This window comes from Bos mutus, chromosome 27 (genome assembly GCF_027580195.1).
Source record: "Bos mutus isolate GX-2022 chromosome 27, NWIPB_WYAK_1.1, whole genome shotgun sequence".
NCBI lineage: Eukaryota > Metazoa > Chordata > Mammalia > Artiodactyla > Bovidae > Bos > Bos mutus.
The window spans coordinates 29,764,309-30,000,000 of record NC_091643.1 but is presented as its reverse complement, the minus strand read 5'-3'; the positions used below and the strand labels follow the sequence as shown (position 1 = coordinate 30,000,000).

Below are 235,692 nucleotides of genomic sequence, written 5' to 3'. Positions count from 1 at the left end.
TCCCAACTCTTGTAACTGAGAGGTGATGATTCAAGGAATAATAACTAAATTTACTAAGTTCCTTCATCTTCTTTATGAACATCTTGTCAGATGAGAACTTCTGAGACATTCTTTCGGTCTCCTTCCTTTGCATCTGGGCAGGTCTGTGATGGCGTGGACCAACACGATACAGCCCAAGGCTGGGCAAAAATAGAGACAGATGCAGGCCACCCCCCACCCCTTGCCTCTGGAATCCTTGTGCTTGGGGCCCTGGGCCACCCTGTGTCTGGCTGCCCTGAGGCTGTGAGGCTGACTACCCTGTGAGGACATCAAAACCACATAGAGGGGCTGTGTGTGGCGGGGGCACTGTGATCCCAGCCTTCAGGTCATCCTAGGCTGCCACTTTACCGATCTAAGATCGCGATCTGTCATCAGAGCAATAGTAACTCACACACAAAACAGAGTACCAGGAGTTGGGTACTACTGCAAGAAAAACCTAACATCTGGAGCACTAGCTTTGAGACCAGATAGTAAGTGGAGCTAGAAAGGGTTGGAGGAGACTGCTGGTGAAGATGATCAAGTGGCAGAATTTCAGCAACACTGTTGGCTATGACAGCAAGGAAAATGGAAAACATACCTTCTGCCATTGGTGGATTTTGCTAAGCAGATCTCCAGGAAGAATCTTTAAAGTATTAATAGTTTATTTTGCCATCATAAGAAGACAGGATAGAAAACAGATGAACTAAAAAAGGGATCGGTCAGTTTTCAAGCAGAATTTATAGAGAATATCAGAGTTGGGACTTTTGGGCTTCAAAATTATTACTACTTGGGCTTCCTAGTCTCTCCTGGCAGAAGATTCTCAAAGTACTCGAGCTATAATTGAGGAACCACACCCAAGGAGCCACAGCTGCCCTTGGGACTTGCTTTAACCCTGGATCACCAGCTGGGCAGGATCTTTGAAAAGTGGGAACAGAGTTTTGCACTTGGGAGGAATGTAAATCAATGTATGGCCACAGGGTGGACTGAAGAAGTTTTGCAGAGTGTCTGTGTTATTTGACACTCCTCCCATTAAGAAGGAGGGTCTATGCCCCTGCTCTTAAATCTGGGAAGGTGTATAACCAATAGAACATGGAAGAAATGATGCCATGTGGCTTCCAATGTTAGGTCATAAAAGGTGGTGAGGTTTGTGCCTTGTTTCCTGGAACGCTGTCCTTGGAGCTCTGAACCATCTGCACTGAGGCTGCGGTACCTGAAGCCCAGACCACAGGGAGAGGCCACGCACGAGCCCTCTGCTCAGCAAGTCCTGGTCTCCGAGTCACCCCAAGCCCAGACACTTGATGTGTGAGTACACCAGCACTCAGATGATTCCAGGCCCCACCTGTCAAGTCACCCCCACTTTTGAGCCTCTCTCTATACCCTAAGGGGCTTCCCTGGTGGCTCAGACGGTAAAGAATCTGCCTCCAATGTGGGAGACCGGGTTCGATCCCTGGGTCAGGAAGATCCCTGAAAAGGGAATGGCTACCCACTCCACTATTCTTGCCTCGAGAATTGCACGGACCAGAGGAGTCTGGTGGGCCACATTAGTCCATGGGATCGCAAAGAGTTGGACACGACTGAGCGACTATGACTATACCCTAAGTACTGGGGTAATTTGTTATGTAGCAATAGAAACTGCTATCTCATCACTTAAAAATATATATTATGCAATAGACAAAAAAACCCACAAACAAACCCATGGGCCAAGTGCAGCCCGTAAGTGGGTAGTTGTAGCTCAGACAGTAAAGAATCTGCCTCCAATGTGGGAGACTGGGGTTCGATCCCTGGGTCAGGAGGATCCCTTGGAAAAGGGAATGGCTACCCACTCCACTATTCTTGCCTCGAGAATTGCACAGACCAGAGGAGCCTGATGGGCCACATTAGTCCATGGGATCGCAAAGAGTTGGACACGACTGAGCAACTATGACTATACCCTAAGTACTGGGGTAATTTGTTATGTAGCAATAGAAACTGCTATCTCATCACTTAAAAATATATATTATGTAATAGACAAACAAAAACAAACCCATGGGCCAAGTGCAGCCCGTAAGTGGGTAGTTCATACTTTTTTTTTGGTCTAACATCTACCAATCTTACACAGTGATTACGGCTTTATCAATTTCATCATTTAGCTCTGTTTTGCTTTTATCAAACACTTCAAATCAATGGCTATTAAATCTTTTTAGTGTACTTGGTCAGTTTGTTCATGTAAAATACTCTTCTTTGTCCCTTTCAGTGATTTTCACATCTCAAATTCTATTTTGTGTACTAATAAATTGATATTTCTATTTTCTCCTTGGTATCTGCCTGGCATAACTTTTTCAAGCCTTTATTTTCATTCTTCCTATACTATTGATATTTTAAACATCTTTGCAGGTTGGATTTGATAAAAAAAAATTATCCCCTCTGATAATACCTTCTGATAAGTCAAAACAATTTACTTGTATTGTTTGATCTCTTCTCACAATTTTATATCTACAAAAAAATGCTTTTTTTTTGTTCTTTCCCCCCATTTTCCCCCTTTTTGAAGACTATGCTAATTTATTTTTTCTCTAATAGATTATAAATCTAATAGATTATTCTTCAGGAATAGAAGTTCTTAAACAGACCTCACACCAAAAGTTTACTGAGGACCCCAAATAATGTTTATGTGGGTTATATCTATCAATATTTACCATGTTAGAAACTAATGGTAAAAAATTGAAAGATATCTGTGAATTCATCTGAAAATAATAAACTAGTGCTATGTAAATATCACATTTTATAAAAATAACATAGTTAGTGAGAAGAGAAGCAGAGTTGAACATTTCTGCAATCTTTTACCGCCTGCCTTAATAGAAGACAGCCAGAGCGACACAGCTCGGCCACGTACACGTCACATCTCACATATCCATGGCTTAGCTCTATGGGGAAAATGAAAACAAGAAAAACAAAAATATTCTTGGATCTGAAAGCTTCACTGGGCAAATTCAGCAGGAATAATAATTTGAGAAACCTCAAGAAACACCATATACATAGACTGATCGCCACAACTAGTATTTAAAACACACTCTACTGCTATAAAGAGTCTTTGGTGGGTTATATTGGTGACTCCAACAACGGATGCATCAAGGGGCAGAAGTGCCGCTTTGTTCTTGGGGTTGTATTAACCCTGAGCACCACGTACCGTGTGGGCAGGTCCTGGGGTCAGGGATCCCCAGGGGGCAGCAGACCGAGTAAAGCTCTAGTCCATGTGCTAGAGACTGAGCCCCATTTTAGCTCTGTTTCCGAGTCAAAACGGGATAAGATTATATGGTAGAAACAGGAGGCAAAGACTTACTGTATGTATTTCAGATGGCAAACCTAAGACTAGTGGGTAACTGCTACAAAATCCAATTTCAGTGAAACATAAGATGCATACTTCCTGACCGTTAGCACTGTGGACAGAAGTGTCCCACAGTCCTTTAGGTAACAAATAGTGTCTACTGTGGGGATTCCAGCAAGGAATAAGTTCCTGCCCTCCTGTTGCTTACACTAACTCCAGAGTCTCCTGAAAGGAAACGGGCTTTTGTGACCGTGAGGCAGGGGTGGGTGTGAAATTTCTGCACAGCACGTTCGGAAGAGTACTTCCGAGAAGGTGATGGATAAGCTGAGGGCCAAGCAAGACTGAAGTAGCCTCTACAGAGAGAGAGGCCAACCTCAAGCGCAAATACTCCACGAGTGCAAAGTATTAACATTCTCTGAACAGTAAGGAAGTACTGTGACTGGACTGAGAGGTAATGAGAGAAGAGGAGCTGAAGGCAGTCAGCATATGATGGCGAGCCATGGCTCATCAACTTTAACTGATATTAGACAAGTGCACCAGGCTCTCCACGGCAGAGCCCAAGCATCAGTACTTAATAGTTTGTTTTAATAATTTGAGTAGCTCTCCAAGAGATGCTCACATACTCCCTGGGGTGAAGAGTCACTGAAGAAATAGTCTGTTAGCCTATGGTAAGAAATTTGGTATTTATTTTTAACCTAAGAGTCAGCCCACTTCTGAAGAGTTAAGAAGGAAACTTGTAGGTCTGATCTACTTTTTTAAAGATCATTCCCATTGTTAGGGGAAGAAGCAGATGGGCAAGAATAGAAAACTCAGTCTTGAAAATTTTAAGAGATTGAATGAGCATTTATCAGGAAAGGTATGCTGAGTGGAGGCTTAGCCACTAGGTGGTAACAGGCAATGCCAAGAATCTGGGAATTCTACTTTATGTACTAACAAGATTGATACTTTATTTTCTCTTTCTTACCAGCCTGGCATATCTTTTTCAAGACTTTACTTTCTGAGTATTCTTCCTTATACTATTGATATTTTAAATAATTAAACAATCAATGAGTAACAATCAAAGAAAATCTATAAAAGAGGGGACATTCACAAGTATAAGTTGCTCCAAAATACATTTTATTAATCTATGAGACTCATTTGACCAAATAAGGGACTTATTTATGCCCTTCTATCAGGCCACCATATGTAAATTATGTAGCTGAAGATTTATTCTTTCAACTAACATTTCAAACAAATGAAGACAAGAGAGTCTTACTTACAACTTAAAAACTTTATCTTCAATTGCCCTAAAACCTAACCTGCAAGCTCAATATTTCTAATTTTATATTAACTAGTCAAAAATGAAGTTTGAGGTTGCTTTTTCTTCACCTGGAATATATTGTTCCTTTCAAACTAAATAATGGGTATAAATAAATTGAGACAGAAATATAGTAGTCAGGATTATCTTAATTCTTAAATCCTTCTATCTTAAAAGTAACTAAAACTTGAATCATGCTATTTCATCAACTTGGTAATTATTTTCCAGTAATTCTCTCTAGCCTTAACTTAAAATCTGAATTGTCTCCTACAGTTTACTCTGAGCTCTCTTAATTTGCCAGCATTCCTGCCACCTTCCCTTAAACTTCGTGCTCGTACTTTCTTTCTTAAAGAAAGTGAAATATATCTTACACCCATGTCTCCATCAAACATAGGAAAACATCTGCTCCCCTTCTTGCATTTATTTTATCTGGTCTCCAGGCATTTTGAGTTTCTAAGAATCACTGTGAAGTACTTTCTAGTCCCAGTTGATCAGTTTTGCAGTAATATAAATAATGATATTCCAGGTATCTTTAAATGAAATAATTTGGTTACATTATAATAATATATCCATGATCTCAAATAATAAAACACACCTACTAGAAAAATCAAGGCAAATTCATAGCATTTAATATTAAGCTCAATATAATATTAGGTTTAATATTTAAATTCAATACACAGGACTTCCCTGGGGGTACAGTGGATAAGAAGCCACCCGCCAATGTAGAGGACAGGGTTTCGATCCCTGGTCTGGGTGGATTCCACATGCCATGGAGTAACTAAGCCCATGTGCCGCAACTACTGAGCCCAGGCGCCTAGAACCAGTGCTCTGCAACGAGAAGCCACCAAAATAAGAAGCTTGTGCACGCCAACTAGAGGGTAGCCACCCCCACTTGCCACAGCTAGAGTAAGACCATGCAGCCAAAAATAAATTATAAAATAAAGGCCCTATCTCCAGATGTAGTGATTTAAAAAATAAATTCCAAACACAGTGTTTAAAATTACCTTTTAAAAGATGATTCAGGTCCATTGTGTCATGTAAGACTTTTTGTTTGTATCTGTGGTCTAAACTGGAATCCAACGCTGTTGACTTTGAGGTGAGACTGGGTTCATGTTTCTCCTTCCCTTTTTTGGCTGATTTCAAAGATTTCGAGTTATTTTTCAAATCCTCAACATTTTCATATACTTCTTGCCTCACATTTTCTTGCCTTTTAACTTTCATTTTTTGGTCGCTTGAGGCACCCAGTTTGAAAGACTGAACCGGGCTGATGTCCGGGGTCGATAAAGGAGTGACGTCCGTCACGGTGTCTTCCGATTCTTCGGGGTCATCACCAACCTTGGGTTTTGTACCTGAAGCGTGGGCTCCTGGTGATTTTTCTCCTGGTTTATATTTCAGTTTGGGTGACAAGTGGGTGGCGCCAGGGAGATGCTTCTTCGGTGATGGAGATGAATCAGACAGGCCGACATCAGATCCAGTATCTGAACAGCCTGTATCGGAACTTGAAGATGAGAGGGACAAAGACGAAGAGGAGCTGCTTCTGGAATACTTTTTACTTAGGCTTTTCTTGAAGTTATTCGGCAGCTTAGCTGACTTGGACCTGACATGATGCTTTTTCTCATCATCAGTGCTCTCCTCTCCATCTGTATAGTAGTCGTGCTCACCGTCTTTCACAGTTTGGGGAAGGCTATTTGGAGTGGGCAAGTGTATTTTATGTTCTACTCTAGCATTACCCAGTTTTGATCTTGAAGAAGTGGTTGAGGACGAGGAATTTCCAGTTTGTGCATTATCACCTTCTACAGGGTGTTCCTCTGGAGGAGTTTTCCCACTGCTCTCCGTTCCCTTCTCAGTAAGATCATCTTCCTTTCTTTGTAGTCCAAGTTTCAAGTTTACATTTTCCATATCTTTGTCTGTTCTCTCTTCAGCGTCATCATCCTGCTTGTCAAAAACTGAGCTGCTGTCACCTTTCCTTGCTTCTTCGAAGTCGCTGTCAAAGAAAGAATGGTCCACTTCACCTTCTGATATATCGTCAAACCGATCCATGATGGTAAAAATATATCTGAAAAGGAGGAAAGTGTAACCATCAGACTAAGAGTATTTTCCAAATTACTTTTTTTATTTTTATACAGTAATTGCAAATTTTCCCAAACTGAGAAGTCTGGGTAATATATAAAGAGAAATATGAAAAAGAAAAAACCTACCATAAAAACAGTAACTCAGCGAAATGATAATGGGGGCTACAGGGGTAATAACAAGTTATACCAATGATCTGAACAATAAGAGATCATCAAGGCAAGCATATTACAAACGTGGATATGTAGGTGAATGCCAGGGAAAAACTGACTTCCATAAATTAAGTACAGCTAGAGTTTAGAATGCTAAGCCAGCCCAAACAGACATCATTCTGGTAGACTGGCCGGTTAAAGACTCACATTTCTGGGGGAGGCTGAAGCTTCAAGGTTAGTTATGAAAGCCCCAGTTCGGTGGGATGGCCCAGCAGTCAGAACTCCACCTGGAGCTTGCAGTTTTCAATTGGACTCAGTTTAAAAGATGAGAGATGTGATCAAAATCTAAGGCATTAGCAACAGTCTCAGCTACTGCTCTTAAGTTCTTAAACTTTTTGTTGTCCTTTTGTGTGGCATCCATAGATTATGGAGTTTTTGCTTAACCCGTGTGACAGTCACAGGTCACAGCTTCAGGCTCACAGTCTTAAAGCCAGTCATGCCCTTCTCCACTTTTCTGAGGTTCAGTCTTAGAGAGAGATCATTTCCTTGATGGTTAGTGGCTATGAATGTGCAATTACAGCATTACTTTTAATACTGAAAAAAAAAAAAAAACGAATAGAGGAATATTTTGAGCCCATTAAAATCATTATTTAAATCACAGGTCAGCAAACTGCTGTGAATGGGCTAAATCTGGCCCACCACTTGTTTTGTAAAAAAAGTTTTATTGGGACACAGCCCCACTCCCAGGTTGAAGAACTGTCTCTGACAGCTTTCCCACTGCATCTGCAGAGTTAAGTAGCTGTGACAGATACCACAGGGCCCACACAGCCTAAAATATTTACCAATGGATCCTTTGTGGCCCCCTGATGTTGGTGCTATTATCAGTGTGAAAAATGCATTAATATAAAATTGTTGGCTATACTGGATTAATAATACAATTTAGACATTTGGACAAAAAAATGAAGAGTTGAAAAATCAACAATCCCCCTGCATTTTTAATATTTCCACTACTGTTATTGTGATAGTGTTCATGTAATCAACTAAGCAAGGAAGTGATGACAGGGAGTCTGCACAGTGAAAAGAACCAACTGGTCAGATACTCAGGCTCAAAACTTGGTGCACCTGCTTCTCAGTTGTGTGTTCCTGGGCACATGGACAAGAAGGTGCTTCACAGCCCTGTCTGCAACAGTGCTGACTGAGGGAAAAACTCAATGTCCAGTCAGAGGAAAACAGAGAAGAGAAATGTTGTGTATTATATACTGTGTATCAGTCAGAAATGATGAGCTGAGAGCCACAAAAATCATGTCTACCAAGAGAGTGGAATTGAATGACAACATAATCATGAAAAACTTAACACACATACACACACACAAACAAAACAACACTAAACTCTTCAAGCGGACAAACATATACATAAAATGCTACCAGCCTGGCCTGGGAAGACATGCATTAAATGTCTAAGAGTATGAGCCTATAAAAGGTGGGAGGAGGAATGAAGTTGGGAAAGGGGACAAAGGGGAAGAATTAAGAATCGGTTTTCTGTGATCACGGGTCATCACAAATATAAAAAGGTATGACTGATCATTTTCAATCTAATTCTGCCCACCTGAGTTCAAAGAGAAAAAGAGCAAATAAGCTATTGAATGCTGGACAGTGCTTATTAATAGTCATTAAATTCTCCCCAAAGCTATCCTTTTCTGTAAGATAATTCACACTTTAAAACGTCAAGGAATAAAAGAACTGTGGTAGCCGTTTTATCCCACTATTTAATGCCTTTAAGGATTAAAAAAATTTTTAACAAGTTTCTTCAAATTCTAAAATCAAACAGTTTCATAGCACAGCCCAGAGCAAATTTTCTTAGCCAGTTTAAAACACAAATCTTTTAAAAAACGAATCATCCAAATTATTCCAACTTCTGCCCCTCTACTAAACTTGTTTACATTTTTCAGGGCATAAAATTACTAACCTAAGTCTCATTTGTATTAGTGTTGTTATTCTACTACTAATAATAGTTAAAACATTAACTTAGTACTCATTAACTGAGTACTTATTTGTTGTTACTGTTCAGTCGCTAAGTCACATCCAACTCTTTGTGACCCCATGGACTGTAGCACACCAGGCTTCCCTGTCCTTTGCTATTTCCTGGAGTTTGCTTAAACTCATGTGCATTGAGTCAGTGATGCCATCCCACCATTTCATCCTCTGTTGTCCCCTTCTCCTTCTACCCTCATCTTTTCCAATGAGTCTCTTCACATCAGATGGCCAGAGTATTGGGGCTTCAGCATCAGTCCTTCTAATGAATATTCAGGGTTGATTGTTCTAAGTGCAAAAGAAGTACTAACTCACTGACTCTTGACAACAACTTTTAAGATATTTTGTCACTCTCTCGTACGTGGGAACGTGCCTGAAGCCACACAGCTAGTTATGTGGCCTACCAGGATTCTAAAGCGGGCAGCTTTGAGGATCACGTGACTAACCACTGTTCTACTCTGCTTTAGAAATGTGGTCCTAGCCTTATGGAAAGAAAAAAAACTGAGACCTTCCTTCTTTGAACTATAAAACACATCGTTGTGATATCTATGATTTATTTGACAGTAAACAGGGGCCAAGATAGTAAAATAATCCCTCCCGTGGTAGGGAGTTTTAAGAGAAAGTGGGACTTGTTTAGCAGTTCGGCTTTAGAAACAGTTCTTTACAAAAAAGGATGGCCTGCCCAGTGAAAATTAGATACACATGCTAATGTTTGCCACACATTTTGCTGGATATATTTGCCATGCAGTAGTTCTCCTCTAGCAAAATAATCTGGAACAAATCTCACTGGCATCACAAACTGAATAAACCAGTTCAGTTCAGTTCAGTCGCTCAGTCATGTCTGACTTTGCGATCCCATGATCCGCAGCACGCCAGGCCTCCCTGTTGATCACCAACTCCCTGAGTCCACCCAAACCCATGTCCATCAAGTCAGTGATGCCATCCAAGCATCTCATCCTCTGTCATCCCCTTCTCCTCCTGCCCTCAATTTTTCTCAGCAGCAGAGTCTTTTCAAATGAGTCAGCTCTTCGCATCAAGTGGCCAAAGTATTGGAGTTTCAGCTTTAACATCAGTCCTTCCAATGAACACCCAGGACTGATCTCCTTTAGGATGGACTGGCTGGATCTCCTTGCAGTCCAAGGGACTCTCAGGAGTCTTCTCCAACACCACAGTTCAAAAGTATCAATTCTTCAGTGCTCAGCTTTCTTTATAGTCCAACTGTCACATCCATACATGACCACTGGAAAAACCATAGCCTTGACTAGACGGACCTTTGTTGGCAAAGTAATGTCTCTGCTTTTGAACATCCTGTCTAGGTTGGTCATAACTTTCCTTCCAAGGAGTAAGTGTCTTTTAATTTCATGGCTGCAGTCATCATCTGCAGTGATTTTGGAGCCCAGAAAAATAAAGTCAGCCACTGTTTCCACTGTTTCCCCATCTATTTCCCATAAGTGATGGGACTGGATGCCATGATCTTAGTTTTCTGAATGTTGAGCTTTAAGCCAACTTTTTCACTTTCTTCTTTCATTTTCATCAAGAGGCTCTTTAGTTCTTCTTCACTTTCTGCCATAAACCAGTAGCCTTAGGTAAATTTAAGTGTTAACCTAGGTAATAAGGATTCAGAACTTTGAATTGACTTGTGACTCTCTATCCTAAACTGAGCTTGTGATCAAACCACCTTTCCAAAGACAGTAAAGAGTTTCCCAGGTATTTCTGGCAAGGAGATTGACAAACCTGGGGTAGCAACGTACAACTTGCATCATATTCTGCTTGGTCAAACCACCTTTTGGATGGCACTTAGCTTTGAGTACTATGGCAGAGTCTAGAACCTGAGTTATGATTAATGGTTTACCGACCAAGGGCTCACAGAAATAAAAGAAATAACTAAGGGAAAGGGTGTGTTCAGATACTTGAAGAGTAGTGATATGAAACAGACTTGAGAGCTATTATTTGCAGCTCCAGAGGCAGAACTTGCGTCAACAAATAGAATGCATAAGAAAGCTGTTCTGGGTTTAACATTAGAATTGCTCAAAAATGGAATGAGCTCCCTTCAAGGATTATGAGCCATAAGTCATCTAGCCACAAGTCCCTAGATATTGTTGGAGCAAAGACCAGATGGCTATTTGCTGGGGTGCTGCAGAGGGAATTTGTGTGTATGGAGGATATGACCTTTTCCAACCCTAACATGAGCTAAGTCTAAATCCCAAAGTCTATCCCTAAAACAAATGACTACAGATACTTCTTCGAAATCTGTTTTTCATAGCTGTTTCCCACCTTTCCTGTCTTCTTACCAAACTGGGAACTCCTGGTACCTTGCTCATCTTTATATCCTAGCGCCTAAAGTCAGACCTGACAAATATTAGATATTCAAATAATGTTTATCTGATGAAGGAGTTTGGAGTTAGGAGATTTAAGATTGAGCCAGCTATGTAGGGCTTTCCAGGTGGCGCAGCAGTAAAGAATCTGCCTGCCTATGCAGGGGACACTGGAGACACGGGTTCAATTCTTGGGTTGGGAAGATCCCTTTATAGGAGGAAATGGCAACCTGCTCCAGTATTTTTGTCTGGAAAATTCCATGGAGCGAGAAGCCTGGTAGGCTACAGTCCATGGGGTTGCAAAGTTGGACATGACTGAGCACAGCCAACTATGTAAGCAGAAAAATCACCTCTTTCACCTGAGTTTTTTTCCTGGATAGTTTTCCATAGTTGTCCTTCATTCCCTTCCTACCCCACACACTAGAAGCAACTATCCCCTTATCTGCATTTACAAGATCCCTGTGAGTGTGAAAGTCACTCAGTTGTATCCAACTCTTTGCGACCCCTTGGACGGAAGTCTTTCAGGCTCCTCTGTCCATGGAATTCTCCAGGCAAGAATACTGGAGTGGGTAGACATTCCCTTCTCCAGGGGATCTTCCCAACCAAGGATCGAACTCAGGTCTGCATTGCAGGTAGACTTTTTACCATCTGAGCCACCAGGGAAGCCCCACAAGGTTCCTGTAGTCCCCAACAATTGTAAGCATCTGTCTCCCTACATGGTCACAGTTCATGAGAAGGGGTGCAGAGATCAGTGTCTGGGAGACTTTTCAGGTTTAGATTTAGGTTCCTAACATCCAACACATGGGTTATTGTAAGGACTTAAACTTCAGGTTTTTCTAGTAGTCATGTATGGATGTGAGAGTTGGACTATAAAGAAAGCTGAGTGCCAAAAAATTGATGTTTTTGAACTGTGGAGTTGGAGAAGACTCTTGAAAGTCCCTTGGACTGCAAGGAGATCCAACCAGTCCATCCTAAAGGAAATCAGTTCTGAATATTCACTGGAAGGACTGATGCTGCAGCTGAAACTCCAATTTTTTCGCCACCTGATGTGAGGAACTGACTCATTAGAAAAGACCCTGATGCTGGGAAAGATTGAAGGCAGGAGGAGAAGGGGATGACAGAGGATGAGATGGTTGGATGGCATCAGCAACTTACTTGATGGACATGAGTTTGAGTAAGCTAGAGGAAGCCTGGTATGCTGCAGTCCATGGGGTTGCAAAGAGTTGGGATATGACTGAGCAACTGAACTGAAACATTCAGGTGACTTAATGAAAGGAAAAAATATCCAACTGTCCCAACCACTAAGCAGTCCTTTTGATAACCTTCACTTTAGTTAGTGAGATTCAATTTACATTAAAGAGTAATAAAAATGTGGACTTAATAAGATAGTAAAGTTTCTCTTTATAACATATTGGGAAAGCGTAAAAATCAAATGACAGTTCATTAGGCTGCAATAACCCTGCTGATACTCAATGAGGACAAGAACTTGCCAAAGCTGCCCAGGAGTCATTTACACACCCATGATTCGTAGAGCCCTTGCAGAACCAGCAATACAAATACCAACGCTTTCGCCTTACATCAGGAAAACACACAGAGGAATCCGGCATTTTTAACTGTCATTTTAGATACTGGGACATGACGTTTCTGTAGTTAAGACATATGATTTGGTCCAAAGAAGGTAACCTATTGGATACCCGAAAATCTCAGCCCAAAGGAAACACCTGTCTTCCAGGATCTGAGGTTCCTTACACTACCCCCTCCGGACCCCACGAAGTAGCGGATAACTGACATCCCCCTCCCTCCTCTGAGTTCAGGGTCAAGTTCCGCGGAGGTGAGCGGGGGAGACCTGAGCCAGGATCTCCCGGGACGGGGGGCGGGGGGCTATCACATCTTAATTCACTGCCGACCCCGACCCCACGCCACCCGCAAACGCGCCCCGAGGTCAGGCCCGGCCATCCCAGAGCGGCCGACGAGGGGCGCTGGCCCTGCGATCGCGCCAGCCCTGGACGCCTCCGTGTGGGTTACACCCGCCTAACAACCGGCTGCCAGGGCCGCAGAGGCGGCGGGGCCCGGAGGACTGGGGAAGGGAGGGGGGGCGGCCCGGCCCGGCCCGGCCCGGCCAGGCCAGTCCGCCTTCCGCATACCGACCCTGTGCGCTCGCCGCGGCCTGGGTCCCGGAGAGCGGAAACGGATCCCGAACGGGGGGCGGGGGGCGCGGAGGAAGGGTCGCTCGCGCGCAGCTCACCCGGCGCCGTAGCCGCAACCTCCTCGCGCCGCCGGCGTCCCGGCCGTGCGCCCGCGCGGGCGCTCCTGCAGCCCCTCCACGCGGCCCCGGAGGCCGCCCGAGCTTCCGGAGGCGGAGAGAGCGGAACGGGAAAGGAGATCGCCTGAGCCCGCGCCGCTGGTCCCGCGGGAACCGGGCGGTGCCGGAGGCTCCTCGCGGCGGGCGTCACAGAGCGCGGCGGGCCCGCCCCGCGCCCCCGAGCCTGGCCAGCGGGCCCCCCCTCGGATGGAAAGGGACGCGGGAAGAAAGTGACCTCCGGACCCTCGGCTGTGCCCTGCACCGCCCAGGTGTTAACTGCTGCCGCCTCCGCTGCTAACGAGGAAAGCCGCTTTGATGGTCTTGTGATGTTGTACCCAAACAGCAACTGTAATAATAAATATGGAGGCAGCTAATATAAATATGCTTATATCAGCAAAGTTCAGTTTAAACAGCCCTGTGGCCCAGGGGCTGGTAAACACGTGAGAAAGTCCTCTGACTATCGGTAAATGAGATGGGTAGTTCAAACAATCTGAGAAAAATGATCTCCGTCCACTGTATTGAATGCAGCCCTTTTTCGTGTTTGAACTCGCAAGCACATAGTAGGTGCGACAGAGCAGTGGCACCCCACAGATGCCGGCCTGCTAATCCCAAACCTGTGGGAACATCAACCTAGGTTAACCCAGGTGAGGTCAATGTAATCCCAAGGGTCTTTATAAGAGGGGAGACAGGAGATTTGAGGACAGTAATAAAAACAAAACATGGCCATGGATGGAAGCAAGAGCTTGTAGTATACACCGTGGTGACTACAGTTAATCCCTGCTGTATATTTGATAGAAGCTGGAGATTCCCCATGGACAGAGGAGCCTGGTGGGCTACAGTCCATAGGGTTGCCAAGAGTCCGACACCAATGAAGCAACTTGTCATGCACTGGAAACTTGACAAAGAGAAGAAAAAGGATTCTCCCCTTGAAGCCTCCAGAAGAAAAGCAGCCCAGGTCACACTTTAATTTTAGTTTTGACCTCCAGAACGGTAAGATGAATTCATGTTGTTTTAAACCACTAAGTTTGTAGTAATTTGTTATAGCAGCAACAGGAAATTAGTACAATAGGTACCCAATATTTTTTACGTAAAAGTATAGAGAAAGGAACGCCTGGTAAACCATATCATGCATGCCCAGTCACTTCAGTCGTGTTTGATTCTTTGCAACCCTGTGGACTGTGAACCTCCCCCCGATCGTGGGATTTTCCAGGCAGGAATACTGGAGTGGGTTGCACCACTTCAGGGAGTGTTGCTATGCCCTCCTCCAGGGAGTCTTCCCCACTCAGGGACTGCGCCTGAGTCTCCTGCATTGGAAGCAGATTCTTTACTGCTGTGCCACCTGGGAGGGGGCCTTCACATGGATTTAAACATGGAGAGATGTAATTGATTGGTTCCAACGACCGACAAGGCTGAGCACACGTGTATGTAGGCCCCCTCTCATTTAATTCCTGACTGGGCCAATATGATTTGCTTTGGCCAATGGAATGTTAACAAATGTAACACAAGCAAAAGCTTAAAAAGAACTTGTATATCACATCTCTGACATGGTCATGTGAAGAGACCCAAGCAATCTCTTGAAGGATGAGAACTCAGGGAGCAGAGACAAGCCATGTTAATGGAGGCTCCATAGCCAGAGTAGTCCTAGCTTGTGCGCCAGAAGATCACAGCATCATTAATGGTTCAGGCAAGAAGAGAACTGACCCAACTGACCCCAGACCATTGACTGACCTGCAAAATCATAAGCATATCCAGTGGTTGTTATTTGGTGGTAGTTTGTTATATGACAGTAGATAATTGACATACTCTATTTCCCTAAATTTCAGGTCAAAACTTGGATAAATTGAAATTATCCTCTCTTGGGGATCTGCCCTTTTCAATTCTTTGTCTTGATACCAACTAATTCAGTGTACAGTACTTTCCTTTGTAATTCTATTTCTCTTTGAAGATTAATACAAAGACACTTCTGCCTGAAAGTTTCCCAACATGAATATTTTTACTTGAAGAGGCCCACTCAGCATAATTTATATATCGATGTCCTAAAATTTTGTTCACAGATTAGTTTTCCTCTTCCAAATACTATAGTATGTTCCCTTTAAGCTTTATCAGTCTACTATTTGTTTTTAAAGTGTTTTATAATTTTTTCACTTCTCCTTTTGAAGTTTGGCTGCACTTACAACCGTATTTTCTGTAAACTACACTCTGCTTGAAAGTTTATGAGAGAGAGAGTTAGGTTAAAGACCTGTTATGTTCTTGTGGTGAATCAGCAGAAGAAACTATAATGATATCTAGGTATTTTGATTTCTGTTAATACCTATACACAATTTTACCCAAAGTGGGCAAAGGCAAATACAGTGTTTTTCTCTCTAACCCTACGGCTACCTTTAAGGAGATCCAGGGGCTTTAAGGAGAAGTATACTAAATAGATGGTGACTGCAGCCATGAAATTAAAAGATGCTTACTCCTTGGAAGGAAAGTTATGACCAACCTAGATAGCATATTCAAAAGCAGAGACATTACTTTGCCAACAAAGGTCCGTCTAGTCAAGGCTATGGTTTTTCCTGTGGTCATATATGGATGTGAGAGTTGGACTGTGAAGAAGGCTGAGCACCGAAGAATTGATGCTTTTGAACTGTGGTGTTGGAGAAGACTCTTGAGAGTCCCTTGGACTGCAAGGAGATCCAAACAGTCCATTCTGAAGGAGATCAGCCCTGGGATTTCTTTGGAAGGAATGATGCTAAAGCTCAAACTCCAGTACTTTGGCCACCTCATGCGAAGAGTTGACTCATTGGAAAAGACTCTGATGCTGGGAGGGATTGGGGGCAGGAGGAGAAGGGGACGATAGAGGATGAGATGGCTGAATGGCATCACTGACTCGATGGATGTGAATCTGGGTAAACTCCAGGAGTTGGTGATGGACAGGGAGGCCTGGCGTGCTGCGATTCATGGGGTCGCAAAGAGTCGGACACAACTGAGCGACTGAACTGAACTGAACTGAAACTAAGCAGTGGAGAAGGCAATGGCACCCTACTCTAGTACTCTTGCCTGGAAAATCCCATGGATGGAAGAGCCTGGAAGGCTGCAGACCATGGGGTCGCTAGGAGTCGGACACGATTAAGCAACTTCACTTTCACTTTTCACTTTCATGCATTGGAGAAGGAAATGGCAACCCACTCCAGTGTTCTTGCCTGGAGAATCCCAGGGACGGGGGAGCCTGGTGAGCTGCCGTCTATGGGGTCGCACAGAGTCGGACACGACTGAAGTGACTTAGCAGCAGCATACTAGTGAATGGGCTTCCCTCGTACCTCAGACGGTAAAGCATCTGCCTACAATGCAGGAGACCCAGGTTCAATCCCTGGGTTGGAAAGATCCTCTGGAGAAGGAAATGGCAACCCACTCCAGTATTCTTGCCTGGAGAATTCCATGGACAGAGGAGCCTGGTGGGCTACAGTTCATGGGGTTGCAGAGTTGGACATCACTGAGCAGCTAGCGCACATACTAAGTAGTGGAGGAGAAGATTCATTACATATTATCGACAGAGAATGGGTGTTGTATACCTATTTACACTCTAGTACTTTAAATGTCAAATTTTCACTTAATTTATCCTTATAGTATCCCAATGAATTCAGACTGACACCATTCCCAGCTTACCAAAGAGAATAATGAAGATAGCCCATGGAGTGTTTAATTACAAACCTGTCAGAATGTGCTGGCCATAAGGAATATAATAAATAAGGCATCTCTACTTAATTTGGTCTTAACTTAGACCTGGGAGGACTCAGCACTGACTTCCCAGAAGGAACTGACTTCCTGGATTCTAATTTAATACCTGACATCTCCCTCAATACCTCCTGATCTCAGGCACTCCTGTGTATATCTTACCACCTCCCAGTGTTCCTCAAACTTTGCACAGGGTAGAAACCAAACTACTACTTTTAAGTAAATGTTTGAATTGCCCATGCTGACTTCACAGCAATATGACATTTGCTTTAAGGCAGTTTCCTGACCATGAGTGTACATTTCTCCAGATCTCATTCTTGGGAACAATAGATAGTGAGCTGGAAAGATCATGAGTTATAGACCAGGGCTCTCAGTAAATGTTAGACAGTTTCCTCTTTATTGATTATACGATTTTACCGACTTTAGTGATTACTATAAATCACTTTGCACTTGTCGGGTGGCTGGCTAAGATACCAGCCATACTCAAAAAGCAACAAAACTAAACACTTATAAAAGCATGGAATACAGGGACTAAGCTCATGGATTTAAACCCTGTTTTTTTCTCGTCTGTCATATGTGATGACTAAAAGAGATAGAGTTTTTAGAAAGTACCATGACTTAGTGCTTAAATGCACAAGCCTTAGAGCCAGAGCAGGTGTGTGATAAAACCAAAGTCTGATAACTCTATAACAGTTAAGCAAATTATTTTGCCTTCATGGATAGGTGGAGATTACATTCACGGGTGATTGTGAAGATCAAATGAAGCATGTCTAGTGCTTAGAACAGTATCTGACAGAGTTAGTGCTCAATTAGTTACTATTATTGTCAACTTGCAGTAAACCCATATTTTGGAAAATTTTAAATATATATAAAGTATGTAAAGCACTCAGCATGCTGTCCCCTGCATGTAAAGGATCACACACACACACACACAAAAAATATATCTTATTTTTGGTAATATCAAATTACCATGCTTTATTTGAAATAATTTGGAATTGTAGGGTACACTTTGAGGACCCCCAGTGGGATGAATATTAACTATTTTAGGGGCAAAAGGGCTCCTTCAAGATCAGTTACACTGCTTAATTTAAAAATAAAAAAGAGAAGACAAGGAAGACAGGAAGGTAGTAACTACTTTTAAAGTCATCCCCTGTCATCACCTAGGCATGGCAAAGTCATATCTGGCCTAAGGCACTCATTGTCTCCTTGTCTTTGACTTACAAGGAATGAGAATAAAGTGGTCCATGAATACTAATATTTAAAACAATCAGCTTTTTAAAAATGACAAATGTGAACATATTTGTTTTTATATAGATACATAAAATAATTCATTTCTGTACTGTTTTATTAGAGCTTAATATTAGCGATAATTTTTTTTTTTGCCTCCTACTTCATCTCCCACTTGAAATCCATGCCATTCCAGGGAAATTTATTACAAAAGCATGAATACATGGGTGGCCTTTGTATGTCTATGGACACTAGTATTTTTTCGTTTGAATGATAACCTCTTGGATAATATTTTGTTTTAAAAGAATAAACAGGGAGTTCCCTGGTGGTTCAGTGACCAAGACTGCGTTCCCAATTCAGGGGGCCCGGGTTCGATCACCTGGTTGCAAGCTGGATCCCAAATGCCGTAGCTGGAGATCCCATGTACAGCAATGAAGATCTGGCCCAGCCAAATAAATATTTTAATAGTTAAAAAAATAAAAAAATAAAATATCCACTAGTTTACTTTGTATGAATGTTGTATTTTTTCACAGTTGAAACAATAGAGATTCCTTATAGAAAAGCACAGTATAGTCACAGTATTTGAAAATATATTTTAATGCTTAGTTTCCTAGGAAGCAGCCTATAACTCAGTTTATTGGAAAACGCTAGTGCTTTTAAACTGTTTGGCTTTTTGATGTCCGTCTCCCACATCCTCCATGGCATCCCTCATCTATTTACCCCCTTCCCCTTCTTCCCCTTTCTATTCTTGATTTGCCCTTTCTATTCTATCACCCCCTTTTAAGTAAGCATTAATTTCTTTCCAATTCCTTCATCTCCTTTAGAATTCCTTTATTCATTAAAGATACATCTGTTTTGTTGGACTTAGTAATTTCTAGTGTTTAGCATATTGGCATCTTCTCAGTAAGCATTATCTGTATATTAACGCGGGGGCCGTGGTACGAGAAGAAAATATGTATTCTCAAAATTACTTGGAGCACTTTCACTTGCGTGTGGGCACTGGCATTTGTACTGAATCGTTGGCGACAAAAATACAGGGAGTTGGAGCCACAGTGAGGATGGCAACTGTGCACGCCCCCTGGCGCCAGGCAGACTTTTCGGGGGGACCTCTCTGTACCTAGGAATTTTGCAGGCAGCATTTACTGCTCCCTGTTTGTCTTGGTCCCGTCCCGGAGGCGGCTGGGTGGGAAAAAGGGAAGGTTGTCAGGGGAACTGGGCTAAAAGTGAGTATCAAGAAGGGTTGCCTATTCAAACAGCAGGTGCAAAGGAGGCAGAAATTTTGAAGGAAGGGCTGTTAAACCCCCACCCACGGGGAGGTTACTTGTCAAGAGATGAGCGGGCCGAGGATTAAGGGATCACCTGAGCTGGAGAGCTGCAAACGCTTCTGACACCTGCAGCAGAATTTTCCATCAACAGACGGTATCCTGGGGGAGGCGGGGACAGGAGCGCAGGAAAGCCGTTTTCGCGTGATTGGCGGCGCCCCCTACCCGGGAGTGGGGCGCCCGCGGCGGGTGGGCGGGGCCGGGGCGGAGCCCGGCAGGGGGGCGCAGCGGGGGCGCCGGGGGCGGGGCAGGACGGTGTGGGCGGGGCGGGGCGGGGCGGGGCGCTCCCCGACTGTCACTCAGCGGGTCGCGGTGGCTCCCCGCCCCCCACCCCGCCCCCTCCCGACACGCTCTCCGGGTCGCCCCCGCCCCCGCTCCGCCCCCGGGGCTCCGCCAGCGCGAGTCCCATCCCGGTCCGGCTACCTGGGGCGCGCCCGGCCGGGCAGCTGCGGGCCCGGCGCAGGCCGGCGGCGTCTGTGAGAGCCGTTCCCTCTGGCGGGGGCCGCCGACGAGGGCATGAGCGCGGACTCCTGCCTCCGGCGCGGCGGGAGCGGGGAGGGCAGGAGGCGCCGCGCGGAGGCCACCGTCCGGGGCAGCGCCGGGGGACAGCGGGGCGGGAGATGTGCCTGTCCTTAGCGGCCCAGCAAGCAGCATGCACCCCGATCCCTCCGACAGCGGCGGCGCCGGCCTCGCGGGCGCCCCGGGCGAACGACGGCCGGAACCCCGGGGGGACGCGGCGGCCCCGGGGGCGCCCGGCGGCGGGAGTCGGTGGGTGGCGGCAGCCGCCCTCGCCGCCGTGTGCGCCTCCTGCCTGCTGGCCGGCTGTTGGCCGGCGGCGGCGGGAGGCGCGGGGCCGGGCACCGTCCTGCTCAGGCTCAGCCTGTACCTGGGCTGCGCCGCGGCCGCCTTCCTGCTGGGGACCGTGTTCTCCCTGGTCTGCCGGAGCCCGCGAGCCCCGCCGCCTGACATCGCCGCCGCCTGGAGACGGCTGGCCGCACGCCACCGGCCGGAGGTGAGTACTGGGCGCCGGCCCACGGCCTCGTCCAGCCCGCCCGCTCCGAGAGGGCCGGGGGTCGCGGCGGGCCGGTCCTCTCGGGGAAGCGGGGGCTGGGCTGGGCCGGGCCGGCCGGGCGGGGAGATAGATGCTCGCTCGGGGCGGGCTCCGGGCTCCGGGCTCGGCGCGGGGCGGGCCGAGATGCACGCTAGCAGGTGATGTACTTAGTTGCTCGACTCCATCCTCAGTCCCAGGCTCGGGAGCTGAATAATCCTTCCAGATCTTGGCTGTGGCCCTGCCGCTGGGGAGCGGGGCGGCCTCTGTACGCAGGCGCTGCGCCTGGGGCCGGTCGTCACGCTGGGTTCTGGTAACCGTTCCCCGTGGGAGGTAACTTTTGTGCCCTTTTACAGACCGGGAAACTTGGCGCAGAGGGGCTGACTTGGCTTAGGTCCCCCGCCCGCTACACCTCATGCCGAAAGCCCGGGTACGCTTTTTTTTTTTTTTAAATCACGCTGTCCTGTCTTCCGCCATGTGGATAAGTATCGCAGTTTCAGTGATTTAGGAAACGGATGCCCGAAATCACTGTCGTTTGCCCGAAATCACTGTCGTTTGCATCGAAAGGAACGTTATCATCAGTGGGGTGTGGCGATATAGTGGAGAACGGTGGTTAAGGAATTCAGGGAAAGACAATGTTTTAAATCTCTCCACTTCCTTAGTGCCAAACCGCTGCTTTTTTTCTCTACCTCCCAGCAGCTTCACTTTCACAACCCTTGAAAAGAAACTCGGTTCTGTCGTAGCTTGACTTACCTCTTGACTGAACTCTTCTGTCATTAACCTGAAATTGCTCACTCTGTAGTAAGAGAAGTGGCTGTGGCTCAACTTCGTAAGAATATTTTGTTAGAAGCATTATTACTCCCTGGGTTTTGTGTTTGTTTATAATACGACCTGCTTCTTCTTCTTTTTTTTAATCTCACTCTCTTCGCCAAAAGGACCCTTTCCTCAGTGTGTTAGTTCAGAAAGCAGAGCTGAAATAATGGGGAAAGAGGTGTAGGTAAAGGGGCACCTATCCCCATTAAGTTAAGCAGTTGTTCAGTATGTTGAGGAAAAGGAACTTCAGTTTTCATAAATAGCCCCAAACTAGCTGTGTTTATTTCTCTTAAAAACCTTCACCCAGCTATTATATCTAATTTAGCAAGAGTTGGTGAGTAGGTGTATTTTTCCTCTTGCTTTTTCCCTACAATGATAAAAGACCCCAGAATTTTACTGTTGATCTGTGAATGACGTTACAATTCTTTAGAGTATTTTAAGATGTTGTAATCTATTTCATGTGTATTTAATCGTATTTATTGAGTCTTTCACAGAAACTGGGTATTATTTTGGAAGCTGGGGTTGAATCAACAAGACAAACAAAAGCCCTGCTTTCTGGAGATTATATACTTATGGGGGAATCAGGCATTAAACAAAGAAATGTGTTGCTTTTGGATAGTGATAAATGCTTAAATGCTTATGAAACCAGAAGTAATTAAGAGTTAAGTGATTAAGAGTGCCTGGTGTGTGGGGCAGGAAGTTTAGATGGTGGGGTCAGGGTCTAAGCCTTAGTATTGTCACTCTGTCCTGGAAGCCTCACGGGTGGTTTACCTCCCTTTTTCCTGGAAAATACATTCCCCCAAAGCTCCCAGCTCACTTGTACCTCTGAGAAAACTTAGGTTATCATCCAGAAAGATGCTTTAGTAGAGGAAGCAGAGAAAATACTACATTAGAGGTGACAGAAAAGGAAGCAGCTTATGTGATCTCTCATGTATACTACCTGAAAATTTCAGGCAGCGGAAGAGGTATAAGTGTAAGTTAAGGACAGGCGACTATTGGTCGTTCTTTTTGAATTCAGATTCCCACAGCATTAAGTAGGAAAATAAGTACATTAGGAGGTTTACTTTCTGTTACCTAGAATTAAAGTGTATGCACATATGATATTCATATGTCTGTGCCCACTCAGTTGTGTTCACCTCTGTGCAACCCCATGAACTGTAGCCCGCCAGGCTTCTCTGTCCATAGCATTTCCCAGGCAAGAATACTGGAGTGGATTGCCATGCCCTCCTGCAGGGGATCTTCCCGACCCAGGGATCAAGCCCATGTCTAAAATTATTTATATATATTTACAGTACCAGTGCAGTTTACTCAAGCCTTTCGTTGTGCTGTATTTCCAATAACTTATGCTTAAGGTTTTTAAAAAAATGCTCCTTATGAATGGAAGCATAAGCATGTGGTGTAGTGTAAAATATCTGTCAGTTCTGTGGGGGTAGGAGCTGGACCACACGGGTCATCTAACATATGTGGAGGGGGAGGCTGTTTTGTAGTGAACCAAATGGTGTCTCTTAAGATACAGTGACTACTTTACTACAGAAATTGTGATTCAGCATTAAGAAAAGAATCCTCATTTGTTCTTGTATATTTCAGGTTCTTCTAGAATCTGCTGAGCGTGTCAGACACTAGGATCTATCCTATCTGTCCATCCTTTTTTTTTTTTTTTTCCTTCTTGACTTTCTTCTCTAGAGGGAAAAAAATGGATACACTATTAAAAGTAGGCAACCAGAGAAGACTAAACTAGAAGGGAGTAGGTATTTTCATGTCTAGACGTGTTCAAATGCTCCTGCATGCTTTATAAGGTAGCTGTTGGCTGTCATAATTCTTTGTGGTTGAGATCCTTGACTGATATCTTTTGTTATCCCTTGTACCTTGCAGGAGCTCCAAAAACTGTTTGCTGATGATAATGAAAAAAATTAGGTCAGTTTGTGGTCACTAGCTGAGGGCTTTCCCCCTTCAGTTAACCTAGTGTTTATTGAGCATCACGTATGTGCAAGGAATTTTATTTTACTTGGCTGGCAATCGTTACTGATTAAAGTAGTAAAATTGATGTTTCAACTCAGGTGGAAAGAACATCCAGTGGTATATTCAGGTGGCAAAAAAAAAAAAAAGCTTTGTGTAAGGTCAAGGAAGGTTGATGCTTAAGTCTTGACATTTGCTCTCTGGGCCTCACTTTAGAAAAACTTGAACTTTGGTGCAGGCCAGCTGGCTGGAGCTGAGATGCTCTGGGGCTGGCCTGCTCCTGGGGCACAGTTGTTAGCCCTGCTTTGCTGAGTAGGCTGCCGTAGTGTGGTGCTTCTTAGTCCAAGGTTGTAGTTTGGTGTTGTGCCAGACCTGTCAGCTCACGTGGACCAAAGGCCTCAGATTCACTAGCTGTGGTTACCTGACTCTAGCACATGATCTAACCAAAGCAACAGCAAGAAAAACATGGGAATAATGAATCAATAGTTTAGAAACCTTACTTTCGTTACTAGACCAGTGGTACAAAGTGCATCTTGATGGAAAAAAGGAATAATTTCTTACATTTTGGTGATAAAAATAAGGAATAACTTTTTAAGATGTCAGTTACTCACATAGTTTATGGATTTTTCTCTTTTACATGGTAAATTATTAGATGTTTCTTGATTTACACTTGATTTATACCATTACGTTAAAAATGAGCACTGGACAAATGAAGACTGGGGGCCTGATACAAGAAAGTCCACAAAGGTGCTTAGTAGCATAATGGGAAACTAAAGTCCACTGCTGTGTGAAGAAAGTGTTAATGAAAGACTTTTCCAAGTTTAGACAGAAAAGCTCAAGGAGTTCATCAGAGTCATAAGCATTTCCTCTATATCTGCTGTATATTGCTTTTCCGATCTTGGGAGATCATTTTGGCCTAGTTAGTTGCTAAATGTCAGTGCCAGGCACATAGTAGGTTCTCTATGGATGGATTTTTGTCCCTAATGAATGGATTATTGTTTGAGATGAGAGCAGACTTGAGTATCCGACTGACATTTTTAAATTTGAAATTTCAGCCACAGTTCCCTAGAGAAGGGATCATAGTCTCGTGGTGTATAGTTGCTCAGGCTTGTCTGACTCTTTGGGACCCCGTGGGTTAGCCCTCCAGGTTCCTCTGTTCATGGGATTTCCCAGGCAAGAATATCTCAAGGTAGGTGTCACTGAGAACTTCGATAGTTGCTTTGGGTTAAGTGGATGGCAGTGTTTTCAGTGTTGGGGAGGATCCAGAGATGAACAAGATGCCCTCTGTCCCTGCCTTCTCAGGCTGAGTAGATTAGATTGATAGGGAGGACTGGAGGGGAGGGCAGATGTTTATAGAGACAGTAAAAACATTCACACAGCAATCCAAGGCGCCACTTGGCTTGGGTGGGACTTCTAGAATCCCTAAATGAGTTCTTTTACTGATACAAAAGTTCTTTTGAGTAAAACAAACTCGATTTAGTTACTCAAGGGAAAAAGGAAAAGAACCAAGATGTAGGGAGACTATACACAGCCTCTTTGTGATGCTCCTTTATTATGCTAATGTGATAAACTAATCCTCAATAATTTGATAGTGGACAGTGGGGTAATACACTTACTGTCTTCAGATTATTAGGTTGTCTTTTGACCGGGGGATTTAAGTCAGGGTGGCTACTGGGAAAAATGTTTTTGAGCAAGATGGCTTTTGAAACCCCCTTAAATCTAACTGTAGTGTAAGAATTGTTTACCTTAAATTCATCTATTCATAATTTTTAAATTTAACTTTTTTTGCAGGTTATGGATTCACATGGCTTTAATAGAAAAAAGGAAAACATATAAAAGGATATGCATTGAAAAAATAAATCTCCCCTATAGGCGGCCATTATTAACAGTTGATTGTTCTTCCAGATATGTATTATGTATATACAAGCAAATACAAATACATACTCAAAAACAATATGAACAGTGATTACACATAAAAGAAAATTATTTTATGTATCTTTATTATGAAGGAACTATTTCTTAGGGTTAGTAGACATCAGAAGTTACATATGAAGAGTGATAACTTCAAAGTAGTAAGCTACAATTCATGATTAAACCTGGAACATTAAAAAAATGGTCATCGAAACCAGCAAATGTATTCTAAGAAATGATGAACATGTATTTTTGAATTTAGCAAAGCTGTCTGAAGGAGGCATATATATATTTTCACAATTTGTACAAAACCAAAAGGATTTCCCTGGTGGCTCAGCTGGGAAAGAATCTGCCTGCAATGTGGGAGACCTGGGTTCAGTCCCTGGGTTGGGAAGATCCCCTGGAGAAGGGAGTCTACTCACTCCAGTATTCTGGCTTGGAGAACTCTATGGACTGTATGGAATGGGGTCGCAAAGAGTTAGACACAACTGAGCGATTTTCACTTCACTTAAAACAAAGCCAGAAAATTGTATTTTTTCATATTGTATCCTAAATTATTACCAGATTTCGAGTATGATTCCCTGTTGTTGTTTAGTCGCTAAGTCTTGTCTCTTTGCAACCCCATGGACTGTAGCCTGCCAGGCTCCTCTGTCCAAGGGATTTCCCAGGCAAGAAAACTAGAGTGGGTTTCCAGTCCTTCTCCAGGGGATCTTCCTGACCCAGGGATTGAACCTGCGTCTTCTGCTTGGCAGGCAGATTCTTTACCACTGAGCCACCTGGGAAGCACCCCCTAGGAAATTGTTTTAGAGACAGAATACATGTACTGTTCCGGGTTTGAGTTGCTGGTGAGTGTAATCAGATGAATCCTAGGAGGCGGGATTGCAGAGGTGGCTTGGGCGGGGTTGTGGAATCCTGCAGCTGTGAGAGAGTAGGGCTGGGTTGTGTCTGCTGTTAGGGCAGCTCCTCATACCTTTTGGACTCTGGAGTGTGGCATCAAAGCTGGGTTATGGACATGCTAAATGGAAATGTGATTAGGGGATACTGGAGGAGAAGCGCTAATCAGTTGCAGTGATACAAAGTAAGAGTTAATGAAAAAAAAAAAAGAGTTAATGAAGCTGTGTGAATGGAGGCCGGAAGCTGTGTGAAGGGAGATCACAGCCAAGAGTGACTTTCATGTTTCTTTCATGTTAATGTCATGATGGGTGAAATTTCCGGTGACTTTCCTGTGAGAGGTTTCTTTCATGATAATTATCGGTAGTTATCATTACAGATGGGTTCAAGAATCTTCTCAAGAGCATCTTAACATTCTCTTTATATAATAAACTCAGCCCCAAACTTAAGGGTCCTACTGTTTCTTCACAGTGTGAAGACCAAAGTCTCCAAGCTTGAGCAGTCTACTTGGAGCCTAAATTCTGATCATTCGCAAGAGATTTATTTCTAATTCCCTTGAATCTTAAGCCAGTTTTGTTTTGGACACATGCTACGATGTCAGCTTTAGTAATTAAATGTTGCCTTCTTAAAGATACCTTAGGTTTCATTTCCCAACCTTATTATTTTGAGGGTAGGAAGTGCCCTACTTTCCTTAGAATGTTTGAGCCCTTGTGCAGTCAGAATAGTGCACACACTTATACTAAAAAAATGACTCAGCAAGTTTGGTGTTGAGGGCTTAGGTTTTAGAAAAGGAAATGTCTGTGGAAGCCTGTTAGTATTAAAATCATGACATACATACAAACTTGCCTTTTTTTTTTTTTAATTACAGCTTTGCTTTTGAAAGAAAAACTTGCAAACTTGGAGCTTGTATTTTTTACCAACTTCACTGTTAGGTGACTTTCTAAATGAGGGTTGCTTGTTTGCATGGAAGTGACCAAAGACAGGGGTAGATAGACAGCCCTTCCTGGGGACTCTGCTGGGCACCCTGGGGCTGGGTTCAGTTAATCATTCTTACACCCTCCTTTAGTCCTGGTGTGTGTGCTTATTTAGTTTCTCCAAACACAGTGGAGCTTTCCAGAAAGCCCAGTGGGTTTTGGGTTGCATTTTGGTGGGCTCCTCAGCTGGAATAATGCTTTGTGAGAATGCATTTAGGAGGTGACGTATGTGGGCTCTGTCCCCAGGGCTGGCCCGTGCTTATTAGTGATGCTAGGCACTGGCCAGTCCCAGTCCATTTGTCAGCCAGCCCAGGGCTTCCATGTATGAACACCCGTGAGCTGGACGTAGAGAAAAATGAATATGGTAACTCCAAGTAAAATGGCTCCAAGGCCAAGGGGGAAGCCAGAAAGAATTGTGCACTTTTAGAATAAGACATTGGAACTCGTATAGGTCACTAGGATCTATTTAATAGTAAGCTTTGTGTTTTAGTGTAGACTACACCTCTTGGAAAGTTGGATGCATTTTTAACAGGTACTCATTTCTAAAATAACCTGCCTTGCTGTAGTTCTCACCCACCCTGTAGGTATGGGTGAGTTTGCTCCTGTCTGCTCACGCCGAGCTTCATCCTGCAGTCCTCCTCTTATTTCTGCCAGCCCACAGGCAGGATTTTGCACACATGAGTGTGTTCACTTATGTTCTTCTGTACCTGGTGACTGCAAAACATTTGAGAGAAGCTCCTCTGTGTCACCCGAGCCAGTCTGTGAAAAAGCGTGTTGCTTCTTTGGCTCCTGCTCTCTCAGTTCCCTCAAACTGGAGATCCAGGAGGGCTTGGTCCTTCTTTTTTTTTCCTCCTGAGCTGAAGCCATGTTATGTGCTTTAAGGAAGTTGATAGTATAGCCTTGTTTCTCTCACCGAGTATAATTAAACTTAGTTTTTACCTTGTAATGGAAGCTGAGAGGAGCTTACATCTGTTTGCATCTCCTGTGAAGATACTCATCACCTCTTTCTACCTCCTCTCTATCCCTGCAAAAGAGATGACTGAGCGGCTGGGCGTATCCCGGGCTCAGAGCAGCCCCTGGGGTCAAGAGCTTTCTCGAGTCTCCAACCTTGAGCCACTACTCTGAAGGCCTCTCCTCATATGCAGATATAGTTGTGCAGATTGTGCCAACTTGTTTGACGTGAAATTAACATCCTAAACATTCCAGAAATTGCAGTGGGTTTTTCCTGAGGCGCAGCTGTTAATCTCGTATTGTTCCTTCTGATTTGTTTTTTTCCCCACCTCACTGAACCTTTCTGAGATTTCAACCCCTAGATAAGCACAGGAAGTTGCTTTGTTTCCTACATTTGAATTTTGATCATTCTTGAGGTCCCATTTGTGGAAGTATCTGGCTCTCAGGCAGTCTTACCCTGGGCGCCCCCCCAAAGATAACCATCTGCTCAGACTCAGACTCACTCATTCAACTGCTTACCCTGATCTTTTCACTTGGTGCTCTCAGTGGGGCCCGAAACCATCAAGTCCAAGTTTCCATGTGTCCTGTGATTGGGTCCCCGATCCTCTCCCACTGCTCCTGTGTCAGTGTTTGGCACCTTCTGCAAGTCCTCCATCCGGAAGCCCGAGGCCTTCCTGACATCTCCTCCTTCCTTCCCACATGCAGTCCCATCCTCCAGACCTGTCTCCTTACCTCTGGAGTATCTTATGTCCGCCTACTTCTTCCCATCTCTCCTGCTTGGTCCCAGCTATCATCGTGTGCTTCCCCGGTGACCGCAGTAGCCCCTCAGTTCATCTCTGTCTGCCTCCCTGTCCCTCCTCCAATTCATTCTCTTAAAGATGCAAGCCCAGTCCCATCCCTCTTCCACACCATGTTTAATTAAAAGCCCTCAGCAGCTTCCTGGTCCTCATAGCTCTCCAGCCTGGTCTCCTGTCATAATTACCTTTACTCCTCATGCTCCATCCTCAGGCATCAGAGTGCTAAGCCCGCTCTGTTGACGTCAACTCTGAGTATTGCTTGCTCTGTCTCTAGCCCCCAATGCCTGCTTGCCTAATTAACTTCTCCTCGGGCTTCAGCCGTCACTTCTTCAGAGCAGCTCTCCCTGTCTTCCAACTGCATATATTCTCATGACACCACGCACCTTTCCTTCACTGTATTCGGCTCAGTTATAGATACTTGCACGGTTCCTTGTGTCCTTCTCACTAACCCCTGAACTCCATGAAGGCAGAAACTCCTCTCTGTCTCTTTAACATCTAGCATAATTAAGCAGGTGGGCAGTAAACATTTCTTGAGTAAATGAATAGCTGGGAATCAGCAGAGCACAGGCATTCAGAGAATGGTCCTGAAGTCAGCCAGACGTTTGAATTTCAATCTGACTCTGCCTTGATAATGGTGGGACAATGGGCAGCTTACTTAAGATTTCTAAGCCTCAGTCTGCCAATCTGAAACGTGGAAGTAGTAAATACCTTCAGAGGTTGTTTGGAACAATGTGGTGGTATTTGAAGATACAAATACTGGTATTTGTCAAAGTGCTTTGAATTAGAAGGTGTTAAATGGTGGATTTTACACTTTTACCTTTTTTATTTATTTATTTTTTGGCCGCATCATGCAGCTTGTGAGATCTTAGTTCCTCAACTCAAGATTGAACCCAGGACTTGGCAGCAAAAGTGCTCAGCCCTAACCACTGGACTGCCAGGGAATTACCCACTTTTACCTTTTTTAATAAAAACCCTTTAAAATAAGATTGAAGATACAGCTTCAAAAAAATTACACAAAATAAATGTATAGTTGGGTGAGTGATTATGAAGACAATACTCTTGTAACTTCCCGAAGCTCCCCTATATGTCCACCCCAATTGCAGCCCCTTCCCTTCCACCTAAGTAATGCCATCTTGACTCCATAATAATCACTTCCTTGTGTGTTGTTATAGTTTTATCAGTCGAATGGGCGTCCGTGGATGTTATAGTTTAGTCTTGCCCATTTGAAAAAAATTGTCTTCCCTGTATCCTTTCTTTTCCCTGTGGGTTATCTGTTGAAGAACCTGGAGCATTTGTCTTGTAGCATCCTGTAATCTGGATTTTGCTGTTTGCATATGAATGCTTCCCACGTGGCTCAGTGGTAAAGAATCTACCTGTCAAGCAGGAGACACAGCTTTGATCCCTGGGTTGAGAAGATCCCTTGGAGAAGGGAATGTCTACCCACTCCAGTATTCTTGCCTGGAGAATTCCATGGACAGAGGAGCCTGGTGGGCTACAGTCCACAGAGTCGAAGAAGAGTCGGACGTGACTTAGCAACTAAAACAACAATATATGAATGATACAGGAGAAGGCAGTGGCACCCCACTCCAGGACTCTTGCCTGGAAAATCCCATGGACAGAGGAGCCTGGAAGGCTGCAGTCCATGGGGTCGCTGAGGGTCGGACAGGACTGAGCGACTTCCTTTCAGGTTTTGGAGAAGGAAATGGCAACCCACTCCAGTGTTCTTACCTGGAGAATCCCAGGGACGGGGGAGCCTGGTGGGCTGCCGTCTATGGGGTCGCACAGAGTCGGACACGACTGAAGCGACTTAGCAGCAGCAGCAGCAGCATGAATGATACAGCTCAGTTTGTTGTTTCTTCCTTTGTATGTCCTGCCTGTTGTCCAGATCAGACTTGTGTTTGACCCCTTTGGCAGGACTGTAGGTGGTGTGTGAACTTTCATCAGGAGGCGCATAATATCTGATTATTTTTTGCTTGTTTGTTTTATTAGTAGCTGTTGATGCTCAGTTACTTGGATCTGTTAATTTGTTGGAGGTGACAATAGGGGTGTTTTAATTCTGTCATTTCTTATTTATTGGTTTGAATTTTTTTGGAAAGAGACATTTTCCAATCATCTGCTTTTTGGTTGCACAGTGGTACAGTTCATATAAAAAAGCAGGATAAATACTAGATTCTTTCCCATTATCAGTTTTCCAAGATAATGAGTTGGTTCCCCCTCTTCCTCTGAAGGTGACCAGTTAGTTATGTGTTTGCAAAAATATTGTGAACTCATGAATTCGAATATATTTTATGGGTTCCAATTAGTTGTAATTATTGTTATATAATTTCTTATTTGAAGGCAGTCTCATCTCTGGCCAGTGGAAGTCTTTTCAAGTAGACTCCGTAGTCCTTTTATTATGACCCCACTAAGTCTGAGAGTTTTCTTGCTATCTGGTATAGCAAAATAGATCAGGTTCATTTTGAGTATTTTCTGCTCACACCTGGAACTAGCCATTTCTCCACAAAGAGCCCCGATATCTTTTAAGGGGAAATAGTATTTCAAGAACTCACTCTGTCTCACTTTTGAGCAGGACAGCCACACTCAGACGTAGCTGTTGGGACTTCAGCTGATCATTTGTTTGTGGGGTGACCAGCTGTCCCTGTTTTCTCAGGGCTGTCATGGTTCTCACACTGAAAACTATGCCCCCGGGGGTGTGGGAGACTCATTCCAGGTGTTAGGGAGGCTCATTGCTGTTGGTTTGGTCATTGTGTCTTGGCCTTCTCTATGGAGAGGTTGGAAAAAATATGTTAAGAGATCTGTCTTTTGCAAAGAATAACCACTCAGTAGTTACATTTATGTACTCTGTCTCCTTCAACGCAGGTAACACTTACTTTGAATAGTGCTTTGCCATTTGCTTATTATAGCCTATAAATTGACATTGATATTGGGTTCTGGAAAATGGTTTCTATGGCTGACATTTGATTCATTTTACTGTAACCGATGGCTCTGAGTATAGTGGACAAACACATGTAGCACAGGAGTCATAATGTGAATGCCATAAAGTGAATACCTTAGTAATTGCTATAGCTAAACTTAATGTTTATTGCATTTACTGTATGTATGTATGTATATGCATTACCCAGTTAAATGTTCGTCTTCCATGTGAGGTAGGAACAGTTAATCTCATTTTACAAATGGGAAAACTGAGGTTTGCCATTCTGCTGTTTAGTCGTTCAGTCATATCGCTTTTTTCGACCCCATGGACTGTAGCCAGGTTCCTCTGTCCATTAGATTTCTGAGGCAAGAGTACTGGAGTGGGTTGCCATTTCTTTCTCCAGGGGATCTTCCTGACTCAGGGAGCAAACCCAGATCTCCTGCTTGGCAGGTGGATTCTTTACCACCGAGCCCCGTGGGAAGGCCAAACTGAAGTTTAGAGAGGCTAAAGCATGTGCCCAGAGCAAGTGGAAGAACTAAATTAAACCCAAGTCTTTCTTATTTTGGAGCCTCTACAGTTATTTTAATTATTTAATTATTAAAGAAAGATTTAATTATTAAAGATTAGTCTGTCCTGATTCAGGTTTTAGAAAACTTGAGCATCTTTGGGATGGTTCTAGGATCTGTTTAGGAATTAGTGTCACTTTAGAGGTCTCAGAATGACGTCACAACTGCCCCTTCTGTGCTCATGACAGTCACTGCTGAGCAGGTAAGGCTGCTTCTCTCCCCCGCCCCCCGAGTCCGGATGAAGCGTCAGAATCCTTTTCAACGTAACATTCCAGGAGGCTACTAAGATTTTACTAGTTGGCATATAATGTGAGATCCATCTGCCATTCTGTGTGAGAACCTTGTGGAACGACAGTGAAGCCTCCGGGTTCCCACTCTGCCCTGTCTATACTGTACCAAACAGTCATACGTTCTTTTCTTCTGTTCTGGGAAAAATCAGAGTTCTTTAAACTGTGACCCGTAGACACTTAATTTAGGAGATGCTTTTAGTTATTATACACTGCAAAAACAGAAGAGGCAAGGAGAGGCTTGTCGAGGGGGGCGGGTCACATCAATTTGAAGACGTAAGTTCTTGAAGCTTTCTACTGTGTACTGCTATACTAACGTTCTGAGAAATCCAAGTGAAGGAACCCATTTAACTTTTTTTAACCTGGTGTTTTCTAAACGTGTTTTCTAAACATGACTTATACCTGTAAATGCCACCCCCCCTTTTTTTTTAAACAATGAGATTTATTATCTTAAGATATGATACATTGGTTTACTCAACCAAGGTCTCGGTCATCTCATCTATAAACATGGAGCTAAGGAGAACACCTACATCTTGGAGGTGGATTTAGGTGAGGTTGTGAAGCTTGAGTTCACCTGCACGGGCTGCTCAGTTTCTTATATTTATTTCCTGATTCTGAATAAGCATCCATCTCTGTCTCTAACTTTGTGCTCATAATTGTGTATTTTTTTTTTCTAAGAAAGCCTTCAATACTGTGTAAATTCCAATCTCTGTAAAACCTGGATCCACCTCTCTCAATATCCCTAGAGTTATTTTGGTTATTAAATAATTTCTTGAAGCTCTTAAAAAATTTTAAAAAAGGATACATAACCCAGAGGTAGGAGAGTCGCGGAGGAGGTCAGGCTGCGTGTGGACACACCCCCTCAGGACCACCCCTCTCTGTCTGTCTTAGCTCTGCCCTCCCCATGGGTGGGCTTGCCTCTCCCTGGCTAGTGGTCCGGAAAGAGGCGGGGAAAGTGACCCCAAGTTTGACACTGAAGACCATGTGGGTGGCATCTGGGAGGGCAGGGTGGACACGGGGCAGACATGGCATTGATCCTCTTGGGTGAGGGGTGAGGGGCAGTTGAGGAAGCAGAGATGGGGTGCACGGCGCCCCCTAGCAACTTGGCTGAGAAGGAGAGAAGGCGGCCTTCACAGGTGTGTATGCGCTGGGTGTGCTTTGGGCAGTTTTGTAGTTGAGAGATTTAACCGCAGTTTTGGGTTAAAGAGAAATCTTGAAAAGTAGAGAGGAAGAGCCTGAAGATCCCAGAGACAGGATGCTAACAGGCTAGGGCAGTGTCTGGGTGGACAGGGTCAGGGCACAGGGTTCAGGCTCGAGACTAACGGAAAGGAGGTAGAAACAGGAGCAGGGAGAGAGGCTCGTAGGCCGGGAGGCTGGCAGGGAATTGAGATGTTTCAAACTGGGTCACCTCGACTTTCTTGGTAAGTGGGAGGCAGATTGATTGCTGATAGTGAGGAGGAGGATGTGTCGAGGGTAATTTTATTGAGGTGGTAAGAGATTCCGTGAGTCTTTTGTGACTCTGTCCCAATTGACGTAAAACGATGGCTCTACTCCAGTACCCTTGCCTAGAAAATCCCATGGATGGAGGAGTGTGGTAGACTACAGTCCATGGGGTCACAAAGAGTTGGACATGACTGAGCAACTCCACTTTCTCTCACTTTCACTCTTGTATTAAAATAAATCTTCCAAGAAATAAAACTTCCTAGCTTTTTCTCAGGGGTCATAATCTTTTGTCATCACTACCATTTAGCAGTGTTTCGCCAAATGTGGTCTAAAGATGCATAAATAATTTAGGAATTCTTGCTAAAAATGCTGTGTTTCAAAGGCATGCCTTATAGTTGCTGAATTAGGATCTCGAAATCTGCATTAGAACAAAATCCCCAAGTGAGTCTTGAAAATGAGTTAATGTGTTTCCAAGCAGGGGCTGGGGGCTTCCTGAGGTCAGCAGAGACCGAGAAGACTGGGAACTGTATCCGGCGGCCCTGTCCTGTGGACCCACACTCACCACCTGTCCTCTCTGCTCAGAGGTGGAGTGGCTGCTGCACTGAAGCTTATCTTTAACACCACGTTTCTCATAAGGAGAAGGTTTTATTCTTCGAATTTCTATACATTTATTTTATATAGAAATGGAAGAATGTCTATGATCTAGATCTAGGCTGGGGTAGATAATTTTTACCCTCCAGTTATAAGGGATGTGAAAGTCCGTCTCTTTGAGTAGATTCCATTGAATTGTATTTTCTTTTTTTGCATCTAGTATTTTTATGGCAGTAATCCATCTCACGCGTATCAGTATCTAGTACATGTATGTTATCAAAGCCACTGCCTGAAGCTCAGCTTTTTGCTTCAAGGGAGCTATGAAAATATTAGAAATCTCACTGAATCAAATCACCAATGTGATGTGTTTCCAGCTAGATCCTGAATATTTTATCACCAGTTTTCATTTAAAAGCTAGTCAACAAATTTAATAAGAGTGGTATTATGGGTATTTGGGACAGTAATGAAGAAAAAAAAAGTGCTTTCATTAAAGCATCTCTGTGAAAAAAAGCAGTTCTGTGTGACTCATCCAGTTGTTGAGTTACATGATAGCTTTGAAGCGGGGGCAACCATGCTGGCATCGTCTCCATTTCAATTCAGTGGTTTCAGTAAGAACTCTTATGAAAATAATTTTTATAATTCACTGTGTCTGAACTTCAGAATTCTTATGAAATGATCTCTTGGATTGATTGCATATTTGAGTAGATTTTCTTCCGTGACCTGGGCTGGAGAGCGAAATGTAGAAGAGAGCCTAGAATAGGAAGAACGCTAGAATTCCTAAGCAGAGCCTCCCACAGTGTTTGAGCTCATCAGTTATTCGATTATGAGCTTCTGTTCCATCAGGGATAGATTAAGGCCTCTGAGCACAGAGAATGTATTTACCTTTGTCTCTGGAACCCAACTAAGCGGCAGACGCAGAGTCCTCATTGCGTGTTAGATGATTGAATGAGTTGATGGAAATGTGAAAACCTCTGATTTCCCTCATGAGCTCACAATTACAGTGTGAGCCAGTGATAAAATGGCTGCAGAATTTTTCTTACGCAAATCTTTGTAGGAATGCAAAAGCTGCTGCCAGTCATCAGTGATCTTTCCTAAGCCAGTTTGCTTTTTCCTCATTCTTCTCCCCCAGCCTAGTCTCTTGTTCTCTACTTGCCAGTTCAGACATACTGCTGTCTGCCTGCGTACTGTCAACTGCATGTTATAATTTCAGTTTCTAAATCTGTGTCTGGTTTGAAATACACTTACATTTCTCTTGTAATCAAGTGGAGTGTGTTTTCTCAGGAGCTTCAGATCTGAGTCCTTGACATTAGAAATGAAGCACATTTTTTTTCTTCCCATGAACCTAATTTGTCCAACTGAATGGAAAAACAACCCTTAGTATGTTAACCTGTCTCAAAAAATACCTCTGTTGATTAGTTAATAGAGATTTTACCTTTGCGTTAATAATCATTTTTTTAGTAGATGAATAACCAAGAAACATTATTAAAGGAATTTGCTTGTGCTAGTCAAGTCTGAAAGTATGCTATGTCATAACACTAATCACATGTAATATAACAATAATCATTCTTTGATTAACATTGCAAAAAATTTGGACTATGACTTTTGGCATTGTAAAAATGATCTGTATTTGAATACTGCTTTGTAAATGCAACCCACTCCAGTATCCTTGCCTAGAGAATTCCATGGACAGAGGAGCCTAGTGGGCTACAGTCCGTGGGTCTCAAAGAGTCTGACAACGATTGAGCGACTAAGAGTCTTACACTTTAAAAAACCCTTTCACGCACATTGTCTTCTGGGATGCATAACAATCCTTTAGTATAAATAGGACAGACATTATTTAAACTGAATCTCAGAGAAATGGACATATTCATCATAACACAGCGAGAAAATGGCAAAGAATCGACTGTAGCCAACTTTTTTCTGGGTCTTAATTAAGCCTTGCTGCTATCATTTGATGTCATATGCTTTTGCCCTAGTAGTAATAATGGGATTGTGCCCTAGCCTGAAGCACACTTGAGTTTCATACTTGTTCAGAGAAAAGATCTAATTGATTTCATACCCAGTCATAGGATCTGGTCTCAGGAGCTAACCTAACTGATTATCTTTCTTTATAAAAATAGAAACAGAACCTTGATTCCTACATTTGTGTGCAGGCAGGGTTGGCCTTTAGCCTGAACACAACAATACTTCCAATAACTGGTGTGTACTAAGCTATGGAAGCTGCTCACCATGTAATCTACCATTCATCTCTTGCCAAAGTTCATTTCAGGTGAAATCATGGTGGGGATTTATGCTTCTGGAGGACAGGGTGGTTTCCTTTACTGCTCCCCGAGGATAGAGAAGGCCTGACCTGCACCTGCCTCTTGTGGCCATTCCTCGTTTTCCCATCTGGAAACACCCCATAGTGTTGGACTTTCAAGGCATGTAGGTTACTTACTATCGGTTCAAAAGGTTGACAGGGACTGTTCCTGTTCACCTTTGCGTAATTTGTGCTTCACAGCATCCGATACACACCATGCCCTGTTGTTCGATCAGTTTCTCCTTGGCTGGTAGAGGACTCTCCTTAAAGATAAGAACAGCATTCTTGAGGCACACAGTTGTTTGAAGTCAGAGTTCAAATCTACTGTGTGGTTCATAGACATTTCCAGTATTGTTTAGAACAGTTTTGGTAATGCTACACTTAGGTTGATAGCATGGAAATGAATAGGTTTTTCATGGAAAATTGGAAAAATGTGTTGAGGACCAAGTAAATAATACAGTAATAAGAGAATGGTTAAAATACAGTGTAAGTCATTCAAAACAAAACATTCCAAATCTTTATTACATAAAAGATGCTCATAATAAAATACTGAGTGTGAAAAACCAGGTGCAGAAATCTGTGAATGTGGTGATTGTAATTTCTTCCAAAGTATATGAAAATAAAGTACCAAGAGTAATTTATAATTAATAATACATTGCCCGGCACAGTTTCAAACACTTCATGTGTATTAATTCAATGCTCTTATCAGTCCTAAGAGGTAGGTACCATTGTTATCTTTCTTTTACGGATGAGGCCCTTGAGGCCCTTACGAAAGTAAGTTGTCCACAGTTACATGGTAAGAAATGGCCTCACCAACTAGGAGGAAAAAGACCAAAATATCAGTAGGGATTATCTGTGGATAATGGTGTGAATAGACTGCTTTAATTCTTTACATTTATAGAATGTGTCCCTCTCTAGATATATTAGAACTAGCAATTTTAAAAGAAATTGAAGCATATGAGAACATTTGTAGGTTTGAATTTCGGAGAGTAGCTTTTCTTTCTTCTATCTAAAACAGAAATTATACTCGATTAAGAGGGGGGAAAACACAAAAAACCAGTACTTTCTATCAGTACAATCTCCCTAAATGATAACCTTTCAGTATATATTGGATACAGTTTGATCTATCAATAAGGTGAACCAGACCTTCTTTATTTCACAGTTAAACATTATAAAGCACAATCCAAGAAACTGGTTCTGATCAAACCACGTTTTGTTTGAACACTTGAATACTTCACCAGTAACAGAGAATATAAAGGCCCATACACGATAGAACGTCTCCAGGAAACGGACACTTTGCTCTCTGGAAAGTACATCCTCAAAGGCAAAAATACTTCAGGAACAGTATGTTCTATTAAGTTGTGTGTTAACTTTGGTGATTTAACTTTCAATCCTTCTCTCTTGCTTTCATTTCCACAATTCTTTTCCCTTCAGAAAACCATCCAATCAGCTGTTAAAACCAACCAACCGATTAGCCTCAGTGTGTTGAAAGTTGATCCTGTTTTGAGTTTTATTGGTGATGATAGTTGTACTTTGCCACTAGGTGCCAGGCACTCTGCAAAATGCTTTCTTCAAGCCAGCAGTTACAGGCTGGACGCCATTGCTGGAGGGGCTGTTGCCACTCACGCCACACTCTTTCATCAGGGTCTCAGTCAAGTCCGGTGGCCTTTCCATACCTCAGTCCCTTCCTGTCTTTCTGAGAAGGAATCTGTGTGGGTCGTTTTGTTTCTTTGCTTTTGATTACATGATTTTTTGAGGATGAGGTAGAATACGGTTGGTTTGAAAGGAGCCATGGTTTTGAGAATAACATAGCTTAAGAATGAGAATATTAGTCACAAGATCCCAGTAGATTGTCTGATGCTGCGAATACTTGGGAAGACTGGGCCATGTGACAGCAATGTGTGGTTAATGATGGTTGGGTTTTTGTGTTTGTTTTCCTAAGATAAATCACCATTTCAGTAGCTTTACAGGAAATTACGCCCATCACGCCATTAACTCTGTATAGTTTTTTTTTTAAATAAACCAAAATACATAAAAAAATTTTTTTTTATAGAAGCATATAGTGAAGGAGAAAGATACTTGTTTATTTGAGTCGTCCAGGTAATAGGCATGAAAGGAATTACCAGCCCTGTCTCTGCTCCCACAGGAAGCAACACAGTAAGCAGTGTCGTCCTTATAAACAATGGAAAATGAGGTGTGTGTCTCGGCTGGGTTCCAGGTCACCCCTGGCTGTCTCGTTGCTAATAGTGTCAGGGTACCCAACTGTCTGCGTGGAATCTCTCTCCAGATCTTGTTCCCTCAGGAGAGGGTGTCTTAATTCTGACACGAAGACAGTTGGAGCATATTATGGCTGTAGACTAAAAGCTGACATCCAGAAGTAAACAGAAAGCTGATACGTAGGTACTCAGGACAGCACTTGTTGATACGACTTCTGCTCTCTGATGCTGAGACTCGTATATCAGAGCAAAGCCTTCAGGTTTTGCCCTGTCTTTGGAGAACGTTTTCAGAATGAGCAATTATTTGTTGAGGCTTCTCACTTTCTCTCTCCAGAGAACTCACTGAGTGATTAAAATGACCTCAACAAGTAGGGTCCAAGCTAGGTTTAAATCTTAAAATGAAGATAAGTTTCATTTATCTTAATGAAATGGAGAATAAGGTGTATCTTTTTTACATAGCAGGGATTCTGGTTCACCAGATGTTCCTCTATCTTAGTATTGGCACATGCTCAGTTGTGTCCAACTCTTTGTGATCCCATGGACTGTAACCCACCAGGCTCCTCTGTCCATGGGATTCTCCAGGCAAGGATACTGCAGTGAGTTGCCATGCCCTCCTCCAGAGGATCTTTCCAACCCAGGAATCGAACCCAGGTCTCCCGCATTGCAGGCGGATTCTTTACCATCTGAGCCACCAGGGAAGCCCTGTATTGGGATACTGATGCCAGACTCCAGGCTAGGGCTGACCGCTCAGACGACACTCGAAGTCCGCAGTTCTGGATGGAATGGTGAAGCCTCCTGTCACTTACGCTTTGTGGCAGAGGGCTGAGGACAGCGCGCACGTGCTTCACACTCCCCAGCACCAGCGTTACTGGGAAAGCGGTTGTGTGACCCAGGCTTTCCCTGAGGAGGGGCAGGGACTGCGAGGTGCAGAGCCGGGGGCGAGCATTCGCTGGAACACAACTCTTGGGGAAGTCTCTGTGGTGAGCGGTTCCTATTTTCACACCTATAAATGGAAGGAGAGAGAAGGCAGGTTTCGCCTCACAGCCCTCTGGGCCACAGCTGTGCTCACGTGCCTGAGTCTTAGCTGCCGGCCTTCTCCCCGCTTCCTCTCCTCTCTCTCCACCCTGGGATGATGACTGATTGTGAATCCCATCCCTCTGTGACCTGAAAGAAAAGGCGTGTGCAGTGACTAATCTACTCTAGTGTTGTAGTTTAGTCATGAAGAGGTTCTGGTTCCAGAAATATTAAATCCTTAAAAAAAAGGACTTTCCATGTGTGGTTACCCAGTTACTTTGGGCCCATGATGTTTTCTTTGATCTTCCTGTTCTCCTTACTTCCAGGCTCTCAATCAGGCTGTGGGGTGACAGGGCTGAAGAACTCTTTATTATCTCCTAATAAGGGTCCTGGGGGACAGAGTGCAGGGAATTCCAGAACCAGACTGGAAAACTGATAATGCTTTTAGAGAAAGAAGCAACATAGAAAATGTTATTCTCATAAACTTTTTAAGTTAAAGCGCATAAAAGCCTAATTCAAATACAGTGAGTAGGGATAAACATGTTTATTGTAGGTATTATGTCTAAGTGGGAAGCAGAGACAGAAAAGAAATGTGCAGATAGATGGTAAGAATTGGGAAAGCTGTAACTAGGGAGAGAAAGGAAAGGTAAAAAATAAGCACAAAATTGTTCTGAAGGAAGCTGTAAAGATAGACACTTAAGTACAAAATATGCTCAGGCATGTGTTGTCGTATTCACACCTGCTTCTCTCCCAGCCCTTAAACACAGTTTCCATTTTAAGAACCCCGAATTCAGGAACTTCTCAATTAAGCGTCACTTGGCTGTGATTTCATCATCTGGTTAGTATTGTGCATGAAACTGCTGTACCTATATTTGGAAAACTATACCAGAGTGTTCGCCAAAGGCTTGAGAAGCTGTGGTTAAAGTTATTTATCAGTATAGTGCTCTATTGGTATTAAGTTGTTTAAATACCTGCCTGATGTTCTAAAAAGCACTAGAATTTAAAAATTCTTCTCATTTCTTCCGTCTTTTCCTTTCATGAACTAAAATTTTAAAAATTACGGTAAAATGTCCTGACCATTTAATTTTATAACAAGTTACTCAGAAACTAGAAAGTAGTTTTTGATAGATGAGAGTGTATTTCTTTTAGGATAAAATGGCTTTTGTCTATACGATTATGATTAAGGGTTTTGTCTTTTTTTTTTAATGATTCCTTGAGAAAGTGTTGAATATTATGTCTTAATTTGTAGTGTTGTATATATGTGTTAGTCACTCAGTCGTGTCCGACTCTTTGTAATCCCATGGACCGTAGCCTGCCAGGCTTCTCTGTCCTTGGGATTTCCCAGGCAAGAATACTGGAGTGGGTTACCATTCCCTCTTTCAGGGGATCTTCCCGACCCAGGGGTTGAGCCCAGGTTACCTGCACTGCAGGTAGATGCTTTATCATCTGAGCCACCAGGGAAGCCCAGTTTGTAGCCTAAAGGGATTCTTTTCTGAGTGTAACACATACATCTTAAGGCTTTTAAAAGTATTTCAACTAAGGAATCTTAACACTAAGAGTTTTTTTTAGTAACAGTGATCACAAAAGTGGATGATAGTCTTGGCGTTTGACCCACAGATAGTGTGAAACTAAGCTAAGCATTGGAAATTCTGCTCTCAGGGTTCGGTGGTCCAGGGCCAGGGGTTGGTTGCAGCTGTGTTGGGGTGGCTGCCTGAGAACGGAGGGCTTTCCTCACCCTCACTTACTGAATGAAGCTGATAGGGCCCTTAGCCATTTAGACCTCCTGAGTGACGGTGGCTCTGTAGTTAAGCACTTGTAATATTTCCCATGCACAAAAAAGTTCTCTACGTTCCAGTAATAACTAGCTTCTTTTTATGCTCTGAAACCAGTGGTGGTGGTGATGTAGTCACAAGGTCTTGTAAGACTCTTGCAACCCCATGGACCGTAGCCTGCCAGGCTCCTCTGTCCATGAGATTTCTCAGGCAAAAAGGCTGGAGTGGGTTGCCATTTCCTTCTCCAGGGGATCTTCCCCACCCAGAGATCAAACCCGGGTCTTCTGCATTGCAGGTGGCTTCTTTATCAACTAAGCCACCAGGGAAGCCCCTGAAACCAATAAGTACACCCAATGCAGTATTTGTTGTTCAGTTGCTCAGTCATGTCCGACTGTTTGTGACTCTATGGACTCTAGTATGCCAGGCTTCCCTGTCCTTCACCATCTCCCAGAGCTTGCTCAAACTTGTGTGCATTAAGTCGGTGATGCCATCCAATCATCTCATCCTCTGCTGTCCCCTTGTCCTCCCACCTTCACTCTTTCCCAGTATCTGGGTCTTTTCTACTGAGTCAGCTCTTCACATCAGGTGGCCAAAGTATTGGAGCTTCAGCTTCAGCACCAGTCCCTCCAATGAATATTCAGGATTTATTTCATTTAGGATTGACTGGTTGGATCTCCTTGCAGTCCAAGGGAGTCTCAAGAGTCTTCTCCAACACCACAGTTCTATAGCATCATTTCTTCAGCACTCAGCCTTCTTCATGGTCCAGCATATGCTTACAATATACATATACTTTTGATCACTTTGGAATGTGATCAATTAAAAAGCTTTTCTCTTTAAAGTACCCTTAGCTGCCTGATAGTGGGATTTAAATCCTGCATGTTGCCTCTCTGTTTTTGCCAACTAGTACCTTTTTATAATTAAAATTTTAAATTGTGTTATACAGACATATATGGAGGAAGAAACCATTTTTAATTGTTTAGCATATGTGTTTCCAAACATTTTCCATCATGGAAAACTTTTCATGAAGGCATATGTGTCCCTAATTCATTCTTTTTTCATGGCTGCATTATATTCTAAAACATGAACCATCACAATTTAACTCTTTGATTATTGATATACACTTGATTCTGGGAGTTGGTGATGGACAGGGAAGCCTGGTGTGCTGCAGTCCATGGGGTCGCAAAGAGTTGGACATGATTGAACAACTGAACTGATACACTTGATTTATTTCCAATTTCTTCCCTTAGAGTCAATATAGCAGTGAAAGTCTTGGTATGTGTACTTTTTTTTTAAATGTGCAAGTATTTTATCTTAGCTGGATTCCTAGAAGTAGAATTGCTGAATAAACAGAGTGCTTTTAAATTTTGATATGCTCTCAGTTGTTTTCTTAAAAGCTTTTAGAAATGGACGTTTCCCCTCACGATGAATGAAAATGGCCATTCCCACATGTCTTTGCCAACATTAGGTTAGATGACACTTTGCCACTGCTTTGTCAGTCTGGTGGTGTCTCATTGCACTTATTTGCATTTCTCATTGAAAAAAGAGGTTGCAATTTGTTTTTCATAAATTGATTGGTGTTTATCTTTTATGATTGCTCTTTTAATTTCTTTGCCTGGTTTTTTCTTTAGAGTTATTTTTCTTGTTTCGGGATCTCTGTATATATGAAATAATAGTCCTTTGTTATACATCTTGCAGGTGTTGTCTGTCAGTTATATTTTATAGTTATCTTTTGTCAAACAGAGATTTCCTATTTTATGTAGTTGTATTTGTCAGGTTTCTTTTCCTTTATAACTCTTTTTGTGTCTTATTTTGGAGAGGGCTTCTCCATCCCAGGATTAAACACAGCATCTCCTTTGTTTCCTTTAAATACATTTTTAGTTAAGAAAATATTTAGCTCTTTAATCAGTTTGGAGTTATTAATATATGAAGTATTTTTCTCATTATGTTCTTAATTCTCATATATTTGCATTTCTGTATAGATGTTTTTGTACTTTCTACCATTCAGTTGTTTATTTCTACACTAGCATCACACTGTCTTGATATCTGCTAGGGAAAATCCTTCCTTAATTCTTTTTCAAAAATTTCTTAACCTTAAGCACGTATTTACTTTCCCAGAAGAACCTTATAATCTGTTAAGCAATATTTTAACATCTGTTTAAATGGTTTTTCATACTTTTGGTTTTATATTTATGTGATTTATTCAGTAATCTGTATCTTTTTTTCTTCTTATATTTCAGAGTCCTGTGTATGGAGACTCAAATGAGTCAGTTCAGTCTAGAAGGGTAGTCATTTCTCATAATATGGACAAAGCTCTGAAAGAAGGTAAGGATTAAGTGAGGGTATATAATTACCATGGGAAGCAATTCATTATGTTCTAAAAGGAAAATAGTAATTTCCAGCAAATTTATCTATCCTCTCTCTGTTTGATGCCATTTGGATTTTTTTCATCATGAATTTTTACTTGAAGACATAGTAAATACATCCAGTTGTTGTTTAGTCAGCAACCTGTGTCTGACTCTTTGTGGCCCCATGGACTGTAGCCCGCCAGGCTTCTCTGTCCTTGGGATTCTCCAGGCAAGAATACCAGAGTGGGTTGCCATGCCCTTCTCCTGGGGATCTTCCCGACCCCGGGAACAAACCCATGTCTCCTGCATTGGCAGGCAGATTCTTCTACCACTGAGTCACCAGGGAAGCCCCCCAATACATCCATGTTTCAGTTAAATGAATGGGATCTAAACATTGATTAAGCAGGAATTTGCAGATCGCATGAAACTAGCCAGCTTAGTGGGGTACTTCCACGATATGAAGCAAGAATCTGTAGTTCACTGTTACTTGAAGTAGGTGTCAGGAAGCCTTTTTTTTTTTTTTTCTTTTGTTAATAGATATACGTAGAGAAAGTGTGTTGGGAATAAATACTCTCAGGCTTGCTCGTGGACAGACCAGTTAACCAAATTAAGGGATCTTGGCCAACCTTGACAAAAGAATGAAGGACAGAGATGTGGAACTTGTATTAAAGATGATTGAAAGGGGACTGTGGCGGGTACAGTGTTATATGTCTGGAAATGGGGATAAGTAAGTGTAATTACACATATTAAAGTTTAAAAGAGACTATATTTTGATCAAATTAAAGTTTTGAAAATATGTTTTAAAAATCAAATTTCTAAAAACTGACAGTTTTGATTATTATATACAAAAAAAAGTCTGAGGTTTTCCAGATGAAAATACACAGTGTTAACTATGAAGTTAGGAGAGAACTGGCAACTACTCTTCTATATCAGATACCCTTAAAAGTTTTTCTCCTCAAGTTACATTTCCTGGAAAACTGGCAGAAGGTAGACTTTTAAAAGTCTTTTTGACTTACTATTAAATCTCACTAGATCTGCAGCCCAATTTTCACTGGACTGCCCTGAATTATCTCAGTAATGTGGGCAGGAAATGTAATTCAGCAATTATCAAGTACCTGCTGTTTGCTCAGTAGAACTCCAACTGTCCAAGGATTAGATGCTGACACAAAAGAAGCATAGCTGGTACCTCAAAGAGCATGGCTTTCCCCCTCTCTGTAGGCTCCACTTATCTAGTTCACGTCTCTTTACCCAGTGGTATGAAATACGTGTTCATTTTTCTTGAATAAATCAGTAGATGCACCAGTGACATAAGCTAATAACCTCAGATCTTCCCAGAAGATGACTTTTCTTCTGCACACAGAGAGTAATTACTAATTGCATTTTTGAAAACTTTGCAAACCACAGAAGGACATCTGTGTGATCAATGGAATTGTTGTTACTGTCATCATCACTAGGGCAGTTCCTGGTTGAATGACTGTTCTTTGTTCCGAGAGACTCTGGTCATGGACCACTTATGACCTGTGGGGCTCTACCCTCTTGGGCATGGAAGACTGTGCCTGAGTTACCGCGGGGAGAAGGCAGAGGTGGAAAATGGCTCTCTCTCTCGTACTGTTTACTTAGACGGAGTCATTCCTTGTTCTGAACATTTATAGATAGAGATTTACCTAACATCACATTTTCTAGACTGCTGCTGCTGCTGCTAAGTCGCTTCAGTCGTGTCCGACTCTGTGTGACCCCAGAGACTGCAGCCCACCAGGCTTCCCCGTCCCTGGGATTCTCCAGGCAAGAACACTGGAGTGGGTTGCCATTTCCTTCTCCAACATTTTCTAGACTAAACGGTAGCTTTTAAACTGGTCTCCTCACCTCTAGTATTTCTCTCTTGTTACCCTAAATCGTCTTTTCAGATTAATCTAACTAAAACTGAAGTTCTAATCATGTTATTCCATTCTCTCTAATCTTCTGTGATCCCCTCTTACCTGCTTATTTCTTGAAGAGCAGTCCTAGAAAATAGATGTATTTAAGTCATAACAGCATTGAATTTTTTGTTGGCTGTTACGCCTTTAGAAGAAAAGCTGTTTGCTTGGCAGTGAGAATAAGTGTTCTTTCATTTCTTACTGTGGTTTGTTACATTACTCATGCATATTTCTTAATGAAGAACATAAAATGATTTTACTATCATGAATTTCTCTGTCTCCTTGAATTGACACAGATGATATATTTTAAAATATTTTGGGTTTTTTTGTACTTGCATGAATGAGTGTCTGTAGTTATATAACACATAGAATCATGTCTTTGTTTTGTACTTTTATATTTTTATGATACTTAGTTTGAAGAGGGGTGCTGATGAACTATTGAAAGAAGATACACCTGTGACTAGCACATATCTTTATTACTAAGTACAGATTTTTGCCGGTATTCGTTTTTATCCATTTCTCACCAAAATGTATTATCAAAAGGAGTGTTTTAGAGTTACAGTGATCAGAATATGCAATATGGTTAACAAATGTAATGAAATATTATATAGGTGAATATGGCCTTCCCATAAATCCTTTAGCTTGTTGAAAAGATCTTAGTTTTAAGTATTAAGTCTCTTATAATTGCTCTTAATTTCCTGCTTTAATTTGAAATTAAATTTTAATGAAAGAAAAAAATGCTTCTATTTTCCAAACGCTTCGGTTTGCAGATTTATTTGTTATTAGCTAAAAATCCCGTGGCGTGAAAACTTTTAGTTTAATAGAAGAGTAAGAGAGAAGGAATTGCGCATGAAGAACTTAGCAGTGTTTTTACTGGCAAAGTGCGTGTCATCACGCTCTTGCTACTTGGCACTGGGATGCCCAGAAGGAGGATAAAAGGATGTGAAAGCCTGGAGGTCATGTAACCCAGCTTACCATCTCAGGAAGTACTTTCTTCCATGTCATCCTTGTCCATTAAATGCTCCGCTTGTGTTGAAATTTCTTATGATGGTGCATCCATCATCTAATATGGCAATCTCTCGAACAATTTTAATGTTTTTGTTCAGCTCTTGCTTGTGTTGAACAGAAAAAAGCAACTTCCTTGTGATTTCCACCCATGTAGAGCAATTTGAAATTAAACACCCAATCAGGGAGTTGGGTACCAAGATAGACTATTTAAAGATTGGGCTATCCAAGAAAATCTAGTACCTCGGGTCTCCACACCCCCAAAATTCGAGTTAGATAAGAATCCCTCGTTTTGAAAGGTTTCAGGAAACAGTGTGTCTTCCCTTGTTTTGCTCTCCACTCTTTATATTTTAAAGCGACTGTTAAGTAGCAGCAGACAGCAGGAGCGCTCTCTCAGTGTCTGTGGCCCTCGCCCACGTTTGACGCGCAGCCTTTCTCTTCCTGGTAGTGTTTGACTACAGCTACAGAGACTACATCCTGTCCTGGTATGGAAACCTCAGCAGAGACGAGGGCCAGCTCTACCACCTGCTGTCCGAGGACTTCTGGGAAGTCGCCAGGCAGCTGCGCCACCGGCTGAGCCACGTGGACATGGTCAAAGTCGTCTGCAACGATGTCGTGCGAGCTTTGCTCACTCACTTCTGTGACCTGAAGGCGGCGAGTGGCAGGTAGCTGTTACAGTGGGAACAGCCTCTCCTCCCTTTACTCACGTTAAAGTATTTTCCTTGTTGAGAAAAGGGGTCAGAGTCTAGACAGAACTCTAGCATATTCATCCTCTTTTTGGTCCTTGGCTGGAAATGTTGACATTGTGGGGAATCATTATAATGTTCTGATAGAGCAAATAAAAAAATTTTTTTTACCAGAAAACCACTGTATAGACCTGTTTGATTTTGTAAATAGCTGAAGCAGTGAGATTAATTTTACAGAGCCAGCACTATCATGAATTTATTTAGTAGCGTTAAAGGTGCCTAGAAACAGAACATTTAAATATAGTTGTTATACACTCTGAAGAGTGTCAGTGAGTTTTCAGTTTTCGAGAAAGTTTAAATAAAGTTCATGTTTCTTTTTGTGAGTCCTGTGTTAAGAGCTCTGTTGCATCATAGTATCCCAAAACTTGATTTTTAAAAGGAACTCCGTATTGGAGCATGCAGGCCATGATTAGAGAAGGTGTTTTCATGTGAAAATTGCCAGTACTCAGGCTTGTCAGCCTTTTGTACTATTAGCCATGAAAAGTTTGTGCCTGAGAGGTGACTCTGCCTTTGGAAGAAGACTTCAACAAGACCTCGGTGCTCATAACAAATCGTTATTCCCTTAGGTTTGCTGATAGGATCCTAAACGTCTGTCTCTTGTTGAGTGAGAGCGTGACGACTCATAGCACCTCTAACCTGGCCATAAAGAGCAGTCTCACTGCAGCGAGTAGGCTTCTGCCTACTGGATACAGTCTCAGTTGGAGTAGGAGCAGGGTCCCAGCAGTTTCTGGGGCCTCTTCTCACTGATACAGCACTGCCTCTATTTTAGGGGAGAAGAGAAAGTATTTGCAAAATATGTAAGGGGATGAGGAAGCAGAGGCATCCTCCTTGGGCAGGTGGAGGATCCTCCTTCCTTAAGAAGCCCTGTCTTGTGGATTGGTCTGTGAGTACTTGCTGCCCTGCCTGTGAGGTTGTGGGGGCTCCTGGCTGTTAAGCGGGGTTGTGAGACAGCAGCTGTCCAGGAGTCATCTCTCTCCCCACGCTCACCCAGCTTAGGTTCACGAGGCCAGAATCCACAGGACCACCATATGCCTATTCTTTTCCACTCACTGCCCCCAGTGTTTTTTGCAAACTTTTTTTTTTTTTAACTAATTATTTTGCATTGGAGTATAGCCGATTGACAGTATTGTGATAGTTTCAGATGGGCACCAAAGGGACTCAGCCATGCATATACATGTATCTGTTCTCCCCCAAACTCCCCTCCCATCCAGACTGCCACATAACATTGAGCAGAATTCCCTGTGCTATACAGTAAGTCCTTGTTGGTTATCCATTTTAAATAGAGCAGTGTGTACATGTCCATGTTTTTTGCAGATTTTAAAAATAAAACGGGGGATACATTAAAAAATTTTGTTAAACTTTTTATTTTGTATTACAATATAGCGGGTTAACAATATTGTGAGAGTTGGGAATACTTTTTATATTATGATCCAGTTTCATCAAATAATGCTCATTACTTATGATAACTTTGATTTTCTTTTTTTTTTTGGTTCTTTACCATTTAAAAAATGGCATCTGAGATTAAATTTTATCTTCTTCTTTGTGAGTCCCAATCCACAGTTTGAAAAATTTACTGTGGAGCAGTGGTTTTCAGTTTTCCTGGTATGAGAATAGCCCTGTGCTCTTGAAGGTTGTCGAGGACCTGAAAGAGCTTTAGTCTGTGTGGGTTACGGCCGTGGGGTCCCAGGGCCGGCTTGTGCTGGCGCAGGAGCAACCCTGAGGTCAGTGAGCACTACCTTGTCACTTTGTAATTGGCCACGGCGGGAGTACTGACCCCGTGAAATGGGGCAAATGCTCCAAATGGGAGCTTTTCTCCCCTTTGCAGAGCCAGTTGTTAAACATTTACCAGTTCAGCACTCATCGTATCTGTCAATATTTATCATATCAGATATTAAACTAAGACTTTTTTTTTAAGTGTAAGAATGCACAGTATGCTTTCCACTCACCGTCAAGAGTGACAAGGTCACCACACAGCCTGTTGCCTCTGGGAAGCTCCACTACAACTTGTGAGAGCAGGCGAGACACGTGGAATCGTTTCGTTGCTGTGAATAGGGTTTGGACCTCACAGACCCCCTGACAGTGTCTGGGGGACACACGGGAGCCTGCAGACCACCCTTTGAAAACCATTGTTTTTAGAGAAAGTAACTTCCAGTAAGGAGGGGGTATGTGAACCGATGAGGAAGTTATAAGGGTCACCTCGCTGGAGTCTCAGAAGCTTCAACCTCTCCTTCTGCGTGTTCTGAGCCCCGTGCAGCACTTAATCGGCTATGGCATCCGCTCCATAAAGCGCTCCCTAGTTCTGTCTGGTGGATACTATTATCAGTGGAAGCTCATTTTAAGGTATTTAAATTATGGCTCAATAAAGGACAGTATTTTTAGATCATTGTTTTATTCCAGTTAGAAGACTGATGAATTTAGGTTTGGGAGCAGAGCAAGTGGTTAGAGAAATGGAGTGTTCTTATGATTATCTGATTTCAACATGAGAATATATTTTTCATTGAGACATTTATTTACCAGCTTGCGAAATGACTGCCTTTGTGGATTATATAAAGATATTATGAGTAAGCATCAGAATAATAGAAACAGAGACTTGATTGCATTTTAGAAGTGCCTTCTGTTTGGACCTCCAGTTTTCTTGTGCCAAGGATAGATTTATTGGTGTCTGGGCTGTGCCTAGAAGCTCTAGTTGATGATTCTTATTAAAGGAAGGAACTCGATCACTGTTCTCTGAGATTATGAATATTTGGAAAAGTGCCAGTAGGTCACTGGTGTTTTGCATATAGATGGTGGTGCCTTGGAGGTGAATGCTGGGGATCTAATATCTGATTGTGCATCACCTTCTACACATCACACAATGAGACTGGGCAGAAATGCATCTAGGTTCTGTGGTTATCTCTGCACTCACCTGCCCCAGATAAACTGTGCCTTCGCCCTGGAAATCGCCATTGGGGTGCAGATTTCCACTGACTGCAAAATGACAGTGGCAGCCAGGAGGCACCCAGTTGAATTGGCCACAGTCAGGCAAGAGAATAATAAATTGCATTAATAAAAGCAACACATCCTCTGGTTGACTGTTGGGCAATTGTGTGGCGGCAGCTTTCCGGTCAGCCTGTGTTTATTTCCCAGCCAACATGCTGTTGGCTGCTCTAAGTCAATCCAGATCACACTTAATTCTTGCCTGTTTCCTCTTTCTTTGCCCCATCTGTCTTGTTCTAGCATGTTTCAGGGAAATTTAAAAATGATTGTTTTTATGCTGTTAAATCAATAGCATTTTTAATTTCATAGCCTCCTTTTTACAGTCTGTGTATTCTTTTTACTCACAAAGCCCAGGCATGCTGTTTAAGGGACAAAATAATGCTTTTCTTCACATACTTTTCTCTTTATCTCTGAATTTTTTTTTTTCCTTTTCATCTTAATCTCTAATTCTGGCTTGTGTTAAAGAGTTGGGGATGTGCGAGTCAGAGCAGAACTTGAATTACTTCTACCATTAATTACCTCTGTGACTTCGGACTGTTCACTCGATCATCCAGATCCTTAATATTCTCATCTGTAAAATGGCGATGATAATATACACTTCTTGATGTAGGTGGGAAGATTAAGTAATACTGCACATATGAAATGTGTGGAAGGTTAACATCCTTTTGCTTACTCAAGGCACGAGAACCGAGAGGTAAGTACTAGGAATTGCGGTAAGGACTCTGGCAGAAGGATGCTGTCAGGACCTGGTGACCCTGGTTTATGCTTTGTTAGATTTTTTTTTTTTAAAGGAAACTCTAGATGACATTTAAAAAGAGAGCTAGAAGATTTTAAAATCTAATTAAAGAGACACTCACCCCTTTCTGGGTAGTTGTTGCTACGATTTGGGAGTTCTGTATAACCGTTCATGCTACTTAAGGTTAGAAATCCTAAAAGCCCATTTTTCCAGATTAATCTGTGGTTGAGAAAATTATTGACTATTGATAGTCTAAGAGTGAACATAGTTGTTAAAACTGAGTGTGTTGCCCATTTGAAGTTTTTTTTTAACCTAATGGTACATGACCAAATTGTTTCTAGAAATTTCTTTCCTTCCTTTTCCCTCTGTTCATGTATTTATTTTTTCAGACATGAAGAGCAGCCAAGGCCTTTTGTGTTGCATTCTTGCTTGAGGAACTCAAATGATGAAGTAAGATTTCTGCAGACGTGTTCTCGGGTTCTGGTGCTCTGTCTCCTTCCTTCGAAGAATGTCCAGTCTCTCAGCTTACGCATAATGCTCGCAGAAATTCTGACAACAAAAGGTAGACTTTCATAACTAATTGATATTACTAATGCGATACTTACTGCAAACTAATGTGCTCCATACGAGTGTGAGAACACTTTATATAATACCTGTACCGGCTTGTATACTGTGGGATGTATGGGAATTAAAGTATTTTCAAAAGATCAAGTTTTAAATGTCACTTGAAGAAGACGTCACTTGGCCCTATGTGATAAGTTTTTTTATATAACATATTGCCAAATACATAGTCCATTTTTTAAAATAATAGATAACCAGTCCTTATCTATTATTAAAAAAAATGGACTATGTATTTGGCAATATGTTATATAAAAAAAAAATTTATCACATAGGGCCAAGTGACGTCTTCTTCAAGTGACATTTAAAACCAGTCCTTCGGAGAAGGCAATGGCACCCCACTCCAGTACTTTCGCCTGGAAAATCCCATGGACAAAGGAGCCTGGTAGGCTGCAGTCCATGGGGTCGCTAAGAGTTGGACACAACTGAGCAACTTCACTTTCATGCATTGGAGAAGGAAATGGCAACCCACTCCAGTGTTCTTGCCTTGAGAATCCCAGGGATGGGGGAGCCTGGCGGGCTGCTGTCTGTGGGGTCGCACAGAGTTGGACACGACTGAAACGACTTAGCAGCAGCAGCAGCAACCAGTCCTTATCCCCTTCACAATGTAGCATCCATTATATGCGTAAACAAAAGAATATTGTACTCAAGGTCTAGTATGCATTCATTTAAAATACCTTTGCTGCACTATTCATTGGTAATACTATATGTGACTTAGGTCTTCACAGGTGGAGCATTGGTAAGAACCTACCTGCCAATGCAGGAAGTGCAAGAGATGGAGGTTCAGTCTCTAAGTCAGGAAGATCCCCTGGAGTCGGAAATGGCATCCCACTCCAGTGTTCTTGCCCGGAGAATTCCATGGACAGAAGAGCCTGGCGTGCTACAGTCCATGGGGTTGCAAAGAGTCAGACACGACTAAGCACAGCACCACCACCAACATATGTGACTCAGAATACATAAAAAAGGAGCTGTACCACAATATAATGTGGTTATTAGGAAAAAAAGTGTATCCAAGGAAATGCTTAGCTAGGATAAGAAAAATGGAAGAAAATATCATCTAAAGAGAAACTTTTCCTACTGCAGAATCTCAAAGAATGTTGTGTTCATATGCATTGATTTAATGTCTCATTTATTATCTCAGGATTAGCCAGCTCTGCCTATTAGCTGATACCGCCAACCGTAGAGAGAAGGCGACCTTTTTAACCTGAAGTTTGTAGGATGACTCTTTCATGGTATCATTGGCTTTCTCACAACTTCCTCCCTGAGGTCTGTTTCACCAGTTGGGAGAATGTTAACTTTCAACCTTTTGGCAGACGAAGCATGTTGAGCCTTATAATGGAAATAAAAGGAAAAAAAGAATGAATGTATTTAATTTTGATAGCTTTGTTAACCACTTGGGTTCTAAATGGCTTTCTTTCATCATTCTTTCCCATGTAACTCATTAGTTAAAATGACCACTTGGTTGTAGCCTTAGCTGGTAGCAGACCCAGAGGGATGGGTCCGTGTGTATGTGCGTGTTGCGTGTGTGCACGTGTGTGCACACTTGTGCGGCCCACTTGGGTGGTTTCACAGTGTTTGCCACGTGCAGTTTCAATTATAGAAGCATGAACACAACTCCTCTGAAGGAGAAGGCCTTGTCAGTGTTGCTCTCTTCTCTGTCCTACAGTCTTGAAACCGGTGGTGGAGCTGCTCAGTAACCCGGATTACATTAACCAGATGCTGCTCGCCCAGCTGGAGCGCAGGGAGCACATGAACGAACATCACAAGAGAGCCTACACGTACGCGCCTTCCTATGAAGAGTTCATCAAGCTCATTAACAGCAACTCTGATGTTGAGTTCCTGAAGCAGCTCAGGTATTTGGTCTTTAATTATAGCATGACAATGCTACTAATTATCCTTCTCTGCCTGGTTAGGTTAAAAAAAAAAAAAAAGTGGTTGTCAGGGAAGCAGAAATAAAGGAAGTCCATAAATCTCCCTAATCAGTAACAACAAAATTTATCGAGCTTCTCCCTTAGTAGTGGAGTTCATTTGTTCAAAGTACATGTTTTTCAAATGATTAGGTTATAACAGAAAGTGGATCAGTTGTTAGAACCTGCGTAGCTGCTCAGATGCGTCCTTGGGGAAAGCAGTGGAAGGAACTGATGTGTGTTTAAAATTACAGCGTAGAACATTTGCGTTGATTTTCTTTTTTCTTAGAAAACACAGAGGCCCAGTTTGGGGAATAAAGGGGTTCTTGACTGATTGTCTTGAGAAAACACATTGGAAATAGCACCCCAGGAGTCTCTTTCATAGGAGGGTCCAGTCTCCTTCCCTGACCTGTGACCGGGAGAGTTCTGTGGGCTTTGCTGTATCGTGGCATCTCGGGCAGCTCTCCTTGAGGCGGCACTGGTGTGTTTCATCCTCGGGGTGGTTGTCCCTGTTCACTGTATCTGAGGCACAGACCTGAGGACCAGTTCTTACCCTCTGCTTCTTGTACTGGAGAGGCTCCAGGAACAACTCTACGATGGCAGGGATTGATCTTTCTGCTCAAAGAGGCAGTGACGCGGCATAAAGTATCTTGTTACTTAGCTACTTATTGTTCATCCGATAAAAAAAAAAATATTGCCCTCTTATTCAAGGGTCAACTCTGCCCACTCGTATTGACAGACGGAATTGCTTTTTATCAGACTTCTGTCTGAAACCCACATTGATGAGGCTCATCACAAATGGAGCTGCTTTCTTCAGTCATAATCTCAACTGTCCCGTTGTTTTTCCTGTACAGTTAGAGGACTCTGCTCTCTGACTTTTATTAGCATTTTAGGTCCCTGTCTTCAAACTGCCCCCAGTAAAATTTTGGGATAGGCTGCCTAAAGCAGGAATTGCATCTTATTTCGACTAAGTGAAGCCATCTTTGTTTTATACATATTTGAAAAAAGATGCACACGTGCGTACTTAGTCGCTCAGTCATGTCTGACTCTTTGTGACCCCTTGGACTGTAGCCCTCTAGGCTCTTCTGTCCATGGGATTTCCCAGACAAGAATACTGGAATGAGTTGCCATTTCTTCCTCTTGGATCTTCCCGACCCAGGGATCAAACCCTCATCTCCTGCTTGGTGGGGGGATTCTTTACCACTGTATAACTTGGGAAGCCTGGAAGAAAGATGAGTATTTTCTAAAGGAAATAGTCACTCAGCTCTGCTAGACTAGAATGCATTAAAAAGAAACAAACAACAGCAAAAAATCCTTGAATGTGCTATTTGCAGTTCTGCAGTAGAACTACAAAAAAAACTTTGTTTTCTTTTTTTCTGAGTAGGCATGAGATGTTTTCATGGTAGGATTATAGAGCTAGAAGTGCATCCAGCAGGCACACCCTTGGCTGTATATTAGAATCAACCAGACTTTTAAAAATTACAGCTTGAGATCCCACTGTCTCTTTGAGGCTACTTCCTCGTTCTTCTTCTCTAGCCTCCAAGATGTCAAACTGAGGATATGGGAGCTAGACTGGGTTAATATTTTGAATTTTCTGGGTCTTCTAGTAGGAGCAGTAAACAGCTCTGCTAACAAAACAGGAACCAGTAATCTGAATGTCGTGTTGATGCAGGATGTTAAAGGGCAGCTGATTAGATTCCAGTGGTGGAGTGGCTGGTGGGGTGATGGCCACCATCAAGGAAAGGCAGAGAGTCTCATTCAGAGCTAAGATGCACCCACTCGTGAAATGCGGCAGTCACAGCCCTAGAGAAAAGACCGCACGTCCCTTTATTTTGAAGATAAAGCAGGCGTCGAAGTGAACATTAAGCAAAGGATAAGTGAAAGGCCCCGATGGAACCTTTTGTAAACAAGTAGGCAGGTTGTGGTCCAGGAATCTGGCATATCCAGGGCTGTCTGCCTTCTGAAATTCTTAAGGTTATTTGTGAAAAGTTACTCTAATGAAAATTATTTGCTCCTCCATGGAAAGTACAGATGCCTAGGCTTCACCCCTGGGAACTTTGTTATAACTGGTCTGAAGTGGAACTCGGGCATCAACTTCCTAGGGGATCATAACGTGTGATTAAGACCCCAAGAATGTGGTATCTCTTTTAAATGTAATATCCTCTCACCTGCTGCCAGTCTGAAGTTTTTGCCAGATGTCTTGTCATGTAATTCATTCTATTCTGATTCTTTGAAAACGACTTATACTGTATGAGGTGCATGGTAACTCTGAGGGGGGATACTAACTGATCCGGGCCCCTCAGTCTTCTGCCAGGGTTACTGTCACGAGCAAAGGGCATCTTACCCCTGACCTTCCCGAGAGACGTGCGTGTTTAACCTGAGGTTTCTCAGCCTTGGCAAAACTGACACGTGGAGCTGGATGATCCTTTGTTGTGGGGGTTGTTCAACTTAGTGTAGAACATAAGCAGCACCCCTGGCCTCCACCCGCCGAATGCCAGCAGCACCCCCAGAGCTGTGACAGCCCAGAACGTCTCTGGACATTGCCGTGTGTCCTCTGGGGACAAAACTGTTCCTGCTTAAGAGCCACTGGTGTAACTCCAAGAACAGTTTGGAGATACTGTACTTATGTTGTACATGCTTGCTTAGTCTCCTCAGTTGTGCCCGATTCTTTGCAACTCTATGGACTGTAGCCTGCCAGGCTCCTCTGACAATGGAATTCTCCAGACAAGAGTACTGGAGTGGGCTGCCATGCCCTCTCCAGGGCATCGTCCTGACCCAGGGATTGAACCTGCATCTCTGCCTCCTGCATTGGCAGGCAGGCTCTTTACCACTAGTGCCACCTGGGAGCCCTGTCTTATATTAGGTTTAGATTCAGCTGAAAATTAGAAAACCCACAGAATAATGACGACTTGTCACAGAACAGAGGGTGTTTTCTTCCTTATACAGAAGTCTGGAGCACCCAGGTCCTTGAGAAGGACCCAGGCTCCTCCTAGTTCACTGCTCTGCCCTCCTGTATTCCAGAGGCCTCATGGTCAGGATGTTCTCTAGGATGCCAGCCGTCATATCCCCATCCCAGGAAGTGGGAGGGAGGCCAGGAAAGATGGTGGCATAAGTCACGCATGCACTGCGTGTCTTTTAAGTTTTAAATTGTCTTGTCTTTTAAATTTGAATTTTAAATTTAAATTGTCTTGTCTTTTATATTTCTAGAAGCTGCTACATGACACTTTTGTTTATGTTGGGTTGGTTAAAACAACTGAGACAAAAACAAGTAGTCTTTTTCTGGGCACCCTTAAGCTTAGTTGTAAATGGAGGGTTCTATTACTAGGGAAGACTAAAGAATGGGCACGGAATAGGCAGGTAGGCGTGTTTGCCCCAGTTCTAAGTGCAGTGGGTTAGGGTAAGGCAGAGCGGCACTGCTTCCCACACAGGCAGTGGGAAGGTGCTTTCCTGGCCTGGACATTCGCCAGGGTTAAGGAGATGCCGAGCAATTGCTCAAGAAAGGAAAACTCTTTTTGTTTTAAGCTACCATTTGTTGACAATCTAATGTATATCCAGCGCAATGCAAGATTCTTTATGATAATCATCTGATCCTTATAACCACCGTGTACAATAGGTTCGTGTTGCTCATGGCTTGGTTGAGGAGAGCAAAGCAACTTGCCCTGGATCAAAGCTAATCAGTAACAGAGCTGGGATTTGAACTCGGGTCTGTCTGACTTCACACCCCATTTGTAGAGCTGGGTGACCTGCCAGCCAGGCGGGCAGAGAACAGCAGTGAGACACGGCCCCAGTCTTGTGGGATTGCCTGCCGGCGTGGAGATGATTCTACTGTTGGTGGGGCTTGGCAGGCACTGACCCTGGTGTGGGTATAACCCATGTGATAACCATCAGAAGCGCCATTATCTCTTATTAAGACAATGATAGACCGCCAGAGAAACGAGGAGTAATACAGTCAATCAGAGCAGCCTGTCACTGCCATAATCTTGTTTACCACCAGCCTGATCTTTATTAGATTTTTCAGTTCTGTATTTGTTTATTTCTGACCCTCATTTAGAGAGCAGTGTGGAGAACCTAAAAATAGAGAGGAAATTCTAATAATAAATGAAAGGTTAAAATTAAAGATTATTTAGCTTAGAGAAGAGAAGGAAACCTTTTATCTAGCACATACTGAGATTGGTGTGGTGTTTTCAGTTTTACTAAAGCAAGAGGCAGTGGGCCTAACTGGATTAACTGAAGACGTCGTGACTAACATTAGCATGGGTTACTGAAATGGTTTCTAACTATTTTTTCTTTGACTATCATAATGCATTGGATTTTTCAACTCGGAATCAGTTTAGGCACATCTGCACATGAAGATAAGATATTAAAAATAATAAAATTCTTAAAATCTCATGCTGCTGTGTAGAAGAACTCAAATTATTTGAATGTCTAGTGTTTTGAACAGGATTCTGAAAATGTGAATCTTGAGCAGTAAATAGGGTCACGTTATAGAGGAACAAGAAAAAAAGAAGTTGAGCATACTTAAGACAACCCATTGCAGCGTATCAGAAATCAGTGAGCATGTGTAAACCGCTAAGGAAGGCTCGTGTGGGCGGACAGGGAGATGGAAATGCAAATTGTAAAACAGAGGCCTGGCACATCTTTATGAAAAGAATAAATGAATATAAATTTAGTTTTTAAACACATATTAAAATGTGAGACTGCCTATGAAAAGTGTCTAGAAGATCTTTCAGTTTTATGAAAAATAAAAGTACACTGACTTGAGAATATGATTCCTTCTAGTGTCTGAGAAATAGCAGAGGGCACTGAGGTGGGAGTTAAACATATCCGAGGGCACAAGTTATTTTTATTTAGGAGGCAAGATGATTAAGTGTTGGCAGCAATTAAAATGTGATATGAGAAGGGGGATTTTGGTGTGAAGTTGATGCTGTCGCTGAAAGTAAAGGATCTGTTACGTGCTTGTGTTCGGAGCAGCTCTGGTGCTGGGTTAGGTGCTGGTAAGTGTTCCCTGCTTTACGAATGACAGAACCCCAAGTCAGTTTATGTAAAGCACTTGGCCCAGGACCTGCCTATTTCTAATCGTTAGCTGGTACTAGTATTGTTATTGTTTGTAATCACTAGACCAAGGCTTGCAGATAGACTTAATATCATTATGAAGACTGGGCAGCTCCTCAAGGCCTGCGAGGATGCAGCATTTCATCTTAGGGTTTGAGGAGCTCTCATGATCAGGTCCATCCAGTGAACGCTTTGGTTTTTCCAGTAATCATGTATGGATGTGAGAGTTGGACCATAAAGAAGGCTAAGCGCTGAAGAATTGATGCTTTCAAACTATGGTGCTGTAGAAGACTCTTGAGAGTCCCTTGGACATTATGGAAGTCAAACCAGTCAATCCTAAAGGAAATCAACCCTGAATGCTTATTGGAAGGACAGTTGTTGAAGCTGAAGCTCCAATACTTTGGCCATCTGATGTGAAGAGCTGACTCATTGGAAAAGACCCTGATCCTGGGAAAGATTGAAGGTGGGAGAAGGGGACGACAGAGGATGAGACGGTTGGATGATACAGCTGACTCGATGGACATGAGTTTGAGCAAACTCAGGGAGATAGTGAAGGACAGGGAAGCCTGGTGTGCTGCAGTCCATGGCGTTGCAAAGAGTCAGACATGACTGAGCGAATGAACAACAACAACAGCAATAGCAATGGTCCCGTCCATCCTGAAATCTGGTCCATCTTAGGGTAAAGGCATAGGGCAAATGAAGACCTCAGCGTCACTTTTATTACTGATGGATCATGGAGAACGTGGTTTACATATGTGGGCAGCACACTGGCCAAAACTGAGTTTCAGAATTAGACGTTCTTTCCTGCCCAGCACTGCCGGACTGGAATCCCTCTCCTTGTGCCTGTTCATCCCTGGCGGGCGTGATCCACTTGCCGCCGCCCCGGAGGCAGGAACACATGCCCCTGAGAGGAAAGGGCACGGGAGGGCTGCACTGCACTTGCCCATTTCCTCCTCCTCTGTGATCACGTGAAAAGCCTCTTCGTCTCGGGAGGAGAGGACTGAGAGACAGATGGAGAGAGGCCAGGGGTGGAGCTTCTTGGACTTTAAACATGAAGGGTTTGAGAGTAGGTTGAGATCTGTGGGTACTGCCTGTCTCTTTAAAAAAACAAAACAGAGACAAATATCGTGGTGCTCACAGACCTTCCCTGCCATCCAGTGGTTAAGAGTCCACCCTTCCACTGCAGGGGGTTCAACCCCTGGTCGGAGGAGCTAGGATCCCACACGCCATGCAGTGTGGCACAAAAAATGAAAGCAAACATTTTTTTTACAGATGATTGGGGGAACAAAAGAACTTGTGATTTATGAGTAGTGAAGAGTGGTGAAGGCTGGTGGAGGTGGTTTGCTGGTCTTTGTGAGCAGCTGGTTTCTGTGGGGGTAGGGTTTTTCTTACCCCTGACTTGCAGCATCTGGTGGTTCCTCTGGTGTCCACACTGCCAGCATGCCGGTGGAAAGCCACCAGTGTGATGTCAGCACATGCAGAGCTGGGAGGAGACCCACAGAGTACGTGTTCATGCAGCATTTCCAGTACACTGACCCAGTGGGTAAAGAACTTCCCGCAGAGATAAGAAATCAATGAAATCATTAGGAACCAGTGAGTTTTGAGTACTTTTAATCCTAAAAAAAATGGTCAGCTCAGTCAGTGCAGTCGCTCAGTCGTGTCTGACTCTACGACCCCATGGACTGCAGCATGCCAGGCTTCCCTGTCCATCATCAACACCCGGAGTTTACCCAAACTCATGTCCATCGAGTCGGTGATGCCATCCAGCCATCTTATCCTCTGTGTCCCCTTCTTCTCCCACCTTCAGTCTTTCCCAGCATCAGGGTTTTTTCAAATGAGTCAGCTCTTCGCATTAGGTGGCCAAAGTATTAGAGCTTCAGCTTCAGCATCAGTCCTTCCAATGAATATTCACGACTGATCTCCTTTAGAATGGACTGGTTGGATCTCCTTGCAGTCCAAAGGACTTGTCAAGAGTCTTCTCCAGCACCGCAGTTCAAAAGCATCAATTCTTCAGTGCTCAGCCTTCTTTATAGTCCAGCTGTCACATCCATACATGACTTTGTGTAATTTAATTTTAATAATGGTGGGCTTAATTTCTGAAACACAGCAGCCAGCTCTCCAGAGCCAGCCCAGGACTGGTGGGCTGACTCCAGCCCTGCACCGAGTAAGTCGTGGCCACGCGTGTCCTATCTTTCTATGTCCTGCACTTGACAGAAATGCTGTTCTTCTAAAGGCAGATGAGGGTTAACAACATGAGAGGTCAGCGTCTCATGAAGCATCGAGGCAGACCCTGGCCGCCAACACCAGCTCGGGGGTCCGACAGGCCTGGACTTCACTGACCTGGTTTGCACTGTGGCTTTACTGCTTGCCCAGTGCATGGCCGGAGGCAAGTCCCTTCCACGCTGAGCCTCAGTCTTAACTGTGAAACAGAGAAAATAGTTCCTATTGCATAGGGGTGTCGTGATAATTAAATGAGATAAGGCACATAAGGCAGGGCATGCTAGTCTCCCGGTAAGAGCTGAAAAAATAACAGTTGTCAGGAGGAGGAGGAACACTGTCAGGTCCTGACTTGAACACGATTAATGGAGGCGATGACGTGACACAGTATGTCTTATTGCAGAAAAACTTGGTTCAAAACGTATGAAAAGTCATTAGGACATTTTTGGTATAGAAGATAAAACTAGGCAACTGGAGGTGATACGTGGTAGACATTCTCAATGAAAATGCTTTATATAAGAATTTGGGAATGGAACATATAGCAGTGGTGCTATAAATACATCTGTAAATACTTTATAACAATATTAATGTCATAAAAATACAAGGAACACAAGTAGAAACAAGATACTGGCAGCAGAGGAAAACTTTGGCATTCTTGAGGTTAACTCGAAGGCCCCAGCTGGCCAGCGTGACAGAGCTTTGGCTGCTTCTGTAACATGCAATTTCTGTAGACTCTGGGAACTAGCAAATGAATATATAGTCGTTATTTTAGGGAGATTAAAAGATACAAACAAGATTAAGAAAATAGAAATTACTTATTGCAGACAGATAAAACTATGACTACTTGACATGTACGTTTCCAGATTATTTCTGTATATATAACATGAATTGTGTGTGTGTGTGTGTTTACATATACTCTGGATTCCTCAGGCTGCTCTGGTGCAGAACTTTCTAGCTAGTGTGACTAAAGTACAGTGTGTGGGTGTGCAGGGATGAAGGTGTCCTCGGCGCACGAGGTGGCTGGGATGGTGGTCACCCCGTGTCCTGATCAGATGCTGTCACTCGCTGTGTGTGCTGTGAATGGGAAAGGCTGGGAAACGTGCCTTAGACTCTCTGTGGAATCAGCCGCCTTCTGCACACTGGAAAAGTGGGGAAAAAAAGTGCCTCTTACTCCTGAATCTTAACTGAAAATTTCCCTTGTTTGTGCTATAGCTCTGGGTGAAAAGAAAAGAAAGTGAAATTGCTCAGTCATGTCCAACCCTTTGCGACCCCATGGACTATAGCCTACCAGGCTCCTGGGTACTTCCTGCTTAAGACCATTAAATATACCTCCTGAAAAGATTATGTCCTTTCTGTTACAGCTTTTATAATCTGAACAACAGGGCACAAAATATGGATTCTTTCCAATAGATTCATTATTCATTAAGAATTTATCTTAAGAAAATAATCAGGAATATAAGGAAAGATTTCTCCAAGAATGTTTCTTGTAATTTTATTTAAAATAGAGAAGTGCTTGAGATAATTAAAAACATCTAACAATAAGGGTCGGTTAAAAAAGTTTTGGCTCGCCTGTACAGTGGATTGCCATGTAATAATAGTGTGGAAACAGAATATTTAATACTGTTGGGAGACAGTAACTATTGTAGTGCAAAGAGATCAAACCAGTCAGTCCTAAAGGAAATCAGTCCTGAATATTCATTGGAAGGACTGATGCCAAAGCTGAAACTCCAATACTTTGGCTACCTGATGCAAAGAAAAGATTGATTGGAAAAGATCTTGATGCTGGGAAAAATTGAAGGCGGGAGGAGAAGGCAGTGACAGAGGATGAGATGGTTGGATGGCATCACTACTCAATGGACATGAGTTTGAGTAAGCTCCAGGAGTTGGTGATGGACAGGGAAGCCTGGCGTGCTGCAGTCCATGGGGTCGCAAAGAGTCAAACATGACTGAGCGTCTGAACTGAACTGAACCATAGATGTATAAATTACAGAGAACTTCCCTGGTGACTCCCAGCTCCCGATGCAGGGGACCTGAGTTTGATCCCAACTCAGGGAAGTTGATCCCACATGCTGCAAATAAGACCTGTGCAGCCCAATAAATAAATAAATAATAAATAAATTTTAAAAAGAGGCTTGAAGCCAGTATTTATAGCAAAAATTCAATCTTATAAAACAGAAAGAAAACCATGTTTGCATAGAAAAAGGGTTATAAAGATACCACATGTTAATAGCAGTTAACTTTGAATGTCGTACTTTGTGTATTTTCTCATTTTCTTGAAAGAGCATTAACTTCAGAGAAAGTAAAAATTGGCTCAGACCGAGAAAGTAAAATCTGCCTGTCCATTTATCAGGCTGGTGGGAGCAGACACTAAAACCAGCTACCAAGTTAACAGGAAGTAGTATTTCTTCCAAACACAGCTGTAAAATGTCATGATGATACTCCCTTCTGAGCAACCCCTGCTTCTTATTCACTGAAAAGCACGGCTCTCTAAATTTTATCAGAAACTTTGCTGTGTGAAATTGTATCAGTAGGAATGACACATCCTGCTCTTGCCTGGAGGGTATCAGCCACTTTGACACAGAGCAGCAGCCCCATTTTAACCCAGAGTTGCAGATAGGGGGTTCTGGATTCAGCATCCTACACTGACCTTAACTTTGTAGTTTCCAAGGCAGTAGGGCCCTGGGTTCATCTGAAATTGACCCTTTGACAAGCCCTGCTTTGAGCCTGTCACAGCACCGCTTCGTTTACATTTCATCCACACCCTGCCTTTCCCCAGAATCCTATGCTAACTTTTATCTTTTTCTCCGGGGAGATGCCCCATGGTTCCTCTTGTTCATGGCAGTGGGTCAGGAAGCCTGATGTTCTGGGACTATAATGACCCTGGTGGTCTTTAATTGATCAGGCTTAGACTCTCATAGGAAAAAAAAAGTGAGGTTACTTTTTATAAAATGGCTTCTATGTATATTTTACAAGCACACACACACCATCCCCCTAAACAACACACATCTAAAGAGTCAGCGGCAGCGTTAAAGGACAATAATTGTAATAGTCGTTAAACTCTCACTGTGAGGCAGATGCAGTTCCAGATATTTTAAGTTCTCTCATGTAACTTCATAAAAGTCCTATGAGGAAAAATGCTGCTATTCCTCTTTTTACAAATGAGAACTCTTGAGTTTTAAAAGCTTGAAAAATTGTCCCAGGGTGACAGTGTAAGCATTGAAAGCAGCATTTGAACAAAGCCCATCTGGTGCCAGAGCTCACATTCTTTATATTTTATATTTATATATTAATATTTGGCTGTGCCGGGTCTTAGTTGCAGCATGTGGGATCTAGTTCCCTGACCAGGGGTTGAACCCAGGTTCCTGCATCGGGAGCACAGAGTCTTAGCCACTGGACCACCAGAGAAGCCCCCAAAGCTCACATTCTTAACTACTCTGATACACTTTCTAAATTATCCAGCAGACCTTGGTAGTGTCGTGGACATGGGAGACGGCGCCAGCTTAGCTAGCAGAAATCACCATGGCTTCATTTTTTAAACACTTTACATGAAGTCTCTTTAATGGAAATATTATCTCTAGCCTGATATAGAGTAGCCTGTGGCAGTTCTGAAACACTATTTTAAAATTTCTGATTTTCTTCTTAAACATTTGTATGTATATGATATTCTGTTCCATGGTAGATCCTTGCTCATTTTAATACAAGATGGTATTTTAAACCATTTACTGTGTTGTGCAGCTGAATTTGTCCACAGCCTTTGACTCTCCTAAGATGTTCCACTCCCAAGACAGCTCTAAAGTCATATTTCAAAGATGTGCCTAATGAAGTAGAGAGACTAACTTTTCTGGTTTGGCTTCTAAATAATTTTGAAATCAAGTCAGATAGGATCCCAAAGCTGTTCTGAACATTTGATAGTAGAAAGTGTTGATTTCCAAGGTAATTATTTTGAAGGCTGGTGCTTCCCAGGTGGCGCAAGTGGTAAAGAGTCTGCCTGCCAGTGCAGGAGACACAAGAGACACAGGTTCAATCCCTGGGTTGGGAAGATCCCCTGGAGCAGGAAATGGCAACCCACTCCAGTATTCTTGCCTGGGAAATCCCATGGACAGAGGAGCCTGGAGGGCTACAGTCCACAGGGCCACAGAGAGTCAGGTGTGACTGAGTGACCGAGCACACGTTTTGAAGGACTGTGTAGCATTCAGGCGAGATTAAGATCACTGGGGAGAGTTCATAAAAATAATCTTGGTCTAAGTCTTTATTAATTTAGCTAAGTATAAAAAAGTGAAGGGAGGTGAGGTGGCGACTCAGTGGCAGGCACCAGCAAGCTTTGGGTGACTTTTTCATTATCCTTGAGACAAGATGCTCTGGGTAGGACCTTGCGAGGATTGGAAAGAGCTGAATTCTTACTATACTGCTTCCTCCTAAGACTTGAGTTTACACCATCATTTCGGAAGAAGAGATACTAACAATCTCTGCTCTTCTGATCAAGAGTAAGCCTACAAATAATAGTCCTCCCAGTGGTTGAACTGAACTTGACACCAGCAAGGCTGTATCGTTCTCTGGAGGGGACGGGCCAAGTGAGCACCAGGTATCCCTGATAGCTCCTCAGACAACCAGGAAGGCTGTGCCATCAGACTTGGAGCATTTGGAATGAGAAGTCCTTCATTTCCTGCTTTGCCTTTTGGTGTCAAGTGAAAGTAAGTTCTGCAGATTCAGTCAGGATCTTCAGATGCCTCCTGTGTGCTGGGCACCATGTGAGGAGGGTCTGATATCTGTAAAGTTGAATTGACTCTGGACCCTCGATTCTTTCCCCGGTCATCAGGGTGTTTGCTGTTCAAAACAGGAGACCCCTGTGGATGTAAATCGCTAAATGTGAAGTAAGACAATCAGGCCAAAGGTAGAGTGTGAAGAGCTAAAGAAGTGGGTAGGAGCACCTATTTCCTGCTGTAGGTGAGCGGGATCTAGGAAGCTTCAGAGAGGAGTTGGCTGAGACTTGAATGTTTTGGAGTGAATAGGATTTCAGCAGGTGAAGAGGAGAGGTGAGGTGTAGGAGGGAGAAGAAACGAAGCAGAGCCCGGCTGGTAAGAAAGAGCTGGAGTGTGTTTGGAGCATTGCATGTGGCCTGGTTTGCTCGGAAAATGGTATCCGAGAGGGATGTGGAAGGCAGTTTGGCTGGAAAGATGGTCTGGCCTTGGCCGTGCTGATAAGCCGTGACGGGCCTTAGACATGCTAAACACTAACCTGTTGGATTTTAGGGAAGCTGGAAAATGGCTAAGCTTTAGCATCATCAAGCCCTAGGTTGTCATTTTGGTTCTTGTACTTAGAAGCAGTGAAACCTTGTATAGATTTCTTAAACCCCCTGAACTCCAGCTTCTTCTTCTGTAGGGTGGGGTGCATTGCAGTACCTTGTGAGGATTAAATGAGGTAATGTAAAGTATTTAATTAGGTACCTGGTACCCGATGAAAGGAGTCAGTTAGCTGATGTTACTTTAGAATTCTGTGGACTTGTTTGAACATGCCTCTTCCTCAGATGGCATGTATTTTGTCAGTACCACTGATGACTTATTTGTTCCGGAGTGTGAATCACTGAGAACACCCAGAGAACAGATTGTTCAGGATATTATGTGCACCTGTTAACTGTTACAGATGTTAACACTTAGGAATTTAGCTCTTTGATTTGGACCGCTATCACAAATACACCGTAGAATGGGTGGCTCAAAAAACAAACATTTCTTTCTCCCGGTTCTGGAGTTTGGTGGGCCTGAGATCAAGCTGCTGGTTGGTAGTCAGACTGGGTGTCTGGTGAGGGTCTTGCTTCCTGGTTCAACAGTAGTCTTCTCGCTCTGTCCTCACGAGGTAGAGAGAGCTCTCTGGGGTCTCTTTAATATGGGCGTGGACCACCCTCAAGACCTAATGACCTTTCTGAGGTCCTGCCTCCAAACACCATGACACTGGGGTGTAGGCTTCACCTGTGACTTCTGCAGGGGACACACACACATTCCGTCCCTGGCACCCTGAAATATTTACTGCCAAGTTAGACTCTGTTAAAGAATTCAAGACTCAATCCCTATTTTCAAGAGGCTTCTGATCTAGTTGGAGATTAAAAACAGCATATCTTTTTTCATAGACAAAGCTACAATTTTGTTTTAGGCTCCAACATTTTTGATTTAGGCTTTACTTGTACTTAAAAGCAGTGAGACCTTATATAGAATTTTTTATTAATTAATTTATTTTAATTGGAGGCTGATTACTTTACAGTATTGTAGTGGTTTTTGCCATACATTGACATGAATCAGCCGTGGGTGTACATGTGTTCCCCATGCTGAACCCCCTTCCCACCTCCCTCCCCATCCCATCCCTCTGGGTCATCCCATTGCACCAGCCCTAAGCAGCCTGTCTCATGCATTGTACCTGGACTGGCAATCTATTTCACATATGGTAATATACATGTTTCAGTGCTATTCTTTCAAATCATCCCACCCTCACCTTCTCCCACAGCATCCAAAAGTCTGTTCTTTACATCTATGTCTCTTTTGCTGTCTCACATATAGGGTCATCATCACCATCTTTCTGAATTCCATAAAAATTTGTTAATATTGTATAGATTTCCTAATACCCCTGAACTCCAGTTTCTCCCTCTGTAGTGTGGGGTTCATTATAGTACCTTGTGAGGATTAAATGCGATATGTAAAATAAAGTATTTAGTTAGGTAACCTGGTACCTGATGAAAGGAATCTGTTAGCTGATATTACTTTAGAATTCCATGGATTCGTTTGAACATACTTCTTCCTCAGATGGCATTAGGCTCACTGTTTACTTTTTTAAGTACAAGACTTGTTACCATGTTAAAAAGAAGGGCGAGGCCCCCAAAGCCCCGGACACACCGTTTTCTTCATTTACAACATTCTTTGTGGAAAATAGTAGATAAATGGGTGATATTATAGAGCAGAAGTAATTTAGGGTTTCAGAGAGGAGAAATGTTGATGTGAATGAGAGGGATTGAGGATAACCTGAGGGAAGAAATAATATATGCAAGATCTGATTAGGTGGCCAAAAAGGGAGGTTGTTTTCAGAAGGAAACAGCATAAGCCAAAGCCTGGCAAGTGGCTACAGTTTGAGGAGAGCTGTGTGGAAGCCATCCTGACTTCACTCCAGGTTTCTATGGGGCTTGAGCGAGGGGGCCAGTGCCGATTGCTGAGGGACTCACAGGCTGGAGCAGAGGGGTCCTCCTCCGAAGAGGAGGCTCAACCCCTCCAGGGACCTCCCTGGAGGAGGAGGCGCTGAGAGTGGTCCTTGAGGAAGGGGCTTTGACAGCACTGCATAGCGTGGGTTGGGTGGGAGATAGAAAGGTTGACATGAAGGAAACAGGCCGTCCAGCGAATGCAGCTGACCCACAGGTGAGAAGGGTGGTGTCTAGAGGAAGAGGGCGAGAGGAACTTGTTTAAAGATTCAGGACTTGGAGATTCATATTTACGGGAGGGCGGATATCAAAGATGGTATTTCGAGCCTAAAGGATAGAAATGATGGGTCTCGTGCGGAAACGGAGAGGGGAGGAAAGCTTCCTGTGCAGGAAGGAAGGTAAGTCTAGTGTGGACTGGCTCAGATAGGGAAGTAGTTTGGGAACAGTTTTAAGATGACTTATAATTCTACCACTTTAACACAGTTGTTCCTTCCTTTATATCTGTGTTTTGCACTGTAGCCCTGGTTCATAGACCCACGTATTTAGATACCAGCAATCGTAAATGTACCTGCCATTTTGCATTTTAGAATCATTAATATCTATTATGTAGTCTTCATAATTACAGATATTATAGGCTGTTTTCTCCATCTGATATATCCCTGGAGCTTTCTGAAAACAGACACCATGCTGGTGTTACTCACTTCTGTGTGTCTAGAACCTAAGAAACGATTAACAAGTGTTTGTTTAATGAAAGCATATTGACCACATAGATTATTCTTGTGCTTTTTCTTTGTAGAAGTTGCTACAACAAGCCTATGGAGTTTGGTGACATGCATTTGAGTTGCCTGGAAGAAGTCAGTGCTCTTTGCTTATAGAACCTACTAAGTCCAAGGTTAAAATAAAGACTTGGTTAGGGAGTGTTAGACTTTGATGATTCCAGGTTTGTGTATGCTTCTTATAAGCTGTTTCCTCATCTGTTCAGTAACTGGCGGGAAAAATCACATGAAAAACTATCTTTGTGTTTTACCATTAATGAAGGAATGAAGGTGGCTCTATCACACAACTGTAATGGTCATTAATGTCCTAGCAAGGCTTCCTTTTGGAGGACATTACCTGAGTGTGTTCAGCCTGGAGATAACTTCTCCATGTATGGAAACTTCAGAAAGTTCTCTGCTAGTCAGGTGGCATTTGGCCACGAGACACATTGACGCATGGTTACTTGAACAAGTCAGGGCTTTATGACCCTCAATACCAGAAAGTCCTGAGATGGCCAGGCTGGGGCTGCAGTCATGGCTTAGTGGTGTCTCTGGACACCTGAGCTTCTCCCGTCTTCTCCCATCACTGCGTGGCTTTCATCCTTGGGGGTGCTGCGCCTCCATCCCGCTGCATCCTTGTCCCAGGCAGGAGAACTAAGGAAAGTCAGGGACAAAAGACAAAGGGGCCTTCCCGTGGAGCCCGCCCCTGTAGGAAGCCTTCCTGGAACCCCCTCCCGGCCAGTTCCGCTCATGTCTCGTCAGCTAGAACTATTTCAGATGGCCATCCCTAACTGCTTGAGATAAGGTTAGCATTTTTGTCTGGGGCCTCGCTTGCCCTGATCAGTGTGGTCCAGTTAGTGGGGGAGAAGGAGATGAAGGGTGTTGGCAACCAGCAGTCTGCCATAGGCAACCGCCAGCCAGCGCTCCCGACAGCCCGTTCTCTGAGGGGTGGGGTAGTAGCATCGATGTTCATATGACGCAAAGGAAGAAATAAAAAGATGTGAATCTGAACCCATGAAGAGCTATGACTGATGAATTCGAGTCATCCAGGAATTAGCTGAAAAGCAGAAGAACATATTTTGTGCTCTAAAAGCCAGCCAAGGGAGCTCCCTGGCAGTCCAGGGGTTAAGGACTCGGGGCTTTCACTGCTGTAGGCCTGAGTTCAACCCCTGGCTGGGGAATGAGAATCCAGCAAGCCAGGTGGCGGGTTAAAAAAAAAAAAAAAAGCCAGCCAGATGTAGCATTAAATCTTAAAATGCTGCTAAGATTGTGTTCTGATAAAGAGTTAATGTTACATAGTTTTATTACAGGCAGATTCTTAGTATAATTAAGGGCTGAGAAACACTCAGAATCAATGAGTTTCATTAGGGAAATACTTAATAATAACTGAATAGCCCCTGAGAACTTGGGTTTATAACCTACCTGACATGAACATGCTCAAAATAGCCATCGTTCTAGGATTATATTTGGTCTAAAAATGTAAGGTTTTCTTTTTCCTGAAGCAGAGGTGTTCTCAGTCACACATACATATTCCTGGAGCCGTCCGTCACCCACAGCTTCCTCACATTGACACAATCCCAAGTCCTGGGGGAAAACGTCCCATGAACCACCATATCCTATAATGATGCAATATTCCCTGAGTGTTATCTCTAGTAAAGGTTATAGATGGAAGTGTTCTATCTGCACAGTCCACTGTGGTTTATGAGGTCCGTGAGGTGGCTCAGCACTTCAAGTGTGGATGGTGCAACGAGGAATAAAATTGTGATTTAAGTAGCCCACGTGGCTCATGGTCACCTTCCTGGACAGTGCAGGTCTGGGAGGTAGAAGCAGTAGGGTTCTGGTTACCAGCGTCAGGGAGGGCGCTGGTGAGGGGTGTAAGAGGGGGAGGAGTCGCTCATGACCTCAGGGTTTCCCTCTTCAGTCGGGGGGCAGGTGGGAACGCTTCTGTACAGGGAATGGAGGTGGGGGTACGTTTAGGACTCTTGCATTCAGGCCTCAGGAACGAGTAGCCCATGGCGCAGCACCCAGCCTGCTGACTTCACCTGCTTTGGATGGTTTTCATGATTCTTATGCAGGATTTACCGTGTTACAGTTGATCACTACAAATAGAGTCTGAAATTCTTCCTGAAAATAGTCTTACCTTCCTGTTCGATCTTTAATTGTTCTCTCTCTTCAATACTCAGGTATCAAATTGTAGTGGAGATAATCCAGGCAACAACAATCAGCAGCTTCCCGCAGCTGAAGAGGCACAAAGGTAAGGACCAGTTCATTTTCTCTGCTTTTACGTCCTGAAGGTCCTGGGTCTAGTTCCCCGTCTTCTCTCTCCTGTCAGAGTTTTGACATGTATGGAGTATACACTTAAGTATTTCAAACTTGTTAAAATATTGCTATATCAGCAAAAGAGAAAGTAAGTATGGTTTCATCCTAACAAAAACCTTTGTAGTTCTGTGTTCCCAGATAAACTTTGTGTTCATAATTTTTAGAATATTGTAGTCAGTGGGTAGAATCATGCTGCTGTTCTGTTTACATACTAAACATAGTTTCATAGTTTTCCCTCATATTAAAAGGCTCCCCCCAAATAGAATTGTTTTGTTAGTTTTTGGAGAGCTCTGTTTTAGAGAGAGTGCGATCTGGTCAGCGTGTTGGCGGGCTGAGCATCTGGGAAGCGCCTCGTCTGGATGTTAACCTCTTCCCGCCACCCCACCTGCCCGCACTGCTTCCTTAAAGCTGGACAGTCGGGCTGTGCTCGAAGTGACCATGTAGCGATGCTGCCAGGCTGCGTGTGCGGCTCTAAGCAATTTCATGTCCAGGGTTGTTTCTCCTTAGCCTTCGTTTCATGTTCTCTTTGTGAATAGTAAACTGAAGAAGTGTTAAAAAAAAAAAATGAACAGATGGAAGATCCTAAGAATACTTGGGATGCAAACTAGAGATGAGAACTTTTTCTTTTTTAAATGAAGGTAGAATGAATATGCTGAAATATAATTTTGTTGCTACATATAAATATGTTTGTTTCAGGCAAGTCTTTTTCAATTATAATTGTTCATTGATTAGGAATTGGTATGTAATTGTGGAAGTATTTTGAGGATTTAAAGGGAGAAAATACTGTATAACAGGTGGGGAGAAATTACCCAATTGTGTGCCCTCTGAAACCTTAAGGAATTAACTAGCTGACTCTGCATTGACTTTTCTCAGGATAACACAGGAGGGCTGGGAGGACCTCTTTGTATATTCAGGAATGTTCAAATAAGGCTTCCAAGGCTTCAATAAACTCCAGCAAATCCACACAGCACTCTGAGAATGTTTCAGGTTCATAGTAGAAGACCAAATTACTCTCTTTAACAATGTAGAAATTTTAATTTGATTTTTGGTGGCTTTTTTCTTTTGGAATTTTGATGTTTTTAAGAAATAAGGTATCAAATGGTTTTTGAATTCTTTACAATGTCTTAACTAGTTTAATTGCTGGTACTGTTCTAGGGAAACTAAGTAATCATAGAAATAAGAAAAACAAAATTTGAGACCATCTAACCCAGCCCTGGGATTTCTTTGGAAGGAATGATGCTAAAGCTGAAGCTCCAGTACTTTGGCCACCTCATGCGAAGAGTTGACTCGTTGGAAAAGACTCTGATGCTGGGAGGGATTGGGGGCAGGAAGAGAAGGGGACGACAGAGGATGAGATGACTGGATGGCATCACTGACTCAATGGACGTGAGTCTGAGTGAACTCCGGGAGTTGGTGATGGACAGGGAGGCCTGGCGTTCTGCGATTCATGGGGTTGCAAAGAGTCGGACACGACTGAGCGACTGATCTGATCTGATCTGAACCCAGATCTTTGTCCTGTGAGAAAGAAAAATTAGGAATATTTGGAGAAACAGGTTCTTAGAGCAAATTTATAAATACTGCACAATTTATAAATTTTTTGAAGCACTTGGTCTCAGAAGTTTTAAGTGCGCTCACAAAATTTCCTTGCCTCTGACCTTATTTTATCATTCATTCTGGCCAAACATATTGACTGAAGTGTGACTTTTACCCACTAATCCCATCAGCTGCTTGATGGTCACAGAATTTGGGAAGTTTGCTTTGGTCAGGAGGGTGGAGCCCTCATGGATGGGCTTGGTGTTTTATGAGAGAGGCTGCAGAGAGATCCCCAACCTCCCCCATGAGGGGCTTCACCAAGGACCACCCTGGCGCCCTAGTCTCCAGACTGTGAGAAACACGTTTGTGTTGTTTACAGCCGGCCAGTCTGTGGTGTTTGGTTATAGCTGCCCAAACTAAGACACTGGCCAAGTGCCGGCATTCTAGTAGTAATGGAACATATGCTACGACTTCTTTACTGTTGAAGGCGAATAAGCCCAGTATTTCAGCTCCCTCTTTTTTTTTTTTTTTTATAGTTTTTAATTGACTGGCAACTTTATTTTAAATTATATGGGCTTCTCTTAGGTGTGTAAGCCAGCCGAGTTATCACCATACAGTTCCTTAAGCAACAGGGATTTACTGTCCTGGTGTCTAGTCTGATGTCTCTTACCCTGCAAGGCAGTGGAGGGGGTGGGGGGTCTCCACGGGGCTGCTTGGTGGGAGACTCCCCGCCCCAGACCTGGCCCCTGGGTCAGTGGTTTTGAAGGGTGGATCCTGTCAGCACACGTAACAACAGGGATGAATCAGAATCCTGCTTTGGAAATTCAGACATATCATTAAGAGAGTGGACATTTAGGCTTTAACCACTAGAACAGCTGCTTGAGAAACCATAGCTCCCCAATGCCTGGAGCCCTTTTTATCCGTAATTTATTTTTCCCTATTCCTGTCACATCTGCAGTGAGCAAAACCTGTCAGCCCGTTAAGAGGGGTATGAGGTCAATTTAGTGGGAAACTTAAAAGAAAAATCCCAGAACATCTGATTGTATCCTGTGTGTTACCCTAAATTATTATTTTCTATTTCAGCTCCCTTTAAGGCTTTTTCTTTCCCTCACTGCTGTTCTGGGCTCTGAAATGTTAGCAAGAATAAAGTGATTCAAGAGTAATATTTATTTAGCTGACTGCAACAAAGGACAGGATGTTGATCTGGGTCTAATAGAAACTGCTCTGTATAAACACTGCCCGCATGGGGGTGCCGTGCCCGTTGTGTGCCTTGTTTAGAGGATAAGTAGAGAGTTTTGGAATTGAGTATATCAAGCAGAACTGTAGAAGAACTTCAGAATATACTGAATATGTATACACACATACACAGTTACTTGTTGATAAAAACCATAGTGATTTCCTTTAGGAATAATTTTTGGATCATATTTCTTATCTGATTTTGGATTTAAAAGTGTCCCTACCTAAAGGAAGGAGCTATTCTGTAGACTCTAGAGGACTTTTCAGAGTCCTTTTTGTGGTATTGCAGTAATTTGACACAGTTTCTAATTTATGAATGACCTAAACTTACACCGCAGCCCATTGCTGCAGGGCCTTTGCTAGGGTTTCTCTCTGCCCGGCCCTCCCACCCTGAGCGCGGCGGTGCCCCGAGCCTGCGGTCCCTTCCCCAGCACCCAGCGCAGGCCCGTCCCATCGCTGCCTTGTGGCCAAGGGCTCAGCCGTTTCCATCACGCGCCCTCTGGTGGTGGTGGCTTAGTGACTAAGCCAGTCACGTCCAGTTCTTTTGTGACTCCGTGGCCTGTAGCCCGTCAGGCTCCTCTGTCCATGGGATTCCCCAGGCAAGAATACTGGAGTGGGTTGCCATGCCCTCCTCCAGGGTATCTTCCCAACCCAGGGATCGAACCCAGGTCTTCCTGCTTGCAGGAGGATTCTTTACCGTCTGAGCCACCAGGGAAGCCCTGTGAAAGTGAAAGTGGCTCAGTCGTGTCCGACTCTTTGTGACCGCATGGACTACACAGTCCATGGAGTTCTCCAGGCCAAATTACTGGAGTGGTTTGCCATGCCCTCCTCCAGGGGATCTTCCCAACCCAGGGGTCAAAACCAGGTCTCCTGCCTTGCGGCTCTCTAGTCTCATAATTTATATATCCAACTCAGCTCCCACCTTCCCCCCACAAAAAACTTGAGTCATCGTATGTCCTAAGAACCTGTATTTATTCAAGTAAAGTTCAGGTCCAGAGGTTTTCAGCAAGTGCGTGGTCAGTCATGTGCTGATCTGGGGCATGAACCCACGTATCCTGCACTCGGTGCTCTGAGGGTCACGCTCTGAACTCAGAAGCTGCATGCGCCAGAGCTGTGTCTTCGGTTTCTGACTCCTCTCTGCTTCAGTCACATTCTCATCTGGGAGCAGGCCTCTCCTGGTAATCTGGCATGTGGATTTAACTGATGGGATCTTACTACTTTAAAAATCTGTTGCAAGCGTGTTGGAGGGCCTTCAACCGAGGAAAATGCTGGAAGTCTCAGCACTTGATATATTTAAGGAAGGAAACACGAATAAAAGGTGTGCTGCAGGCCCCTGGCCTCGCCTGGCCCTCGAGGCCTCTGTCGGCTTCTCTGCTATAACAGGAGAAGCTCCGCCGGGAGCTCCTGCTGGGGCCTCTGCTCATTCCTTAAGTATCCTTCCTACTGAAGGGGAGCGGCACACTCAACTCTGAAACTTCAGGTGTTTGCTGTGATAAGAGAATCCCACTTGTTCTTTTTTTTTTTTTTTAAAGCATACTGACCCTAAGTTGGAAAGTAAGGTAAATATTGCGTTAGTTCCTGGGCAACTTTTGAGGTGATCTTCAGATAACTTTGAGGAAATCTGTGGTGATCGGTAACTGCCGAGAACTGCCGTCAGCTCTGCATTCAGAAGGAAACAGCATTTCTCCTGCTGAAACTTCACTGCTGCTGCTGCTAAGTCACTTCAGTCATGTCCGACTCTGTGCGACCCCATAGATGGCAGCCTACCAGGCTCCCCCGTCCCTGGGATTCTCCAGGCAAGAACACTGGAGTGGGTTGCCATTTCCTTCTCCAATGCATGAAAGTGAAAAGTGAAAGTGAAGTCGCTTAGTCATGTCTGACCCTCAGCGACCCCATGGACTACAGCCCACCAGGCTCCTCCGTCCATGGGATTTTCCAGGCAAGAGTACTGGAGTGGGGTGCCATTACCTTCTCTGCTGAAACTTCACTAGTCCCTAAATAAATACACACCCGTTTCTTGAACCCCCATCTCAGGACCTTTTACTGAAACATTTGTTTCAGTGTATAGGAGAGATTTCAGACTTGTCAGCCTGTCACTGTGGACTGAGGCCTGACCTCTGCCAGCGAGGAGCCCCGATAATCCCTTCCCTCCACTGTCTGGGGGGCCTGAGGAGACCTGTGCATCATGGGGGGCGGAACCACATGCTGGGGAGCCCCGTGGGGGTGGGCAATCACAGGCTTGCCTCCTGCACCCCCTTAGGAGCTGCATCTCTGTAGTACTCTGAGTGTGGTGGGGGGTACAGTTTTGCCTTCCAAGGGACAGGGGGCATTTAACGAGGTCTGCAGACATTTCTGGTTGCTACCCAGGGGGAAGGGGTGCCTCTGGCATCTAGTGGTAAAGGCCAGGGATGCTATGAGACATTCCGCCACACACGGGACAGCCCCACAGGGAAGGTTTAGCCACCCGGAAGGTCACTGATTCCGAGACCGTGTGTCCTCCATGGGATTCCTCAGGCAGCCCGCCGAGGCTGTGGCAGTTAGGCTGCGCCTTGCAGTCTGACATGAGAAAATAAACACTCTGCTGTGGGTGCTTCTTAGTGCTTGGCAGACGCGGGGGTGCCGTTTTCACCCAGCCACGCTCGTGCCGCTTCAGGGCCCTCGGTTTGCACTGTAAGTCACTTCTCTGCCCTTTGCCACGTTGGAGGGAGCGCCCAGCGGTTGTCCCTGGTGTTTCTGTTTTGCAGCAAAGCACTTTACTCAAAGGAGGACCTGTATCATGGGTGGAAGGCTTGCGGCCCAAAGGGCTCTGTGACGCAGTTCACCGGCCCCCTGCAGTGCCCGCAGGGGGTTCCTCCGAGGTCTGACGCAGATCTCTCTTCCAGCAAACGACCCCCTTCCCTTTTGCTCTTACCTCAGCAGAATCTGGACTCGCTAGGAGGGAAGCCAGCGAACACTGATAATGAATTGTTTTAGACGATTAGGGCACTCACGTGTTCTTGGCACCCGTGTAAAGAGCCGCTGCCACCCACTGCGTCACCTGCCACCGCTTGTGGTCTCGGCCTTCTTCCTTAACCTGGATAAACACTGTGTGATTCACCCGGCTTAACAGCACACGGCGTTACCTAGGGCTCAGCAGACGCGGCTGCAGGAGGCTGGCACGAATGGGCAGTGTGTCGTCCACCCCCTGGCCCACACTTCTCTTGATGAGAGGATTTCTTGGCTGGACGGGTCCTCAGGTCACAAAGAAGCATATTCATCTCTCTCGCTGGATTTCCTAGGATTTTTGCACAATAGTTGCACGCACTGCAGCAGTGCCCTGTTAGGCATTAAGCCCTGAACGTGGCATTAGTTTTCCGAGGCAAAAAAATAAACAGAATTGTCTAAGCAACAAACTGCCGTTGCATTTGTTAGCAACAAGCTTTGTGATCAGACAATGACTTTGGCCCTCAACAAACAGAAGGCATTCACGCGAGCAGGGGACACTCCAGCGGGACTCTGGGATGTTTCCTCAGCTCTGCAGCTGGGTTTTAGGGGAAGGTTTATTCTCTTTCTCCCTTCCCTTTGGAATTTGCCTGTTTTTGTCCTTTTAGAAAGACTTTTAAGCCTTCTCAGGAGAAGAATGTGTTTGTTGTTAAGTGTATATCAGTTTCTTCCTCTCTGTCTCTCTCAATTAGCCTGTTTTAACCCAAAGTTAAAATTGCAGTCTAGGTTTATTTTATAAAAGGCAACTCTTTGTCCTCGCATTTTAAAGTAGTTTAAAGATTATGCACAGAATTTAAAATGTAAGAATATATGTGTAGCATGTTTAAAATAAATGTAACCAATGCAAACTAGTGTAAGGATATATGCTTTAAATCTTTTTAAAATAAATGTAATCAGTGCAGAAGCGTGGAATGCAACTGTGGGAGTTTAAGCTCCTTAGAATCTAAGTGTAATGGAAATAACGTGAGTTTTGGAAGCAGAAAAAAACGAATGAAAAGTTTTCTGAAAAAGTCACAATTCCAAGCAAGTATTTCTTCAGGTACACCCACAAATAATTTCAGTTTGCAGTATGCTAATTTGGAGACAGACTAACAGTTACTTTATTTAAAATTTTTAATTGGAGGATAATTGCTTTACAATATTGTGTTGGTTTCTGCCATACATCAAACGTTTATCTTCCTACTTTCCTCTTGAGACGCTGAGTTCAGTTCTTCGAGCAGGCCCTCCCTGTCAGCCAAGCACAGGACGCACTGAGAACCCATCATTGCCGTCAGATGAAAATGCCTCCTCGGTTCAGTTCAGTTCAGTCGCTCAGTCGTGTCTGACTCTTTGCGACCCCGTGGACTGCAGCACACCAGGCCTCCCTGTCCATCACCAAACTCGTGTCCATTGAGTCAGTGATGCCATCCAACCATCTCATCCTCTTTCGTCCCCTTCTCCTCAGTTACATGTTTGAAAACACCTGTGACACGACAGACCCCCTTGAACAGGGCTGACTGCTGACCCGAAGTCTGCGCGTGACCATTGGTGATGCGTGTCGGAAAAGGCTGCTCTGATAGATCCCGTGCCTTGTGGTCCTTGCCTGAGCTTTTCCTGCCGGACGTGTGCAGCCTGTCCAGACATGGTTGTCAGCATCTGCACAGACTGACTCTGTGACCTGAGGGTGGTGACGACCACCCTGGGGAACTGGAGGTCTCCCTCGGTGTGTGAGGGCTTCCCTGGTGGCCCCGTGGTAAAGAATCTGCTGGCCTAGCTTGAGACGCAGGTTCGATTCCTGGGTCTAAAGATCCCCTGGAGAAGAAAATGGCTACCCACTCCAGTGTTCTTGCCTAAAAAATTCCATGGACAGAGGAGCCTGGTGGGCTACAGTCCATGACATCACAGAGAATCAGGCACGACTGAGCAGCTAACACTTCTCTGAGCGGATAACCTCACTCTCTGCTTCCAGACAGCAGAGCCCTAGGAGGGGAGCTGCTGCAGCTCCCAACACCAGGTCCAGACTGGCTGGTGTCCGCATCCATCCCTGTGCTTCCCTGTCGCCACAGGGTGGGGTGCTGCTGCTAAGTCACTTCAGTCGTGTCCGACTGTGTGTGACCCCATAGACGGCAGCCACCAGGCTCCCCCATCCCTGGGACTCTCCAGGCAAGAACACTGGAGTGGGTTGCCATTTCCTTCTCCAGTGGCCTCCCCCAAAGCCAGCCTCCTTCCTCACTGTCTACTGGGTACCACCCTCCCAACTTGTAGCCTGTTTCCTTCTTAACTGCTTCCTTCCACCAGCATTAAAACCAGCTCATTTCTCACCCATTTAAAAGAAAAAAGCTTGCCCTCAACCCCTGCCCCTCCCTGCCTGCAGGTTACGTGTGCAAAGCTAGTCCCTTCTCCACAAGGAGGTGCTCGATGCTTAGTCATTTTTAAAAATTAACTTTGTGTGAATTTTTTGCATTTGCTTTAAATTACATAATGTCAGCTTAAGGAAGCAAACCATTGTAAATATTTTTAAGTTAAATTTTTAAAAAATTTTCCCTGAGACCACAGAGCTCATAGTGGCAGAGACCAAATTCTAATCTGATTCCAGACTCTACTGACAGCCGTCCACAGGACTTGTCCGCTCGTGGTCCTGGCCACAGCTAATTGGTGGCAGGGAGGGCTAGATGCCATGTTGGAGTAAGGTGAAGAGCGGGAGGTGAGGAGTCTCACCCTGGTTCCCTCTTTCACAGCCAGGGCTCGAGAGAGAGCAGAGTACCTGATGCATATCGAGGACTCAGCAGAACATTAGCTCTGTTATATTGAACCCTCGGTAACACCTGACACAGATCATGCATCCGCTCAGCGTGTTCCCTGAGTCCTGACGGTGTTGCTGGGCACTGTTGTGGGTGCTGGTGGCCCAGCTGTGTATAAACAAACAAAATGCTACTTTTATGAGGACATACTTGGAGGATAAGTAAACCAAATAGGTGGTATGGCAGTCCTGCTATAGAGAAGGTATAAAGCCGCGCGGGAGAAGACTGGTGTTTTAGGGTGGAGGTTGCAGGTACAAAGAGGGTGACCAGAGATGTCTTTGCTGAGCCCTGAACTAGGGACCTGAAGGGGACAGGGAACGGAGCCAGGCAGATTCTTGGGGGATCTGCTGAGATAATGGATAGTGAAGCCCCACAGGAAGCTACCCAGTGTGTTCAGGAAGCTGGTCACCAGAGACCATGTAGAGTCCAAGAGAGGCAGATCCAAAGACAGCCCTGTAGCCTAGTGACTCACTGTTTTATAGATATACGCCATATAGTTATTGTAAAATATTGGCTCTGTTTCCTGTGCTGTATGTTCTGTCCTTGTATCTTACCTGTTTTATACCTGGCAGTTGGTACCTCTTAATCCCCTTTACCTGTGTTGACCTTCCCCACACTCCTCTTCGCTCTGGTAACCACTAGTTTATTACTTGTGAGTCTGTTTCTTTTTTTTAGATTCCTTATATAAGTGAAAGCATACAGTATTTATTTTTTTTCTCTCTGACTGACTTCACTAAATATAATGACCCCCAGGTCTATCCATGTCACAGATGGCAAATTTTCAGCCCCACATTTTCACAGATTTGGCCCAGCGTGACCACGTTCCCTCCCTCTTTGGCACCTTGTCCTCTGACTGCCTACCGCCTATCTGTCTCATTCAAGGTAAAGAAACTGCCGCCATGAAGGCTGACCTCCTGAGGGCCAGGAACATGAAAAGGTATATTAACCAGCTGACTGTAGCGAAGAAGCAGTGTGAGAAGAGGATCAGAGTCCTGGGAGGCCCTGCCTATGACCAGCAAGAGGACGGGGCCTTCGACGAGGGGGAAGGGCCTCAGAGCCAGAAGGTAGAACTTGGCGGTTTCTTGCTTTGCCATTTCGTGTTTGTTATGAACGCTGATGTCATCACACGGACAGTGCCTTCACTTCTTGGTATTTAACCTAAAACATGTCTTCCCTAACATAAACTCACATGTTGACTTTTAGGAGTCAAGAATCCACACTTCTTGGCATCCTTGACTTCTGCGCATGGTAATTGGTGTGATCAGGAGGTGTGAGATGCGTGTGTGTGTGTGTACACGCCTGTGTGTGTTTTCCTGTCTCCCTTTTGTCCTCCCGCCATCCCAGAGGAGCGTATTTATATTTTCAAGGGCCCAATCAGATTACTCACTACTAATTGGATAGAAATTACAGGCAGTGAAGCAGAATGTCTCTTAGAGGTTATTTTACTTAGCTCTCACCACAGTGCTATGAATATGTATTCTGTGTCTCCATTTTACAAAAGATGACGAGACAGTTGGTGTAAGTAAATTACCTAGTAAGGCCATGTGGATAGGAAGAGACAGAACTATATAAAAACCCGGATCTGGTTGGTTCACAAGTCTGAGTGTAGCTGAGGACCCTGCACTTGAATGGAAAAGACGCCCTGGCTCTGTCTCTCCTGAAGTTCTTACAGAGCTCTCAACCCACCTTTCCTTCTTGACTTCCGTACTGTTCTTAGTTTGCTAAATCTTTTGGCCTGAAATCAAATCAGGTAATTTCTTAAGAAGAGTAAGTATTTTATTATGGGATAGGGGGAACGGGTAGTTTGGGATGGACATGTACACACTGCTCTGTTTAAAATGGGTAACCAACAAGGACCTAGTGTAGAGCACAGGGAACTCTGCTCAGTGTTATGTGGAGGCCTGGATGGCAGGAATGGATGCATGTATATGTGTGGCTGAGTCCCTTTGCTGTCCAGCTGAAAAATATCATAACATTGTTAATCAGCTATACTCCAATATAAAATAAAAAGTTTCAACAACAACAAAAACGTTATGTTACAGAGTCAGAAAGCCTGACTCTTAAATCCCAAGTTCACTGGGGATTCACTTTGGGCAAGTCAGTTAGCCTGTCTGTACTCTGTTTGTAAAGTAATAATAATTGCACAGACCATACAGGGCATGATAATTATGGAATTAAATAATGCACATAAAATGATAACCACAGTAGTCGGTATATAATGAGCACTCAATAAACATCTGTTGTAACTGGCATTAATTATTTGGGGGTATGTTTTAGTGATGTCATAACTGTAAGAGGAATCCAATTGTGAACTCTCCTTTCAGGATAAAACATCATTCCCAGGATCCTAGTTCTCCACATTCTCTTTAGTCTGATATAGACAATTTCAGGAATATATTGTGGATATTCCACGGGCAGAGAATCTTGGGCCTGGGTCCCTCTTGGTAACATGTTGGGTGTTTTAGGAGAACGTTTATTTACTATTCTAGGCCTTGTGGTCCTTTTGAGTGCTATAGGGATGTATTTCCTATAGAAAAATTGGCCTGTGGGTTAAGAAACAACACACACAAAACATAAAACTAAGTTAATAGCATACGCATCATGAAACCAGATCCAGTGGGACTGGGACATAGTGAAAAGAAGTAAATAAAAATCCCTGACGGGGAATAAAGAGTGATCACAGGGCACCTTCCAGCCTGAAGCACGCCATGGCCTTTGGCGCATGGAACATCCACCAGGACAGTTTTTTGTCTTCTGCCCAGAGATTCTCTGTGGCAGCACCCCTCCCAGAATTACCAGCGGTTTTAGGACAGAAAGAAATGTGTTAATCCAACAGAGGAAATTAACACAAGAGCATAGTGTTTGCTGTATGGAAGCCCTTAGTAAATGGTAATTGGCATTATGTTGTGTATATACACTTATATTTTTAAACCATCTATTGAGCAGTAGTGTCCACTTTGACCTACCCAGTGGTCTCTTTCCCACTTCTGCACGGAGTCTCAGAATTACTGAGAATTGCTCATCTCAGATTAATGTAGTGAGATTGAGTTCATCTCACGCTAACATATTTGACTCAAAAGTGTGCCATCTGTTCATCCTGGTCACCCAGACCCACACCGTTAGTGTGCGTTACTCAGTGAAAGGCTTATGCAGGCTTCAAGAGAAAATTAAAAGCAAAAACAAAACGCTTGGAGTAGAGAACTTAAAGGTTAATTCACCAGCTGAGATATGAGGTGTATCAGATGTTAAATTAGACTTGAGAGAGGTCTCCTGCCATTTATTTATGTGTGCACTTTTAGAACTAAACCTAAGAGTGTTCATAAGACACAATAAGAGAATAAAGGCGGCTAATATTTTAGAAGACGTTTTGGGCTTAATTTTGCAAAATCAAGAATTTGTATCTAATTTGGAATTCACTTCAGTCTATGAGATTAGACTGGGAAGACTTCCTTAGAATTGTTGGCTATCTCTCCTGCTCAGCTCCTCCCTGTGTTGAAAATGGGTTGTTCTCCGAGTAATCTGTCATTGCTATCAGAGTTGCTATCGGAGCCTTCAGACTTCTTTGGAGCCTGTACAGTTAGGACTTCTACTTTAAAATGCCTCACTGGTAGGTTTACCTGAAGTGAGGATACGTTCTATGATTTCCCAAAGTTAGTACACTACATCCTAAGTATTAATGATCTGTAGCAAGGGATGGTCATTCCTTTAATTAGTTACCAAAAGCTGCTAGAAAAATGCCTGCCCGTTTCTGCCCACAAAACAGATTGAAGACTTACTGTGCATGGCAGAGGAGGTGAACATGCATTGATCATATGCACTTGATTTTAGAAAAATCTCAGAGATAACATTTCTGAAATTTTTCTACCTGCTACAATATTAGTTTTAAGAATCTTAAATATAAGTTTTCCTTTTCTTGTATTATACTTGCTGCTGCTGCCAAGTCTCCTCAGTCGTGTCTGACTCTGTGCGACCCCATAGACGGCAGCCCACCAGGCTCCCCCATCCCTGGAAGGAACACTGGAGTGGGTTGCCATTTCCTTCTCCAGTGCATGAAAGTGAAAGGTGAAAGTGAAATCACTCAGTGAGTCCTACTCTTAGCGACCCCATGGACTGCAGCCCACCAGGCTCCTCTGTCCATGGGATCCTCCAGGCGAGAGTACTGGAGTGGGGTGCCATTGCCCTCTTCGCATTATATTTAGACATCATTTTTATTACTAAATAGATAACTAAGGATATAGGAGTTAAGTCCCTTCTAAATTAATTTGCGGCATTTTTCCTTGTTAAGTCCTGAATTACTATAAAGGTCATCCACTTTTTCTTTAGTGGTCTGTGCTCAGGATTGATCGCACTGTGTCTTCAGGTAGTGGTTTTTCTTATGATGTAAGCACTCAAAATGGTAAATGAAGGGGTAATTTTGAAACTTCCATACATTGGACTTTTTTTTTTAAATTTCAAAAAGTAGAATTTTTTTGTGTGATTCAGTAATACATATACACATATATTATTTTTGAAATTATTTTCCATTATAAATTATTACAAGATATTGACTATAGATCCCAGTGCTACACAGTAAATCTGTTGCTTGTTGCATATCTGTTATTTAAAATTATAAATCTCAAGCCTTTATCAAGCATAGTAGAGAAGTTTTTGTTATATGTAAATAATGTGTATGATATGTATGTTTTAGAAAACTTATGAATTTTTGCCTAACTAAAGAATTTATGACATTTTGATTCCACTATGTGGAATCATTCTATTCTATGGGAATAGAATGCTAGACATACAATGGACTTTTATGGGTCAATTAAAATCATATGATACATACAAGAGATTTTTTTCAAATGAATGTGATATTATAAACAAAAAGGCAAGGTATGAAATCATTTGTAGATTTCCTTACCTATATGAAAATAGGATGGAAAACAAAAATACCAATTTATTAGAGTCCAGCTACCTGGTCTTTTAAACATCTCTCTTGACTTTTTCTACTACGAGCGTGGTTGCTTTCAGCAGTCCATCACGTAAGACAGGGATTTTTATCTGTTTCCTAGAAATGCACCCGATACTGAATAGAAGCCAAATAAATCCTTTGCTGAATGAGCTAATGGTTAATAGAAAATTGGTATTTTTTGAATATGTGCACTTTGAATATTCAGTAAGCTTTTTCAATTTAAAGTTTAGGAAGGTGAAACAGGCACTCTATGACCTTAGAAAATGAGGCATTTTTTTTTCCTGAGTGTGAAAATGAATCCTTTGGAAGTCAAAGTGAACTGATATTTAAATTTAGATTTTTAAAAACTCCTAATTACATTCGCTTCATAGATTCTTCAGTTCGAAGATATCTTGGCCAACACTGTCTACCGAGAGCAGTTTCGAATGTACATGGAAAGGATGGACAAGAGAGCTCTAATTAGTTTTTGGGAGTCTGTGGAGTACTTAAAGAATGCTAACAAGGTAGGATATACAGGTCCAAAGGAATGTTAATCACTGGCTGATGAAAACTTGCGTTTTAGGCAGTGTATCTGTGTTTTTCAATAAAGCTGTAAGATAAGCTATACATTAAAAGAGTATTTTAAACCAGACATATTATTGGCATTATGTTCTAGCCCACAATGGTAAATAAAATTAGATTTTATTTTTATAGAAAGTGCTTTTAAATGTGTAGTCAAGGAGAAAAGATTTACAAATGTACCCAGTTGCTGAATTTAATTTCAGGTAGTTATTTTGTAATTCATTATCAAAAGGCACGTCTTACCCACTTTGCTATTATAAGTTTGGTTTTATCACCTGTACCTCATTCTTATAACCTTGTTATTTTTAATAATATTGTAATGTGCACACTTAACTGTCCTTTTATTTAAAATGATTGTGTTAAGGAAGACAAAAAATAATTCTTGATTACAAATGTCTGTTACAGAGGAAAGCCTAATAATGAGCATTGTGTTTTGTGCTCAGCAAGTTCTCAATATATATTTAAGAATTAAGCTGAAGAATGTGAAATACATATCTGTGAATTTGTATCAACAAACATATATAACAATATATACAGCATATATAATACATACATTCTGAGAGGCTTATTAAAATAAGCCCAAAGAGCACTATCTGCATTAAATTACTCATTTACACTTAATATGAATGTTGCTAGAGCTTAACACCAACTTAGAATACATCGTAAATCACAGACTGTGTTGGTTAAGGAACTAAATCCAGTCTCGTAGCATTTTGAAATCTTAGGAATTTCTTTCAGTGTTAATTTATAAGCCACCAATGACCTCATTTTACTCAATATTGTACTAGCCAGCTTTATTACGTATTTTATCTACCAGACTTGACTACAAACTTGGCTTTGGCTGCTATCAGAGGACTACTGTAAAGAGCAATCTAAAAAATTTCCTAAACTATTAAAAACAAGTTGAAAAATGTCAGTACAGTAAGAGGAGGGTATAGCTTCCTCAAATAACTATATTTGATCTAGCAACACTGATTAGGATGTAAAAGTTCCATGATGTTGTTATGTTCATAGTATTCATTAAGGTGTTTGTCTTCATTTTATTGCTACTGTTAAAGACTTTGCGTCATTCCTAGAGTTGTCTCTAGCAGAAATGCAAAGGTTCTGTTAATCAGATGTAAGAGATGTTTGCACATTCAAAGTAGGATCACTGTGACTTAAGTGTCGTGTTTAAGACCAAGCTTGATTACACTGTAGTAAGTCATCATTCTGAAGAATATGTCTCTTACTTCCACAATTATTATATTGACTTTCTTCTGGAGTAGGAAGTTGGCACTTCTATTTATATTAGATGGAAAAGTCAAATTGAATTTAGCTGATGAATTATATTCCTGTGAAACTGAGATTTATGAGAAGGGAATCCAGTGCAAGAAGAGAACTGTTCTCATTCTTTGTTTTTTCCTTCCAGCATTAAAAAGAATTTATATTTGTTAACTGTTCAATGTAAAGTGTTCCTTTTAAGGACTCAACTGGTTTTTTCAAGGTCTGATGCTCACCCCTTGGCCCTGAACATGCCCACAAAGCTGCACACTCACCCCACATTCCAGGTCTTCCTTCCACCTTTAAAATGCAGAGAATTCGGAAGAAAATAGTTTTTCTCAGAGACAGTATTTCATACTTTCTCTTTCCTTATCTTCCCATCTTTTCAGAATGAAATCCCACAATTAGTTGGTGAAATTTACCAAAATTTCTTTGTGGAGAGCAAAGAAATATCAGTGGAAAAGTCACTTTACAAAGAAATCCAGCAATGTCTTGTGGGTAATAAAGGGATTGAAGTGTTCTGCAAAATCCAGGGAGATGTTTATGAGACCCTGAAGGATAGGTATTACCCTTCATTCATTGTCAGCGACCTGTATGAGAAATTGATGATGAAAGAGGAAGAAAAACATGTCTCACAATTGGTTTCCAACAAGGATGAAGTGGTGAGTCTCATTTACCTTTCTCCTGCCTTTCGAGTGGTTACGCGTTGAACGTGAGTAGGTAGGGCAGACTGTGGGAGTCAGATATGGTGTGCGCCTTCATCTTGTAACATATAGAACTTCGAAGCACCTCACTGCTTCTGGTCAGTGCTGCTTTCTTTGTCCTTCTGACCGGCTGGGTACCGCTACCCAGCACTGAGTCAGAGACCTCCTTGTCCTGCCTGAGACACATGTGAGTCTGATGCCTGAAAAGTGAGGGCAGGACTCTTGGAGGGTGGGGGAGACATTTGCGACTTAGGCCGGGTAAGAGAATCAGTAGCTGGACAGTCTAGCCTGAGACCAGACAAAAAGGATGGGGAAAAGATGAGAGGCAGAGAATGTAGGAAGACCTGCAGGAAATATTTTGGAGTTTAAACACAATCAGGTGAAATTAAGATGTTTTGAAACAAACCTTGTCCAACCATACCTGAAGTCTAATTTTCTTACAGTGTATTAGATCATTTTGGGTAGCCCAGTGGCCATCTCCCTTTCACTATTAATGATTTATATGAATTTGAAGGTTTTGAAAGTACAAAGAAAAAGTGTTTTAGAGTCACTTTACATAGAAAGATTGTAATTTATCTTGGATTCTCTCTCTCTGTCCACTTCACTATGTCTCAAGCCCTGAGGAATCAGGTGCTTCTTCATGATAGTTTTAGAAGTGGATGTCTCTGAACTTCATTCAGACTTTTTAAAAAAAGTTCTATTATGGATCTCTACATTTTCAGTGAGCAGAACCACTAAACTAATTGGTCATTACTCACTGCATTTTATTTCTAGAATAGCACAGCTAAAACAAACTGATCTTTATCTCTAGCTCAAAAATTAAAATGGTTGATGTGTAAATGTTGTGAGCAGTTTATTCAGATTAGTAAAAGCATGAATATCCAACACATCAATTGAATAAAGACTTGAAATGACTGTTGATATGATAGGTAGTAAATCGTAAACAAACATGAAAAATGTCTGTCCAGCGTCACCTAGGATTCAAAGAAAGGTGACATGTATCAACGACCTTTTGAAAGTTCCTATTCTTTGTTCTAGTACAGTCACTTTTAGAAATTTATCCTATGAAAATAATTAAAATGTAGGGGGGAAAAGGTTTATGCACTGTGGAATTTATTTTAACACATCTGGGATGGCAAAAAAGCAGAATCAACCCTCAGCAGGAGTAGCAATAGGAATATGCCTCAGTTTATTATCAATTCATAGAATACTCTGCAGCCATAGCAATTATAATTTTGAAGATTACAGTACCCTCAAATATGCAGCACTGTAGTAATATATTTTATGAGAAAGTCAGAATACCCTCTTGAACGTGTAAAGGCATAGAATAATGTCATAATACATATACTCATGGACAAGAATTAGGAAGAATATATAAAAATGAAAATAGCCTGGTGTTCTATGATTATTAATATTTTCCTTTGACATTTTTTCTTTTTACTGTTTGTTACAAGTAAGAAAAACTAGAAGAAAAAAATCTGGAAGAAAGTTAAGGAGTAAACGAACCAGAAGACAGTTCTGAGCAGTTCTTCCTGCTCTTGCTGCTCATGAATCTAATTACTAACATGCTGTTTGTTGGTAATCTATTCAGGTGTTTCCCAAATTATGTAGTTCTTTATGAATCTTAAGTCACTTTCTTTTTTTTTTTCTTAAGTCACTTTCAAGTGCTAGCCATCTAACTTGTAAAATAATCTACCTCTTGATTAGTAAAATACATCTTTAAAAGAAGGACTGAGCAAAGTGTATGCTAAAAATACCTTCACTAGTGGGAATTTGGAAATTTTATTTTAAAAGCTCTGGGAGTTGGTGATGGACAGGGAAGCCTGGCGTGCTACAGTCCATGGGGTCACAAAGAGTCGGACACGACTGAGCGACTGAACTAAACTGATTTTAAAGAGACTCGCATGAATTTTTCATAATATCCTAGGAGACCAAAAGCAAGCAAGCCAGGTCTCAGCATTTTGGGGGCAGAGTTTAGGCACAGAACATCTGGGTTTAGTTGGAAAGATAACTCAGTTGCCTTCCCTTGTTCTATGCAGGTTCCCGTTTGGGAGATAGCAATATGAAATTTCTTTTCTCCTTTCTTTAGGCTATTAAATATTTCTTTTTTCACTGCAATTCCAAATACCAGTTCCTTTGGTCCTAAATACTGTGATTTTTCACTTTGCTGAGAAAAAGCAGGCTGCTTCTAGGCTTTCTACTATGGTTCTTTCCTTAGTGGAGTCCGGTGATTTGGAGCGGTGCATTGTCATGCCCTAGAGCCTGTAGTGTAGGTAATACTGAGGGAAAATTCATCTTTATGGGATACGGTGGCTCACGTGACGTTCTCCCGCAGGACTCGGGAGGTGAGGTCGGTGAGGAAGCTGTGGATGAAGGCTCCAGTCGGGTTAATGAACAAGCCAGCTTTGCTGTGAACAAGCTACGAGAACTAAACGAGAAACTTGAGTATAAAAGGCAAGCTCTAAATTCTATTCAAAATGCGCCAAAACCCGACAAAAAGGTAACTCTTCCGTTTTCAAGGTTGTCTGTAAAAGTTGCCATTTTTCTAATTTGATAGATAGAAATTCTGTAAGTTCCACTCTTTCTGTTTTTATGGGTTTGGGTTTTTTTGCTTAGAGTATAGAATTAGGGGGCATTTGTCTTTTACCTGTTAGGGTCTGGTTTGTGTTTTCCACCCTCGGCTGTAACTCTGTCTTTTATCTGACTTGTCTGCATGCCTTTGGGAAAGGGGCTGAACTGCCCCTTGTGACATAGTTGATTCTGGAAGTGAGTTAACTAAGCAGGGACAATCTTTATATATATATATTTTTTTCTTTCAAACACTCCAAGCACAACTTAGATCATCTCATAGAATTATGCAAGAAATAGATTGTTGGGGGACTTCCTTGGTGATCTAGTGGTTAACACTTTGCTTCCAGTGCAGGGGATGCAGGTTTGATCCCTGGTCAGGGAACTAAGAGCCCATATGCCATGCTGTGTGGCAAAAAAGTGGGAAAAAAAAAAAGGATTGTTTTGCTACAAACGAAGAGATTTTGAAAGTTAAAAAAAAAAAATGTAAACAGCATCTCACCCAGGCGGTGGTGCAGCCTCTTGGTTTGCATTCCTGCTTCGTGGGTCTGACAGGGAGGTTTCCCTTAATGTAGCTACGGCTGGCGCTCTTTGCTTTGCCAGCTTTATCTCCTCTGGCCCCTTCTGTAGGTGCATTCAGAAGCCTCAGTGATGAGTAGGTGCAGCAGGATGAAGAACCAGAGAAACAGAGTGAATAGAGAAACCTGCCCTGGCGGGGCAGGGTGGGGGCGGGGGGCGCAAACATGCTGACGGTGGAACCAGAGATCAAACAATTACAGCCCGTACTGATGACACAGTGCAGGACAAGCTGCTGCAGGCTCTCTCAAGAAGGAACAGGTCCTTGTGGACTGCATGATCAGGAGAATTTTGAGGCAAAGACACTGGCTTCAAATAATAGAGTTGTGTAAATTGCAGGGTGTCTTTCCCTTGATCTGTGTCTTCAGTGATGTCTTTCTTTCTTTCTTTGTAGTTTTCATTGTAGGAATCTTTCACCTCCTTGCTAAAGTTAATTTCCTAAGTATTTTGTGATTTTTTTCTTATGCTATTGTAAGTGGAACTGTTTTCTTAATTTCCTTTTTGGAGTATGCATTGTCAGTATATAGAAACAAAGCTGACTTGTGTGTGTTGATTTGGTAACCTGCTACTTTCGTGAACTGCACAGAGTTTTAGATGGTTTTGTAACTCCCAGGATGTTTTCCCCTGTGACAGATTGTTTCTAAATTGAAAGAGGAGATAATTCTAATAGAGAAAGAACGCACAGACCTCCAGTTGCATATGGCGCGAACAGACTGGTGGTGTGAGAACCTGGGCTTGTGGAAAGCCTCCATCACCAGTGGAGAGGTAGGTATGACTGCTTCCCTTCCCAGTTGCTTACGTATTTGTTCCCAGAGTGTTAAGTTTGACTTTATCATATTAGATTTTGTCCCAAAGAATTAGGGTTGGGAATCGAAAGCTTATATTCATCCTTCTGGACTGCACTGGTCCTGCCTTACTCGCTCCGTATCTCCGTTCTGCTTCCTGACCGGGAGCTGTTTGTTGGGTTGCCTGGTATAGATCTCGTCTCCCTCCCCTTGAGACAGAAAGTTGTCCTCGTTCACTAATCGTAAGCAACTTTCAGATAGAAACAGTTGATATCCTCAAATTACCAATTTCCTTTTCTACCGAGGGTTGAAAAAAAATGGAAAACACTACTTGAAATTTGGAGATGAAAAATTTTTAATGTATTTCCGATTGATCCATCCTGCTGATGTCAGTGGCTCAAACATCAGTAGCTTTAAGATCTTTAATAATGAATATTTCCTCCTGGAATTAGAAAATATTTTGCTCTTCTCTGAGGGACATGGGACAGTAGTTTTCAGAATACACCATATCCCTGTTTTTGAATGTAAAAATAATTTCATTTGATGGAAAAATGCTTTATACATTTATATCATTAGTGTAAACTTCCTTTCTGTTTAACTGACTGTTGACACCTGGAGAAGAAAGTCAGGTCCACCCTACCTAGAGATTATCATGCTAAGCAGAGAAAGTCAGTATCATATAATATCACTTGTGGAATGTGAGTTTAAAAAATGATATAAATGAATTTATTTATAAAACAGAAACAGACTCACAGATTTTGAAAACAAACTTATAGTTCAGTTCAGTCATTCAGTTGTGTCTGACTCTTTGCAACCGCATGGACCATAGCACGCCAGGCTTCCCTGTCCATCACCAGCTCCCAGAGCTTGCTCAAACTCATGTCCATTGAATCAGTGATGCCATCCAACCATCTCATCCTCTGTTTTCACCTTCTCCTGCCCTCAATCTTTCCCAGTATCAGGGTCTTTTCCAGTGAGTCAGTTCTTCACATCAGGTGGCCAAAGTGTTGGAGCTTCAGCTTCAGCATCAGTCCTTCCAATGAATTATTCAGGACTGATTTCCTTTAGGATTAACTGGTTTGATCTTCTTGCAGTCCAAGGGCCTCTCAAGAGTCTTCTCAAACACCACAGTTCAAGAGCATCAAACTTACTGTTACCAAAGGGGAAAGGTGTGGGGTGGTGGGGGTATAAATTAGGAGGTTACAATTCACACACACACACACACACACACACACACACACACACACACACTCTCTACTGATGCTCAGTGTGACTGTTGGTCTCCATCATTGTTTCATATGTCTGGACCAGTACTCAACTCCTGAGATTTTCAAGGGCCCATCTGCCCAACTTATCTGTGTCCATCCCTGCTTTTCCCATCATCAGTGGCCTGACACTCTTTCTTGGGGAAAGGCTTAGAATTCACAAATCTGAAATTCACTTCTAGTTTAGGAAGCAAAACTGTGCACATTCTCCAGGTGCCGGCCTGAAAGCCATGCCGCGTGAGCGCTTACCGAGTGCCCTCAGTGTGCCTTTGGTGCTTGCTGTCCTCCCATTAAGGTGCAGAGCCGGGTGCCTTTGTTGAGGGGAAGGGGGACAGCGGGTCAGGGGAGGTTGCGCAGAGCCTGGAACACCATGAGAAACACTTCCTCACTGCTGATGGAATCACCTTTGGTGTGGAAGTCTCGGAAGGGGCATTCAGGGGATGTGGTGTCAAAAGGTATAAAAGAGGAGCCCCTGGGGATGGGGTACAGATTCTGTTACCTCCCCAGCTTTGCTCAGAGCTGCCTCTGGCATTGCACAGTTGCTTTTAATTGTCTTCCAAAGGCAGATACTGAGGAGGGGAGGGAAGGAGGAAAAACCCTCACAAGGCCCTTTGCCCTGGTCATCAGCTGTTACTCAGGAGCTTGCTGTGACCTTGGTCCCTGAAAAGGTAACAGCAGTGGACACAGAGGGGTCATCTGACCGCCCAGCATCCACGAAGCAGCCCCGTGAGAACGGTGGAGGAGGTGTTCCCCTCCGGCTTTCTAAGCCAGGCGAGGCGCCGTGAGCTGTGCGCGCCCGGGACAGTCGTGGGCTGTCTGTGCTCTACCTCCTGCCTCCCATGAGGGACGGTGGTCCTCCTCCCCGCTGGGGCTCAGCTGGTGCTCAGCAGAATTGCGTCCCTTTGCTTTGCTTCTCTGTTTACTCTTTGTCTCTAATTCGGTTCATGACGCTAAATCAAGCTTCAATTCAGCATATTTTCTTTTTGTTTCTTCTCTAATCCATTTACATTAGGAGCAATGGTGGCCTTTTCTGAATTATGACAGGGTGTGTGTGTGAGTGCTTAAGAGCTGTCTTCAGTTGGGAGGTAGAGGAAATCACATCTCCCAATGTGAAATTTCATGAAAACAGAAACCACGGTGTGTGGAGTCCTGTGTTAAACGGGGGAGGCCCCCCATCCTTCTCTGCTCACAATTCTGCAGGTTGAGAGTCCAGCTGCGTGACTGGATTCTCTGCTCACTATATCGTAAGGCTGAAGTCAGGTGGCTAGCCAGACTAAGTTCCTGTCTGGAGAATCTGGGGGAAGTCTACCTCCAAGTTCATTCAGGTTCTTGGCAGAATCCAGTTCCCGGTGGGGCTGAGGTCTCTGTTCTCCTGCTGTCAGCCTGGCATTGTTCTCAGGTCCTAGAAATACTCCATATCTTTCCGCGTGGCCCAGTCCATCTTTCTGCCAGCACCGCATGTCAGATCCTTCTTGTGCTTCCTCTGATTCTTTTTCTACTCACCAAAGAAATCCCTCTGCTTCTGTGAGGGCCCCTGAGGTTAGGATAGGCCCGGTTTCAGGTGGGCTGTGCCCTCTAAGGTAGCCTAATGCCAGAGCAGAGCCCATCCTTTTCAAGTCCTGGGGACCGTGCGGGACCTGCACGCCCGGGAGAGGGCGTCTGGAGGGGTGCAGGGATCTTGCCTGCCACGTCTCGTCTGCTCACTGTGCTCTTTCTTGCTGTTGTGTTCACCTGTTTCTCCAAGGTCACAGAAGAGAATGGCGAGCAAATGCCCTGTTACTTTGTCACAGTAAGCTTACAGGAAGTTGGAGGAGTTGAAACCAAGAACTGGACGGTCCCCAGGAGGCTCAGTGAGTTTCAGAATTTACACCGGAGACTTAGTGAGGTACGAACGCTTGTGGCACAGGCTTAGAATTACTGAGCGAGAAGAGATCTCAGGGCCCGTTTCCGTTTTAACGACACAGGGAAACTGGTCCCTCTTTCCCCTTTGCTGTTGACACTGGAAAAGTGGTATTTTCAGCCTGGTGGTTGGAAATTTACTTGTGGGTCAACCGTTTAGTCTAGTCTGAGTCTTTGAATACACAGATCACTGTCTGACTTCCATTGAACCCAACAGAACCCCAGAGCTGGAGGACAGCTGAGGGTATCTCTGGCCAGTGGTTTCAAAGCTGCCAGTTGTGACCCGTTAGAGGATAACGGGATCCGTTCAGGGTCACAGCAATAGAGAGTAGAACATACTGCATTGCATCACACCAAGGAGTGGGTCAGTGAAGTGCGGTGTTCGAAGGCACAGACTCTGGGGCCAGGTTGCCGGAGTTTGCCTCCAGTTTGGATCCTCGCTTCCCCGGTCACCAGCTCGTGACTGACCCTGCCGCTCCGTCTGTCTGTGCCTCTCTGCCCTCATCAGTGGGCACAGATACGAAGTGCCATCTCAGCCGCCTCCCAGAGCTGTTGTGAGAATAAAAGGAGTAACCACGCACAGAGCGTTTAGAAGGATGTGCTGCACGTGGCAAACGTTATTTGTTTTTATTAGTAGTAATCACAGTCGTAGTGGGCTTTCCTGGTGGCTCAGTGGTAAAGAATCCACCTGCCAGTGTAGGCTTGGGTTCCATCCCTGGGTTGGGACGATTCCCTGGAGGAGGAAACGGCAGCCCACTCCACTATTCTTGCCTGGGAATCCTATGGACAGAGGAGCCTGGTGGGCTACAGTCTGTGGAGTCGTGAAGAGTTAGACACGACTGAGCAGCTAAACACATGCATAGCTGTTACTCACGCCAGACTTCTCGTACAGTGTCTGGCAGGACACAGGATTTAATCCACAAAGAAAAGCCTGTTATTATTTATTGACATCCATTATTATTATTATTAATATATTTACATTCTGCACTTTGCCCTGAAAGGCAGTAATAAAGCTGGTTCTTCCCAGGCTCTACTTTTGTCAACCGTGATAAGGTTTTGCAGATGTGTTGTAAACAAAACACATTCCAAGAGAAAAACTCTTGCCATGAGTCAGTTGTCCATACCTAGAACCCTGTGCTCTGTGCTGTTGTGCAGACCCATCTTCTCAGCCTGGCTCCAAGATTTCCAGCTTCCAGGCGCTTGTCAGTCTAGGGACGAGTCTTAGCTTTTCTTGTCACATGTCCTGTTCCTCCATATTCTTTGAGCCTGGTTAGAACAGGTAGGTTTTCAAGGTGTTCAGTCTCAGAGGAAATGAATACAAGAGGAAGTTACTTGGTTTGTTCTTATTAAACATCTAAAATAAATTTTTAAAGCTTTAAATGTAATTTTGAGATAACTAACATTTATTTCTTTTCCCTCACAGTGTTTCCCTTCTTTAAAAAAAGTCCAGTTGCCTTCTCTTAGCAAGCTGCCTTTCAAATCTGTAGATCAAAAGTTTATGGAAAAGTCAAAGAATCAATTAAATAAGTTTTTACAGGTAAGCCACTGAAAACTTTTTGGATGTGGAAGGAAACATTAGTTACTTGGGGTTAAACTGACTCCATTCTAAGGGTTTGCCTGTTCGCCTTCTATTCTCACATGTCATGCCAGATCCTCAAAATATCTTTGGTTTAGGGTTTGGGGTATTTGGGGGTTTTTTTCCTTCTTTGTTTTTATTATTTTTGTTTTTCTGTGTGTGTGTGTGTATGTGTGTGGTTTTTTTTTTTTTTTTGGTAGTTAAACTGTTGTTGTTGTTCAGTCGCTAAGTCCCGCCCAACTCTTTGTGACCCCATGGACTGCAGCACGCTAGGCTTCCCTGTCTTTCATCTCCCGGAGTTTACCCAAACTCATGTCCATCGAGTTGGTGATGCCATCCAACCCTCTCATCCTCTGTCGTCCCCTTCTCCTTTTGCCTTCAGTCTTTACCAGCATCAGGGTCTTTTCCAGTGAGTCAGCTCTTCACATCAGGTGGCTAAAGTATTGGAGCTTCAGCATCAGTCCTTCCAATAAATATTCAGGGTTGATTTCCTTTAGGATTTTCTGGTTTGATCTTGCAGTCCAAGGGACTCTCAGGTGTCTTCTCTAGCACAATTTGAAAGCAGCAATTCTTCGGTGGTGCTCTGCCTTCTTTACAGTCCAACTCTTATATCTGTACATGACTTCTGGAAAAACCATAGCTTTTGGCTCTATGGACCTTTGTTGGCAAATTGATACCTCTGCTTTTTAATACACTTAAGTTTGTTACAGCTTTTCTTCCAAGGAGCAAGTGTCCTTGCTTAATGTGTCCTTAAATTAAGCAAGTGGCCTTAATTTCATGGCTGCAGTCACCATCTGCAGTGATTTTGGAGCCCAGGAAAATAAAATCTGTCACTGTTTCCACTTTTTCCCCATCTGTTTGTCATGAAGTGATGGGACCAGATGTACAGATATAGAATATGCAGATACCATGTGTAAGGCTTTCTCCGGTTTTGTAGCTGGACACCTTGTAACTAGCATCCGGTCCCAGAGACAGGATGTCTCCTGTCCCGCCAGTATCACCACAGGGGACCAGAGTCCTGACTCTCAACCATGTAGTTACAGCTGGTTTTGAACATGAATGAAGGGTGTGGACCCGCTTCTGTGTGACTCCTTTCACTCAGGGTGATGGTCCCGAACTTCTTCATTGCAGACCATCTTTGATTTCCTTTTCCTTGTTTTCTCTGTTGAATGGGCTTCTTGTGCGCACCCGCCACAGTCCGTTCGTGCTCTTGCTGATGGGCGTTCAGAGAGTTTGCAGCCAGAGACTGTGCGGGGGAGCGAAGCTGAAGCTGCCACTGCTGGTCTTTGGTGAATGTCTGCTGGGGGGTCCCTGGAGGTTGGAGGTTTTCATTTATCCTCAGTGGTCAAAGCAGTTTGTACACTCTTATCAGCAGCATGCAGGGTTCTGGTCGCTCCACACTGGACCGTTTTCTTTTGTGAAGTTAAAATTGTGTCTACTTTTCTGTCATGTCACCTGTCTTCTCCACATTGCTTTGCAGGAGTTGGGTGTGTGGTTTGCATGTAAGTCTCTTGTCGGAGCCTGTGCTGTGGGTTGCCTTTTCAGTCTCTTAATGAGTTCTTTTAATGAGCATAATTCTCAATTTTAGTCCAATCTGTCCTTTTTTTTTCCTTTTTGTGCTTAATGCTTTTTGAGCTCTTTGCCTACTGCATGGTCCTAAAGATAGTCTCCTGATTTCCTCTAAACACTTGTTTTCCTTCAGTCTATGTTTAGAGAATAAGACTGGACAAAGCTATGCTGTCTCCAGTAGCAACCACTATTTATTTTTTCCTTAGCTGGGGCCTCTGTCTTCAGACTATAATTAAGTCACTCACACCATGGGCCGCCGAGTCCTAGTTCTCAGAGGCAGGGGGCATGAACCTTGACCTCATAAAACACTGTTTGCCAATGAAGAAGTAGCTGGAAGTCCTGGGACTTAATAGATGTTGCAGATTCTCAATAGAGGCTATATTATAATCACTTGAATCAGGTGTACAGATCATAGTTAAATTAGGTAAATTTTAGCTAGAGTTCCCTTACAGGTGTTAATCAGTTTCTGCTTTTCTCTCATATATTCATTTCTCTCTAAAGATAACATGTATGTGTTGTTATAAATATATAAATTTGTGTGTGTGTGTGTCCATCAGGAAATAAAATAGTTGCATCTTTGAAAAGTTTTCCAAGTTTAATTATGGCAGAAGTGGGATAGAGAATCATTTATGTTTAAGTGCTCTTACAGAAATATAACCAGGCTCTGGGCCCCTCCAGCTGACACTTGCATTTCCTTGCAGCCTCTGCTGTTGGGGAAGGGAGGGTCTCCAGGAAGGGAGGGTTGTTTGGTGCTGCCAGCCTTTCAGCCACCTTTCCAGCTGTGCTTCAGAGACCAGGGCACCCCTGAACTTCTGAGGATGTGGAAAGGGGCCAGGCTTGCCCCTCTTGGGTTGCTGGTGATGGAAATAGGTTCGTGGTCCCCGCCCTGGTGCCAAGAGGAGCATGTGCTCTGCGCTGCCACTAGGTGGCGCGGATGAGGCGGAGGGCGGGAACCACCTGCCTGAACAGCGCAACAACTTCCCAAGGACGGCTTGTCTTTCCACCAGGAGGACTGTAAGTCAGGAAGTAACTGTTTTAATTTTTTTTCATTTCCTCAAAGACTTTATTTGAAAGTGCTCACTGTTTGATATATTTAGGTAGGTTACACAGCCGACTGAAGTTTCATAATATCATCCCACAAATGGGAAAAGCAAAATGCAAAAGGTTTAGTCTGAAAGGCAGATATTATTAGGTCCACAGGACCTTCTAGAAAAGACGATTTCCACTGAGTGTGTGTTTATGTGAATATTTACATATGGGTCCCTGTCGAGGCAAACTAATAACAGATATTTAGTAACCTAGCTGATTGTTCCTCACACGCAGACGCCTTACTCCAGCCGTCCCCCCAACTACGCTGCACCTGCTTCTGGGGGTGACCCTGCTGTCTGCTCTTCCCAGAATGCCCTGTACACTCGTCCCCTCCTATCCACAGCCTTCCTCCACTCTCCGCCACATGCAGTGACATGCTCTGAGCCCTCGGGGGTAAGGATTGGGACTGGGATTCTGTTCTCAGCATTAAAATGTGATAAAATCCCAATTATACCTTGCCCCATGGACATAGTCTTTGAGAACATGTCTAACTTTTCATACATAATTAATTTATTTTCCTTCATAATAGAATATAACTTAGTCCAAACACTTAACACGTCCTGAATCACTTCCATGTTTATGGTTGTTGTATTATTTGAGGCTTACCATTAGTTACCCGTTCCTATGACTTTATGAAGGAGTGTCAGAGTGTAGATTAGCCAGGAAATCAAGGTGGAAGGAGAATACCTCACTCCTGCTCATCCACGCTCACATACCGCTGAGCATTTAAGGCTCTGTGAAAGGAATAAACACGCTCAGGGGCCGGGAAGGCAGTAGTGAGTCCAGCGGCCTGTGCCCGCAGTCTCCTTCCCACGCCTGAGGCAGAACCTCCAGCCTCAGGCCAGTCTTCTGCAGGACACAGGGAGCTGACCACCGCTGGAATGTGGGGGGCTGGGGGCGGGGTGCCCCTGGGACCCCAATCCCCAGCGTGGTAGTATTGGGCATGCTCAGAGGGGCTTTTCCAGGGAGGGTCATAGGGTTTATCAGATGTCAACTTGCATCTGAACAAAGATAACGCAAACCTCATGGGGCAGCTCCTCTCTTCTCCTCTCCCAGCAGAGAGGGTTCTGCCCTTAGAATTCGAGTTCCATCCCCCAGGGGGTCACCCCATCCGTGGGGCAGGATTTCTCATTGGTTCGTTTATCCCGCAATCCCGAGTCTGTGAGTACCAGACACTTGCACATCCTTAGGGTCACATCGTTGACTTTCTGTCTTGCCAGGAGCACCTGCTTTGCACAGAAACGAACCTGACAATGTCCTCCTTTCTTCTCTCCTAAGGCCAGACAAGCACATAGAGAACTTCAAGGAAATTTCCAGTTTAGGGGCCAATAAAAAGTTACATAATTATGTAAGCACGCACCACCTGGGGCGTGTGGCAGCCCAGGGACAGAAAGCTGCCGCCTGGCAGGCAGTTACCACCTTGTGGCAGCACAGAGCTCTTTGCTCAGCTGACGTGCAAAGTCCGCAGGTAGCCATGAAACTGGTTGAATGAGATCCTGGTGTGCTGTGCAAATACGTACCTTGTTCCAACACAGACGAGTGACAGTTAAGTTGACTTTGAAAGGTGGTGGCCCCTGAATCTGCAGGCGGTTTGTAAAGCGAGACTTTTCTGTTGCCCCAAGCCATGAGTTCTCTTGTGGGCCAGTATCTCCCACCAGCAGAATGATAAGGGAGCTCCAGTCAACCTCCCCAGAGTTGTTTGCCATTGAGATCTGTGAGAATCAGGCTAATGCATTTTCTTTCAGGGGGAAAGGATAATGGTTTTAGATTCAGAATTGTGAGGAAAGTACACTTCCTGAGATAGCCAGCTCTTCATCTTAATGTTGGGGGCTCCCAGTGCATAGACGTGTTCCTACCATGTAGGAAGAATTAATCCTCTTTCTCCCACAGAATCTGCTTTCGGATGAAAGACTGTGTCAGAGTGAAGCACTTTATGCCTTTTTGAGCCCTTCTCCTGACTACCTCAAGGTTATTGACGTGCAGGGGAAAAAAGCCAGTTTTTCATTAGCCTCGTTTTTGGAAAGACTCCCTCGCGACTTCTTCTCGCATCAGGAGGTGAGCTGTCTAAACGTTGTATGTCTTTGAAACGTATTTAAGCGAACGTCTTCTTGCAGGCTGTGTGAAGCAGCAGGTGTTGGTGCAGGCCTGCTGCACGTGGGGACAAAGCAACCCCCTTGAGTTCCCATTGCGGTCGTGTTGGGGGACAGGACGGGTAAGCAGGTAGGTGGGTGGGATGCGGCCGAGGTTCTGCGGAAGCCCCTCTACGGGAGGCGGCCTGGCTGTTCCCCAGGATGGGGACCTTCACTTTGGAGGAGTTGGAGCTGATAATGAGATTCAGGACATAAGGATGTGTTAGGGAACAGTCAGCAGGTCTTGGACTGGGGGATGGCTCTGGGAAGGGGGCTGATGGAAGATGAGGCAGAGGGTAGGAGGAGGGGCAAGGCTGTGCCAGGCTGCGGGGTTCAAGCTTTATCCTCGGGATGGAAAGCTGTGGTGTGTTCCAAAGCCAGATGAACCTGGCAGTGATGTGAGTGGGTGAAGGAGTGAATAGAGGGAGACAGCAGACGTGGGTGATCTCATACCCGGGCTTCAGGCTTCCCTCCAGTGGGCTCCTTACTCGGGCTGCGACCCTCACCTGGCTCTCCGGGAAGTTATCCGAGCCCGTCTCTGAAATCTGGCATCTCTGTAGTTCAGTGAAGGACCCCTCCACCTCTTCATTGGAATTGGTTTAATGAGTTTGGACAGAAGGAAGTGACCGCGGAAGGAGCATCTGCTACATCGTGAGCTGGAGCGGAGCTCACAGGGGATGCCATGCCCACCTGCCTCCCCAGCATCTCCCTGCCTCTCTTCACGGCCGCATGTGCTGTGTCCGGTCCGACTTGGCCCCTCACCTCTGCCACCTCCCGTTTATCCCTGAACCTCTCACCATGTCCCCTGTGGCCCAGCCACTGCAGGAATCTGCCCTCTGAAATCTGCCCTCAGGCCGCAGGTCCTCCCTGCTGTCCGCAGCCTCTGGTGGTGGGGGGACTCCTCCTCTGAGACTTCCCGGCTGCTCCTCTGCCGTCCAACCCCGAAGCCCTGGTCCCACAGTGCCAGCTGCTCCCTCTGCAGACAGCAGAATGGACTTCCTCGGCTGTCATCTTCTGGCTGATGTCTGCACCCCTGCCTCCGCTCTGCACCCCGCTACAGAAACAGCCGCATGTTTCCTGGTCACCTCCGCAGAGAGCCCAGGGCCTCTCAAAGTCCAGTGCCGCGTCATACTCATTTGCACTGGCCTGGTGCCTGGCATATAATGAGTTTTCAACTGAAAGTTGCTGATATGAAGATCAGGAAATGAGACTAGCTGAAATACAGAATAACAGCTTGATTCAGAGCCTTAAAAAAAAAATTACTTTAATGATACATGCCTGTAAAACACAGTGAATTTAAAATCACTTAAGCTGAAAAGCCTTTTAAAACCCCAAATGGTTAGACAACTATTTTGTCATCTGCGAATTCACTCCTCATTAATGCAGTGACAGAGGCTTTTCAGAATTGTTTTAGAGCTTGAATAAGGCTTTGGGATCAAGCTTTTCCTTGGGGTTAGATACACTTTGACCTTTTTGGAAAAGGCCTAGAGTTCTGCATGTAGGGAAGTAGAAGGACTGTCTGAGGTTGAACCATGAGGACATCATTCAGAACTGACACTGCAAGAGGGATGGCGCCTGCATCTGTCTTGGGTGAGTGACCTGCTTTCCGTGACTTTTCTGTTCCCCCAGGAGGAGGCAGAGGAGGACAGTGACCTATCAGATTATGGTGATGACGCAGATGGAAGGAAGGATGCCTTGGCTGAACCGTGTTTCATGTTGATTGGGGAGATTTTTGAACTTCGAGGAAGTAAGCCTCTTTGTTACGATTCAGTGGTGTTTTCAGGTTAAGTGGCTGTACACACGTGGACACACGTATATTTAACATGCCTTTGTTCCTGAAGCAGACGTATTTATATCCATTCAGCAAATACTTTCACAGGCCAGCCAGACACCAAGGTCGGCTCTTAAGACAGGTTTCATCTCTGTGCTCCTAGAATGCAGGGTCCTGATTACCCTGCACCTTGTTCCTCTGAATACAGAAAGCCAGAATGCTTTGAATTTCTTTTCATGGGACTTAGCACAGCCTCATGGCTTTATCATCAAAAGGTATACAAAAATTGACTTTGCGCAGCAGAGGAAGAGCCACTTGTTAAAGGTGAGTATGTGGCCAGGGACGCAGGGATGGCCAAGTCTGCTTTCAGCCACCTCTCTGCCCCAGAGCAGTGGTCATCCACGGAGGCATGGGGGACTTTTGTCCCCGGTGGACACTGGGTGTGTCTGGAGACATTCCTGGCTGTCACAGCCTGTGGGGTGGCACTTCGGGCATCTTCTGGGTGGAGGCCAGGGCTGGTGCATCTACACCCCCAGAGCCCTGGGCAGCCCCACAACACAGGGTTCTCCTGACCCGAGTAACAGCAGTACCACGTTGAGAAATCCTCCTCTGAAGGCCCCCGGGGGAGATGGACTTCAAAGAAACGAGCATCAAGAGGATCAGGAGACTGTTCTGCTCAGACCTGCGCGGGCGCCTGTCCCAGAGCAGCACTGGGTCAAAGGTCAGACTGCACTGCTTGGCTCTTGTCACTATTCCTGAGTGGGACCCTCTGCCCACACTCACCTTGCTCTGAGTCATGAGGCCAGCATACTCAGGCACACCTGGAGCCTGAGGTGTGCTAGCTAGAGGTGCTGCTGCTGCTAAGTCGCTTCAGTCGTGTCCGACTCTGTGCAACCCCACAGACGGCAGCCCACCAGGCTCCCTCATCCCTGGGATTCTCCAGGCAAGAACACTGGAGTGGGTTGCCATTTCCTTCTCCAATGCATGAAAGTGAAAAGTGAAAGTGAAGTCGCTCAGTCGTGTCTGACTCTTGGCGACCCCATGGACTGCAGCCCACCAGACTCCTCCGTCCATGGGATTCTCCAGGCAAGAGTATGAGTGGGGTGCCACTGCCTTCTCCAAGCTAGAGGTGCTACAGGTGCCTAAAGGCACACCTGAGTGCCTAGAAAAGGAAGACATGGGAGGAGCCAGGTTTCACAAGGCATATCACGCCGCCAGCCAGTATGTGTTGCCCTGAGAGTGTCCGGGCCTCTGTCCCCTTGGATGAGCATTTCTTCCCTTGGGGCAAAGACAGTGCTGAGAGTTGGTCCTACACAGGAGGTAGGCTGTGTGTAGCTTCTTACTTATATACCCCTTAACATGCCACTTAAAGAATTCTGTGCAGATGAAGAAACTTCCAAGGGCTGTTATAAACTTGAGCACATCTTTGTCTTTTAATCCTCAGTGTCTGTTATAATGCCTCATCTGTGATCCATAGTAGGTGATCAATAAAATGCTTGGGTAGATGAATGAAGAGGCAAGAAAATTTATAGTGCTGGGATTGCTTTGTCATTTAAGTTTTTCTTTCTCTAATGTGTGTGTTAGTCACTCAGTCGTGTCTGACCCTTTGCGACCCCATGGACTGTAGCCCACCAGGTTCCTCTGTCCATGGAATTCTCCAGGCAAGAATACTAGAGTGGGTTGTCGTGCCCTTCTCCAGGGGATCTTCCTGACCCCGGGATCAAACCTGGATCTCCTGTATGGCAGGCAGATTCTTGACTGACTGAGACACTGGAGAAGCTCAGTGGTTTCTTTCTTCCTCTAAACCAAATCTAAAATAATCAGCAGACACTTCAGAAACTTATGTTTTAGCTATAACTCCATAGGGGAAACAAAGACATCTCAGAGGTAGAGTCTTCCTTCAGTGAATTTACAGTATAAGGGTTCCCAAAATGTAATTCACATTGAGCAACAGACACAATTAAATTCTAAACTCCAGGCAGAGGTTTATATATAAGGATGTTCATTTGAGCATAATTTTAATAATGAAAATTTGGAACTAAGTCAAACTTCCGAAACAGGTGGTAAATTAAGAACTATCCACATGATGGAGTACTGTCTAAGTATGAAGGATCCTTTCCGATGAAAAAGCTATAGCTGGTCTATATTTTAGGCACTTTGAGATGTTTGCTAATGTTTGTATAGGCAGAACAAACCTGTCCTCCACCCACCGAGAGTCTGACTCTTCCTCAGTGAAATCTGGTCTGTTAAACCGTGACTCCTCCAGAGCTGGTAACAGTGAGAAAGCACCATCTTCGCCTTTGGTCAGTGTGTTCTCTCTGCCACCGGGAGACTGAGAGAGAGGTGGACGTGTCAGAGGCAGTCAGGCCAGGAGTCAGGCCCCAAGTCCTGTCTCCGCGGTGTGCACTTCCTCCTCGTGCCTGCTCAGAAGAATGTTTGGTTTTGCTAGTGACATTTCAGAGGGCAATAAATAGAACATCATTGATAATGAGATGTGATTTATTTGCCATCAGCTAAATCCTAGTGTTGCTGCAGCTGCCACGTGGCTTTGAAGGGATGAGTCCTTGGAAGGAATAATGGGTGTGTGTGTGTGTGTTGGGGGACTAGAGAAGGTTAGGAAAACACAGCAGAGTCAAGGGAATTGGTGGCGGGAGAGAATTTGTAGCAGAGCTATTTTTGGTTCCTGCTCTAGTTCAGTTTATGAAAAGGGACCAGAAATACAGCTGTTTTAAACATTTATGACCAGGCACTCGGCTGTCAGGCATCCTTCCTGGAGCCGCCCGTGTCCTAGACCCTCTCTGGGTGTGGCCACCTCTCTGCTGCCCTAGAAGGTGCACAGGTGATCCTCCCAACAGACACACGCCTCCTGGGTGCTCTGAATTCCATCAAACATGAAGGGCACTTCTGAGGCATGGTTCTGATTCCAAGACAGGACTCTTGCTTAAAGGATTGACATTACTGCACCTGGACACATTTTAAAAGTTAGAAATGACTTGAGAATGTTTTCAAGCCTAGTTCCAAGTCTGTGTTAACTGCTATTGATATTTGTAGAGGTGGTTGTGAATTTACTCATTTTTTTCTTACTGGTGCAGGAGACCTGAACTCCTGGCCCTATCATAGCCAAGCCATGTGTCAGGAGCTAAACATTTCAGTTCATGGAGGTGACTATATAAAGGGAATATTTGGTTTTGATTATAATTTGCAGGTCAAAAATATCCTCACAGCATTTCCTTGCCTTCTTTTGGTTTATATTCATATTCTACACTTAAAGCAATGTGTCTCCTAATCTAATGCTAATAGTTAAGAGTTTAGGTCTGTAGGAAGCACCCTTCACAAAACTCTTTGACACAAAATATTGACGCAATTCTTTGAGCAAAAAAAAAAAAGTCTGTGTTAACACTGCCCTTTCCCAGGTGAGGCGCCAGAGGCTGGGAGGAGGGGATGGCGGCCGCCTGCTCCAGGCAGTGGCGCAGGAGTGCTGGGTCCATGGCTCACTCGGGATCCTGGGTCTTCCCAGTTCCCCTTTCTTCCCGCACAGGCATAAAATATATAAAGCCCCTGGTCTACACAGCAGTATTCAAAGGGAGCAGTTAGGTCCAGCAGTTCATAAATATTTCAGAATATTCATCAACATTTGACCACAGATGCTTCTCATTCACAGCACTGTTAGAACATTGGCTTCAAGAAGCCAGACAGAAATCTTCTGTCTGGGTTTGCACCGTCCGCTAGTGGAAAACAAGACGTCAACAGCCCAAGGACTCATGAAGTTTTTAGTTCCACTTGCTAGCTCAGTTGTTGTTAGGCACTGAAAAGCTGAAAAAAAGAAAAACTGTAGGTTTCATCAGTTGCTAAGTAGAAAATGAAAGCTTATTAGAATTCTCCTGGGTAGTGAAGTTTGCTAACCTGGACGCAAATTCTGGAACTCATCGCCCCTGACTTGGTGTCAGGACTCAGGTTGAATGATATGGTGAGATTTATGCTTTGTGCTGCTGTGAAGACGTCACGACTGTGATAGCCTGTGGTGATGCTTTCCCTCTGATTTATATTTCAGTGTTTAAATGGGTGAGAAGAACATTGATTGCTCTCGTTCAGGTCACTTTTGGAAGAACCATCAACAAGTAAGTTGCACGAAATTAGTATTTGAATTCATGCCCTACCTTTTGCCTTAACAGTCAGATTACCTCCACAAATGAGGGTCTCTTAGTTTCTCTTTGATTTCTGATATGATTCTAAGACTGGAGAGGGAAGCAAATTTCTGCAAGACTCTCTCCCCCAGAACACACGGTGCACCAGATGACAGAAGCTGGCGCATGCTCCCGCTGGCTGGCTGATGAGGGTCGGAAGACTGTTCTGTAAAGTTCTCTGTTGACCCTGATGGCTGGTTTTAGTACCGTGGGTGCAGCATTTTTATGTCACATGATGGGGTTCAGTTTAAAGGCTTAGACTCTTGAGCCAAAGGAAAGTAGGATGAGCAGCACATGGCCAGTATTTATTTGAAGGGTCTGCAAACCATACTTTTTTTTTTAGGGTTGAGGTGGCATTAAAATAGTATATTCTCTTGTTAGATGAAACCTGAGTATCCATGAGGGGTGTGTATATCCTGTTACACTGCTATGTAAGCCATATGTGTATTCTAAACTGTAGCACATTATCCATATACATAAAGGTTACATATACTCAGCACTCTTCAACTGTCAGCAACATGACTTTCCCACACAAGAAAAACTGAGACTCAAATGCTAAAATTGAGGGGGAAATCAATTTAACAGCAAAATACATTTAAGATGATTATCAGATATTTTTCAAAGTGAAAAATTTAGTTGTCAAATGTGTGTACAAGGCTAAAGTGATAGTTTTATTACACAAATATTATAAATTTTGTGGGAAACATAATAAAGAACACTTTATATTTTTATTCATTTGCAAATAGAATATATTTCCTTTGTGGTGATAAACCAGAATTTACTTCTAAGATTTTTTTTAATGGTGTTAGTTACTTGTTTGGTTGACTCAGTATCGTGGGCTTTTGTTTTAAACAGAAAAATGCCCTGTTTAACTTACAGTTTCAGTCTGATGAAGGCCTTGGATAAAGTTTTCAGAATGGCCCCATTTTTCTCAGAACTCCAGACTTGCACATTTCTAGTTTCAGAAAGTCACGTATACATTCCTTGCTTCGATTTATGATGTTGGCTCTTAATGCTAAGATGAGCAGCCGTGGGTTGACAGCAGTGAACACATTAGGCAGTGGTTTTCCTGGCCGGGGGAGGGGCACCGGGTAGGCATCTCCAGGCTGCTGGCTCAGGGGGCTTGTCCTCAGGTAGAGAAGTGGCGGAGCACCCCGCCCTCTGCTCTTCTGCCTCAGGCAGACAATGCCACACCATGAAGTTTGGCAGCAGCTCCATGTGCCTCCTGCCTGGTACTGACTGTCATTTCACGTTCCAGAATGGCTTCAGAAGCTTCCTACGGTTTTGGCTAATACAAAGTCAGACTTGAATTGATAGAAGATATGTAGGAGATGGCCTTTGGGAAAAGCCACTCACCTAATTCTAAGTTGCGAATTGAAATTTTCATTCTTCATTTCTTCATGCAGTGCCCACTCAGTGGGTAACCTAAAGACTCCAGGCAAGACAAACTGTTTTGTGATGTAGATTTTATTAGGCAGGTCAGCAGGTTCTCTCCTAAAGCAGAAGTCCCACTGAATTAATAAAATTATTTGATTTAGTCTAAGCAGTACTGGGAAGTGTCTTAGGAGACATGCAATTACAGGATTACCACGGTTCTGACTCATAGTGGACTCTGGACTTCACTGGTGACTGGGTTACTCTGTGCACAGTGCTGGGCTTGAAACATCTATTTCAGATACTGTTCCTGAAAACCAGACATCGTCCCTTTAAAAATCTGGTTGGGATGTCAGATTCTTAAAGGGCTGTTTGATTGATTATTTGTAAATTCAGTTTGAAGTCTCAGGCCTTCCTGGTGCTAAGAGTGGAAGGTGATTCTGCTCCCCTTTCCTGCAGAGACCTCCCGCCACCCTCAGGACTGCTCCTCCTGTGAGCTCTGCTGGTCTCTTGACAGCAGCAATCCTGTGGGTGGTTGGAACTGGACTGCTGAAGTCGGCGTTATGCAAGACCTGAGTGACCGGGCATAAAAGCCACTTATAACTCTGCGGGTCAGGGTCTGTCGGTCTTTATTCCTGTGGGAGGTTGGAGTGGCTGGGCGGCAGTGTATCCTCTCAGAGTGCTCCCTTTTGTGGGGAAAGGGGTATCTTCTCCCCTCTTTGCCTCGTGAGCCTGTGAGATGCTTCCCGGGTTGGAGAACTCCGCCCAGCACCCCCTGCCACAGCAGCCCCAAGGGACGACCAGTGAAGACGCTTGCTTCTCCCCGGGACTGCCAGAGCTCAGGAAGGTCTTCAGGCCGTTTTTCGCTGTCTTTACATGGATGGATGTTTTCAGCTTGCAACACTTTATGGAGAAATTAGTATGTTAAGTACCGTGCACAGTTAGAGTAGTTGCCAACTTCAAATGAATCCATCTCCTCTCAGTTATTGCCTTTCAAAATTGAAAGACACCGTGTGGCAAACATTTAGAGAAGTCAGTAACAGTGGAAATGTGAGCTGCAGGAATGAATGGCCATCAGTGTTACCAAAATGAAAAATAACTTTCAGAGTCAGTGTTTAAAAATCCAATTCCTAGTTTATTCATCAAACGCCTAGATCACACTGTATCTTAACCTACCCACTGATAAATGCCTTTTGAGAAACAGAGAATACAATTTTTAAAAACCTCATCTGAGACGTAGTTTTCTCTTAAAAGACAAATTCGGGACACAGTGAACTGGATTTTCAGTGAGCAAATGTTGGTTTACTACATCAACCTTTTCCGGGATGCTTTTTGGCCCAATGGGAAGCTGGCACCGCCAAACACAATCCCACGCCAAGAACAAAGCCGCGCGCGCAGCCAGGAAACAAAGCAGAGAGCCCAGCAGAAGCTGCTCGAGAACATTCCAGGTGAGGCCTGGGTTCTGCTTCTGAAAGTCGGACAGAAAGGGAGTGTCGTCAGCCCCACTAAGGCATCTGCCACTTAGGAAACATTATTTACAGTGAAAAAAAGTGATCATACTTTTTTCTTTCAAATCATGTCTTGTCCCTTGCTAAGAAATTATACTGAAGAGTCCCCAAAAGAACAGTACTGGTTATAATTTCACTAGAACAATGTTTTAGATAACAGAATTTTATACTTTAAAACCCCCTGTTTTGAGAGCTATGGTTTTAATTGGGGTATTAAAATTATAGTCTGTATAAATGCCTGTCAGAAAACTATTTTTTCCTGAAACGCTGGCAAGAACCTGCCTCTCAAGTTCCTCAGCGCCTTTATGTGCTGGGTGCGCAGGGCAGGGCCTTACTGGAGGTCTGTGCACGGCGCACTTGTATCAGTAGCAGCTTGGAATATAAACTTAATTTTTCAGATATGCTTCAGAGCCTTGTTGGACAGCAAAATGCCCGTTATGGTATAATAAAAATATTCAATGCACTTCAAGAAAAGAGAGCCAATAAGCACCTGCTATACGTGAGTAAAGCCTCCCAGAGGATTCACTGTTTCTTCAGTTGTACATTTCTGTTCACATATGGGGGTAGATTTTAATTCTTTATACTCGTAATCATTTTTATTACTTATAACTGAACCCATTTTCTCTGCTTTATTTTTGTCTGTTCAATTTGCTTTAAGAAAAAAAAAAAAAACCACTCCCAGTGGATGCCACCTCCTCTTCCCAGCCTGCTGTTGTTTCTCTCTTGTGCTGTAACATCTCTGCCTGACTGCTTTGCTTTGTTATTTCAACAAAGCAAACTGTTTCCTAGCTGTCTGTCTTATAATAGTGAGCAATATTAAATACCCTGATGGTCTGATGATGGTTAATGGACCATGAAATAAATCAATCTGAATGGAGTTTATAGAATATGGATTCCTTTGGAGAGCAACTTGTTCACCGAGGAGCATCTCAGGCTTAAAATTAAATTTTAGTCTTAGATGTAGATATCTGAATAAATCTTCAGAGAAAAAGACTTTTTCTTTCTTTCTTTGTTGGTTCAGGTGCTGATGGAACTGCTGCTAACTGAATTGTGTCCTGAGCTGAGAACTCATTTAGATCAACTTAAAGCTTGTCAGGTTTGAGACTGCACAAATAAACCACCAGAGAAATGTCTGTACTAATAGACATGAAACATTTTCCTCTTTTCCACAGAGGGCTTGACTGAGACCCACACTGAACTTCTAGTTACCTCCCTCTAGTTTTATGTGAATGAAGCAGAATTGGGGAGGAAACTTGATGCTGTATATTAGGCAACAGAAAAAAAAAAAAAAACACTTGTTAATTATTTTTATTTTAATATAAATCCTTTAAAGGACAACATACTGTTTGAAATATAAATGTTGATATGTGATAAGAACCTAGGAAATATTTTAAATATTTATGAAGTTTTGTTTTAAATGAAGAACTCTGAACATTGTACAGTTAATCTCCTCGCTGAGGACTCTGAACATTCCTCTGTTTGTGTGTACTGAATATTGTTGTGCAATGCTTTGTGTGAAGTTATTGTGAAAATTTTCCTGTCTTTATTTTTACCAAAGATTTCCCATAGTTTGAAGCATTTGAAGCAATAAATTATAAAAATGAATCAGAGCTCTGATGTTTAAGATGCTTGTATCTTTCTCTCAAAAAATAATTTGAAACACTGAAGGCAGTTCAGATATATATCAAGTGCCTTGTTTGCAGAAAATGTTGTGCATGTGAGTTCTTCTGTAAGGAGGTATAAAGGTTGTGCCATTCTCCCAGAATGAATGTGAAAAATATGATTTTTAGTTGAGTGAGAAGAGCCAAATGGGTGCTTAAAAAGCTGTATTCGGCATGTGGGATGGGAGCTAAATTTTGAAAGACAGGCAGGAATGAGATGGGGAAACAAAGAGGAGGGAAGTTACTTCGTGCTGCTCATGACTTGACTGTGTCATCAAGTCTTGGGGACTAGGACGGGCATCAGGTGTACAGACGTTGCTTTGTTTTCAGTAGTAGGGCATGGACAAGGGACTTAATTTTCCTGGGTTTTACCATTTATTATTATGCAGTGATAAGGAAACACTTCCCCTTTCTACCCTCCAGGAATACTGAAAGAAACTAATTAAGCAGAAATTCAGTTTGAAATCCATGAAAGAAAAATACTATGTAAATGTCTATTAAAATGGTATTGATTATATCATTGTTAGAGCATACCTGCCAAGTTCTTGATATAAAACATAAGTTCTGAAAGAGAAATGATTAAAAATTAGTAAAGCAAATTTTATCTCTGAGATTCTGTTAGCTACAGCTCTTTGATGCTTTTCTCAAACCAAGATATTGTACTTCGGAATGATCATTCACAGCAACATAGAAAAGACATTCAGAGAAGAGAAGCAGAGTGAGGTCAGAAAGCCCAGGAACTTCACAGCAATTACTCGAAGTGCCCATCTTCTGTAATTAAACCAGAGCTGTTATGACTTCTCAATCTTAAGTCTTACTTCTTCGTAAGTTATCACCTATAAGGACTTAACCGAAGTTTTGATTTTTCTTTTTTTGTAAACAGTTAATGATCTTGAAGCTTCACCTCCCTTAAAGACTGACTCCAGTCACAGGTCAAGGTATGCATCATGGCTGGTGGCAGTGGTAGTAATAGTTTTCAGGGGCTCACTTGTGCTAGACGTGCCAGCCTTATGGTAACTACAGTAAACTGTGATTTTAACTTCTGTGTTGGATTCACTTAGGACATGCAAGCATAGCATATCACAAAATATGACATGTCACATTCCTACCCTTAGGATTTCTCAGACCTGTGTTCTAATGGCCGTTAAAGTGGTCTTCACTTTGGAGACTGAAGAGTGACCTATTAAAAAGTGCGATTAAAGTCCCCATACACAGCTTTATTGCATTTCTGTTTTAAGATTGTTAAAGGCTCAAGGAAATGGACTGAGTGTGGAGAAGAAAATACCAGTTGGGAATATGGATCTTCATAAACTGAAGGAATGTTCTATGGATGCTATTAAGAAAACAAGAGCAAAGCAAGTGGGTTTGTATTGTAGAATGCTTTAAGTTAGGTTTTTATGAAATCTTGTAGTGGGCTAGAGAAATGGAAAAGTTGTTCCTGGGGAAGAACAGAGTCTTCAGTAGAGATCCAAAAAGCAAAGGACTGGTTTTCAGGGATGGTTTAAGTTTCTACTCTAAGAGATTTAAGGAGAAGTATATGGCCTAAAGTTTGTTGAAATTTCTTCCCTTTAGTTATCTAAGTTATCTAAGACAAAATGAAGTTCAAGTAATACAGACAAACCAGAACATGAAACAAAAGCAGGTAGTTTTGTGCCATTTAATACTTCGTTAGTGACCAGCGCCTACATATTAATTGTATTTTACCAGTGCTATGATCGGAGAAGGCAATGGCACCCCACTCCAGTACTCTTGCCTGGAAAATCCATGGACGGAGGAGCCTGGTGGGCTATAGTCCATGGGGTTGCTAAGAGTCGGACACGACTGAGTGACTTTACTTTCACTTTTCTCTTTCATGCATTAGAGAAGGAAATGGCAACCCACTCCAGTGTTCTTGCCTGGAGAATCCCAGGGATGGCGGAGCCTGGTGGGCTGCCGTCTATGGGGTCACACAGAGTCGGACACGACTGAAGCAACTTAGCAGCAGCAGCAGCAGTGCTAAGATGCGGATAAAGCGATGGCACCCCACTCCAGTACTCTTGCCTGGAAAATCCCATGGACGGAGGAGCCTGGTAGGCTGCAGTCCATGGGGTTGCTAAGAGTCGGACACGACTGAGCGACTTCACTTTCACTTTTCACTTTCATGCATTGGAGAAGGAAATGGCAACCCACTCCAGTGTTCTTGCCTGGAGAATCCCAGGGACGGGGAAGCCTGATGGGCTGCCGTCTATGGGGTCACACAGAGTCAGACACAACTGAAGTGACTTAGCAGTGCTGAGTTCTTATAAATCACTTTAGAAAGGATAGGTGTGATTTATAAAATAAAGCCAAAACATTTACAAAGAAGGTGTCATTTGGGTATCTTAAACAATACTTTCAATATTTATTTTACAGATGTGTATTTCCTTTAAAATCTTTTGGGTATGGATTCTATTTTTTCTGTCGGCTTTTGCCTTTGTAAATGTAATGGATAAGGAAAGTCTCTTGCTGATTAAACAATTTCTAGGTCTTATACTGGTAGATGATTTGAGATTTTATCTTTGAAATACACTGAGGATTTTAAAATATAGACAAGGATTTGAAGTTCAAAGAGACATCTTGTTTCAATATAGTAGTTTTACTCACTAAGATGTTTAAGGGAAGATATAGAGAGGCAAAATTGTAAGCAGCTTCTTAAACCCACTTATTTTCAAATTTAGATTTCAAGTTTTTCCTTTCAATTTGGAATTTTTAAAGTTTTAGATGACTGAATAAAATTATTAAAAATTCACAAAAGTAAAGATTAAAGAAATTTAAAGAATTAAACTTTGTCATTTTTTTGGTAAGTTTGTAGCACTTATACTATTAAAGCTAAGACTGCATCAAGTGTTTCAGGACACTATTTAAGAATGGAAAAAAACACTGGCTCTATAGAATAGTTTTCAATACCTGACACAATCTGGGCCACTCTCTAGACTAAGACTTGGATCTCTGAGGACTCTTCCTGCAATTTGATCTTGTTAGCTAGGTTTCAAGCTGTATTATACAAATTCAAGAATGAAGGTATCATGCCATCATGATATCATTAAAATACCCAGGTTACCATGCCACCATTAAAATACCATGCCACCATTAAAATACCCAGGTTAATCTAATGTGCGAGGCAGAAAACATAGCTGTTATAAAAATTATAAAAATACATACATTCTAAGCTGTTAGAATCGATGATCTTTGTTGAAGTGCATTGTGATCTAAATTCTTTGATGAATAAGTAAAGTGTGAAGTTCATCTGCCAATGCAGGATTCAGACGACAAGCCTTCAAATTCAAAGAAAGTTATTTAGACATATTTTGGACTGTTAAACCTTTTGTTTTTAAGAAGAGTACAGTGATTTAAGGGAATTTTGTAATTAAGATACATTTCTACTCTAATTGCTTAATTAGGGGAATTCAAGTTAACCTACGAAAAATAGATCATACTAAAAATAACCATGCTATTATCATTTGGGGGAGAGAGAATTTTCAGTGCCCTCCTTGCAGTCTGCTGAAGACCACCACTGAAGCCCAAGTCCTTTTTCTTGGAGTAAAATACTTAGAATTTCCCTTATTGTGCCTCATCTGACGTGATTCCAGACCCTTCACGGGTATACTTTTAAAATGCAGAAAAGTTAGAGGAAGTATCTCCCATAAAATCCAGTGACCAAAACTGAGTGATGGGTCTGTATTATCTCCCAACCTAAGGAAAACAGTTTTACAGTCGTACCTGTTTATTACGTTGTTTTGTTTAGGATGAACATGTATCACATTTCTGGATATTTCTCACCCAGAGTTCTCTTTGCTTATGTCTACTTGGAAAGGATACCTAGTACAGAATCTAAAACTGACTTGGTTTGGAAACTGGTAAAATAAAAGAATGTTTAGATTTTAAAAAAGACAGCTGCTACTCATACTGATAAGATGGTGTAATGGTAGATACCTCAAAGGTTAGTTGTATTTTTGTACCATATTCTGATATTTGTGTTGATATGGGTTTAATACTGTGGACATTTAATTTCCAACAAAGTAATTTAGGGTTCCAAACTTGGTGACACATTGCAACCTCCTGGGGAACTTAAATCTGCCCGTGTCCATTCTAGGACATGAAATTGTTCTGAAATAAGGCCTAGGTTTTGGAATTCTTAAGAGATACCCATGTGATTTTAACATGCAAATAATTTTGAGAACCACTGCTATAACATAATCAGATTTTTAGGCAGGGGACTTAGAAAATTCTTCTTTGCTCTGTTCCCCTGCTCCAACTGAACAATTTGTGTATTATGTAAATTTTTATGATCTAATTCCAATTTGGACTTATGGATGTCAGGTGTGCAATTTTTTGCTTTCTTTTTATTAAGAAAATGAATTTGCAGTTACTATTCATAATGACTGCCTTTCTCACTTCCTCTACAGTTTTTAACAGTTGCGTTTAGATGTGAAATCTATTTGGTAGAAATAAACTGATCACATAGATTAAAACATGAAAAGGCTTATTTTAACTAGCTGTAGTAGATGTCATGCATAAAGAAACCTTAATGAAATGTACTCTAATGTATACAGAAGGAAATAGAGATTCACACTTTTTCTGGGTGAACTAAGGCATACTTGTTCAGGCTTTAAGGTCTTAGTGCTGAGCCTTAGGCTGCAGATAGTGAAATAGAATAATTTGCATCAAAAATAGAAATTTTACCATCTGAGCTTAATTATGTTAAAAAGAATGAGAAAACTGTCTGCAAACAAGCTGCATGTCTAACAACTTCTGGGTAGACAGAGGTTATCTGCATAGTAAGTAAGAAAAAAACACTACTTTATAAAATGTTCAAGTCTCAACTAAAAACCTAGAAATTCTAATTGAGTCCATTTATGTTTGCGATAGGGCTTACTTTAGAATAATAGCGTTTGGCTGTCGCCTCATCCTTTGTGACCCCCAAGCCGAGCTGCAGACACCGCGCGTGGTAGAAAGAGGCCATGGCCATGCCTCTGCTGATGAATTCCGGGAGACAGTCCGTGACCTGGGCTATCATGGGGATGTCGTGAACCTCATCATAGTCGGCAATCCTGCAACACCCAGTCGTCAGATTTAAAAACACTATCACTTACGGTTTACATTTTTATAAATACATCCAGAAATTCTCCTTGTGCCCCAAGTGGTTTCCCTAGCATTTCTACAAGTTTTAGAACTGAATTGTTTGCTGTGTGGGGAAGGGTAAATACAGCCAACTAACGCAAGTGGAAGAGGAACTAACCACAGTGGTTACTTGACAGCCCCTCTAGGATTATGCTTGTCAGGCTTAATAACCACTAGAAAACATTACGTTTAAAATATTACTACCAAAACTCTTACCACTTTGCAGATCTAAACAATGAAGAGAAAAGCAGTCTTCTATCTCTCTGGGTATTTAAACATCAACCTTGAATTTGGACTTCAGTCACAGAGGACCAGAAAACACATTGAGAAACTTGCACATCTATGTTAGTGGGCAATAAAAAGTCATTCTTTATAACCCAGATACAGAGATGGACAATTATATGGAAGAGTCCATTCCATGTCAGCTGTGATACTGTAGGAAACAGGAACATGGACAATAATGGAAAGTTCCAAAGATTTTTAAAGGACTATTTGAAGTCTTAGTTTTACTCAGATGGGCACTTGGGAGATTTGGGACACTGGAGACCACACTGTCAAGTGGCCTGCTGCCTGGAGCCCATGATGCTGGGGAGGTGAGGGCAAAAGGCGTTCCTTCATCCTCCAGTGTAGATGTCCACTTCACACTGGGTGCCTGTGGGCTCTATGGGAGGGCGTGTAGGGAGGGCGATGTCAGCATGGCCTTACAGCCATTCTAGAGGACACCACAGTCTCTTTCTCCTGGCATGTTGCATTTGTGCATTGTGGATAAAGGTGGCAAAGTACACGGCCTCAGAACAAATTTCCATATCCTTTATGTTAGTGTTGAGTCTTTTAACCTTTCTCATTTGCTGTCCTCATCAAGCTACAGTGTAACTGTGCAGTTACAGAACCTGTGCCTGAGGGTGTAGGAAGAAAAAATATTTCTCATGTGCCAAGCTATGTTACATGCTTTATATTCACTATTATTTTTAATCAAGAAGAAAATACTTCTGCAAGATTGCAAAAGAACAGTCGGTGCCCTCAGAAGTAAAATTTGCTTAAGATCACTTAGCCGGCATATAAAGCAAAGAGCATTGAAATCATGCAGATTGATGGCACAGATGTTTCATCAATCACTATCTGATACAGTAGCCCTGGGCTGTGTGTGTCTGTTTAAATTAAAATCCATTGAAAGTTACAAGTTCAGTCCTCAGTTGCACTGGCCACTTTGCAAGTGCCAACAGCCATCATTTCCAATACTCCAGTGAGTTCTACTAAACAGACCAGGCACAGAACATCTAGTAAGTTTCTGTAAATACTTTTATCCAGTTACTCACCTTTTGGAAAATGCAACACACTTTGTAAAGAACTTCATCTTATAGTAATATTCCACAAGATTCCCTTGAGCATAGACATTGCCACGCTCCGCTGCTTCCCTCAGGCAGTGCAGGGCAGCCTCAGTGTCTTGGCGGATACCTTGTCCGTAGAAGTACATGAGCCCCAGGGCACCCTGGGACTCCAGGTTTCCATTGCCACAAGCTTCTGAATGCCAATAAAATGCCTAAGAAAAAGCACAATTCCATAATATTCACCAGGTAGAATTTAATTCATCTCTAGGACACAGCTCCCGCCTCTTGAACACAGGTCAGGCTGGCACCAGTTTCACAGGCCTCAGAGAGGGTGCTGAGGGAGGCTCCCCTGTTGTCTCCCCACAGTGCAGGCCAGGTCATTGGCTTGAGCTCAGCTATTCAGGTTTTGGGATTTTCAAGTTTTCCAGAGGAAGCACAGAGAAAGTGGGAAACAGGAACCAAGTGTCTGAAAGGCTTTGTGAAGCGGCACAGCAAGGAGACCAGCTGATGATGTTAGATGGCGGCCATCTCTCAGGCCCACTTGGAGCTCTGATAGGATCAAAGACAACCAAGGATACACACCTGCATGAGGTCCAAGCACATCCGCCCTGTGAGTCTGAGTTCACAGGGATTTCCAGGTAGCTGTTCAGCTTTCTGCCAAGGATCTAGGGGGGCGGGGGTGCAGGGAGCGGGTGCTGGTGGTTACGTGCCTCCTACAAGCTTGCCTTGAAAGCCTCATTTCCTCCTCCCTATAAGATTTCTTGGAAACAGCTTCCATCGCTGATGATTAAGACACTGTACTAACTCACCCTCCTCTTTTACCTTTATGGTAGAGTATTTTGTAGGTGTGTTTTCCACAGCACACAAAGTGCTCACATCTGTGGTCTCCTTTGGTAGGAGGCAGCATTCATAGTTGAGGAAAGGGCGAGATGAGCTTGGAGATCCTAATATGTAAGTTTTCTTTACATTTTAAAGAATTATGAGCTATACAGGACTACATACTTACTCCTCACCATCCTCCATTCACAGAAGGAATAGTGAACCAAATATTAATCTACACATGATGCTAGTTTATCAAATGGACCACTGTTACCTTCTCAAGCTCTTTGGGCTCCTTTGTTGAGTAATACAATCCTAGGATACTCTGAGCCTTCACACTAGCTTTTGGGTTCCCATTGTCTGCAGCAAAAAGCCACAGTCTAGAAGAGAAGGAGAAGGTGAGTTATTCTTTGTTTAGAATATTTGATGAAAACAAAATCTTGTTCTTAGGCCAGATTACCTTTCAGCTTCCTTGTCTGATCGTTTAACACCTTTTCCTTCGTAATAAGCTCTTCCAAGGTTGTAAGCTGCTGCAAATTTTAAGTGTCTTGCTTTGGGGCATGGAGAATCAACAATTTTCTTCATATATTCCACTCCTTTTTCCTTCCACAAAAGAAAAGAACAAGACAGAAAGTCCCAGTTCAGTTTTACCCAAATCCCAGTTTAATTTTACCCAAACTAAGTTTTCTGATAATGCCACGAAGCGTTCACGCTCTGACATGATGTAGTCTCAAGTCTGTACCTAACAGTGTGGTTGTCCTGGAGTCTGCAGGGCTAAAGATAAATAAAAGTCCATCTCCCAAGTCAGCGTTCCTAGGAGCTCTGGGATGTAAGGCATTTCTCCCATATTACAGCTTCCACAATTGCATCACCTCTCAGTATGAGTGCCTTTGTCTCTTCTCATGGTCCTTATTTTGAATCAGCACAGTTCTTAGAACTTGTCAAAGTGTAAGAATAACCAGACACTCAAAATTTTAACCCTTACGGGATGCCTGTGAGCCCTAAACCCTGCCTTCTTTCTTTAAGCACACTTTCCCTAGCTGTGCTCAGTGGTAAATTTATATCTTACTACACTCATCTTCATATGATGTCTGTGTAGTCATAAAACACAGAAGACATCCTAACTGCTAATAAAAGGTTTGCCCTGCCTCCGAAAACCCAGACACGAACTGTTTACCAAACCAGGTTCCTCCTGCCCAATGCCCAGCAAGCCAAAACACTGAGACACCAAGGTTTGCAGCAAAGAGGGTTTACAAGGCAGCCAAGTAGATGGGAGAACAAATCTCAAATTCTACCCCCTGCAAGGCAAGGGGTCTGGGGTATTTATGGGATGAAGAAAGCAGCCATTGGAAGCATGTGGAGCAAGGGGAAAGTGACTGGGAAAAGGTGTGGGAGTCTTCTGTTCTGTGCAGGTGTACCTAAGCCGGAGGGCTCTGCATGTTCAAAAAGTCACCAAGCAATGGACACTTGTGCATGCCCAGATGAAGGGCCAATGGTTCCACCCCGTCTGAACCAGCTCAGCTCGAAGTAGACATGCCTGACTCCAGGTTCCTAAAGGAGCTTGGGCAAGCATCTTGTTTAGGCTACATGCTGCCTGGGAGACATACCAGTCTTAAAAGCACCTGGATTAGTGAAGGCAATCAAAATGGATTTGAACGTGGGTTTCTGTCCCCACTTTACCTTTTGACCATTTCTCACTCTTGAGGAATAGGGGCAAGGACAGCTCTGGCTAATTCCTGCTGATAAGGCCTAACATGGGCTTGAATCAATCTCTTAAGCACTTATTTGAGAATATGTTCCTGGTTTCAAGTGAGCATCTTTTTTAATGTGGATGATTTTTAAAGTCTTTATTGAATTTGTTATGACATTGCTTCCATTTTATGCTTTGGTTTTTTGGCTGGGAGGCATGTGGGGTCTTAGCTCCCCAACCAGGAATCAGACCCGCACCCCCAACACTGGGAGGAGAAATCTCAACTGGATCACCAGGCAAGTCCCTCAAGTTAACATTGTGATCCCAAACAAATACCACTTAGGCACCAGCTGTCAGGGTATTCACAGGCCCAACACTGGTAATAAAAATTGTAGATAAATATGTACCAGGTTGGGAGCGGGGACAACTATGTACCCTCTGAGGGCACACAGAATACCAGACATATTAAAACTTAAGACTCTCATCCTTGGGGATTTTACTTTACTGTGAGCCAGGGATCTCTGTCTTATAATACTTTTTACCTATTTGAGTGTCTTGATCATTATCAGTTGACAGAAACACTCAGATAATATGCAAGGGACACAGGCTGGGAAAGTTAAGTGTGGTTTCTGAAATATCTTTGCCAAACAGAACCTTAGCAAGGGGAGATGCCAAAGGTTTGGTTTTCGTTTTTTATTCTGAGGACAGGAGGAGAAGACCAAATTTTCACTTAGTCAAGAAAATACAAAGGACAGGAAATTTACTGATTAGCCTAATTCAACAGTCACACCTGAAGTCACAGTGAAGTTAGGGATGGTCAACAATTAATGACAGGCACAACTAAGGGGTCAGCATGATCAAATACAGAAGGTTTTGGATGACAGCCAAAAGGTAGAGAAATTACCTACTTTTGCCAAAGACTGAAAAATTATGATCACTGAACTGTCCTTCCAAGCCTGGGAGGTTATAAACAAAGAGAAAGCGGAACAAAAAACAATCTGATAACTAATGAGTTATTTAAATTGCTCTCTGAATTTTACTTTCTCAAGCCCACCGCCACAGCAACCCCATTCACCTTCTTTCCCATGGCTTCTTCCTCAATAGAAACTTAAGATCTGTGGGGGGTTCACTGGCCCACTGGGAGCAGCTGGGGTTGATATTCCTCCCGAGTGTGGTTTCCCTCTCCTGGCCAGTTCCTCATAAGGTCCCGTTTGTTGAAGATGAAACTGGGCTTCAGAATGTTTATTCTCCACAACTTCAGTCTAGAGGTTCATTATCTCCTCCTCTAAGAACTTCTGAAAGGGGTTTTGCTGTGCATCCAAAGCTGAGGACCCAAATATGCAGAAGCCGGCCACTCCCAGAGATTCCTGCAGCAGTCTCTTGGTGGGGGCTGCAGCTCTGCCTAGAGCTCCCCTTCTGTCAGAGGGGAAGTCTCTGTCCTTGTGAGAGTTCAAAACCCAAATATTTACCAGAGGGCTGAGAACTCTGCTTTTTCTTGGATACCTGATAGCCTTGTTCAACCAAAAAGGCTGAAATCAAAATCACGTTCTGGCAACTTCCCTGGTGGTACAATGGATAGGAACCTGCCTGCCAATGTAGAGCACATAGGTTGGATCCCTCATCTCAGAGCAACTAAGCCCATGTGCCAACAACTACTGAGCCTGTGCTCTAGAGCCTGGGAGCTGCACTACTGAAGCCCGCATGCCTAAAGCCCATGCCCAGCAACGAGAGAAGCCACCACAACGAGAAGCCCAAGCACTAAAACGAAGAGGAGCCCCTGCTCACCGCAACTAGCGAAAAGCCTGCACAGCAACGAAGACCCAGCATAGCCAAAAAAAATAAAGAAATAAAAATCATATTCTGGTCTTAAGTGTCCTTTGTCTTACTGGTAATCTGAATACCATCCTACCTTCCTCATTTAGTTGAGGGTCCCTTAATCTTTTGCCACGATTTCTCCAAATATGATGGGTGAAGTTTTAAATCCTCGAGGAAGTACTGTCTGGCAGTACTGTTGCTTAACTCTTAGCATCAGATCTTCCCACTTGAAAGCAAACAACTCTTGGGATTTAAAACAAAGAAGTGCAAGAAAAGGCATCTGTCAGCTCTCATACAGGAGACCCACACTTTGCGGACAGATCAGTGACAGTGCAGGGCTTAGGGACTGCCCCATGAGCCTTTTTTACAATCTGACTGCTCTTAAATCCTGTATAAGCCGACCTCAGGTGATGCCCTAACTTATATAGGCCTAGCTCTCTGCTCTTGCTGATCTCTTGTCCACCCAGGCCTCTGGACTCCTCTTTGCAATCTCTCCTGGAATAGCTGCAGGCTCTTCTCTTTGGGGTACAGCCTGCAATTTGCAAGCCTGCTCTGGTGGTACTTTAATGCTCATTTGCCCAGGGGCAAAGGTAACCCTGGTATTTAGTAAATCTCTCAGAAGGGGAATGGGACATTCAGGCATATGTACAAAGTTATGCTTTTCCCCATCTGACAGTCTAGCTCCTGGTAAAGCATTTTCAAGGTTTGTTTGGACACCTCAGCTCAATCCCCAGTAGCCAATTCCTAACATTTAGAGTCAGACACACACATACATGGACAAGCAAGACTAAAACAAAACCATGGCCCTGGGCCTGTGACCCAGATACAGAGGCCTGTAACCTTCCGTACTGTCTGCCAAAGTCCCTCCAAGTGGGCCTCTGGTCCATCATCCATTCAGGGTTGCAAAGACAATCAAGGCATAGTTGTGTTTCTTTAATGAAGTTACTCACCCAAAAGAAGTCTTCCAAACCCAAAAGCCCCAAACCTCCAAAATGTGTTACTGAAAATCAAATCAGGTCTGGCTGCTCACCGCTCAGAAGCCAATACTTGAGAGGCAAGTCTGGTCGAAAGTTTTTTATTCTGGAGGCCAGCAATGGGAGAGAACGGTGGACTCAAGTCTGAAAGCCAACTCCTCACGGACAATCAGTGGGCAAGAACTTTTATAGTTGGAGAAGGGGCTGCATGCAGAACAGCACCGTCAGTTCTGACAGTCATCTTGAAATTGGTCGTGAAGTGGTCTGATCAGTGTCATCTTGATTGTATTAAGTACACTTAATCTTTGGTTCTAGGGTTTGTTTGTTCCCATTTCTCTGGGGCCAGTTCTCATGGCTAGTCTGGTCATCATATATTTAACTTCTTCTACCTGGTGGGGGTTTCGGTGGCTACAAAACAGCTCAAAGGATGTGGTTTAGAATATTATCTGTAGCCCTTGAGGAGGAACTAAAGGGCCTTGGCTTCGTTTAATGGCTGAAGTAGTGTAATTTTGTCTTGTTTTCCTTTGCTTCAACACCTTCATTTCTCTGAATTCATTCTTTGAAGTTTTTCTCCACACAAAAGGCAGGCAGAGGATGTGGGGATGGGGAGCGAGAGCCATAGGGTCTGCTCGTCCCCAGGTCCTCAGTGCCTGCAAGGGGCCAACGAGCCACAGGTGAAAGCTTTATTTTTACTTACCTCTTGGCTGCCTCACCACATCTGTTACCAAACTAGATTTGTCTTGCCAGACACACTGCAAGCCAAACACTGAGACACCAAGGTCTGCAGCAAAAAGAGGGTTTATTTGCAAGGCAGTCAAACCAGAAGACAGGAAGAACAAACCTCAAACCAGCTTCCCAAGGCAAGTGGCTTCAGGTATTCACAGGATAATGAATAACGCAGCATGGCAGTTGGAGATGTAGGGAGCGTGGAGGGCATGGGGAAAGGTGCTGGTGACTGGTGGATAATTATCGCTCTGCGCAGGTGTAACTAAGCTACAGGCTTCTGCACATTTAAAAGATCACCAAGCAATGGACACCTGTGGATGCCCAGCTGGAGGGTGGGTGGCCCCACCCAGTCTCAACCAGCTGCTCAAACTAGATGCAGCTGACTCCCAGTTTCTAGACAACCACTTGGGCAATGGTTTATGGTTTATGCTCATGCTGCCTGGAGGGCATGTTAGCTTTAAAAAAACTTGACAAATGAAGGCAGGTGAAATGGACTTAATCCTCAGTTTCAAAACCTTCAAAGTCACTCCAAAGAAAAAAATAATATTTAATGTCATGTACAGTTGTGTATGCTTCTTTCTAACTTTTACCCCTCACTGCTCTCTCAAAATGCTGTTCTTGGCTAAACAACACAGTAAAAGATGAGAAAATAAAGCGTTTTACTGAGTCCCAGATCACATGGATCTATTTCTGTGAGTGTGTGAGCAGGTGTCTACCATTCCACCCCAGCTTGTTAGTAAGAGAGAACTTAAGGTACAACCACAGTAGAGTGACGTGTTTGTGCAAATCCTCCCACAGATGGCAGTGATTAAACTGGGACCAAACATATAGAACCACTTTTTAAAGGCACTAGGAAGTTTACCAAAGCAAACATAAACTGGAAAAGGAGTAACTCTTGAAAACTGCAACCGAAAGGGATCCTTGAAATTCAGTAAACCCCAGAGAGGATACATAAAAACCCTCTCCTAGGCACACATCATAGTCAAACTGCTGAAAGCTATAGACGCCTTGCAAAGCAGCCAGAGAAAAAGGCCACATTACATACAGGAAACATAATACAAAGCTTCCCTGGTGGTTCAGATGGTAAGGTATCTGCCTGCAATGCAGGAGACAGGTTCGATCCCTGGGTTGGGAAGATCCCCTAGAGAAGGGAATGGCAACCCACTCCAGTACTCTTGTCTGGAGAACTCCATGGACAGAGGAGCCTGATGGGCTATAGTCCATGGAGTCACAAAGAGTCAGACACAACTGAGCGACTAACACACAATACAGAGACTGACTTCTCATGAGAAGCCAGGAGATTTTAGAATGGCATTTTTAAAGTGGAGTAAGAAAGAGCTCAACCCCAAAACAATTCATTAGAAATGAAGGTAGACTGAAGACATTTTCAGGTACTCACAATTGGAGATAACTCATCACCTGCACATTATGCAAAAAATGCTCCTTAAAGGAAGTTTTTCAGGTTGGAAAGAAATGGAATACAGTGCCAAATGGGAACCCACCTTGATAGGAAGGACTGAAAAGCCCCAGACATGGTAAATATGTACAAATATAAAAGATACACAGGCACATATATACATACTGGTGTGTATGTATTTTTTCCTCTCAATTTCTTTCCAAAGATATATGATTACAGTAAACATAACTATTTTGTACTTGAGGGTTTATAATGTAAATTTCAAGACATTTCAGGTCTACCACACAAAGCACATTTGGTTCAACCAGACTTTGGGCCAAATTAGTCTCAAGAACAACTCAGTAAATTTATAAAGTGATAAAAATTAAAAGAATTTGCTCTTTGCTCCTTTACCTTGGGGTTAACTGAAGAGACCTACAGAAGCCATCTTCCTTTTTGCTCCTCTGGTCTCCATATGTAATCACATTGAAGTCATTCTACTTTGTGGAGTTGCCATATCCCAACCCATTGAATCTACCAATTTTCCTGATCTGTCCACACCTTCATGTTCTTCCCACATTATCAATTTATTCTATATCTGTCACTGTACTCTTTGTCCCTCTTCCCTCCATGACACTCACTCATGAGGCAAATACCCTATTTCTCCCTACTCTGCTGTACTTAAAACCATTGAACATGGCTAGAAAAAAAATAACCATGCTAACAGGTCCTTCTTAAAATTTATGAGTATAAATTTCAGAGCAAGCTCTCAGCCCTCACAAGTAATTCTATCAATTTGTTTCAACAGTAGTCTCTCCCACTTATCTTGAAGAGGGGATACTATTTCAAACCTTCTTTCTCTTCAAACTTCTGCTCTCCCTGCTCCCACTCCTCAGTCTCAGCTCATGGCTTTGATTCTTAAAATATTTTTATAAAAAGTATGGAACAGTTCATGAGTTTGTGTGTCATCTTTGCACAGGCTCTGCATACATGCTGCTAAAGCAAACACATGGCCTCACTTTTATTTCACTGAGAAAACAGAAAAAATGGAAAGTAACACCAAATCTATGAATTTACCTGATTCATCATTTAGGGAGAGGCAGGCAGCTGGCTATGTGGATCTCAGAATTCGTTTCTGGTATGAAGACAATGATCGGAAAGTTTTTAGAAAGTATGTATAGATAAGTGTCAGCCATGAGACTGGATGAGCCTACTCAAGGAGAGAGTGAAAGGAGGCAGGAAGGGCTGAGGCCAAGGCTCTGACATATTTCAACATTAGATGGGAGAGAAGCAGCTAGCACAAGGGTCTGAGGAGTGGCTGTGAAGAGGCAAACAGAAAAAACTGTATTTCAAATATACAAACAATGGTAGAATGATGTGTGCAAAGTATGAGGGAGAATCAGATGAACTAAAGATATCTCAGATGCTAAGGGGGGAGGGTGTTGCAAGGAGGGTATGGTCAGCTGTATTAAATTTGGAGTAAATGCAGGCAATGTAGTAATGGATACTGCAGGTTACTAAACTTTCAAAAATTAAACTATACGTAGGTTACAATGAGTATCTTTCAATTAATGCAAATATTTATTTTTACCATTCATTTCTTCATAGGGTGCAATGATTATAAATATGGAAAAATGAAGAATTTCAGGAATTAGAGTATGGTCCTCATTATTAACTTTATACAAGATAAAGTCAGGGAGGAAAATGCTTCTTGGACACTTACTCCATGTGCCCTGTGTTAGTTATTTTTATGTGTTGTCATCCAATCTCATTAACAACTATATGAGTTAGGTTAATGAGTTTTATTTTTTATGCTGCCTCCAATGGATTAACCTGGTAATGTATCCTTAAAGCTTTGTACTGATAAAAGTTCTGAGACTATGTCTGGACTTAGGTACTTCTTTGTAGCTGATTGGGTTATGATCAATCATCAAGGCTGGCCATGACCAAAGGAGAGGGGGAAATGACAGATGTATTTCTGAGATTACTTATCTTCACTTTACAAATAAGGACACTAAAGCTAGAAATAATTTTCCCAAGATTATACTGCTAATAGGTGGCGAAACCAAGATTTGAAACCAGTGGTAAAGCCAAAATTTGAAAGCCTGTGTACTTTCACATTTTAGAATTTGTAATAGACCTGTATATATAGGACACCCTTGCAAGTGAATACGGGGAAACTAAATTCTAAATATCTTTGAAAATTTAAAAAATAAATTTCATAGGAAATTTCTTTGTAAGATGAGGCAAAAAAAGGGGAAATAATTAAAAAATGAAAACCATATAGCATAGAGAAAATCGTACTACTGATCTCAAAATCTCATAATTTAACTTATTCTTTCATCTTCAAGCATGCCAAAAATATGAGGCCTAAAAATACTATTGATATACAATAGATTATTATACAAGTATTTAAATGAAAATGTAGACTATATCTATTGACAATGAAGGACATTCAAAACACAGGTGGAAAAAAAAGATTACAAAACAGTAATGTATACTTGGTCTTATATTTTTAAAATGTAGGTGTGTATACACACATATAATTTTTTTCTGCATAGGGCAATACATGAAAGAATAACTCTACAGTAATAACTATAATAACTTCATATTTGATAGGAAAATTTGGAGTGATCTTAATTTTGCTTATTTTCTAACTTCTCTCCATGTTCATGTAGCTTTAAAATAACTTTTAAGAACAAAGGAAAACATTTTAAAACATAAATGTTATTGATGGCTAGTGGTAGCAAGGAGGGGGCAAAAAGAAATTTTGTTTTCATGTAAATGCTGAAAGAACAGATAATTATTTAAATATGAGTACAGATATATATTATTAAAATATAAATAATTTTAAATCCAGAACCATGAAATCTTAAACACTGAACAAAACAATAACTTACAGAGTCTGCAGCTGTCCCCAGGCCATCATAATACATCACTCCTAGCTGGTAAGTTGCCTGATGATCCTTTTCCCTGATTTCTTCAAACTGTTCTAATGCTTCTTCATACCATCCCTGTAAGCTCCCAGGAAATACTGAATTATTTTCTTTATTATCTTAAAGTAATCACAGATACTTAGTTCCCACCTAAATCTAGCTAGCAGCACCAAATAAAGACAGAAACAAATTTATGGAATTTACAAGTGAGCCATTGACAACAAACAACACACTATAAAAATCAGTAAAACAAACCTAAACATGGCAACTGAGGGAAGTAACAAGGAGGAACCTAGGAGGGACTTGCTTTGACTTGCACTCTTATTCTTGGCTACTACTGAACTACCCTCTAATGATAGCCTAGCTCGGTGCTCATCCCAGCCTGCCATATTACTCATCACTCCCAGAATCTGAGAAACTTCAGAGTTGGGGCCAAAGTCTCTGAGAAAAGATAAGCATCAGGACATCCATTATTATTAAATCTCCACTCTAATATGGCTCTTCCAGTTTTGCCATTTTCTAGCTAAAGAAGACACCGAAAAGCAAATGTGTGATTCTCAAAAATTATCTTCCTCCCATATGTCCTATAGAAACCTCCATGTCACAAGTCATTCATTTAAGGCTTCTTAGCATCATAGGATATAATAAGAAATATGCTAAAGTGTAAGGAACAAACATGGAGCTTGTATCTTAGTCCCCCATGGAAAATGCCTTACATTAAAGACTAAATCATTTGTAATAGTGGAAAAAGAGTCTCTGAGTTGAAAGGTCAGTGAATGAGAAGGCCTGACAAAAACAACTTTTGGAAAACACAGAAACTACTGAATTTCTCTTTTCCTAAACTGTAATTAATCAACAAATTGATAAAAGTAATAAAAATTGCATCAAAATGCTAACAATAAGTAAATGACTTGTAAAGATTCATTCTATTTTCTGGCTAATGTTTGGCCAAGATACGAAGGCTGGAAAACTCAGAATACTCTTATACAGAGAAAGAGAAGAGAGGACCTTACAGTTTTTGTGATTTTAAATGTCATACATGCTGGAAAATCTCAGATATATATTTACTTTGAACTCTGACTTTTCTTTTGAGATCTAGAGTATCACATGTAGTTTCTACTTTGAAACCTTATAGTTGGATGACGAAGGGGAATCTTAAACATAAAATGTCCCAAAACTGAACTTTTGATGGTTTCCTCAAAACTCACCCACTTTTCCATTTTTCAGTCCATGCCACCATTACTTGTATCTCCAAAATAAATCCAGGACCCAGTTCCACTGCTACCACTCTGGTCAAGACCACCATCCTCTCTTGCCCCAACTAGTATAATTTCTCTCTAAACTGGTCTTGGTTTAATGCTTCCCTTCCAGTCCATTCATCACAGTCTCAAAACACTTCCTAGAACTTCTCATTACTTTTGAAACAAGGTTCGTCTAGAGCCCTTCAGTTCAGTTACTCAGTCGTGTCCAACTCTTTGTGACCCCATGGACTGCAGCATGCCAGGCCTCCCTGTCCATCACCCACTCCCAGAGCTTGCTCAAACTCATGTCCATTGAGTCGGTGATGCCATCCAGCCATCTCATCCTCTGCCATCCCCTTCTCCTCCCACCTTCAATCTTTCCCAGCATCAGGGTCTTTTCCAATGACTTAGTTCTTCGCATCAGGTGGCCAAAGTATTGGAGTTTCAGCTTCAGCATCTGTCCTTCTAATGAATATTCAGGACTGATTTCCTTTAGGATGGACTGGTTGGATCTCCTTGCAGTCCAAGGGACTCTCAAGAGTCTTCTCCAACACCACAGTTCAAAAGCATCAATTTTTTGGCGCTCAGCTTTCTTTATAGTCCAACTCTCACATCCATACATGACTACTGGAAAAACCATAGCTTTGACAAGATGGACCTTTGTTGGCAAAGTAATGCCTCTGCTTTTTAATATGCTCTTTAGGTTTGGTCGTAAGTTTTCTTCCAAGGAGCAAGCATCTTTTAATTTTATGGCTGCAGTAACCATCTGCAGTGATTTTGGAGCCCAAGAAAATAAAGTCTGTCACTGTTTTCACTGTTTCCCCATCTATTGGCCATGAAGTGATGGGACCAGATGCCATGATCTTAATTTTCTGAATGTTGAGCTTTAAGCCAAATTTTCCACTCTCCTCTTTCACTTTCATCAAGAGGCTCTTTACTTCTTCACTTTCTGCCATAAGGGTGGTGTCATCTGCATATATGAGGTTATTGATATTTCTCCTGGCAATCTCGATTCCAGCTTGTGCTTCATCCAGTCCAGCATTTCTCATGATGTTCTCTGCATATAAGTTAAATAACCAGAGTGACAATATATAGCCTTGATGTACTCCTTTCCCGATTTGGAACCAGTCTGTTGTTCCATGTCCAGTTCTAACTGTTGCTTCTTGACCTGCATACAGATTTCTCAAGAGGCAGGTCAGGTGGTCTTGTATTCCCATCTCTTTCAGAATTTCCCACAGTTTGTTGTAGTCCACACAGTCACAGAAAACTATAGTCAGTCTAATCACGCTAGGACCACAGCCTTGTCTAACTCAATGAAACTAAGCCATGCCCTGTGCAGCCACTCAAGATGGGCGGGTCATGGTGGACAGGTCTGACAGAATGTGGTCCACTGGAGAAGGGAATAGCAAACCACTTCAGTATTCTTGCCTTGAGAACCCCATGAACAGCATGAAAAGGCAAAATGATAGGATACTGAAAGAGGAATTCCCCAGGTCGGTAGGTGCCCAATATGCTATTTGAGTGAACTCTGGGAGTTGGTGATGGACAGGGAGGCCTGGCGTGCTGCGATTCATGGGGTTGCAAAGAGTCGGACACGACTGAGCGACTGAACTGAACTGAACTGAACACAGTCAAAGGCTTTGGTATAGTCAATAAAGCTGTAGTAGATGTTTTTCTGGAACTCTCTTGCTTTTTCAATGATCCAATGGATGTTGGTAATTTGATCTCTGGTTCCTCTGCCTTTTCTAAATCCAGCTTGATTATCTGGAAGTTCATGGTTCACGTACTATTGAAGCCTGGCTTGGAGAATTTTGAGCATTACTTTGCTAGCATGTGAGATGAGTGCAATTGTGCAGTAGTTTGAGCATTCTTTGGTATTGCCTTTCTTTGGGGTTGGAATGAAAACTGACCTTTTCCAGTCCTATGGCCAGTGCTGAGTGTTCCAAATTTGCTGGCATATTGAGGGCAGCACTTTCACAGCATCATCTTTTGGGATTTGAAATGGCTCAACTGGAATTCCATCACCTCCACTAGCTTTGTTTGTAGTGATGCTTCCTAAGGCCCACTTGACTTTGCATTCTATTCACATTGTAGAGCTCGCCAAAGTCTTCTTCATCTCAGAAACGTTGAATTTGTTTTCCCTTCTACCTGGAATGTACTTCCCTGTGGCTGTTTGCATTGCCTGTTTCCTTAAATTTCAGTTTCAACAACAGGTCTTTCTGCCCTACCCCTAAGTTATTCTCTATCAGAGTAGCCAGTTAATTGCTTTCACAGTACTTTTAATGTATTTGTAATCATATATTAACTTGTTATCTTCCTCTTGACTATAAGCTCCATGAAATGGGGACCTTTCTAATTCCCTCACCACTGTAGAGTTAGTACCTAGCATAATAGTAGCAAATACTTATAAAGCACTTATTAAGTGGCAGGCCCTATTAGTAAGTATTTTTACAATTAACATATCCTCGTAATAGCTCTATGGCACCCCACTCCAGTACTCTTGCCTGGAAAATCCCATGGACGGGGGAGCCTGGAAGGCTGCAGTCCATGGGGTCGCTGAGGGTCCAACATGACTGCGACTTCACTTTCACTTTTCACTTTCATGCATTGGAGAAGGAAATGGCAACCCACTCCAGTGTTCTTGCCTGGAGAATCCCAGGGACAGGGAGCATGGTGGGCTGCCATCTATGGGGTCGCACTGAGTCGGACACGACTGAAGTGACTTAGCAGTAGCAGCAGCAGAGATGAAACTGAGGCACTAAGAGGTTAAGCCTTTGTGCCCAAGGGTATAGTTAACAAGCAACAGAACCACAATTGAACCTATGTTCAAAGCTGAAAGATCATTCTCTTAAACATTATGCTACGTGATTCTCAGAGTGACAGGTACGTGATGAGTCCTCAACAAATATTTGTTGCCAGAATGAAGGAAGGAGCCATAAAGAGATTAGTAAGTGGGATATAGGTGAAGGGTTGCCCAAGCATTCAAGAGATAGTGAGGGGCAGGGGACAGCTGATCCCTTTTTGCATCTTCCCTTGGGGTTCAGTGAACAATTGAAGCTATACTGCTGAAGCTGGAGTGATACCTTGCACAGGTCTACCTAGACCTACTTTGTAAATTTCAGCATAATGTGGATAAAGAGGGAAATTCTCTCCTTGATCCATACAGAAACTTACTTAAAGCTACCTTTGCTGCTGCTGCTGCTAACTGGCTTCAGTCGTGTCTGACTCTGTGCGACCCCATAGACAGCAGCCCATCAGGCTCCACCGTCCCTGGGATTCTCCAGGCAAGAACACTGGAGTGGGTTGCCATTTCCTTCTCCAATGCATGAAAGTGGAAAGTGAAAGTGAAGTCGCTCAGTCGTGCCCGACTCTTAGCAACCCCATGGACTGCAGCCTACCAGGCTCCTCCATCCATGGGATTTTCCAGGCAAGAGTACTGGAGTGGGGTGCCATTGCCTTCTCAGTACTATTAATTGATAAGAATCAGGATTTTTAATTGTTAATAATAAAATACTTTACAAATGACACTGAATATTTTAGCAAAATATAAAAATTAGACTTTTTATTTATTATGTGCAAATGGATTTCATAACAAAATGACTCCCATAAATGACATTCATTAGAATGACTTTTATGGAGAAAGGTCGAATAGCTCTGTAAGCTGGGACCAGCGTATCATGATCAAAGCCACAAACACAATCTAGGGAATTTGACATAACTTCCCTGGCTTAACAATGGTAAGGAACTCTATAGGAAACTTTGTATGAAGATCTAACAATGGCTTTATATGAAATGAAAATAAACCCACAAAAACTGGTACCTCTTCAAAGTACAGTTGACCTCGTAGAAAATATGCCATAGTATCCCCTCTTCTTATCCTTTCTTTCAAGAGCTGCAAGGCCTTATCCACCAAATTAGCATGGCTGTAATGATCTGGTTTTTAAAAAAGTAAAGAATTCCATCTTTACCCATACAATGTGAATTTTTTCTCTTAAAGTAATAAAGTATATAGAATTCATCTGACATTGTTTATACTGGCTTCCTTCCTAGTTCTCATTCCTAAAACTGACCTCCTTAGTTCAAGGAAAAAGCACCACCTTAGAAAAAAAGAAAGCACTATCACACCAGACATTGTACCTTATATAATTAAGAAGTGTATTGGTGGGCTGTCACACTAACCCTCTTTCCTACTAGGCAGGAGCTCTAGCAATGTAGTCCGTGTGGAATTCTTTAGACAAAGCTGGCCTTTGTGTGAAATTCTTAATTTCAGTCTTAATTAGAACTACTCTAACTAAATGATCTAACCATCCCCAATTTAATTTTTTTTAGGTCTATAGAAAAAGAAATGGTAGCTTTAAATGCCTATTTCAAATAAAGTATGGTACTGTCCTCTCTAACAGAAGTGACATCTGGCTTTGTTTTTTTCAAGAAGGGTGTTCTAAAGTCCTGAGAGTAAAACCAGGAGCAGGATTTCATGATGAAACTTCTTCACTGATGATCTGCTACCAGATAAGCTGGGTAGCAATTCCACAAATTCTTACAGAAAAGCTAGAAAGGACTGTAAACTTAACCACTTCCTTGCCAGCAATAAGACTCATATTTCCTGTCTCTTTCGCTCTGGTGTACGTAATTAACATTTAGTGAAAATATCATCAGGACTTGTACCAGTCTCTTCCTTTCTCCACTGGAAGAATTAACCACTTCCTCTCCAGCAATAAGACTTGTATTTCTTGTCTCTTTGGCTCTGGTGTACATAATTAACTTTAAGTGAAAATACTATCAGGACTTGTACCAGTCTTTTCCTTTCTCCACTGGAAGACTTGTGCATTCTTAGCAGCGAAGTGGGATAAAGAAGTATATGAGGGGTTCTTGGGCAACTTTTCACTGGTCAACTTCATCCTGTCTCCACAGTGGGTATTCTGTAAAAGAGAGTAAAATAATAATATGGTAGAAATATCTTCCTCCAGGAAAATGCACCAAGAGATTCCATTTCCACTTGACAGAAAGAGCATCCTCCCCTCATCACTGAGGGATAGGGCACCAAACTAACAGCCCTGGTATATGAGCATTCCTTCTTAGGAAACTAGGACCTTTCAGAGCTAAGAGAAGCCCTAGTCCATGTCTGTTCCCACCGCATGGAGTCAATGATCAGGGCTATCTGCAAGTCCTCTCTGGCTGGGAAATACATGCTCTAGCAAGTCATGTCACCCACCACAGCTGCTGCCACTAGTAGGAATTGGTGACACTGCTCATAGGTACAGTTCTTGTGCACCAGTGCCTTTCCATTAACTGAAGCTCATCAAACTAATCCATTTTAAATGAAAGCACCTATTTTACCTGGGAATACACTTTACTTTAACTGTGTTGTTCAGTTTTATCTTTCCATCTGTAATGGGTTTCCATGTTATAAGGTGGATCACAGTTGAATGGAAAATCAGAGCCTTCATATAAAATGTAGAGGCCACCTCATGTGGGATGAAGGAGTCCAGGTTGGCCTAGGCTGAGGGTAGTGAGACCGCAAACTCAGTTGTTGCTACGCTTTTTTGTTTACTCCATGGAATTCCACTGTTACAGCATGCTCTCACCAATCAGGAACAGGCTTCCAGTAAAGCTTCCTGATTGGTGGTGAAGAGAACTCAATAGATCTTTAGTATGACTGGAAAGCCACAATCATACAATTTTATGATACTATTTTGGACAATAAATTGCTTTGTTTATGAGAAGGGAATGGCAACCCACTCCACTATGCTTGCCTGGAGAATTCCATGAATAGAAGAGCCTGGTGAGCTACAGTCCATGGGGTCGCAAACAGTCAGACATGACTGAGCGACTCACACACACACAATGAGAATAAAGTGCAGAAAGGGAGATAAATCAGTATACCAGAGGAAAAAATCACCAAACTATCTGTGATTTTCATTTTTTTTAAGAGTTAATTTTCTCATCTGTAGTTTGGATTACAAATAGTTTGAACTAGAGGATTTCAAAATATCTGTTCCTAGATGTGTAAACTTCTTGGATTATATGATTCCAAAAACCTATGGTTGTACCAGGAAATATAGAAGTTTCCAAAGAACTTTAGGGTGAAGCAGTATTAGGTGAAGTATTTAGAAGAACTAAGACAATCCAAATATGATGATGTTCACAGCATGTTTCTGTTATCTCTGAATTGTCAGCATCTTGACTCTTGTGCTTTGGGGCCATCAGTAACTAAATAAGGGTTACTCGAACACAAGTAAATTTGATAACCCAGGTGGCTACTAGGCGACTAACCTGGACAAAAGGGGTGATTCACCTCCCAGGAGGGATGGAGTGCGATTTCATCACACTACTCAGAGCAGCATAAATTTAAAATTTATCAATTGCTTATTTCTGTTATTTTCCATTTAATATTTTCAGATGATGATGGGCCTGAAACCACAGGAATTGAAAATGCAGGTAACAGGGGACTACTGTAATTTCCTCTTTCTGTTCCAGGATCCCATAGTCATCATGTCTCCTTAGCCTCCTCTGGTCTATGACAGATTCTCAGGTTTTCCTTGTTTTTAACAACTTTGACAGTTTTGTACTGGCCAGATATCCTGTAGAATGTTTCCCAATCAGGGTTTACCTGATATTTTACTCATGGTTAGACTTGGGTTATGGACTTTGGGAAGATGCAGAGGTGAAGTATCTTTTCGGCAGACCGTATCAAGGGTGCATGACTTATTACTGATGATAATAACAAACACTTGGCCAGTGCAGTGTTTCACAGGTTTCTCCACTGTGAAGTTACTTCCCCTTACTTCCCATACTCTACTTTTTGGAAGCAAGTCATTATGCAGAGCCCACACTGAGGAGGATGGGGTGAGGTAAGGATTAACCTCTACTTCCTGGAGTGAGGAATGTCTAAACGATGTGTTTGGAATGCTTTTGTAAAGAAGAGCTGTCTTTTTCCTTACTCCTTTCCTCCCTATCTATCCATCTTTATCAGTTATCTATTGAGTTGGCCAAAAACTCCATTTGAGTTTTTCCATAAGATGTTACAGAAAAACCTGAACGAACTTTCTGACCAACCCAGTATCTATTCTTTGTGCCATAATATCCTGGAGCAGTAGTTGTTTAGAATAGCTATATAATTTATCATCTTTCCCAAGAAGTTTGAGTAAGCAAGGCTGGAAGGGTTTATACAGTATAAACTAGGCACAAGAAGAATTTCTTTGTGGGAAATCCTTTTGCTTTTACGTGTGCTAGTCATTCAGTGGTATCCGACTCTTTGCAACCCCATGGGCTCTTAACTCTCCAGGCTCCTCTGTCCATGTGATTTTCCAGGCAAGAATAGTGGAGTGTGCTGCCAGTTCCTTTTCCATTTACAATCATACTAGGATCATATATGGATTTCCTGACTGCCTATGCCAATGAAGGTCATAATTATATTGATTAGTTCAAGTAATTTTCAATCTGTGGATTTAAAAAAAAAACTGTTAAAAATCAAAGAACAGTTATTGAAATTCCAGCTCTGGCTATCATCTTCTGTCTTTGAAAAGTTTTCTTATTTGCAGTGATATATTATCTTCAGTGTATGAGCTATAGAAATATATCTGCCACACATCTTTATTAATAATTAATATCTAGTTACTTTTAAGACTCACTGGAATCTGGTCAACATTAATATAAATAACAGGGCACCTAGTTGGCAATAAATAATTGAAACATCATATTCAGAAATGTCTGAGGAATATTGAATATGTTTGGGGGTTATAAAATTCTCAAGAGATCTAAATAATACATGTGAAACCAAGTCAACTATTGAGATTTTTAGTTTTACTTTATATTTCTTCATTTGCTTTAGAGCTAAATTTCTCTATAGCATTATTGCTAAATGTATACAATATAATTAAATATTATACAATAGTGATAAATGGGGATTAGAAGGTATTCCCAATTACTCCTCCTTTCAATGCTATGCATTTAGGGAATGTTTTCTAGTCATCTTTTTGGCCAATAAAGGCAAATAGAAAATAGATGAAATTAGCCTAATTCTAATTAATTAGCCTCTCCACCAAATACTTTAATAATTTTCACCAATTGGCACATATTCATTCATTCATTAAAAAGGAACTCCTCGAATAGAAGGCATTGGACTAAGCACTGTGGGAAATTCAGTTCTAGAAACAAGGCTACATTAAGTCATCATTAAATGAAAGTGTTTTTCAATGGATTGTAGTCATCTTCTCTGAGGATTCATTTTGCTTTAAAGCAGTCAATCTTAGTAGCTTTGAACTACCAAAGATGACCACAATTCTTTAAAATATAGGTATAAGAATGTGGGCTCTAGAGTCAAATTGCCTGAGTTCCAGCTCCACTCCTTAATAATGATCTGATCTTAGATAAATTATAGAAATCTCCCTATCAGTTTCCTTTCCTATCTGTATTAACCATGGGGCATAATAAGTGCCCAATTAATGTCAATGTAGCTCAACACAATAACATATTGGAATAGATATTAGTGTTTATTTAATATAACTTCTCATTTGTATATCTTTATTTCACATCACTGCTATATGTGTAACATATATGGCAACCAGACTGAATTACACATAATTCTCAACACTGGAAGATATTTAACACTTCTTATAAATTCTCTTCCTCTTCTGGATGACCTAGCAAACTCTTACCCTTCAAGTCTTAGTCCACACATCTTTCACTCATTTGGTCACTGAGTCATCATTCAACCTTTTTTTTTTTTTAAACTCACTCTAAATGGCACCCTTTTGGAAACACAACTACCAGCAAGCTACACATAAGTAGAATTGGCAATGCTTGGAAGAGTGACTATTCCATATGCTTCTTAGACCATCTACTACTTTAGAAAATTGATCCCACCTGCTGTATGTTCTGTAAAAACTCCAGTCCCTTGCCAGTAAGATACTGTCCCCCAGTGACACACACACACACACACACACACACACAAAGGTATAAATGAACTTAATTGACAAAACAGAAGTAGAGTAACAGATTTAGAAAACAGACTTATGGTTACCAGGGGATAAGTGAGGAAGGGATAAATTGGGAGATGGGGCTTGTAGTATACACACACTATATAAAATATATATATATATATAATAGATATAAAATAGTATATAAAATAGACAATAAAGAACCTACTACATAGAACAGGGAACTCTACTCAATACTCTTTAATGGCCCATGTGGAAAAAGAAACAAAAAAAGAGTGGATATCTGTATATATGTAACTGATTTACTTTGCTGTATATCTGAGACTAACACAATATTGTGAATCAACTATACTCCACTAAAAATTTAAAAATAAAGAAAAAAACAAAAAAGAAAAACAAAAGAAAAACAGATACTGTTCTCTGAATGTATTTATCCTGTATACTTCTGTACTCCACCAGCTCTATTCAGTTTTCAGAAAGCTTTTAGGCCCATTTCTAAGAGTAAATCAGATACATAGCTGAGACATAAAGAGTTGTTTGGAAACATTATGAGCTATGGACAAGTATGCAGTGATTAAAGGGACAAAAGCTTTAAAAACTACTTACAAAATTCCCTTTCCTTGTGAAATTTAAATATGTCACAGGAAGTTAACAATAATTACCAGACTTAATGCATGCTGAACAGAATCTTGTTTTCAAGAAAAAGGATGTAACGTGGAGGTGCATGTATCACAGAAATATCCCATTTCATATGTTAACTGCAAAACATATATTTTAGAACTCTAAGGACTTCTTCAATGACACCTTGTATTAGTTAGGAATTCTTGAAAATGAACATCTGTGCAAACTTGAAGCTTAATTATATGTCTTGAAAAATAGTGCTTATCTAGATGAAAAACACGAGAAAAGGAAAACTGGAAATATGGACATGTGTTCTCATATATTTCTGACATTCTTTAAACAGCATAAAAAGTACTGTGAATAGTATAAATTTAAAAAAAGAACACAAGCACGATTCTATACGTTTGAATATAAGTGTGTGTGTATACATATATATATATGCGCTTATGTTTAAGTACACATATAAACAAAGATATTTAAAACTACCCCTTTGCAAACAAAAGAAAAGAGAATTTTGCTCACCAAGTCTTTGAGGCAGCAAGGCACTGGATACTTCAGATGAAGAGATTAAGGTGGTAACAGGAGGTGCACTCAGTGCTTCAGACAGAGGAAATAAAAGATGAAAAGGGGACGCTCTGTGCTTTGGACAACCAGGCCCTTAGTTAAATGCATTTCCCGAAGAATTTTAATGAATTCTGCTTCCCATACATAGAAAAGCACTATAATCATTAACTTGGAATATTTGTTCTCTGTAACTAGCAGTGATTTTTTTACCAAGATACATGTTGACTGCATGTATTCCCTAACATCAAAAAAATCACATATAAACTAGCTTCCCCACCCCCACTTCTTTGGCGTAGTTCCTCAGTGCTATCTGAAGGCTGTCTCTGGGGCTACAGTCCTCAGTAAAACCCTGAATAAACTTTAACTCACACCTCTCATGCAGCACATTTTTCTCTAAGTTGACACCTTGGATCAACTGCATAAATCTAGTAATATAAATTACTGCAAAATTAGTTTACGGCTCTTATTACAAAATAAACAAGAAACTGTATCCAAAATTAGAACAAAAAGGCCACCCATCTATTTTCAGAGGACACTGAGCTTGTTCTCCAAAAAAAGAATAAACTTTCAGTCTTGCTCTCAAAAGGTACCAGCACATAGAGGGGAACAGATTAAGATATTAGGGAAAATAAATACATGGTTGGAACTTTAGCTTTTAGCTAGATTAACCTGGGGAAGAAGAAAAAAAAAACTGCTTAGGAACTGTCCAGAGATAAAATAGTCAGTGGCTGTGGCTTTGAAGTCAGGATGTCTTTGTTTCTACAGTTTTCCGAGGTACGGTCAGCCCTGCCCACGGGGAAGAGCGCCAGTGGTCATAACGTCCATGGCCTGGTCTTTTCGTTTATCCACTAACTCCTCACGAAGAGTGCGGGGCTCCCGTCTCAGCGAGCTCAGGGCTAAGAGCTGGGACCACCATTTCCCCAGGCAACAAGTCCAGCACTGTGCCTGACCTGTCTCTGAGGGGCCACATTACAATGGCGGGCTCACTTTACGTCACTCCCGGAAAGGGCATAGTGTCATTTTGGGGTGAGGGTGAAGCAGTCCTGTGGGAAAACCTAGCCCCTTAGCTCACGTTAGGCGCCCCTCCACCACCACCCCTACCCCTCCAAACCCCCTCAAGCTCTAGCTTTCCTAAATGTCCAGGGCCTGAGGGACAGAGGCAAGCCTAGGGCGGCTTTGAACACGATGACTCAGGAATTTTCTTTCCTGAGGAGCCAGAGGCTGGGGCCACGGGGGTCCAGCACCAAAGCGCAGTAGCAGCTTCCAAAGGTTGCGCTGCCACCCAAGATCAAGATCCTGGTAGCTCCCTCATTTCCTGGTTACGTGCGCGCCAGCAGAAACCAAAACCTCCACCCGCGACTTCCGCTTCCCCAGAAGGACTAATGAGCTGGGCAACAAGCAGCGTGAAACGTGCCGAACTCTCAGCGCCTCATGGCGGCGGGTGAAAGCCGGCAGTCCTGACGCCAGTCTTTCACGGCGCATGCGCAACAGGACCTGGGCGGGAACGGCCTCAGGACTCCACCCCGAGGCGGGCGGGCCTGACACCTCCCCTTGGCCAATCAGCTGGCGCATCCTCGCGGCCTCCTCCTCACCCCCGCCCCCGCCAGCCTCCCTGGGCTCCTGGTTACACGTGCTACTGTTTGTGTACGTGCGGCTGCTGCTGGGCGGAGAAAGGCGGGCCTCCTAGGGTTGGGCTGCTCCGGCCGAGCCGCAGCTGAGGCACGGCGGGGAGGGGCTGGCCCCCTAGCTCTGGTGATCTTTTAAATTCTCCGGCTCTCGGGCGGCCTGTCCACTCTTAACCTGTCCGTCTGCAGCGAGTGCCGCACTGCTCAGCTCTCCCAAGGACTCCTGTCCTCTACTTTAGGCGGGAGATGCTGCTGCTCGATTGCAACCCAGAGGTGAGATTCAGGCTGCTTTTGTCCGGCAGACTTAAGCGTACAGATGTCTGTCTTCTATAGAGGGCTAGATAGGGTGAAGGTGTACTGACCACTTGGCGCTGCTAAGTCAAGCCTCTTCAGAGTTGGAGGGGTTTTGGAGTGGCGGAGGACTTCAATCTCCGGAGGGCAGGAGCCTGGACAAAGGCGAGAAGGGGTGCTGGAGCTGTTCTTTTCTCGCAGGTGGATAGTCTGAAGCATCTGCTGGAGACCGGGGCCTCCGTCAACGCACCCCCGGATCCCTGTGAGCAGTCGCCCGTCCACTTGGCTGCAGGTGGCGGCCTTGCTTGCTTTCTTCTCTGGCAGCTGCAGACGGGCGCTGACCTCAACCAGCAGGTAACTAGGTAACTGATTGTTGCTGTGTGCAACCCTCCCCTTCACCCCAAATCCACACAAACATTTCTTAGACACCAAGATATTGTCGTTTCAGTTATTAGAAACATGACTAGCACAGTGATGCCTATAGAAGTGTGAGACACTACGTAACTTTAGTTTTCCAGTAGCCACATTAATGAAGCGAAACATTTTAGTAAACTGACACAATTAATCAAAATTATCATGTGTAATCAATGTAAAACATAACTGATATATAAATATATCGGATATGCCTCCTCACCCTCCGTGTATTTTACATTGACAGCACATTTCAGTTCAGACTAGCCACATTTTAGGTGCTCATTAGCCCGATAGATGGCTGCTGGCTACTACATCGGACATTTCCAGGGTCTACCATTCATTTCCAAAGGAACTGCTCCATTACAAAATTAAGTCTCAGGGTAGCACAACTTGTAAGACATGCTCACAATCAATATAATTCCTTACAGAACTTAAGGTAGTTTGCATCTTCCATTCAATGTTAAATTTTAAATTGTAATTTTTACTTCTGTAGGATTCTATTTTGCTTTTAATCACTTAAAATTTAATGTATGTAGCTGTGACTGCACATGCTTTTATTAATGACAATTCTATATTTAATAGGGCACCAAGTGAACTTTACTTTAAAAAAGAATTAAAAGATTCAGTCCAGTACAATGCAGTTCTAACCCTACTTCCTCAAATAGCTTCCTCAAGCAATAAAGCTCACTCATCAACTTCCACAAGAGTGTTTTGGGGAGACTAAAATATGCTGTCTTGTCTGTAAGGATGTTTTTGGAGAAGCTCCACTACACAAGGCAGCAAGAGTTGGAAGCATGGAATGCCTCAGTCTACTTGTAGCCAGTGATGCCCAAATTGAGTGAGTATGGAATCAGTGACTTCAAATTTTATATTTTCTTGGGTTAATCAGACTCCTGCAGCTCAATTACATGATGCTTGCCTAATTGATAATGTAGTGGTACCATTTAAATATTAACTTAGGCTGTTAAATTACCTGATACTATTCAAGTAAATTAAAAAATGGATCCTAAACAATCAGAGGTGCAGTTCTTTTCATGTGTCATGGCAGTATTACATCTTAGTTTTGTTTTTAAAAATCCATTCTATAGATGTTCTCACTGATTTCCTTTGTGTACTCACTCATTGTACTGAAAACAGAATACTTATTTGTGTAGAAATGAAGTGCCCATTCTGGGCTGTCCTTTGTGCTAAGGACAAATAGTGAGCAAACATGGAATTCCTCTATGCTTCCTTTACCTCTTTTATTCTGCAACCAACATTTGTATAAGCCCAAAGCACCTTTATTAGAAATATATTTTTAAAAGGCTAAAAACAACTGTCAACTTTTACTTGAATACTTTTTTTTTTTTTTGTCTTAGTTTATGTAATAAGAATGGGCAAACAGCTGAAGATCTTGCTTGGTCATGTGGATTTCCAGAATGTGCCAAGTTTCTTACAACAATTAAATGTATGCAGACAATAAAATCAAGGGAACAACCCAATAAAGATCATTGTGTTCAAGTGCTCAGACTGAAACGAAGTTTTGGAAGTGAGGAATATACAAGTGGGAAAAGGAAGTGTTGGTAAGTAATTCAGTTTCTTCCTTCTTCCTCCCTTAAGGATTTCTTATTTAAAACAGAATTTATTGTTTCATTTAAATATTGCCAGTCTTATGTCTTGTATATCTTTTCATTCTCATTAACACATTTTAATACTGGATGTAGTAACTACTGCTAGACTTTAGAGACCAAAAATTGTCCTGCATGGTAGAAGACTGGGGAGGAAAACTTTTTAAAAAAAGGTTTTAATGTCAATATGTTTTTCAACAACAGATGTACTGGTCATGAAGAGGTGAGGAGAAGGTCTTCACTTCATGCAGGTCTACCGCTCAGCTACAAGCTGTGGCTTCAGGCTCATCAAGTGTGTCTAAACTCCTTCTAAGAAGGAGGAAACCTTTCTTCTAAGCGAAGATAATGTTCAAGAATACATGTATTTACATGCCTATAATGTTCTGGGTGTGCATGCTTTGTCTCGTAACTTATTAAAAGAATGTCTAAAGAATAATTGTTTTGTGATATTTACAACCTTTGGAAAAACTCATAAAAACCATCAAACTACCCCCAGGATTTAATTTGAAATTAAATTTATTCTTTATCAACAAAGTTACAAAGTACAATTTTGATACAGTCTTTGAGTCCAGGATATTTTAAATAGTATTTGGTCTCTGAGGGAGGCATAAGTTATAGTAAGCATCCTTGTTCCAAAACTCTGGGCCCTTCCATCCACACCAGCCCTAGATGTGGGAGAAGGGAAAGGAAAACCTATTACAAAGTTACAGGACTACATAACTGAAATTGTAACATTTTACAACTGAATCTTGCAGGAAGACTGTAAATACCTATACAATGCAAGTATCTGAATTCCTATTAAGCACAGAAAAGTAGCTTATTTGGGTTCATTTCAGATAGAATTTAAAAATTTTAATTCTGTATTTAATCATAGGAATCATTTAAAAAAGGAAAAGCTTCATTATGGTACTATTACTCAATGTCATATTTTATTGATTTTTAAGATGTATGGTTTTATAATTCTGGTAGTCGATGGCATGTGATAATTTAACTGCCGCCTGGCTCCTCTGTCCATGGGATTTTCCAGGCAAGAGTACTGGAGTGGGTTGTCATTTCCTCCTCCAGGGGTCTTCCTAACCCAGAGATGGAACCCGAGTCTCCTGTGTCTCCTGCATTGGTAGGCAGATTCTTTACCACTTGAGTTATCAGGGAAGCCCACCTAAGTAGGAGGCTGCTGGGCATCCTGGCAGGGACCTGAAGACAAAGGTCATAGTTCCTACAGAGGAAGGTGGTCTGTTAGCCTGTTTTTCAGTGTGGAGGGGAGAGGGTTGAATAGAGATGTTCTTTAGGTCTTTATTGTTTTTCTGATTGCAAAAATAAGATACACATAAAAAAATTCAAATGAGGTGAAAGTAAAAATTAAAAAGTCCTCTACCAGTTCTGTTCCCCCTGCCTACAGATACCACCAATTAAGTCTCGTTTATTTCCATTGAGAGTCATTTCTTTACATAAAGTTCTTTTTATCATCTCATTTTTTCAGCAAAACTTTCTCTAATGAATTTCATGTCCTAAAATCTGTTTTCTTAACGATAGAAAAAGGCTTACACTTTCTGTTTTAATCTTTCACACATGTGGGCCATCTCTAGGTAACTGGTCTCAAATTTTTTTCAAGAGAAGTGGGTAGAGACAGCGCCCAAACCAGCAACTGTGGGGATAAGGAGAGGAGCCAGACGTCCTTCTTTTGAGGCGACTGGCTTAGGGAACTTATACAGGAAAGCTCCCCAAGTGGGTAGAGAGGTCAGGCAGAGGGAGGATTGTCCCTCCGGCCCCTGACATTGACTGAATGTGTCTAACACTTGTATGATGAACCCTAATCTCCAATGTGCTGGCATCTGAAGTGGGGCCTCTAGGAGCTGACTACGTTAATGACAATAGAGCCATCATTAGAGTGCCCAGAGAGCTTCCTCATCCCTTATACCACGTGGAGACAGTGAGGAAGTCTGCCGTCTTTGAACTAGAAAGTGGGCCTACCAAATCAGCCGGCACCTCCATCCTGGATTTCCCAGCCTCCAGAACTCTGAGAAATAAACCTCCGCTACTATAAGCCGCCCCCTCTACAGTGTTCTGTTACAGCATCTGTAAGGCTTCTCAGTGCCTTTAAGATAAAATCTGAACGCATGTATCTCAGCCTGGCTCTCAGTGGCCATCCTGACTTAGCTTCTGCAGATCCCTCCAGTCATCAGCCACCTCTCTCCACCAGTTCAAGTCATGTTAAAAATGCCACAGTTCTCAGAACATGCCCAGCTTCCCTTTCACTTAGAGTAATCTCTGCAGGGGCGGCCTTGTAAGTGCCACCGAAGACACCATATTTTTGGGAGGAAGGAATCCTTTATTGTGGAGGAGGAAATAGCAACCCACTCCAGTATTCTTGCCTGGAGAATCCTGTAGACAGAGGAGCCTGGTAAGCTGCTGTCCATGGGGTTGCACAGAGTCGGACACAACTGACGCGACTTAGCATGCATGCATGCATTGGAGAAGGAAATGGCAACCCACTCCAGTATTCTTGCCTGGAGAATCCCAGGGATGGAGGAGCCTGGTGGGCTGCTGTCTGTGGGGTCGCCTAGAGTCAGACGTGACTGAAGCGACTTAGCAGGAGCAGCAGCAGCAGTCCTTTATGGACTCTCCTTCTTTGTCCTTCTCTACAAAGGACAAAGAGCTCTTTAAAGATCCATTTTAATACCCTCAGTGCTTAGGATAGTGGATGGTAAATATTAGGTACTTAATGAATGTCCAATGAATGAACACTTTGCTACAGAAATTGCTCCTATTTTCAGGAAGATATGTATACCAGCCAAGAACACGTCATAGACTTAGAAGTCCAAATGCCTTGAAAGAGAAAATTGTGTGTATGTGCCATTTAAAATTTTAAGAATGTGTTTATATTCTGTTAGTATTTATAGATGCTCCAATAATTGGCAAAAGACTTTACTAAAGTGGGGATAAAAGAGTTCAGCTACATAAAATACTAAAAACTCTTTACATAAACATCTCATCCATAGGGCTTTACTAATCTCATATAGCTATATTCAGTTTTGAAGATCTCTCATAAGTGAATTTCAATGTTAAACCATCCATTTCCCCAGAATTCCCTATGATTTCTGATTTAAGAAATCTTTTTTATTGGTACTAATGACTTATTTGGCAAAAAATATAAAACTTTTTAAAAATTCAAGTGTGTATTATAACACTTGCCTCCAAAAGATTTAGTACAGGTTTCATGGAAATTTAGTACTAATTCCTCATTAAAACTCAGTACTAAATCTGAATTAGTTGCCTATAAATTAACGTAAATTTATACCTCCTTTAGCTGGTAGTTTGAAGTGAAGTGAAGTCACTCAGTCGTGTCCAACTCTTAGCGACCCCATGGACTACAGCCCACCAGGGCCTCCGTCCATGGGATTTTCCAGGCAAGAGTACTGGAGTGGGGTGCCATTGCCTTCTCCAGCTGGTAGTTTAAGCATTAACAAATATTCTTAAATTTGTTTCAAATTCAAATCTTTCATAGAATGAGATTAAGTTATGTGTAAAATATATATATATATATATATATAAAAGCAGTCAAGTCTCCACAATGTCCATCATACTGCCAATTTTTGGTTAATTTGAAAATTATAAACGTTATATATTTTACTCTTTTTTGAGGCATTGATAAATCTCACTATTTTCACAAAAAGCTGTAAAGTCTCCAAAGGAATATATTTATGAGTTTCAAACTCTATTACTTTAGTTCCCCCTGCCCTTCATACCTAGAGAGAGTTACTGATCACAGGCTTAGAGTCCTTCCTTACAGTGAGGATCTCTGCTCTCAGTTTACAATCCATCTTTCTGTTAGCTTCCGGTTCTCCCTCCTGGTTTGGGGTTCTTTTCCTTGTATTTATTTGTTAAACAGACACTTACCTTTTCCAAAATAACCTGCAGATCTTCAGCACCTGTATAATGTGGATCTAAAATCAGAAATTTTATCTGTCCTGTAATTTCATTCCATGCAACTCCTAGTATTGTGTGAGCTAAAACTCCTCCCCCTATAGAAGAGGAAATAAAGAAATGAGAGGGCATATGTTACTCTCCACTTCCCATTCAATTTCAGTTGAAAAAAGATTATTTTGCCTATGAATTGATCTAACATAATATTAAAATTGATTGCCCTAAACTGGAAAAGACATAACATCAAATATACTCTGAAAAGACAAAATCACATCTTTAAGACAGAAAAGATACAATCACATCTATAATCATATTAGGTTTCTATGTCACTTTAATATTCATGGGATTACCTAAACTGGATTTAAAAAGGGTCAGAGGGTCTAAACTCCTCACAACAGGGTAACAATCATTGCTGTTGGTACCTCTCTCAGCAGACAGGCCGTGTTCTCTCTGCTCTGAGTACCTCTAATGGTGCAGCCTGTCTACTCAGTCAGTACTTTCTGTAGTTTGCTGACATCTGTCTACCTGCATTTCTTACACACCAGTCTTTAGCTTGCCTTCTGTCATCCAGGGCAAGTCTTATTTCTCATAGAATTGTGAATCTTTAGATTAGCTAATCCAATTCTCTTGTTTTACAAAGAAAGCCCAGAGAGGTTAAGCAATTTGCATAATGTCACACAGCGAGCCAAGTTCCTGACAGCCAGGACAGATGCTATACTGAGTGACCACTGTCTCTTTTCCATTCTGCTCTGATGTCTATTTGAACACAGTTATCAAATCTCTTCTTAGCCTTTACTCTTCTAGTTATTATAATCTTTTTTATAACTTTCCTCCCACCTTGGAAATTTAAAAAAATATCCAGAGGTCAGTATGCCTGATGTAAAAGCTAATTTTAATACGTTTACAAAGGACTGATATTATGTGCCATTATGTATTTACATTAACGGTAAGTTTCACATACTCTCCATCTACCAAAAGAACACAAGATTCCAAAACACCTTACCAATCATTATTGGAGTTCCTTCACTCTGGAAATGATTAGCCAGTTCCCGTCCCTGAGAGGCCATTTCAGAACCTTGGCTAGAAAGAAACCAGTTTCTATCAGATGAACTATTCTGAAGATCAAATGAGCTTGGGAAATAATGTTTTCTACTTTTTTGGTTTCTTTTTTGGTTATTAAAAATATAGATATAAATTTAAGTAAAATTAAGTGGTAGGGAACTCAGAGCAATTGAAAGAAATACAACCTCTAAATATTTAAGGTCACTAAATGAGCTAGGAAAGAAGATCTTGATTCTTTGCTTCTAGAACTGCATAAAGAAGGTTCTGGACTTTTAACCCAAGATTGAAAGTGGTCACTTTGATACTGAGGGGATTCTTATGGGTGGATTTACTTTCAGAAGGATAGGTTTTAAATCCTGGGATTTTGTCTTCTTACCATCAAACTCATCTGTAATTCCTCATCTTTAATCTGGGACCAAAAATACCTGCCCTTCTACGTGACAGGAGATTCCAGGACTAAAACAGACAATGTCTGTGAAGCCAGTGTGAAAACTGCAAAACGTTTTCAAGTACAACATATTTTTAGGGAATATTTCAATATCATACAATTTTTACTTCTGAGAATAGAAAAGATGAAATTTTTTTTTTAGAATGGAGGTGCCAGGTGGTGCTAACTAACCCTTTGCTCTTGCTTCGTGAGGAATGTATGAAGCAACATTTTCATGTGTCAAAACTTTCACTTTTTAATCACCATCTACTTCACTACTTAATCTATTACTTATTTGTTAACACTGACTTCCATATCCAATCCAAATTCCAACTGTGAAATCAGATGTACTAAAGTACTTGGACAATAAGGATAATGACATTACAGTTATCAAGGTTGTCATAATAAATGTATTAAAAACATAAGCTCATATATAAGGAGTAAGCTAGAGATGGTCATAGAAATCAATCTTATCTAATATTTGCTCATATTTTAATACTAGAAGTGTGATTAGAATAGTAATATTCTATTTTTAATAGATAAGGAAAAGAAAATTTCCTATTATAAATTTCCTATTTATAAATTTTATATTCCTATATTATAAATTTCTATTTCTATATAAAATTTCCTATTATAATACATAAGGAAAAGATAAAATTATATTTGGATACATGATTAGTTTCTTAAAATCTCAGGAAGCAAAAGAGTAGGAATAAACAAAAAGGTCAGTCATAGATCAATATTTGATTTTTCCCTTCCAAGAATTCAATGACTTCTCCATTAAACAACCAGACCTTCTGTAACTACTCAAAGTTGACATATTTCCAAGTTTTCCTCTTCCAGACTAAGACTAGGCCTAGATCGTACAAGTACATATCACGAAGTTTACTGACAAACATCTTCTAAAAAATAACAGCAAAAAAATTTAGGACTGGAAAAAATGAGATTTATAAAGCAAGGGGGCAAGGTGGAGAAAGAGAAAAGAGCAAAAACAAATTGGGGGAAAAATGCACTTTTTTCTTTCAATAAAAGTGACAAACTCTCTTTGAAATGATTTCTCAAATTTCTTAAAGTTTCCTTACCTGACAAACAGTATTTTTGAAGTCACACCAATCAAATGGTTTAGCACCAGCTGCACCTCGATAGATCCAATCCACTGCCGTGATCCAACAAATGTTGCTGGTTTGTCCCCAGCGTCAACTAGAGCCTTTATTAAAAATACAAAAAAAATCATGCACAAGACAGCTATTAAAAATTATGTATAGGGCATTTCCCTTGATTACCAGTATATATGTTTTTTCCCTTCAAAACAGAAGTCATCTGGACCATGAGGTAGGTATAATTATTTAATGGTATATTAGGGTTCATGAAACATCCATATAATTCAAAATGGCATGTTCTGTACCTGCTGGATTTCTCTGTGTGTTGGAATGGATCTCTCTGTGTATCCCTGGTGTTTGAACCAGGAGCAGATAGTCTGCAGAGACCGATAAGCACAGCCCCAGCCATTGTCATCTATTCGATCCTGCATATAATGATGGTAACCATATGTGCCCTGGACCACATAAACCTATATAAAAAGAAGAAACACAGTAAAATATTAACTGTAGATGTATATATTTGGAGAAGGCGATGGCACCCCACTCCAGTACTCTTGCCTGGAAAATCCCATGGATGGAGGAGCCTAGTGGGCTGCATTCCATAGGGTTGTGAAGAGTCGGACACGACTGAGCGACTTCACTTTCCCTTTTCCCTTTCATGCACTGGAAAAGGAAATGGCAACCCACTCCAGTGTTCTTGCCTGGAGAATCCCAGGGACGGGGAAGCCTGGTGGGCTGCCGTCTCTGGGGTCGCATAGAGTCGGACCCGACTGAAGTGACTTAGCAGCAGCAGCAGCAGATGTATATATTATATGTATACATACGTATATCATCTATTAAGATAACACTATATACATACACATGCTGGAGTCATTTACTTTTTTCAGAGCTAGATTGTTACTTTTAGTGCCTTATAAAAATTAAAAAAAAAAAACAACTCTCCAACTCTTTCAGTGTATCAGTGTATTACTGATACAAAAGTGAAGTAAGAACAGTATGAGAAAATAAAATTATAAGACAATATCATTACATAAATGCAAAATTCGTAACAAAATATTAGCAACCTAAGTCCCGCAGAGAATAAAAAAATAATTAATCATAATCAAGTATCCACTGGGCACAAGCAAAAAACAATTAATGACACTAATGATCAACCAACTTGTATAAATAATTACTAAACTCACCATACCAGTCTCTATGTTAGGTGGATTGAGATAAGTATGTGGATTTCTAATGTAACCATCTTTGTATGGTTCATCTGGAAAATGATAAGCATTAGACCTTTTGAAATAAGGTCTGTCATGAGGCAGATTGAAGACATCGTGTAATTCCTAAATAAAACCAGAATCAACAGCAAATAAGAGAAAAAAGGTTAAATGATATAGGTTCCTAGTCAATAAATAAACCCAAACTAGATACAAAACAGAAAATTTACTATATACTGGGTATACAAGTTATCAGACACTTATGATTTAATTCATGAAGGTCAAAGACGATGAGATTTAAACTAAAACCAAAAAGGATTTATTTTTGTTTATCTATATATAACTAAAACCAAAAAGGATTTTTGTTTATCTATGTATATGGATAGAAACTGGAAGAGAATATAGAAAATTGAAAATAATTTGTTACAGTGAAAGAACTGAGATAATTTAAAATTACTTATTGTAACACAGTCTGCTAAAACAAATCCAGGCTAAAGACTAGTTTTTAAAGTCTTGTAAATGAGTAATTAACAATGATATAACTATACCAAAAAAATCATGCTTAGGTTTTCATTTTTAAAAATCATGCTTAGAGTATTTAACAAATATAAGGGGTAGTGATTAGATTACAGAATGGAAATTGGTGGTTTAAAGACCAATATGGCATCAAAATAAAAATAAACATATATGTTTAAAAGGCAACATATTCCTGAATGTATAAAAACATGTAATAGTTACTCTGAAAGTCTGACATCTTCTTTTTGATATCTCCTATGTATTCAAGCAGTTTGAATGAGATCATTAGCTTGTGTAACTGTTGCCTCTGCAAATCAATTCATTTGGCACTTACAGAGAGGCACAGAGGGTTACAGTGTTACATCTCTTTTCAGGAACACAGATTGGGAAGATGTTTCCATGGTATAATTTGATGGGTACTAGGCAAGGCCACATATCAAAAATATATACTAACAAAAATATATATATATATACACACTATCGAACCAGTCGTTTGCCAATAAATCTCATTTCTTTGAATGCTGATCATGTTTTCTTCAAAACACCTCTAATAAAACCCAAATGATCCTGGGAGGTGGGGATGGAGTACAACAAATCCTAATTAGAAATAAGATAAAATCTAATTTCCCTTCTCTAACTGTAATCTTGTCTCTTTTATAAATCTGCAACTAATGGGAAAGAAAAGGAAGTTATTAAATAGCATTCATCAGCCTCTCTAGGCATGTAAGCATCTTTTCATTCTTAAATTTCACTATAGAAATATAACATATGAACTTCACCGAATATATGAAATTAAAATGTTATATATAATTTAGCATAATAGTTTTTTAAAAAGACTTTAAAAAGTTACATGAGAACAGACATTAAGTAAGATGTAAAGCCAATAGTGTTCACCCACACTTGATAAAATTAAATCACAAAACGCTATTTATTAGAAGCACAAAATTAAATGCAAAATGAATGATATTTTTATTTTTCTAAGAATGAATTGATTTTACCTTTCTATAGGCCTGCAGCTGACCATCTGGAATTCCTGATGGATATGAAATTGTTACAAGATTTTTTTCCCCTGGTAATAAAAAGTGCAGTGGTTCAGGAACCACAATAGATGTTCCTTTCATGTATTTCAAAATGCATTTTTCCATATCAGTTAGTTGATTATGAATTGCATCAACTAGAAGTTTACGAACTCTGTGGGGGGGAAATATACAAGTGCATTAACAAAAGTTATAATAGTTATGATACATGAAAGTGTCAAGTTTCATGTATCAATATATTCCTGATATGCCCTTGATAGGACTGGGTTTATTAAAGTAAGTCTAAATAATAAAAAGTTAATGTTAAATAAACTAAATTTCCTCTATGCAGATAAATGGAAAATTCTATAGGTTTTGCATATTATCCTACTTCCTCAATAAACACTGAATTACTAGATGACTCTTAGTTTAATAATAAACAGGGAGTAAATCACAGTAAAAAAGAACCACCACCACCCTAGATATGCCTCAATGACACTTAAAAATGGGCTTTGATTACTTTGGGGGAGGGCCCTCATTTAACGGTGGCAGTAGTATTAGAAAATACCTACTTTCCCCACGTTTCTTCTGGAGTAACAGATAGAACTGCATCAACTGGTAAAGTCATACTAACATAGTGGTGTCCTCCGCTTTCTCTTTCAATAATGGGCGTTACGGCGGCCAGAGGGGTTGACACTTCCAGCATCAGATCTATATTTACTATTTGATGCTGCAAAGATAAACAGTAATAGTTAACTTAAAGCACACTGAACAATAATATAAAAGGTAAGTAAAAGGACTTTTTAAGGACCATATAAACTATATTACTGGAGAAGGCAATGGCAACCCACTCCAGTACTCTTGCCTGGAAAATCCCATGGACAGAGGAGCCTGGCAGGCTGCAGTTCATGGGGTCGCTAGGAGTCGGACATGACTGAGCGACTTTACTTTCACTTTTCACTTTCATGCACTGGAGAAGGAAATGGCAGCCCACTCCAGTGTTCTTGCCTGGAGAATCCCAGGGATGGGGGAGCCTGGTGGGCTGCTGTCTCTGGGGTCGTGCAGAGTTGGACACTACTGAAGTGACTTAGCGGCAGCAGCAGCAGCGAACTATATTACAGTAAATTATTTAAAAGCACAATTCTCAGCTTAAAGAAAAATTCTTCTCTGCTTCAAAATAATCTGAGGAGAGGCACAGAGTGAGTGGGAAATGAAGATGAAACCAGACCGATCATGTATCCAGAAGCATTAAAAGTTCACTATGGTTCATTGTCTTTCTTTGGGATTGGAATGAGTGCACAACTGCACTCATCTCATACGCTAGTAAAGTAACGCTCAAAATTCTCCAAGCCAGGCTTCAGCAATATATGAACCGTGAACTTCCTGATGTTCAAGCTGGATTTAGAAAAGGCAGAGGAACCAGAGATCAAATTGCCAACATCTGCTGGATCATAGAAAAAGCAAGAGAGTTCCAGAAAAACATCTATTTCTGCTTTATTGACTATGCCAAAGCCTTTGACTGTGTGGATAACAATAAACTGTGGAAAATTCTGAAAGAGATGGAATACCAGACCACCTGATCTGCCTCTTGAGAAATTTGTATGCAGGTCAGGAAGCAACAGTTAGAAGCAGGTCAGGAAGCAACAGTTAGAACTGGACGTGGAACAACAGACTGGTTCCAAATAGGAAAAGGAGTTCGTCAAGGCTGTATATTGTCACCCTGTTTATTTAACTTATATGCAGAGTACATCATGAGAAACGCTGGACTGGAAGAAACACAAACTGGAATCAAGATTGCCGGGAGAAATATCAATAACCTCAGACATGCAGATGACACCACCCTTATGGCAGAAAGTGAAGAGGAACTCAAAAGCCTCTTGATGAAAATGAAAGTGGAGAGTGAAAAAGTTGGCTTAAAGCTCAACATTCAGAAAACGAAGATCATTGCATCCGGTCCCATCACTTCATGGCAAATAGATGGGGAAACAGTGGAAACAGTGTCAGACTTTATTTTTCTGGGCTCCAAAATCACTACAGATGGTGACTGCAGCCATGAAATTAAAAGACACTTACTCCTTGGAAGGAAAGTTATGACCAACCTAGATAGCATATTCAAAAGCAGAGACATTACTTTGCCAACAAAGGTCCGTCTAGTCAAGGCTATGGTTTTTCCTGTGGTCATGTATGGATGTGAGAGTTGGACTGTGAAGAAGGCTGAGCACCGAAGAATTGATGCTTTTGAACTGTGGTGTTGGAGAAGACTCTTGAGAGTCCCTTGGACTGCAAGGAGATCCAACCAGTCCATTCTGAAGGAGATCAGCCCTGGGATTTCTTTGGAAGGAATGATGCTAAAGCTGAAACTCCAGTACTTTGGCCACCTCATGTGAAGAGTTAACTCATTGGAAAAGACTCTGATGCTGGGAGGGATTGGGGGTAGGAGGAGGAAGGGGACGACAGAGGATGAGATGGCTGGATGGTATCACTGACTCGATGGACATGAGTCTGAGTGAACTCTGGGAGTTGGTGATGGACAGGGAGGCCTGGCGTGCTGCGATTCATGGGGTTGCAAAGAGTCGGACACGACTGAGCGACTGATCTGATCTGATCTGATGGTTCATTGTACTATATTTGTATAGATTTAAAATTTTCAAAAAAAAAATGAATAAACAAGATACAATACAACAAATCAAGACAACTTTTAAACATATGTTATGACTATATACCTCTGCTCTAAAGACATACTAATAATGAACTCTATTAGAAGGTTTGATTTTGATAGTGGTATGGAAAAACAATTCTGAAAATGCTTTCTGTGTATTAAACAAATTTAGCAAAATATTAAGAGTACTGGAAGCCAGGTTTCTCACCAGGAGAAGGTTAGGAATTGTGTGAGGCTGAAGTATTACTGGGGGTATATGATTTACACGGGTAAATATTGATGTGTGCATTATATATGTATAGTATGTGTACATACATGTCTGCCTTCCTTGGGGAAATGGCTGATTCCTGAGATGAAATAGCAAAAGTACATGAACCTGGAACATCCTTGGAAGAAAGTATGAAGTATTCAAAAGTACAGTATCAAGAGGACACTGGAGCCAGCATGAAGTTTCTCTTGGCCAAAGCAGAAAATATGAGCATCAAAATAACTGATGACAGCTAACAGACAACTCATTGCATAAAACAGGAATCCAGGCTTCCACGCAGTTAATACACAGCAAAAAGGGAAAGCTCTTCCTTTCAGTACAAAGGCATCTTGTAAATATAAAAGGAAACAAGAGACTTAGAAAAAAATCACCACTTTGCAACCATCAGATTAATGCTAGATTCTGACAACAATTATCAATTGATGTTAGAAGTGTTGGGTAAAAACTTGATGAGGAATAGGATATATACATAAACTCAAAGCATCTTCCCGCAAGATACCTTCTAATTATTAGGGCAAAAAATAGGACCCTCACAGTAGAGAAAAGCGGCAGTTACCACATTAAGTGATCAACGTTAACGTCATTGATATGAGAACCAACTAAGCATATGCCTCTTTCACACGACGTGCTGGGGACACACGTTGCTTCTTTGGGATTCCCATCAACAGTGACCACCTGAACCCACCATAAGGCGGCTGAGAACAAACTCAAACCCAATCTGAGAAACATTCTATAGAATACCTGACCTGTAACCCTCAAGATGTCAACCTCCAATAACCGGTAACTCTCAAATCCTTATCCAAAGCCCATAGTTTTTTTGTACACTTCACATTTAAAAATCTCATAGCTCAGGTTGACACCTCACTGGTGTCTCAAACACAGTATGACCAACACTGACCTCATGTCTTCCCCATCTCCCATCTTTACCCAAGCAATAAGCTGGTCATCCCACATCCAATTAGTCTCCAAGTACAATCCTTTTCATTCCTTAAATATTTCTTGTATCCATTCCCTTCTCTTTATTACTATACTGGTTTTGTTCAGACTCCCCTGAGTGGTCTCTGTCCACATCTCCAACCTCATGTCCACTCTATTATTCTCACTAGTCTGGAAGAATGCTACAGTCATATTAAATATTAACTTTGTACAACTTCCTGCCTTGAAGTAGCTGCTCCGTTTTTTATCTCTAACACTTGGCAAAGTTTGTGGCATGTGGCAGATACTCAACAGTACTGGTTCAAAAGTCAACAGAACCAAAACTGTGAAGAAAAGTAAATCACTTATCATTGACTATTTCATATAGCATAATGCGTCACTGTCATGTTTCAGAATGATCCCTTTTTAAGTAATCTGTAAACATACTCAAGGACAACAGTTTAGATATATAAAACAGAGGTATAACCTTGGGCATGTCACTTAATCTTTCTGGACTTGAATCATCTGATCTGTAAAAAAAAAAAATAAATAAGAACTTTCTAAGATCTCACTCAAAGCCAAATTCAAGGACTGAAAATTTTTATCACTAAGAAGACAGGTGATTTGCTTACCATGTCTGATAACTTTTTATCTTTCTTCTTTGTGAATTTTCGTTTTGTATTTTCTTCCTGTTCAAATCTAAAATTTTAACACACGGAGATGTTTATAATATGAAATGATATTGTAAAAACATTTCTAGCAATCTTCAAGCATACTCACTGAATAAAGCGCATTACGTCCGTACAGGCAGAACTGTCGGTCAGCTCTCCTGGGATGGTGTTCATGTCGCTGTTAGGCCATACGTACACTGAACTGTGGCAAATTCTGAACACAAGGGCATTTGAAGAAAGCTTTGTTGACAGGTCACTCAGTACATGCTTTAGTGCGTTCTTGATAAAAATTTCTAAATTAAAAGAACACAAATAGAAGTTATATAAAAAACTGCAAACTTTTCAACATGAAGGCATCCAAGCACACCAAAGTAGAGCACAGTAAAAGTGACCCCCAAATATCCATTCCTCAGATTCAATAATGTACGAAGTTTGTTTTGTCTTTAAAAAAAAATGGAGATAAAATTCATAGACCAGAAAATCCATTCTTTTAATGTGTACAATTCAGTTGCTTTCAGTATACCACAAGGTTTGCAATCACCACTATCTAATCCCAGAACATTCCGCCACCCCCAAATAAACCCTGGACTTCCCAGCAGTCATTCCCCATCCCCCCACACTTACTTATGGCAATCACTAATCTACTTTTGGTCTCTGTAGACTGGCTTACTCTGGACACTTCATATGAATAAAATCACACATTTTGTGGCCTTTTGTGTCTGGCTTCTTTCACTCAGCCTAATATCTTCAAGAATCAACCAACTGTGAATCCATCCCTAGCATGAATTAGCACTTCACTCTTTTTTATGGCTGAATAATATTCCATTATATGAACAGAACATACTCTGTTTATTCATTTGTAAACTGATACATATTTGGGTTGTTCCTATCTTTTAGCTATCATGAATAATGGTTTTACAAATATGTGTGCAGAAGTTATTGTGTGGATATGTCTTTAATTCTTTAGGTAATAACCCAGAAGGAACTGCTGGATCATATGGTGACTCTCTTTTTGTGGACCTGTCCGACTGCTTTCTAGAGGAACCGCATCATTTTACGCTCGCATCAGCAATGGATGAGGATTCCAGTTACTCTCAAAATACCATATTACTTACAGAAATAAAACTCTAGAGTGAGATTTGAATTTCTTAGTAGTTCTCTTCCTCAAACTATATCCCACTAAGACTGTACAAAGTATTGTGTTCTTAAGTCATGTTCATTTTCCTCTATGTGGTATGTCATCAAACCTGGTATTTGTCTGACTTCAATGATTTCCTTTTTACTTAACAGAATTTTTTGAATATAAAAAACATTTTCATGGTTCCAAAGTCAAAGCTATATAAAAAGATACATCTGAAAAAGACAATATTTAAATATTTGTCCCAGTTTCATACTCCTAAATCCTAAACCTGTTTACCTCTGTGGTTAAAATATTTAACTATCACATCGATACCTTGATAAATAAATACCTTGAGGTTGTGGGAGAGAAAGATTACTTATAACAAGTCAGATATAAAGGCATCCTGATATGTTTCAGAAATCCAAATTTAAAGATTTATAGTTTCACTACAAAAGACAAACATAATTCCTGGATTACCTTCTGCCCATCCCTGAAGACCATGAAATATCTAAATAATTGTGATGTCTTTAAAGTTAAACACCTCCGTTCTCAGTATTTCCTCATTAATGATTCCCTTCAAGGAGTGTTTCAAAGAGTTGGGTATAGGAGGAGGAATACTATTAAGTCAGAAAACAAGCTCAAATACATCAATTATTTGGGTAAAAAGTATCTGCAGTCCCTATTTACATTTGAAATTACATCATTATGTCTGTTGACTGACAGATCAGTTATACTTTGCAGTTAAGTTCATAGCAAAGGATAACTTCAATTTGTAGCGAGTTGTAAAATGTAAGGCTTTATCCACAAAAGTGACACCCTGTATGGGAGCTCAGTAGTTAAGTCATGTCCGGCTCTTTGTGACACCATGGACTACAGCCTCGCCAGGCTCCTGTGTCCATGGGATCTTCCAGGCAAGAATACCGGAGTGAGCTGCCATTTCTTTCTCTAGAGGATCTTCCCAACCCAGGGATCCAACCCATGTCTCCTGCATTGGCGGATGGATTCTTCACCACTGAGCCACCAGGGAAGCCCAAGGAACAATACTTTACTGATACGACAGGCCTAAAAATGAGTTTGATTTAGTTCTTGCAAAATGATTCTCATCTTGATTGCACATTAGAGAATCAACTAAAAAACTTACTGATGCCCAAGTCTCTGTCCTTGAGACTTACTTTATTTGGCTGGGGAGTGGGGGTCAGAATGTGGACCAACACAGAGAACAATTTTTTAATATGAAGGCATGGGTCAGAAAGACCATCTTGCATTCTCTCTCTTCCTCTTTCCAAGGGGCCAGTAAATAGTCATCAGCTGGTGATCTTGGAGGAACTCTGACACTGTTTATTCCTCACCTTTCTGAACTTCTCTGTGGCTCCTGACACCCTTGATCATACTTTTCTTGAGTGATTTCATCTAATACAAGGCATTAACTATCATCCTTGGGATACATTAAGTTCTCTATCTCCAATTCTGACCACTCTCCCCCAAGTTTCAGACTCAAATTACCAACTGCCAGCTGGGAATTCACACTTGATGTACTATGGCATTTCAAATGAAACACATCTCAAACACAGCTCCTTGTCATCCTCCTCTGATATCCTTTAGCTTGGTTTGTGGCAGCAGTCAGAAACAGGAAGACATCCTAGAGTTTGGTTTATACCAACACTGATTTTTCTCCCAGAGAACCTGCCTGCCATTCCTAAATCACACGACCTCAAGAGAATGGGTTCTGGAGTCTTACGGTGATGTACTATTTAAGCCTGCGAAGTCTAAGTCTAGCTGCTCATTTACATTATGCTCAGGGTGGATATTTATATTTATTGTCGCAATTTTCTTGGAGAGGGCAGTAAAGTTTCTTAAGGGGACACCTTAATGTGCAGAGGAGCCCCGTGGGCTAGCAGTGGTGGGGAACGCAGTGTCTAAGTTTAAATCCAATTCATATCACTTCTATTTGACTTTAGACAGTTTATTCACCCTCTCACTCAGTTTCATTTTCAAAATGGGGAGAATCTCACCATATTTCATTGCTGCTTTTATAGTAAAAAAGGAGTATCTTGGAAGACCTACCATTAGGAGTAGCTAGCTGAAAAGCTAGATCAAGGCCACCTCTTATTCTGAAGAGTATATCCATAGCCTCTGAAATAACCTAAGACAAATAAAAGCAAAATTTCATTGTAAAACAAAAGAAACTCATCCTTATATAAATTAGAATCTAACTGAATTTAGATTAAGGCATAAATTAACTGTGACTTATCAAATTATTTTATGAATTAATTCCTTGCTTTATGGAGAAAAACACAACACCATAAATTCTGTATTAGATGTTCTAAGCCTTTGTTCCACATTGAAATCACCTGAGGATTTTAAAGTGCCCATTCCTAGGCTACACTCCCAGAGATTCTGATAAATTGGTCTGGGGAGGATATTTAAAAACTCTTCTATGTCAATGATTCTAAAGGAAAAAGGTTGAGGACCACACTGCTCTGGGACAGTATTTCTAAATTATAGTCTTCACAATCATAGGGTTTAACAATGCCATGAAAAGATCAACAGTCAAGAAATGGTTTAAGAATGGGACAGGAACACTAAACCTATTATGATAACAACTGGTGGGTAAGACAATGAGAGGAAACTAATATATCACTGATGGTGGGAGTATAAACTCTTAGAATTCATCATAGGGTGATATGGCAATAGAATCAAAAGCCTTACATTCGTATTCTTGGTCTAGTAATTCTGCATATAGATATTTAATCTAAGGAAATCTGCAAAACACACAAAGATTAGTGTATACGAATATCAGCTTGTCAACAAGAGGAAACCAATTAAATAATTACAAACATTATACAGCAATGAAAAATCATGCTTTATGTGAATATTTAATGCTGTAGGAAAATGCCTGCAACTTATAAAGGGGAAAAAAAAGCACTTGTAAAATGAAATTATTAGCAGTTCTTAATTTGGGTCCATATGCTGAGTTTCACGTAGTTGATGACATATGACAAAAGATATATCATTTTGCTTGGGGAGAAGGGTGGGAAAGAGGAAGGCAACCTCTGGGAAAAGGTTTCAAAGATTTCATCAGATTCTTAAAATATGCCCCGAACAAGATGAAGAACTATACTACACACTAAGAGTCCTATTTTTAACTAAATCAGTAAGTACTACATTTACTGAGCTCTTAAAAAGTAGAAGGCACTATGCTAAATGACTGGACATATACTAATTCTGATACTCAAAATAGGTACCATTACTATTTTTCTCATTTATAATCCCTGTCACATTGTTCCAAGGGTGACTGCTTTTATTTTCCCCCAAGTATAACCTATTGAAAGGCCATGCCCTGTGCCCCAGTTATACTTCTTGGAATTTATCCTAAAGAAATAATCAGGAAAGTTCAGGACAAAGTTAGCTTGAATGCTGTCCACTTATCTTACTGTTGTTCATCACAGCAAAAAACAAACAAACAAAAAAATCCCACCTAAATTGCTATCAATAAGAATCTGTTAAGTATAAGAAGTTGATTAAATGCTATGTACCTATTTGAATAAAAAATATTTAATGGCACTGAAAGATACTAAAGATTAAAGTACGAGCAACATTTCACTGTTACTTTCTGTATGACCTTGTAACTCACTCGAGTGTGTCTTTTCTGTAATACTGGAAAAATATCACAGGGTTGTTCTGAAGGTTCCATAAGAGATTTTATGTGAATACACTAGAATCTCCTTACACTTCTGAATTGAGACTCTCTCTGAAGAAATAACATTTAAACTGAGATCTGAGCAGTAAATAGATAAGAGTATTTCCAACGGAAATACTCCAAATAGTATTCCAAAATTCCAAAGGAAAGAGAGAGGTGAAAGTGGCTGAACCTTTCCCACGGAGGGGCTCTGACTGGTGAAGGCCTGCTTAAAAGACCACTTAAGACACCATAGCAGATGGTTAGATCTCATGGTGCCAAGGACAAGAATAGTTAGAGACTGTGATGACTGACAACCATTTAGAGGTCAGTCCTGTCCAACTCCTTGCGACCCCATGGACTATAGAGTCCATGGAATTCTCCAGGCCAGAATACTGGAGTGGGTAGCCGTTCCCTTCTCCAGGGGATCTTCCCAAACCAGGGATCAAATCTAGGTCTCCCGCATTACATGCGGATTCTTTACCAGCTGAGCCACAAGGGAAGCCCAAGAATACTGGAGTGGGTAGCCTATCCCTTCGCCAAGTGATCTTCCCAACCCAGGGATGGAACCGGGGTCTCCTGCATTGCAGGTGGAGTCTTTACCAAATGAGCTATCAGGGAGGCCCCTGTAGATTCCATAGATGTTCAGGAGCTGCAAAGAGGGCGATGTCAAGGATGATTTCCAGGTGTTTGGCATGAACAACGGTGCGGTGGGTGGTGGCGCAATGACCTGAGATGGGGTCACTGGAGGAAAAGCAGGGTGAGGTGGGGATGGTTAAGTCAGTTTTGAACTTGCTGAGTTTAAAATATATATGGGCCAACCAAGTGGAGGTACAGTTAGTAGATGTGCGGCTCTGGAGCTCAGAATACATCTCTAAGCTGGAGATACAAATTCTGGAGAAAGCACAGGGTGTAAAGAAGAGTACTGAACACACATCTAGGGATACCGGACTGCAGCAGAACCTGCCTGAGCAGTCAGGGGGAAACCAGGGAAGTGTTACCACCACACTGCCGAGAGAACAAGAGGTATGTGGAAAGTTACTCTTCTCTTTTCCAGGTCCACTCTTTCTTCGAAACTTTTAAAAACCTCTTATGATTCCCTCGTTCTCAAAATGCACGCACAAGGGAAGGTGCAGGGAGAACGGTGGAGCCGGGGAGTCGAAGGTCGTCCGGGGGCGGCTTCCCTCCGGCTCTACCCGGAGGGGCCAGGCCGAGGACGAGAAGGCCCAGACCAAGGCCCGGACCACCGGTCCCCGGCAGATCCAGTTCTTTCAAGGGCCGCAGAGCCCCACTTGCAGGCAGCTAGTGAGCTCGGAGGTGACCACGCAGGAGTCGGTGGCGAGCTGGGGAGGAATACTCACCATATCAGCTACGCGGCGCCGACAACAACGCAGAGGCTCGCCCACCACTCAGGAGGCTGGCTCGGAAGTGGTTCCGCCGGAGGGCGGGATTTGGGAGGGCCGACTACCGTTCCCAACATGCCCTGCGGCGTGCGTCACGGGGCGTACCACCACGCCAGATCTCGCGGGGGGATAACGGGGCGGGGAGCGAAAGTCTTAACGAATGATGGATGCAGGTCCTCCGCATCTTCTTGACGTCTTTCTGTTTGTGTCTTCCTCGATCCGTATGCGAACCCTCCACCGAGCCTCCCGCAACAGTCATTCTCGGAATGGATTCTCCCGTAGCCGGGGCAACGCGCCGCAGAAGGTCTCCGCGGCTAGGCGAGCGTGCGGACCGGCTGCGTGGCTAGGTCCAGCGCGGGAATAGCTCGCGCGGGGGCTGCTTCGTGGCGCTGGTCGCTCCTGCAGCTTGGCTTGGACTGGAGCTGGGACAATCTGATCTCTGATCTTTGTACCCTTCTCCGAGGCGACTTGGTACTCGCAGCCATCAGGTACTGTCTTTTAGATACCTAGCTACTCTGAACCTCTGTTTCCCTAATGGGACATCATTTTCCCCAGAAGTTTTCTGTCCCTCCTTCATCCCCTAGGGAACTTTATCTATAACTTTGGAAGGGTACTTGCCGTGTTCCACTGTGTTATACTTGCCTTGTCTAAGACAAGATAAGCTCCCTAACAGCAGTATCTATGCCTTTTAAAATCTCAGTTTTATAACTTCTACCAGCAAGCCCTACTCAGGAGGGTTTTGCAAAACGTTAAATAAGTGAATGAGTGATTTTGCCAGTGCTGTTCAAGAAGAGTTAGTTCAGTTCAGTCACTCAGTCGTGTCCGACTCTTTGTGACCCCACGAATCACAGTACGCCAGGCCTCCCTGTAGTGGAAAAATTCAAGGCAAAAACTCCCCTTTTGTTCCCTTTCCTTTCTATCCTCTGTGTCACACTTCGTTGGGTGGTTCCTATCTTCCTGGAGCCCACAATTTAGTGAGGGAAAACAGCAGTTAATTCAAGATCCTTACAATTCAGTTCAGTTCAGTCGCTCAATCATGTCCAACTCTTTGCGACCCCATGAACTGCAGCACGCCGGGCCTCCCTATCCATCACCAACTCCCAGAGTCCACCCAAATCCATGTCCATCGAGTCAATGATGCCAGCCAACCGTCTCATCCTCTGTTGTCCCCTTCTCCTGCCCTCAATCTTTCCCAGCATCAGGGTCTTTTCCAATGAGTCAGCTCTTCACATGTGGTGGCCAAAGTATTGGAGTTTCAGCCTCAACATCAGTCCTTCCAATGAACACCCAGGACTGATCTCCTTTAGGATGGGCTAGTTGGATTTCCTTGCAGTCCAAAGGACTTCAAGAGTCTTCTCCAACACCACAGTTTAAAAGCATCAATTCTTCGGTGCTCAGCTTTCTTTATAGTCCAACTCTCACATCCATACATGACCACTAGAAAAACCAAGTGAGGGAAAACAGCAGTTAATTTAAGATCCCTACAAGGTGAATGTAAAATAACCCAATATAAAATAAGCATCCATGATCAGGGCTTGGAGAGGGAAGTACATGGCGCTATGATGAAGTGAATTAAGGAAGTGAAGAATGAGCTAAACAATCAGAAGGATCAGTATTTATTGAGGAAGGAAAGGGGTAGGCACAGTAAAGTACCTGCCGAAAGTGAAACAGCATGTGCTAGTGTCCTGTGGTTGGAGAGAGGCCGACTTGAGAACTGAAAGACAGTTGGAGCTTAGGTTCCAGGGAGAGGGGTTCCCGTGGTGACAGGTGAGGGTGATAGTGGCCTTATGAGCCATTTGAAGGATTTGAGCCCCTGTAGCAGCACAGGAAGACTTTAAGGTTGCAGTGGAGATGGAGCCTTGAAACATGAAACAAATTGAATTAGTGCCCTCCAACTGACTGACTTTTAGTTTTAAAGCATAGGTGATCAGGGGCAGGATGGCAAGGAGGAGGAGAGGATGAGCCACAGATTCAAATAGGCAATCCTGTCATTGAAACAGCTTGCTCTAAATTCAAGGCAGAAGTTTCTTACCTTGGATTATAAACTGGGAAGTGTAAACCAATGTTTGTTTTAATCATCAACCTATGTGTCCAGTATCTAGATATAGTTGGCTTCAAAAATATTACCATGAAATGGAGGCAAGTATTCTTAGCTCATTGGTCCAACTTTTTAGAACGTATCTAATTAAAGGAAACATCTGAAAACGTAGTTGCATATTTAGAGTGATATTTCAAGAACTCATAGTTGCAGTCTGCTCTATAACAAATACTCTGAATTCCTTGTAGCTTTTGTTTTGCTGTTCTTCGTGTTTATCTTGCTTAGTCAATTGTCCTCTCTTCCTATCCCCGTTGTGAACTGATTTTGCCAAGTGGCACATTTGTTATATACATTTAAACTTGAAAAAATTCAAGAACTATAGGGTAATGCCTAGGTGTGTTGTGCATTCTGTAAAAGTAAGTTATAATTTTTAATACAAGGGACAATGTAGTATGTTTAGATAGAAGGGTTTAAACTAAAAACGACTGCCTTATATAATTAAGATCTTTCAGTCAGCTTTGAACTTCTCAAAAGAAGGATGTTGTTTATACAGTGTTTATACCACACTGTACCGTCATAATATTACTGTTTGTGACGGATGAATGGCAGTGCCACAGATAAACATTTCTTTGTAATTTGTGGATATTTCAGCTGGAGACTCAAGGGGAAGGTTCGTGGTGATAATTTTGAGTCTCTGTTATTCCCCCTAGGCTCCACAAAGTAGATTCTTTCCCCATGTATAGCTTGGGACTGTTGTTTTATGATGTAACTATGTGCATGTTAACACTCATAGTTTGGACTGAAACTGTTTTGGACTGAAAGTTAGAATCACCTTTTCCCTAAATTTTCTCCTGTATTTTTCAGTGTAGAGTAGAATTTTGCTGTAGAAGTAGCACTAAGAAACCCGCTGAAGTCACCAGCATAGAGCACCCAGCCAACAGGGAGCAGCCATGCCTGCGGAAGGAGGGAAGACGGATATGGAGAGGATTGGCCTCTTCAGTGAGATGGAATATATCACTGTGGGGGATAAATATGTGTCACAGTTTAATCGTAAGTATAATTTGGTTTTCTTTACAGCCTAAGAGTGGATGTTCCCTCTATAAAATTTTGATTTTAATGTTTGTTAAATGATCTTTTTAAATGGTCTGTATTTTAAAGCTTTAGGTATAAAGTTGAAAACACCTGTGAAATTTTAGTAGCGGTAAGAGATCTTTTTTTTTGTAAGATCAGGAAGCTCGTTTTCTTGGACTATCCTACTTTCATATATTCTCCTCATAGGTATTTGTATTTATTTTCAAGGTGCCTGGCAGTTTTCTTCCAGAATTTTTGTTTGTTTGTTTGTTGTTGTCTAATCGCTAAGTTGTGTTCGACTCTTTTGCAAGCCCATGGACTGTAGCCCTCCAGGCTCCTCTGTCTGTGGGATTTCTCAGACAAGAATACTAGAGTGAGTTGCCATTTCCTTCTCCAGGGAGTCTTCTGGACCCAGGAATCGCCCCAATCTCCTGTCGCTCCTGCATTGGCAGGCAGATTCTTTAGCACTGGCACCCTACCTGGAAAGCCCAAAAAGGGAATCACAACCATGAAGGGACTGAACCATTGGCTTTTTTTTTTCCCTTAGTTGGGACACTACTATACAAATAGCATTTACATTTACATCTAAAATGGCCATCCATGATCACTTTCTTGAAAATGAAGTGCCAAATAAATACCTGAGAGATTTTTAGAAGAGTCGTAAATAAAACAATAAAAAAGAATATGCTGATATGGAACATCTCTAAGATAAATTGTTAAAAAGGCAAGATGCAAAACAGTTTCCTATGGGAAAGCATTGGGTTCAGTAACCTGTAAGGCCTCTTCCAGCTCTCAGATTCAGAGTTTAAGAGAATCTCAATCTAATTATTAAAATGTTTTAATGGAAATGCCTTAGTTCTTACTGTCAGTGAAGCCTTTGATATGGATCTTTCAGTGACCATTTTGAAACAGCATTTAAGAGCTCAAAACTCAATGGCTCGAGTCACATTTTGAAACTTTTCTCTGTTGCCCTGGTGTTCTAGTGGCAAGGATCAGGAAAGTTTTCTATTATTTTTCATGTCCTTTTATTAATGGTGAGCTCAAAATTGTCATATTCCTATTTTATCTTTAAAGGACCTTTTAATGAATCTGCAAGCAAAAATAGACAGATTCTACCCGGGGGATCCAAAGAAATGTCCAATCTCCAGGCAGGTTATTTTGACCCCCATTTTGTAAGGATTTTTGAAGGTGAAAGCTATGTCAATCCGAATCAAGTGAGGAGACGGTACATGATGGAAGAAGCCAAGAAAAATCTAAGCAAAGCGTTCCTCCCTAGTAATGGAGAGAAAAAGCCGTAAGTATTGGGGAGAAAATCTTAAATCTATCTCCTGCATCACTCTCTCTCCTCCAGCCTAAATTATTGATTTTTCTGTAGGACTTACTTATGTATGACTCATTTTTTAAAGTGTGACTTTTAGGTTAAGTTTGTGTTAGATGGAGACAATTATATTGGGTGATTTAAGTTGCGGGGTAATTGATTAAGTAGATTCTCATTGTCACATTAAATTTTTAGTCATCTATGTCACTATTTTCTATCAGTTTATACTAATAAAACCAACTAAATAATGAAAATAAGTTTTAGTTGAAAATTTTGCAATAGTCAGACTAGAAAAAAAATTGCCTTGGGTCATCAAGTTTGTGGCCTTGACTATTTTTTCTGCTTTTTAAAACTTTAAAAAAGTATAAATAAAAAATGTGAAATTAGGAGAAATCTTTTTTGGGTAAAAAGGATAATTTATCAAAGGTACATTGTTTAAAAATCATGATGAAGTTACATGTAGGGGCTTAACGGTATTTTAGTTGTAAAAATTGTCAGGATAAGTTTCTTTTTCTTTAACCTTTAAATCCTTAAACTGATAAAATCATATAATCTATATGATATACTATAGCTGAGTTTTATAATATGATGTTAATTCACACTCAGTAACATTGACTCTCAATCTAGAGTTTATGACAGATGAGGATTAGTTGAAAAATAATTTTGTGCTTATTTGTGATTTTGAGATTAGTAAAGCTTCAGTCTTCCAAGTTAAATTGTCTTTATTAAAAGTAGAGAATGTCTTCTTTTCTGTTATTATAGTTTATCTTTTCCTACCTTTGTACACTTTGGAGAAGTGTGAACTATTTATTATTATTATTACTACTTTTTTTGGGTTTCTTTCTTTTCTTCGTAGATGTAAATTCCAATGTGTATTTTTGGGGCTACTACTTTATTTCTTTTTCATGTAACATATGTATTTTATCCTTTAAACAACTTTTTTTGTGTTCAACTTTCCCATCCCCTGGAACTAATATAATATTGTCAATAAACTATGCTTACATAAAAAATAACTTTAGAAAAAACACAGCGGAAGAACACACAAAGGGTCTATTTATTCTTGTGGTTAATTGAACTAATGTAAACTCTTCTAACCTCCTAGAGATTACTAAAGCTTTGTTTATGTAGAACATTTAAAATGGAATTTTTGACTTTGAATAATAGGGAAAAGTAGATTAAAAAAATAACAAAAGAGTTTTTTTTTTCTTACCAAAGTTAGGCAAGTCAAATCTACTGCGTATATTTTGCTCTTCTTTCAATAATATTTTATAAATTTTGGTGAAATACATATAACACAAAGTTCACTATTTGAACTTGCTTCTTTTTGTTCTCGTTACACTGTATTTAAGCTGTGGATTAGGAAGTTACTATGGAACCATAGGGGGACCAGTCCCGTTTTTCAGTGCTCAGTCTAAACCCAAAGAAAAATATGAGCCACCTGGAAAGAATTTATACACAAACCCAGGAAAGAAAGGAACTGGATATGGGTAAGATATTCCAATACTTTCATATCATTTGTTTTGAATTTAAAAAATTTAATTTCTGAACCCTGAAGTCATCATCATTATTTTCCTTCCTTAGCTATGCAAATATTACCATAGGTAAGCAGTTTTCACACTCTTCTGATCTCTATGATGCAGCAAAACTAAATAACAAGGTAAAGGAATCTCCTGTAACTTATTTCAATCTTTCTCTTATTTAGTTGACTTAGAGAATTCACTTGTGATCCAATTAGGGTTTATTTTGTTTTATCTATTTGTGTTATGTGGGCAATGGCAGATTGATGTTTAGGAATTGTAATAATTTTACCATTTTGATTTTAGATTCCCTGGCTGAGCTTTAATTCCTGCCATAGTTTATCTTCCATCTCTCTAAACTAGCTGTGAGACTTCTGTCAGTGTGGCCCGATCAACTCTGCTCTATTTTGATTCTAAGCATTGTATCCTAATCCTTAGCTGTATTCCCAACACACCCTAATATTTTGCGCCTAAGAAAGTAGTGGTAGTCCTTTTGGGCTGATCAGGCCATTATGGTGAGTGAACAGAATGGAAGAGTGTTGGGGAGAAGGGAGGAAGTGGAGACTAGAGAAGGATATAAGCTTTTAAATTTTCATTTTTTTTTCAGCATGCAGTCTTCAATAATTTTGGCTGTGGTGACTTTAAATGGCAGTGAGATAGATGGAGGAGGGCATGGCAACCCACTCCAGTATTCTTGCCTGAAGAATCCCCATGGATAGAGGAGCCTAGTGGGCTATAATCCATAGTGTCGCACAGTCGGACACGACTGAAGTGACTTAGCATGCGTGCACACACAAGATAGAAGGATAGTGGCCAGTTTTGCAAATGGGCATGTCCAAACCCAGGAAAAGTTTTCTGTTAAATTGATAAACCTTGGTCATTTGAAAATAGTCATCTCTTGTTTCTAGTATGGACTCTTCACTTTATATAAGATTCTATGTAAACTACTTTTTACATAGAATAGAATAATATATTCTATAGGAATGATACCTAAGATATAAATACGTACAAGGCAGTTTTATCAATAGCTTAGTAATTAATCTTTCATCCTAAGTTTATGGATATAAGATACTTTTCTCTCTTTAGAATAAAACTCTTTCATTCCACATTTAGAACTTACTATTCATAAGTCAGAAATTTTATGTCCCTGAATTTCCTAAAATAATATTGTAACATAAAAGTGTTGTAATTTAAAAAGTAAGTATTCCTTATTCTTAGGAGAAAAGCTGACTTTTTTTTGAAGGCCTACCGTGTGCCAGGTACTTTGAATACATAATCACATTTAATCTTTGTCGCAGCATTAAGGGTCGGGGGAATGTTACGATCGTCATTTATAATTGAAGAAAATGTGACACTGAAAGGGTCAGTAACTTTCCCAGTGTCCCTGGGAAATGCTAGAAAGCAGGAAGGAGTTAGGGCTTGAACTAGAAACTGACTTTTATTTTTAATGCATTATATCATATTATAGAAAGTTAATAAAGATTTGCTCAAGTGATATATCTATATACATCAAATAAGTTTATATTCAAGATGAACAATCATAGCTGTGCTTCTTCCTAAGCATATCTTTTGTATCATAAAAATAGAACATAGCAAAGGAATGTTTTAAAAAAGTGAACCCAGCAGTATATACTTAAACAATCTACATGCTTATATTAAAATTTAAAGTTAAATTAACTTTGTTACTTGCAGTGTTTAGTGATTTTTGCTATCTAATATAATTTCAAACTCCTTAATTTACAGAAAGAGAATGAAGAACATCGTCGTTTACTTAAAGGGACAGCTTTCAAATTAAATCTTTACCCAAGGGAATATTTTGATACCAATCCTTACATGTCTGAGAAACCTTTACCACCAATTAAAAAAGTAGAGAAGAAAGAAACAGTTGGAAACCCTTTTAAGCCCTCTTCTCCTGGCAAAAAGGCAAGTTAAAGTTTTTAGAATGAAAAAATATTAAGCATCATATAGAAATGTTGCCTCTTGCTGTCATATTATTTCATTTCCCATTTGTTTATATTCATGCCATGAATCATGGAACCCGTTTTGATGAAATTATGATAAGTCATAGAGTGTGGATACCATAAGGAATAATGATGCCCTTATGAAATAATTATTCAGTTCAGTTCAGTTCAGTCTCTCAGTTGTGTCCAACTCTTTGCGACCCCATGAATTGCAGCACGCCAGGCCTCCCTGTCCATCACCAACTCCCGGAGTTCACTCAGACTCAAGTCCATCGAGTCAGTGATGCCATCCAGCCATCTCATCCTCTGTTGTCCCCTTCTCCTCCTGCCCCCAATCCTCCCAGCATCAGACTCTTTTCCAATGAGTCAACTCTTCGCATGAGGTGGCCAAAGTACTGGAGTTTCAGCTTTAGCATCATTCCTTCCAAAGAAATCCCAGGACTGATCTCCGCAGAATGGACTGGTTGGATCTCCTTGCAGTCCAAGGGACTCTTAAGAATCTTCTCCAACACCACAGTTCAAAAGCATCAATTCTTCGGCGCTCAGCCTTCTTCACAGTCCAACTCTCACATCCATACATGACCACAGGAAAAACCATAGCCTTGACTAGACGGACCTTTGTTGGCAAAGTAATGTCTCTGCTTTTGAATATGCTATCTAGGTTGGTCATAACTTTCCTTCCAAGGAGTAAGCGTCTTTTAATTTCATGGCTGCAGTCACCATCTGCAGTGATTTTGGAGCCCACAAAATAAAGTCTGACACTGTTTCCACTGTTTCCCCATCTATTTCCCATGAAGTGGTGGGACCAGATGCCATGATCTTCGTTTTCTGAATGTTGAGCTTTAAGCCAACTTTTTCACTCTCCACTTTCACTTTCCTCAAGAGGCTTTTTAGTTCCTCTTCACTTTCTGCCATAAGGGTGGTGTCATCTGCATATCTGTTATTGATATTTTTCCCGGCAATCTTGATTCCAGCTTGTGTTTCTTCCAGTCCAGCGTTTCTCATGATGTACTCTGCATATAAGTTAAATAAGCAGCGTAACAATATACAGCCTTGACGTACTCCTTTTCCTATTTGGAACCAGTCTCTTGTTTCATGTCCAGTTCTAACTGTTGCTTCCTGACCTGTATACTGATTTCTCAAGAGGCAGGTCAGGTGGTCTGGTATTCCCATCTCTTTCAGAATTTTCCGCAGTTTATTGTGATCCACACAGTCAAAGGCTTTGGCATAGTCCATAAAGCAGAAATAGATATTTTTCTGGAACTCTCTTGCTTTTTCCATGATCCAGCGGATGTTGGCAATTTGATCTCTGGTTCCTTTGCCTTTTCTAAAACCAGCTTGAACATCAGGAAGTTCACGGTTCATGTATTGCTGAAATAATTATTACTCATCTCTAAAGTATTTTAATTTACAATGAATTTTCTAAGCACCTGTCTATATCTTAGGTATAGTTTTTCTCAAAACCATAAAAAGTTAGGCCATCTTTAGTTTTTGAAGGGTGGTTAAAATGAAGTGTCTCCCTTCTGCTGAGGTTTACAAGTGTGAATAAAAATCAAAATCTCCCTTATAGTTTATAGACTTAGTTTATACCTTAGTTTTTTTTTCTGTGAATTGTGTGTTCCTTTTCTTGCAAATGTTCAATTAAGATATTTGTCTTTTTCATATTGATCTGTAAGATCTTTTCATATATTAAGGATATTGTTTTATCATTTTTGTTGAAAATAATTTTTCTAGTCTGTTGAGTCTTTGACTTTGGTTATAATATTCTGTTCTATTCAGAAATAGCAATAATGATTTATCATTATAAACTATAAACTTTATAATGATAAAAACACATAAAATAATGATTTTGTCAGTCCTCTGTGCTGAGTTTGTGTCATTCTCAGAATAACTTTCCTTCCCAGCAACGTTAGTGAAATATGCATTCTTGATTTCTTAACTAGTTTTATCTTTTTGCATTTAAATTTTCATCTGGAATATATTTTGATGGTAAGAACAAGGTAAGGATCGAGCTTTTATCTTTTTCAAAATTCAGTTTTATGGACAGAAGGATGCTTTGAGGGGAGGATGTGTTCCATAGCTTGATTGCCTTTGTGGTTTCAAGGGTGTATCAGCCAGTCAGTTCAGTCGCTCAGATGTGTCTGACTCTTTGCGACCCCATGGACTGCAGCACGCCAGGCCTCCCTGTCCATCACCAACTCCCAGAGTTTACTCAAACTCATATCCATTGAGTCAGTGATGCCATCCAACCATCTCATCCTCTGTTGTCCCCTTCTCCTCCTGCCCTCAATCTTTCCCAGCATCAGGGTCTTTTCAAATGAGTCAGCTCTTTGCATCAGGTGGCCAAGTATTGGAGTTTCAGCTTCAACATCAGTCCTTCCAATGAACACCCAGGGTGTTCATTTAGGATGACTGGTTGGATCTCCTGGCAGTCCAAGGGACTCTCAAGAGTCTTCTCCAACACCACAGTTCAAAAGCATCAATTCTTCAGCACTCAGCTTTCTTCATAGTCCAACTCTCACATCCATACATAACTACTGGAAAAACCACATCTGTCAAAACTCACAGAATCTGTAAACTTAAAATGGGTGCAGCTTATTATACTTGGACTTAAGTAAAAAATTTTTTTAAAGAGCCAATTGTTCCTGATCTCACAGATAGAATAATTAACACCCCTGTTTTGAAATGCCACTTTATCAAATAAAAATTCCCAGTTTTAGTGTTTTTTTCCCCCTGAATTTTCATTCTATTTAATTGATATTTATTTCTATCAGTACCAAACTATTTTTAATTATTATTGCATTTTAATATTGGGTGGTCTAGTCTCTTCTTATTCTTAAAATAAGTTTATATGACTGTTTTCCAGTAGTATTATTTAGAACTTTGGAATTATTTTGTGAAGTTCTGAGGAAAAAAGACCTTTGGTGTTTTGCTCTAAATTGAGATCTTTAGATTTTAGATTGTATTAGCATTTTTATACTTTGAATCTTCTTATCTAGAATTAAGCTACTTACAGAAACCTTTATTTGTCTTGTAGATTTTTATATTTTGTTTCACATAGATTTATGTATCATATTTATTCTTATTTTAAGGTCCTGGTCAATAGTTTCTTTTCCCCATCAATCCCCTTATATTATTTGTTCTTATTAAAACATCTGATTTTTTTAAAGTAACTGGCACTTTATTAAATTTTATATTCTAATAGGTATTTCATTGATTCTCTTTGGATCTTTAGATATATGATTATATTATCTGCAAATAACTTTGCTCCTTCCTTTCCAATATTTCTCTCTCTCATGTCATGCTTGTGCCCAGTGTTTAGACATGATATGGGGATCATGGGAGTACCTCTAGCGTTCATGTTTAAATAAATAAGACTAAATCAGGAATGTTTGTAGAATTATGTTGAATGTTTTAGTATAATCTCTCTAGACCATCTATGTTTTTCTCCATTAACTTATTATAAGGTGAGTAAAAGTAATAGATTTCTTGAAGTGATTCTCACTTGACTGTGTTGTATTAATCTTTAAGTGTGATACTGTGTTTTATTTGTTAATATTTTATTAAGTATTTTTGTATCAATTATTATAAGTGTTGTGACTGGTTTGTATTTTTTACATTCCTTGTTCTATTTTGATATAAGTAGATGCTAGCATCTTAAAGTAAGAGTTTAATAGCATCAAATATATCTTTTCCTTGAAAATTTAAAAGACTTCTCATAGTAAATGTTCTGAGCTTAATTTCTTACATGATGTCCATCTATTTTCTGTAGGTGTCCTCTCTCTGAGTCACTTTGACAATATTTTTCTTTGAGAACCATTCATTTAATTCAGGTTTTCAAATTTGTCAATGTAGAGGTGTAAAAAAATATTATCTTACAGTTTTTGATATTCCATGTATGTATAAATTTCTTCCACCTATTTCTCAATCTTTATAATATAGATTTACCTGTTAATTTTTTAAGCATCATCTGGTGAGTTGGTTTACTTACCATATATATTTTTCCATTTTCTATTCATCTGTTTTGCTTTTACATCAATTAATCAACTGTATTTTCTTTAGATTCCTTATTATTTGTTGCTTTTAAACTAATCCATATGTCTCAATCTTGATAACTTGAAAAATAACAACCATATCTTTCAAATAAATCACATTTTCTTATATATCTGGCTTAGACACTGTAAGAGAAAGGATGCCTAATTAAATGGATTATTGTGATTGAATAGAGTTTTCTTGGTGACCATATATGATGAAAATCCTGTTAATATGTATCAGTTTAAAAAGTCAAAGTAACTGTTTGTTTTGCATATAGGTCAAAAATGATTGACTTCTCTTAATAGATTATAAGAAAAGTACAACGTATAGTACAGTTATTCCTCAGTATCAATGGGGGATTGGTTTCAAGACCACTGCCCGCTACCCCCAGAATACCAAAATTCAAGGATGCTCAGGTCCTTTACATAAAATGGCCTAGTATGTGTGTGTAACCTTTGCACATCCTCCTGTATAATGTAAATCATCTCTAGACTACTTACAATATCTAATACAATGCAAATACTATGTAAATAGTTTCCTGTGCATGTCAAGTTCAACTTTTCTTTTGGGGAACTTTCTGGAATTCTTCATTTAAAAAATATTTTCACCCTGAGATTGGATGAATTTGAGGATGCAGACCTTGCTGGTGTGGAGGACTGATTGTGGGTTATGTTTGCCTCTTACTCTCTTTTTCTATGTGCTTTTCCTTTATTTTTATTAAAAACTTTTTTTTCAGTATCTTCCCCATCATTTACTGATGTTTACTGAACTCGTCTTGTGCCAGGCTTCCTTTTGGATAAACCTTACTTCTGGCCTCATCTTTTGTCCTCTGGTTCTGAACCCTAACTTCTTCCTGTATCAAAATACATGTGACCTGGCTCTCACTCCCTCAGGAATGGACTCACATCCTCTGTAGTTCATAGCCTGATCTGATAAACTCACTAATATATTAACTGTTGGCAATAGTTTAGAATATTACCTTCTTATAACTATATGCATTTTAATAGAGAACTTTTGGAATTATTGTGTCTTAACCCATAAAATTGGTGGTAGGAAGACCCTTTGATGGTATTTGAATTAAACAGAATAAACAGTTTTCTTTAAATGTAAAACCAGCTCCATGTACAATACACAAATATGTATGACCGTTTTTCACATTTAATTTTTGTCAGAAGCATTTTGACAGAACCACATTAAATTGTCTCATTTTTACTTGTAGGCTGGTGGAATGAAGGCAGGAACATTTGATCCTTACCCTTCACATTCTGCTGACCCTTACGTGGTTAAATTGAAAAGCCTATCCAGCAAAAGTGCTAAGGTTTTCCATCCGCCAGGTGGACCAAAAAGCAGACCAATTGAAAGTATAATGGCTTTGAATGTCAAAAGGTAGTAATATTAGCCCATAAATTATTTCCTGCTTTTAGATTTCTTCAGAGTATTATCTTTTATTTATATATACTTTTAAAAGTTGACAAATCTGGGTGACTTTAGAAATCTCAGCTGCTTCTTTATACCTGCCCTCCCCTGTAGAAGTTCTTTCCCATCTTCTGAAATTCCCAATTGAAAAAGCTTAATTTATCTGTACCAAACAGACACAGTTTCGATCCCTGGGTTGGGAAGGTCCCCTGGAGAAGCAAATGGCAACCTACTCCAGTATTCTTGCCTGGAGAATCCCTTGAACAGAGGAGCCTGGTGGGCTACAGTCCATAGAGTCACAAAGAGTCAGACATGACTGAAGTGACTTAGCATGCATACATGCATATATATATGTATATATTTCACTTAGCAGTACATATTAACATTGTCTGTTTCTTAAAAGGATCTTTTGACTCATTAAATTGTTATCTCTGTATAGGCCCCAGACTCTCAGTAATTGTGTGGACTCTTAATGACACTTATTCTGTCTTTAACTTTTAAATAACCCTCTATGAGAACTAGAAATATTCTGATTAATTAAAAATACTTCGAGGAAAAGTATATGTATATTATTCACGTATCATAAAACTCATATCTTTCCTAGGTTTTGAGCACTCTCAAAACTGAAAAGTTCTTAGAAGTTCAGAATATAATTTAGAAAAGGACAGCCTGTCATTCTTTTGTTATATGTGAAAGATCATAAATACTAATAATTCATTTGATTCCCTTTCTGCCTATTCACTAAAAAAGTTTTAATGCCAATTTGACTGACTTACATACTTCTAACTTCATTGTAATCATACAATGGATTGGGAAAAGGACATCAAATTCATATGCCTTTTGTAGAAACACTAGCATCTTTATTACTTGTAGATAATGATTGTAAGAACATCATTATTATAGTCACAAAAGTAAGGCTGCCCTTCATTATTTATATAGTTTAACTGTTGTCTATAGGAATATTTTTTTGCAGGCTAGTTGGTAGAGGATTCATTTGGGAAACAAAGATGTGGAGCCTTTTTTCCATGTCCTTTGACCTTTATCCTTTGACAACCGAACTGACAGTAAAGTTAGAATTTTCCTCAACACACTCACACTCAAATGAATGGAATTTTGTGTGGGGTGGGGAGGAGTGTGGTTTCAAGTTGTGTGGCTATCCGGAGAACAGAGCTGAGAAAATTCTATGATGCTCTAGCACACATGTTTAAAGCAAAGGAAAAAAGTATCGATTGTTCAGAAGTTTATCATTTGTTTAGTATTTTGAGTTTATTGAAATATCTTTTTTTTACATTATCACAAATATTATCCTAAATCAAGTTTTAGCTTCTTTTAGCCTAATTTTAAAACTCTGAGAAGTAGTATTTAAAAGTAGTAGTAGTATTTAGTCTCATAAACCATTTTTTCCCTCTTATATTACATTTTAAAAGTATATCTGATATACATGAAGCTTTTTCTTTAGTGAGAAAATTTGGTTTTGTTTGGATTGTTAACTTTTAATTGCAAAATGTTTTTTTTACAAGAATACGCAGATCTATCAAATTAAATGTGCATTTATTTTCCAATTTTAGAGCACTAAATACGAAGAACTACAAGACTGCTTCAGTACAGTCCTATTAGCATCTGGAAGACAAATAACCTTACAGGTCCTGACTACCAAAAATACACTATCAAGTGCTTATTATTTGAAAAAGTATATAAGATGTGTGGAACAAATAGCTCAAACATTTAGAAGAAATTTAAGGCTGTGACTCTAATGCTCTTCCTTCTTTTCCTACTGTTACATCAATAAATGACTAGTATTTGTTAATAATTGCTCTGTTTCTTGATCTGTGTTTCTGAGGAGATGTTTAGGACTGTTTGAAACTGTTATAAAATCTCAAAGTGTACTCTTTAATTTGACATATTTTGCTCCTAACATTAAGAATATTGCCGAGTTGGAGGGTAGGTATGAAAATGGGGACTGGAGGGGTAGAACGTGCACAATGAATGCTTATTTTTCTATTAAGTGGTATCGTTTTTCTGGTTTTTTTTTTTCTGAGATTAATTTTTATTGGAGTGTAGTTGCTTTACAGTAAATTCTTATTTTGCTATTCCTTCTCGGAGGTATTTGGAGGTTGAGTTGACAGCTATCCAAGTGTCTCGGTCCATTAAAGCATTCTTAACATCAGGGAAGTACTGATCCAGTCTTATTTAATAGATTCTCATATACATGCGTTGTATAGTGAGGCAGATAGCTCGGTTAATGTGGTGTGGTGCCTTTTATGTATATCCCGTATAAAGCATCAGATCTGCCAGTGGCAGCCCCAGGCTGAGCAGGGTTGGTGAGGGTGTGGGGGGGGTGTGGGGGATGGGAGACTGGGGATGCACTTTCAGTTCAGTATCTTATACAAAATGGCCAGGTTTCAATGGATGAAGTTGGTCCTTGTGTTCTCTCATTCTCCTCTGTAGCTGCTTCTCTAGGTCTTATCCTCTTCCTTCCCATGTTACCTCTTCACTGGCCCTATCACTTAAAAAAAAATCTGTTCTTAAAAGTTATGATTTAAATACATTCCTGTAATTCATAGTGAGGTATCTCTCAATAGTTCTCATTCAGTTGGGGTGGGGTAGTGGTGGTATTTAAAAGGGAAGTTTAGAAAGATGGTAACAATAACCCTGTGTACGAGACAGCAAAAGAGACACTGATGTATAGAGCAGTCTTGTGGACTCTGTGGGAGAGGGAGAGGGTGGGAAGATTTGGGAGAATGGCATTGAAGCATGTAGAATATCATATATGAAACGAGTTGCCAGTCCAGGTTCGATGCACGATGCTGGATGCTTGGGGCTGGTGCATTGGGATGACCCAGGGGGATGGTATGGGGAGGGAGAAGGGAGCAGGGTTCAGGATGGGGAACACATGTATACCTGTGGCGGATTCATTTTGATATTTGGCAAAACTAATACAATTATGTGAAGTTTAAAAATAAAATAAAATTAAAAAAATAAAAGGGAAGTTTACAGTATCTATTAATTAAACTGTGGTGTTGGAAAAGACTCTTGAGAGTTCCTTGGACTGCAAGGAGGCCACACCAGTCAATCCTAAAGGAAATCAGTCCTGAATATTCATTGGAAGGACTGATGCTGAAGCTGAAGCCCTAATACTTTGGCCACCTGATGTGAAGAACTGACTCATTTGAAAAGACCCTCATGCTGGGAAAGATTGCAGGCAGGAAGAGAGGGGAGGAGAGAGGATGAAATGATTGGATGGCATCACTGACTTGATGAACATGAGTTTGGGTAAGCTCCAGGAGTTGGTGATGGACAGGGAAGCCTGGCGTGCTGCAGTCCATGGGGTTGCAAAGAGTCAGACACGACTGAGCGACTGAACTGAATTGATTAGTACAATGTGTTGGAGGAGTTATTTTTGATTCATGGTTTTTTTCTTAGTACTCGTCCCTCTGCCATTCTAGGCCTCCCAGAGCGGAAAATCAGAATGTGTAGAGGCTGCAGTGCTCTGCTTCTAGACCCAATTTTTTCTAACGGTGGAGAAGCCAAGTCAATCCAGATACACATGTGACTTTTGAAAGGGATTCAGAGGGTACAGAGAAGTTTTCCTGTTGTCAAACGTATATTTTTATTTCATGCCTCATCACTGTTTACTTTTTTTCTAAAAGAATAAATTTTTAAAGACTGAAAAAAGTTTTCTAAATGAATATTTAAGATTTTTATTTCCTATCCAAAGGACAGTGTGGAATGAACATCTCAAAGACAGTATCAGGGGTATCATGAGCCTCAGATCAGAATACATTTGTCTCAGAGTAGCTAAGTTTTTTCCAGGTAGACATAAATGAATAAAAATTCATTAAGTTACATAGTGATAAATGTCACCAAACAAGCCAAGGCTAAGGTGTTCCCATCTCTGCATTCAGCGGAGGCTCCAGAGCTGCTAGGGTAGGCTAGAGGCTACTCTGCACCCACCCTAACAAAAGTCTAAAAAACCAGGCTCATAAGGATCTGACTGAAAGAGAATTAAGCACAACCAATTCCAACAGAAGTAAGCACAACCCAGCACAACCAGGTCCAACAATCTGTAAAGGAAGACACCAAATTCAGACGCTCGACAATGTAAAATTCACAAAAATCCGGGTTTCGCTGGTGGCTCAGTGGTGAAGAATCCACCTGGCAATACAGGAGACACAGTTGCGCGCTCTGATCTGGGAAGATCTCACATGCCATGGAGCTACTAAGCCTGTGTATGTCACAGCTACTGAGCCTGTGCCCTGGAGCCCGCGAGCAGCAACTGCTGAAGCCTACGTGCTAGAGTCGCCTGCGCACCGCAGCTAGAGAAAAGCCTGTGCAGCAACAAAGACCCAGCATGGCCAAAAATAAACAAGTAAATACAATTATTATTTTTTTTTAATCCATCTTCCAGTTTAAAAACAAAACACAACTACTAGACATGCCAGGAAGCAGGAAAATGTAACCCACAACCGGGAGAAAAATCAGTCAATAGAAATGAACCCCATAATGGTAGAGAAGATGGAATTAGCAAATAAAGACATTAAAATGGCTATTTGACCTGTTATTGTATTTAAAGGAAAAGCTCAGAGTTTTCTCTTGAACTAACCACTGTGTGACTTTTTTCATGTTGCCTGTTGGAATTGGAAGAACCCGTGGGAAAGTTCTGCCTACTGCTGTTGCTGTGAGCAAGAAGCTCCTTTGTCTCTGATCCAGGATTCTCATGTCTTCCACTGGAACCCATGACACCGCGTCAGGCTATAACACATTATTAGCTTACAAACTGGATAGAGTCTCAAGGTATTTATAGTTCTTGACAGCATGAGAATATATACCTAATTCCAATTTCTAATTAAAAACTAGCCCAATCAATTATAAGGTAATCATAATCATATGTGGAGGTAAATTTAAAGCTTTTTGTTGAAAAAAGCACCTGGATGAAAGATTTTGAAATATTGTTTTCAGAAATTTATTTACATGTCTTGGATGGAAGCAGTTGATACAGTTTACTTGGAGTTCCTGGGGGAAAAAAAAAGAATTTTTGAAAAGATGGGACTGCTAAGTGTACTGTGGAAAAATAATAATTAAAAAAATTTCCTGCTTGCTACCAAAGTTGCTTTAGCCATATACAATATATAGAAGTCGTATAAATAACACATCTCATCAAAGGACCAAAATCTCTAAGTAATTCGACTATGTAATGAATTGGATACAAATCTTACAAAAATAGTGTTCACTTTCTTATTACTGTCCTCTGGCTAATGCCTGATAGACAAAAGAAATTTTAAACACATTTCTACGAATCCACCAAGATATACATACCTTTCAAACCAAGGGCTAAAGGCCTATTCCCAGGACTAGAGGTATCTTCATAAATATCATAGATGTCAAAATGGAATTTATCTTTCCTTGAAATGTGACCCATTTTTGAGAGGTCAATATGGTGACTGCAGATTTTTTCACTTAGATTTGAATATTCTCTTTGAAGATTCCGCATCTCAAATTCCAAGGTGTCCCTTTCATTCTCTATACTTCTTACATAATTTTCTAAGAGTATTTTGTCTTCCTCAAGTCTACTGATGCTGTTTTCAAATTTTATACTTTCTTGACTATTTTTTTTTAGTTCCTCTTTTAGAAGCTGATTATCGGTCTTAATTTCCATTAACATTTTTGATAACAGTTCACATTCATTGCCCATTTCTGACAAACTATTCTTATAAATACTTGCTTCTGACTTTGCATTTTTTATCTCTTGCAGAAAATTCTCTTCCGCAGTAGATTGGTATGTTTGAATATCCTCAATTTCTCTTGCCATCATCTCTCTCGCAGCAGTAGATTCTTGTAAGGTGGTTTCAAGATTAAGCTTTTCATTTTTAACTGTTTCTACTATTTGAAGAAGTGTCTCTTGTTCGATTTTTGCCAATCTTTCTTTCTCTTTCAGCTGCGCTGTCTCTAGGCGGGTCTCTTTCAGTTCATTTTCCAGTGCCCCTTTTTCCTTTAGAAGCTGATGAGTTTTTTTCTCTAACATTTCTTTTTCCTCTTGTATCAATAGAATATTTGTTTTCATTGATTCCATTTCTATGCTCAATCGTTTGTTTTCATTATTGACAATGGCCATATCACTTTGAGTTTTGTGTTCCTTGCTTTTTAGTTGATCTAATGCTTCTATGATTTGTTGATTCTCCAAAGAAAGTTGACTGTTTTTTTCCTCGAGGGTTTTATTTTGTCCTTGGAGAACATTATAGTTACTAACTATTTTTTTCAATTCTTTAAGACATTCTTTGCCATCTTCTTCTGTTTTAGTTAACTTGGACTGGAGAGTATTCTTTTCTTCAACCAGTGTCTTAAGTTGCTTTTCATACATTTCAATTTTCTGTATCAGAGATTGTGTGGTAAAGACAAGAGGTTTAATTTTTGTTTTAAGGGTTAGGTTTTCATTCTCTAGTTTCATTACTTTTTTCTGTATTTGCATAGATTCTTTCAAGTAATTCTGTAAGTACTGAATTTTTGCTACACATTGCTCAGTAACAGAATTGACTTTGGATGTTTTCTCATTTTCAAATATTATTGATCCTTGTTTTACTGTAAATGGTTGTTTTTCTTTGTCTTTCATTTCATATTTTGTTGGGTCAATGAATGCCAATGCATGTCTCGGGACTCTGGAATGGAGTTTTAAATCTGCAATATTCTTGTCAGTGATAGGAATTTCTTTATTGTTTTTCTCATTCCTTTTTCCCCTGTGTATTTCGCTCCTAGATAATTTTTTACATTTCCTACAAAAATTCACATGGAATTTTGACACTGTTTCCCTAAGTGGGAGCAATTTGTTTACTAATGCCTCTAATTCCAAAATTCTCTTTGATTTTATATCTTCACTTAAGTTACTTTCAATATTTTCTTCCTTAATGAAATTGTTTTTTTCTTTGTGAACGGGGGGCAGGTCATAATTCCCATGCCTTGGAACAGCTTTTAAAGTCTGCAGTTCGTTTGTAAGTGCCAGTTCCCTATTATGTGACTTTTGAAGCTCTTCCTTCATTTGTTTAATGGAATGGCAAATATCATCTAAATTTTCACAAAATCCATTCTTGAGAAAAGGCATTGTCATTCTGGACTTATCCAGAATTAGCGTCTCAGCTTGAGACATCCCATTTTGAGGTACATTAGGTAGAAAATTATAAAAGTTATTATAATTCTTCAACCCGTCAGAATTTTCTGAAGCTGAATTATCTGTCGAAATTCTCAGAGGTAATGTGTCCTTGAAATGTATCTGGCATGGAACATCTATACTTTGAGGAAGACTGTCAATACTATCACTACTGAATTTTTCTTCTGCTGAATGAAGAGTTCTGGAATCCTCAAAATGATGAATTTTCTCTGTAGAAAGGGTTTCTTCTTGATTCTCTATAGGCTAGTAAAAATAAAAATCATACTATGTACTATCATTCGCCACATGACCGACAAATTAAGACAATATTTTGGGGAGGATATATTTTTACAACCAGAATGAACATTTTCTCCATTTCTGCAGCAGAGAAGCCTAACAACTATGGTTCATTTTCTGCAGGAAACTCTACCTTTATTACAGACCTGTAACTCTGGTTTTCACAGTTTGCTTGGAAATTATACTTATTTTCTTAAGTAGTGAGATAGCAGGGCCAACCCCTCAATTTCAGAAATAGAAATCCAACATTTCTCAAGAGACCATCATACCTTGATGGGGAAGACAGCAGCCATAGTTCAAAGGGAAGTTTAAAGAAAATGAAAAGTTTCATTCCTTCTGTATGTCAACCTTAGCTTGTCTTCCTAGTTTCAAGTGTATCTAGGGCTGTGACTGTTCTGGAAATGTGAGTTCTAATAAGTGGAGACACACAGTGAGTCTGGTTTGGACCTGTTCTAGAGAACTCAGAGGTCTAAGTCAATCCTAAAAGTAGGAGAACTCATAAGTGGACAGAAAGGCTATAAAAGCTGCCTTGCATTTCAGTTTACTTGGGAATCTTTAGATATCTGGACTAAGTCAAATGCCCTTCCTATGCTCTTCTAAGAGAAACAAGAAAATTGTAGAAGTATGGAGGAGGAAAACATACATCTTTCAGGGTTTTCAGGACAGGAGTTTCCTTATTTTCACCTCTGACAATCCAGTCACCCTGTGAAGAAGGGGAGAATGTAAAGATGAAGATCAAAGGTTGTAACATTTCTGAAGTACCGAAATGTAGAAATGATCCTATGTTGAAGAACATACCAAAGCCGTTTCATTGTGTGTGCCGAATACTAGATTTTTTTCTGGGTTAAATTGTGGGTTTTCTACTTCAATGATACTTTTGTTCAATATTTCACTGATTTCAGACTGTACCTTTAAAAGACAAATTAAGACTATCAGACCTTGATTTATAAACTTATGAATGCACAAGAATAATAGATATTATAATTAAAAGATATCTTTAAATTTCCTACACATAAAAATTGACCATCATATAAAATATAAATTAAATTAAAATTACTGTAATCTCTATTGAAGGACTCTTTAAGAAAAGCATGCCTTTACTATGTGATTATAAAATGAGAAAGGCTTAACTGAGGAAAGCAGAATCTTCTGAATCAAAATAACTTTAGATGTTTGTTTTTTATGTTGTTGAATAAATCAGAGATCCTTGATCTTTGTCATCAGAGTGGACTCTGTTGTGTCAGCCTCAGGAGGCTTTTGTCTTCTCTTCCCGTTTCCCCACTCTTGCTTCTAGTACAGGAATGTCAGGGTGAAGTTTATATAGGGCCTCCAGTTGTATGTGTTGTGTTCTGTACCCCCAGAATCCACACCCTGTCCTGTTAACACTACCCCTTGTTTCTTCTGGATAAAGACCCTGTGCCTTTGGCGGTGGTAGAGAGCCCCCCTCCAGCTCCAAGGGGTGAGCATGTGACCAGTTAGGGCGTTGCCTCCCTCTGAACAGGGACTGCTTTCAAGAATGCATAGGGGGCCATCAGAATCAGGACAAACTGCTAAGAGAGAAAAGCACAGTCTCTTCTCTAACTGGAGCCTGGAAAGATAAAGGCCGGAACTTTTAGCAACCCTTTTGCTACCACCTGGAGTCTGAGAATCCGATACTGTCAAAAGCAGAACCATGATAAGGAGGGAGGCTGGTTCTTGGATGATGTAGTCCTGGTCACACAGATAAAGCCATCCCCAAGTGCACTATCCCTGGGGTTTTCATTGCCAGATCTAACAAAGTGCAATTTCCCCTTACTTTGAGTTAGATTTTGTATCACTTATGACGAGAGTTCCTATTTTTAGACTGTATATAGGTAGCAGTTTAAACATACTTAAAAAAAAAAAAATACAGGTATAACAATGTAGTTTCCTCCAAATTTGGAGTCTAGAATAGATTGCAGCTCTATTTTATCACATTTAGTTTCAAGTTATCGAGTGGCTAGGGGTCGTCAGCTTAGACATGTACGATGGTATCCTCAGTTTGCATATTTTCTATGTAAATTAAAAGAAACATACCATGCTAACATTTTGCAGAGTCTGTATTCGGAGAGCCTGAAACGATTCCAGTTGTTGCTGAAGGGCCTATAACAAAGTTATACAGGGATGGAATTGAACATCTGTAGGTGAACATACACTTTGTTATGGGATTCCCTAGTGGCCCAGATGGTAAAGAATCTGCCTGCAATGCAGGAGACCTGGGTCAGGAAGATCCCCTGGAGAAGGGCATGACAACCCACTCTGGTATTCTTGCCTGGAGAATCCCATGGACAGAAGAGCCTGTCAGGCTACAGTCCACGGGGTCGCACAAAGTCGGGCACTAATGAAACGACTTAGCACGCATGAATGCACACTTTGTTAGAATTAAAAAAAAATATCCCCCAAAGTTGCCTATTACAGGGATCACGTGGAGGGTCAGGTGGCTGGCTTACTAATCATTCTTGCTCACTCTCAAGTATTCTGAGAAAGATCAGACTTTACACAGGTTTTCTGAGAAAATAAAATGAAATATACTCACTTTCAATGCTGATTGTGGTTGGATTTGATTTTCTGATTCTGATACACAGCCGTGTTCTAAAAAGTAAAATTGAAAAATGATGTGATTTAATTCTTAATTGTTATTTTTAAACAATGTTAATGGAAAGCAATCTCTTAGCTTTCTTGGATGGTGAGGCAAAGAGATAATGAGATGACTGATGTTCACATTAGGATAAACCCAGTGCTACCAGTATAACGAATTAAGAAATAATTTTCATCTGACTTAAAATACTGCACCTACTTGAGGTTGTAACAGTGGTTTTACTTTTATAATAAATCATTAACTTGTAACACCAAACTTAGAATACTCTGAAACTTAGATATCTTTGTTTGTTTCAGGGATATAAACTATATATTTTTTGGTATAAAAATGAACAATTCTCATATGATGGGAGACCCTTGGCAAAGTACTATATGGGTCTCAGTGTCTATGAAACAGCCATGTGATGTTTTTCTTCCTTAATCTGGAAAACAGTTTGGATTAATAGAACATAGGTCTTATTGTGTTCTTAAGCAAAGTGCTATATAAACATCCGTGTGTTCCTTCCTAAAAAACAGATCATAGATCTGCAGTAGAGGAGAGACTATATAATGTTTGCAAGTTTCATGACAAATGCAAAATTTTTATTTAAAAAATTTTAAAAACATGTCCTGAATGAAATGAGAGTTACATTAGAATGCTCCCCCTAGGCTGGCAATTTCTGATATTTAGGAGAAGGTTTCTAAAGAGTTCAGCATAGCTCCTTTGGAATGAAAGTCTGCCAGATGTTATAGAAACTGGTTGCAAAGCGTCTTCCCTCCCATCCCGTCCCAATCTGGCCCTTATCACTGAGAGAGCAGCTCTGGTTCACAACCTGGAGTCATTTGGCCAACTGAAGAATCCCACCTTCATCACAGAGCAGGGATGGACAGTGAGTCCATCTGGTTACTGCTCAGCTTTGCATCTTACTGGGAATAAAATGGTAGTCAGAAATGTTCGTCTCAGAGAGGAAAAAAGGAACTCAAGTTAAGGTCTGGACCAGTCCTGTAAGGCATCCCAAAGTTTTTCAAACTCTAAAATAACCACTGCAATATTGTAAAGTAATTAGCCTCCAATTAAAATAAATAAATTAATTTTAAAAATAAATAAATAAAATAAAATAACCTCTTCTGATGAACTCAAATATTAATAGATCAAAATGCAAACGAGAAAAGAATGTATCACCTGTTGCTGCTGCTGCTAAGTCGCTTCAGTTGTGTCCGACTCTGTGCGACCCCATAGACTGCAGCCCACTAGGCTCCTCTGTCCCTGGGATTCTCCAGGCAAGAATACTGGAGTGGGTTGCCATTTCTTTCTCCAATGCGTGAAAGTGAAGTCATTCAGTAGTGCCCGACTCTTAGCGACCCCATGGACTGCAGCCTACCAGGCTCCTCCATCCATGGGATTTTCCAGGCAAGAGTACTGGAGTGGGATGCCATTGCCTTCTCCGAATATATCACTTAGAATCCCACCATCCAGAATTAAAGATGCTTGCCCCTTGGAAGGAAAGCTATGACACACCTAGACAGCATATTAAAAGCAGAGGCATCACTTTGCCGACAAAGGTCCGTAGAGTCAAACCTATGTATGGTTTTTCCAGTAGTCATGTATGAGTGAAAGAGTTGGACCATAAAGAGGACTGAGCACTGGAAAACTGATGCTTTCAAATGGTGGTGCTGGAGAAGACTCTTGAGAGTCCCTTGGACAGCAAGGAGCTCAAACCAGTCAATCCTAAAGGAAATCAATCCTGAATATTCATTGGAAGGACCGATGCTAAAGCTGAAGCTCCAATACTTTGGCCACGTGATGCAAAGAGCCTACTCACTGGAAAAGACCCTGATGCTGGGAAAGATTAATGGCAGGAAGAGAAGGGGGTGACAGAGAATGAGATGGTTAGATAGCATCACTGACTCAATGGACATGAGTTTGAGCAAACTCCGAGGCAGTGAAGGACAGGGAAGCCTGGTGTTCTGCAGTCCATGGGGTCACAGAGAGTTAGACACGACTTAGCGACTGAAAAACAACAACAACAAAATTTTAGGTACCCACCCTTTAGTCAGCTCTCTAGACACATACATGGAAAAAAACAAATGATTTTCAATCAATGGGATCATATTACGCATTCTACTTTTAAATAATAATATTAGACTTATATTTGATAAAATAAAACCGCAAATAGTCAAATGTATTGCTAGTATTCAGATTTTTACTCACTACATGAGAGATTATTTCTTATGAGAGCCCTCTAAAATATTGGAAATGGGTCATGAAACAGATTAAGAGATTGGAAATTTTATGTTTTAAGTGGGGCTTCCCTGATGGCTCAGCAGGTAAAGAAGCCGCCTACAAATAACATACATTTCTGATGTGAATATTCAGTGTGATTCACTCCATCCGTGCCAAAAAAGGGGGTAAATGATGAAAAAATTGGCCTCGTCCTTCCTCCCCAGTTGTCATGATGTTTGATAGTGATATTATTTTCACGTTTCATGATGTTCACACTTTGTTCTGTAACTATAATTCTCACAAAACTATTTAAACCCAAAGATAAGATATTATTGTTGTAAATATTCCCAGCCTTTGGCTTTATTCTTAACGGATTTCCTATTCACAATTTTATCTCTTCCTGCACCCGCAGCAACAGTCTCCCTTTTCTGCACAGATTTCCTTTGTCTTGTTAGGACTTGCAAGTTTACGGCTAAATATAAGGACTCCTTTTGCTAAGATGGAGTAAGAAATGTGGGGCAAAAAGAAATCCAAAGACTTGTTCAAGAGATACAGCGAATGAAGATCTTAAGGAAAGAGCATGGCCTTTCTAGACGGCTTCTACATGGACCTCCCTCCCTCCGTCTTGTTCCCCTGTGGGAGGTGGAGGTTTGTGGCACTGGAGAGATATATATATATATATATGCAGCATTTTCTGGTTTTACTTTGGCAGTGGATAAGGTGCCTGGCGGGGACAGGCATTTGGGGGAAGAGATATGAAGGTCCAAGAAATTTTTTAACTAGAGAGAGTCTAATCTACCTGCTTGCTGTGGAAACCATGTAGTGGAAATGGAGACGAAGAAGAATTCTGGAGCATGAGGCCAAAGTTAAGAACTACAGAATTCCAGGAGAGATACAATCTGGAGGGAATGGCCTGTGATGGAGCAGGGACAGTCCTCCCATGGAAGCGGGGGCAGCAGAGAATGCGGGGGGGGTGGGCAGCAGAGAATGCGGGACACAGCCAGGTAGCTTAGCAGAATTTAAGGTTGAGGGTCAGGATGTTTGGGTCTGACTGCTTCTAATTTTTTCATACAGTATGAGATCATGTTGCCCATTGAGAGGCAGTGGTGAGAGGTGCTGGAGATTTCATGAAACAAGAAAAGTGAAACAGTTATCTTGCAGAGGGCTTGATAAAGTGTTTTCTGGGGAAATAATGTAACTTTTCCAAATAGCATTGAGATCCACAGTATGACCACAGTAAAACACAGTGAGTGAGTGTTTTTCTCCACCAAAGTTCTGATGATTCAGTGAAGATACAGGGTAGGCAGAGAGAGTCATTTATTTTAAAAAGCTATCAAAAGAACTTTTTATTTTTCTTATGAGTTTCAGAGACACTGGCTGCCCCTTACTCCCAACAGGAAGATAATTTTAAAATTCATCAATACTTAAAGAACCACATAGGATTTTGTGATTCTAGAATTGGAAGAGAAGTTATGAATGAAGCACAGGAGAGGGAACAGAATCACACGTCACAGTTTAATTAAGTCCTTGCTAAATGTACAATATTGGGAAGTATTTAGACTAAGTAGAGGATGTGGTGCCAGTCCTGAAGAGGCTTAATCTCTATTCAGATTGAAAGAAATATTATTCAGATTAGATTCAATTTAAATTCTCTAGCTGTTTCATATTTAAATGTCAGAATTTAAAAACAAGATAGTTTGCAACAGGATACTTTTTGAGATAATTTAGGTAAAGATATGGGGAATTTATTCTAAAGTCTAAAGGAGCTTATGTCATAGTAGACATATTTTTGTTGTTTAGTTGCTAAGTTATGTCTGACCCCTTGGACTGTAGCCCACCAAATTTGTCCATGGGACTTCCCAGGCAAGAAACTGCAGTGGGTTGCCGTTTCCTTCTCCAGGGCATCTTTCCCACCAAGGAATCAAACCCAAGTCTCCTGCATTGGCAGGTGGATTCTTTACCACTGAGCCACCAGGCCAGCCCATTCAACCTATAGAGAAAGTTTTAAGGACATAGCTGTAGCTAACGGAGCAGGAAGAACAAATGAATTTTTAAAATGCGATGTGGTAATAATTCTATATATGATGTTAGATACTCTGTAATTGAAGCTTTTTAATTCTCAGGTTCAAACACTGAATTTTGCTGTGGCAATTCCCATTCACTCCTAGAAGGAATTGTTTTTGAAGCCTTGTGAGCTGCTCCATCCAAGCCTTCATTCATTCATGCAACAACTGTTTTTGAACAGCGCTATCTATCAAGTACTGTCCAAGGTACTGGCGATCTTAAAGTTGAACAAAACATGCAACATCTCTGCCCATGTGAAGCTTCCCTTCTAGTGAGGGGCACAGAGGATAGAGTGTGTAGGACGGGAGTAACTCCTATGGGGAAATGTAGGGCACAGGGGAGGGTATGTCCCTGCACAAGGCGCTGTCCCGGGAGCTCTGCAGCCAGGCTGCCTGGGCTGGAAGCCTGACTTCACCAGACGCTTGCCGTGAGGGCTCAGTGTCTAGTTTCTAGGCAAAGCCTTACACGGTGCATGGTATACAGTAAGTACTCAAGAAAACTTTACTAATATTACTGTAGCAGCAAGGATGTTATCAATATGATGATGGTTTGGTAAATTTAAAATTTCTAATTGAGATGGAGAGCAGGGATGACTGCTCCAGTTCTCCACTGCTTCCTGGTTTGCTCAGAACAAGCCCTCTCATCCTACATGGAACTGCAAAGCCCAGTTTCCTCTCTGAACCCTCCTGCCATCCTCCTCCTCCTCCTCGCTCATTCTGCCCCTGTCGCTAGCTATTCCTCAAACATACCAGGGCTCCTCCCACCTCAGGGCCCCTGCAGCTGCTGTTCTCTCTTCCCAGAATGTTCTTTCCCCAGAAATCTGCACTGACAACTCCTTGAGCTCCTTCAGGCCTTTGCTCAGATGTCATCTGCTAATGAAGTCTCCTCCCATCCTGTTTGAAATAAAATTGCCCACTCCCCACCCACCTCTGACATTCCATATACTCCACCACTTCATATATTAACTACTTAAGTTCAGAGACCTGAGAACTATTGCAGGGCATTGTAATTCGGTGTTATTTATGCAAATCACGTTAATGTTCTGTTGGTCAGCACCCAAAGAACAGACCTCTTGGTGATGATGAAATGTAGCTAAGAGAACAGAAAGAGGGCAGGGCACAGGGTCACACATCCGAGTTTCGTCTTTAGCTTTAGGCAGAAGATCCCTGCCATCCTTCATCACATCTGACTTGGAATATCTCTCACTGATTGAGCCCCTGCCCTTATACACACCATGCTCTAGTGAGTAAGACAGGATCTCTCAGCCAAGCCTATGTGCTATTTTGTATGCAACGTCATTTTCTGTGAATGCTGGCATTTTCCTCCAGAGCCTTACATCTCGCTCACGTTAGAGAACACACAGTCTTGCCAAATTCAAGTCCTTCAGTCTCTTCTGACCTTACATGCTCTCCCTGTGGTGTGGAACTGTCAAAACAGTCTTTGAGGACTTCTCCCTGGGTCAGGACTTCTGGAACCACCCCCACCCACCCACACATTGCACAGGGGTGCCTGCCTGGCCTCCCCCCAGAAGATGGGCGGTGCTCAGAAGAGCGGAGAGGGGTCAGGTCAGCCCACTGTTCCCGTGGGGGCCACTGAGGTATGGCTTATCCTGGTGGTCACGGGCATCCCGCTGTCTTTATCTACAAGGGTGTGGCTGTGCCAGCCCTATTTTCAGAGCCCTTGACAAAGCCTTTGTGAAGGTCCCTGGTTTCTGAAGATGGACAAACCCTTCTTGACCTCAGATCTCCGGTTACTTCTCCCAGCCCCTCTGCGTGGGGATGGCCACGTGTCCCGCGTGGCTTAGGGGCAACTGTAGATCCGAAGGTGGCCCATCAGTTTACAGATGGCCTCCCGCCCCCAGCGCTCTGCCCCTCACCTGACATCTCTCATGAACACCAGGCCCCTCTGAGAGCCCTGGAGCCTCCTCCAGCCTCTCTGGAGGAAGCCAGACTCCAACTTCAGTGTGCTCGGATGCCCCACCCCACCCCCACACATCTTATTCATGGTTTATATGGAGCTTGAAAACTGCAGCTCTTTAATTATTTCAAACACCCTCCCTATACACCCTTCCAGTAGTCCGCAGATATTTACCATAAAAAGTTCTTTTGGAAAGAATCCTTTTTAGTGATTGTCCATAAAAATCAGCAACTTCTTATTTGATATTCAGAGAAGCAGAAGAGTGTAGCAGGTGTGTTAAGGCCTGGACATTTGCAGCTACCCTGCTGAATACTGGCTCTGTCACTTGCTGTGTGACCTTGGGGGAGTTAGTTAACCTCTCTGTGCCTCACTCAGTTCCCTCGCCTGTAACATGAGAAGAACAGTCGTACCTACTTCATAAGGTTGTTGTGAAGATTAAGTTGATCCATTTAAGTGCTCAGGACCGTACGTGGCCCAAAGGAAATGTTCCGTGTTAGTTACTGTTAATACCAGCTGAACAGTTACCGGAAGTACACCAGTTGGGCCCGGGGATTTAGGCTGCGTACTGGTTGCTACGTCATTTATTGTAGTTTTGCTACAGTAAAAAGGCAGAAACACTGCTGCGGGCCGAGCTTGGCCGGGAGGTTTTTTTACCTGTTTCACTGCTACCATTTTCCTTTATCCCCTCAGAAGAATTTAGGATCTTGGATGCTGAAAGGAGGACGCAGTCAACCTCATCCTCTTCCTCAGGACGCTTTTCTGTAACAAAACAGCACTGGGCTTCAGCCTTTTGGCTTTGCCGGGAGGAAGGAGACGAGGCCTGGGGAGGAGGGAGACGAGGCCTGGGGATGCGGGGCGCGGGCGCGCTAAGCGGCCACCGGAGGGCGCGCTGGGCCGGAGGCTGGGCGGGCGCCTGGATGCCTTCCTCCTGGCCGGCAGAGGTGCGCGGCTGGTCCTGCAGATCCGCACCCAAGACCCGACTCGCTCTGGGGGTGAAGGGGCCGGGGTCGGGGAGGCGGCGCTCTCCAGTACCCGTCCACCTCCCAGGGCGCCCCTTCAAAGGCCAGTCCCACCACCTTACCCGGGCTCATTTCTGCTACTCAAGGCCTCTTCCCAACTGCCTTCCCTCCTCCCAGGCATTCTGCTCGGTTGCTTCTAGCCCGGACATCTCGTTGCTTGGCAACGGGGTGGCGGGGACCACGCGAGGGGCAGTGGGGGCGCGCGCAGCGGTGGGGGTGGGAAGGAGGAAGATGTGCGCTGGGGTCTGGGGCCCCGGATCCCAAACGCCCGCCCCGCCCGAGCGGTGCCTGCAACGGTCGCGTGTTGGGAAGGTCCCACCTTCGCTGCTGCTGCTAAGTCGCTTCAGTCGTGTCCGACTCTCTGCGACCCCATGGACAGCAGTCCACCAGGTTCCTCTGTCCATGGGATTCTCTAGGCAAGAATACTGGAGTGGGTTGCCATTACCTTCTCCACCCACCTTCGCTGTGCCCCCCAAATCCAGTGACAAACTCATCAGGGCGCCCCCTTCCCTGCCCCCCGCGTCTCGCCTGCTCATCTAGAAATTGATCAGACTCTGACTTAACGCAGCACCTGTTGAGCCTAAGTTGTGTGGACAGAGTCGGGTGTTTGGAGAGACACAGACACCTAGGAACTCCCCGCCTGCTCTGATCTCTCTGATTGCCATTTCATTGTTTTATTCTGTTCTCTTCCTCTTGTTTCAACCCATCTGTCAGGTCAGTTTCAGCGACTTGGGATTCAAGCTATCTTAGACAGGGACATCTGTTTGCTGCGGTTAAAAGACCCCTATTTCCATAATGAACTTACAATACCAGCGTATTGAAATGTACACATTAGAGCTGTCGCGGAGGCGCCAATCTTCATTTGTAGAGCGTGCTGCTTTCCTGTGAACCTGGGTAAACCACTTGTAAAAGATGGTTGTTGCCTTGGAAACGGGGGCTTGTTCAAGTAAAGATCGGGCTGACTCTGGCCACAGTCAATCCCCTTGCCCATCAGAAAATGGAGCTCTTTAAGTGAAACTATTACATGAGTATATGTTATTATTTTGTGATAACAGCCATTACAGATGGAATATAAAATAATTGAAAGTTCAGATTTTAAGTCACAGTAAGGAATTTCAAGTCATGATGGAATAATTTATTATGTAATAATTATGTGCCTCGATTTCATGGAAATGAAGTTCTTTATCATAGTTTCATTGTTTGCTAGCTGTAAATTTCTTGTTTCCTAGCCTATAGAAATGGCCTCTGGAAGATTTGGCAGTCTTTCTTGTGGTGTTGTAGACAGTTTTAGCAAACTGTAATTTTGAGAACTTAGGTTCTCCACTGATGATTGATGGTGACAAAGTTAACTTTTTCTGAAGAGCTGCAAACGTTTTCATCAATGTATCTGTCAAATTACTCTTCTGAATAAATTTCAGTATTTTGAAGGGAGAATGTACATAAAAAAGCATCACATTTTAGGAAGTTAATCACTATACTAATGAAATTTCCATAACAAATAAGAAATTACTATAAAATAGTTTATTTTATGCAACATCATATATTAATATCTCGGAGAAGGCAATGGCACCCCACCCAGTACTCTTGCCTGGAAAATCCCATGGACGGAGGAGCCTGGTGGGCTGCAGTCCATGGGGTCGCTAAAGAGTCGGACACAACTGAGCGACTTCACTTTCACTTTTCACTTTCATGCACTGGAGAAGGAAATGGCAACCCACTCCAGTGTTCTTGGCCTGGAGAATCCCAGGGACGGTGGAGCCTGGTGGGCTGCCATCTATGGGGTCGCACAGAGTCGGACACGACTGAAGCGACTTAGCAGCAGCAGCAAATATTAATATCTAATAATGTGATAATTAATATAATGTAATATTCTACAATAGCTGATTTGTCTGTGTAATGTTTGTGGGTTAGGATGGCAGATGTGCACACAGAAATTACTTGTGGATTTAAATGGGATGATTCAACCATACCGTTCAGTACAGGATATAAAAAGCAGATGATAAGAGTTACAGTATCAAAAACTCAAAGTTGGCCAGTGTGCTAATTTCAGTAGATGTCTACTCTAATTTTAAGATACTTCCCAATCAATTCATCAATGAGAGCAGCAGTTGTTTACTTAGAAGTTCAGTTGATTTTAGATGTTAGGTCAACAAGATTATTTCGGAGAAGGCAACGGCAACCCACTTCAGTACTCTTGCCTGGAAAATCCCATGGACGGAGGAGCCTGGTGGGCTGCCGTCTATGGGGTCGCACAGAGTTGGACAGGACTGAAGTGACGCAGCAGCAGCAACAAGATCATTTGGTTACAAGATTCATTTCTCTTTTGCAAACTAAAGAATAACTTTTAAAAATAATTTATTTGTCCAAAAATCATTATCATTAATATACAACAAGCTCATCTTTGGAGCCAACAAAGTTATAATACATTTTAAAAATATCTTTAATAATTAAAGTGTCTACGATATGAATGGTATCCCCTCAGAAGAGGCCCCTTGTGAGGACTTCACACCAAGAGACACATGGAGACTCTGTTCTTTGGTGAGAGAGAGAAACTGGATGGTTAAGGAGAGAAACTGTCACCCCAAAAATGGATGTATTTGGTCACATATGGGAGTAAAGAGTCGGACACGACTGAGTGACTGATCTGATCTGATCTGATCTGCTTGCATTTGTGAATGTATGTCCAGGGAAGTCTTATCTGATTATTCGTGGCCCCACCTATCATAGTTCCTGGGCCTGTGACACTGAAAAGGTTGATCATCCCAGCTGAAATTGGTGAGCAAAGTTTAGAATCAAAACACTTACTCTGAGGGATGCTCAATTTTTTTCCCTCCCTAGTGTAATTATTGCCCCAATAATTAAGTTTTTGGTGAAATATTCTTAGCTTATACTTCATGGTACTGAGAAGTGTGGAATTTCATGGAAAAATGTTATTTTCCAGATTTGCATGGGAAAAACTGAAACATGGGAAGGTTTAGGAACTTTTCAAAAACTCTCCTAACTGGTCAGTGCTAGACTTCTTGATTCTGAAATCCTAGTTTTGCCACAAATTTATTTATTTATTTATTTTTTACCCATAGCAAATCACAGTTTTATGATATAGGACAACATTTCATCTAAATTTTACAAAAGTATAGAGGAGGTATAAATATTAATGTTAGAACTAAAAGTTTGTTTCCCTGATATGGTGTCCCATGTCACCTGTACTATTTTCTAAGTATGGTGAGACTGTTCCTATTTCATTTGACCTCATATCATGTGGAGAGTGGAGAATTTTCTGTCAGGGGATATGCCTTCTCTGGCCATACATGTCAGTCAGTCCAGAAAACTGCTGTGAAAATGTCTGATTTATTTATCTATTTTTTATTGTGAAGCTCATTGCTAAAGGTTGGAATTAAAATCTGTACTGCCAATTTTTTTTTTTTAATCTGTGAGTCACAATATTTAAGAATCTTCAAATAGTAGCTCTTCTTACAGAATCCATTCTCACCTGTTGACTAACAGCTGCAGAATCAAGAATCTGGAACAAATTCAAGAGCTTGCACAAAAACAAGCTAGTCAAATCTATTCTTAGCAATTTATTACCAGACTGAAATACTTCTGGGGTTTTAGCTCCAGAAGAGCTTTTTAAAAACCTGAGATCACAAGGCTATCATTAATCATAGCTGAGGTCTATAGTAGTTTGAAAAAGTGACCAAGTGAGCGAGTGAAAGTCACTCAGTCCTGTCCAACTCTTTGTGACCCCATGGACTATACAGTCCATGGAATTCTTCAGGCCAGAATACTGGAGTGGGTAGCCTTTCCCTTCTCCAGGGGGTCTTCCCAACCCAGGGGTCAAACCCAGGTCTCCCACATTGCAGGTGAATTCTTACCAGCTGAGCCACAAGGGACATGGTAAATTTGGGCAATTGTCATAAGGTTAGTGCTTTGGTCAGTTAGTGCTTTGGTCAGGGGAACTTACGTCTTGGATGGCTACTGGACCATCTCAAAGGCTATTACGTGCAAATGCAAATCTACAGCCATCTTTAGCTATGTTTTAGAGTTAATTTTAACCTGATTTCATCTATATAGGAGAATAAACCCCACAACTCACTAAGAATAGCCAGTAGCTTTGGCTCTTAGGAAGTTGATTGCTGCCTTAGGGGACTTACAAATAGTGGTGTAGTGGGGACACTCAGAAAGTGGAATTGATCTGCCTGTACTAAAGAGAGGATTATCAAGGGAGCTTGAGAAGGAATAGATATAAGGGAAAGAGAGAGTTTTAGCATGGTGGAGAGTATGTGAGCATGTGTGCAGGCTAAGGAGTCTAGGACACAGAAAGACTGAGTGGGAAAAATAGGCACCCTCTGTAAGATGCACAAACACAGCCTTATCTAATGGAAGTGCCTCATTTCAGAGAAAGTGCATTCCCTATTTCTTCAGCCTCTGTCAGAGAGCCAAGTTCAGTATCATCATCTCTACAGATCGGACAAACCTTCCTAAGGTCAAAGAGACTGTTGGTCTGGACTTCCCTGGTGATCAGTGGTTAAGAATCTGTCTGCCAATGCAAGGGACATGGGTTCGATCCCTGGCCCGGGAAGATTCCACATGCTTTGGGGCAACTAAGCCCATGTGCCACACTATAGAGTAGTCCCCTCTCACTCACAGCATCTAAAGAAAACCCATGTGCAGCAACAAAGACCTGCTGCTGCTGCTAAGTCACTTCAGTCGTGTCCGACTCTGTGTGACCCCATAGACAGCAGCCCACCAGGCTCCCCCGTCCCTGGGATTCTCCAGGCAAGAATACTGGAGTGGGTTGCCATTTCCTTCTCCAATGCATGAAAGTGAAAAGTAAAAGTGAAGTCACTCAGTTGTGCCTGACCCTCAGCAACCCCACGGACTGTAGCCTACCAGGCTCCTCTGTCCATAGCATAGTCAAAAAAAAAAAAAAAAAGGAGAGAGAGAGAATTGGTCCTTATTGGTCCAGATCATGCCCATTACTCTATTCCTCAAGTTCTTTTTCCAACTTTCTTTTCCCATATATCTAGAATTCCTACCCTTGAAGTCTTTTTTTTTTTGATTAAAGGGCTGTCTTCAGAACAAAACACAAGTATTCGATTTGACATAAAGGGGGCAGTAGAAAATTAATAGTACTTGTTAGCGGCAATTAGTCTTTTCCATTGGCTGGCAGAAGCAGCGCTGGAATCAAGGACTGTCTTCATGTGGAGGAGCGACAAGGTTTGAGACATGAAGCAGGGTTCCGGAAGGGACAAGGCTGAAAGCCTCCGGAACTCAGCCGCATCTGGAGCCCAGATGTGTGAAGGGGTAGGCGGAACAGCATGTGCCCCAGGCATCATGGTACACAAAGCAGGCTCTTGCATGCAACATTGGTAGCATAAGCTTGGTGCTTTAGTGAACCACAGATACACGTGCGCTTTGGCATATATACACATGACAGGTAATTCACACTGGTAATTCACAGGTAATTTTTCAATCCCCTCCACTTCAGGAAAGGAGATAAAATGGGAATTTGATCTCATAAGAGGTAGGTCTGAAACTCTGCAACATATTCTTGCCCTTGGCACAGAAACAATTTGTATATAATCATTTTATGTTCTTCTGAAGTGTGATTAATAACATTACTACAAAATTTGAATGAAAGAAATTATGATAAAGCAACCACTTCTTATAGGTGCTTTGTTTTAACCTTCATCACATGAAGCATTCTAGCTAGCTTGAAAATGTCAGTTTGTAAATATAGCCAGTGTATTCAAATGTCCATTTCGTTGGGTTCAGTGTCAACATATCTTACTTGGTAGGGGGTCAACCAAGTATTGAGTGCTCTCCAACATGAATAGAAGCTTAAGACAATTATTTTGAAATATTCATGTAGATCAAGTAAATGGTTTATTTGCTTGAATTATCTGAATGCTCTCAATCTTTCTCCAATTTTGTTTTTGATGCTTAAGATTCAGATAGCACAGCAGAAGGACAAAAAAAGCAGAAGAAAGGACATTAGGCCATGATGACATGATAATAAAGAGTAATGGTTATAAAGTAGTAGTTTCTCAAGGCTAGAATCAAATTTGTTTAAAGAACAGCTTGACAAACTTTTGCAACTCAGGTTGTTAGTAGAAGAACCCCCAAGCTCCATCCTGCCTATCTTGGAATGTTCCTGTGATGGACAAACTTTAGATTATCTTATGTAGAGATAAATAAACTGTTTGCATATCATATTAGCCATTAACTTTACTTTGCTTACACAGGTACAAATGTATGTGATAACCAGAACTGTTTTTTATTCAAACAGTTGTCCCATTGGTAGAGGGTGTAGCAACTCTATCCTGGGTTTACTCTGAAAAAAGAGCAATTTAGTTAATCATGAGCCTAGAGTTCTTAAACAGAGATGATTTTATTGATCACTGCTGGTTTTAATAAGCTTATAAATATAAAAACAGTGACTAATCTGTTTTCTCCAAAGATATAGTATTCTGAGAGCTAAATAAAAACTGGTTGGCATTCTTTGTTTGTGGCATGAATTCCTGTATAAGCCCAGGTGTGAATTCATTATTGAAAGACAAAGTGTTAGTACAGGGAGAAATATTGCTTTCTTATTTGTTTACTTTTTTAAAAAGTTTTAATTCCTTTCCATTATAACTTTGCTATTTTCACCCTGTACTTTGTATGTTTTAAAATGATTTTTATATTGCATTCATTTCTACGGGTTAATTGTCATAAAGTTATCTTTATGTTCAAATTCTAGATTTAATCATCAAAGAATAATTTTAATTAAAAATAATGGACATGCGATTTGAGAATTTGCTTCGTAAGCCTTGGGGCTTCCCAGGTAAAGAATCTGTCTGCCAATGCGGGACACACGAGTTGGATCCTGGGTAAGGAAGATCCCCTGGAGGAGGAAATGGCAACTCACTCCTGTATTCTTGCCTGGGAAATCCCATGCACAGAGGAGCCTGATGGGCTACAGTCCACAGGGTTGCAAAGAGTTGGACACGACCTAATGACTAAACAGCAAAAATCACAAACCTTAGTCACATAGACTGAATTAGCAGCTCTAAGCCATATGGCTCCAGAATTTCAGATTAGAGCCATACTACTACTATTTTTCAAACCGTACTACTTTTCCCTCTCATTACTGAACATCTGAACTTAAGAACTTCATTATAAAATATGTAAAATATAATTTTAAGGAAAATACTGTCTGATATCTAACATAAAGTATGCATTAATGTATAGCATAATGTCTAATGTACACTTTTCTTCTCATGAGTCTTTCATTCTTATTTAACTTCTTTTTCAACTTTGCTTCCTGACTCCAGAGATGCTGTTTTACTTTCTCCAGATAATACGAGGCAAACTTCCACTAGGAAAGGCTATGGGTGTGTGAGAGAGGGGCAGAGAGGGGACACAGTGGGGATTAAGTGCTTCTCAAACAGCTTGTCCATGACCCTCCTTATCATTAACCCCACCTTTATCCCCTAGTCTAGAAATGCCTATGTTATCAGTTCCCTCGCCTTTTCAAGATTCTGGGTTGAGTCTTCAGTTTTCTCCATTGCTGCTTTGGATTTTAACTGTCTCAGGTTTCCTAAATCAGTTACCACTCCTTTGCTCTCTAGCTTCCAAACTTTTAAGATTATATCCTTCCCAGAAAAAAAAAAATTTTTAAATAACATCTGAACCAAAAAAGTAATGTGTTTGAATACAGTCATATCTTTGATCGCATCGTTTTCTATTTTCTTGGAATTGCTCCTTGAACGAATTTGTGTTTTGGTGCAGGGGTTCCAGTTTCCATCTCAAATGGCCCGAGGGGTGGGGCAGCTGTTCTGTCTTGTGTCACTAGTTCAAAACCCCAGACTGGTCAGGGTCAGAAATAACCAGAGAAGTGTAGGAGAATCCCAGAGCAGTACAACACAGGCCCTGGTTTCCATCTGGGACAATAGGAGGGTCCTTGCTCCCAGCCCAGAGGCAGCAGCTGCAGTCGGGTAGACATGGCTTTGTGACAAGGGGGTGAGACCAAGGGCCTGAGACCGTCCCCACCTCCCCAGCCTGCTGGTTCCCATGGTTTATACTTGGAGAGGACGGTTTCGTAACGTCTTCTTTGTCCCCAGGGACGAGCTTGGGAAGTAGGTAAGACATGCACGTCAGGGGGCATTGCCGTGGCACCACCATGGTGAAGGGCAAGGTGCCTGAGCTGAGCCAGGGGCCAGATGGGGTTCGTGTCTGAGATGCAAAGAAACCATGACTCCACAGAAAGCTGAGCAGAGACTTTTGGAGGTGGTGGTAAAGCTGGGCTTGTTGCCTGGTTCCAACTATGTTGAGAAAACAGCACGAGTGGAACCATGGATTTTCAGCAGAGAATACAAGCAGGACCCCAGGAGAGCAGCAATCCCTTTCCTCCCCAGAGGGTCCCCTGAATGTCTCCTCTTGGAGGTGCCATCTTTGGGAGGAGAAGATGGTGGTGGTGAGCCTTGAGAATAAAGAACTAGCCTTGATGGAGTCTGAATATTTATCTGAGAGACATTTAAAATGAAAGAGACTATTTCAAAGCAACAGAAACTGTTTTAATCTGAGACTGTATCACCTTTAACTAGCAAATTTAAAACTTCCCCTCCAATCAGCAGAAACTGTGGGCTCATAAGAAAGAGCAAATGAGTTATAAAAATTAAAGAAACCAAAAAAAAAAAAATTAAAGAAACCATATTTTTTTCCTGAAAATATCCGAGTTGTCACTCACGTACAACCTGAGTTGTACACGGCAAATTAGGACTGGGTTCCCTCATTGGAATGTTGATTTTATCTGAATTCAGCAAGTGCCACTTCATTAGGTATTTTTAAAATATTTTATGTATTTATTATGTTATGTTGCATTCAGCAGTATGACTGAATATGAAACTAGAGAGATCTAGAGAATTTCTCCCTGACATGCACTGTAATTGTTGAAACAGATAACAGACACTGCAGGTTTTGTTAGAATACAAGATTGTCATTTGGTATTTACTAGAATTGCAAAATCAGCTGGTTAAGGAAAGACAATTGGACTCCCCAAATATCTTGATGTTTACATGTTTGATGGTCATAATAATATAAATGTAAACTGTGGAGAATGACAAGAAAAAATTATTGCTTTAAATGCCATTAAGTTATTGCTAAGCTCCCCCCCAAACAGTTGAATGCATGTTTGTGTTACAGCAGGCAGGTACCTCCCATTCTTTCTCCTAAAAATACAGTAAGTGTCTAAAATCTTGGTTCTAGATTTGGCGTCAGCACTTTGCTATAAATCTGCCCCAAAGCCATTAATACCAGCCTGTGTGGGTGCGCGTGGGTGTGTGCGAGCTCGTTCTGCCAGGACTTAAGCTTTGGGATAAAGGGTGACTGTGTCATAGCCCTCCGGGGGCCTCATGCGGGCCCGGGCGTGAGTTTCACAGTACAGCTCCCCCTCCACGAAGAAGTAGCCCTTCTGTTTGAGGTTGAGGTTACAGTCGGCGCACACGAAGCACTCCGGATGCCGGTATTTGTCCCGCGCTTTCACAACCGCACCACTGGTGGGGAAAAAGGAGACCCTCGTGAACACACAAACACACACATAGAGCCAAAAACATGACCCAAAGGGAGACAACACTATAGATAAGGCAGGTGTTTCACATTCAGGGAAGAACAGCTATAAAATTGGGCGCAGCTGTGGAACTGATGCAGTTGCCAGGGAGAGCCAAGACAACAATAAATCTTCATGGCTTTCTCTCCATTGTTCACGTGTCAATGTTTTTCAGATTTTTTTTTTTCAAACAAATTTTCTTTTTTTTTAGAGAAATGATAGGATCTTACTTCATGATCTCTCCCCATTGTTTCTTTGGAAGCAGGAGAGATGATGCAGATAATCCTCTGCAAAGGAATCGGATTGTGACCAAGGTTGTTGTCTATACAACCAAAGTCCCTCTGCTTAAACTGTCTAGCTTGGTGGTCCAGCGTCCACTCTATGGAACACAGAACAGATCAAAGGGCAGAGATGGAATTTTCATGGGTGGGTACACTTGCATTTCGACAGTAAACTGTTAAAACAGTGTACTCCAACTTTGGAGCAACGGTTGTTGGATTGGCCAAAAAAAATCCTTTCGGGTTTGTCCATTGCAGTGTATGGAAAAGCCCAAACAAACTTCTTGGCCACCCCAATGCTTTAGGTAACATCACGACCTGTCCTGTGTTACGAGGTCCTCTCTGCCCCCAGCCCCCTGTCCTGCTAGTTTCTCTGTCTCCCAGCCCCCTCTGTGCTATAAGCAGGCTTATCTCCTTCCCCCACCCTCCTGGGATGCCTCCTGGGTGACTCGACTGATAGCTCCTCAGTGTGAGAGCTAGTGACAGGGGAACAGAAAAAGGGGATGGAAGACATGCTCCCACGGGCCAGGAGGTGGAGGGACTGAAATGATCTGGTTCACCTGAAGATCTGAAACTAGCAAGGATGGCTATTTACACCTAAAGCCCCTTAAAATGGAAGCTGACTTTGTGTCTAAAAAATCATATTTCAGTATTTGTGCAACTTTAAGAAATCGACTAAGGATAATGTGTTTTCATGAAAAACTGGATGACCCCCATATTTGTTTTCCTGGGTTTATACAGAAAAGGAAGAATTCAAAGACTATGCATCAACAAAGGGAGGGCTTTGTGAAGTGAAGTCATGATTCTCGGAAATGACTTTTAGGATATACTTCTGGGGCAGTTTCCTTTCATGAACATATACCTGAAATTATAAGTCAGGATTTCCACCTCACATTCTATGCTAATTTGGGGGTACACCTAAAGGATTTCTGGTCAGACTGCCCTAAATGTTGTGGACATTTATATTTCAGTTCGCTGAATAGAAATTTGTTTTTTGTAAAACTTCAAGTCTCTTTTAGAGGAAATAGGGAACTGACGCCAAGACTGGTGGTGAATTTGGGGTTGAAAATGAAACTTACACGATGCCACTCCCACATTTGTCACAGAATGGCATCTTCTGCGTGCCGCCAGCACCGCCGTGGACTTTTGTAACTGGAGCTCTCACACTCCGAGTTCCAGCAGGACGGTCATCTGAAATACAAAGTGCTTCCATTTATGGCCAGGGAGCAGCTGGCTACGGTTTATACTTTGCTTCTATTTTAAGGTGTGCACTTTAACCTGAGGAATTCTTAGCCTTCACCCACAATATCATTTGGAAAGAACCAGGATTCGTTCAAGCATAATTTATTCTGAAATGGGACCTTACAAAACGAAATTAGTTAAAAAACTGTTGTTGTTGTAGGGAGCTGTTACAAAATGCCCAAAGGAACAGAGAACATTTTGCATCTTTCCTTTTTAAATTTTGGGCTCCAAAATCACTGCAGATGGTGACTGCAGCCATGAAATTTAAAAACGCTTACTCCTTGGAAGGAAAGTTATGACCAACTAGATAGCATATTCAAAAGCAGAGACATTACTTTGCCAACAAAGGTCCGTCTAGTCAAGGCTATGGTTTTTCCTGTGGTCATGTATGGATGTGAGAGTTGGACTGTGAAGAAGGCTGAGCGCCGAAGAATTGATGCTTTTGAACTGTGGTGTTGGAGAAGACTCTTGAGAGTCCCTTGGACTGCAAGGAGATCCAACCAGTCCATTCTGAAGGGGATCAGCCCTGGGATTTCTTTGGAGGGAATGATGCTAAAGCTGAAACTCCAGTACTTTGGCCACCTCATGTGAAGAGCTGACTCATTGGAAAAGACTCTGATGCTGGGAGGGATTGGGGGCAGGAGGAGAAGGGGACGACAGAGGATGAGATGGCTGGATGGCATCACTGACTCGATGGACGTGAGTCTGAGTGAACTCTGGGAGTTGGTGATGGACAGGGAGGCCTGGCGTGCTGCGACTCATAGGGTCGCAAAGAGTCAGACACGACTGAGTGACTGAACTGAACTGAACTGATACATAGCATAAAATGGACCATCTTCGCCATTTTAAGTGTGTAATTCAGTAGCATTAAGTATGGTCACAATTTTGTGCAACCATCACTGATACCTATTTCTAGAACATTTTCATCATCTAAAACAGAAACTCTGTAACCAGGAAACATTAACTCTGTATTTCACTCTCCTTCCAGACCCCGGTGACCTCTATTATACTTTCTGTTGCTATGACTGGACTATTCTAAGGTCCTCATATAAATGGAATCATGCAATATCTGTCTCTATGACCCTGGTTTATTTCATTTAGCAGAATGTTTTCAAGGTTCATCCATGTTGCAGCGTATATCAGAATTTTCATTCCCTTTTAAGGCTGAATAATAGTGTACTTTATGGATATATACCACATGATGTTTTTCCATTCATGTGTAAATAGACATTTGGGTTGTTCCCAACTTTTGGCTGCTGTGAATAATGCTTCTGTGGATGCTGGTGCATAAGTATTGGTTTGAGTCCCTGCTTTCAGTTCTTCTGAGTATACATCTAGGAATGGAATTGCAGGATCCCGTGGCAATTCTCCTGTTTCACTTTTTGAGGAACCACCATACTGTTTTTCCCAGTGGCTGCACCATTTCACATTCCCCATCAGCAGTGCACAAGGGTCCCTATTTCTCCACATCCTCACCAACACTTAGTTTCCATTTGTTTGATAATGGCTATACTAATGGGGCATTTTGCATTTCTGTGCAACTTCTGAAGGACAGTATATATCTTTTGGACATGGAAAACCATTGGTAAGAGCATAAACTCTGAAGACCCCAGGAGTGGGCTGGAGACCCAACTCTGTTTCTTACTGGCTGTGTGGCTTTGTGCAAATCCACCCTCTCTATGCCTCATTTTCTCTTTTGTTAAATAGGGGAAATAACAGCTCCTACCTCACTAAGTTATTGTGGGGATTAAATGATCACATGTGAAAAGCAGCTCAGCACAGGATTTGGGACTGTGCTGTTCATTCCAGTGTTGTCTAAAAATTTGATGATTATGATAGCCTGGGATATGGGGGAGGCTGAGAAATCTTGCAGTATTTTATGATCAATAAGCTGAACTAGCCCTTGACTACTGAGATAGGATTTATCTTTGATGCTCTTTTACCATCAAGTTGGTGGCTCCTTAAATATGCTCTGGATGTTCTCCTCCTAAACCAGGCAACACCAAATCCTTTTACAGCAAAGAGTCATTTGATGACTGATGAAAATCAATTTTTAGACTCTCATTCCCATTATGCTTGCTGCCCTCCCCTCCCCTGACCCTTGCAATAACCTCTGTCAACAACGTCTCAGCAGACATTCACGGACTGCTCACCAGCGCCATCGTTCACTAGTTCCTGGAGCACCCTGAAGGAGCCCGACTGGCGAGGCTGGGTAGGTTCATTGCGATTGTCGTGGAGCATCCGGTACACATCCGACTCGGGGGGCACGGAGGCCGTGGGTTCACTGAAACAACATGCCGCGGGAAGCCGCGTCAGGAGCGTGCATATGCGCAGGAAGACACAAGATATCAATAAGCAGTGACTGCTGTATTTACAGCATCTCCCCAACAGAGATTCCGTATTCTCAAGTTAATCTCTATTACAGTTAAGTATACTGTGAATTCACACGGGTTGCCTTAAAAAATATCATTGATTAACCTGGGGTCACTTCAGCACTTCTCCATGTGCAAGAATCCTTTTGGAGGGCAACTGAAACGTTGTTAGGAAATAGTAATTTAAAAAACTATGCGTGCGTCTGATGGATATATAATTATAATATGAACAAAATTAACCTTTTAGAAATAAAAGACCACATACGTGTGATAGAAAGTGCATGAGTGAGCCCAGTTTATCTCAGTCATAAAGATGTTAATAAAATTCAGATTCATTTTTGATATTAAACCAAAAGTGTATGGTTTAGTTTTGTTAACTCTTGAATCAAGGTAACATTTTGCCTGTAAATGGAAGAATTCAACTTCCCAGTGTTTGAAAGCGCATAATACAGTGTCTTTCACACAGAAGTCAGTTGTATAGGCTGCTAAATAGCTACATTAGAATTCATTTACAAAAATGATAGATGATTTATTTTAATAAACTTTCTACAAATATATTCATGTTGAACAATAAAAAATGCCACAATAAAAATACATGTCAGGCACTGTAATATTTTACTATTTTGTCATTTAATTGCATTATCTAGAAAAGGTAGTTGCTATTTGCACAAATTTTTATTACCTATATCATATTTGGAAATAATCGTCTTACCTATCTGAAGCTCCTTGCAAATGGCTTTGAAATACATTATGCTATTATTATCTTATCCCAAGGACTATCTTTGGGATATTGTTACATAACACTTGTAAGCATTATAATACTTTATAATGGTTCTATAATATTGAAAGAAGTAATAAGGTTTTATCTTCTAATAAATCTTTTTAATTGAAAAGTACTTTGAACAAATATGCATAATAAAGAAAAAATTAGTCAAAATAGAGACCAATGGAAATTAGATATCTATATTAGTAGCCTGAGATATTCACTTACAAACCCTTACTCATGGCAAAAACAGTAAATGGAAAAATAATTAACTCTTCCACAAGATGCCATTAGAAGAGACAAAAGATATCATTTCTTTTAAAACTTCTCTGAACCTCCCATCCCTTCCCCAGTTTTTGATACCCAAAGAAGAAACACAGTATCCCAGATTATAAATCACTTTTGAGAAGTACTGTACCAGACATTTGCAAAGTACATTGTAGTTTTTCAAAAGACATGTACATTTCATCCTGCCATGATTTCATTTTATTGCTGTCACATAAAACTCTGCTTGCTTAATTTCTCAAATCACCATTATCACAAGGCCTAAAGCTTTCTTTCGATTAAGACAATGCTACAAGATAACAGTAAAGTCGACATTGCCCATGTGTTTAGTTAATATGCCCACGGTTCAGAAAGGCTCTTATTACCTCATCAAGGGTGTTTCCCCTAGAGCTGTTGAAACCTGACCCTGAAGTGTTTCCATAATATTGTCATCTGAGTACAACTGCATGGGTGTATTAAATTGAGCATGTACAATCTTCACACCAGGAAGTTCCATTTCCAAAGGAATGTTAGGGGCCATCTTAGCAGCAACTTTCAAGTCACCTGGGCAAATAGTACTAAGAGTACTGACAGAAGAAGGGGTGCTACGCCCACTGCCGCCATCAACACCGGACGGAGTGCTGCATCCACTGTGTTAATGACCACGTCACACACAAGACGACACGGGAACCAGAAAATCCAGACAGGGGAACACAGAGAACAAGTACAGAGAGGTTAAAAGTAAGAGGTGAATTAAATCAAATGGAAAAGAAATGTTTATTTCTGGCTAGAATTTGTTTTAGAAAGGGAACACTTAAAAATTCACGATTGAAAAAAGTTTCACAGAATTAAGATACCGGTGATACTGCATTTCTTGGCTCTGCTGTACTATAAAATATGCTCTGCTAGGTGAAACCTTCATGGGAAAAGAGTTCTGTATAAAGGAAGTGGCACAGGGGAATTGCATTAGCTGGAATCCTTTTACATTTCTGAGCTGCAGTATTTAAAATATTAATGAATGATCCTACACAAATAGTAATATGAATATGCAGTGTGAAGATCCAATCAAATATTTAGGCTAAACATTGCAAAATAAGTATTTTCAGAAATATAGTTGGGCTTAATTCAAAGTAATTGGCAACTTGAAGTTATCTGGTAAAGATTCCGTTTTACGACATTTTATAAATATTTGTTACTATTTTAACTTTTTCTATTTAGTTCTCTAATTTTGTGAAGACTACACTTTAAGAAATTGGTGACTTAATATAGGTCCTAGAAATAGCCAATAAATGCTTGTCACCTTGAAATTAATAATTAGAGAGCAAATAAAGTGATCTCAGACTCTTTGGATGCAACTTAGGGCTAAGATATGTATATATATTTCTTTAATACATAGCTATTTCTTGCAAAATTTTGAAAGCACATATATATTTTCATGCATATTTTTCATTTCCTTTTAAAGTCAAGTCAAAGGAACTTACTAAAACATCAGAAAGGCCAGTCATGCAATTTTAAGAACAACTACAGAAACTTCATATACTTATGAATAGAATTCTCTACAGATATGAGGTTAGTTATAACTGACATGCTGATGACTAAAAGTCATTTTTATACATGCATTTTAAATGCAGCATGACAAATGCATTTTTTTGAGAAATGGAATATATTGTTTTTGTTTTTTTTTTAAAGCATAGTCATTTAAGACAAAGCCAAAGGAAACATTAGTATTGATGTCAGCTTCTATCATGTCTGCAAGTTAGTGTTGCTGTAAACTCAAGGCAGAGAACAGTTTATATGGCGTGTTTATCTCAGTCAGTGTTCCCTTAGGGCTCAAGTATGGCCCCTGCCTGCATTTACTCTTCAGGGCTATTAATGTCAACCTCAGGCCCATACAGAGAGCAAAAACTCCAAACCCAATATATTGAAGATTGATTTTGTTGGCTTCATCAGTGTTGCAGCCTGGTTAGTCTGGGCAACCCTTGTCACTAAATAAGTTACAAAAAATTTTTTTGTGTTGTGTTATCCAATTTGACCTGCACAGACTAAATGAAGCAGGTTAATATGAACGTGATCCTTCACTTCCTGGCTGTTGAGAACCTGTTTGAAACTCAGTCAATAAATTGGTTGATCACACACACAAATATCAAGTGGTTTATTCACCATTTTCATAGGCTTAACACTATACTGGTTGCTGAAATTGACTTCAGTTGATAAAAGAGTAGAAATGAAATTTCAGTTAGAGTGCAATTCAGTCAGGATCATATTGATTTGACCTCAGTATAATGAAGTTTATTAAATTGTAATTTACGGGTTTGAGACACTGAATTTCAGTATTGGGAGACTGGAGCTTAAAATAGTGAACCTTTTCCACAAGCATTTTATAACTACTCTGACCTTACTGTGTCCCAGGCATGGTGTTAGATAGTGGAGATGTAAACTATGGTTAACTCGGAACTTACAGATAGAACTTATTTTATAGTTGTAATTAATATTATTTTTCCCCTCTTATTAGTGTTCTTATATACATGCATGTCTGTGTATATAATTTTGTCTAAGCAGAGATTGTGTCTTCTATTTCCTAGTTTCTTAATCATTCTATTTAAGGGCTCATGTCTATCTATTCACATAGAAAATAAAACTTAAGCAAATGACAATTATCTTTTTTATACATTTCTGGAACGATTTTAAACGAGCTCTTGAACTGATGCTTAAAAAATAGTGTTCATGGACTCCAGTTACTGTGGAGATGATCATGGGTCAGCATGACCTATGCCTGTGACTTGGAAAGGTAGATACTGCTGAAATTTCATGACATTGAGCTATTGACTTGGCAACCTGTAAGGCTGATGATACACTCAATTACTATCATACAACTGGATAGATCATTAGACACAGAACTCATTTCCCTGCTGTGTATATGGACTTTTGGGGACATGCTTCTGGATGCAGCTTGTCCAAAAACCACTAACTGGATTGTATTTTATCACTTGGATCTATAAAATGCCTTGCTGAACTTTTAATGTTAGTTTTGGCTTTAAACATTTACATATTTTCATATTAAAATACTTTTCTTTTAATATGGGTCAGTTACGATGAAACCATGAAAAGAACCCTAAAGGCAATGGCACCCAACTCCAGTACTCTTGCCTGGAAAATTCCATGGATGGAGGAGCCTGGTAGGCTGCAGTCCATGGGGTCTCTAAGAGTTGGACACGACTGAGTTACTTCACTCTCACTTTTCACTTTCCTGCACTGGAGAAGGAAATGGCAACCCACTCCAGTGTTCTTGCCTGGAGAATCCCAGGGACGGGGGAGCCTTGTGGGCTGCTGTCTATGGGGTCACACAGAGTCGGACACGACTGAAGTGACTTAGCAGCAGCAGCAACTAGTATTAAGACCCAGGGAGATGACTATATTGGTATCTCCAACTTACATCTGATTCAAAAGTTGTTTATTAATGGTGTAGTTATTGCTTGATAAGTAGCCACTCAAAATTCCACCTTGATGAAGAATTATTTGGCAAGAACAAGAAATTCGGAAGCTAGAGCAAATAGTGAGGGGCCACAGGAAGACAGGGAGGATAATAGAAGCAATTTTAGAATTTTTTAAGGTTTGTTTACTGGTACCTGTTTTTTAAGCAAATCCTTTCATATCTGGTTTTCCTCTCCCCTCTTCCAAACTTAGCTAGATTGAAAGGCACCTTACAATAAAAAAATTATGAGTAGCTTGTCATTGTCACCATGTTTGAATTAAATGAAAATATTAAAGAAGGGCATTATGTACCTGAATCTCTGACTTACCCTGAATTTTGCTATTAAATGTAATTGGTCTTTAGCAGAAGCAAGATCTGTGTTACTCTAATGTATCATTTTACTCAAGCCTCGTGGAGTTCTATAGCTCATGTTAGTGAGCTTACATTTATGTTAACCTCAAAAGAATGCAAGTATATCTGTTTTACTATGCTTCTTTAGGAAGATGTATGTATATATATTTATTCAATAGTAAAAGAGCATTTTAACTTCTAACCCAGTTTTTTTTTTTTTTATGCTATTGAGAGTGGGGTTGGAAAACTGTTGAATGTGGGGAAATAGAGAAGGATGTAGAGGAGAATGAAATATGAAGGAGGAAAAAACTAAAAGAAGCCAAAAAGGATTGTTCAAAGTTGCCAGTATGCAGGAGGAATAACAGCTCCTGATTCTTCTTGCTAATCAGGAAGTCTAATTAGGCACTCTCGAGATTTTGTTCCTTTATCTAATGAACATTTGCTGAGCATTTACTGTCCTAGCCTCATTTCTTGGTAGTGGAGATACAATATGTTTATATTCTAGTGGGGTCAGATGTCTTTAGTAGTCATTGCCTTATTATTAATAGCATCTTTCTCCAGCTCTTTTACTTCATTTCCTCTTTCTGAGTCTGATATCACAAAATTGGCTTACTTTGAGGTCATTTTCTGGCCCTGAGTCTAGCTCATGGAAAGGTCTGCACATGGAAATCATATATCAAGTGATGACTGACCATCCATGGCAAGCAGCATAAACTCAGATGTCTCCAGGGGCCACGAGGGTCACACATATATGAAAATGGGCCAGGTGTCATACGCTTGGGAGTTAAGGGTATTTTGCCAAGATGGAGAGTAGATGTTCCATCTTAAGGCACTGACCTAAATTCTGTATTTTTAAACAACGGGAGGGTTAAATAAAACATTGTGAATTGACTCCACCTACAGACAAGCAATTGGGACACCTGATGTAGATCATTGTTCACTGATCTGTTAGGGTTGATCCAGCCTAACCCCCACTTCCTTCCTCTGGGCTGGTTGATGGAGCTGAGGTCAGAGGACTTCAGGTTTCCTGAAGTCACTGTTTCCTGATGTGGCAATACAGGAGGCTCATTTCTTCCCTCGTAAGTTGGAATTTAGTCTCTAGAGAAGATTTGTAAAGGATCGTCTGACGATGATCTGTTTCTCTGACAGACAAGAAGAGATCTTGCTCATTATTATTCCAGTCTATGCACAGTTATCCATGAGGGTTACCCAGTAAATTTCCCTCCCTACCAACTCTCTCTTTATACTTATTTTCCCCAAGTGGAAACATTCCAAGTGGCCCCTCTTCCTTTTCAAGTATCCATGTGTATGTGTGTGTGTATGTATGTGTGTTAGTCTCTCAGTGTGTCCAACTCTGCAGAACCACGGACTGTGGCCTGCCAGGCTCCTCTGTCCATGGAATTCTCCAGGCAAGAATATTGGAGTGGGTGGCCATTCCCTTCTCCAGGGGTCTTCCCAACCCAGGGGATTGATCCCAGATCTCCTGCATTGCAGGCAGGTTCTTTACTATCTGAGCCACCAGGGAAGCCACACAAGTATCCATGTGTGAAAGTCGCTCAGTTGTGTCCGACTCTCTGTGACCCCATAGACTGAAGCCCACCAGGCTCCTCTGTTCATGGAATTCTCCAGGCCAGAATACTGGAGTGGGTAGCCATTTCCTCCTCCAGGGGATCTTCCCAACTCAGGAGTTGAATCCAGGTCTCCTGCATTGCAGGCGGATTCATTACCATCTGAGCCATCAGGGAAGACCAAGAATAGTGTGGGGTGGGTAGCTTATCCCTTCTCCAGGGGATTTCCCGACCCTGGGACTGAACCCAGGTCTCCTGCATTGCAAGCAGGTTCTTTACCAGCTGAGCCACCAGGGAAGCCACACAAGTATCCATAAGAATGCAAATTTATTTTTATGTAAGAGCTAGAATGAGTGGGATTACCCAGCAGGCTCTGATGACACAGTGAGAACTAGGTGCTGAGATGGGATGAATGGACTCCGTCAAACACAGAAAGCTGCACCAGCCTTTCCACCTTTGCCTCACCTGCTTCCTTACTCGTGACTGGGGGCTGGTTTTCATGTTTGTTCCTGCTGACTGGGCCATCCTGCCCTGGGACAGGGTATGTCTGCTAACTTCAAAGGTCACTGTGTTCTGGATGGGATTCTCAGAGCAGCCGGGGTATCAGTTATAAATACACACAGCGATTGCATAATATTTCACAGCTCTATAATCTTGTCAATATTTACTCTCAGAAATGGAGGTGAGTTGGCTGCTAGTCTCTGCTAGGTGAATTTGTTTCTTTTGCTTTTGCAGTAAGCTTCAAAAAAGAGAAAAGTCACTCCAAACACCTAAGAGTTATGTATCTTGGTGATTAGTAGGATTTATTAAGGAGGCATGCACTCCACACTTCACCATCTTAAAGCTTATGACCTGCTTCGGCCTGGGATTATGAAAGGTTTGGGCCGAACGTTGTGCTTGTGTTCAAAGTAGTTCACATCCTGTAAAAACAAAGCGTTAGAGAGCCCCTCAGTGGAGGATTAATAGATATATATATTTTAGATAAAATTAAATGCACAATTGTTCAGAAAGGATTATTTATCACCAGATATTGACATGAGTAAGAAGGGTGATGATGGAGCCAGAGTGATTTCTTCCTCTCAACCATCTATTCACTAAACGTTCAGGAACTGGCAGACTGGACCCTAGAACCATGTTCTAGATGCTTGTCTTTAAAAGAAAAATCTGATCCGTGCCTTCAGGAAAGTAAAAATTAAACAGCAAGAGCTGGACTTTCGAAAGGAAAAGCAGCCTTACTGTCACCATTGAGAGCATGGCAGCCAGAAACCAAGTGGAATACTTACTTTTGAGGTGAACTAGGGATGAGCCCCCGCAGCTGCCCGTGAAGTGCATCTTGTATATTGCTGGTTGAATAGAGCCCAATGGGTGAGTTATAGGAAGCGCTCACTACCTGTCTTTTGTCATCAATGTTTGCTGCTGCAACAAAAGGCTGGGCCCTTCTGTTGTGTGCGGCACCAATGGGTTTGAACTCCTGTACAATGGCAGACAAAATACACAAAAGCCACAGAATGCACAACAAAGCCGTTAGCGTGCAAACCAACAGCATCGCTCTTGTTAATCAAGGCTTCTTTATCCACTACGAGATTAATGGCAGGGTTAAAGGAGGACTACATTTGCCATGAACTTCATATGTGTTGTGAACGTCACCATATGTTAAGGTGCAAAGGAACTGATATTATTTGAAGTATAAAATAATGCAAATATTGTACCTGTCTGCTCGCTTCTGACTTCATCTAAGAAAGTCTCATAGGACTCATTTCAATCCAGAAATTTTGTGTCAAAAATAAGATTTTTGGCTTAGAAAAATGATTCTATGTAACACTGTCTTAAGTAGAACTTAGATAAAATTTCTCTTAACATTTCCCCCATTTTAGGAAATGGGAGACTAAATCAATCAGAAGGGAGTGAACATTTATGAATAACTGTCCTGCATCATTGTAACTAATCAAGTCTTTTTTTCCTGTTTTTTCTTAATTCCTACAACAAACAATATTCTTAATTTGCATTGAGATATAACCTTAAATGTTGAAAAAATAATAGAAACTAAAGGACTTCCATTATGAAAGAGGAAAAACATTTACAGAAAACCCTCCCTTTTTATTGTGCTGATTCCATGTTGTGGGTTCAAGTTTACTCTAGTTGCAGAAAGACTTCAGTCAGCAATTCAGAGACAGTGAATGTAGGTGATTTACGGAAGCATTTTCACTTTATTGCTCAGGGAAAAAGAACAAACTTCAATCCAAAACTCTGAGTTTGAAACATGCCTGAATGATCTGAAACTCTGTTATTATCTTTCAATGTAGGAATCAAATTTTCCAATTTTTATACAGATGGATAATTTTGTCAAGTCACTAAACTTTTTCTTCTTCTAAGCAACAGAAGAAAACCAAAAACCAATGCTAAAAGACACACAACTGATTCTCTTTCAAACTTTCTCATTTGGCAGAATTAGTTAAGATCCGTCTTTACATTATGGCATCCCACTCCAGTACTCTTGCCTGGAAAATCCCATGGACGGAGGAGCCTGGTGGGCTGCAGTCCATGGGGTCGCTAAGAGTCAGACACGACTAGGCGACTTCACTTTCACTTTTCACTTTCATGCATTGGAGAAGGAAATGGCAACCCACTCCAGTGTTCTTGCCTGGAGAATTCCAGGGACGGGGGAGCCTGGTGGGCTGCCATCTATGGGGTCACACAGAGTCGGACACGACTGAAGTGACTTAGCATAGCATAGCATTACATTATTTTCACTCACACATTCACATCAACCTCCTTTACTTTTGTGACGTCACCGACAGTGTTTCACAGAGATCTCAAATAGTACAAACATTTATGATTACTTGAAATGTTAATGGAGACTATTTTGATTTAAAAACTAAAAACATCGAGTAATATTCTTATTTGTGTCATTTTCCCCTTGTGATTATAGACGAGTAAGGTGTGGGAGTGTGCTTTTTAGAAAAAAGCTTGTGTTCCTTTCTTAGGGGTGGAGCCACAGTTTTGCGTGGATTTCGGGGAAGGCCGACAACTTACATCAGGGACCCAACCAGAACAATGCTTCTTCTTGGTTCTCCTGAGCAGGCAGTCATCACATACACTCCCTGTTCCCCCACTTGGGCCTGTTGGAAAAAGCCCACTTACAAAGTAGCTGCTGCTGCTGCTGCATCGCTTCAGTCGTGTCCGATCTGTGCGACCCCAGAGACGGCATCCCACCAGGCTCCGCCGTCCCTGGGATTCTCCAGGCAAGAACACTGGAGTGGGTTGCCATTTCCTTCTCCAATGCATGAAAGTGAAAAGTGAAAGTGAAGTCGTTCAGTTGTGCCCGACTCTTAGCGACCCCATGGACTGCAGCCTCCCAGGCTCCTCCATCCATGGGATTTTCCAGGCAAGAGTACTGGAGTGGGGTGCCATTGATGACAAGACAAATGGGGTGCAGCTTCAAACACTAGCCCTAACAGAGTCTTTGACTCCAACTGCCCCAAGTCTCATGATACCTGAAAATCTGTAGTGTGGTGAATAAGAGCTTTTCTCTCAACTACTTTGGACAGCATAGTTTAATAGCCTCCTGAACTTGAAAGTCTGTGATTCTATAGTATGATTGACTTGACTCATATCTTATTGATTCAATCTTTAATCTCCAGAATAATCGGTCACTGCCTAGGAGTTGGTTGAGTGACAATGTAGTTGCTGATATTAGAGAGAAGCATGATTGAAACAATCAAATATGGCTTTAGAAGAGTGCTGAATCCCAGAACATGTGAAAACGTGTGCAAAGATTGATATAGTGGTACCATCTGATTGCTTTGACTGATTTAATAATGAATTTGGATTGGCTGTGTTTTATGATTAACCATTATGATTAATCATTATTATGGCATGAAAAAAAGTAAATGGGAAAGAAATAATTGTAAATAATGACAATAGACATGATTCAAGCCTTTGTTACTTTGGATATGAAAAAAGACAGAAGGCTATTTGCCTAATTTAGTTTTGGTGTATTATAAATCTCTCAGGTTAATTAAAAGAGCATATAAAGAAGTACTGAAGGACTCAAGCTTTGTGGAATTTAGCTTTTTTTTTTTTAAGTGAGAATGATATGCCTGAGAGATCTTGGTATGTAATATTGATTTTATAAAAAATTAGGTAACATAATGTGGTGGCTTTATGAGGAAAAAAAAATCTCTGCCCTTATTTCTTAGTCTTAAAACGATAAATAAACATGGATGGCAACTGACCTATAAATGAGGCATCTTCTCTGAAAATATTTGTGCAATAATAGCCCCTAGTAGTACTTCAAAAAGCAGCACATAAGTTAATTAGCTCCAAGCTTTTCGTTGCTATTTTCGGTTTTGGTTATATATTGCAAATGTCACAAAAGTGTAATTTGTTAAAATGAAACAATAAAACCCTCTCTCTTTTTTACTCAGATCCTAAAAGGAAATGTTTCTAATACAGGCTTCAAACATTTGTATTCAGGCTTTGCAAAGCATTAGTTTATGGGCTGCTGGAGTTATTCCAAAAAAGCACAATGAAGTGTATGCACTAAAGGTAAACAAAAAATTTAAATATGGCACAGAGAGGCAACATTCTATCCAAGTCTTACATCACTATCGATGGTCAAACAGAATCAAAAGATAAGACCAATTAGAAGCTTGCTATTCTACTTTAATTCCTTTTTATATTTTCCTGGAAAATCATTAGTAATGGAAAAATACTGTAAAAATTTTATCTAGCAGTTAATATAGTCCAGCTCTTGTGTTTCTTCTACCCAGACAAAAGCATCTAAATGATTCTTATCTCTTAGGAATTCAATAAGTAATTATTGCGATTAATTAGATTCTTCAATATTTTAAATGGTAGGATATCATATTAAAGAATAATATTTTGAATTACAGCAATCTCCCCAGGCCTTGAAATTACCTCAGAGATGTTGTCATTCAAAAAGAGTTCACCTTTCAGTCTCTTACTTGAATAAATATTTGGTCTGAGAACTGAGGCAATAACCAGCTTTGACACAACATGCCTGATACATGTGTGACAGTATGCAGAGCTGCTTATAAGAAAAAACGGTGGCAAAATTAGGAAACAAACTATAGCAAGTGCTCAGATCAAGGTACACTTAGTAAATAATTGTATTTTATCATGGTTGAAATTTATCAACAATCCCTGTCCCATCCTCGTGCTCACCCTTTAAATGAAAAACAAAACCACTCATATTTTCACTTCAGTGATCCGTTTCAAGTGTTCTCCCATAAGTCAGTGGGGAGGAGTTTGGGGAAACGAGGATTTTATGAAACCTTGTTTTGGGCAGGCTGCCATCCAGTTATCAAAACACTGCAGAATAAAGTTATTTCATGAAAATATGACAACTTCAAGCCTACTTCTGTACCCTACTTGGCTGTGCAGATAGTATGTTTTTATTGTCAAGCCTTTTATGGAAAGGATGCAGATGCAGTCTTTTCTCACTTAGAAAACAGCATTTTTATTTCTGAAAAGCATCTTTCCTGTCTTGTGATAACTACATTATAATTTTGAATAGTTCAGCTAATATTAAACAAAGATGACAGTAATGCCTTATTGGAGAATGTAACCTTTGAAGAAGGACAAAGAACTCTAACACATACCTTTTATCCTTTTCTATACTTTATATAGAAAAATGCACCCATCTGCTCATAGGCATGTTCAGGATTGTCTAGAAGGAGTTTATCCAATGGCCAGGGCTTGATCTAAACAACCTCTAAAGTTTATTTTAAGCCTAAGATTGGAGTCTAAATTCATAAAATAAAAATTTAGCTAATTTAGCTATTTAATAATAGCATGGAAAAACGAAAAAAACCTAGATGTTAAAATTTAGTATCATTTATTACTATAACTGTATAAGAAAAAGTCTCCAAAGCTTAAACTTATTCCTAGGGGGAAAAGCTAAAAAAAAATAATTTAACATTTTATTATTTGTGGCTGTACTTGCATGGTAGGGTGTCATGGTTTCCACCACCACCCCACCAGTGAATATATATTGCCTTTAAAATGAAAAATAGTGTTTTAGTTCAATAGCAAAGGTCACATAACTTACAACAGAAGTTTGACTTGGGTTGAGAAACAAGAACTCAACTAGTATATCACTCAAATGCAACATTTTACCATTCATATACAATGCCATTTTAAAGACTTACTGGCATTTGTTTTTCAGACTGACACACCTTTATTGGTCAGAAGGGGTTGCTTTATTTGTAGAGTTCTCATTTGGGGAAAGAAAATATATCTGTTTGCAAGATATTTCTTTGCATAACTTTGTGTTAATTTTTTTAGAAAAAGAATACAACATAAGCACAGTTTGGCCGGTTCTTCAGTCTCAGTCTACAAGTTAATTCACTCTTTGATACTTATCCCTACATTTTGTTCCAGTTTGTGCCATGGAATTTTCAGATAGCAGAGGTTATGCTGAAATTTAGCTATATTTTGTAGGAAAGGTCTTTCCTGAAGTGCCAAGTTATGTGAGCTGGTCATGCAGAAATCTGGCTGAGGGTCATAAGGAGTAGGAATATTTTGGTCCTTTAGGGGAAGAACAGAAATGGTCCTTATCTCTGAGCTCTTCAAACAGCAGCCTCTTAGAGAGAGGGTGCAAGTAAGAAGTTAGTCATGACTCAGTCTAATGGAATGTTCAAAGGCTCCATCTGACTGACTTCTGTAGCCCTTAACTCAGTCTTCACCTCTTTTTTCTTTTTAATAAAAACTATCCCATTCTTTATCTTTTCCCCATGTGTAGTATCATAAATATTTATATTGTCTGATCCCAAAATGCAGGACACATGTGCTAACAAATGATTGACAAGAGGCCAGGGTATTTAACATTTGGATTATCTTTTAAAATTAAGTCTTGGAATAACCATAGTCATAAATTAAAACTCATGGATCTGCAATAAAGAATAAAGGTCAGATAAGCTCCAAGTCTGGTCTGGGGAGATGATAGAAAAACGCAGGCTTACATCAAGCTCTCAGCTTACCCTGTACTTAATAAAATCCATACTTGCCGAATCATCCATGTGCCTGCGTGGGTGCTCCAACACGATCAGGGATCATTAGGGATTTGGTACTTTGGTCAAACATGTGTAGTTGGTCCCTTATTTTAGTATCAATGAAATCGGGTTTAAAAAATTAGGAGAAATTTTGAATAGAAATGTGCAGAAGGGTGCCGTACAATTTTCGATGTGTCCTCTACATGGATCAAGGAAATTCAGAATTCTATCCAGTTTGCCCTAGTGATAATAGGAGATGGGGGTGTAGATATATGCATGTATGTGAACCTTAAATTTCCTTCTTTGTTTGTTTATGTTTGTTTTTTAAAGCACCACATGCTCTCTGTTTTCCTGTGTTGCCTCTAAGTGATGAGCTGATGAGGGTTGGAGGAAGCAGGTGGGTTTGGGCATTACTGCCAAGGGCTGTCCACAAGTGACCACTCTGCCTAGAGGACTTCGCTCTCACTCCTTCTTCCAACCTTTTCTTCTATCAAAGAAGATGTTGACGACAGGTGTTATTCACCCACCCACCTCTGACGCCAGGCTAAGCCGCCTTCAGCCTCTGTCACATAGGCAGCCTCCTATCTCACTGTCAGGAAAGGCCAGGAGCCCTTCTGATCGCAGCCTGGCAGGAGGGGGTGGGCCAGTAATAATGAGAGCGCCACTGAATTGAATCTCTCTAAGAGGAATTCAATATGCCAAGTTATTTTTATATCTTATTCTATTTCAATCTTTAGAAGCCCTATGAGACACATGTAATATGTACTCTCCATGTATTTCACCAAGAATGAAATGAATGGGGGCTTAGGCCCTCAAGTGGAAAATGTGAGGGACAAATTCAGGAGTTGATGATCCTGAAAATGGAAACCTTGCTGAAGCATAAATTATATTTTCAGTTCATTTTCATTAGATATAATCAGTTTAGTAGTGATACTTTTTTAAAAGGGACTATTCAAACTATGTCTGTCTGTCTCTCTAAATGTGGGGAGCATCTAACCAAGCAGAGGTTCCTTTTCTTGATTATACTGTCCACACAACACAATAGGGGGTCAGTTTAATTTCAGGTTTTTTTTTTTTTTTGGAGATTTTGAAAGTAGACAGTCAGATAAGCATCAGATTATTAGATTAATTTAGCTTGTTAGAGTTGCCTGAAGGGAAAATCCTTTATCTTTTGTAATTCAGCTGCATAAGCAGAATATTATTGTGATTACATAATGCAAAACTCTCTTCCTAGAGTAAACTTAATTATAGAATGCCTGAACTGATAATTAAAGAAGGATGTAACCTAAGAGCTGGGTGAAGACCTTGAGGAATTGAAGGTCACAACAACTAATAGATTAGAGACACCTGTTTCAAATGGTCGACCCTTTTTTTGTTTTGCTTTGTTTTAACATCTTAAATTTCTTGGGTTACCTCATGGTCATTTGGCAGACGTCCATCATGAAAAATGAAAAAATAAGCAGACTGTACATAGATAAAGCCTCTTTTCCCCTAATGAGAACATATTTGTCTTTTTACAAGATATTTACCTAAGAATACTTCTCTTCATAATGTGAACATCATTTAACTCCAAAATTCATACCTGTGGTTCTGATTCTAAGTTGATTTTGAAAGGATGAGCCTTTCCATCTTCAGTTACCTGTGGAGACCACAAGCGAGCTTCCGCCCTGTAAATAAAAATAAAATTCGTAAAGCCAAATTCTAATGGGACTTCTAGTTTTAATACACTTTAATTTCCTGCATTTGTGAATCCTGAAAACCCAACCATGCTGGCTCCCTGATGTTGAACTTTCAGCCTCCATAACTGTGAGAAATAAATGTTTGTTGCTTAAGCCAGCCAGTCTATGGTATTCGACTGTAGCAACTTGAACTAAGGCAAGGACACCATAGAGTTTCTGGAGAAAGCGGGTCTGCCGTGCATGCGGGAAGCATAAGGGAGAGGGAGATCCTGGCGACCTGCCCTGCAGATGACCACAGGGCAACCCCCCTGGATCTCCTCAACTTCCCTCCTGTCCTATGTAGGGCACCACAGGAGGCAGTGAATGATGTGCCAGGTGGATTTGCTGCTGGCATCAAGGAAATGGGCTCCGTCCAGCTCTTCTCATGTATCTACTTGGGGTCGTGTGGCCCCTACGGAACTATGTGCTTGGCAGGAACACAGGTGATGCAGATTCAGGGACAGGGTCAGTTTCACCCCATGAAATGGCAGACTGGCCGATGGATTGTGTCCTCTGGACCACAGCAGGGAAAACTGTGGATACAACAGCAGCAGGATAAACACACTTGCTAATCACGGCAACAAATCATTCTTTTCAGAATTCAGTTCCAGATCTCGGGTCTGATGGCAAAAGATCAGGTTCGATTCCTAATATTGTTTTTGATCAGAAATGTCTCTTTGTCTAAAAACCCTCGTGTGCCCATGTCCTCTCGTACCTTGTGAGATTCTTCCGGGCTGAATTTAGTACAAAACAGAAAACAGCATACAGGACATTAGCAACCAGATTTTAATAGGATCACACTTCGGCAAGCAGAAGATTCTTCTGGGATATTCCATTCCATTCTCTACCATGTTTAGAACAGCAGTGTAGCTAGACATGCTATTCAGTGTTTATGTGGCCAGTAATATTTTCTCGGTTGACCAACTGGGTTAGTGAAGGAAAAAAAATTCTTTTAGCCTTTTTCATTATTCTGACATTCCAGAGAATTCTTTTTAGAAATCCTTTGTTAACAGCCACCAGACTGACTTCAGTGAAGGACAGACCAAAGTGGCCAACATATAAAAAGCCAGTTAAAATTCTGGGTCCTGCAATATTCTTCCTCACTGGGAGGATGAAGTCATTTATCATTCTGGTTCAGGTTCTCCTGCAAAACAGATCAAATTTTACCCCCATTAATTAAAGATCACCTGTCAATTTTGAGACAGAGCTGGTGTCCTGCTGCCTTAATCCTGTCCTGTGCATCAGCATGAGTCATGGACTCTGTCCCAAAGCCATCAATAGCCAGGATGACATCCCCAGGACACAGGTTGGCAGCTGCCGCCTTGCTTCCTGGCGTGATCTGGAAGAAATCATCGCATAGCTAAAAATCAACACCCTGCGGCATCTTGAGTTTTGTGCTTGACATTTGTACTTCACCTTGGTAACATTCTAAATGCTTCATTGGGCAGGAAACGCTGTGCTCAGTCCTCTCTGACTCTTTGTGACCCCAGGGACTGCAGCCTGCCAGGCTCCTCTATCCATGGGATTTCCCAGGCAAGAATACTGGAGTAGGTTGCCATTTCCTCCTCCAGGGGATCTTCCAGACCCAAGAATCAAACCTGAGTCTCCTGCAGCTCCTGCATGGGCAGGTGGATTCTTTACCACCGAGCCACCTGGGAAGGCCCCTGCAGAAAATATCATATCTAGCTTAATTCTTAATTGGCCAATTGTATTCTATTTTCCTGCTATGTGAGATAATTCCACTTCTTACCACATTTTCCCCATCGTGACATTTCTAATTCTCTTTGAAAACATCTTCCATGACTCCCTGTTTGAATCATATTTTTGCTTTAAATAAAAATTTGCTTTCTTAGAGTCTTTGGTCACCCCAAACTCTCTATTTGGGAATATAACTTTACTATTAATATAGTGCTTTTATATTTGAATTAAAACAGCTTTAGCATCCCTATAATGCACTTGGGTGGGATATAGAAAGCTGGAAAGAGAATCACTCTTGTATTAATAAGAAGCCAGATAATATGCAAAATTATAACTTCTCACGGACTCCAGAGAATGAAGTTGCAGGGCAACCAACTAGCTTGGAATCTAAGGAAATATGGGCATCTCCAAGGAAAGACGAGATATAAGTACGGGCTCACTTGTACCAGAGCACGGAGGAAGATGGGGCCAAGTGTACAAGCTATTGAGAAGAATTTAGCTAAAATTGTGAACAAATTGCTAAAGGCCAAATATGAGTTAAACAGTGAGAGTCTAGAACCCCTGGGAACTACAGACACAAGAGAAGTTTGTGTGCACTTACAGTCTCTTCTCCATAAACGAAGAAGAGATGGAATAAGTAGAAAACAACTAATAAGACAGCAGCTTTCAATTAAACTGTGCCACTGATTACATCGTCATAGCTGTTTTTCCAAGGAGCAAGTGTAATGATGCTTTTGATTGCTATCCCCACTCCCAGCTTTTCTGGGTAAACCCAACTGACAACGAATAGTCCTCACTTGGTGTCACCCTGCCTACTTCTCTAGCGTGGTCTCACAACGTTCTGCTCCTCTTCATCCACTGCCCTACAGCCAGATTTCCTTTGAGCTCCTCAGACAGGCCAAGCTTGCATCCTCTTCTGGGCTTTCACACACTGTTCCTTCTGCCTGAAATGCTCCGCGTGCTTGTCACCCTGATGCTCCTTCTCATCCTTTTGGTTTAGGTTTAAACATCATGAAGAGATCTCCCCAGACCTCTGATATAGCGTCTCCAGCGCCTCCCCATCGTTTTCTGCTGTGACGCTCCATTCGTTCCCTCTATGAAGACAACTTGTTCTTGCATGTTTGTTTATTTACTTGTGTATTGTGTCTTCCCAACCTCAACTTCTTGAAGGACAATACTATGTATATTCCTAATGCTTCCCAGTGTACACTCAGTGTTCGAACTGATGACTAACTACTTGAAAGATGAATGAAATGGACATTTAATCAGAGCTTGTGAAACAAAAAAGAACTAGTCCTCACACACCCAAAGATGATGGCTATTAATGTCAATCTGTCACTGCTCCTTTTGAAAGTTCCCACTGGTTAGAGCAGGATAATATGTGGAAAGAAAGAAAAGAAAGAGCGCTAAGACATGTCCGACTTTTGCGGCCCTATGGACTGTCTTCTGTCCATGCCAGGTCTTCTGTCCATGGGATTCTCCAGGCAATAATACTGGAGTGGATTGCCATTTCCTTCTTCAGGGGATCTTCCCTACCCAGGAATCAAACCCAGGTCTCCAGCATTGAAGGAGGATTCTTTACCAACTGAGCTACGCAGGAAGCCTGGATAATATGTGGAACTTGACTTAAACCTCAAACTGCTCCAGGAATAAATTAGATCATTCCTAATGTTTAACTGAGGATCAGTCATTATTTCATTTTTTCTCCACTTGCTTAATCTAGTCATCGATATAACTAGTCATTGATTTAACTTCATGGCTCTAAGAGAGATCCATGATTCACATAATTGAATGAAGTGAAGTGAAAGTCATTCAGTCATGTCCGACTCTTTGCAATCCCATGGACTATACAGTCCATGGAATTCTCCAGCTCAGAATACTGGAATAGGTAGCTTTTCCCTTCTCCAGGGGATCATCCCAACCCAGAGATCGAACCCAGGTCTCCCACATTGCAGGAGGATTCTTTACCAACTGAGCTATGAGGGAAGCCCTGTATAAGTGAATAATTCATATAAATTTATATTCATAAGAAGAAAATAACAAATTCTCATGTGTCCTAGATCTTCAGTCTCATCAATAAAATGTTTACTGTACTTAGTTCATGTCTCTGATCATCTCACAGTAGCAATCATGATTATTTTCCAGTAGGGACAGATAATGGGGCCCTGGGTGAAGACAACTGGAGATTATTACATCTCAACTTTTGGGAGACATGCCATTTTTCCATTTAGAAATTCTCCCAGACTCACAACTGTTAGAAGAATAAGAGTTTCCATCCCCAGTGTGGCTTGTAGAGATAAAAATAACCTCAAACTTTTAATTTTATTTAGCTATAGTTCATCAAAATCAATACAGTCTATTTTTAAACTTCTAAGACCAGAATGCTTTTCTTTCAGTTAAAATATGAGAAAGCATGGCTCAATGTGTTTGCTTTTAAAGACTCTCCTAGCTTTTCTAATATACTTAAATTTGGTTTACATATAATACTCAATATTGGTTTAGAAAAGCCTAACATTATTTCTTCGGAGAAGGCAATGGCACCCCACTCCAGTACTCTTGCCTGGAAAACCCCATGGACGGAGGAGCCTGGTAGGCTGCAGTCCATGGGGTCGCTAGGAGTCGGACACAACTGAACGACTTCACTTTCACTTTTTACTTTCATGCACTGGAGAAGGAAATGGCAACCCACTCCAGTGTTCTTGCCTGGAGAATCCCAGGGATGGGGGACCTTGGTGGGTTGCCGTCTCTGGGGTCGCACAGAGTTGGACACGACTGAAGCGACTTAGCAGCAACTTAGCAGCAGCCGGAACCAGAGTCTGACTTTGCATTCAACCTGGACATTGATTTCCTGGGACCTCCAAGGTGAGAGTTGATAAGAAAGAAAAAAAGTGTGTCGAGAGATGGATGAGAGAGAAGGAAAAAACAGGATCGTCCCTTCTTCTTGGGTCTCAAGTTCAGCAAGGCTAGTGATCAGCAAGTGACCCCTAAATTGGCCTGGTTTTAGGAAGTTAAACGATCTGTTTAATCACAAGAATCTATAATTTCCCAGTGTTACTTTATATTATTACTTTGCATTTCATTTACATTACTGCTTATAGTTTAATATTTTCCCAAATTAGGAGAAGAGAGAGGTAAAATGAGGCAAAGAGGTTTTCAGGGGATTATTATTCAGTTTCATTAGTGTCTCAAAAGTCAAAAGCCTTCAAGAGATCATTGGAAACAGTATTTCTGCCAGTCACTGAACACATGGTTTCAAACTTGTCTGATGAGAAGAATCACTGGGTAGGGGGGAGGAGAGGGGGAGTCTTTACTCAACATAAAGATTCCAGTCCAATCCAGAAGACTAGAATGGTGAAGCAGAAGCTCTAACAGAGGAACTAGGGAATCTGTGCTTTTAACAAGTCCTTCAGATGATTCCTATTTTTCACATCAATATATTACTTGGGTCTGTTCGGGAAAAAAAAAAACTAAATCACAGGTAAACCATCTATAAGGTCCTGTTAACTGTGGGAGACATGAAAGAAGTCCTTGGCTCTGATGGGATTTTTGTGTTAAGAATAAAAATGACTGAAACGGTTATGGAGCAAGACAAGTGTATACTGAAAGGCTGTCCTGTGGGGCGTGGATCTAAATAGTGAGAAATCCCATTGTTCAGTTGTTCTCCACTGCCTACAAATAAACTCCAATGTCTGAAAGCCCTCCACAGCACCTGGCTGCAATCTACATTTCTAGTTCAATCAGAATCTCTGCAAGTAGCAACTGGTCATGGATATTTTCAAAAATTACCTGAGCGAGTTTAACGTGCAGACATGTTTGAGAACCATGTTATACTATTATATATTATATTATATATAATTATGTTATATATTATATTATATATAATTATGTTATATATTATATTATATATAATTATGTTATATATTATAACAATGTTATACTATTGGTATTTGTCTTTTTTAAGATGAGAAAATGAATACTCAGAAAGTATAAGAAATGTGCTTAGGGTCACACATCCAGTGAAAATTTGAAATTCCTCTAATTCTGTAGCTCAAGCTCCTCCACTATCCCACAATGCCACCCCTGCAGGTACTCTCTCTTCTCTCATTCCTCCTGTCTCTTTGGTCACACTTCTTTCATGGAATCCTGGACAAGTTGTATCGTGGTAGTGTGTGTACATGTCTCTTCTGATACATGAACTTCTCAGAGGGGTAGAAACTCATTAAGTTATAACTGTATCCCCCACAGCGCTTTACACAAACAATACATTCTGCACCTGGTAGATCCTTGTGGGGTGTATGAATGTCAGGAACAGAAGAACTCGTGCTTGGATGCAGACACGTCTCTGTTAGAACAAACTTAAATACAGTCACCTCGCCAAATCCGTGGGTTCTGCATCCAGGATTCAACCAAGCAAGGATTGAAAATATTTGAAAAAGAATTCCAAAAAGTTCCAAAAAGCAGAACTGGAATTTGCCACATGCTGGCAACTACTTACATAGTATTTCCATTGTGTTAGGTATTATAAGTAACCTAGAGATGATTTCAAGTATACAGGAGGATGTACCTAGGTTATGTGCAAATACTATTTTATATAAAAAACTTGTTCATCCTGGGGTTTTGGTATCCTTGAGGGGCGATGGGGATTGGGGAGAGAGAGGGGTGGAGTCCTGGAAACAATTCCTCAAGGATACCGAGGGATACGTGGGAAAAGACCACATTCAACTGTAAACATTTCTTTCTAAAAGTTCAAATTTCCAATATAGTTTATATTAAGGTACTCTTCCGTGTTAAAGCCTAACATTTTCCATGTTGGTACCCAGGTCCATATACAGCATTCTCAGTCACAGTGATCTCAATCCTGGGTGTGCTCGGTATACAAAGGAGGGAAGAGGAAGTCAGTGGGAAGAGACATACTGGCAGGAGATGTATACAGTCATTTTACATCATGTACACAAAAGAAGCCTGTGCTTTATTCCAAACTGGACCATTTGTGAAAACAAACTGTCTGTAACTTGGCTGTGATAATAGATCCACCTTCTGGGTGGTCCAAACATTTAAGACAGAGAGAGATTTCTTAGAAACTTTTGCCAGAAAAAGAAAAGCTGCTCACTTAGAGATGTGAACTTTAAACTTCTGTGAAATACCTAGGCCAGCTGTATACAATGTTTGCAGTAATGATGCCCTCCCACGCTAAACATCCGCAACTTAAATTCACATTGCACCAAGTAAAGAGCACCTTTGCCTAGAAACTACTTTCCGACAAATCGGATCACAACCAATTTGCTCAAAAATTTTTTTGAGATTGTCGGGTATTTGATTTATCATCTGAGCCATCAGGGAAGCCCCAATTTATCTTACTTCTATTTTTTTTTTACGATACAGAGTTTTACCTGGCTGATTAATTGGATGGTAAACAATTATTGGGTGGGGACCCTTTGTCCTAATTTTGTGAATTGTAATTTCAACTGATGGAAAGAGTTATTTTGTAAACCATGCTCCCCAGCAGAGGCTGGAGCAGAGGACCACTGTCTAAGTAGCATTGCTATCATCTGCTTTTGTAGAGTGTGAGGAAGGGAAGGGAGGGCATTGCTTGTAGGATAAAAATTGAATTGCCTTGAGGAGCATATCTCATTCATGGGACTTAGTCCGGTGTCCAGTACAGGCACTGGTGTTTTAATTCTTTGCGTGCTTAAGAACTTACATAAAACAAATCAATGAACAATAAAAGTTTTCCTTTTTATTTATTGTGGGATATTTCTGAGAACATAACTTGCACCTACTAGGAAAACAATTATGTCAAAAGTGAACAATTTAATAACTCATATTGGGTCTATTTTTATTCTGTAACATATATGAGGTACTAGACACTGTGCTTGGCACTGAATAGCCACCCCCCCACCCCAAATTTGCTGGTTGTTGCCAAGAGGCGGGCATGCAATCTGTGGGATACAGATATATTCAAACAACTGTGGTACAAGGAGTAATGTAAGGAGATGTAGGTCAAGAGCTACAGTAATTAAGTGGATGAAATGACGGCTACAAGAATCAGGCTGGAGGAGTGGTATTTAAATAGGTTTCCAGAGGCACAGAGGATAGTGTAATGGGTGGGGAAGAGAAGTCTGGAGAAAAATGATAGCAAGAGCAAAGCCATGTTAGAGAAATCATAAGCGGTCCCGAGTATGGGCCCCACTACGTATTTATGGAGTGAGAGGAAGATAGGAGAGAGAAGAGAGGGAGGAAATGAAGTTGGACACTTGAGAGAGAAGGTGAAAGCCGTGAATGTCATGCTAAAAACCACACATTTTATTCTATAAACTGGGGATGCCACTGAAGACTTTTAAAAAATGGGGAAGATAGGATCAACCAGCACCCATCTCAGAGATGGCTGGTGAGAATATGCATGGTGAATCGAGCAGGGAGACAACTAGGTTTCAACTTATGAACTCTTGACTGGGGACAGTGGAAGAAAAAGAGGAAAGTGGTAGAGCTGAAAGAGGTCGCCTGGTGATGAGTTGGATGGCACAAAGTACCTCTTTGGAAATATCTGTACAATAAGCAGAATCTTTCATGTGTTTGGAGGATGCAGGCTTTGGAAGCAAGTCGACCTGCATCAAAGTCCATCCCACCACTCGTGGTCATCGGCAGGTTATAAATCTCTTGAAGCCTTACTCCCTTCATCTGCAGAAAGGGATATTACTACTACTACTACTACTACTACTACTACTCTGATAGGATTATTGTGAGATTCAAGTGAGTTAGTGGGTATGAAAGGCTTAGAAGAGTGCATGGCAGGCAAAAGTATACCAATGCACACACAACCTCATCCACTACCTTTTAACACAGTATAAAAATTATGAAATTAATACAATTATTCTGCCACCTAATTGTAATACTGATAAGTATGTTCATATCTTTTAGTCTTTTTCCCCAAATGATTTTTAGTATTCTAATAATTTCAGTGGAAGTACTCTCAATTAGGTGCTCATTAAGGCAAAAAAGTTCAAGTGACTATGTTTTCATTTATTGAATAAGAATCTACCATGTGAATGGCTTTGGGTACACTTGGATAATAAAGTGTACACCTATTAGAATAATAAAAGGTACACCAATTAGGATACATTTATAAAGTTATCTCAAAAGTGAATGACTTAATCACTCATATCGTGTCTACTTTTATTCTGTAACATAAGAGGTACTAGACACTGTGCTTGGCACTGAGTAGCCCCCTAAATCTGCTGGTTGTTGTCCTAAGCGGGGGAACATGCAATCTGGGATACAGGTGTATTAAAACAATTGTGGTATAAGGTGTGATGTAAGAAGAGGTTGTAGGTAAATTAAGTGGATGAAATGAATTAAGTGGATGAAAACAAAGCAGTGTAGTGGTACCTGCTGTCCTTGAGTTAAATTAATTGAAGAGAAAATCAGTAGTCAAATGAAATAATCGTATGTGTTCATATGCACTGTTATTGAACCAAGTGTCACTGTGAGTGACACAAATTAATTATGAGTTAAAAATTCAAACAGAATTGGCTTCCCAAATAATAGTTGTCATTATATCAAATATATTTACTGATAGCTCCTGCAGTCAAGTGCAAAATGTTAAGTTCTGCTTTGAAATAAACATTGTTTATAAAGTCAACAACTCAACATTTCAAGCATAAGATTAATCATATTGATATGTTCCACAGTAATAGCAAGATACTTCTTTTATAAATCACTGAAAGGATTTTTGTGACAAAGTTGTTTCCATAAGATTTACTACAATATGATTTGTTAGGATTTATAATATAAATAGGATTTGTTAGGATTCAAAAACTATACTTCAGAAACTTTAAAAATATTTCTCTGTAGAGATAATGGAAATTGTTTCCTTTGGTAAATCCATAAAAGGCATTGCTTGGCCCAGATCATTGAACCATTTTCTGCCTAATTTACTTAGGAACATTTTGGGAGTATGTTAAGTTCTTATGTCCATATGAAAACACATGTCAGATGTGTTTATGTTTTCAAAAAATGTAAAACAAAGCTTGAAATGTTCCATGCATCCATATGTTTTGAGATATTTTTAAAAGCCATTGGTTCTTAAAACCCATAAGTAGAACAGAATTTAGAATTCTTTGTTCAAAGTCTATGTGAGTCAGATTATAAAGTATACATTTATAAAATATAGTATGAGCAGTAAGGAAGAAAATAAAGCATAGTAAAGATATAAACATGCTGAAAGTTTATGTTTTAAAATTAGGTTTAATATATATATATTTATATGTGATAATTGAAATAATAACAATTTTCTGTTAAGACGATGTTAGAAACAAATCAACTAGACCAACTAGAATTTACTGACAGGACAGATCCTGAATTTTTTCACTTCCTTTTTTCTTAATTGGACAATACTTTAGAAAATAGTAAGTTTAAGGAAAGCTTGGCTTTAATAATGAGGTATTATCTTCAGAGTTACTAGTCTGAAACATGGCTCTCCATCAGGTGAAGGAAACTATCCGACACGTTTTCTTTGTAGTTTGAGTTATAGGTGATGATTTCTAAGCCAAGTTCCAGCTTTGGAAAGTATTTACTCAAAATGCCTGGAAACCTAGTAATACAAATTAGTAACTTTTCCCCTGTCTGGGCTGATATGATAGATTCCAACTTGGCCAGCCCAGGTGGTGCCCTGCGAACAGCGCCCTGAACTTTCCATCCAGACAAGGAAAGCATTCAGACGCGCATCTCTCTCCAACAAAGCTTTTCTGATCCCCACCTCGTTTGTTACTGAAAGGAAACCTGGCGTCGAGAGAGAGAAGGCAGCCCACCTCGCAGGGAAACCACGCAGCCAGTTCACCCTCCTCGGAAAACTGCGGGAGGTCAAGAGGCTGCAGACAGAGACCACTAGGGCGGACGTGGTTAATTCTCTAAGCCGCTCCGCATCCTCCGAACTTTGTTCGCTAAGATGCTGCCGTCCCTCGACCTGTGAACCCGAAGCCAGGACCCACCCAGCACACCCCAGTGGCACACTGGCCGCTCTCCTCTCCCGAGGGGGCCCGGCACGCCAGAGTCCCCGACTTGCAGCCGAAGGATGGAAAACACCTACCCTGGTGATGACCAAAGGCTGGTTGAAGTCTATGCCCCCCGAGAGTCTGAAGCCCCAGGGCGCCGGCCCGGGCAGGACCACATTTTGGGGCATGGTGCCTCCTGGCACGGCCTTGCTCGGGCGGGGCCGCAGCGAGTGTCCCCGAGTGGCACGGCCCACTCCGCTCCCGGGGCAGTGTCCTCGCTGGACCGCGACCCGGGAGCTTTATCCCCGCTCCCGTGTGACGTCACTGGCCTCCCCTCCTCCCCGCCCCCTCCCACCAAGGAGAGCTCCAACTTTGGAAGAAAGAGACGTGCCAGACCCGCGGGAGTTTACAGACGCACCGGCCCGGGCGCAGCCTCCCAGACTTCTTGGGCTTAAGGCTGGAGGAGGCTTCGGGTTACAACTCCCATCCCTCTCTTAAAGTAACACCTGTCCTACTGTTTATCTCCTGCTTGGAGAGCCACAGGGAACCTCATTGGAAGTTAAAAGCAGTTAAACCACAGCCTCTATACTTCAAGTTAAAAGAAGACCAGCATCATCAACACAATTGGTTATTGAGCAATTTTGAGTTCTTTAATGGTGGCTTACTAGTGTGTGACCCTGGCTAAGGTACTTTAATTTCTTAAGCCTCAGTTTCCCCTGCAGGGAATTATGGTCCTTCTCTGGTAGGGTTGCTGTGAGAATTAAATGAGCTATTTCTGCACATTGCTCCGCACCGCATGTGTGTGTGTACCTGTGCACTAAGTCACTTCAGTCAAGTTTGACTCTTTGCAACCCCATGGACTCTAGCCCACCAGGCTCCTCTGCCCATGGATTTCCCAGGCAAGAATAATGGAGTGGGATGCCATTTCCTACTCCAGATCTTTCCCACCCAGGGATAGAACCCACATCTCCTATGTCTCTTGCCTTGGCAGGCAGTTTTTCTTTTTTACCACTAATGCCACCTGGGAAGCCCTTATGTAATCTATGATAATATAAATATATTAAACTACTATTTTTTTAAAAAACGAAGAAATCTAAAAGTGAAAATATTATGCAAAGGTATCCAATCCAATGGGTCATCTAAAAGTGTATATGAAAAGCTAATTCGTCAGTATACTCAAAGTGTTAGTGAAAGTGTTAGTTGCTCAGTCGTGTCCAACTCTTTGCAACCCCATGGACTGTAACCTGCGCCAGGCTCCTCTGTCCATGGAATTCTCCAGGCAAGAATGCTGAGTGGGTTGCCATGCCCTCCTGCAGGGGATCTTGCCCACCCAGGGATCGAACTCAGGTATCCTGCATTGCAGGCAGATTCTTTACTGTCTGAGCCACCAGGGAACCCCAGTATACTCAAAGTATCGTTTAATTTTGATTGGAGTAATTGTACTTCCCTCAAATTCAGTCTGTAAACTTATGTTTTTGACACATGGCTGGCGAGTGTAACAGAAACCTACGAGCTGATACTGTCCTGTGTGAGCCATGCAAGAGGACCCCTGAACAGGATGAAACTGGGTATAGAGAAAGAGGGGGGGTGGGTGTTCAGTGAACATCTTAATTGTCCAGGTGCTGCGCTGATTGCTTTATCCCTGTCCTCTTCGTCCCCATGGCAAGCCCATCAGATTGCTCTTTTTCTTCTCAATTTTTTTTCTGGTAAAGAAGTAATTTCTTAGAAGTGACTTGCCTAGATCACATAGCT

At 41.5% G+C, this 235,692-nt stretch overlaps 8 protein-coding genes across 16 annotated transcripts in view; 3 read left to right on the top strand and 5 right to left on the bottom strand.

Annotated features, from left to right (window-relative positions):
• CFAP97 (cilia and flagella associated protein 97) overlaps positions 1-13,566 on the bottom strand; it is a 26,868-nt gene extending 13,302 nt beyond the window's left edge. The window contains exons 1-2 of one of the 2 annotated variants that reach the window (XM_070364345.1): positions 13,430-13,566; positions 5,621-6,672 (exon numbers count right to left, since the gene is read on the bottom strand). In XM_070364345.1, coding sequence (XP_070220446.1) covers positions 5,621-6,656 — 1,036 coding nt within the window. In that variant the 5' untranslated portion in view covers positions 6,657-6,672; positions 13,430-13,566. Of the gene's footprint in view, positions 1-5,620; positions 6,673-13,332 lie in introns of both variants that reach the window. The other variant, XM_070364346.1, reaches the window with a different exon arrangement.
• A 6,568-nt stretch (positions 13,567-20,134) lies between these two features.
• On the top strand, positions 20,135-111,421 carry SNX25 (sorting nexin 25). Its single transcript, XM_070364298.1, has 19 exons — positions 20,135-20,764; positions 44,433-44,517; positions 47,907-48,123; positions 52,306-52,478; positions 54,201-54,387; positions 71,823-71,893; positions 81,372-81,553; positions 85,812-85,943; positions 87,651-87,923; positions 90,301-90,465; positions 91,743-91,874; positions 94,904-95,044; positions 96,482-96,595; positions 101,183-101,347; positions 103,051-103,168; positions 107,244-107,310; positions 110,005-110,198; positions 110,657-110,757; positions 111,280-111,421. The coding sequence occupies exons 1-19, from the start codon at positions 20,405-20,407 to the stop codon at positions 111,358-111,360; spliced, it is 2,958 nt and encodes a 985-aa protein (XP_070220399.1). The 5' UTR covers positions 20,135-20,404; the 3' UTR covers positions 111,361-111,421.
• Positions 107,327-142,275, bottom strand: LRP2BP (LRP2 binding protein). 2 transcript variants are annotated; one of them, XR_011462885.1, is made up of 12 exons: positions 142,095-142,275; positions 140,066-140,140; positions 134,776-134,902; positions 133,804-133,916; positions 128,707-128,820; positions 119,666-119,808; positions 119,480-119,585; positions 118,375-118,598; positions 116,814-116,988; positions 115,100-115,212; positions 112,454-112,483; positions 107,327-110,218 (listed from the first exon to the last, which is right to left on the bottom strand). XR_011462885.1 is itself a non-coding variant. In XM_070364300.1 (10 exons), the coding sequence occupies exons 3-10, from the start codon at positions 134,879-134,881 to the stop codon at positions 115,147-115,149; spliced, it is 1,047 nt and encodes a 348-aa protein (XP_070220401.1). In that variant the 5' UTR covers positions 134,882-134,902; positions 140,066-140,140; positions 142,095-142,275; the 3' UTR covers positions 111,294-115,146. The 2 variants fall into 2 exon arrangements, 1 of the variants encoding a protein (XP_070220401.1); XM_070364300.1 differs by lacking the exon at positions 107,327-110,218 and having other exon boundaries at positions 111,294-115,212.
• ANKRD37 (ankyrin repeat domain 37) lies at positions 141,743-159,001 on the top strand. 5 transcript variants are annotated; one of them, XR_011462886.1, is made up of 6 exons: positions 141,743-142,005; positions 142,225-142,377; positions 143,103-143,275; positions 143,796-143,999; positions 146,319-146,445; positions 158,775-159,001. XR_011462886.1 is itself a non-coding variant. In XM_070364301.1 (5 exons), exons 1-5 carry the CDS (start codon positions 141,979-141,981, stop codon positions 146,392-146,394), a joined length of 633 nt encoding a protein of 210 aa, XP_070220402.1. In that variant the 5' UTR covers positions 141,744-141,978; the 3' UTR covers positions 146,395-146,726. The 5 variants fall into 5 exon arrangements, 4 of the variants coding, with proteins under 4 accessions (XP_070220402.1, XP_070220403.1, XP_070220405.1 ...); XM_070364301.1 differs by lacking the exon at positions 158,775-159,001 and having other exon boundaries at positions 141,744-142,005; positions 146,319-146,726; XM_070364302.1 differs by lacking the exon at positions 146,319-146,445 and having other exon boundaries at positions 141,745-142,005; positions 158,775-158,999.
• Positions 144,551-164,071, bottom strand: UFSP2 (UFM1 specific peptidase 2). The gene is made up of 12 exons (XM_005909309.3): positions 163,968-164,071; positions 160,992-161,070; positions 157,917-158,100; positions 157,769-157,835; positions 153,867-154,024; positions 153,277-153,469; positions 151,742-151,888; positions 150,863-151,027; positions 150,540-150,664; positions 148,972-149,048; positions 147,942-148,066; positions 144,551-144,709 (listed from the first exon to the last, which is right to left on the bottom strand). Exons 1-12 carry the CDS (start codon positions 163,968-163,970, stop codon positions 144,623-144,625), a joined length of 1,410 nt encoding a protein of 469 aa, XP_005909371.1. The 5' UTR covers positions 163,971-164,071; the 3' UTR covers positions 144,551-144,622.
• A 78-nt stretch (positions 164,072-164,149) lies between these two features.
• On the top strand, positions 164,150-179,692 carry CFAP96 (cilia and flagella associated protein 96). Its single transcript, XM_070364207.1, has 8 exons — positions 164,150-164,497; positions 166,912-167,097; positions 168,193-168,412; positions 169,786-169,923; positions 170,018-170,093; positions 171,697-171,876; positions 177,169-177,335; positions 178,934-179,692. The coding sequence occupies exons 2-8, from the start codon at positions 166,998-167,000 to the stop codon at positions 178,980-178,982; spliced, it is 930 nt and encodes a 309-aa protein (XP_070220308.1). The 5' UTR covers positions 164,150-164,497; positions 166,912-166,997; the 3' UTR covers positions 178,983-179,692.
• Positions 179,693-182,375: 2,683 nt separating this feature from the next.
• Positions 182,376-185,093, bottom strand: CCDC110 (coiled-coil domain containing 110). Its single transcript, XM_070364253.1, has 2 exons — positions 185,070-185,093; positions 182,376-184,767 (listed from the first exon to the last, which is right to left on the bottom strand). The coding sequence occupies exons 1-2, from the start codon at positions 185,091-185,093 to the stop codon at positions 182,656-182,658; spliced, it is 2,136 nt and encodes a 711-aa protein (XP_070220354.1). The 3' UTR covers positions 182,376-182,655.
• An 18,349-nt stretch (positions 185,094-203,442) lies between these two features.
• On the bottom strand, positions 203,443-234,217 carry PDLIM3 (PDZ and LIM domain 3). Of its 3 annotated transcripts, XM_005909303.3 has the most exons (8): positions 234,036-234,215; positions 224,440-224,591; positions 223,117-223,201; positions 215,371-215,438; positions 209,514-209,777; positions 207,882-208,012; positions 205,566-205,677; positions 203,443-204,155 (listed from the first exon to the last, which is right to left on the bottom strand). In XM_005909303.3, exons 1-8 carry the CDS (start codon positions 234,126-234,128, stop codon positions 203,966-203,968), a joined length of 1,095 nt encoding a protein of 364 aa, XP_005909365.1. In that variant the 5' UTR covers positions 234,129-234,215; the 3' UTR covers positions 203,443-203,965. The 3 variants fall into 3 exon arrangements, with proteins under 3 accessions (XP_005909365.1, XP_005909366.1, XP_005909367.1); XM_005909304.3 differs by lacking the exons at positions 209,514-209,777; positions 215,371-215,438 and adding an exon at positions 215,802-215,989 and having other exon boundaries at positions 234,036-234,217; XM_005909305.3 differs by lacking the exon at positions 209,514-209,777 and having other exon boundaries at positions 234,036-234,216.
• Between the last annotated feature and the right edge of the window lie 1,475 nt (positions 234,218-235,692).

Bases quoted from the DNA above. Each gene is read 5' to 3' on its own strand.
- SNX25 (XM_070364298.1), top strand. From the start codon at position 20,405: ATGCACCCCGATCCCTCCGACAGCGGCGGCGCCGGCCTCGCGGGCGCC. The intron at 101,348-103,050 runs GTGAGCTGTCTA...CTGTTCCCCCAG, and splicing joins ACTTCTTCTCGCATCAGGAG to GAGGAGGCAGAGGAGGACAG. The intron at 110,758-111,279 runs GTGAGTAAAGCC...TTGTTGGTTCAG, and splicing joins CCAATAAGCACCTGCTATAC to GTGCTGATGGAACTGCTGCT.
- LRP2BP (XM_070364300.1), bottom strand. From the start codon at position 134,881: ATGAAGTTGACCAGTGAAAAGTTGCCCAAGAACCCCTCATATACTTCT. The intron at 128,821-133,803 runs GTACCAGTTTTT...GGGAGCTTACAG, and splicing joins GTCAACTGTACTTTGAAGAG to GGATGGTATGAAGAAGCATT. The intron at 115,213-116,813 runs GTAAGCCCTATC...TTGAATTTGAAG, and splicing joins CCAAACGCTATTATTCTAAA to GCTTGTCGTCTGAATCCTGC.
- ANKRD37 (XM_070364301.1), top strand. From the start codon at position 141,979: ATGCTGCTGCTCGATTGCAACCCAGAG. The intron at 142,378-143,102 runs GTAACTAGGTAA...TTCCTCAAATAG, and splicing joins GCGCTGACCTCAACCAGCAG to CTTCCTCAAGCAATAAAGCT. The intron at 143,276-143,795 runs GTGAGTATGGAA...TTTTTGTCTTAG, and splicing joins GCCAGTGATGCCCAAATTGA to TTTATGTAATAAGAATGGGC.
- UFSP2 (XM_005909309.3), bottom strand. The intron at 157,836-157,916 runs GTGAGTATGCTT...TTAAAATTTTAG, and splicing joins GACGTAATGCGCTTTATTCA to ATTTGAACAGGAAGAAAATA. The intron at 151,889-153,276 runs GTAAAATCAATT...GGTTTTATTTAG, and splicing joins AGCTGCAGGCCTATAGAAAG to GAATTACACGATGTCTTCAA.
- CFAP96 (XM_070364207.1), top strand. From the start codon at position 166,998: ATGCCTGCGGAAGGAGGGAAGACGGATATGGAGAGGATTGGCCTCTTC. The intron at 168,413-169,785 runs GTAAGTATTGGG...ACTGTATTTAAG, and splicing joins AGTAATGGAGAGAAAAAGCC to CTGTGGATTAGGAAGTTACT. The intron at 170,094-171,696 runs GTAAAGGAATCT...CTTAATTTACAG, and splicing joins CAGCAAAACTAAATAACAAG to AAAGAGAATGAAGAACATCG.
- CCDC110 (XM_070364253.1), bottom strand. From the start codon at position 185,093: ATGGCTGCTGTCTTCCCCATCAAG. The intron at 184,768-185,069 runs GTATGATGGTCT...TATTTTTACTAG, and splicing joins CTGCTGTCTTCCCCATCAAG to CCTATAGAGAATCAAGAAGA.
- PDLIM3 (XM_005909303.3), bottom strand. From the start codon at position 234,128: ATGCCCCAAAATGTGGTCCTGCCCGGGCCGGCGCCCTGGGGCTTCAGA. The intron at 215,439-223,116 runs GTATGAATTTTG...TTGTTTTTACAG, and splicing joins ACTTAGAATCAGAACCACAG to GATGTGAACTACTTTGAACA. The intron at 204,156-205,565 runs GTAAGTTTCATT...TTTCCCCACCAG, and splicing joins AAATGTGGGAGTGGCATCGT to TGGTGCGGTTGTGAAAGCGC.